This window comes from Triticum urartu, chromosome 1A (genome assembly GCF_056163025.1).
Source record: "Triticum urartu cultivar PI428250 chromosome 1A, HENAU_Tu73, whole genome shotgun sequence".
In the NCBI taxonomy this organism is placed as follows: Eukaryota; Viridiplantae; Streptophyta; class Magnoliopsida; order Poales; family Poaceae; genus Triticum; species Triticum urartu.
The window spans coordinates 439822741-440111098 of NC_141873.1; the positions used below are offsets into that span (position 1 = coordinate 439822741).

General features: G+C 47.7%; 1 pseudogene; it reads left to right on the plus strand.

Annotated features, from left to right (window-relative positions):
- The first annotated feature begins 213725 nt into the window (after positions 1 to 213725).
- Positions 213726 to 214638, plus strand: LOC125535105 (uncharacterized; annotated as a pseudogene).
- Positions 214639 to 288358: the final 73720 nt, after the last annotated feature.

The following is a 288358-nucleotide window of genomic DNA, read 5'->3' on the forward strand; positions in this document are numbered from 1 at the left end:
AAACGGTGCTAAGCGCGTGTACCTAGATGAAGCAAACTTAGAAACAAAAAACTAAGCACATATGCATTGGGGACTTGAGTTGCTAAGCCATTTAATGCCCATAGCACCTCATCTAAGCACCATTTCATTGGAAGAGGTAACTCCTTGCCAAATGCAATAAATACTACGAAGAAAGAGATAGAGAGAAGTAAACAAAAAGTACACTTATAGCCAACCTTATAGCTAACACTACAAAAAAAATACACTTCCGTGATGATACGTGTTTGTCACAGTAGGTCATGTTTTCTATCATGCATGTACATCCATGACAAATTTATGATAGAATCAAGATAGTCATACATGTGCTATCGTAGAAGTGTTCCATGACATTACCAAAATTATCATCACGGAAGTGTCCACTTCTAATAAATCACGCGTCACAGAAGTGCTTTCGTCAAGGGTGACCGACACGTAGCATCCACTGTAACGAAACACCATTAAGCTATCGGGTCCGGTTTTGGATCTGATAATCCGTTAATAGCCCCGACCAATGGGGATTTTCCACGTGTAAAATCATCATTCGCTAGAGGAAACACATGTCAGCTCACCGTTGGGACAGATGTCATCCACTCATTGGACACAAAGCGCCTATGATACGTCGACACGTGGCACAGCCCAATAGAGGCCCATTCCTGTGAAAAGGCCGGCCTGTTTGACTTTGTTAAAAGGTGGCGGGACGGCCCACGGCAAGCCTGTTAACGGCCTGTTCGCATATAGCCCATTTACAGCCCGCTAACTCAGGGCCCGTTTACGGCCTAACCGAATTAGGCCCGGTAGCGTCATCTGGGCCGTCCAATATAATTCCAGCCCGTTTTAACTTCCGGCCCATGTATGGTCCATGATGTCTTTCGGCCCATATGAGGCCCTTATTACTCTCGGCCCATTAACGGCCTGTGGTAAAACTGGCCCGTAATGAAGAGTGTATCACTTTACACCATTAACGGCCCATGGTGAAACTGGCCAGTAATGAACAGTGTATCACTTTATACCCATTAACGACCCATTATTCTGTTGGGCCGTTTCCAGCCCATGTTATCTTTCGGCCTTCTCGGGGCCCATTTATTCTTGGTCTCATTTCCACAGTCGTTTACTTACAGCCCATTACTGTCATTTTCTGCTTGTGGGCCAAATTCAACCCGTGGTTACAGTCGGCCCGTTAATACGTTGGGCCGTTTTCATAGCGTCATCAAAATACGGCCGATTAACGACGGCCCGTTATGGTCGGCCCATGAACGGACGATCTCTAGCCCATTTACGGCCATAATGTGGTATGTTATTAGCCCATGTTTGGCCAACCGATCATAAGCCCGTAGAAGGCCCATTGATGATATGACCCATAGAAAGCCCATTGTGTCTACGGCCCGTATAAGGCCCATTGTTTCTATGCCACGTAGAAGGCCCATTGTTTCTACGGCCCTTAGAAGGTCCATTGTTTCTATGGCCCGTAGGAGGCCCATGTAAACTATAGCCGGTGGGCATCAAAGTTCGCCACCAGTGCAAATATAGGGAACACCCTACACTATACAAAAATGGCTTGCTGTTTTCTTCAGCCGGTGGCTGCACGTTAAGAACAAATTTTGTATCATGCCAAAACAAATTACAACTATAAAACAAAATGAAGGTTGGCATAAAAGTTAACAGTCTAGCAGATAAATGCACCACCAGAATTTCAGAAGCTCAGTTCATTTGACCTGACTGTTATGTTTTCATGTTGTATTGTCCGATGGAGCACCATAACCTTCGCCTTCAGTTCTCCTAGGCTCCTGAACAACATAGCAAATGTCTGATAGTCTGGTTTCAAAACCATGCATATCTTGACAACATCGACCAATGTCTCTCCTTGTTTCACAAAGGGTCTTTGTTAGGGAATGGACTTGTGTCTGGAGTGCAGATACAACATTGTTTTGAGCTTGCATATCATGATCATGAGGCAGTTTGGACGAGGTTGCCTTAACAACCAACCCAGTATTACACAGGAACGTGCTTTTGGCACTATGGACAGGTACTGACCCACTGCAGCAAGAGCTGACATTGCGGTTATAGTTGCCTCGCCACCTTGAGAAGGTGGCGGTTCCACCATTTTTTCCATAGCTCGCTGAAAAAGTTGTGGTTTTACATTAGTAGTACCAGAACAGAAGATATTAAGGAGGCAGAAAAAAAACAAAATAGCTTTGGTCTATATACAGAACTTATTCTGGTGAACCCATGTAAAATAATAGTTGTATTTTATTGCAAAGTACATAATAAAACCAGGTTCCAAACATATGACCATGTGCCATCGCTAATGTATTGTCTATTTCTTCACATTGTATTGATGGCTAAAGATAAAGAGACGAAGTTTATAATACGGTAAGCATAGTATGCCATCATTCATATCACAAAACAACTGAGAACAGACAAACAGGCAATTGTAACGTTGTGTGGGCAAGTCCAGCACGGAACTAGATTACAGGTCAAGATCAAAGGAACATCACTCCTCTCTTTTAAACCTTGTAAGGTGTAATGATACGCCAAGGCAATTGTGTATAAAATTGAAAAGAGTAATAGACATTGGCTGCAAACCATGCAGTTCAAGGCACAAGTCAGAGTAAGTAGTAGTTAAAAGGCATGAGGATTAAGGACTTAGAATAGCGGCTTTGACTGGTGTAGTCATGCCCTTCTTCTTGCTGGTGTGACAGTCCTTGAAGATTTCCACAACATTTGGTTTAGGTACTTTTTGGTCCTTGCGGGCTTTCCTCTACATTTGGAACAAGTCAATATAGATCTAATAATATGGTACAGCGAAAAGAGTGAAACAAAAGCTAATTACAAGAGCCTCACAGTGTGCAATGTAGGTACGAGATCCTGTCGTCTATTGGAATTTCACTTTCGTACGGTTGGCCTTGTTCTTTGAACAGTTCACCTACAAGAAGATAGATTTGTGTGGCACATGCGTAAATAGGACTTAAACATGTGATCTGATCACATATATATATATAATGTACCTGATACTTCAGATCGGACCAGTGTTTAACGAGGTCTCTCCAGTCTTCATCAGATATATTTTCCACTGGAGATGTTTGGGCAAGTTCACTGTTAGCCTTGCCTTCAAAGTGAGTTTTCCTCAATTTATACCGACACTGTCGCAGAGCAGACTTTAAAACATGGGTGCAAGCTTGTCTAGTTGCATCATCTTGGCTATCCAACTTGAACCTCATTTGTTGAAAATTATGGGAGTCTCATTATTAGCAACCTAGAAAGTATTGGACAGGGCAAGACGATATTACTAGTTTCCATACATAACCATACTTACAGATAAATGGTCGAGGAAGGTGTTGAACTAGGTTTCGTCTTTGTCATTCCTGTACTGAAACCATGTCGGGAGGATACGTACATGACACCTACCAGCAACCGCTGCCTCTGATACTAACTTGGCTGACTCTGTAGCATCACGTGGCCTTTTTAAACCTGCCTCAAAATGGATCTCCATTCTTCCTCATCTAGATTTAGTTAACCTATCGAACATTATCCCTGATGTTTGTTTCCTCCTACGCCTATGTGCTAGTCCAACAACAAACATAGGAAGTGTTAGTGTACATCAAACTGTGAGATTACATATAAAGAAGCATGCAACTGTAACTTGACTCCAGCAACTACCTTCTTGCTGTTGAAGCTCACAAAGTTCATCTGATCTTGCCAACTCATCTTGTGCCAAGAGTGCTTCGGAAGTAGTGTCAGGTGGCAAGGGAGCTTGGGAACGTGCTGCTAGCTGAGTTGACGAACGAGTAAATCATGCAGCTGGTGGTACTGTGGAAGGTGTTGCAACAACTAGGGTTGTCTCTGCTTGTTTGGTGGCAGCTATTTGTTTCTGTTTGGCTTGTTCTACAGCTCGTGTAGCATGCGAAACCCTGTCGGTACAATTTTCCACAGGACTTTGACCTTCTATTGCACCATCAGTACCAGCAGAATCTGCAGGATTGTTCCGCTTCCCTTTCCCTGTCGTTCTGTCTTGCTTCCTCTTTCTTTGTGCCATGTTAAGTCAAGCCTACAAGAAAAACGAATAACAATTTAGTTCTTCAGAACACATGTACTTTGATGTAAGAACATGGTGTGATAGACAGATATTGTATGTTCTAGAAACAGGAACACGTGTCTTAGTCACAAGTATAATGTGTAAAGTAAGCAGATGCAATTCAACAAAATTAGAAGCAATATAAGGTAGACATCATAAATAACATGCAACCACATATAACAGTGCCAAGTTAGAGGGAGCACCTGTGATGGTGCACTAGGGGAGACGCGCTCATCACCAACATAGCTACGTTGAGTGTCTATGCATGTGTTGTCTTGGAAATCATCTTGGGGGGATGGAGGAGTAGAATATGTAGAGGCCCTCCATTTGGAAGGAGCACCTTCATCCGCTACCTTGCTAACTTCCTTCTGCTTTATTGATTTTGAATTGTCAAGTAAAAACGACAAGAAAAAGCAATAAAATTCACTCTTCAAAACTCATTCGTGCATGATACTGACAATCACTACTTTGATGTAAGGCAAACACATGATTCCGGGATGGAATAATACGAAAAATAGGACGGCATGGCATATTCACAACTGTTTGTGTAAACTAAGAAGAAACCATTTCACCAAATAAGAAGCAATGCGAGCTAGACACCACGTGAAAGATGCAACCAATATGACTCTGCCAAGTTAAAAGTGTCCCATCATAAATGGCATTTCAACAAATTAGAAGCAGCACATGCTATAAATCTTATCAAAGATGCAACTAATATCACACTGCATATACTGAAGGTGTCTCGTCATATTGATTTATGCGGGATACAAAAAAACAATAGTTTTATGTGAGGACATGCTTAATAGATAGATGTACTATGTACTAAATACAGGAAGGCATGTCACATTAACAGGTATAATGTATAAGCTAAGCAGAATAGCACATGTAGTTTACCCAGATTGGAAGAATTACAATCTAGACACCATATGCAACATGCGACCACATATCACGCTGCCAAGTTAGAGCAAGCACCTGCGATGCTAGTGTAGGCGAAATGTGGTAATCAACTATAGAGCTACGTTCACTATCTTCATCTAGGCTTGCTGTTTCGTGAGAATCATGTCGGGAGGCTGACGCTGCATTCTTTAAATGATGAGTATTCCGCTTGCCTGACTGCCTCATCATAAGTGATTGATGAGGGATATACAAGAACATTAGTTTGATGTAAGAACATGGTTAATACACAAATGTACTAGTATGTACCAAAAATAGAAAGGCATGTCATATTCAAAGGTATAATGTGTAAGCTAAGCAGATGCAATTTAACCAAATTGGAAGCAATACAAGCTAGACATCAGGCTGGAGTGGTGAGCATGGTCATCTAGGACCTGAGAGCCTGGTGGGAGGCGGGCTGCTTCGCCACCATCGCGGCTTTTTAGTTGGCTTCCATGTGATGCCTCTCTTTGCTGGGCTTGTCACTTGCTCGGCCAGTGCCCTAACTAGCTATTTGTCATCTGGTGCTCACAGGATGGTGGTTCATGTAAAAAATATCTTTCCTTATCTTAATAAAGACCGACTTCGGTATTTCGAATACAAGCTAGACACCATATGGAACATGCAACCACATATGACACCGTGAAGTTAAAGCAAGCACCTGGGAGGGTGGTTCATGGCGAGCGAGATCATCAACTCCAGAGCTATATTCCCGTCTCCATCTGCTGACACTACACCCTTTATAGTGTTGAAACGTGTCTGGCTTAGCCGCATACCACGCTGGAGCGACTTCTCTCTTATCTTTTCTGCTTCTGTCAAGGCAGGGTTTGAAATACCCTTGCAAAAAAATAGTGAGAGTATGGGTGAAGTGTGTGCAGAACTAGTGCACTGTAAAAGTAGCGGATAGCAGGTGGCTGAAAAATAAATGACAGGAGACATATGATAGCTCGACAACATTGCATGGCAAACAAAATTAGATTCTACTCCGTATGATTTTCTAATATATGAGCACAGGAAATGCAGGTACTCCTCCAGCACACCACCACATGTGGTCATGTCAAGATAACAGTTGACTGAAAATAAATAGGTCAGTCGATTTTTTTAATGAACCATCCGATCTATAAGGAACAGGCAGATGGCCTTCGTCTACCTCCCGCCAGTCACTATTGACGATCTTTCTCGAACCGCCAGCGACCAACGGCCCAGACCCCTGCCTTCGCCGCCCCGCCCTCCCCTCGACCTCACACCACCGCCGTCCTTCGCAACACCCCCAGGACATCCCTTTAATCCCGGCCGACCTCCAGATCAGGCGCCAGTAGCTCTAGGCCCCACACGCCCCTAGGATAAACACCGAGGCGCTGCTTCCCCGGCGTAATAGGCGGACTAGCGCCTATTACGCCGGGGAATGCTTCCGTTAATTGGGAATCAACTGACTAGGAATTGAAATTCAGGGGGCGACTGACCTCTATCTAAGGTGAAATAGTATATGAGGAGAAACCTTGTGCATCGCGAGTTTCTAGGAACATCTAGTATCAAGAAGAAGCGGTCAACTAGTGTCTTCTGTGGGATGAATACCGTGCAAGTAGACACATAAGATTTGCACGAATAAGGGAAGAGGAGTACCCTTATCGGTTGCCAGTGTGGTCTCCTCCATATGTCGTGGTGATCTTCCTTTTTCTCCCGGGGGAACCGATGTTTTGGAGAATCATGGATTCTTGGACAAACCCATGGCCAAATTGTTGTCTGTGTTGCCATGGCCGTATGTCGGTGGAGGGGAAGTAGATCCGAGGCGCCGAAGGACGGCGTAGCAGGAACAACTCCGGTGCGGTGGAGGGTGGCGAAGTTGGAGCGGCAGCGGTGAGGCGCAGGACGGCGTGGCTGAACTGGCTCGGGTACGAACGGCTCGGCCTCGGCTTCAAGTACTAGCCGTGGAGGGCGTTGCGGTTGAGGTTGCGGTAGATGACGACGTCGGGGTATCGGCTTTGGCATGATGGAGGAGGGCGGCGGTTAATGGGTGGAATGGGGTGGTGGACGGAGGACGCCGGGGTTTCGTGGCTGGTGGAGAGGTAGTTTTTGCGCCCACAGAGTACGAATGGGGAATCGGACAAGTGGGCGGGGGGAGGGGGGAGAACCATGTTTCGGTCTGGGAAGCGCTTGTTTTCGGCTTTTTTGAACAGAAGATGGGACGCGCTTGTTTGAAATTTGGGGAAAGTACAAACTTTGCCCCCCTCTTAAATTTCAGACTACTGTGGGTCGGGGGTAGGATGGTAATCCCAGGTGTCCCAAATAGTGGGCGGGAACGATTTCGGCCGCGCGCATGAGTGCTTAGACGGTGATACGTCTCCAACGTATCTATAATTTATGAAGTATTCATGCTATTATATTATCCGTCTTGGATGTTTTATGGGCTTCACTATGCACTTTTATATTATTTTTGGGACTAACCTATTGACCCAGAGCCCAGTGCCAGTTCCTGTTTTTTCCCTTGTTTCAGTGTTTCGAAAAAAAGGAATATCAAACGGAGTCGAAACGGAATGAAGCCTTATGGAGAAGTTATTTTTCAAAGGAAAGCAACCCAGGAGACTTGGAGTCCACGTCAAGGAAGCAACGAGGGAGGCACGAGGTAGGGGGGAGCGCCCACCACCCTGGGCGCGCCCTCCACCCTCGTGGGCCCCTCGTAGCTCCCCTAACGTATTTCTTCCGCCTATATATATCCATATACCCTAAAACTTCGAGGAACAGAATAGATCTGGAGTTCCGCTGCCGCAAGCCTCTAGGCCACCAAAAACCTCTCGGGACCCTGTTCTGACACCTTGCCGGAGGGGGGAACCCTCACCGGTAGCCATCTTCATCATCCCGGCGCTCTCCATGATAAGGAGGGAGTAGTTCACCCTCGGGGCTGAGGGTATGTACCAGTAGCTATGTGTTTGATCTTTTCTCTCTCGTGTTCTTGATTTGGCATGATCTTGATGTATCGCGAGCTTTGCTATTATAGTTGGATCTTATGTTTCTTCTCCCCCTCTACTCTCTTGTAATGGATTGAGTTTTCCCTTTGAAGTTATCTTATCGGATTGAGTCTTTAATGACTTAAGAACACTTGATGTATGTCTTGCCGTGCGTATCTGTGGTGACAATGGGATATCACGTGATTCACTTGATGTATGTTTTGGTGATCAACTTGCGGGTTCCGCCCATGAACCTATGCATAGGGGTTGGCACACGTTTTCGTCTTGATTCTCTGGTAGAAACTTTGGGGCACTCTTTGAGGTTCTATGTGTTGGTTGAATAGATGAATCTGAGATTGTGTGACGCATATCGTATAATCATACCCACGGATACTTGAGGTGACATTGGAGTATCTAGGTGACATTAGGGTTTTGGTTGATTTGTGTCTTAAGGTGTTATTCTAGTACGAACTCTAGGGCTGTTTGTGACACTTATAGGAATAGCCCAACGGATTGATTGGAAAGAATAACTTTGAGGTGGTTTCGTACCCTACCATAATCTCTTCGTTTGTTCTCCGCTATTAGTGACTTTGGAGTAACTCTTTGTTGCATCTTAAGGGATAGTTATATGATCCAATTATGTTATTATTGTTGAGAGAACTTGCACTAGTGAAAGTATGAACCCTAGGCCTTGTTTCCTAGCATTGCAATTCCGTTTGTGCTCACTTTTATCACTTGCTACCTTGCTGTTTTTATATTTTCAGTTTACAAAAACCTATATCTACCATCCATATTGCACTTGTATCACCATCTCTTTGCCGAACTAGTGCACCTATACAATCTACCATTGTATTGGGTGTGTTGGGGACACAAGAGACTCTTTGTTATTTGGTTGCAGGGTTGCTTGAGAGAGACCATCTTCATCCTACGCCTCCCACGGATTGATAAACCTTAGGTCATCCACTTGAGGGAAACTTGCTACTGTCCTACAAACCTCTGCACTTGGAGGGCCAACAATGTCTACAATAAGAAGGTTGCATAGTAGACATCAGGCGGCAATTGTGTATGAATGTTTTTCGGAGGCGGTTGCGTGGCGTCTAGATGAAGCTACAAACCTACCCCGGTTTAGACCTTTGGACGTCGGGCCGGTAGGTTTCACGGGTCGGAGTTATTAGAAAAGTAATTTCCTTGTACTACCAAACATTGGTCTCACGCGGTTTCGGGCGAGTAGAGGCTCTTTTGGCACTTCGTTCAAAATTTTGAAACACAAGCATTCACGTTTAGAGTACTCTTGAACTTTGAGGATTGACCTAAATAGACAACGTTAAATTTGACCTTGTATGTTTGAAAACCTCATTAAATTATCCGCTTCTTTTTGAAATTTTGACACTTGAAAATCCTATAACTACGATTATTTTGGAATGGAGGAGCTAAATTAGAATCTATTTTGTACACGACTACATATGCTATTATGTACAAAATCAGAGCAAAGATTGGTGCCCCCATAATTTAGGTATGATTTACAAATGCCATGATATCAAATTCAAATAATTGAATGGACTTCATGTTGAATTCAATTTTTTAAAACCACCTTAAGTTGAATTCAAATGTATGCTAGTTCATAGGTAGCTATTTATAATGTGCATTGTGTAACTTTCGTATGTATAATGTGCTTTACACACACAACATGAACTATACTCATGTTTATATTCGATTGCTAAAGCGATGCATTGTCTGGAGTTCAAAATACTAACTATGTGGATCAATTGTGTCGAATAATAACATAGACATGCTCAAATTTTATAGAATCTAGATGTCTGATGGATCAATGACCGTTCCTTACGCGAATTGCAAATATCATGATCCCATCCTAATATTTGGATACAATCTATATCTTTAATCAATGTGTACAGGAGTCTTGTATGTGTAGTTTCAGTCTCCATCGGTGGTCTCTCACACATGCTCACACACTCTCTCCCGGGTGTCTTTCTCGCACATATGCTCTCGATATAACCCTCCCTCCCTCTCGTAACCATTTACGACTGTTTTCACTAACCTTTATCACAAGCACTCTTCCTCTCGCAAGCATACACATGCACAATCCCCATCGACCATTTCTATATACATAGATCTGCCTACGTGTCTCATATACGCACATTATCTTTAGGCATGTCTCTCACGCATTGTCTCACACCTCTCTTGCTAATAGACGAGTATGATTCTAGCAGAGCATTCTGTAGGATGCCCCTTAAAGTTAGGTTGGATGAATATTAATATCAGAGATAAAGGGGTTACCTTAGTCCGAGAACCTAGGGTTACAAATCCTATCCAGATTTGTCAGTGGACATAGAGTTCTCACAATTATGCTATCTTTGTCTTGTATGACTAGTCATCCATGGGTCTCCCTAAATGCGTCACGGGCCGACCAATGTGGCGCGGGACGGAACTGAATGAAGGGCCTCACCTCGACCCACCGGACCTCACACGGTGACACACCCTCTGCCCCCATGTCTCGTTATCTTCTCACACCCACACATACCAACACAGACACCACACACAAAAAATATATTCTCCTGGTGCCTCTATCCATTCCCCCCTTGCATATACACACTCAAGGGAATCTCTCACCGTGACGTCGTATTCGTCTCTCTCTCTCTAGACCACGCCCATTTCTAGTGCTATCTCTCCCACGCCCCCCCTTCGGCCCATCTATCCATGCCTCTCTCGAATACGTAATACACACACATACCTCTATAGGCCCTGCCAAATGCATCAACTACACATTCACACATGTTACATCACGTACCCCATTGATCTAAAAAGCCCTCTCTTCACGTTTATTTCTATGGGGACCCCGACTCATAAGTCGAGATCACCGAATGCACATGTATAGTGATCCCAGAGATCAATGCTCACTGAACACACAGAAGCTGAATAACAAGAGTCTTACATCCATACATACCGTTTTACACAAGTAGGACCATTATGGTCAAGTCTTGAGCGTATCATCGCAGCAGAAATCTTCAATAACAACTTGGACCCATGCCATCTACCTTAACCCTACATGCATTCTGACTGGAAGAGTCCTAGCTCGCATGTTCGTCACCAAGGTACTCTTCATTATATCCTGTTCTTTCATGCCTGGCCAATAAAATAATAGTGGCAAGCCAATGAGTACTTTGAATGTACTCCCAAGCAACCCATGTTTTGGTTCAAGATACAACAATGCATGATATAGGTAAATTTTTGCAGAAAGCTAGTTTTGAGTGCAATGACATGTTCAACAACTTGTAAGACATGCATCAGGGGAATTCAAGTAACCATGAGGACAGGTTACATATATCATCATAGATAGAGTGGGCATCAACCCCACTCAATCATGTCAAGTCCTTTGACTTGACCCAAGTAGTTCTTCCCACTTATCCAAACACACACACTGGTTTGTAAACATGTGGACGTAGCCCAAGAGCGGTTACCCAACTATCCTTGACCATGGACACGGCTATTTGAATAGTTTTACACTCTGTAGAGGTTGCACACTTTACCCACAAGATCCGGGGAACTTCTGTGTCATCCACGACCCGCGGTACCTCAAGTACCCGGGGTAAGCACCCGATCACTATCTTTCCCTAGACGACACTAACATAGAATCCACTCGATTGGTAGTAACCCCCGTGCCCAACATTTCACATCTTAAGTTGTGGAGCCTCGCTCCCATATTCATCACATACCACAAGCACGGGGTACCAACGGTGTGTCTGGTGCCCTGTGAAAATAGTCATGGCCGCCCTACCTGGCACGACCCCGTCCCGAGAGAGCGCAACAACAACTCTCCCATCACTAGTAATGCGGGCTCCAAGCTAGTATCGGCCTAGGTAATCAATAATGCCCTTTCCCATATAAGGGTAGAGTGGTTGCGCATGTACGGTTGGAATAACGGTCGCAACTTAAACCAATCCGTTTTGAAAAACAACACACACACTTGCCTCGATACACCACTTCGTCATCAAGTGGTTACCCAACTCATCATATCCTTTGGGCATAAGTGGCACCCGACGGGGTTTTCGAAAAGTCTTTGAAAACAATTTTGCTTCCATCAGCATGCATATACCCATCCCCTTTTTGCGTAGCACTACTTTACCATCCTATCTACTCCCACCGGCATAACCCTCATAGGAAGGTAGGGTCATGCACAATGCAAGTGTCGACAAGGAAGCAACAAAGGCAGTCCACCGAAGTGGTTATCATCTCATCATGATTCCGATGCAACAATAATAAAGTGCTATATGACATGCATAAAAAGGGTTTCATAGACATGGTCGAAGGGCTACTTGCCTGTTTTAACAAAGTCTTCGAGGTCTTCAAATATCTCTGGTCCAACTCAGAGCATTTCATCTACTTCGCCAACTATCGTCGAAAGCAACCATAATAAGCAACACAACAAGGCAGAAAATAAAAGTGCTCTAAAAATATTAATTTGACTTTTCTAGGACATCTCTGGTTATATGAATAATAACGAGAGTGTTTTCATTGGAATTGGGTCAGTGGATATTTCCAAACATTTTGATATGATGGAATCAAGGGGTTTATGGATTTGCAAGATGTGTAGAGAAATATATTTTTGAAAAATGAGCAAATGCACCCATTTAACAAAGGATGATTTTAGAATCATCTATGATTTGGTTCCACTGGATTTGGAGTTCAAATGAATATTCTATGGATTTGAAAAGTTGACAAATATGAAGAAATAGCTCATTATTTTGTGGGGTACAGAAAGTATTAAGAAAAATGTTCATAACCTAAGTTATGAACTTAAATGTATCTGCAAATTTGAATCGTGGCATTTGGATCAAATTTGAGCTCTCTGTGATTTTCTAAAGTTCATCACAAAAATGGGAAATGGGGTTTTGATAAATATGTGTGAAGATAAAGTTCCTGGAAAAATGTGCAAGTTGTACCATGAGATAGATCATGATTTAGTGAGTTGCTAGAAATTTGAATCATCAAATTTGGAGTTAATTTGAATTATTTATGGATTTTACAAATTGTACAGAAAAGAAAAAGGGAAAGGTTTTTACCCAAACGGGTTGGGTCTGGGCGGCAACCGCGTGCACTAAGCGCGGAATAGCAATTGGGCCGGCCCAGCGGCTCGTCTGTGCGGGCGGAGGAGTTGACGTAGAAGGCGGCTTAAGGGTGGTGCGCCTTCGCGCGGGGGAGGCGGATCCGGGCGAAGCCGTTTCCACTTAAACGGTCGGGCCCGTCCGCTGGGTCGCTGACGCGCGGTGCCCTGCAGCAAGCCGTCATGAACCTCCCGCGCGCACTCCGGCCGCGGGGAGGAGCTGCTCCCGCTGGTGATTGGTGGGGCTACAGTGTGTCTCCGGCGACGCTCCGCCCACTAGCGTGCTCAGGAGGCCACTCCGCACCAATCCATGTGCTTCACGCACGCCGGGTAGGGCTGTTGCGGCGATGGCTCGGGTGGCCGCGGAGGAAGCCATCGGCGAGGTTCGGCACAGCGGGGCAGGCACGGGAAGGAGGAAATGGGGCGTGAGGCAAGTCGGCGGTGGTGGTGAGGAGGCACTGGAATGGCTAGGTAGAGAAGAGAGGCTCAGGACAGCCTGAATTTAGCATGGGTCGGCGGCGGTTCTCCATCCATGGAGGGCGATGGAGGTCACGAGGAGGGGAGTGGGTTGGTCCAGGGGTGCACGGGAGGGAGAGAGAGCCAACAGAGTAGAGAGGGGGCTCGGGGTGGCCTTAAGTAGCCGACTCGTGGCTCACCGTGGACGCGGCGCACGGGTGGCCGTGGCAACGGCTCGGGAGGCCAGGACAGAGGGCGAGGAGCTGTCTACGGCGTCCGTGGGAGTTGAGTGTGGCGCCAGGAAGAGAGAGGAGGAGCGGGGCAAGGCTCTGGTGCTCGCGCGTGCGAGGCCATGCATTGGCCAAGCCGGGCGGCTCTGGGCACGCGCCGCAGGAGGTGAGAGAGAGGGAGAGACGAGGGGGCCTACACGGTGGCATGTTGCGGATGTCGAGGCACCTCGCCTGGCGCGAGGGGGAGGCCCGAGGCGGTCGGGGGACGCGGCTCAACTATCGAACGCCCTGCCAGGTGCTCCAGAGTGCGTCTCTGGCCAGCACCCGCGGCTTTTCCGCGCGCACTCGCGCGTCCACTTGCGTCTAGTGGCTGCAGGTGGGAGTAAACAATGGGGAGGGAGGCTTTGGATGCTCTAGAACTTGCCAAGAGTGGGAGAGAGATGAGAAAGGGAGGGGAAAGTGGCTGTCCAGTGAAGAAATATGGGTCTTTGCCCCCTTAATCATTGCTCCTTGGGCAGCAAAGCATGTAGGAGTTAGAGGAGGAGTAGCTGAGGCCGTGGGAAGAAGTTCAGCTCATGGAGATTAGTGGAAATGGCCAAAACATGCAATTTAAGTTTCTGCCAAAAGGTGTTTGATGTAGGTTTGGGCAAGAAATTTAATTTCACTTGACATGAAACTTAACAGGGTGAAATGGCACATAGAAGTAGGGTGTTCCACCAAGTTTGAGCTCATTTGGGCAAAGTAGCCAATGTAACTTTGGTAAACCCTAGAAATCAACAGAAATGGCTTTCCCAAGATTTAGTCATGCAAATCTATTCTCCTTGATGCACCACTTGGCATAGTGTCATCATTTGAGGATTTGAACATGTCCACAAAAATTCAGACCAAAAGGACACACTTGGCAATGTAGAGTTGTTCAAACTTTGATCTGGACAGAGAGGGTTTTGGGGCACTTTTGTGAACCAAAATTATTTTGATTGATATGAAACTTTGCAAGATCATCACATTATGCATATGTGACTTGCTAGAAATTTCCTGGATTTATTTGGAAATATTTCAAATATTTGAAATGAGCTGAAATGGTTCTGGAGGGTTTTATCCAATATTTTGATCATGACCATATGTTGAAACTCATATATATGGAAAATATATATCCATTGAGTCTCCCTAATTTTTCTCAAATATTTTTAAAGCTTTAAACTAATTTTAACCTATTAAAGACCATTTGTGGCCTTAAGAAAAAGCCTTTAAATGAAATAGGAAAATAACTTTTAAAATTATATTTTCGTGGTTTCTGGGTATCCTATATCTAATAGGAGTCAAACATATTTTTGGAATGATTTTTACTACCCTGAATTAAGTACTTGCAGTACAAACCTCAATTCAGGGGTTTTTGGAAAACTAATTTTTGAAAATACTATTTGGCCAAATTATTTTTGTAAGAAATTATTTTTATGTCCTATACACATGGCATGATCATTGGTTCAAGAGTTTGGAGCAAGGAGATGAAGTATAGGACTTGGAGGATTTATTTGATTTTTAGAGCACTTGCAAACAACAGACAAAATCCAATCAAGGCAAGGTCCAAAACACTCAGAAGTTTTTTTCATTCCACATTTTATCATGATTTATTAGCTTAAGTGTTGTGGCATGAAAATCAAGGTATGACAGACCTACCCCCCTTACAAGAATCTCGTCCCCGAGATTCCCAGACTAGGCACGGAAAGGGATACATAAACTTGGATCTGGGGTAGTCTTCAAGTCCTCATGTTGCTTCTGCTTCTGTGTAGTGATCCATTGAATCCTTTGAGTGCTTGAGGGTGTGGCTTCGCGTATGACGTTCTTCTTGATCCAGGTTGCTAATGGGTAGGTCGCGGTAGGTCAGATTGGGCTAGTTAGGAAGTTGGAAACACTTCCGGGGGGGGGTGTCGCGTGGAAAACCCTGTGCACAGTGGGTAACTCAGGTGGTAACTCCAGCTGGTAGCCGTCTACTCTTTGCCTCGATGTGATCTCAGAGGGGGTTGTTAAATCTTGGTGTGAGCTTCCCTTTGACATGGAAATGCTTGGTTCCATTGAGAGAAGTGGCTTGCAGATACACTTGGTCTTCAACGTGGAGGTTTACTTTTTGATGATGGTGGTTGGTGTAGTTCTTCCTCCTAGACATGACGATCTTCAGATGTTCCTTGACCAAATCAACAATTCTTCTTCTGTCTTCGGGTAGACAAGTATGTTACCAAATAAAGATGACAACCAACTTGTCTAAGTACTCCATGAAGAGTTGCCCACGTGGTACATAGGGTACAGGTTGGGGTATCGGTGGTGGTCACGGTTGAGTATTGGGCCGGGTCTTCTTGACATGGGGCCCAAGCCCATGGTCATGGTCTGACCATGTTGTGACTTGGTAGGGCTTAAGGATTTCAAGGATTCTAGTGTGCGAGTGAACGTTTATCATCTTATTTCAAGCACAGTTTCTGAGATGCCAATTGTTCTACCTAGTCCTTTAAACAAATCACATCATATCACCGATAACATCATTTCGTATAGGTCAACTCCAATCATCACTCATGTGATTCATATCCTCATGATTCTTGAGAGGAGGTCTAACAAAACTATACATGCCAACTATCCCCAAACTCATACCTATGCAAAAATAATCCATGGGCAGAACATACAAGCTTCTAAGCTTGAATTAAACATCACAATCCAAGTGCTCAGCCCATTCTTCCAAGGTCCAAGGTAGTGCATCTCTATCCTAAGGAAACACGTCGTATGCCACTCCAAGATCTATTTTCCTTCCTATGAATCAACTCCAACAGCCCATTATTTCCATCAATCACTACACAATCCATTCATTCTACAAATTCAATGTTTATGGTGTTCCACATGAATCTTCTAATGTCCTATAACCCCCATAGGCTTGAAAGGGCTACCCTTACTATAGTCAGTCCACCAATTTCCAATGTCATGGTCAAGTAAACTCCAAGATCAAGCTCATACATATCCCTAGATAAACTCCGACAATTATTCCAATCTCCTAGCTTATCGTCCACCGAGAAACATGGTATCATGATCGAGATCATCAGTCTAAATCCAATTTCTCTGAACCATGTAGATATACTCAGCATCTATACTAAATTAGAATCACCTACTTAAATCCAAATCTCATTTCCAACGAGAATTTCTACACTTTTCCCCAAGTCATTATCGTAATATCAACTATCTCCTTTCAATATCCCCTGGCTAAGTCAAATCCTCATACTTCCAAGAACTCAGCTTGCGATCTTGATTGTCCAACTAAATCCAATTTATCCAGGGGTAATGAAAGCTATGCTAGTCTATAATCATGATCCCACCAAGTTCATCTATCAACATGAAAGCCTCGTAATCCACCAAATAGTCTCATATAATTCCTCAAAGTCATTGATATAAACTCACCAAGTCATTTGTCCTCTGTTCATATAACCCCAAATTGGTCTTCCCTATGGCATCGTTAGTTCTGGTGCTACCCTAGGATGATAATGTGCTTGCTCACTATGCCCACTAGTTCCATAATGAACCCAGTGATAAGCAAGGGTTACTGTAGCTTAACTTGTTCTCTTTTGATTCCATAGGTTAAGCTCATGGTTAAGGATTCGAGCTGGGGTATCTTGTGAAGTCTCGAAGGGTCTAGGAATGGGTTTCTAATCTTGAGGGGCAACCATAACTCTACGGGGCTATACTTGGTCAAGGAGGTTGTAGCAAAAGTCCTTAGTGCTAGTTGGTTCCAAAGTATAACCCTTGGTGTATCTTGTCTTGTCGGTCTTTAGTTGATGAGAAAGATGAGAGGGAAAAGTAGCATAGAGGAGGCGAATGCCTAAAGGGCGTTCTATAGTGCCAGTGCAAACAAACAGGTGCAAAAAGGGCCAAACAAAAGAAACAAGGTAAGGAAGGTGATATAGTCGCGTACTCGTTGCCTAGGGAAAAAGGGCTACTGATATCAAAACTCAAATAAATAAAAACAAGCAACGCACAATCGTGGTTCTATTCGAACCATCATACGGACTCGAATGCGCATAGGGGGTTAGACGACTCATCCTACCCTAGGGGTTCTCGGACTCAGTAGTCGTGCTTGCTTCGTTCCTCGTGCAGTCTTCTGGGTTTTCCTCAGGTGTCTCTACGTCTTCTGTAGTTGTTCGATGAAATGATCCGGGTTGGCCTGAAGAATCTTCAACAATCTCTCACCTAATGAGCTGACGGGGTGGAGGTGGTTTCTCGTAGCTGGCATTGACTCAGTCTTCTGTTGTCTTCTTAGTCATGACGACCCTGTTTTGTCTCCTAAGGCGTCGATGGTACCAGGTAGGTAAGCCTTTATGAAATGACATTAACAAGGCATAGTAGAGGTCCAACATGTCGGTTACGTTGATGAAAACATCGACACCAACAGTGGGGGATGAAGAGAATCGTTTTCCTGCTCACTATAGTAAGGCGGACCAAATGGTGAGGTTCTCATCCATCGGTGGTTGCCGATACAACAACGGTAGTGACAGGGTTACTCTATTAGCGATGTATATCATGATCGTGCATATCCTATGCCCTAATCATCATAGTCTAAGGTTGCATCATCCTGGGGCAGTGTCGAGGGTGTCACCATCTTCTGGGTCTTCATGTCCTCATTCCTCGAGGGCATATCTTCTGTTGGCATCGTCTTGCTCTGGCATCGCCAATCTTGTGTTCAGAAGAGGTGGGTGAGTGTCTGGCAAGGCGTCTTCCTTCTAGATTATCCACGAGGATTACAAGGAATACAGTGGTCAGGGGAATAAGGGTACTAGCGACCATTTTTGAGGGGAAAGAGATCAATAAGGAAAATATACCTTAGTTTTCGAAAAAATTAGAAGGAAAGAGTAGTAGAGATAGTTTTGAAAACTAGTAATAGTTTTGGAAATAGTTTTACCCTAACTAACGAGGCTTCCTACAGTCAGGATGGCTCTGATACCAGCTCTGTGGGGACCCCGACTCATAAGTCGAGATCACCGAATGCACGTGTATAGTGATCCCAGAGATCAATGCTTACTAAACACACAAGCTGAATAATAAGAGTCTTACATGCATACATACCGTTTTACACAAGTAGGACCATTATGGTCAAGTCTTGAGTGTATCATCGCAACGGAAATCTTCAATAACAACTTGGACCCATGCCATCTGCCTTAACCCTACAGGCATTCTGACTGGGAAGCGTCCTAGCTTGCATGTTCGCCACCAAGGTACTCTTCATTATATCTTGTTCTTTCATGCCTGGCCAATAAAATAATCAGTGGCAAGCCAATGAGTACTTTGAATGTACTTGCAAGCAACCCATGTTTTGGTTGAAGATACAACAATGCATGATATAGGTAAATTTTTGCAGAAAGCTAGTTTTGAGTGCAATGACATGTTCAACAACTTGTAAGACATGCATCAGGAGAATTCAAGTAACCATGAGGACATGTTACAGATATCATCATAGATAGAGTGGGCATCAACCCCACTCAATCATGTCAAGTCCTTTGACTTGACCCAAGTAGTTCTTCCCACTTATCCAAACACACACACTGGTTTGTAAACATGTGGACCTAGCCCAAGAGTGGTTACCCAACTGTCCTTGACCATGGACACGGCTATTCGAATAGTTTTACACTCTGCAGAGGTTGCACACTTTACCCACAAGATCGAGGGAACTTCCGTGTCATCCACGACCCGCGGTACCTCAAGTACCCGGGGTAAGCACCCGATCACTATTGTTGGGGAACGTAGTAATTTCAAAATTTTCCTACGCACACGCAAGATCATGGTGATGCATAGCAATGAGAGGGGAGAGTGTTGTCCACGTACCCTCGTAGACCGAAAGCGGAAGTGTTAGCACAACGCGGTTGATGTATTCATACGTCTTCACGATCCGACCGATCAAGTACCGAACGCACGGCACCTCCGAGTTCAGCACACGTTCAGCCCGACGACGTCCCTCGAACTATGATCCAGCAGAGTGTTGAGGGAGAGTTTCTTCAACACGACGGTGTGGTGACGATGTTGATGTTCTACCGACCTAGGGCTTTGCCTAAGCACCGCTACAGTATTATCGAGGTGGACTATGGTGGAGGGGGGCACCGCACACGGCTAAATGATCAAACAAATCAATTGTTTTGTCTCTAGGGGGTGCCTCCCTCCCTGTATATAAAGGAGTGGAGGAGGGGGAGGGGGGCGGCCACCCTTGGTGCGTCCCATGAGGAGTCCTAGTCCCACCGGGAGTAGGACTCCCCCCTTCCATGTTGGAGTAGGAGAGGGAAGGAGAGAGACGGGGAAAGGAAAGGGGGGCGCCACCCCCTCCTTGTCCAATTCGGACTTGGGGGGGAGGGGCGCGTGGCTGCCCCTTGGCCACCTCTCCTCTTCCACCACTTGGGCCCATGAGGCCCAATAACCTCTGGGGGGGTTCCGGTAACCCCCCGGTACTCCGGTATATATCCGATAACCACCGAAACCATTCCGGTGTCCGAATATAGTCATCCAATATATCAATCTTCATGTCTCGACCATTTCGAGACTCCTCGTCATGTCTGTGATCACATCCGGGACTCCTAACAACCTTCGGTACATCAAAACACATAAACTCATAATAAAACTGTCATCGTAACGTTAAGCGTGCGGACCCTACGGGTTCGAGAACTATGTAGACATGACCGAGACACGTCTCCGGTGAATAACCAATAGCGGAACCTGGATGCTCATATTGGCTCCCACATATTCTACGAAGATCTTTATCGGTCAGACCGCATAACAACATACATTGTTCCCTTTGTCATCAGTATGTTACTTGCCGAAGATTCGATCGTCGGTATCTTAATACCTAGTTCAATCTCGTTACCGGCAAGTCTCTTTACTCGTTCCGTAATACATCATCCCACAACTAACTCATTAGTTGCAATGCTTGCAAGGCTTAAGTGATGTGCATTACCGGGAGGGCCCAAAGATACCTCTCCGACAATCGGAGTGACAAATCCTAATCTCAAAATATGCCAACCCAACATGTACCTTCGGAGAAACCTGTAGAGCACCTTTATAATCACCCAGTTACGTTGTGACGTTTGGTAGCACACAAAGTGTTCCTCCGGTAAACGGGAGTTGCATAATCTCATAGTCATAGGAACATGTATAAGTCATGAAGAAAGCAATAGCAACATATTAAACGATCGTGTGCTAAGCTAATGGAATGGGTCATGTCAATCACATCATTCTCCTAATGATGTGATCCCGTTAATCAAATGACAACTCATGTCTATGGTTAGGAAACATAACCATCTTTGATTAACGAGCTAGTCAAGTAGAGGCATCCTAGCGACACTCTGTTTGTCTATGTATTCACACATGTATTATGTTTCCGGTTAATACAATTCTAGCATGAATAATAAACATTTATCATGATATAAGGAAATAAATAATAACTTTATTATTGCCTCTAGGGCATATTTCCTTCAACTATCTTTCCCTAGACGACACAAACATAGAGTCCACTCGATTGGTAGTAACCCCCGTGCCCAACATTTCACATCTTAAGTTGTGGAGCCTCGCTCCCATATTCATCACATACCACAAGCACGGGGTACCAACGGTGTGTCCGGTGCCCTATGAAAATAGTCATGGCCGCCCTACCTGGCACGACCCCATCCCGAGAGAGCGCAACAACAACTCTCCCGTCACTAGTAATGCGGGCTCCAAGCTAGTATCGGCCTAGGTAATCAATAATGCCCTTTCCCATATAAGGGTAGAGTGGTTGCGCATGTATGGTTGGAATAATAGTCGCAACTTAAACTAATCCGTTTTGAAAAACAACACACACACTTGCCTCGATACACCACTTCGTCATCAAGTGCTTACCCAACTCATCGTCTCCTTTGGGCATAAGTGGCACCCGACGGGGTTTTCGCAAAGTCTTTGAAAACACATGGCATAAGAAATTATTTTTATGTCCTATACACATGGCATGATCATTGGTTCAAGAGTTTGGAGCAAGGAGATGAAGTATAGGAGTTGGAGGATTTATTTGATTTTTAGAGCACTTGCAAACAACAGACAAAATCCAATCAAGGCAAGGTCCAAAACACACAGAAGTTTTTGTCATACCACATTTTATCATGATTTATTAGCTAAGTGTTGTGGCATGAAAATCAGGGTTTGACAATTTCGCATACAACATTCCTTTTGAATAAAGTGTGGCCAAAAAATATTTTAGAATTTCTACATATATACAACATTACAAAGTTATATGGAGGAGTATGAATGCTTGCATTGCATGATGCCCACAATGATATTTATTCCGCACTGTGAAATGGTATATTTTTATACTATATATAAAGGTCTTCATAATAAAGAGAAATGAAGAGCATCTCTCTCTCCATCGCATACCCCCCCCCCTCTACGCCCCTTTTAGGTACGCACACAAACTATCTCCAGGTCCTCTAAAAGTAAGCCCCCAACACATTCACACATGTTTCATCTTTCTCTCGCGATATATATAGTGACGATCATTGTATTTGAAGCGAAAGCACGATACATACATTGGACTTCAGAATCCACTCATTACGGCCACCATTTACGTTTTGTGGTTATTATACAGTCACAGGCTCACCGTACACCTCTGTATTTGCTCAAGGCACGACTAGTTGACCAGTTAAACGCTCCACATGGCACCTCTAGTGTTGCATCACATTATCTCACTACCATCGGGCCCACCTGTCGGCTTGTATCTACTCTACATCTACACTCTTATAAAATACTAGCAAGATGCCCATGCGTTGCATGGAACATCAAGATGCATTTGTTTGAGTAGTTTATCTTGTGGGAGAAAAGGATGAACAAGGGAAGGCCTTATTTGCAAGTGTGGAGAGGGGTGTGGGTATCTTTTTGCAAAATTGCCATAGTTTCCTTCCTATCCGTCAGATATAGATCGGACGACCTATATTCCAGGATGGCAGGCACACGATCATCACCTACTATGCTTTTTATAAGAGTAGGGATAAAATACACTCTTATAAAAAACATAGTTGGTGATGATGGTGTGCCTGCCATCCTGCAATATAGGCCGTCCGATTTATATCTGACGGATAGGAAAGAAACTATGACAATTTTGCCTAAGATGTACCCACACACCTCTCCACACTTGCAAATAAGGCCTTCCCTCATTCATCCTTTTCTCTCACAAGATAAACTAGTCATACAAATGCATCTTAATGTTACGTGCAACGCACGGGCATCTTGCTAGTAAGAACGAAAACAAACGGCAAAAAAATATTGGACGGTGGTTCGAAGTCATGTCCGCGGGTACAACAGACAAGGTGGCCTTGTATTGGTATGCTGAGCCGTCTGTTTTAACACACAGGAGCTAGTGTGGTGATTATACACACACGCACGCATGCACACGAACACATGCACCCACGCATGCAGGCAACACTCACACGTACATACGCAGCCACGCACGCACGCAACACTCACACGCACACACGCACGCATGCGTGCACACACCAGTACACCACACGGCCAACACACACTCTCATGCTCAAGTGCTCAACCTACACGTGCATGCGCACACATCAGGCCCTGACAGACACATACACAACCAGGTGATTCCCGCGCACGGGGTAGAGTCTTGTCACGCCTGCGTAAATTTGTGTTTATCTGACCTTTTCCCTATGCGAACTGACAGGTGGGACCCACAAGGAACGTGGTCAATCTAACTAGTCAACATGGTGCCACGCAGACTATTTGGCCGGTCAACAGAGTGCAATCCGATGCTGAACCGTGAGCAAGTGATTGTATAATCACCGCAAAACGTATATAGTGACCGTAATCAGCTTATATTCTGAAGTTTAGTGAACGTATTATGCTTTTCTCTCTACAGGCCCTCCAAAACTACATCTCTACACATGCAAAAAAGGTTTTAGGCCAGTGGCTGGCGTAGGCCGGGCAACAAAGGTTCTGGTGTGAATAGTGGTTCCGGTGATGACCGGTCAATCGGTTTGGACTGTACATCACTATTGTCGCCTTCGCATTGCAGCCCGGCACGCTTGTGGGACCGCAATTGAGAGAAAATCGACGTCCTTCCCCCTCCCCCGCCCGCGTCATTTTATGCGGAGTAAATAAAAACAGAGGGACTATACTACGGATGAGGATCCCCTGACATGGCCGAACCCATTGAGTAACTGACATGCGGGGCCTAGCAAGCATGGGGTCCGCCAGTAAGTGACCGAAAGGGAGGGTAAGGCAGGGATACGTATGTGAAAGGAGCTTCCGATGATATAATTTTCACATTATACATCTCATGTACTATTAATCTTGTCAATAGTCAAATGCGGTTTCGGAAAACGCATTAGAGCATGGTTAATAATATAGCCAGTCGATGGCTATAAGGAACTGCCATGTCATCTATAGCCGTCATCTATTATATGCACTCATACAGTAGTGTGGGCATAAGGTTGGCTATTTCCCGCAAATAAATTATATGGTTGGCTATTGTATTAGTACTTTTTTCCATCTCCTCTCCATCTCTTTCTTCATATTTATTGTACGTATTTAACTAGGAATGCGTATATAGCTAGGTTCTTGCATGAGAGCTCACTCCCCTTACTTTTTCACATCACTCTCCTCCACATAGGCCCTATATAAATGGAAGGAGGGAGTACAACTATGAGCACTGCATACTCTAGTAGAGATGTCGTCAGTACTCCACTAGTACTATTGGACAGGGAGCTTAAAAAGTTACTATTGGACTGGCTATACGTGGCGAAACTCTAGTAGGAAGAGCATGCGTGAGAACAAGCACATTCACGTGGTTGAAAACAAACTGGAAACCATCTCGAGTACAAATCTAGGAGTACGTACGAATCTAACAATATTGATTGGGCGTTGTTGAATGTTGATACTTTTTTTATCAAAGTAGAGATACTTTGACTACACATAAAACTTATATGTAAACTAGAAAGCATAGGAGGGAGTATATTGTACTTTCAAAAACGAAACGAACATTGAATACCCTTTATATATGATTCGCGGATGCTATGATCACCGGTTCAAAACTTTGAATCCGGCTTAGGTATCACACATTCCCCCACTCGTTCTCTCTCGATTTCAACTCGGGGTCCGGAGATCGATTAAAAGAGGACTAGGGTGGGTACAATACGTTTGTTTCGCTTATGAACGTACAATATACTCCCTCTGATCCACACAGACCCCCCCCCCCCCGCGGGTCATTTCTATCATAGAAACAGGCCAAACCTTTATCTCCTTGCATGACAGGCAATTGATCTCTGAACATCAATCGATCTCATCAACATGTGTCGGGGCATGCATGAACCGAATGGGATGCCAAAACTAAGATGCGAAGCGACACATAGTGGAGGCAAAGTGAAACTTCAAACAAACCATTTGTTTGTATGCATGTCGGACAAATTACAAATAAACATTGGAAATACAAGCATGGTCTAGGCCCACATGCGAATGATACTCGGCAGAATGTTCAAATGAGTCATGCGGGAGGATGGACTCGACCGAAGGCGACATGATCGATGGAGAAGAGGGATGGAGATGAATGAGAAATAAGCAAACGCCACATGATTATACTTTACAGGCTCAAATAGACAATAAGTTGTCTCACTTGGCCTAGATAGTGAAAGACCTAATGCGCAACGCGAAGCACTGACGCTCGAATATGGCCGGGAAAACAGGGAAACTGACATGTGGGGCACACCTGTCAGGATGACGTAGCGCAAACTAGTACAATGGAGGAGATGGCCCATGACCTCCTCGCCACCGGCAACCGTTCATGTGGGTCGTGGGGGCCAACCACGTGGCGCAGCTCTAGCACCGCCTCTGGACACGGCGACCGCGGTGAGCGACACGCTCATCGTCGCTAGACACGGTCGGTTTCAGTGGGCCGAGGGTGGCGTTAGTGCTGAGGCACGACCAACAGCTAATATGTTTGGTTTGTGCCCAAGGTTGCCCCATCAAAGCATTGGGTAGCCAAAATTTTGGTTGAGGTTTTGGTTGCCCATGATTTGGCCGACATCGGCAAAAAAATGAACAAGAGTTGGCTAGAGTTCATCGGCATGCCAAAAAAATGGCAACCATCCATTTTTGGGTCATGACCAAAACCTCAAAAAAAATGGCAACGATCCAAACAAAGACCAACTTTGGGTCATGACCAAAATTTTGGTAAGGTGCACTTTGGCCACAATCCGAACACACCCCAACACCCGGCTCGTCGAGGATGGACGGGGCGACGGGACGCAGCCGCGGAGTGGTGTAACACGGCCAACTGCATCCTCAGGAACTAAGACCATGCCGGGTGGTCTTGCTTTTTCAATGACATGCATCGATCGCATGTGAGCAAAGGGCATCTCCAACGTTGCCACGACCGCAGCTGACTACCCTGGCACACCAAAAACCCTCGTCCCTCGCGCCATCACGCGGTGAGTTCCCAGCCGGCGCCAGCTGCCCGCATTCATGCCGTCCGTCCGTATGCCGTCGTTAAGAGGCTCGGTGCCCGAGGAACCAACTCCGGCGACTTAATGACACACCAGGACGCTTGGCCTCACCGAAATGCGCTACTTAAAGTGGTAACGGACAGCTAACCTCCACACCATAGCGCATCGTCCTCCTACCAGGCACCACATCCGCCATGACCGCAAGCGCGAATGCTCTGCGGGAGAGCTTGTCTTCGGGGATGGAGCTCGAGGTCGTCCCCCTCGCTCAAGTCGCCGCACAAGCGGTGGCCATGCTGGCGGCCGACGACGGGAGGACCGTCAGCCACGCGTCCTACTTGCCGCCATCCAACGTCCGGCACAGCCGAGGTCGGGGACTCCTTTGAGGATGTGTAGGGCATGGGAGGTGGCTGGGCATGGTGTGCCAACTGGCCGGTCCATCTCCCGTGTTCTACTTTTCCTCGCCGGAGACCGCACCTTCACTTCACGGGTCTTGAACACCGCCCCCATACATGGAGATCGCAGATGGAGGACGTCGGTCGCTGTCGTAGAATAGGTTTAGGGTCGGGTTTCTTTTATTTTTCTGTCCTATAAAAGTTCAAAATGTAATGAAAATCTACCGTGTTTGCATTAATCTCGGCCGGTGTATATGAACTTTCACAACAATATAGTATATTGTAGGAGTACTAGCAAGATGCTTGTGCGTTGCACAGAGGATCAAGATCTTGTGGGAGAAAAGGATGAACGAGGGAATGCCTTATCTGCAAATGCACATTCACGCATTTCAGATTTTTCTACATCTACGGGAACCTATGAAAGGGTTAACGTAAAATGCCTCTCTCTCTCCTCCCCTGATTTTCATGGTGGTTGGCCCCTCCCTCCCCCCCAATCTACAATCAACAGATCACACGTTTCACATTATGTTAATTACGTAACTGGGACTACGTAGGTGTAGCATTACTCGTCCTAAAAAACGCAACTAAGCCAACCTCCCAGCATATCGCACGGGAAAAGACCCGGCCGCGCCGTTTTAGTCGGGATTACCGGATTACTAGTAGTAGTATCGATCGATCACGCGAAGCAACAAGTTTTTTTAGGGGGCGAAGCACCTAGTTTAAAAGGAAAAAAGGTGGTACACTCACAGCACCCCTGTCGCGGTCGCATTACACCCCACACACGTTCGGTCCTGCACACGGCTCACGCAAATGGAATGCGCTTCGGCTTGCCTATTCACTGACACGTGGGACTGCACTTGTAGAAACCGACCATGTGCCAAACTGCCCCCCCCCCCAACCGCGTGAAAATCCTCCCCCCACCCAAAAATTCCCCCCAAATCCTAGATTCAACTTCCCTTCGGCCAACTAGCCAATAATATTCCCCAAACCCCCCTCCCCCCCGTCCCCCTCCACTCCATTCGCTCCGCCAAAGCCGCCCTCCCCGCCACGCCGATATGTCGGCGCTGCGGTCCGTCGAGGGGACGCACGGCAATACTGTCGCTCCCACAGTACGCTCTCGTGGACTACCATCCTCTAGCCACGCCGCCACCGCTGGCGACATTCTTGTGGAGGCACACGGCGGTTAGCTTCTCCCATGGTACGCGCATTATAGACTGAGGCCCCGTGCATGTCAGTGTAGCGCTGAATGTTAGCTGATAGACACTGTTAATCTCACTATTTGCCGAAGTAGTTTACAGTTAATATGCTTTGCTTAAGAAGCTTCCTTGCCCTATTCTGCACTAAATCTACTTAGCTGACATGGCATGCCAAGGCCGATTAGTTGCTAAAATATCCTGCCATATATTTATTGTGACGTAGATTGCCATGGTCTAGTAGCCAATCTATTAGGTGAAATAGCTCTACACCATTTTATACTCGATCTTTGTTGCTGCGATGGCCTTCGATAGTTCGATGGCTGTGTGCTCGGCCTCATTGACTGCTGAAACAGCCTGCCATAATTTAGCACTCAAATCTGTTTCTGAATTAGCTTTACATATATTTCGCTGCTTAGATCTGCTCGTCCAAATGTCTTGCCATAGCTTTAGACATCGACCTAGGTATTTTCTTTTGGACTTCATAAAAAAGCATATATGTTTTTCCTATAATATCTAGTAGAAGAACTAATTTGTATGTTTAACAGGTGGACAAGACTTGGATAACTTCTGCTCGAAGATTCTCTGCTGCATATGTCGAGGGGGTTGAAAACTTCATGAACTTTATCAGAGCTGAGTACGGTGGTCCGAAATCAGATGTGCTCTGCACGTGTAGCAGTTGTATGAATTTAGTTACAAGACCCCATTCAACTATGCAAAATCATCTACACTTGTATGGGATGTCGGTCACATATACTAGGTGGGTACATCATGGTGAAGCTGTGAACGTTAATGTTATTGACTACATGGAAGCAGCAGATCACCATCTCGATCTGCGTGATGCTCAGGTGGAAGAGGAGGAGGAAGAGGTGGTGGCAGAGCCGGTGAGTTTGACCAACATTGAAACAATACTACGAAATGCTCGTGCATTCCGTGAACTTTCACCTGCAGAAGAAAAATGGTGGGCCCGCATGTTGGAACAATGCAACGTGGCTGTCACCCCGGGAAATAAGCTATCAGTATTCTCAGCTATGGTCACCTTTCTTCAGGTGAAGACATCTGAGCGGACGACCAACAAATCATTCGATGCGATGTTGGCTGCTTTCCACAAAGCTTTCCCAGATGTGTCTGAGCTGCCACAGACCTATAGTAAAATGAAGAATTTCCTTCGTGCAGTTGGAATTGGATATGATATGATCCATGTTTGTAAGAATAATTGTGTTCTGTTCTAGAAGGATTATGCCAACTTAAGTGAATGCCCGAAATGCAAATCATTAAGATGGAAAGATGGCTATGTTGTGAAGAGGATTCCTCATAATGTTCTGAGACATTTTTCCAGTTACACCAAGATTGCAGAGGTTGTTTCATGATGCTGAAACAAGAGAGGATGTACTGTGGCATTCTAGGAACCAGGATTTCAGAGATCAGAATGTAATGAGCCATCCATCTCATGGCAGTGAGTGGAAAAGCTTCAATCAGAAGCACGAAACGTTTGCTGCTGACCCAAGAAACATTAGACTTGTCTTAGCTTCAGATGGATTTAACCCATTTGGCCACCAGAGCACCACATATAGCATGTGGCCAGTGCTTGTTATCCCTTACAACATGCCTCCAAATGTCTGCACCAAAGAATCAAACTACATGATGTCCTTGCTCATCCCAGGTCCAAAAAGTCCTGGAAAGGATTTTGATTTTTTCATGGAGCCTCTTGTGGAGGAACTTCAATAGCTATGGAGGGGTGTTCTCACTCGAGACCTATATAGCAGCACGCCAGCTAATTTCTTTTTGTGTGCTGTTATAATTTGGTGCATCCATGATTATCCGTCTTTGGGCACTATGTCAGGGCGAACGACATGTGGTTACAATGCATGTGTTTGCTATGACAGGAATCCGCTGTCATACGCAATACTTAGGAAGATTTGTTACATTGGGCACCGCTATTTCCTTGCCAAGGACAAGCCGCATCCTAGAAAATACCGAAGACATGTGTTCAATGCAAAGCATGAAAACCGCGATGCGCCAAAGAGGCTCATCGTCGATGAGTTGCAAGTGGAATTAGAGAAGGTCGGGCATATTACACCAGGAAACCATCCTGATAATGGTAGCGGGAAAAGGAAGCATGGCAGGGCAGAAGAGAGATTATTATTTACCCGCAAGTCCACTTTGTGGGACTTGGAGTATTGGAAAGATTTGGATCTGCGACATAATCTTGATGTGATGCACATCAAGAAAAATATATGTGACAGCATTATCGGCACACTTCTTAATATTGTAGGCAAGACGAAAGATACCTTAAAATCTAGGATTGATTTGACACACCTGGGTATTAGAAAAAGGATTTGCAGGTGCAAGATGAAGGTAAACCACGGGATATGGCACCAGCTATGTACGTCTTGGACAAGGTAAAAAGAAAAGAATTCTGCAAGGTCTTGTCGTGTGTGAGATTCCCACATGGATTTGCTTCCAACCCTGAAACAAGAGTCAGTGCAGATGGAGACAAGGTACAAGGGTTGAAAACTCATGACTGCCACGTCCTACTTCAAAATGTTTTACCTGTCATCCTTAGAGGATTGGGCGGCCCTGACTTATACACAGCAGTTGCAGAGTTGGGAAAATTCTTCAGGGAACTCTGCAGTAGAAATATCAGGATAGATGCTTTGGAGCGTCTTAGAGACAAGATACCAACTATCCTATGTGACCTTGAGAAGATATATCCTCCAGCCTTCTTTGATGTGATGGTGCATTTGGTTGTTCATCTACCTGATGAGGCACTACTTAGAGGTCCAGTACAGTATGGCTGGATGTAGCCTATTGAAAGGCGGCTAGGCACTTTCAAGGGCTATGTTAGGAACAGAGATAGACCCGAGGGTTCCATTGCAGAGGCCTACATTGCTACAAAAGCGTTGACATTCTGCTCAAAATACATTGAAACAGCTGATCAGCTTAGCAAATACGTGGATGAAGACAATCCCAGACTCAATGTTTTCGATTATTCTGTTCAAGTTACAGGGAAGAGTCGACAAGAGGACAAACCTAAAGAGTTGGACAAAATGGTTTGGCATGTGTTGAATAACTGTCCTGAGATACTACCTTATATCAACTAAGTGCTAAATACTGCAGCTTATACATCGTAATCTACTAACCTTGCAACACATTCTTATATATTTAGATGTTTGACGCGATCACTATGTTGTGCAGCATCTACAAAAAGGAGTTACTGCCGAAAAATCCAAGAAACATTGACAAACTGGTTATGGCAGGATTTGCGAAATGGTTCAATTGCCATGTAAGCTTTTGAATTGCACTATCAGTTTTTTTAATATATTGAGTACATAAGATGATCATCTTGTCTATTTTCTAACCATAGGTGAGGGAGTCCTGGATTAGGGGGTGTCCGGATAGCCGGACTATACCTTCGGCCGGACTCCTGGATTATGAAGACACAAGATTGAAGACTTCGTCCCGTGTCCGGAAGGGACTTTCCTTGGCGTGGAAGGCAAACTTGGCGATACGGATATGTAGATCTCCTACCATTGTAACCGACTCTTTGTAACCCTAGCCCTCTCCGGTGTCTATATAAACCGGAGGGTTTTAGTCCGTAGGACGAACAACAATCAGACCATAGGCTAGCTTCTAGGGTTTAGCCTCCTTGATCTCGTGGTAGATCTACTCTTGTACTACCCATATCATCAATATTAATCAAGCAGGAGTAGGGTTTTACCTCCATTGAGAGGGCCCGAACCTGGGTAAAAACATCGTGTCCCTTGTCTCCTGTTACCATCCGCCTAGACGCATAGTTCGGGACCCCCTACCCGAGATCCGTCGGTTTTGACACCGACATTGGTGCTTTCATTGAGAGTTCCTCTGTGTGGTCACTTTTAGGCCTGATGGCTCCTCCGATCATCAACAACGACGCTGTCCAGAGTGAGACTTTTCTCCCCGGACAGATCTTTGTATTCGGCGGCTTTGCACTGCGGGCCAATTCGCTTGGCCATCTGGAGAAGATTGAAAGCTACGCCCCTGGCGATGAGGTCAGATTTGGAAGTTTAAACTACACGGCGGACGACCCCGGAGACTTGATCTTCGACGGATCTGAGCCACAGCCGAGCGCGCCGCACTATCACGATGGGCATGATCTAGCTCTGCCGCCGAACAGTGCCCTGGAGGCCGCACCTGTGTCCGCTCCGACCCTTAGCTCGGAGCCGACCACACCAATCGAGGATGGATGGTTAGACACAGCCTTGGGGGCTGCAATCTCTATGGCGATCAAGCCGAACACCAGCCTTGTCCTCTGCGAAGCCCATAACTCCAAGCTGCCGGACTCCTCTCCGGACTCCGAGCCCTCCGCGCCCCTACCGATCGAATCCGATTGGGCGCTGATCATGGAATTCACCGCCGCAGACATCTTTCAGCACTCTCCCTTCGGCGACATTCTGAATTCACTCAGGTCTCTCTCTTTGTCAGGAGAGTCCTGGCCGGAATATGACCGGCAGGATTGGGATGTGGACGACGAAGAAATTCGATCCCCACCCACCACCCACTTCGTAGCCACTGTCGATAATTTAAACGACGTGCTCGACTTCGACTCCGAAGACATCGACGGTATGGACGACGATGTAGGAGACGAACATGAACCAACGCCTATAAGGCACTGGACTGCCACCTCGTCTCATGATGTATACATGGTGGACACACCCAAAGGAAGCGACGACGAGGAACACAGGGATGCAACGAGGGATCGTTCACTCGAAAAGCAATCAAAGCGGCGACGTAATCGCCGCTCCAAACACCGCCTCGATAGAGACAGCAGCCATACAGACCCAGCCATAGAGCAGGACGAGCTGGCGGATGACGAACATGCCTTCGAGCAACCGTCCGAACAGGGCAATTTGGATAAACAAACCGAACAACCCGTCCCCGGGGAAAACAGCATTCCAGACGACCTTACGCCGGATAAGCTCATGGAGCAGAAGAACCTCCACAAAAGGCTCGTCGCGACTGCGCGTAGCCTGAAAAAGCAGAAGCAGAAGCTCAAAACTGCGGAGGATGCACTCAGAATAAGATGGAGCAAAGTACTCAACACCGCTGACAAATATGGCGGCAGTCGCCGCACAAAAAGCTATCCAAAGCAAAAGCTACTGCCTGAATTTGACGAGGAGGCCTTAGAGCCCCCGCAGTCAAAAAATAAGAAAGCCACCCGGTGGGATAGACTTTCCCATGGCTAGCATAGAGCGGCAAGCGGCGCCGCACACAAGCCGGCATGCGATCCACTCAAGGATTCGCATCAAAAAGATGGCCCAGCTAGATCTATCTATGGGCCAAGAAAGCAAGCTCTAGTAAGCAATGCAACACAACAAATATCCGAACATCACGGCACACCCAAATACAGGGGTGCCGCACACCCCCTATGTTTCACCGATGAGGTTCTGGACCATGAATTTCCAGCAGGATTCAAGCCCGTAAACATAGAGGCATATGATGGAACAACAGACCCTGGAGTTTGGATTGAGGATTATATCCTCCACATACACATGGCCAGAGGAGATGACCTCCACGCCATAAAATACTTACCCCTCAAGCTTAAAGGGCCAGCCCAGCATTGGCTCAAAAGCCTTCCCGGAAACACCAGTGGAAGTTGGGAAGAGCTCGAGGATGCTTTCCGGGCAAATTTTCAAGGGACCTATGTCCGTCCTTCGGATGCAGATGATCTAAGTCATATAACTCAACAGCCCGGAGAGTCACCCCGGAAATTCTGGAACAAATTTCTTACTAAAAAGAATCAGATAGTCGACTGTCCGGATGCCGAAGCCCTAGCACCTTTTAAGCACAGCGTTCGAGACGAATGGCTCGCCAGACACCTCGGCCAAGAAAAGCCAAGAACAATGGCCGCATTAACAAGCCTCATGACCCGCTTTTGCGCAGGAGAGGACAGCTGGTTGGCAAGATGTAGCACCAGCGACCCAAGTACATCCGAAGTTAGAGATGGAAACGAAAAACCCCAACGCAGCAAGGACCAGCGCCGGAATAAAGGAAACAGCCCAAAGAGCACGGAAGTCAACGCCGGATTCAAAAGCTCGCGGCAGAATCAGAGAAAGCCGCCCCTCAAGGATAACAGGGACGAGCTATCCAACTTAAACAAAATCTTGGACAAGATATGTCAAATACATAGTACTCCCGGGAAGCCTGCGAACCATACCCACAGAGATTGCTGGCTTTTCAAGCAATCCGGCAAACTCAATGCCGAACACAAGGGGCTCGATACACCAAGTGAGGACGATGACGAACCCCACAAGCAGAGCACCAGGAAACAAAAGAATTTCCCACAAGAAGTCAAAATAGTAAACTTACTTCACGTGACAAAACGAGCGGCGCCCATAGAGATACGCGCCATACGGCCTATCCCAAAGGAGTCTCGCCAATGGTTGTTAAAACCGATCACCTTCGACCATCAGGATTACTCTAGAAGTATCTGGAACGCAGACTAGACTGCCTTGGTATTAGACCCAATAATCGGCGGACTCCACTTTACAAACGCCCCGATGGACGGCGGCAGTGGTCTAAACCTATTATACCAGGACACAATCCGCAACATGGGGATAGACCCAACAAAAATTTGCCATAGAAAAACCTCCTTTCAAGGGGTAACGCCAGGCCCGGATGCCCATTGCATGGGTTCTCTTTGGCTAGAAGTTATGTTCGGCTCCCTCGATAACTTCCGTCGCGAAAAGCTAATTTTCCACATCGCCCCATTCTCAAGTAGCTATCAAGCACTGCTGGGACGCGAAGCTTTCGCCCGCTTTAACGCAATACCACATTATGCATCTCTTACGCTTAAGATGCCCGGTCCACGAGGCATCATCTCATTAAAGGGAAACGTTGAGTGTTCCTCCCACGTGGAAGACTGTGCGGCTGCCTTGACAGCCCGACAATAAAGCGGCTTCACCAGCCAATGCACCTAAACGGGTCATCAAGACAACGGACACGGTTAGACGAGTCCGGCATAAAAGTACAATGGATAAAGGCTTAAGTAGCCGTATACCCCTGTACTAGGGGCTCCGCGCATACAAAATAAGAGATAATAAAGCTCAATTTCACCGATTTTTGAATCATACTTCGTTTATTTAGTATAACATACATTTTCGCATGACCTTTTTTCAACTAAGTTCCTCTCTTTTACAGATGAACACCGTGCTGCGCCCATCCAGGATACGGCACAACGGAGACACAGGCGCAGACGTGCAGCAGGGACCCGTTCCAAGGATTCTTTTCAGATTAAGACCCTACGTAAACCTTTTTTACTGTCTCTTGTTGATACACATCCCCAGGTTTCTTGGTATAACCAAGGAGGAGGCTGGCGTCTTGGCATGTGGCCACGTCAGAATTTTGCGTGTACCCGGACACTAGGGGCTTATTACTAAGGGCGTTGTCCCGCCCGCCCTCGTAAAGACCGAATACCTTAAGGAGTGTTCGGCGTCGCGAGTTTGGCCTTATATGCATCAGCTCCGAATCATGTCTTTGGTCAAATGTTGGCTTTGCCCGGCTCCTGTGTTTTGCTGCCTTACGTTCCACTCTATCAGCTAAGGTGGCACCAGGAGAACTACTGCGATTGTGCCCCGGTTCGGCCAGGTGAGCACCTCAGTAGAGAATGCCAAAAACTGACTGTCATGATATAGCGTGAGACTGGTCAACCACTCGATGACTTACCGGAATCTATAGGATTCCTCCGCATTAACGAAGGGCCGTTTCCCGGCCAGGCACATACGCGCCCCGAGTTCGGGCGAGCGCAGGAGCCACTAGGGGCTATATAAGTAGCCTCACTGTCAAACTCCTATGGCTAAGTGAAAGTGATAAAGCATTATAGTCCGATTGCCTAGTTCGCTGCGCTATCACCTCCTTTGTAGGACCAAGACGTTGGATCAAGTGTGAAAATGCGCCTTCTGCGAACACCCCCGCATTATTTGCGTGGGGGCTGAAGCCGACGACTGCCATCTTTCAGATTATATATACATATATCTTAAACGGCCGCACAGGAGGTGTTATAATACTTGAAGGCACAAGTATAAAAAGCTTCTACAATTTATCAAAAGATTGTTTTACAATAACATATGCTATTCGAACATAGCATCCTTCAAGCACTGCGTCTCTATTACACGAGCGCCTTGCAGAACTTCCTGAAAATAGTGCTCGGCAAGTACTCGGCTTTCGTCCGAATCTCGGGATGCAACAGCGGTGGTCTCCATCTCCGCCCAATATGTCTTGACATGGGCAAGAGCCATGCGTGCACCCTCTATGCACGCTGACCTCTTCATCGCATTAATATGCGGCACTGCACCAAGGAACTGTTGCACCAAGTTGAAATAACTTTTTGGCTCTGGTCTCTCCGGCCAAAGATGACTCATGACACACTTCATGGCGAGTCCGGACAACCTATTCAACTCGGCCCATTCGGCCAGACGATCGACTACTGACAGTGGATGCTCTGGATTGTGGAACTGCGACCAGAAGAGGTTTTCCACTTCGCGATCTTCTTGATCTCGAAAGTGTTCGGTCGCATCTGCAGCACTCACTGCCAAATCCAGATAGGTGCCCTCCGTACTCCACATCCGGTCTAACGGAGCATGTTTAGGATCACAGAACTTCCTCCGCAGCATAAAGGACTTTCCAGCCGTGATATCTCCGGCCTAATGTAGCTCCTGCTTCATGGCTCTCATCGCAGAGCGAGCATCCTTGGCATCCGCAACGGCCTTCTCCAGGTCCGTCTATTCCGCCCAGTCTTCTTTTTCAAGAAGCTTGCAATGGTTAGCAGCGCTCTTCAGCTTCACGGCCACCTCGGACATTTCCTTCTTGCTTCAGCAGTGAGCAGCCTGTTTGGCCTTAAGCTCTTCAATTGCCTTTCCGGCAGCCTTAAGAAGATTCTCCATGGCAGCGGCACCATCTGCATCAAGCGCACACATTGTAAGATACTGGCATAAAGCTCCTCTTACAGGTGCCGCTGGAGGAATTACATACCTTGTGCCTCGTCAAGCCGCTTGTTGACAAGCGCGATGTCGGCATCCGCCACGTCAAGTTGCCGCTTTAGCTCGGCAAATTCATCAGTCCGGCTGGCCACCGGACACTTCGCCACCTACGTATGAAGGCGACATATTAGACCTGGGATTATGATCCTCTGCGCGCTGTCACTTTTGACAACGCACAGAGTGTCACGCCCAAGATGCGACCCTATCCTAAAGGAACTCGAAGGTCCCACCAAGGATAGAAGCGCATCTTGAAGACGCTTTTGCAAGGTGGATATCATTGGATCAACATTACATAATAGTGGGGATACAATCAAGACATACAATGTCACATGAATACAACAACACATCATATACAAGATCAACATCCGACTACGGACGAAACATAAACAGAAACTCAAACGACATCCACCCTGCTAACCTAGGCTGCCGACCAGGAACCTATCCCTCAATCGAAGAAGAAACAGAAGAAGAACTCCAACACAGATAAGCATCGCTCTCACGTCATGATCAGCGCATAACCTGTACCTGCAACTGGTGGTGTAGTAATCTGTGAGCCACGAGGACTCAGCAATCCCATTACCATGGGTATCAAGACTAGCAAAGCTTAATGGGTAAGGAAGGGGTAAAGTGGTGAGGTTGCAGCGGTGGCTAAACAAAGTATGGTGGCTAACTTACGGAAATAAGAGCGAGAAGAGAAGCAAAGCAAGCGGTCGTCAACTAGTAATGATCAAGAAGTGATCCTGAACTCCTACTTACGTCAAACATAACCCAGAAATCGTGTTCTCCTCTCGAACAACCCCGAAAAGAGACCATCACGGTTACGCACACGGTTGGTGTATTTTAGAAGATTTTACTTCAAGTTTACTACAACCGGATATTAACAAATTCCCATCTGCCACATAACCGCGGGCACGGCTCTCGAAAGTTTAAACCCTGCAGGGGTGTCCCAACTTAGCCCATGATAAGCTCTTGCGATCAACGAAGGATATTCCTTCTCCCGGGAAGACCCGATCAGTCTCGAAATCCCATTTACAAGACATTTCGACAATGGTAAAACAAGTCCAGCAAGACCTCCCGGCGTGCCGACACCCTGATAGTAGCCGCGCGTATCTCGTCTCAGGCCACGACCGGATAAGCTAAGCGTACAGGTACCAACATAACCCAAGTTGCCAAGGGACGGTCCCGCACGGTGCTCTAGTTTGGACCAACACTTAGACAAGCATTGGCCCGGGGGGGCTAAATAAAGATGACCCTCGGGTTAATTACTCCCAAGGGAAAAGGTAATAGGTGGTGGCAAATGGTAAAACCAATGTTGGGCCTTGCTGGAGGAGTTTTATTCAGGGCGAACTGTCAAGGGGGTCCCATAAATCACCCAACCGCGTTAGAGACGCAAAATCCGGGAACATAATACCGATATGATGGAAACTAGGGTGGCAAGAGTGGAACAAAACACCAGGCATAAGGCCGAGCCTTCCACCCTTTACCAAATATATAGATGCATTAATAATATTAGAGATATTGTGATATCCCAAACATAAACATAATCCAACATGGAGCAATCTTCATCTTCACCTGCAACTAGCAATGCTATAAGAGGGGCTGAGCAAAAGCGGTACATAGCCAAACAACGGTTTGCTAGGAAGGGTGACAACGGTTAGAGGTTCATGGCAATTTGGGAGGCTTGATAAGCAAGTGGTAGGTAACGCGGAATAGCGATAGAACGAAGCAACTAGCATAGCAATGATAGTAATGAGATCCAAGGTGACGGTCATCTTGCCTGAAATCCCGCAAGGAAGAAGAACGAGTGCATGAAGAAGATGAAGCCATGAAGACGAACCAAGCGTGGACGAACGAATCCTCACGATCACAACGAAACGGGAACTATCGAGAAGAAGCACACGACATGGTGAACACACCACACATGAACAAGGCATGATGCTCAACCAAGTATGATGCATGACAAGGCTACATGAAACTAATCATGGCAAGAGATGATGCATACAAGAACAACACACCAAAGCAAGTTTATATGAGGCCGGAAACAACATATAGCAATTCCGATAAGTCCTCATATGCAAATTTCGAAATTGGTCCAGATCTGAATAAACCTTATGTTCAAGTTGTTAAACAGGAAGTTAAGATGCACCACGATGATCTACACGAAATTCTAGTCAAATTACATATAAAGTTAATAAGATTCGGAGCTACGACCTAGAAGATATGAGCAAAACAAGATAAGCATGGCATTGATGCAAAATGCATTCAAAAATCAAGAAAACATCTCAAAACATGGATGCAACAAGGTATCATGAAGCTACATGCAAGACTAAGCAAGTTTCATATAGAGCACACTCAAAACGGAGCAACGGTTCAACACATACACTCTATACAAGTTTAAAGGACACGCTGTCCAAAACAGCAACTAGGCATCTTAGAAGAACCAAAACAGCATGCTACAGCCACCCAATATAAAAACAAAAGATATGGACTTGTTGTATAGGTAAAGCATGACAAAATATGAACACTGAGCTATCTCCAGAAACTACTAGAACATGCTCAAAAGGACATGGCAAGATTGCAAATAATAACAGGTTCACAGACTTAGCAGAATTCACAGGACATGGCAGAAATGACATCAGGTTGCAATGTTTAGAGCTATCAAACAGCATGCTACAGGAACTGATCATAGCAAACAAAGGCATGACATGAATCTACTAAATGCATAAAACAAAATTCCCTTACTGACCATGAGCCAAAAAGGCATAGAAGATATGATGGCACCCATGTGAACATAGCAAGTTTCGTTACAGATTCAGACTTGGTGAAAATAACAGAGCATGGCATAAACAGCAACATGAAGGCAACTTTACGAGCTCGATTCACACATCACAAGGCATTGCATGACAAGATAAGCATGGCATCAGCAAGAAGACATGTTTATGAAGCTAATCATGGCAAGAACAAGTTCATATCATGCATGGATCACTAGTAACAACCTTGGCAAAATTGAATAACATGTAAACAATCTGCCAGGAACATTTTATAGCAAAAATAGAGCAAGATTAAGACATGCTAGAGCATAACCATATGAACAAAAGATCCTTACTGAACATGCTCAAAAGAGGCATGGATCTCTGTGTAGCAACAAGAATACATGGCATAAAATTAACAGTAGAACAAAGACGGTGAAATCCTAAGTCAGTGAAATCAGCAACATCATGGAGGCTACTTTGCATGCTTGTAACAATCAACGCATGGCATATCATGAAGATTGGGTTGCACCACAGCAAAGATGGTGTGTTGTAGCTCATAACACATGTAGACTTCAAGCTCAAAAGAAAATCACACAAAAAGATGCAAAAATGACAAATGAGCAAGTTCTGATAAGCTACAGCAGACAACATTATATAGCACTCTTGCAACAATGATAATGGCATCAAGATGACCTCAAACAAACATGGCACAATGGAACAAAATGTAGAGCATCTCATGATGAACATTTCGATATATCATATCCATGAATCGGAGCAGCACTCATGGAGTTATGGTAGGTCAAACATAGCACCAGAATGTATGATACTCAGGACTTGGCAGAATTCACAGCGAGCATCAAATAATTAAAAAGTGCACGCGCGGGTTTTAGAGGGGTAGCTCACCAATGGGCTCGGCCCATGTGAAGAGGAGGTGAGGTAGGCCGATGGGGGAGCTGGGCTGGGCCGGTGAGGCCGAGTAGTGGCCCACGCGGCCACGCGCGGTCAACGCGCTCGGTCATGGGATGAGGCGCAGGGTGCCGGCGGGACAAGGCATGGCGGCGGCGGATCTCCGGCGAGGCTGGGTCTCCGGCGACCGAAGCGAGGCCGGGAACGGGCAAATCCGGTGCTTGGGCACCAGATCCGGCCGGAGGACGGCGAGGACGGGCGCCGGCGCCGACGGAGGAGCGGGCGGCGAGCGGCGCGAGAAGATGCGGGCATGGGGAGGTGCTCGTCCAGGGACGCGGCGGTGCTTGCCTGCGAGGCCACGGCGGGAGGCGCAGGCGGCGCTGCGGCGAGGTGCGCCGGCGAGGCGGCGGGAAGGCGCAGGCGACCGGGCTCGGGGCGGAGCTCGGGAGCCGGGCGGAGGCGGTATGGGCTCGGCGGGCCGTGCGCGGGCTCGGGCGGGCACTCGGTGGTGGGAGCAGGGCAGGGGCGCGTGGCGCGAGGGGATTGGGTGCAGGCGCGGTCAGGTGGCGACATGGCGCCGCTGGGTTGGTCGGGGGAGGTGGCGCTGGTTGTGGCTGGCGGTGGCTGGCCGTAGGGGCGGCGACAAGTGGCGAGGCAGGGGTGGAGCAGCGCGGAAATGGAGGTGGGAGGCGGCTAGAGGTAGGTGGGGGGCTAGGGATGCCCAAAATTGGAAGGAGGGGTCTATATATAGCAAGGGGGCTAGGGTTAGGGGAACTATCATCCGTTTTCGGGCATCGGATCTCGATCCGACCGTCCGGAGCGGAGGGGGTTTAGGTGGGCTGCAGGTGGCTGTGTAGAAGGGGCCTTGTGCTGAGAGAAGAAAAGAGGAAGGCAGCCCGGCAACAGTTTTCGGAGACCGAAAAACGCCTGACGATTAAACCGACAACGGTGTCGCTACGGATGGCGCTTGGGCAGTCAAACGAGCTCCGAATGCGACGAAACTTGACAGGCGCTCTGTCTACACTATAATAAGATCGCATGCCAAGTTCCGGCCCATTTCGAGAACATTTTTCGGCCACTCGCGAAACGAGGTAAAATGGGGCGCCGGAGGACATAGGAGAGTCGGATTGCAAAACGGACAATGGGAAAAATGCTCAGATGCATGAGACTAACACGTATGCAATGCAATGCACATAATGACATGATAAAATGCAACATGCAAGCAAATGCCATGGCAATGAAGGCGAATAACTGGCAGACACCTGGCGCATTGAATCTGGGGCGTTACACAGAGTCTTAGGGGCTACTATCTACACAGGGCGCTTCTTATCTATGTGCAACTGTCAAAAAGGGTACTTTATTTCGCGTACCTCAAAACCTGTCAGTAAACTCCTGGCGGCCTCGTGCAATCCGCTCTCCGCGGATGAAATCCTTTCAATCACCGTGCCCATCAATGCACGGTGCTCCTCTGAGATAGACGCTCGCCCTACCAGATCCTTCAGTTCCCCTGACCGTGCACCGGACGGTGCTGGACTCGTCCTATGGCCTTTTTCGAAGGACGGACGCGGAGGGCTTTGGGGGGCCATATGACTACCTTCCGGCCCTGCCGGATTCGGAGAAACCCTCTGCGACGATACCTCAGGGTCGCCTACCTCGCAAGGCGGTACGACAGGGGGAGGCGTTACGCTCTCCATCATCTCTGGAAGAAGATCCCCCGAAGACGAGCTCTGCTGAGAAGGGCTGAGGTCCGAGCTGCAAGGTAAATTTTCGGTTACTCTTCTCAGATACAAAGCAAGGATTCCTCTCATTTCTTAAAAAGAAAACTCCTCTTTACTTACGGCTCGGTGGAGGGCTGATCCCATTGAGGGCATAATTCGGCCGAAGTATCCCCCGGCGCAGGACCCTCTGACGAAGATTTCTTCCCCCGCTTTGAGGCCATGGTCTCCGGGTCTTCAGAGGTGGTCCTCTTCTTCCCCTGAGGAGAGGAATTTTCGATTCCTCCCTTCCGAACAGCCTCCTTTGAAGAGGCAGTGGCTCCTTTGTCCCCCCCTCGCTTTCCTTCAAAGGCTCGACCTCCAACATCCTGACTAGCACGGGATCCGGTGTGGTCTCTGGGAGGAGGGCCGGACACCTGATTAGCTTTGCCTTCGCTATCCACTCTGGCTTAAAGGATAGCTCTTTTAAGGGCAATTTTATGATAAATATACAGATGGCGAGTCCAGGAACAAGGCTACTTACTTGAGTATCCGGGCGATTGCAGCTCAGACCTACGTCCTCGGTCAAGTCCGGACAAGTTGCTTGTGATCTGAAGAACAATTTGTACATCTCCATGGGCGTCGCGCCCATAAAATGTTGGAGAGCTCGCGGTCCCTCCGGATTGAACTCCCACAGGCGAAGGGGGCGGCGTTTGCTGGGCAAGGTTCGGCGGATCAACATGACCTGCATCGCCACGACCAGGCTGATGTCTCTTTCTAAGAGATCCCTGATGCGGCCCTGCGATAAGGGCACGTCCTTGGACGGCCCCCAGTCCAGTCCTTTATTGACGCATGACGCTAGCTGTGGTGGGGGACCCGAGCGAAAGGCAGGTGGCGCCACCCACTTGGTGCCCCTGGGAGCGGTGATAGAACCACTCTCGTTGCCATAAGCCGAGCTCCTCTTGAAAAGAGCCCTCGGGCCATGGAGCATCAACATTTTTGCTTATATTAGCACCTCCGCACTCCGCGTGCCGTCCCTCGATTATCTTCGGTTCTACTTTGAAGGTCTTGAGCCATAGTCCAAAGTGAGGAGTAATACGGAGGAAGGCTTCACACACGACGATGAATGAGGAAATATGGACGATGGACTCCGGAGCTAAGTCGTGAAATTCCAGCCCATAATAAAACATGAGCCCCCTCACGAAGCGATCCGTCGGGAAGCCTAGCCCCTGAAGGAAGTGAGACATGAACACCACACTCTCACCAGCCTTGGGAGTGGGAATGACCTGCCCTTGAGCAGGCAGCCTATGCGAGATTTCTCCGGTCAAGAGCCTGGCCTCTCTCAACTTTAGCAGGTCCTCCATCGGCCTCAAAGGTCGGAACCGGACATTGTCGAAGGTCCGAAGCGCCTAAATCTGGAGCTTTGGGTGTTGGAACTCGAGGCAAAGGGCGAAATCGTTTGAGATTGAAAGAAAGGAGTAAGGCCTTGGTCTCTTTATAAGAGGTTGAATACCAAGGGCCCTCCCTGTAATCGTTTGGGACTCGCCTTTGACCGAGAAAACATACCAACGAGCACGATTGGGTTACCCACGTCCGTATTGATGAGAATCCCGTAAATAAAGGGGACACGATCTCTGCTTCGACAAGACGTGCCAAGGAAACCGCCTCACTAAACGCGCCGAGGTGGGATAGTAAAACCGATTCGAATAAAGCCTTGGCCGTGGTGTCATGTCACGCCACGGAATACGTCAGCAGATCAAATTTGTGTAAATATTATTCTCTCTATGGCAATATGTGGAAACTTATTTTGCAGAGCTGGACACTATCCATGTGTTCAAAATCTTCTATGAAGTACTTGGAGGAGGAACCTGCCTTGCAATGCCGAAGACAATCTGCGCGCTGGACACGTCGTCATTGAAGCCTGGTTCAGGGGCTACTAAGGGAGTCCTGGATTAGGGGGTGTCCGGATAGTCGGACTATACCTTCGGCCGGACTCCTGGACTATGAAGACACAAGATTGAAGACTTTGTCCCGTGTCCGGAAGGGACTTTCCTTGGCGTGGAAGGCAAGCTTGGTGATGCAGATATGTAGATATCCTACCATTGTAATCGACTCTGTGTAACCCTAGCCCTCTCTGGTGTCTATATAAACCGGAGGGTTTTAGTCCGTAGGCGAACAACAATCAGACCATAGGCTAGCTTCTAGGGTTTAGCCTCCTTGATCTCGTGGTAGATTTACTCTTGTACTACCCATATCATCAATATTAATCAAGCAGGAGTAGGGTTTTACCTCCATCGGGAGGGCCCGAACCTGGGTAAAAACATCGTGTCCCTTGTCTCCTGTTACCATCCACCTAGACGCATAGTTCGGGACCCCCTACCCGAGATCCGCCGGTTTTGACACCGACAATAGGTTAAGAAGATGTGGGAGGATGGGCAGGCAGTTGATGATGCCCTTTACTCACTAGCAATGGGTCCTGATACTCAGGTAAGACATTATGAATCTTGTGTTGTTGGAGATGTGCGCTACAACACCCTTGCATGAGACAATGGCAGGAAGACACAACATAGTGACATCATGAGCACGGATACATATGACAAAGAGACAACTAAAATGTATGCTAACATAACAAACATTGTTCAGTTGCAGTATATCTCCAGTTTCGAGGATCATCGGTGTGTGGTTCTGTTGTGCTCTCGTTGGTATAACCTGTTTTCCAGGATCTCAAAACCTAGAGCTGATGATTATTTCAAATCCATCAATGTCAAGGCGGCATACCAGACCAAGGAGCCTTTTATTTTGGCAAATCAAGCAACACAGATATTTTTCTTGGAAGACACATTTGCACGTAGCGATGACTGGAGAGTAGTGCAAAGGTTTGAGTAGAGGAATTCATTTAATGAAGTTGCACAACAAGATGATGCTTACACTGCTCCTGATGTACAAGATAACACAAATGTTCCTAATATCTTTGAGAACCATCACGTCAATGACGCCGGCGAAAAGATTGCCCGTCGTGTTGTGGACATACAAGAGTTGATCAAGAAGAAGCCAACATTCGAGGACGTTGAGGACGAAGAAGAAGATGACAACATGGGGAATTACGATTCAGACTGGTACACATGGTGAAGATGTTGACGCTGCTGCTGCGGATGATGATTACATTGCTTTTGTCATATTTGCCTGTCAGAAGACGTTTTTTTATCTACTATGTGAAATTGTGTTTGCTATGACAACTGAAACCTGATGAACATGTTGTTTAGTATTTTTCTGTGAGAAAATCACTTGTTATGTATGCTGATTTGTGTTTGGTGATTGTATGACAACTAAAACATGATGACATTGTGGTTTAGTTGTACTCATATTTGGCTGTGAAACATGAATTTGATGACATAGTTTGCTGTTGGACTGCAATTTACTCGACATCTTCGAATGAGAACAAAGCTGACCCGATAGGTCCTCTGCTCATTTATTTATTTATTACCAAAAGGGCCTCTGCTATTTATTTATTTATGAGCAAAAGGCGATACCCCCTGATTTCCGTTAATAGAAATCATTAGATGTTCACAACACTATGCCCAGCCTGCTACACAGGTTTCATTCATTACTAGTTTCAGCAAAGTGCTCATGTCATAGCTACTGAATACATCACGAGTGCTACATACACTGGAAATAAAGAGACAATCATCCTATAGAGCACATTGATTTTGCCCATTATCTTCACAAGCTTTTTCATCTCATCATTGCTGTCAAGGCCTTTCAACAGCTGTTGCTTGGCCATGATCAGAGGAACTGCATCTTTAACCTTCTGCTCTGCATCTTCCTCTTCTGTCGTTCCTTCAGTTACTTGTCCAACACCCCAACCTGCTGGTATTGGGATTCCTCAGCTAACCAAATAACCAGCGTAGTTGCACTTCCCCACATCAAAAACTTCCCAGAAATACAAATCACACGAATCGTCCCTTTTCTGCACGAATCAAATTGGAAGATCATCAACCAAACTATTAAAAAAATCAACAACTGATAGCAGCAGAACAACACTTAAACATATTATTACCCCATGATTCGGGCATTTGTAGAAGACTCGGCCAGGGATGGGGATTGTGGTTGAGACGCGACGGATGACTCTGAGTGATTTGCAGCAGTGGCACCACACCAATGGCAGTGGGTTGCGATGAGCAACCGGCTGCCGTGCGCGTGCCGGCGGGGGTGTGATGAGGCCCACAGGCGATGGTACGGGTGGCGACTTGGCGCATATTTGGTTGTTGCCTGCTGAAGAGCAGGTGGACGAGCAGCCAGTGGGCATGGTTGTTGTGGCCAAAGCTTCTGATGCTAGGCAGAGTAAGTAGAGAAGAGGAGAAGCGAAAGTTGGATATGTCAGTTTCATTACTTGCAGAGTAGCATAGCACCATATATAGTCATAGTCTAGGTTTGGATTCGAACCAGCTACAGGAGCATGTCTCTCTTTTTTCTAGAACTCAGCAACGTCTCTTTACTAGTACACTAGCTTGTTCTCTACGCCTTCTCAAGTCTTTGATTCCTCCACCTGACATCTGAGACCCACCGGAAGGGTCTCTGTATTTCACGAAAAAAAACGTGCCCCCCCCCCCGCTGAAAGGTCGGACCCACCAGCTATCTTCACACGCAAGGAAGTGCCTCCTTATTACGCACAAAAAATGAATACTCACCCTGCCAGCTGGAACCCAGCATCGTGGGAGGCTAACTTGTGGGCCTACCAAGTTGACGGGGATGGAGGGTTTTGTCAACTTAGTCAATATGAATGATTCTAGCTCCAGTTACCGTACGATGTTCATCCAATGGCAGTAGTGCTTCTTCAACCTCTAGTCTTCTTGCTCCAGCCGCCCAAACCAGCGCCGGTCGTGCCGCGTGCTCCTGCCTCCCGTGGCCAGCTGTGATGCCGCGGAGGCCTCACCGCGCCTACTACTCCCACCGCTCGCTAGGCCATCCCTCTACTCACCCACACCCCCTGTTATTCTGCGGCGATGGCAGCTCACACCGCAGCCGAACCAGCGAACCCTCTACTCCTCTCCGCATGGGCATCCACTCCCGCGTCTTCCCCGGCTCCGCGTCGTCCCCTTCCTATGCCTCGCCATCGCCCACCGCCTTGGTGCTCTCAGCGCAGCGTGGTCAATGTGGTCAATGACCGACTTCTATCGGAAGAGTACTGTACGTGGAGAGGCTGACAGCTAGGTCCACGGCGGCAGCTGGGTCCACGGCCACAGCCCAGTCTTTTTGTGATTTGCCAAGTAAGTCACTTTGTCAGGCCTGTTGGGCTGAAAATCTTTCAAGACGAGGAGAGCTTCATTCAGCTGGCCGAGAAAATGGCCTATTAGTAATGAGAAATGGGTTGTACATTTTTAAAACACATCAAACCGGCAATTAGTTTCAAATTTCTTTTTTTCATTTCAAGATTTTAAATTGCATTAATTTTTATGCATGGACAATTTGTTGGATTTTATATTGTTATACATTTATTTTTAAAATCAGTTTGAATGTGACTCGAAATTTTGGGACTAAAAACAGTTCGGACCGAACCGAAATATGCAAAATTTCGTATAATTTTTGAACCGTGGCCACAATATGGGCTGTAATGCTAACAAAAAGAATATGGGCTCCAAAAAAACTTAAGAATTAGCAAATGGGCTGTAAATTATTAGAAATAATGGCAGATGGGTTGTATGCTGTTTTCCATAGATTTGAGGCTTTCCTAAAAAAGGTTGATGCACAAGCAGTGACTGTTGGATGTCCATCCAACGGCCGTCGTGCTTCATCAATCTCTGCTCTTCCTGCTCCAGCCGCTCAAACAAGCGCCGGCGGGACTGCCTGCTCCCTCCATCCCGCGGCCGGCTATGCTACCGCGCCGGCCTCACCGCCCCACCGTACTCCCATCGCTGGCATGGCCATCCCTCTAGTCACCCACACCTGCTGTTATTCTCCGGCGACGGCAGACGAACCAGTAAACCCTCGTACAATCGTACTCCCCTCCGCGTTGGAAATAGCTTCCGAGTCTTCCCTGCCTCCGTGTCGTTCCCTTCCTAGGCCTCACCGTCGTCCACCGCCCTTGTGCTCTCGGCGCGGCGTGGTCAACGTGGTCAAGGAACGACTTCCATCGGAAGAGTACTGTATGTGGAGAGGCTGATAGCTGGGTCCACGGCAGGCGCAAGGAAGTGCCTCCTTGTTACGCGGAAAATTATATTTCTCCACCTGACAGCAGGGACCCACCAGACGGGCCACCGTATTTGTCGAAAAAATATTTCCCCCCGACTGCTGGGACCCACCGGACGTGGCAACATTTTTCGCGAAAAAATGTTCCCCCCGCTGTCAGCTCAGACCCACCATGGGTGCCTCCTTATTACACAAAAAAATGAATACTCCCCCTGCTAGTTGGGACCCACCTTGGTGGGGGGGCTGACTTGTGGGCCTACTAGGTTGACAGGGCAGGAGTGTTTTGTCAACTTAGTCAATATGAACGATTCTAGCTCCAGTGACCGTACGATGTCCATCCAACGGCGGTAGTGCTTCTTCAACCTCTGGTCTTCTTGCTCCAGCCGCCCAAAGCAGCGCCGGTCGTGCCGCACGCTCCTGCCTCTCATGGCTGGCTGTGTTGTCGTGGAGGCCTCACCACCCCCTACTAATCCCACCGCTGGCCAGGCCCTGCGGCGACGGTAGCCTCGCACCGCAGCCGAACCAGTGAACCCTCGTACTCCTCTCCGCGCGGGCTTCCACTGCCGCGTCTTCCCCGGCTCCACGTCGTCCCCTTCCTAGGCCTCGCTGTCGTCCACCGCCCTGGTGCTCTCGGCACGGCGTGGTCAACGTGGTCAAGGAACGGCTTCCATCGGACATGGACTGTACGTGGAGAGGCTGACAGGTGGGTCCACGGCCGCAGCAAGGAAGTGCCTCCTTATTACACGCAAAATAATTATTCGTCCACCTGACAGCAGGGACCCACCGGACGGGCTACCGTATTTCGCGAAAAAAATATTTCCCCCTGACTGTTGGGACCCACCAGCTACATCTTCGCACGCAAGGAAGTGCGTTCGGGCAAAAAAAAACGATTCGCCCCCCTGACTGCTGGGACCCACCAGCTACATCTTCGCACGCAAGGAAGTGTCTGACAGTCGGGACCCACCTGGTCGAAGCGTACGTAGCGTTGTCATTCTGATCACGAACGTGTACGTACATATTGGTCGATGTAGAGGCACGCACATAGCATGTACACGTACGTACAACGGCCAGTGTGCAAGAAAGAAAATACGGCCACGTACGTACATACAGGCAGGGTCTCGAACACCTACTCGCGCATACGTACGACCAGGGCTCGTGTACATGGCTGGGATGGAATGGAGAAACTGCATCGTCGTCGTGTTCATGGGGACCCAACCGGCTGGTTCGGAATAGAATGCGTCGTCATGTTCATCGGAGGGCTTGGATGAAACAGCCGATGGAAACGAGTCCTGGCGTATCGCAAAATGGAGGAAATGGCCTTGTGTTCGACCGGCCACATTCGAAACAGGATCCTGTTCATCGGGAGGGGTTTGGCGTACCGCAAAATGGAGGAAACGGACCTCCTACGGTCGAAATAGGGGTCCTGTTGATCGGGAGGGGTGTGGCGTACCGCAAAACGGAGGAAACGGGCTTGTGTTGGAGCGCTACGACCGAAACGGGGGTCCTGTTCATCAGCAGGGGTGTAGCGTACCGCAAAACGGGACTCCATGGGATATTGTTCATCTCCACCTTCGACCCCCTCCAGCCTCCACGGGCCACTGTTCATCAACCGTCGACCTCCTCCAGCCTCCACCTGCGATTGTTCATCCACGGGCTCCTGTTCATCCAGCCTCCACCGCATGGTACTCCACCAGCTACTGTTCAACCAACCCTCTCCACGGGCTCCTGTTCAACCACCCCTCCACGGGCTACTGTTCATCCAGCCCTCCACCATCTACTGTTCATACTGCCCTCCACGGGGTGGTCCTGTTCATCCTACCCTCCATGGGGTCCTGTTCATCCAGCCCCAACCGGCTCGAACGATCGGGGTCCTGTTCATCCACCCCCACCGGGAACTGTTCATCCAATCCCCCCAGCAACTCTCACTGTTCATCCAGAGGCAACGCCACGGGTTCCTGTTCATCCACCCCCACCGGGAACTGTTCATCCAAACCCCCCCAGCAACGCTCACTGTTCATCTAGAGGCAGCATCGATCGGCTTCAGTTAGCAGCAGTAGCGAAGGAATCGCTCGATCGGGTTCAGTTAACAGCCATCGATCGATCGCTCGGGTTCAGTAACGCGTAGCCTGTAGTGCAATCGCAAGGGTTTAGTTAGAGCCCAACGCCTCACTCGGGTTCAGTTAGATCCCAACGCCTCGCTCGGGTTCAGTTAGAGCCCAACGCCTCGCACCCACGCGCGTGCGTGTACGAGGCAAACGCGCATTGCTCGGCCCCGACCACCCAACGTAACCAGGAACACCCCGATATTTTCCTTGCCCTCGCTTCTACCACGGTTTTTTCCATGATGGATGGCCCAAAGAATGTCATGCAGCTGCGTCTCCGGTCCGCCCAGGACGAAAAGCCCATTTTTTTGTCATGATTGTTTTTCATAGAAGTAGGACCCCACCACATCTATGATGATACCGTGTTTTGTCATAATTATCATCATAGAAGTGTCAAAAGTACGACAGAAAAGATTTTCGTTCGGCCCAAAATGTCACAGATGTGTCTTTTTTTGTAGTGTAACCTTGTTGTATGAGTGACTAAGTGATGACTATGTATGACATGCCAACATCGGATAGCCTAACGCACCGTGTTAAATATCCAAGGGCGCGACCGCGTGAGCGAGGAGACGGTCGTGGTAGGCACCACCATGATACGGTCGCATGCTAAGTTGCTAAAAATTAGCAGAATAACCCTCCAGGATAGGATATTCACCCATAGGTCTAGAATCACGCCATGCAACCGTTCGATCTCAGATCCAAGGGCTCTCAGAAGCCCGTATCATGGGAGAATGGAAAGCTTCATATCACCTGTAATTTTCCCGACGCTTGACATGACATCGAAAGCCATTTAATTGGGCATCGAGTAGACATGACATATAATTGGGCCCCCATAGTACTCTGCATGAATCCATTTATCCACCAGGCAAGCCACTACCCCACCATTCACAAGCGCCCCCCGACTCGACATTTTTACAATCGATAAACCGCTCCTAGTCGTCCCGTCCTTTCACATTATGGCGGTTCCACTAATCCTAACCCTCCTCCCAAATCCATGGCGTCCCAAATCTCCATGATCGGCGGCGAGTACAAGGTTAGAACCATCACCGGCGATGAGTTCGACGTCATCTACACCCGTTCTTCCGCAACGGTGAAAGAATGCCTTGCTCGCCTCAAACGCATGTTTGAAAACTCAAATGATGAGTGGGTCGCTGGGCTAGATGTTGAGTACACCACAGTCCTGGGAAGTGAGAAGAAACTAAAGGAGGCAGAGAATAAGAAGCCCACCATGATCCAAGTTTACGTGCATGACTTATGCTTGTTCTATGACAAATGCCATGCCGACATTAAGTGCGAGGAATTTAAGAACTTCCTCAAGGGCGGACGACTCAAATTCGTTACTGTAGACTTTAGGCACGACAAGGAAATCCTGGGTCGGATAGGCCTCGTTGTAGGCGACCCCTTCAAACTCCAGAAGGAAGGGCTAGTGCCCTCCTTTGATCAGCCTTCAATGTTGACCTTGGCAGGAGCCATGGTTCATCCTTCGTATGGTAAACTAGAGAAACCTCCGTACACATTTCATCATCATGTATGGCAGTGGAATGTACTAGATATAGACCACATCCACTATGCTGCAATGGATGGCTACCTTCGTTTCAATATCTACAAGGGTTGGATGAAGAGCAAGAGCCAAGTGTGCGGTTCAAGCAAAGAAGTATCACCCAAGAGGAAGAGGGACAAGGACGAAGTCGAGGACGTGGACGAGGACTCCGAGTAAGGTGGCAGTGTTGTTACTCATGGTGGTTCTAATGCAGTGTCTACCAGATTAGTTGCTTAGTTTAATTTCTGGTGTGCTTAGTTTTATCTGAGGGGTGTGTTGTGCTGAGCCCCCAGCAGAACTATGTTATGTTTCTTCTCGTTATATTTTGTACTACCACTCGTTTCCCAGCATTATATACGTATAATATATATGAACAACATCATATAGCGAGCTATTTAGTTGTCAAAGAATTTCAGGGTGCTTAGTTTTGTCAAAGAATTCTAGGGTGCTTAGTTTTTTTGAGGGGTGTGTTGTGCTGGACACCATTAACTTATCATCGTGACAATCGGCTTATTTTTGTCATGTAACATGGTCAACGGTGTTTGACGTGAAAATAACTTAACGATAACATTTTTTAGATATCTAATTGCATTTTTGAGCAGGCATCTCACGGATCGATGGCATTTTTTGAGTAGTTGTAACTTCTAATGGCAAAACTGAGTAGTGTTACACAACTAGAGGCATAAATAATAAGAACCCAAGAATTAAATAGGGCTAATTTATTTCTTTATTTATTTCTTTATACCTTTGTGTGCCAAACAATATACGCTGCCTACCGCTAGATTTTCTTTACAGAGGCAACATAGAACTATATGAGTGCCCTGTTAAATTTTGGAACTATTCTGGGTTTGTTTGGCCTTTTTTATACATTAATTGAGTTTCTGGTCATTTAATGTGCATAATTCAAATTTTAACTACAAGCACATGCTCTCGTGCACCAAAGTTGACTGAAAAATCACATGTGTGTCCTCGGGTGAATTTCAAGGTCTCAAGCAAGAAATGGGAATGAAATTCAAACATCTGGGCATCGTGGTTCGGCCGAGAACATTCAGAAGCTTGGTTTTAAAATTCTTGTAAATCCAAAACATGCTTGAAAATCATGAAACTTGGCATGGTGTCATGTCATGGTACTACCATGCTGTGGTAAAAAATTTTGCAGAATAGGAACAAGTTTTGGTATAAGTTTCTTGCAAACCGGAGCTTCTCTCAAGAAGGGTCGTGGTTCTGAGAGGGAACGTGTCACCTTTGTGTGCATAATTCAAATTTTAAATACAAGCACATGCTCTAGTGCACCAAAGCTAGTTGAAAAATCGCATGTGTGTCCACGGGTAAATTTCTAGGTCCCATGCCAGAAATGGGAATGAAATTCAAACATCTGGGTGTCATGGCTTGGCTGGAAACATTGAGAAACTTGGTTTTTTAATTCCTGTAAATCTGAAACACGCATGAAAATCATGAAACTTGGCTTGGTGCCTTGACATGCCACCAACATGCTATGGTAATTTTGTTGTCCGATTTGGGAAGGCGCACACATTAACAATCAACAAAGTCATTTTGGAACAAGTGCTATCATGTTACAATCGGAAACACAAGTATTATTGAAACCGTGGGCATTCGATTTACCATTTACGTGCCGCCACGCGTCCCCTTTTTTATTAGCTAGGAGGCGCCGTGCAGGGTAGCTATTTGAGTACGGGAGGCGTGCGATCAGACCCCTGCGCGTGCTTATCGGGAGGAGAGCCCTTTGACCTCCATCTGCCATCCACCTCTCTCCCAAGGTCTCCATTAATAGCGCCCGAGCCACTGTTTAATGGCATGGCAATGTCTCACTCAACTGAGATTTAAGAGAGAAAAAGGAAAATCTGAAAAGAAAATTTTGCACGGATCTTGATGTATGATCCGACGGACCTATATAGCATCTACTACGACTTATAGCAAGACTGATGAATATATATAAGGACGGCGAGAGTGGAAAATAATTGTCTTACATATTTAGGAAGATAATTAAAAAAGCCACATGCGGCTACGCCCGAAATACACAAAGGCAAAAGAAGAAGGAAGACGCATACAACGATCTGGCTCGCTGATCTCTACTATCTTTATGCGCTGCAGGTCGCGGAGACTAGTTCTCGCCGCGGGCGATGATCTCTTTAATACGCTGCTTGGCAGCATCCATGGATTCCTCCACCAGCCTGTTGCGCTCGATGCGGAGCATGGCATTCTCGTCCATAAGTTCCTTGATGATGACACCTGTCCTCTGCAACACGGCAGCGGTCTCCTCCTCCTGCTTCGCCCTTCCGGCGATCTTCGCCCTCAGCAGGCCGCGGTCGCCCCGGAGCTTCGCATTACCCTCCCCCAGTTGCTGGATGACGCTGTTAGCCTCGTCATGCATCCTCTCCCAACCGGAGATCCGATCCATCTGGCTATGGACTATCGCATGAATGCGCCTGTAAGAGTCCTCGTTTGCCCGCGAGAAATATTCCTAGGATGCCGCGGCGTGGCGGGACCGCTCCCAGCTGCTTCGGCGACGCGGCGGGACATCTCTGCTGCTTCCGCGGCGTGGCCGGACCAGTCTGCTACATCGACGGCGCGGCGGGACCTCCGTGCTACTTCGGCGGCGCGGCGGGACCTCTGTGCTGCTGCTACCTCTTGAGCACTGTGTTCGTTTTTCCCTTGAAGAGGAAAGGGTGATGCAGTAAAGTAGCGCAAGTATTTCCCTCAGTTTTTGAGAACCAAGGTATCAATCCAGTAGGAGGCTACGCTCGACTCCCTCGCACCTACACAAACAAATAAGAACCTCGCAACCAACGCGATAAAGAGGTTGTCAATCCCTTCACGGTCACTTATGAGTGTGAGATCTGATAGATATGATAAGATAATATTTTTGGTATTTTTATGATAAAGACTAAAAGTAAAGAAAGCAAAATAAACGGCACCAGAAATAGCTTGTTGACGGAGATTAATATGATGGAAAATAGACCCAGGGCCATAGGTTTCACTAGTGGCTTCTCTCAAGAGCATAAGTATTACGGTGGGTGAACAAGTTACTATTGAGCAATTGATAGAATTGAGCATAGTTATGAGAATATCTGGGTATGATCATGTATATAGGCATCACGTCCGTTGCAAGTAGACCAACTCCTGCCTGCATCTACTACGATTACTCCACACATCGACTGCTATCCAACATGCATCTAGAGTATTAAGTTCATAAGAACAGAGTAACGCTTTAAGCAAGATGACATGATGTAGAGGGATGAACTCATGCAATATGATATAAACCCCATCACTACAAAAAAAGACACATCCGTGACATTTTGGGCCGAGCGAAATTTTTTTTCTGTCATACATATGACACTTCTATGACGATAATTGCGACAAAACCCCGTATCATCATAGATGTGGTGGGCTCCTACTTCTATGACAAAAAACCATGACAGAAAATTGGCTTTTCGTCCTGGGCGGGCCGGAGACGCAGCTGCATGACATTCTTTGGGCCGTCCATGACAGAAAAAACAGTGGTAGAAGCGAGGGGGAGGAAAATTTCGGGGAGTTCCCGGTTACAGTGGGAGGTCGGGGGCCGAGCGATGCGCGTTTCTCTCGTACACGTACACGCGTGTGTGCGAGGTGTTGGCTCTAACTGAACCCGAGCAAGGCGTTGGGCTCTAACTGAACCCGAGTGATTGCACTGCAGGCTACGCGTTACTGAACCCGAGCGATCGATCGATGGTTGTTAAGTGAACCCGATCGAGCGATTCCTTGGCTACTTCTGCTAACTGAAGCCGATCGATGGGATGAACAGTGAGCGTTGGGGGGGGGGGGGGGTTTGATGAACAGTGAGCAGTGGCTTTGCCTCTGGATGAACAGGACCCCGTGGTGTGGTGGAGGGCTGGATGAACAGTTGACGGTGGAGGGGTGCCCATGGAGGGGTGGATGAACAGGACCCCGTGGTGTGGACGGCAGGATGAACAGTAAACAGTGGAGGGGTGCCCATGGAGGGGTGGTTGAACAGGACCCCGTGGTGTGGAGGGCTAGATGAACAGTAGATGGTGGAGGGGTGATTGAACAGTAGCCGGTGGAGTAGCGCGCGGTGGAGGCTGGATGAACAGGAGACCATGGAGGCTGGAGGAGGTCGATGGTGGATGAACAGTAGCTCGTGGAGGCTGGAGGGGGTCGACGGTGGAGATGAATAGTATCCCGTGGAGTCCCGTTTTGCGGTACGCCACACCCCTCCCGATGAATAGGACCCCCGTTTCGACAGTAGCGCTCCAACACAAGTCCGTTTCCTCCGTTTTGTGGTAAGCCACACCACTCCCGATCAACAGGACCCTCGTTTCGACCGTAGGAGGTCCGTTTCCTCCGTTTTGCGATACGCCACACCCCTCCCGATCAACAGGACCCCCGTTTCGAACGTGGCCGGTCGAACACAAGGCCGTTTCCTCCGTTCTGCGGTACGCCAGGCCTCGTTTCCATCGCCTATTCCGTCCAAGCCATCCCGATGAACACGACCACGCATTCCGTTGCCTCCCCATGAACACGACGCATCCCGTTGCCTCCCCATGAACACGAAGCATTCCGTTGCCTCCCCATGAACACGACGCATCCCGTTGCCTCCCCACGAACACGAAGCATTCCGTTGCCTCCCCATGAACACGACGCATTCCGTTGCCTCCCCATGAACACGAAGCATTCCGTTGCCTCCCCATGAAGACGACGACGATGTTGTTTCTCCATTCCGACCCAGCCATGTCAACGAGCCCTCGCCGTATGTATGCACGTGTAGGCGTTCGATACCCCGCCCGTATGTACACATACGTGGCCGTATTTTCTTTCTTGCACCCTGGCCGCCGTACGTACGTGTACATGCTACGTGCGCGCCTCTACTACGACACGTGCGCGCCTCTACTATGACACGTGCGCGCCTCTACATCGACCAGTATGTACGTACACGTTCGCGACCAGAATGACAACGCTACGTACGCTTTGACCAGGTGGGTCCCGACTGTCAGGCACTTCCTTGCCTGCGAAGATGTAGCTGGTGGGACCCAGCAGTCAGGGGGCAAATCGTTTTTTTTGCCCGGACGCACTTCCTTGCATGCGAAGATGTAGCTAGTGGGTCCCAGCAGTCGGGGTGCTGGTGGGTCCCAGCAGTCAGGGGGGCGAATTGTTTTGCTTTTTTTTGCCCGGACGCACTTCCTTGTGTGCGAAGATGTAACTAGTGGGTCCCAGCAGTCAGGAGGGCGAATCATTTTTTTTGCTTGGACGCACTTCCTTGCGTGCGAAGGTGTAGCTGGTGGGTCCTAGCAGTCAGGGGGGAAACATTTTTTTTGTGAAATACGGTGGCCCGTCCGGTGGGTCCCTGCTGTCAGGTGGAGGAATCATTATTTTCCGCGTAATAATGAGGCACTTCCTTGCTGCCGCCGTGGACCCAGCTGTCAGCCTCTCCACGTACAGTCCACATCCGATGGAAGTAGTTCCTTGACCACGTTGACCACGCCGCACCGAGAGCACCAGGGCGGTGGACGACGGCGAGGCCTAGGAAGGGGATGACACGGAGGCAGGGAAGACTCGACAGTTGTTTCCCACACGGAGGGGAGTACGACTGTACGAGGGTTTACTGGTTCGTCTGCCGTCGCAGGAGAATAACAGTAGGTGTGGGTGAGTAGAGGGATGGCTAGGCCAGTGATGGGAGTACGGTCGGGCGGTGAGGCCTGCGCAGCAGCACAGCCGGCCGCGCGGAGGACGGAGTAGGCAGTCCCGCCGGCGCTTGTTTGAGCGGCTGGAGCAGAAAGAGGAGAGATTGAAGAAGCATGACGGCCGTTGGATGGACATCCAACAGTAAGTGCTTGTGCATCAACCTTTTTTTAGGAAAGCCTCAAATCTATGGAAAACAGCAAACAGCCCTTCTGCCATTATTTCTAATAATTTACAGCCCATTTGCTAATTCTTAAGGTTTTTTTTGGAGCCCATATTCTTTTTGTTAGCATTACAGCCCATATTGTGGCAACGGTTAAAAAATTATACGTAATTTTGCATATTTCGGTGCGGTCCGAACTATTTTTAATCCCGAAATTTCGACTCACATTCAAACTGATTTTAAAAATAAATGTATATCAATATAAAATCCAACAAATTCTCCACGCATAAAAATTAATGTCATTTAAAATCTTGAAATGAAAAAAAAGATATTTGAAACTAATTGCCGGTTTGATGTGTTTTAAAAATGTACAACCCATTTCTCATTACTGATGGGCCATTTTCTTGGCCAGCCGAATGAAAGCTCTCCTCGTCTTGAAAGATTTGCAGCCCAACAGGCCTGACAAAGCGACTTACTTGGCAAATCACAAATAAACTGGGCTGTGGCCGTGGACCCAGCTGTCAGCCTCTCCACGTATAGTACTCTTCCGATGGAAGTTGTTCCTTGACCACGTTGACCATGCCGCACGAAGAGCACCACGGTGGTGGACGACGGCGAGGCCTTGGAAGGGGACGACGTGGCAGTGGAAGCCCGCACGGAGAGGACTATGAGGGTTCACTGGTTCGGCTGCGGTGTGAGGCTGCCGTCGCCGCAGGGCCTGGACAGCGGTGGGAATAGTAGGGGGCGGTGAGGCCTCCGTGGCAGCACAGCCGGCCACGAGAGGCAGGAGCTTGCGGCATGACCGGCGCTGCTTTGGGCGGCTGGAGCAAGAAGACCAGAGGTTGAAGAACCACTACGGCCGTTGGATGGACATCGTACGGTCACTGGAGCTAGAATCGTTCATATTGACTAAGTTGACAAACCCTTCGTCCCCGTCAACTTAGTAGGCCCACAAGTTAGCCTCCCAACAAGGTGGGCCCCAGCTAGCCGGGGGTGTATTCATTTTTTGTGCGTATTAAGGAGGAACTTCTGGTGGGTCCGAGCTGACAGCGGGGGGAATGTTTTTTCGCGAAATACAGTGGCCCGTCCGGTGGGTCCCACCAGTCAGGGGGAAACGATTTTTTCGCAAAATACTGGTGGCCCATCCGGTAGGTCCCTGCTGTCAGGTGGAGGAATAATTATTTTCTGCGTAATAAGGATGCACTTCCTTGTGGCTGCCGTGGACCCAGATGTCAGCCTCTCCACGTACAGTACTCTTCCGATGGAAGTCGGTCGTTGACCACGTTGACCACGCCACGCCGAGAGCACCTGTGCGGTGGACGACGGCGAGGACTAGGTAGGGGACGACTCGGAGCCGGGGAAGACGCAGCAGTGGATGCCCGCGCGAAGAGGAGTACGAGGGTTCGCTGGTTCGGCTGCGGTGTGAGGCTGCTGTCGCCGCAGAATAACATGGGGTGTGGGTGAGTAGAGGGATGGCCTGGCCAGCGCTGGGAGTAGTAGGGGGCGGTGAGGCCTCCGCGGCATCACAACCGGCCACGGGAGGCAGGACCACGCGGCACGACCGGCACTAGTTTGGGCGGCTGGAGCAAGAAGACCAGAGGTTGAAGAAGCACTACGGCCGTTGGATGAACATCGTACGGTAACAGGAGCTAGAATCGTTCATATTGACTAAGTTGACAAAGCCCTCCGTCCCCGTCAACTTGGTAGGCCCACATGTCAGCCACCCACTATGCTGGTTCCAGCTGGCAGGGGGAATATTCATTTTTTTGTGCGTAATAAGGAGGCACTTCCTTGCGTGCGAAGATAGCTTGTGGTTCCGACATGTCAGCGGGGGGCACTTTATTTCGCGAAATACAGAGGCCCTTTCGGTGGGTCCCAGATGTCAGGTGGAGGAATCATTATTTTGCGCGTAATAAGGAGGCATTTCCTTGTGTGCGGTCATGGACCCAGCTGTCAGCCTCTCCACGCACAGTCTACTTCCGATGGTGTCGTTCATTGACCACGTTGACCACGCCGCGTCGAGCGCATCCAAGGTGGTGGACGACGGCGAGGCCCCGTACAGCAACGAGCCGGAGATGGGAAGATGCGGGAGTAGAGTCGCAGATGGAGAGGTGTACGAGGGTTAACTGGTTCTAGTGCGGTGTGGTTCGGCAGTCGGTGGAGAAGAACAGGAGGTGTGGAGGGGTGGAGGGATGGCCTGGCCAACGATGGATAAGATGTGGGATATTGTTTTCTTACATATGTAAGTAACTGTTAAATATATGATGACAATAAAAATAATATATAATAACATATGAAATATTTTTTTGGAAAAACAGGGAGCATCTCCTCGGTTCCATTGCTGAGAACGAAACCACAACATTTTCTGATACAGCAGCTCAAAGAGCGGTTCGAAAGCAAAGGTAGAAAAGCTACAAACTAGGGGGGTGGATGAACAAGTTCTCTGAATAACACAAATCACCCGAGCAGTGCCAAAGGCAGAGCGGATAGAGCACTCAAATGACACAAGGAGGGTCCAGCGAAGCCTTCATGGTCTTCAGCCCAGGGGCCGTGTCAGCCTGCGGCGACCAGTAAGCAAGCGGAGACACCGGGCTGGAAGGCGTAGCATGGTGGATGTCCCTCTTTTTCGGCGCCAGGTGCCCATCATCTTCATCAGAGATCTTGAGACGAGCCCACGGGTCCAGCCCCAGAGCAGGTCGAGCCTTGTTCAGCCACAAGTGATCGCCAACGGTTTCTGGAGTTATCTTGTTAGGGTTTCCACGAAGCTCATCAACTTGTCCTTGTCCCATCCGGAGGAGAGAATCGCCCAGTTCCTCACCATGTTCCTGATCAACCTCAAGACCTGTGGAATGGAAATCCAGGAGGTGTTACTGAAAATCATAGCATTTCTATATTTCCAGAGGCACCAAAGGACAGCTGAGCTAACAGTGTTTAAAACTGAGCACTTTTTGGTAGCAATCCAGAATCTGGCGACAGATTCGAAGGATGAGCCAAGCTGACTAGAGAAATATTCCTCAATGTGGGCCCAGAGTTGTTTAGCAACTATACATTCGAAAAATAGGTGAGAACAAGACTCTTGTTCCAAGCAGTAAACACAATCAAGGGGTTTGATGATGTGTCTCTTCCTAAGGTTATCCCTAGTCATCAATTTGTTTTTAGAGAGAAGCCAGAGAAAGACATGTATTTTAGGGGGAACTCTCAATTTCCAGACAGCAGGGATAAACACGGGTTGAACCCCTCTAAAGTTGATAACATGATAGAGGGAGCTGGAGGAATACTTCCCCTTATTGTCCAGCTGCAAAATCAGGGCATCCGGCTCGGCAGTAAAGGTAATGCTTTTGTTAAAGAGAGTTTTAGGCATTGACCGTCCCAAACTTCAGTGACACTTTTGTTAAGCTCATTGCAGACAGAGTAAATAGGCCAAAATTGGACTGTTAGGGGGGATGTGCTAAACCAACTATCTTCCCAGAACCTGGTTCTGCTCCCATCCCCTATGTTCCATCTGTAGCCAAATTTCACAGCATGCATAATAGATTTTAATCCTTTCCAGTATCTAGAGGTCTTAGGGTTGGAGGAAGGGACAGAAATATTAGGTTTATTTCCTAGGTATTTATGGGCAATAAGAAGCTTCCAGGGTTTCAGGTCTTCCTCATAAAATCTTTTAATCCAAGACCCTAGAAGACAGATGTTAATTTCTTGGAGGTTAGGTATGCCTAGGCCTCCAAAATATTTTTTCATACAGACTAGGGCCCAATTAGCAAGGTGTAGCTTCCTATTTCCCTCAAAATTATTCCACAAGCAATGAGACATCTGAGAATTGATGAGGTTCACTACCTATTTAGGGAACTTGAAGAAGGAGAGGAGATACACTGGAATGCTAGCCAAACAAGCTTGTATGAGGATCAATCTACCTCTGTAAGAGAGAAGTTTGCCCCTCCACCCAGCAATCCTTTTAATGATTCTATCGAGAAGGGGTTGGATATCCTCTCTCCTCAGTTTATCATAGTGGAGAGGGATACCTAGGTACTTAATGGGGAGGTTACCTTTATTACAGACTAGAATAGAGAGGAAGTCAGCTAACTCCTGATCATCCATGTTGATAGGGATGAGTTCACTTTTAGAGTAGTTGATTCTCATGCCTGAGACATGTTCAAACCAGGTTAGAACAGTTTACAGATTGCTAGCATGTGTGGAGTCATTGTCTAAGAAAAGGATGGTATCATCTGCATATTGAAGGCAGATGATGCCACCAGGGCAGACCTCAGGACAGAGCCCTACAATCAGACTATGATCAGCAGCTTTGCTCAGCATTTTAGTAAGAATGTCCACTACTAAATTAAACAAAAGCAGGGAGATGGGGTCACCTTCCCTAAGGCCTTTACCAGCAAGGAAAAAATCACTTTCACAGTTATTTAACTTGACCCCAACAGACCCCCCTTGAGTAAGTTGCTGGATCCAACTCTCCTCTATGAAAGGCTTGGAAAAGATCTAAGAGATCATTTTTCACCAAGTCCCAAAAATGCTGGTAAAACCAGAAGGGAATCACAACAGGACCTGGAGCAGCACTTCCAACATATCTAGCAGAACTGTGGGTTTTCCTTCTGACAGGGCAATTCTCAACTTTATGGGTAACCATTTTGCAGATAAAACAACTCTTGGGCTTAACACATTTATCCAAATGATGCCCTGGTTCCCCACAGTTGTAGTAGATCACCTCAGAATATGCCATAAGGCCTGAAGCAGGGGCAGGGGCAGTTTTCTGGATGTCCTATCTCTTCTTTTGCTGATTCTTGCCTTGAGATTTCCCACTGATCTGAGAGTCAGAACCAGCAGCAGACTGATCTTGGGCAATTACAGGAGCCTGCCCAGATTGTGCCCCCATTTGGGGCAGAGGTGGGATGTACCACTGCGCAACCGGCGCTGCCCCCCATTGTGATAGGGGAAATTCATCGGAGTTCCTGGTTCCTTCTCATCCTCCAGCCAGATGTTGTCTCTCAGGAAGCAGAAATAACCACCAGACAGCTCAATTGAAGCAGATTGCAAGCCTAATTTCAATCTTCTGCAGGTTTGGGGGAGAGGTAAGGTAGGGGATCCACCTGCTCCGGCTCCAGTGGTGTGCCGGTGGGCAGGAGTCCAGTCAAGCATTCCCATCTCGCAGCACGGCGGGATCTCCTAAATTCACTTCTCCTTTCGCCCATCGAACAAACGCAATCGGCAGCTCACTGGGGTGGGGCATCCTGTGCTTCTCTGAGAAATCTCCTTCGAAGTAGATCCGCAGGGCTAGATTCAGCAACTCCCAATCCACATGATCCTTGCACATCCGAGCATACCTGCGTGAGTGAGAGAACTGATTCGGTCCCTCCTCGACTGCCTCCCTCGCAGCTTCCTCCTCTGCTTCCCTCCATTCGCACGTGCACTGGGTCCAGGAGAGAGCGTCGTCGCGGATTCGCATCGCCCGCTCCCTCCATCTCCTCCCTCGAGTTTCCCGCAGGACCGCTGGCGTGACAGAGTCAAGCGGCTGGAGCATCCGCGGGAAGGCTTTATAGACATGTGGGAGATGCATCTTGTACATATGCCTGTCTTCCAGCCATTCCCCCGTGGATATGGCCGGCGACTCCATGGGGCGCGCGAGCGGACTTGTTGAGGGGGGCAGGCGCGCCTGGAGTCAGGAGGTGGGGGTGGCGGCGAGATGATGAATGGTGGAATACTTTTTGTACTTTGCAAAAGCACCTAACTAATGCACTTGTTTTCCTCAAAAAATTATGTTTATCATTGCATAAATTGCAATGCATGCATGCATAAAGTACATGCATTGGTCAATTTTCTCTTAATACTTGCATGCAATGATTTAATGCACCTTGGAATCTAAACATGTGATGGAAAACAACCAAATTGAGCCTTATAAAATGGAAAAACTAAAATTTTGAGATAAGCCCTATAAACTGAAAAGGAGGGAGTATGTGAACTAAACAGTCAACATATAAAATAATTTAAATATATATAATATAGTTAGAAGGGAAACATAAGTTGGACCTGGCGTTCCTATTCTTATATAGAAAAATAGAACAGACCTCTGTGTTGACTGTTTAGTTCATAAATTGGGCTGCCAAAAATAAAACCTCGGATGGGAGGTCCATAGGCCGGTCGATACATGAAAGCCCTAAGAAAATACAAACAGGCCTATGGACCTCCCATCTGAGGTCATGGGCTGCGCATGTTAAAAATGAAAGCCTAGACGGGGCAGCCCAAAACCACGTCCAACACTTGCCAAAACTTCGTGCCTCGTTTTCTCTGTGTTTCGCACACTCGACATTGTGTGGGCATTTTGACTGTGCATCATATGAAGATGTGCTATGCATGAATGTTGATCAGCATGATGTTAACTGGCTGGTAGTTCCATTTTCGACCATGAATAAAACTTCCAACATGATGTTAACCCTGTTTGAAAAGGCCGTGTTAATATAAATGCTCTCCCTCTGAAAGTTGCAGTTCCTTATCTGAAACTGAACTTGCAGTTTCTTATCTGAAACTTAAACTTGCTATTTCTTCTCTGAGAATCACATTGTCTGCACTTTTATACTCGTATGAAACTACATTTTTAAGTGCTAAAATAGATCTCTGGAATTCATAAAATACTTTATATGCTCAATACTGCAAATCTGAAATTCAAAAGACATTCATATCTGAAAGTACTCTCAAAATACACAACACAAAACACAATTCACAACCTGCTAATACTGACAACCCTAAGCTCCTCCTGACAATTCACAACCTGCCCGACTATTGGGTTGGGGGGCAGCCCCCTCCTATTCCTCGGCGGCAGACAGCCGCCCCGTGAGACGATGTGAACGGCGAGGGAGACGATGGCAGGGAAGCGTCATCGGGCCAACTGCTTTTTTCCTCTTGCAGTTGGGTTTGGTCGACGAAGACTCCACTGGCTCGCTCTGGCAGGACACCCTCACAAACGACACCCTGTAGATGCTTGATCCTTCAATCTCTGGTGGATGCTCCATCTGGGATCGATACTCCCACCACCGCTCCCTCACGATTGGATTCGGTGAATTTGTTTGCTCCATGGCCCAGAGGAGCAGCTCTATGTACTCCGGCGACACTCCCTCCGGGAGTATCGCCGCCTTTTCACTCTGTTGCAGATATTTGGCCATGGATGTCACCGTCGTCGCTAGTTGGTCCTTGTTGTCAAACCAAGATTGTATCTCCAACATCCTAGCTAGCTTCACAGGGTTGCCGTCTGCGATCCTCACGTATCGGTTGTACTCCTCCATCGATCTACTTCTCCACAGCACCTTCACTCACCGGCGGTGGTTTTTGAATGGAAGAGGAGAGGAGTAGCGCTGGTTTTGGATTAGAACGGGAGACGAGCGACGCTGGTTTTGGACTGGAACAAGAGAGGAGGGGCGGTGGTTTTGAAATGGAAGAGGAGAGGAGCGGCGCTGCATTTATATTGGAACAGGAGAGGAGCGGCGGCGGTTTAAGAGGAGAAGAGCGGAAGAGCGGCACTGGTCTTGGAAGTATTTTTTTGTTGTTTCACGTATTTTGGGTCAAAGTTTGACCACGTACTGTATTTGACAAGCAAAATGTGAATGCATGTCATCAAAAATTGTATCGTTTGGTTTGTATCTGAATGTACTTTCAAATTATACTCCCTCCATTTTTGTATACAAGGCCACAAACTCATATTACAGGTACCAAGGAAAAAATCAATGCTATGTTTAAGTCAATGTAGCAAGCTAGCTTGTCACCTTGATTGTCGTGTTAACTAATGTGGTTTTTCTCTCCGAAGCACAACAAGCCAACCCTCTTAATCCTCATTGGTTGATTAATGTTGGGAATGCAAGCTAACCGTCTCACTCCCGCATGCACACAAGGGATATTAATGTCCTCGGGTGCTAGTACGAGGCAAACGCCATCAATTTTGCCTCGATTAATATTAGTGTCCTTGTATAGTTGCAAATTGTAATTTTGATAGTGGCCTTGTATACAATGTATAACATATATTTTATGTGCGAAAATCATGGTCAATTATGACCCAGAATAAAAGGGAGACTAGTTAATGTGGGGTCGCTTTCTTAATTGAAGGGTAAATTGATTTGATTTTGATCCAGTCAGAGCGCGCCGGCCCTCTCGTCCAATCCTAAATCGCTGCCGCACGCTCCTCTCCCTCTTCTCCATTGCAAAACCACCTCCTCTCCTCTCCATCATCTCCATTCCAAAACCACGTCTCGCCTCTCCCTCTTCTCTATTGCAAGACCACCGTATCTCCTCCGTTTTCTTGACGCATTGCTCCATGGCACGGGCGCAATCCATGGATACGAAATTAGTACATACTGTATACTATTTAAAAGTCGAGGGCGGGGCTTTTCCTGCGCGGTAGGCGGCGGGGCAGCTCCGCCTAGTCGGTTCGACAGAGACGCGAGAAGACGAGGGAGTAGGCTGCTACAAACGTAGGGCTGTGTGATTTGACAGCGAGTTACTGCTGGACAGGTGGGGCCCCGTGATTTGACTTGCCATTATCATTTTAACTGCGGCGCTACGACCGGGGTGAGTCTCCTAGATTCCTGACCACCTCCATACAGGTGCCTCTCCCAATGCTCCACCATGTAGTAGAGGCTGGCTCTTGCATGAGAGACCACTTCTCCACTTTTTCCTTGCCTCTATTTCCTCCACATATGCAAAAATGCCATGTAAAGCACACTATTGTACTTACTTTTACTTGCTCCTACAGGTGCTTAAGCTTGCCACATAGGCATAAAGTCTGATGTGGCAAGTTAATCAAGAAGAGAGAGACTAGTTTAGTGACCCAAGGAAGAAACGGTGCTAAGCGCGTGTACCTAGGTGAAAAGAAAATTTTGAGTCTATAGCTAATTAAATGAAGCAAACTTAGCAACACCATTTCATTGGAAGAGGTCACTCCTTGGCAAATGCAATAAATACTAGTACTCCCTGTGTCCCATAATATAAGAACATTTTTGGCACTACACTAGTGTCCAAAACGTTCTTATATTATGGGACGGAGGGAGTACGAAGAAAGAGATAGAGAGGAGTAAAAAAAATACACTTATAGCCAACCTTGTTGTAGTATGAGTGACTAAGTGATGATTATGTATAACACGCCAAACATCAGATAGCCTAACGCACAATGTTAAATCTCCAAGGGCGCGACCGCACGAGCGACGCGACGGTTAAGGTAGGCACGACCACGATACGGGCTGCTGGCAGCCCTTGGATCTGAGATCAAACGGTCGCATGCTAAGTTGCTGAAAATTTGTAGAATAACCCTCCAGGATAGGATATTCACCAATAGGTCTAGAATCACGCCGTGCAACCGTTCGATCTCAGATCCAAGGGCTCTTGGAAGCCCGTATCATGGGAGAATGGAAAGCCACTAGCCTGCCGTTCGCACACTGGCAGTTCGCTCCTACTCGTCCCCGCACGTCCTTCAATACTACGGTGGTTCGCTCCTAGTCGTCCCGTCCATTCACATTACGGCAGTTCCACTAATCCTAACCCTCCTCCCAAATCCATGGCGTCCCAAATCTCCAGGATCGGCGGTGAGTACAAGGTTAGAACCATCACCGGCGATGAGTTCGATGTCATCTACACCCGTTCTTCCGCGACGGTGAAAGGATGCCTTTCTCACTTCAGACGCATGTTCGAAAACTCAGATGATGAGTGGGTCGCTGGGCTAGATGTTGAGTACAGCACAGTCCTGGGACAAGAGAAGGATCTAAAGGACGAAGAGAGGAAGAAGCCCGCCATGATCCAGGGTTGCATGCATGACTTATGCTTGGTCTACCACATATTCCATGCCGACGTTGAGTGCCATGATTTTAAGGACTTCCTTGGGAGAAACCTAGTCAAATTCGTTACTGTAGACTTTACGAACAATGAAGAAGTCCTGGGTCGGATAGGCCTCGTTGTAGGCAACCCCTTCGACCTCCATAAGAATCGGCTGGTGCCCTCTCGTTAGCCTTCAATGCTGACCCTGGCAGGAGCCATGGTTCATCCTTCGTATGGTAAACTAGAGAAACCTCCACACACGTTTCATCATCATGCATGGCGGCGGAATGTACTAGATATAGACCACACCCACTACGCTGCAATGGATGGCTACCTTTTCTTCAATATCTACAAGGGTTGGATGAAGAGCAACAGCAAAGTGTGCGGTTCAAGCAAAGAAGTATCGGCCAAGAGGAAGAGTGACAAGGACGAAGTCGAGGACATGGACGAGGACTCCGAGTAAGGTGGCAATGTCGTTGCTCATGGTGGTTCTAATGCAGTGTCTACCGCAATAGTTGCAAAGTTTAATTTCAGGTGTGTTAATTTAGTTTGAGGGGTGTGTTGTGCTAAGCCCCCAGCAGAACTATCTTATGTTTCTTCTCGTTAATTTAAATTTTCAGTACGTACATACTAGTATTTCTTACATTTCATCTTTTAGTTGGTATATTACTACCACTCGTTTCTTCACATTATATACGTACAATATATATGGCCAACATTATATAGCCAGCAGTTTAGTTGTCAAAGAATTTCAGGGTGCTTAGTTTTGTCAAAGAATTCCAGGATGCTTAGAGGGTGCTTGGATCCAAGAAACTTATTTTAGTCTGACTAAAAATAGTCTCTTTAAGAGGCTAAAGTTCCAAGCACCCCTGACTAAAGAGGGGCTAAAACTAGTCTTGAGACTAATTTTTTTTAGTCAGGGGTACCCCTACTAAAATGTGGATTAGTCCTCTCTCTACTCATTTAACTCCTCTCCTTTAACACAGGCGAGTTCTGGATTGGAGGTTTTGGAGGATAATAAATGCTCATTAACTTGATTTTAGCCTTTTTAGTATTTGGATCCAAGCATGGGTGAGGCTAGCATGTTTTAGTCCCACTACTTTTAGTCATGTGACAAAACGTATCCAGGCACCCTCTTAGTTTTATTTGAGGGGTGGGTTGTGCTGGACACCATTATTGTGACTAGCCTTTTTAATTGTACCATATGCATAATTTGGCGACGAACACTCTCTATGTGTACCACCTTTTTTTTAATTTCAAGTTTTGCTCCATGGCGCAATCCATCGATACTATGTGCTGGGCATCGAAGCCGCCAACGGAGACGAAAAGGTCATGGCGAACTGGTTTCTCATGGCGCTCAAGGACGGCGCCCGCACCTGACTCCTGAACCTAGCTCCTGGCACGATCTCCTCCTGGAGCGAGATGTGCACCCGCTTCATCGCCAACTTCCAGGGCACTCGCGACCGGCCCCCGGCCGTGGGTGACCTGCGCCGCATCAAGCAACAGCCCGAGGGAAACCCTGCAGAAGTACATCCAGCGCTTCAACTATGCTCGCCTCAAGATCCCCAGGGTGACTGAAGAGGCCATCATCTCAGCCTTCTTAGATGGCGTGCGTGATGTCAAGATGAAGGAGTAGCTAGCCATCCATGAAGACCTGTGCACATCCCTGGAGCTGTTCAACTTGGCGACCAAGTGCGCCAGGGCTGATGAAGGGCGCCTCTCCCTCCTCGAGCTCCCGGCAGCCGACCTAGAAGAGAAGAAGCTCAAGGCCAAGTACGTGAAGTGCAAGGGGGCTACCGTGCTAGCAGCAGAGCCAGACACCAAGCGAGGCAGGGATCAGCCTGAGTCATCCAAGGGCAGCCGGTACAGCGTGTACCACGACCTCCACACCCACAACACCAACGAATGTCAAGAGCTCAGGGCTGTGCGAGATGGACGAATCGGCCGATGACCCGAGCGCAATGACAGGGGCTATGGCCGAGGAGGAGGAATAGGTGGCGGACGATGGGAAGACCATGGCCCTCGCCAAGGATGGCGTGACCGCCCTCGCGAGGAACGCTGGCAGGACCAGCCTCGCGAGGGAGGCTGGAGGGATCAGCCTCGCGAGGACCGCCCGCACGGCAACGCAGGCCTTCCTCCTCTGCCGCCACCGCCAAGGAGGAACGAAGACCAACACCAAGACGATGGGGCTGGGGGCTTCCAGGAGCCACGTGCAATCGCTTGCATCTTGGGTGGCGCCCAAGCCCCAGCCTAACAACGCATCTTCATGTAGTTTGCTCGCGAGGTGAATGCAGTCCTCCCCAAGCTTGAGGCCACGCGCCCTCTCAGGTGGTCTACATGCGCCATCACGTTCAGCTCAGCGGATTAGCTCAAGTGTGCGGCAACGGCCGGAGTCCTCCCGATGCTTTGCTCCCCAGTCATCAGCAATGTGCAGGTCACCAGGACCCTCATCGATGGCGGAGCAGGACTCAACGTCCTGTCTATCGAGACGTTCGACAATCTCCAAGTGCCATATGATCAGCTTCTGCCGACCAAGCCTTTCTCAGGAGTCATTGATGGTTCCACTGTGCCGATAGGGCAGGTTTGCCTTCCGGTCACCTTCAGGCAGCGCAACAACCACCGCACAGAGCTCATCGACTTCGACGTCGCCCACATTCGCCTGCCTTACAACGCCATCCTCAGGTACCCAGCCCTAGCCAAGTTCATGGCAGTGACTCACCATGGTCACAATGTCCTCAAGATGCCAGGAAGCGGTGGAGTCATCACCATACCCTGTGAAGAAAGGGACGCGGTGTGTTCGCTCGAGCATGCGTTCCGAGCCGCAGCGGTTGAAGACCCGGATCACAGGAGTGGGGGACTTCTTGAAGCGAGCCTCAAGAAGAAGAAGACTTCGCCTGGCCCAAGTCACTAGGAGGCAGGCACCTCCGGAGGCGTCGCGCCAGGATTCACGGCGTTCAGGGGGCGCCACCCTCTCACGCATAGGAAGGCGCGCCCGGCGCCCTCCTCAGGCAGGGCTCGGGGGCTCTTTCTTGGAGAGCCACCGACTTTGCCAAGGTCGTGAGGGAGGCGCTCGGGCACCACTTAGAGGGGTGCTTTCAAGCACTTTTCCCTCAGGAAGGTACAAGACAAGGAAGACCAAACCCTCAGGAGTTCATCGCAAGAAACACCCAAGAGCTACAGGAGTCAAGAGTCATGCGCGGCAACCGCCGGTTGCCCGCCGTAGCCCCACATCCAGGCAAGGATGGTGGGCTACGCGTCTGCATTGACGTACCAGGGCTCAACCGAGCCGCGTCTCAAGAGCGCCTCTGGACTTCGCGCGTGGGACGCTGCGAAGGGCCACCTCACAGCTACGTTCACATGTCGGCCTGCCAAATGCGGTTGTCGCTCATCAGCGCCTGCTGAGGAGCATTCTGGAGGCTCAGGAGGTCATGCATCGTGTGGTCCTGGCGGAGGAGGCGATGGCCCTCGAAGACCCACCTGTGCCCCCGGAGCCTCCCGAGGCTCTAGGGCCTGGGGGCTCGTGAGGACCGACATCTCCACCGTGCATCACTCACTTCTTCAGCATCACTTCATCGTCAACGGCATCAGGTGACATCTTTCAGAGTTCTACTTTCAGCTGGGAGCGCCCACAGGGCCGCATCATTCCCAGGCCGCGTGGGTCCATCCTCGCGGCATGTATCCATTTTGCTTATGCTCTTTACTTACCTTGTTGGGGGCGCCCCTCGGGCTGCATCACCCCAAGCTACTCGGGCCTGAACCAGCGGCGTTTACTTTTCCTGCGTCTGCATAAAATGAGTTTGGTTTCCATGATTATCACTTGCTGCCTATCGCGGACTCCTCCGCTCTCATGCAAAGCGGTTGCACGTTAAAAGGGGGGGTACCTGAGCATCGCGACTCATGGGCTCCTACTGGCTCTCCAGCCCTCACCCCTGGCCTTGACCCACGGCATCGCGACCTGTCATACCAACGGCGGCTGAGCTCGCTCGAGGGCTGGGACCTGAGGACGTAGAGCATTTGCATTCTAACCACCCTGCAGGAACACACCATTGATAAAGGCCCAGAGCCAGGCGCAACCCGCCTCGAGGTAGGGCCTCGTGAGTCCTGCGCTGGCTCACGAGTGCCCAGATACACCTCTCCTAGCCCTACCGTGCCAGCCACGTGTCATGGCGGGGCTGTACATGCCCCGGGGGCTCCTCCCGGAGGGGAGCCCCCTCCCACGTACCAGTGGAAGCACCATGCTCCGCGCTGGCTGACGACACTGCCGAGGTGCGGCTATGCCCGTACACATACGGAAGCGCTATGCTCCGCGCTGGTGATAAACAACCGAGGGCGGCCCACGGTTGTACCAACCTCAAGGAGCCCAGAGCTCAGTGTCCGGCACCATCGCAACACCTCCCCTCGGGAGTGCCGCGTGAGGGGGCTGGACACGGGGGCTACGCCCGGGCCTCGTCTGAGCGCACGCCACCCAGCCAGGTCCCTCGGACCTGGTCGTCACGCGCCACTCCTCGAGCGGAGCCAAGGTACAAAACCCGTTTGAGCGTCAAGGGGGACTCCTGAGCATCGCGACTCAGGAGCCTAACTGGTCATGTAGCCCCTCACTCCTTAGTCCCATCCTTTGTTTCCGGTCGGGGCTAATGCTAGGTGAGGTACGCACGGGGCCGGGCCCTGCCGATGTAGAACGATCAATCCACTCCTCGCTCCCCCTTCCCTACTCGTTGCTCACGCGTCAAGGGGGACTCCTGAGCATCGCGACTCAGGAGCCTAACTTTCCACGTAGCCCTCCACTCCTTAGTCCCGTCCTTGGTTTCCGGTCGGGGCTAACGCTGGGTGAGGTACACGCGGGGCCGGGCCCTGCCGGTGTAGAGCGCAAGCAAGTAGGAGAGGAAAATGCAAATTCCAGGAAATTCAAAGAAAATATTACAAGCCATAGATTGTTCCATAACGCCAAACACAATTTTAAACACCTCCAGAAGCGAGACATGGTGCATGTTGCAGGAATAAAAACAGGAAAGAAGCCGCGAAGGGATCACTCTCCGGTGACGCCGTCGCTAGTGGTGGAGTCACGCTGGGCGACTTCGCCTCCCGATGTCGTGAAGCTGGCAGCACCACGCTCGGGCAAGACGTTGGGGGAGCGAAACATTCCCAGCAAAACCTCAGCTCGGCCTTTCACGGCCTCAGCGGCAGCGGCAGCACGGTCACCACTCACGGGCTCCAGCAGGCTATCAAAGTCGACGTTGGGGTCGCGCAGGTAGATGTGGCTGAGGACATGCGTCAACGCCGCAGAAGACAGAGCACGTGCCTCGGCCTCGACCGTGGGGTCAAGGCCGTCTGCAACATCCTCAAGCGCATCAACCAGGAAGGGGAGCAGCTTGGCGGGGCCGTCCTCCGCACCAGCCAACGGCTCCTCCAGGCCGCTCTCGTAAAGCGTCTTTAGTATGGCACGAGCCTTCTTCTCCAGCTTCGCGAAGGCCACCCGGTCCTCCGCCAGGACCTTCGCCTTGGCGTCCAGCTCGGTCCTTTCCGCCTTCAGTGACTGCTCTAACTTCTCCAACCGACTGTGGCAGTCATCAAGCTTGGCGCCACGGTCCTTGACGGCGGCCTCCCGAGCCTTCATCTTCTTCTCCTTCTCCTGGCGGCCGAGCACCTCCTTGGCGAGCTCGTCGCGCAGGCCTTGCAGCTCGACCTCCAGCTCCTTGCAACGGCCTTGGGCGGTCGCAGCGTCGCCCAGGGAAACATCACGAGCGGCCTTGGCTTGGTTGGCGGCCTGTTTCTCCCCGTCTGAGGCTAACACGGCCTGGCTCAACGCTGCTCAGATGGAGGCGGCAGAATGAGCCCAGCCAGAAGCCAACTCCAGACGCTCGGCCACCAGGCGAGGGTTCGTGCTCAGAAGATCCTCCCGCAGTTGGCTCAGCTCGTTGGCGACCTGGTCCAGGACGGCTACAGAGGGAGCAGAAGAGACAAGAACATGTGGAGCGGGCGGAGAAGACGGCAGCGTGACCACGGCTTGGCAGGAAGGAACCTCCTGGGCCTTGGCCGCCCCGGCTGCAGCATCGGGCGCAGTCGACTCCAGGTTCAGCGGTGCCATGGGGGCTGACTCCTCGCCGTGGTGCCCCAGTTCACCTCGCGAGGGTGATCGGGCCAGAGAGGCGCGAGCCTCGCGGTCTTCTCCCCCAGCAGATGAAGGCGTCGCCCCGGCAGATGGATTCGCCCCAAGAAGGGCCACAGAAGCCTTTTTCAACCTCTTGGCTGCAGGTGCCGGCCTGGTGAAAGAATGCAGACATCAAGCCTTAGCGGCAGAAACCAAGTAAAACCACAAATCGAGCACTTACTGGACGTCATCCGCAGACTCAAGCAACCTCCGGCCAAACTTGAAGCCCGAGAGCCTGCAGCGGGGGTCATCCTTGGGAGGCCCGGAAGCAGAAGGCACGTCAGGAGGGTTGGAGCTGGCCTTAGACCCCCCCAGGGACCAGAGCAGACCCTGAGGGAACCAGGCTCGACCTGCCCTTCCTCGTGATCGAGGAAGAGCCCTCCCTTCCTCCCCTGGCGCCGGCCTCGTCGTCGTCCGGCATGGAGCGGAGGGCCTGGGATCTGCGCCAAGGGAAGGACTCCCCCCAATCCTCGCCAGTCGCCTCCGAGTCAGACTCTTCCTCCTCCGCCTCTTCCTCCCCCTTTCCCCCGCTAGAGCTGCCGGAGGACAAGTTCACCGTCGCTAGCACCGCTAGATCCTCGGGAGCTTCCGCGGGCACCAGCCCCTCACCATTGAAGGTGGGCATGGTGTTCACCACCTGCTCCCAGTCGTCGTGAAGGAACAGGGGGACGGGGGCGCCCACTGGGCTCGCCACGTATCCTCCAACCAAGGAATGGAGGGCCGCAACCAGACCCTCGTCGGTCAGGGCCTCGGAGCTCAGGCGCAGGGCGACATCTGCCTCTCCAAGCCTCCACAGTGGGAGCGAGTGCTCCTGCAGTGGAGCCACCCGGTGCTCCAAGAACTCCCTCAGGAGTGTGGCCCCGGTCAACTTCGCCGCCCCCAGGTTGCTGGGCCTCAGGTCCACGTTCATCCTCTTCAGCACCTCCTTCGCACGGGGGTCGACGAGCTCCGTGCGGTACCATGCGTCAACGGACTTGGGCTGCCCCGTGGGCAACACCAAACGGGGGTGGAGGCGCCCGACATCCATCATAACCCACTTGCTCCGGAAGCCTTCAATCCTCTTCCCGGGCTTCGAGATGGCGTTGGAGTTCGAGTATGCGATAAAGCTCACGCATGCGGAGACATGGGCACCAGAAACCCGGAGGGAGAAAAAGTGGCGGAACAAGGCCACCGAGGGCTTCACCCCAACATGAGCCTCGCAATAGTAGGCGAAAATCGCCAGGAGAAGAACAGAGTTGGGGTGGAGATACAGAGCCTGCAAGTTGTATTGGCGGAGAACAGCATGGAAGAACTCAGATAAAGGAGGCACCAAACTGGCGACGATGGCGCTCACTAAGAATGGATAGAAGGTGCTCCCTTTGCCCTCAGGCAGGTCGGAGCAAACCTTGAGCACAGTCGCCCCCTCGCTGCCCTGCGCCACCGTCATCAGGCGCGTGAGGGCGAGGTTCTTCTCCGACAAGTTCGGGGAATCCAGGGCCGGCGAGTACCAGGCCTCGGTCGGGGACTTGCGATGCGCCATGGTGTCCCGGATGAGAAGGATTGGGGTAGATCTAGAGGATTTCGGGAGCAAGAAGGAGAAGAGCGAGAAAGGGGATCTGGGGCGAGACGAGCGAGAATAAGGCAAGTAAGTCTGGCCCGGGCACCTCTTTTGTCAGATGGGCAGTTGCCGAGGCGTCGTGGGAAGCGCAGACGCTGAAAGTGCAACTATCCGTAGGTGGTTTTGGTAATTCATAACAACATATAGCTCATTGAGCTAATGCTATTCCAAGATGATTATTTCAGGAAAGCTCAATGATTGGCATGGCATGGATGTGAAAGTGGAACCCTCAAAATGCTAAGGACAAAGGATTGGCTCAAGCTCAAAAGCTCAAGACTCTTCATTTTATATTTTAGTGATCCAAGATCACATTGAGTCTTTAGGAAAAGCCAATACTATCAAGGAGGGATGAGGTGTTGCTTAATGAGCCTCTTGCTTCATGTGCTTAGTGATATGCTCCAAAACCCTCAACTACTTTCCCATATCCACATATGACCTAAACCCTAAGCCAAACTCGGTCCTACCGATTCTTCCTATCCGGCGCCACCGAGTTTCACTTGTCGTAAGCCACTGCCAAACCCTAGCAATTCGGTTCTACTGATAGGGATCTCGGTCTCACCGAGATGGGATTGCAAACTCTCTGTTTCCCTTTCATAACTTTTCGGTCTCACCAAAAGAGCAGATCGGTCCCACCGAGATTGCAATGTAAATTCAGTGTTTCCTTTTTGTAACTTTTCGGTCTCACCGAAAGAGCAAATCGGTCCCACCGAGTTTGCCTGACCAACTGTCTGGTTAGCTAATTACCAAATTCGGTCTCACCGAGTTTCTATAATCGGTCTCACCGAGATTACGTTATGCCCAAACCCTAACCATATCGGTCCTACCGAGTTGCATGTCAGTCCCACCGAAAATCTCTAACGGTCACTAGGTTTACATTTTCGGTCCGACCGAGTTTGTTGATTCAGTCCCACCGAGATTGGAAAACTGTGTGTAACGGTTGGATTTTGTGTGGAGGCTATATATACCCCTACACCTCCTCTTCATTCGTGGAGAGAGCCATCAGAACACATACACAATTCCAACTCATATGTTCTGAGAGAGAACCACCTACTCATGTGTTGAGACCAAGATATTCCATTCCTACCATATGAATCTTGATCTCTAGCCTTCCCCAAGTTGCTTTCCACTCAAATCTTCTTTCCACAAAATCCAAATCCTATGAGAGAGAGTTGAGTGTTGGGGAGACTATCATTTGAAGCATAAGAGCAAGGAGTTCATTACCTACACACCATTTGTTACTTCTTGGAGAGTGGTGTCTCCTAGATTAGCTAGGTGTCACTTGGGAGCCTCCGACAAGATTGTGGAGTTGAACCAAGGAGTTTGTAAGGGCAAGGAGATCGCCTACTTCGTGAAGATCTACCGCTAGTGAGGCAAGTCCTTCGTGGGCGATGGCCATGGTGGGATAGACAAGGTTGCTTCTTCGTGGACCCTTTGTGGGTGGTTGCTTCTTCGTGGACCCTTTGTGGGTGGAGCCCTCTGTGGACTCGCGCAACCGTTACCCTTTGTGGGTGGAGCCCTCCGTGGACTCGCGCAACCGTTACCCTTCGTGGGTTGAAGTCTCCATCAACGTGGATGTAGGATAGCACCTCCTATCCGAACCACGGGAAAAACATCCGTGTCTCCAATTGCGTTTGAATTCTCCAAACCCTTCCCTTTACATTCTTGCAAGTTGCATGCTTTACTTTCCGCTGCCAATATACTCTTTGCATGCTTGCTTGAATTGTGTGATGATTGCTTGACTTGTCCTACAATAGCTAAAATCTGCCAAGAACTAAAATTGGGAAAAGGTTAAGTTTTTATTTGGTCAAGTAGTCTAATCACCCCCCTCTAGACATACTTTTGATCCTACAAGTGGTATCAGAGCTTTGGTCTCCATTTGCTTTGATCTCCATAGCTCTTGGTGGTCATAGCCTTGGTTTCACAACCTAGGAGAGTATGGCGTCTAGCGAGGGAAATTATCACTGTAGAGGTCCTTACTTTTATGGTACTAATTTTGCTAGTTGGAAGCATAAAATGAAAATGAATATTCTTGGACATAACCCCGCCGTTTGGGCTATTGTGTGTGTTGGTTTGCAAGGTGACTTTTTGATGGGAAAGAACCAAACCATGATGCTACCGTGGATGAGTTGAAGATGTTGCAATACAAAGCTCAAGCTTGTGATATTCTCTTCAACGGATTGTGCCCCGAAGAATTCAACAAAATCATCCGTCTTGAGAATGCAAAGGAAATTTGGGACACTTTGATTGATATGCATGAAGGTACCGACTCCGTCAAGGAATCCAAGTTGGATGTGCTTCAAAGTCAACTTGACAAGTTCAAAATGAAGGATGGTGAAGGTGTCGCTGAAATGTACTCTAGGCTTGCTCTCATCACAAATGAGATTGCCGGCTTAGGAAGTGAAGAGATGACCGATAGATTCATCATCAAGAAGATTCTAAGAGCCTTGGATGGAAAATATGATACCGTGTGCACATTGATCCAAATGATGCCCAATTACCAAGATCTCAAGCCAACGGAGGTGATTGGAAGAATTGTTGCTCATGAGATGTCACTTAAGGATAAAGAGGAACTTCACAACAAATCAAGTGGTGCCTACAAAGCCTCATGTGAAGCCCCTACATCATCAATGAGAAACAAAACTTCAATGAAGAATTGAGCTTAATGGTGAAGAACTTCAACAAGTTCTAGAAGAGTAGAAGCAAAGATAGAAGCTTCAAGTCAAGGTCCTACAATGACAAAAGATCTTCTAGTCGAGAGCGAAACTGCTACAGCTGTGGAAGACCCAGACACTACTCCAATGAGTGTACGGCTCCCTACAAGAGAAGAGAAGATTCTCCAAAAAGAAGAAGCAAAGAATCACCACCAAGAGAGAGAAGGAGTAGAGATGATCGTTATGAACGAAGATACTCACGGAGAAGCAAGGATTCGGAAAGGAAGGAAAAATCATCAAGGAGCTACACAAAACGAAGACATAAAGCTCATGTTGGTGAATGGGTATCCGGCTCCGACTCCGACAGCCACTCCGAGAGAAGTTATCACTCCGACTCCGAAGATACTCAAGATGAAGGTGTTGCCGGTCTAGCACTTGTGTCAACCAACTCCTACGACATATTTGACTCACCAAATGAAGGAATTGGAAGATGGTTCATGGCCAAAGGTCCTAAGGTAACACACCCAGAGTATATTGATTTCAATAGTGATGAAGATGACTTGTTAGGTGATGATTTGCTTATTGACAACTCTAGTGATGAATACTATGATGAAACGTCAATTAATCATGCTAATCAAGATAAAATGAATGACAATGATAAGGAGAAGATTGAGGCTCTAACTAAATAACTAAACACTCTTAAGTTAGCTCATGAAACTATCTTCGAAGATCATCGAGAACTTTTAAGAGCTCATGAAAAATTACGCTTTGAAAAGCTCAATCTTGAGCAAGAGCATGAGTTTTTAAAAGCAATCAATGATGATCTCTGCAAGAAAAGTTCTTCTTACATTGCCAAGTGTTTACTCTTATCTACTTACATGCCTCAAGTCAAGTCTAGTAACAAGAACAAGAAAGATTCTTCCTCTAGCAGTAACAATGATCATGCTAAATCCAATATTGTTGCTTCTAGTAGTTCTCTTGATTCCACTAATGATTCTCTTAGCCAAGTTACACTTGAGCAAGAAAATAGCTTATTGAAGGGAATTATAGAGAAAGGAGTGTACAAAAGCCTTGCCGGGAGTAAGCAATTCGAGGAAATTGTGCGCAAGCAAGGAATGCACCGGAAGAATCAAGGTGTTGGTTTTGAATGAAAGTTCAATGCCAATGGAGTTGAGTGGGAAGAAGATCAATACCCCAAGACAAAGTTTGTTCCTCAACAAGAGAAGTATGATACTTCTTTCAAGGGGACACAAGCTCAAGATGATCTTCCACCACAAGACTATAAGCAAAAAGGCAAGGACAAGCTTCAAGAGGAAATTGATGCATTTTAAGAAGCTCCTAAGACCTTAGTCAAGTGGATTCCCAAGACTACTTCAAGTTCCACTTCATCAAGTACGACAACAACTCCAAGGATTCCCATCAAGATGGTGTGGATCCAAAAGAAGAAGAACTAGAGAGTTCTTGAGGGTGACTCCGCCAACATACTTCACTCTTATCATTTTGGCAAGAACAAGTGCAATCAACTTCCACATCTTGCACTAGTTCAAGGAGTCACAAACCCTCTTGTTGGTAAGACAAGGGACAAGGTAACCTAAAAGTTTTCATGGACATCATCTTGTGTGTGCATCACTCTATGTCTATGGATATCCTTGTTTGTTCCTTGTGGGACTAACCCATGTAGGTATTGAAAGTGCAATTCACTCAAATGGATAGCTCCAAGTGATCTACATCAACATTGAGCATCCACATCTTCAACATCTACATGAAGTTATCATCGACAAAACCCGAGGTTAGTTCATCCCTCTAAGGGGGGATATCACATCTAGGGGGAGCTTTACTCTAAGACTTGAGCTAAAGCAACTCTAAAGATGTGAACACAACAATGCTTTATGTAAAAGTGGTAACCCCACTTGAGCTTAAACGATGAGTATGACCTATGATCAAGTGTTCTCACTTGACTCCTAAGTCAATATACTCATATATAGATGACCTTGTCATCGCAAATTGCTTGATAGATGCTAGAATTGGTTGCGCATGCCTTGTCACATATTTCATTTGCCATCTTATTGTGTGAGCATGCTGGTTGCATATTTTACTCATTCGAGGACATCCACTTGTTGTTTTCATTGTTTGGTCTTATTTCCTTTTGCCAAGTGGATGGACAAGAATGCCTAAGAACCTCCTCTAGCTATCTATGCTTTTCTCGTCTCAAACTCTATTCATGCTACATCACAAAATTTGATCAAGTCAGATTTGAACCACTCTGTGTGAGGAGCGCTTGGAGTCCCTGATTCGTCATAGACTTAAACTTCCAAAACCTCTTTATGATTCTCGGTCTGACCGATACCCTACTTTCGGTCCTACCGAGATCATTAAGTTGATCTAGGTTTTTGATCTCGGTGCAACCGATTTGAACCTTTTGGTCACACCGAGTTTCAGTAACTGCTTGCAGTTATGAATCTCGGTGCCACCGAGTTGTTCCACTCGGTCACACCGACAGGGTCGGGCTATATATAGTCACGGGCAAAAATTTGGAAAATTCTCCGAACCCCTTCGCCCGCGCGATAGCCTGCTCTGCCAACTTGGTCTCCAGATCGTCTCCTCGCCGCCAGCCGCCTCCAGTCGCTGGTCTCCGTTGCCGTCAACGGAATTCTACCCCACCGTTGCCGCCGTAGCGAGTCTCCGCCGAACTAGGGTATGGACTCGAACTTTGTGCTATTCTCCAATCTGATTCTTAGCACATTGTGATCATCATGATTCTTGCCACGATTGAAACACTCCTATCTAGTCAATGCGCTAGTAGATTAGGTTTGATTCGAAAATTTTTGGGTTAGGTTTCCGCCGAAACCATCTCGGACCCACCGAGTTGAAAAACTTGGTCCCACCGATTTGGCTTATGCCATTGCACAAGTGAGACTCGGTCTGACCGAGAATTACTTATCGGTGTGACCGATTTTGGAACTTTGTGAAACCCTAGCAGTCTCGGTGCCACCGAACTATGACTCGGTCTGACCGTGTTCACTAGTTTAGGTTCCAAAACTGCTTCGGTATCACCGAGTTTAAAAATCGGTAGATCCGAGATGATTTCAGTGGGAAACTAAAACTAAGTTTTTGGATCATTCTTTTGCAAAAATCTCTACATTTTGTGATGCTCATCTATTCTACCTCATCTATAAACTATTCACAGGTCAGCAGTCAGCTTGTTCATCATGTCAGACCAGAGTGACAGCCAGAATGTGTCAGAACAGCAAGTGCACATGAGTGAGGGCACTAGTCCCTCCAGCTCTTCAGATGATGGCAGCAGAAGTACTCCTAGCAATCTGCCAAAAGCTGCCACCAGACAGAGGAAGAAGAGAACTTCAGATTCTGAGGATGAAGATTATGTGGCAGAGGAAGAGGAAGCCACATCGAAGAGAGTTGAGCCAGCACAGGGCACAAAGCCAGCCCTGAAAGTAAAAAAGGCCAGCAGGCAGGCAGCCTATGTCAAAGGCCAGAGCTTCAACTGAAAAGCCTGCACCCAAAGAGCCAGTTGCTGCTGAAGGAAAGAAAAGGAAGGAAAGGGTCAAGAAGACCGTAGCCAGAGTGCTTGGAAAGGCTTCCATCATGGAAGAAGAGGAAGAAGAAGAGGTAGCTGCACCAGCACCTATGGCACCTTAGCTTATGGGTGATGCTATAAGATCAGGGGCTGCCACATCTAAGCCCAAAGAAGCACCCAAAGCTGCCTCCAAGCCCAAGTCTGCACCAAAGAGAAATACAAGGAGCATACCTGCAACTGAAAAGAACAAGGCTCCAGTGCTTGAAGCTGCTGAAGAAGATGATGAAGAGCAAGTTCTCAGAAAACTCAAGCCCAAGATCCCAGACCACAATGATGCTCATCCTGTGGCTGAGGACATGAAGCTCAGGAGAGACTCAGGGCTGAGGAAGTGGAGAGAAGCAGATCCGTATGCTTCAAGGAGGAGGACTGCTGTTGACAACAGATTTCACACCAAGGAACAGCAGGACTTCTATGAGACAGTGCTGCTTGATAAGAAGCCAATAGTCTGTGATATGAGATGGGTTGACTGGCAATACATCAAGGACAACGAAGAGTACTACCCTGGAGTGTATAACAGCTTTAGTGCTTGTGGAGTTGCAGACTTTGTTGGGCAGAAGCTCACAAAGTGGAACGAGGAGCTCATCATGCAGTTCTACTCCACAGCACACTTTTATCCAGATGGTAGGATAATTTGGATGTTAGAGGGTACGAGGTACCAGTCCACAGTTGCTGAATGGGCTCAGCTGATGAATGCCCCAGAGGAGCAAGCAGATGATTTGGACATTTATGCCAAGAAGAAGATGGACCATAACTCTATGTCCAACATGTACAAGGAGATTCCAAACGAGGCACTTGACACTTTCAAATTTGGCTCAGTGCATTATCTTCTGTCAGGGCTGCCAACTATTAATTGGATTTTGAGGCACACTCTCTTGCCCAAGTCAGGTGATCACAAGATGATCAGAGGCCATGCAATCAATTTGCTTCATATCTTTGATGTGCCAAAGAAGTTCAAAGTGATGTGCCTCATGGTAGAGACCATCAAGAGGACTGCAGCAGACTAGAAGAGGAGCTGTGGGTATGCCCCACAAATTCAGGAGCTCATTAACTCCAAGATGGGCACGGGCATATACTTGTTGGACAAGGAACACTTGCCCATCCGTCCAGAATTTGAAGATAATCAAGTGGTCATGACTGAGAATGAGCCATCATCTGCCCAAGCACAAGCCAAGAAGGAGAAGGCAAGGAAGGAGAAAGCTGCCAAGATGCCAACTCAAGAGGAGGCATCTGAGTATTTCTTGAAAACCAAACAAGAGTAGCTTGGTTACCTGATTGCATCCATCCTGCGGATTGAGAAAGGACTAGCCACCCTAACTCAGAACCAGGCAAGCTTAGAGAGGATCATGGAACAAAAGTTCTATGACTTGAATGTCAAGGTGACAAAGATTCAGACTGCCGTGGAGCAGCTCCGGGATGACATGCAGGAGAGGAGAGGCAGGACTACAACTGATGCCTTCGCCAGAGTGCCACGAGGTCCGAAGTCATCTGCAGTGCCAGTTGCTGACACCAGAGCCACCACTTCTGCACCAGCTACAGCTTCAGTTCCACCAGCTTCAGCATCTACTTCAGCCTCGACTCCGACCACGTCTACAGAAGGCTTCGTCCTTGGAGTGCTCCGGACTCCACCACCACCTGAAGATCAAGCCTGAGCGTCGATCTAGCATTATGCATTTTCTAGGAACTTTTTGGTAACTTGTTGCCAAAGGGGGAGCAAAATGTATAGATCATAGGCTTCGAGAGAGAGAGTGTTGCCTTTTTTCTTTCTTGCTTTATTTGGTGGTTTTTCGAACCTTGTTTGCTTTTGAGTGCTTGAGATACTATGTCATTGCTCGTGAGACATTGATGATCATGTGTTTGATCATAAGCTACACTTAATGCCTGCTTAATGCTATTATCTCATCTATCTTATGTGATCATTCACTTTTCTTGGTGATGAGTGCATGTATTTCATTCTTATCATTTTAAGCGCTCCACCAAGATGTATGTGACATGGAAGAGTAACCCATGACTCTAACTCCTTGTGCATTTGCAGTCCAAAGCAAATTTTAAATATGCACAAATTTAGGGGGAGCTCTTACTTGTCACATACTTCTCAAAGCGACGATATATTTCATGCTTATTATCATTTGTCGAAGCTTTGATCTATATGTTGTCATCAATTACCAAAAGGGGGAGATTGAAAGTGCAACTATCCCTAGGTGGTTTTGGTAATTCATAACAACATATAGCTCATTGAGCTAATGCTATTCCGAGATGATTATTTCAGGAAAGCTCAACGATTGGCATGGCATGGATGTGAAAGTGGAACCCTCAAAATGCTAAGGACAAAGGATTGGCTCAAGCTCAAAAGCTCAAGACTCTTCATTTTATATTTTAGTGATCCAAGATCACATTGAGTCTTTAGGAAAAGCCAATACTATCAAGGAGGGATGAGGTGTTGCTTAATGAGCCTCTTGCTTCATGTGCTTAGTGATATGCTCCAAAACCCTCAACTACTTTCCCATATCCACATATGACCTAAACCCTAAGCCAAACTCGGTCCTACCGATTCTTCCTATCCGGCGCCACCGAGTTTCACTTGTCGTAAGCCACTGCCAAACCCTAGCAATTCGGTTCTACTGATAGGGATCTCGGTCTCACCGAGATGGGATTGCAAACTCTCTGTTTCCCTTTCATAACTTTTCGGTCTCACCAAAAGAGCAGATCGGTCCCACCGAGATTGCAATGTAAATTCAGTGTTTCCTTTTTGTAACTTTTCGGTCTCACCGAAAGAGCAAATCGGTCCCACCGAGTTTGCCTGACCAACTCTCTGGTTAGCTAATTACCAAATTCGGTCTCACCGAGTTTGTGTAATCGGTCTCACCGAGATTACGTTATGCCCAAACCCTAACCATATCGGTCCTACCGAGTTGCATGTCAGTCCCATCGAAAATCTCTAACGGTCACTAGGTTTACATTTTCAGTCCGATCGAGTTTGTTGATTCGGTCCCACCGAGATTGGAAAACTGTGTGTAACGGTTGGATTTTGTGTGGAGGCTATATATACCCCTCCACCTCCTCTTCATTCATGGAGAGAGCCATCAGAACACATACACAATTCCAACTCATATGTTCTGAGAGAGAATCACCTACTCATGTGTTGAGACCAAGATATTCCATTCCTACCATATGAATCTTGATCTCTAGCCTTCCCCAAGTTGCTTTCCACTCAAATCTTCTTTCCACAAAATCCAAATCCTATGAGAGAGAGTTGAGTGTTGGGGAGACTATCATTTGAAGCACAAGAGCAAGGAGTTCATTACCTACACACCATTTGTTACTTCTTGGAGAGAGGTGTCTCCTGGATTGGCTAGGTGTCACTTGGGAGCCTCTGACAAGATTGTGGAGTTGAACCAAGGAGTTTGTAAGGGCAAGGAGATCGCCTACTTCGTGAAGATCTACCGCTAGTGAGGCAAGTCCTTCATGGGCGATGGCCATGGTGGGATAGACAAGGTTGCTTCTTCGTGGACCCTTTGTGGGTGGTTGCTTCTTCGTGGACCCTTTGTGGGTGGAGCCCTCCGTGGACTCGCGCAACCGTTACCCTTCGTGGGTGGAGCCCTCCGTGGACTCGCGCAACCGTTACCCTTCGTGGGTTGAAGTCTCCATCAACGTGGATGTAGGATAGCACGACCTATCCGAACCACAGGAAAAACATCCGTGTCTCCAATTGCGTTTGAATTCTCCAAACCCTTCCCTTTACATTCTTGCAAGTTGCATGCTTTACTTTCCGCTGCCAATATACTCTTTGCATGCTTGCTTGAATTGTGTGATGATTGCTTGACTTGTCCTACAATAGCTAAAATCTGCCAAGAACTAAAATTGGGAAAAGGTTTAGTTTTTATTTGGTCAAGTAGTCTAATCACCCCCCTCTAGACATACTTTCGATCCTACGGACGCCCACGTCCAATGAATCGCCACGCGGCGCCCAAGGCCGCAGGCTATTGGGGCCCGTGGCGCTTCGCGCTTGCCCCTTTGCTTCTCTGCTAAGCCAAGCGCGCACGCGCCTTGGGCCCCGGGGCTACTGTCGGCGTTCTGGGAACGGGGGTCCCCAGACTTTCCTGCCTACGGCCTGCGGCATGGCTCAAGTGGGGCCCAGCGCGGCCCACCTTCATCAAGCTCAAGCTGAAGACCCTCGCGAGGGGCCAAGCCTCGCGGGGCGGACGACAGGAAGCTTCCTCAGAGGCATCCTCATCAGGCAGGCTCATGAGAAGGAGGAGAGATCAATGCAAGGGTACCTCGCGAGGAGCCAATGACGCAAGCCATGATGATCGAGGCCAGGCAGGCGCCAGGCGGACGCGGGCCTGCGCAGTGTCCTTGTTTCCCTTTCGATGCAAAGGGGGCAAGCACATGCCAAGGCATCACGCAAAGGTTACCATTCTGGTGCAACGAGACCAAGACTATCGGCGTTCTGGGAACGGGGGTCCCCAGACTTGCCTGCCTGTGGCCTGCGGCGTGGCTGAAAGGGGGGCCCAGCACGGACCATCTTCATCAACACAGACCCAAGACCCTTGCGAGGGGCCAAGCCTCGCGGGGCGGAAGACACGGAGCTTCCTCAGGCACGGCCTCATCAGGCTGGCTCGCGAGGAGGCGGAGAGATCAAGGCGGGGTACCTCACGAGGTGCCCGTGACGCAAGCCATGACGACCAAGGGTGCTAGGCAGGCGCCAGCCCGCGCAGTGACCTCCTTTCCTCTTTGGTGCAAAGGGAGCAAGCGCAGGTGAGAGCATCAAGCAAAGGCACCCGTTTCGGTGCAACGAGACCAAGACCAGCCCAACGGCAGGGAGGAAGTCATTGTGGAGCCCAAGCCAGCGTCACCACCAGAGCCTTTGGCAGGCAGGGACTAACTTTAGTCAGGATAAGTGTACCAGATGTTCCCCTTCAAAATGGCCAATTGTTGGCGCCCTTCACGCTCAATATTTGGTAAGAGGCCCAGGGCCTTTGCCTATAAATAGGACTAGCCACCCCCAGGGTAGAGACACGACAGATAGAGGATCGAATATAGAGAGAGGAAGAGAGGATCTAGAATCAGCCGATCCAGAAGCAAGCTGGGATCGGATCGTGTAGCATCACACACACATAGAGAGAAGGGTGACTGAACTCCTCCTAGCAGTTCATCGCCCAGCCAAGAACAGACCCTCGCGAGGCTGTTCTTCCTTGTATTGCTCATCATCATCAGCCCAAGAGGCAATCCACCACACCACACTGGAGTAGGGTATTACACCACCTCGGTGGCCCGAACCAGTATAAACCCTGTGTCTCTTGTGCTGTTCTTTCCATAGCTTAGATCTTAGCGAGGCGGTGGGGTGCAAGTAGGAAGAAGGCGAAATCTCCGCGCGCACCCCAGTGCTTGAACCTCAAGGGTCTGCCGGAACCCGAAATCCGACATTTGGCGCGCCAGGTAGGGGTGCACCCGAATTCGTCTTCCACCGCCCCGTTCTCCTCCGACCATCGCGTCCATGTCTGACGCTCGTCGGGCCCGCGCCAAGCGCCGAACCGCTCTCGCTTCCTGCATCACCCAGATGGCTCCTGTCGGCGGGCGTCCTCGCCGTTCCCCGTCACCCGCCATCAATGCCACGACCGGCCCAGCGGGGAACGAGCAGCAAGCGTCGTCTCAGCATCCGTCCGTGCGGCAAGATGGCCGCACCGCTACTCCCTCGCTCACCCCAGCTGGTTCCTCGTCCCGCGTGCTCCGTGCACCCATGGAGGCTTGAGCTGCGCTCATCGCGGCAAACGGGCTCCTGCGCTACCGTCCCGTTGACGACGTCTATGAAGAATGGCTCGACCGCGTCGCCGAGCTCGTCCACGCCGTAGGGGGCTCTCCTGCGCCGTCTGTTCCGCTGCACCGCACCCCGCCCTGTGCGGGCGACGAAGCTCCGGGGGCGCCCCAGCCGCCTCCTCCTCAAGAAGGCGCCCTGGCTCCAAGGTGCATGGCCCTTGGGCGGAACCCGCTCCATCAGGTGCCAGTGCGGCAAGAGCAGAGCTGCCAAGAAGTCCCTCGCCCGCAAGAAGCTGCCCGGGCACTCCCTGCTCCAGCATGTCGCGACCATGCTCCTGCTCCCGCACGTCAAGACCCTGCGCTGCTCCCAGCCGCAGCGCATGGGGACCTGCAAGACCAAGCTCTCCGTCACCCAAGGCCTCCCGTGGCCACAGCAGGCTACCGTGCCTTCACCACCGAGCTACGCAGTGTCGCGTGGCCCAGCAAGTTCAAGCCAGACCTGCCTCCTCGTTACGACGGCACGGCCGACCCTGCGGAGTTCCTCCAGCTCTATGAGCTGGGCATCGAAGCTGCCAACAGAGATGAGAAGGTCATGGCGAACTGGTTTCCCATGGCGCTCAAAGACGGGGCCCGCACCTAGCTCCTGAACCTGGCTCCAGGCACGATCTCCTCCTGGGACGAGATGCGCACCCGCTTCATCGCCAACTTCCAAGGTACTCGCGACCGTCCACCCGCCGTGAGTGACATATGCCGCATCAAGAAACAACCGGGAGAGACCCTGCAGAAGTACATCCAGCGCTTCAAGAACGCAGCCTCAAGATTCCCAAGGTGACCGAGGAGGCCATCATCTTAGCCTTCTCCGACGGCATGCACGACGTCAAGATGAAGGAGGAGCAAGCGATGCATGAAGACCTATGCACTTCCTTGGAGCTGTTCAACTTGGCGACCAAGTGCGCCAGGGCTGAGGAAGGGCGTCTCTCCCTCCTCGAGCTGCCTGCCGCAGACCCAGAAGAGAAGAAGCCCAAGGCCAAGGATGTGAAGCGCAAGGGGGCTGCCGTGCTCGCGGCAGAACCAGACACCAAGCGGGGCAGAGATCAGCCCGAATCTTCCAAGGGCAGTCGGTACTGTGTGTACCACGACCTCCACACCCACAACACCAACGAATGTCAAGAGCTCCGAGCCGTGCGAGAAGGAAGGATCGGCCGTCGCCCCGACCGCGGTGACCGGGGCTACGGTCGAGGAGGAGGAAGGAACGTAGGACGCTGGGAAGACTGCTGCCCGCGCCAAGGGTGGCGCGATCAACCTCGCGAGGATCGCTTGCAAGACCCGCCTCGCGAGGGAGACTGGAGGGATCAGCCTCGCGAGGATCGCCCGCAAGGCAACGCAGGCCTCCCTCCGCTGCCGCCGCAGCCAAGGAGAAACGAGGACCGCCATCAGGACGAGGGGGCTGGGGGCTTCCAGGAGCCGCGTGCGATTGCTTGCATCCTGGGCGGGGCTCAAGCCCCAGCCTGTCAACGCATCTTCAAGCAGTTCGCCCGCGAAGTGAATGCAGTCCTCCCCAAGCTCGAAGCCACGCGCCCTCTCAGGTGGTCGGCGTGCGCCATCACGTTCAGCTCAGCGGATCAGCTCAAGTGTGCGGCCACAGCCGGAGTCCTCCCGTTGCTTTGTTCCCCAACCATCAGCAACGTGCTGGTCACCAGGACCCTCATCGATGGCGGGGAAGGGCTCAACGTCCTGTTCGTGGAAACATTCAACAATCTCCAAGTGCCCTACGACCAGCTTCAGCCAACCAAGCCTTTCTCCAGAGTCACCGACGGCTCCACGGTCCAAATTGGGCAGGTCCGCCTCCCTGTCACCTTCGGGGCACGCGACAACTACCGCACCGAGCTCATCAACTTTGACGTCGCTCACATTCGCCTGCCATACGACGCCATCCTTGGGTACCCAGCGCTGGCCAAGTTCATGGCCGTAACTCACCATGGCTACAACGTCCTCAAGATGCCAGGAAGTGGCGGAGTCATCACGATGCCCTATGAAGAGAAGGACGCGGTGTGTTCCCTGGAACGAGCCTTTCAGGCCGCATCACTGGAAGACCCGGATCGCGGAAGCAGGAGGCTTCCCGAGACCACCCCCAAGAAGAAGAAGACATCGTCCGGCCCGGCCCCTCAGGAGGCAGGCCCCTCAGGGCCCGTGCCTGCCCAGGGGGAACCTCCTTCCATCACATAGGAAAGCGCGCCCGGCGCCCTCCTCAGGCAGGGCTCGGGGGCTCTCCCCTGGAGGGCCACCGACCTGGCTAAGGTCACGAGGGAGGCGCTTGGGCACCACATGGAGGCGTGTTTCGAAGCACGTTTCCCTCAAGAAGGAGTAAGGCAAGGAGGGCCAGACTGTCAGGAGTTCGTCAGCAAGGCCATTCAGGAGCTACAGGAGTCAAGAGTCATGAGAGGCGGCCGCCGCCTACCAGCTGTGGCTCCCCATCCAGGTGAGGATGGTGGGCTGCGCGTCTGCATCGACATACCAGGGCTCAATCGAGTCGCCTCCCTGGAGCGCCTCTGGCCCTCGCGAGTGGGGCGCTGCGAAGGTCCACCCCACAGCTACGTTCGCATGCCTTACGGCTTGCCGAACGCGGCTGCCACGTACCAGCGCCTCATGAGGGGCATCATGGAGGCTCAAGAGGCCAGGCGTTCCGCAGCCTTGGCGGAGATGGAGATGGTCCGCGAGGAGCCACCAGCGCCTCCGGAGCCTCCCGAGGCCCCTGGACCTGAGGGCTCGTGAGGATCGGCTTCCGCAGCCCACCGAGTCTGCTACACCAACACTCCCTCGTCCTCAACATCATCAGGTGACATCTTTCAAGTTTCATTTCCAGCTAGGAGCGCCCCCCAGGGCTGCCTTACTCCCAGGCCGCGTGGGTCTGTCCCTGCGGCATGTATCCCTTTTATTTCATGTTGTTAGCTTACTTTGTTGGGGGCGCCCCTCAGGCTGCATCATCCCCAAGTCGCTCGGGCCTGACCCAGTGATGTCCGCTTTCCCAGCATTTATTTGAATGGACCCACTCCTTCGCGGCTAATGTGTTTGACCTAGTAGCCCGCTCAACTGACGCCAACTGACGGAGCTGCTCCCAAAACGGCACGATGCTTGCGCATGGGTCAGTCCCTACAACGCCGACAAACCTGAATGGCTGAGCTCTGACCGCGGCAGCCCCGCACGGCGCCACCTCGTCAAGCCTTCAGTGCCTCATCGCCCCTCGGAAGCAACCAATGGCTGACTGTCAATTGTCATTGCAACCCCTCGTTTTTTCTATGATGGGTCTACAGGATCTCTTAAAGGAGCTGCGTCAGGCGAGGCCCTTGCGGTTCCTCTTTCACTCTCATCCGCGCGAACCGCTTGCACGTTAAAGGGGGGGTCCCTGAGCATCGCAACTCAGGGCTCCTACTGGCTCTCCAGCCCTCACCCTCTGGCCTTGTCAACGGCATCGCGACTTGGAATACTAGCGACGGCTGAGACTCGCTCGAAGGCCGGGACCCGAGGACGTAGAGCAGAAAGGGGAGCAAAGGCGAGAGGGGAGGGACACGCGAGGACCTCGTCGAGCAACCTCACGCCTGCCGATGCACGGACCCGGCGACACACCAGGGAGCGGTCCCTCATTCTCGAGATAAGTCACCACCCGGAAGCACCAGCTACCGTGGCACCATCCCCGCACCTAATGCAATCCCGTGTTAGCGACGCCGCTCTCCTTTCTCGCCGAACGACGACTGCTTGAGAACCAAAGGGGACCTCCTGAGCATCGCGACTCAGGGGCTCTTACCGGACCCCGGGTTGCTCACCTCCTGGCCTTGACCACGGCATCGCGACTTGGCATACCAGCGATGGCTGAAGCCGCCTTGGGACTGGGACCTGTCGGCCCAAAGCACCAAGCCCTCGTGAGGTTCGAAAGGGAGAACTGAGCTAAGACGGAATGAGCAACTCACACAATTCTACGACAAGGGTTATATTAACAAACAGGATCACAGGCACCTTACAAGCCCCCACCGGGCGCGTTTTTGATTCCTCGCAGGGAACAGATCCTAAAAGGACGCTAACTACACGCGCCCCTGCAAAAGACGCCATCATCAACAGTGGGCCGTCAAGCACCGGCGCCAACCCCATCAAGATCAGAGTCGGTGACGGCCTAACGAGCCCGCCCTGCTCCAGGAGTGGCGCCGGCTCGGGGGCTCGTAGCTGTCGTCGCTCGTCTCCGGAGTCGCAAAGAGCTCGCCGGAGTCGCTGGATCCTCCGACGCCTCCGCCGCTTGAGGAGCCGCCAAGGGAGCGGTCGGCGGGCCTAGTCCTCGCCGTAGTAGGGTCCCGACCACCTATCCCGGGGCAACACTCCAGCCGGCGCCCGTTCGCATCGAAGACCTTGAAGAACATCACCGAAGCACCGTCGTACTCCAAGTGGATCGCGAAGGCGCCTCTTGTCCTGCAAGCCTGGGCTATTTTGCCCCAGCCTCGAGTCATGAAGACCTCGCCCGGGGCAACGACCGCGACCTCTGCCTCGGTCGCGAGGGTGCTGCAGCCAAAGCTCCAGGAGTTCTCCCTGCGGGATGATGGAGGCGAAGAAGGGAGGAAGACGAATCCAAGACTGAGGAGGCAAGGCGGCTTGGAGCACGAACTCTCGGGAGGAGCCCTCGGTGTGGACCCCAGGGGGGGACGACCCACACCTTCTTGACCCGTCGGTGCAGACGGCGGCGCCGCCCGTGGCGATCAGCATCGACTCCTTCAGAGCCCTCGATGTGGGCGTACAAGGGAAGCGGGAACCCCGGCGGTGGCCGCTCGCACCAGGGCCTCGGCACCACCTGATGGGCCCCCTCGTCCCAGCGCGGAGGGCGAGCCGTTTCTTCGACGGGAGCGGGTCTGGTTCCTCTCGGGGAGCCTTTCCCTTCTCTGCCGCCGAGAACCGGCGGATCAGAGCCATCGTAGCAAGACGGAGCAAGGACCGGGAAAAAGGGGAAGCAAGAAGAGATGGACTGGAAGGGCGCATGCCGTTCCGTACTTATGGCCGGCAAAGACCAACCGTCGACCTCCACGATCGCAGGTAATCATGACCCGCTTTGCATGCAGGGACTGGTCCAATCCGTGCAGTTGCCGAGGCGCCGTGGGGAAGTGGAGACTCCCACGTCCAATCAACCGCCACGCGGCGCCCAAGGCCACATGCTGTTAGGTCCCGCGGCGCTTCGCTCTTGCCCTTTCGCCTCCCTGCACGGCCAAGTCCGGGCGCGCCTTGGGCCCGGGGGCTACTGTCGGCGCTTTGGGAACGGGGGTCCCCAGACATGCCTGCCTGCGGCCTGCGGCGTGGCTCAAAGGGGGGCCCAGCATGGACCATCTTCATCAACACAGACCCAAGACCCTCGCGAGGGGCCAAGCCTCGCAGGGCGGACGACACGGAGCTTCCTCAGGCACGTCCTCATTAGGCTGGCTCGCGAGGAGGCGGAGAGATCAAGGCGGGTACCTCACGAGGTGCCCGTGATGCAAGCCATGACGACCAAGGGCGCCAGGCGGGCGCCAGCCCGCGGAGTGTCCTCCTTTCCTCTTTGGTGCAAAGGGAGCAAGCGCAGGCGAGAGCATCAAGCAAAGGCACCCGTTTCGGTGCAACGAGACCAAGACCAGCCCAACGGCAGGGAGGAAGTCATTGTGGAGCCCAAGCCAGGGTCACCACCAGAGCCTTTGGCAGGCGAGGACCAACTTTAGTCAGGATAAGTGTACCAGATGTTCCCCTTCAAAATGGACAATTGTTGGCGCCCTTCCCGCTCAATATTTGGGAAGAGGCCCAGGGCCTTTGCCTATAAATAGGACTAGCCAGCCCCAGGGTAGAGACACGACAGATAGAGGATCGAATATAGAGAGAGGAAGAGAGGATCTAGAATCGGCCGATCCAGAAGCAAGCTGGGATCGGATCGAGTAGCATCACAGAGAGAGAGAGAGGGAAGGGTGGCTGAACTCCTCCTAGCAGTTCAACGTCCCAGCCAAGAACAGACCCTCGCGAGGCTGTTCTTCCTTGTATTGCTCATCATCATCAGCCGAAGAGGCAATCCACCACACCACACTGGAGTAGGGTATTACACCACATCGGTGGCCCGAACCAGTATAAACCCTGTGTCTATTGTGTTGTTCTTTCCATAACTTAGATCTTAGCGAGGCGGTGGGGTGCAGGTAGGTAGAAGGCGAAATCTCCGCGCGCACCCCAGTGTTCGAACCTCAAGGGTCTGCCGGAACCCGAAATCCGACAAAGACCAACCTAGCGGCAGGACGGAGGTCACCGTGCAGCCCAAGACGGCGTCATCACTAGTGCTTTTAGCAGCCGAAGACCACCTTTGGTCAGGATAACTTGTGCTAGATGTTCCCCTTTGAAATGGCCAATTGTTGGCGCCCTTCCCGCTCATTATTTTGGGGGAGAGGCCCAGGGCCTCTATAAATAGGACTAGCCACCAAAGAGTAGAGGCATAAAAAAGAGAGGCAAGGATAGAGAGAGAAAGAGGCGGTCGAACTCACCCAGTAGTTCATCGCACCAGCTCAAGAACACCTCTCGCGAGGCTGTTCTTCCCTTGTACTGTTCATCATCAGCCCCTGAGGCAATCCACCACACCACACACTAGAGTAGGTTATTACACCACAACGGTGGCCCGAACCAGTATAAACCTCGTGTCCCTTGTGTTGTTCATCGTTTCCAGCTTAGTTCACACGAGGAGATCGAACGTAGATCGGTAGGGGAGAGATCTCCGCGCGCACCCCAGTGTTCGAACCTCAAGGGTTTGCCGGAACCTGAAATCCGATAATTTGTGCATTATGCTTAAGTTCAACCATGGATTCTGCTAGATTGTGCATGTGGCAAAATCCGGTGGGGGGCTAGAAGATGGTGCGAGGGGTCGAGTGGAGGGAGACTATAAAGGAGTGCACAACTGCGAGATCGATATTTAGAGAGAGGGGGCGAGAATGTGCGCTGTTGCGCGTAGTGGCGGAGCCATGAAGAATGTCCCATGAGCTAGGGGGCCAAGCATTGCTAATCCTTTACGAGGAGGGCCAATTCATCAACTTAAACCATTTTTACCAGCAATTGTCTAATGATCACATTCATATTAGCCTCGATATATAGTGATTTTACGGGGAGCAGGGCCCTTGCTGCCCCCTGTCTTCGCCATTGTGCGCGCGTCTGAGAGATGAAGCGGAAGGCATGGATGATGAGAGGGGGCGTTGGATATATAATTAATGTCAGTGTTTTAGCTATATATGTAATCCTATATAGAGAGGTATATATTGATCGATGTGGACGTGGGAAAGAGGGTGAGACCTCACTAGATATATAGGTTGATCGGTTTATGTGGAAAACTATGAAAGACCTAGCTACACACACACACACACAGAGGAACATCGATCGTTGCGCATGCACGTGAGAGATAAAGAATGCCCGATATGATGGAGAGGGGGATGTGTGTGTGTGTGTGCCTTCATGGCAGACCAACCTGAAGAAAAAGATTGCATGTGTGCGATGGATAATGCCGACTGGTAGTGTGTGTGCATGCATGCACGAGAAAAGTTAGTGGTACAATTATAAACAGAAGACCAATGTGTGGGTGTAAAAGACTAGGTGAGGTCATAATCAATGTAAAGTTGAACTCAAATATTTCAATAAGAGATCATGATGTTTGAAACCCATGCATGCATGAATATAACAGAGATCTGTGCGATGTGGTTTGGAAATGAGCATGTTGCAATGTATACACATTGATCAAGGTCAGATTGGTTTGAATTTGATATACCGATGGCAGACATCATTTGGCCACATTGCATCCGTGCATGGACACACTATTCTAATTGGAGATGATGGGTGGCTTTCGCATCACATATCTATATCTATACCCCTATATATATTATATTTATATTTTTTATATAGTGTGTGGATAACTTTAACTTTGAAAGATGGTCGTTGGATGAGGCCAATCCGATGGTGCAGAGCTGGCAAATTTGAGCACTACTGGCCATTGGATATCATCTAGATTCCACCAGATTTTGCCACATGTACAATCTAGAAGACTCTATGGTTGAACTTAAGCATAATGCACAAACCTCAAAACACAAGCACTTCTTCTTTGTTCTAGAATCTTCCGTATCAGAATTGCCCAAATGTTTTTCTACATGATTTTTTTTACTTTATGCCTTACAACGCACAATTCCATGAATCTTAAACTAGATTAGCTTTTTTATAAAAACTAGATGGTTTGGAATGAAATGAACTATAAGAATTAAACGAACATCTACATCATGCATATATGACTCAAAGCTTACATGCTATAATGTGGTATTTATTCATAATTTGGTTGCCAAATCTCATGCGTGCAATGCACGTGTACCTTACTAGTCTAAATGGTGTCCGTGTGTGTGTTGTGCGTGTTAAACACATTGCACGTAGTATATCATACTAGTCTAAATTGTCTTTTTTGGGTACACGTTAAGCTTGTTCGCCCAAAATTTCAAGCCACGCCTTGTTATGCCAAAATTTCAAGCTAGCGTCTCTGTCTATTGTGCTGCGAAACTCCCGCCTCTTCAATCCGCGCCTTGTTAGCCCAAAATATTTAAGATATATCTTTGTCTCGTTATGCTCCGACAACTCCCTCCATCTCAACCCGTGCCTTGCTATTCCAAAATTACAATGCGCGTGAAAACTCCCACCTCCTGTGAAATCCCAATACGCAAAATGCCCGTGATACCCTGAACCGAAAGAACCGCCTCAAATCAGTGGGGTTACTTTTGTAACTTACCCCACATTTCGGACAAGCGCATCCCTAGGCCATGGTTCCCCACTCCCATCCCATCCGCCCACCCATTCATACACTGAGGCCGGCAAAACCCGCAAAGCCCCACACCCTCCTCCGTCTACCACCCAGCCGGAGCCTCTTCCCCGACGACGTCGTCCACATCAACACCTCAAGGTCCCTCATCCACCGTACCGGATGAGGATTCGTTGTCGATCTGGTCGTCCCGCCGGTTCATCCACCCCGTCCTCCACCTCCAAGGAGCTACCCCAACGTTCCCCTCGTCTTTCGCGCCACCTCTATTCCCACACCACCGTCTTCACCTGCACCACCGGAAGAGCATCATCATCACCGTTTCCTTTGATGAAGCCGCGGCCTAATCGGCGCCACCAAAGAGGTTGTACACTAATCGCCGAATTTTCTTCTTGATTCGATCTCAGGGTGCTGCCGGCGCTCGGTCCCGAGCCGGCACGCCACGACTACATCCATGGCGGCGTCGCTGGCCACTTCCTCCACGGCGTCGCTCCCTTGGCGGCGACGTCCACATCAGTAGGAGCTGCTGCTGCTTTAGCTCTCGCTCGCGCTGCTGCTATGCTCTTGCTCTCGGTCCCCTGCCTGGTCTGCTCTTGGTCTTGCTCTTGCTCGTGCTATTGATCTCGCTCTTGCTCTTGCTTGCGATGCTGCTCCGATTTAGCTACACTTCAGTCGACTGAATCGACTTTTAGGTCAGTCGATTTTCAGGGGGTGGGGGGCTCGCCGGAGTTAAGGAAGAACCAGCCGCAGCGGGGAGCGGGGCTCGCCGGAGAGGTACCCCCTATCTATCCTAAGGTTCACGGTGGGGGCAGTGGTGGGGCGGTGGCGTGGGGATCGCCGAAGAAAAAGCTCGGCATGGGGGGGGGCTACATGGATGGCCGGGGCGGCGACGGACCGGCGGTGCGGAGTGTTTTTGGGGCGGGTGGGGCGGCGCACCGCCGGCTATGGGCGGCAGGGGGCGGCTGTTTGGCCGATGGTGGCTGGCGGCTCAGGGGGGTGGAGGTTGAAGATGAACTGCAGGCCCTTGATTTCGAATCCAATGGTTGCATAATCGACTGACCAGAGATGAAAAAGTCAGTCGACTGACTTGTAGCCTCACCTCTAGTGCGTTCACTTTCGACAACAAAATTCAGTTTTGACAGTTAAGTTCAGTTTCGACAGTTAAATTCAGTTTCGACAGTTAAGTTCAGAGATGAGTGGTTGATGTATACATCTAGCACTTTGTGGTTATGTATTTTATGTCATCTATTGGAGATGCTGTTAGAATTCCACTCAGGTTAATGTTGGCTTTCTTGTCCTGCTTCAGCCTCGGCGTCGTACAACTCACCGGAGCTGCTCCAATGACGAAACCCACCATCACAGCGGAGCAATACCTCGGGCTCCATCTCCAGACGCCTAAGATCTTCTTCCCCTCCTCCGACTGCCAAGTCAGCCGGAGCATCCTCACCGGCCAACCCAATCACGCTTAGATCGACATGGCTTCGCCAAAGAGGTTGTACACTTCTTGTGGTTTGACTTAATCTCACCATGCTTCTTTGCATCCTGTGATCTTCCAATTCTTGTGAACCAAACACCCAGATTGGCAGAAATCCTGTGTTTCTAAATTCTCTATTTTGCACGTGCATTCCTATCCTATTCCTGTCGATTTCCTTTCCCTGCATTGTTAGAATCCTCAAATTCAAACAAGCCCTTACACAATTACTTCTGTTAGAGATACGTGTCAAAGAAAACCTTGTGTGGTTTGTCCTGCTCCTGCGGTGCTGTGTTCCACCCCAACTCAGCTGCTCCAACGACGGAAGGGTTCACCACAGTAGGGATCCGCTCTCCAGACTGTCTTTCGCCGCCTCAGATCTTCTTCCCCGCCACCGGCAGCCACGACAACTGCATTACCATCATCAACTGAGCAGATGACCTTGAAGACTACACGGGTCCGCAAGAGAGGTCGCACTCTTCTGTGTCTGCTTACGTTATGCATCACTTAATATGATGACATGCTACTTTATCATCGTGTTCACCTATTAGACTCCGCCTCAGGTCCAAACTTATGCTGAAACTTGAGTTTTTAAATGGTTGCGGGGTACATATTGGGGCAGCAATCAGTACTATCTGGTTAATCTCGGGTGTCTACTATGAGTTTCATGTTGGGTGAAAACAAACATTAAAGGAGCCATTATCTGTATTTTTTAACTAAAGCTATTATCTACCTGCTATCATTTGTTTTGGGTCTATCCATAGTTTTCTAACATCACTCTGGATTTGTGCATGCACTCCTTACATAATCTCACTATGTTTTATTCCTATGCATGTCAGTTATTGTACACAATGGAACTGAACATGTAGAGCAAAAGAGACGAGCCTTGAGTGGCAATAAAATTTCATGCAGACGCCGCTCCATGGTGGGCGCAAAGGCAGCCCCCCTCCGCCCATTTCGGATCGTAATCAAGAGGAAGATAACTATTCCGAGGGTGATTCAGAAGCAGAAGACCACTCCTATTTACCCCATGAGGTCTTCGCTCTAACTTGGCATGTTGATGTTGCTAATATCATGCATATGGTGCCTTGCATTGCTTACTGTATACATCAAAGATGTCATCTGCTTAGTTTACACATGATTTGTATGAATGCCATATGTTTAGTTTCTTTATCGTATATGTGAATCATGCAATGCCGTCTTGTTTAGGCAGGCATCATATATGTGAATTTTGCAATGCCACCCTGGTTAGCCAGTCATCTTATATGTCAATTATATATTGACTTCATTTTTTATTACGTGCTAAATTTGTCAACAATTTTAGTACATTCAATTACTCTTCCTGTGCATCAGCCATTCGGCACGGTCATGGAAAAATCTGGAGTGGAAACAAGGTCTTCAAAGCAGACAATGCTATCTAATGAAGCGCATGTCTTACTGTATATAGATAGCTCCTCAGAGGAGGATTCAGAGACAGATGACCAGTCCTATCCCCCCCCCCCGAGGTGCATGCTCTAACTTGGCAGGGTTATGATGCTCATATCATGCGTATGGTATCTTGCATTGCTACGTCATTTGCTCAGTTCAGACATGCTTTGTGTGAATGCCACCTGTTTAGTGTCTAATTACCATATATGTGAATTATGCAATGCCATCTTGTTGCAAGACATTATATATGTGAATTATGCAATGCTATCTTGTTGCAAGGCATTATATATGTGAATTATGCAATGCCATGCTGTTTAACCAAGCGTCATATATGTGAATTATATCATGCCGTCCTTTTTTGTATTTCTCATTGCTTTTGTCGACAATGTTTGTATATTCAACTGCTCTTCCCGTGCATCAGCCATTTGAATTGGTGATGGAGAAATATGGAGTGAAAACAAGTTCTTCAGAGCAGACAATGCTACCTGGTGAAGCAGATATCTTGTTGGTTACAGATAGCTCTTCAGAGGAGGATTCAGAGGCAGATGACCAGTCCTATTATCCCCATGAGGTGTATGCTCAAACTTGGCAGGGTTATATTACTCATATCATGCATATGTTGTATTGCAATGCTTAGTTTTTACATCATATACACGATATTGAATGCAATCTCCTTAGTTGACACATCATATATGCGATTGCCCTCTGCTCACTTCCTTAGTATATAAATCACAAATTTGAATTATATCACGCCATGATGTTTACATAGACAGCATGTATCTGAATTATGGCATGCCAACCCATTTTCTAAAGACATAATATAGTTATATCATCTCATCCTGTTCACATAGTCATCATATTTTGAATTATGTCATTCTATCCGTGAATTATATCATGCCATCATGATTCCATCGACGGCATGTCTGTGATTTATGGCATGCCAACCACTTTAATAGACACATCGTATAGTTATATCATGTCATCCTGTTTACATAGTCATCATATTTTGAAGTATGTCATTCTATCATGTTTAGTTAGCCATCATACATGTGCAATTGTGTCATGCTATCCTGTTTAATTAGCCATCATATATGTGAAATTATGTCATGCTATTCTGTTTGGTTAGACAACATAAATGTGAATTATTTCATGCCCTGTTTTCTTCCCTACTATCCATTGCACCTGTCTATCTTACAATGTCTGTACATTCAATTACTTTTCTTGTTTATCAGCCATTTCAATTGGAGGGGTGATGGCTGTATGTGTCGGAGTAAAAACACGGTCTTCAGAAAAGATCATGCTACCTGTCGATGGAGATAGAACCATGGTTGTACTTGCCCAAGAACAATCCCCACCGCACATAACCCAGACTCACGCAGATTTTACCCCTACCCAGTTGGACAGAGAACCAGCTACACCCCTTCTAACCCCAGCCCCAGCAGATAGTAACCCAGTTCCCATTGACACAGCACCGTCTCCACCATAGAGCACCCAAACACGAGTAGTTATTAAGGCAACTACAGTGCCCAAAGCACGAGGACGACCACTCCGAACCCCAAGTCAACGCTTAAAGCAGAAGAAGAATTGTTCTCAGGTCAGGTTCCGTAGCTATGGTTCATACTACTTTACTCTTGCATCACTGTATTTACTCATACCATCTAATTTCAAATTTGAAGGATGCAATTGAAACTCCAATGGTGCAACAGGTATGTTTTAAACCTGTTTTTTAACGTGTTTGCTGTTGTAACTTGCTCTATGTTGATTTCAGTTTCAATTGAATAAAAAATTATATTGTCATGCCATGCACCTTACAACTTATATTCTTTCTAAGCTACTTTGTCTTAAATAGATATGATTCCAACTGTATCTATCTTGATTTGGCAACATAAACTAGAATGATATAGACCATACAGTGACCATACTACATAGATATATGTTTGTTTCTGTCGGCATTCTGGGAACGGGGGTCCCCAGACTTGCCTACCTACGGCCCACGGCGTGGCTGTGCTAGCAGGCCTGTATGGCCCATCTTCATCAACAAGGCATTCAAGACCCCCGCGAGGGGCCAAGCCTTGCGAGGCGGACGATGCAAGACCTCCTCGGGAGCGGCCTAACCAGGCAGGCTCGCGAGGGGCGGCGAGATCAAGGCAAGGAAAACCTCACGAGGTTCTCATGACGTGAATCATGACGATCGAGACCAGGCGGGCGCCAGCGCGCGCAGCGTCCTTGTTTCCTCTTTGGTGCTAAAGGAGGCAAGCGCAGGCATGGAGTACCGAGGCATCAAGCAAAGGCTTCCATATTGGTCCAACGAGACCAAGACCAGTAGGACGGCAAGACGGAGGTCACCATGGAGCCCAAGACGGCGTCACCACCAGAGCCTTTTGTAGGCGAAGACCGCTTTTGTCAGGATAAGTTGTACTAGTTGTCCCCTTTCAAATTGGTCGTTGTTGGCTCCCTTCTCGCTCAATATTTGGGGAGAGGACCAGGGCCTATATAAGTAGAACTATCCACCACCGTAGTGGACAACCCACTCAGAGGCATCTCACCTAATCCTTAGCCACACACCGAGCACAAGAACACCCCAACCTCAGGAGGCTGTTCTTCCCCTTGTACTGTTCATCATCAGCCCAAGAGGCAATTCACCACCATCACACTAGAGTAGGGTATTACACCACAACGGTGGCCCAAACCAGTATAAATCTTGTGTCCCTTGTGTTGTGAGTTCCTCGAGTTCGTTCTTGAGATCTTAGCTAGTTTGACTCAGATCGGTAGGGAGGAAATCTTCGTGCGCACCCGAGTGTTCGAACCTTGAGGGTTTTGCCGGAACCCATGATCCGACATTTGGCGCGCTAGGTAGGGGTGCACCATAGCCTTCCCCCTGCTGATCTACGCTCCGCCCTCATGGCAGGCGCCCCGCTACCGACTCCGACGGCCGGCGCTGACGACGGGGCTAGGGGGCTCCAAGCCCTGGCCCCCGCCTTGCGACGGGTGCAGTGGCCACCCAAATTCAAGCCGCAAATGCCGCGGCACTACGACGGCGTGGTGGACCCAACAGATTTCTTGCTGGCATACGAGGAGGCCGTCCTCGAGGCCAGGGGGCGACAACAAGGTCATGGCCAACTGGTTTCCCATGGCCCTCACCGCGCGCGCCGCGCGCCTGGCTGCTCAACCTCCCCGGATCCACGGTGGCATCTTGGGAGGAGCTATGCGACCTCTTCACTTCATGCTACGCGGCACCGGTGCACCACGCGGTCGCAGCCCTGCTAGGCGGCTCTCAAGCGCCGCCTTCATATCGCCATATCAAGCCATTCCTTCGCCAGATCAGCGCCTCTTCCAAGTGCTCGGGGGCTCCGCCGGGCTGGGCTGCACCTGAGGCCGACCTCACCTTCGACTCAGAAGACCACCCCATCACCACCGCTGGCTCGGGCATGCTTTCGATGCTCTGCACGCCCACCATCTGCAACGTGGCCATCACCAAGGCCCTCATCGATGATGGCGCCGACCTCAACGTGCTCTCCGTGGAGGCCTTCAGCCTTCTTCATGTGCCGCCCGAGCGGCTCGGTCTCAGCAAGCCTTTCTTAGGGGTTGGTTGCGACACCGCCCACTCCATGGGGTAGCTCTGCCTCCCCGTCTCCTTCGGCACACGTGACAATTACGCACCGAGCTGGTCGACTTGGATATCGCCAGCATCGGCTTCCCATACAACATCGTCCTCGGGTACCTGGCGTTGCTCGGTTCATCGCAGCAACCCATCCGTCCTACAACCCATCGCAGCAAGGGTGTCCTCACCGTCAAGGGGGACGCCAAGGAGGCCTTGGCGGCGCTCAAGCTCGCCCTCAGGACCGCCGCGGCGGCGCAGCCCGCCGATGCGGGCGCCTCCGAGCCCAAGCCAGCTGCACCAACCAAGAAGAAGCAGTTGTTCACCAAAGACAAGGAGGAAACCAAGCAGGTGCCGGTCAACGAGGACAAGTCCTCAGGAGCCACCTTTACCATAGGTGCCGGCCTCTACCCAAGCCAAGACGAACCGTTGGTGAAGTTCTTGTGCGCCGACAAGGATATATTCGCATGGGAGCCGAAGAAAGGCGGGAAGGAGGTGATCCAGCATCACTTAAGGGTATGCCCCAATGTGCGCCCAGTGAAGCAGCAAGAGAGACGGCAGTCCATGGAGAAGCAGGCCTTCATCGTCTAGGAGACCCGCAAGTTGGAGGCAGCCGGTGCCATTCACGAGGTTCGGTACCCCGAATGGTTGGCGAACCCCGTTGTAGAGCCGAAGAAAGGCGGGAAGGAGCCAATGTGCGTCAACTTCACCAACCTCAACAAGGCCTGCCCCCAAGCTCCGTTCCCGCTCCCACGCATTGACCAGATCGTTGACTCCACCGTCGAGTGCGACCTGTTGTGCTTTCTGGATGCGTTCTCAGGGTATCACCAGATCAATATGGTGGTAGAATATGTAGAGAAGACAGCCTTCCTGACCCCGTGTGGGGTATACTGCTACACCTGCATGCCCTTCGGACTGCCCAACGTGGGCGCAACCTTTCAGCGGCTGATGCACATCGCCTTAGGGCGGCAGCTCGGGAGAAACACGGAGGCCTACAACGACGACATTGTGGTGAAATCTCGGGAGGCAAGAACCTTGATCCAAGATCTGGAGGAGACCTTCATGAGCCTGCGCCAGGTGAATTTGCGACTTAACCCAGAGAAGTGCATGTTCGGTGTCCCTCCCTGCAAGCTGTTGGGATTCCTCGTGTCCCATAGAGGGATCGAGGCGAACCCGGAGAAGATCAAGGCCATTGAGGACATGTGCCCACAATAGACCCTCAGGGAAATGCAGAAGTTGGCTGGTCGGGTAACTGCGTTGGGACACTTCATCTCCAAGCTGGGAGAGCGTGCCCTACCCTTCTTCAAGCTGATGAAGAAGAAGGGCCCATTCGAGTGGACCATGGAGGCCGACCAAGCTTTCCAAGACCTCAAGAGATACCTGACTAGCCCTCCGGTGATGGTGGCGCCACGACCTCTTGAGCCTTTAGTACTCTATCTTGCCGCCACCCCGTACTCCGCCAGCGCGGCGCTGGTGGCGGTTCGGGAAGAGCACCAAGCCAAGGATGCATCACGCCAAGCTACGTCGCCAGCCAGGGTGACACAAGATCAGGACGGCGCAGCAAGAGCTATGGTGGCATCAATGGAAGATCAAGCTCAGCAGGAAGACATTGCCGAGATCCCCACAAGCGATCAGGCGTCGTGAGTTCTACCACCTCAGGAGACGCCCCAACTTCCGCAAGATACGATCCTCACCAATGCGCCAGCCCTTGTGGAGCACCCGGTGTATTTTGTCAGCGGGGTGTTGTGGGACGCGAGAGCACGATACCCCATGCCTCAGAAGCTCCTGCTCGCGCTCTTGGTGGCCTCGCGCAAATTGCAACACTACTTCCAGGGCCGCCCAATCAAGGTGGTCTCAGCCTACCCATTGGAGAGAGTGCTCAGGAGCCCCAACTCTGCTGGAAGGGTCGCTGAGTAAAGCATCGAGCTGTAGGCATTCCAGTTGGAGTTCAACACTACCAGGATCATCAAGGGAGCTACACTCGCTGATTTCGTGGCGGAATGGACGGATGCCCCGACGCTGGAAGTAGGCGAGGACCGGTCCACCTCGCTGGGGAGTGAGGCACTCGACAGCTGGGTCATGTATTTCGATGGGGCCTTTGCACACCAGGGTGCGGGGGATGGAGCAGTACTCATCTCACCTACCCAAGACAAGCTCTACTACGCTGTACAACTCTACTTCCAGCAGGGCGAGAAGGTCTCCAACAACATCGCAGAATATGAAGGCCTCATAGATGGCCTGAAGGCTGCAGCAGCTCTGGGGGTAAAGCGCCTCACTACTAGGGGTGACTCGCAGCTCCTCGTCAACTTCTCAAACAAGATATCTGAACCGAAGGACGAGCACATGGAGGCATACCTCGCGGAGGTGCACAAGATGGAGAAGTAGTTCCTAGGCCTGGAGTTGCAGCACGTGCCCCGGGGCACCAACAAGGAAGCTAACGACATCGCTAAGAGGGCATCCAAGCGGCAGCCCCAGGAGCCCGGTGTCTTCGAGGAGCGGGTCTTCAAGCCATCAGCAACACCACCACTTTCGAAAATAGCTCAGCCTCGGGAGGAGCTCCCGTAGCCGCCTGCCACAGGAGCCCCAGCCTGTGGCCCGACTTCGGGAGCACGCCTACTCTCGGCACTCGAGCCCTAGGAGGGATGCTGGACCAAGGAATTCAGGGACTATCTGATGCAAGGGGCACTACCGGAGAAGGAGGAGGACGCAGAGCGCGTGGCCCGCCTGGCCACGGCATACTGCATCCAGGATGGTGAGTTGTACAAGAGGCGGCCCAATGATGTTTCACTACGTTGCATTTCTAGAGACCAGGGGAAGGAGTTGCTATCTGATATACACGATGGGGACTGCGGGCCCCACTCGTCATGACGGACCCTCGTCGGCAAGGCATTCCGCAGCGGATTCTACTGGCCCACAGCGCTCAACGACGCAGCCGAGCTGGTGAAGTCCTATGAAGCCTGCCAGTTTCATGCCAAGCAAATCGATCAGCTGGCTGAGGGCCTCCAGACCATCCCACTCACATGGTCATTCACGGTCTGGGGGCTGGATATCTTGGGCCCGTTCCCTCGAGTGCCTGGGGGCTATCGCTACCTCTACGTAGCCATTGAAAAGTTCACCAAGTGGGCGGAAGTGGAAGCCGTTCACACCATCCCAGCTGGTTCTGCGGCAAATTCATCAAGGGTCTCGTGTGCCGCTTCGGGGTCCCCAACCGCATCATCACTGACAACGGCTCGCAGTTCACTAGTAACCTCTTCAAAACATATTGTGCTAACCTTGGAACGCAGATCTGCTACGCTTCGGTGGCGCACCCCAGGAGCAATGGTTAGGACGAACGCGCCAACGTAGAGGTCCTGAGGGGCCTCAAGACCAGGACCTTCAAGAAGAAGCTTGAGGCCTACAGCAGGGGCTGGCACAACAAGCTCCAGTCCGTGCTGTGGTCCATCCGCACCACAGCCACCAAGCCGATGGGTGAGAGCCCGTTCTTCCTCGTCTACGGAGCCAAAGCAGTCCTCCCTCACGAAGTCAAGCATCGCTTCGCATGGGTCCTGGCGTTTGATGAAACGCAGCAGGACGCCACACGGGGGATGGACCTCGTGCTGGGGGAGGAACATCGTGAAGCTGCACTGAGCGCGGCAAGGTACCAGCAGGCGCTGCAGCGATACCACTGCCGCAACATCCGCCCCAGGACGCTCGAAGCAGGCGACCTCGTCTTGAGGTGGGTCCTCTCCAGGGAAGGGCTGCACAAGCTCTCACCTATGTGAGAGGGCCTGTTCAAGGTTGAGGGAGTCCTGAATTAGGGGGTGTTCGAATAGCCGGACTATACCTTCGGCCGGACGACTGGACTATGAAGATGCAAGATTGAAGACTTCGTCCCCGTGTCCGGAAGGGACTTTCCTTGGCGTGGAAGGCAAGCTTGGCGATACGGATATGTAGATCTCCTACCATTGTAACCGACTCTGTGTAACCCTAGCCCTCTCCGGTGTCTATATAAACCGGAGGGTTTTAGTCCGTAGGGCGAACAACAATCATACCATAGGCTAGCTTCTAGGGTTTAGCCTCCTTGATCTCGTGGTAGGTCTACTCTTGTACTACCCATATCATCAATGTTAATCAAGCAGGAGTAGGGTTTTACCTCCATCGAGAGGGCCCGAACTTGGGTAAAAACATCGTGTCCCTTGTCTCCTATTACCATCCGCCTAGACGCACAGTTCGGGACCCCCTACCCGAGATCCGCCGGTTTTGACACCGACAATGGTGCTTTCATTGAGATTTCCTCTGTGTCGTCACTTTTAGGCCCGATGGCTCCTCCGATCATCCACAGCGATGCGGTCTAGGGTGAGACCTTTCTCCCCGGACAGATCTTCGTATTCGGCGGCTTTGCACTACGGGCCAATTCGCTTGGCCATCTGGAGCAGATTGAAAGCTACACCCCTGGCCATCAGGTCAGATTTGGAAGTCTGAACTACACGGCTGACATCCGCGGGGACTTGATCTTCGACGGATTCGAGCCACAGCCGAGCGCGCCGCACTGTCACGAAGGGTATGATTTAGCTCTGCCGCCGAACAGTGCCCTGGAGGCCGCACCCGCATCAGCTCCGACCCTTAGCTCGGAGCCAACCGCGCCGATCGAGGACGGGTGGTTGGACGCCGCCTCGAAGGCTGCAATCTCTACGGCGATCGAGCCGAACACCAGCTTTGTCCCCTGCGAAGCCCGTGACTCCAAGGTGCCGGACTCCTCTCCGGACTCCGGGCACCCCGCGCCTCTGCCGATCGAATCCGATTGGGCGCCGATTATGGAGTTCACTGCCGCGGACATCTTTCAGCACTCGCCCTTCGGCGATATTCTGAATTCACTAAAGTCTCTCTCTTTATCAGGAGAGCCCTGGCCAGACTACGGTCAGCAAGGTTGGGATGCGGATGATGAAGAAATTCAAAGCCCACCCACCACCCACTTTGTAGCCACTGTCGATGATTTAACCGACATGCTCGACTTCGACTCCGAAGACATCGACGGTATGGACGCCGATGCAGGAGACGACCAAGAACCAGCGCCTATAGGGCACTAGAAAGCCACCTTGTCATATGACATATACATGGTGGACACCCCAAAAGAAGGCGATGGCGATGGAACAGCGGAGGATGACCCCTCCAAGAAACAGCCTAAGCGTCGGCGTCAGCGGCGCCGCTCTAAATCCTGCCAAAGCAAAATTGGTGATTCTGGCACAGGAGATAATAACACTCCAGATAGTGCCGAAGAAAACCCCCTCCAGTAAGATTCAGCACAGAAGGATGGAGAAGCCAGCTCTCATGAGAGAGCGGCAGATAGAGAGGTCGAGGACGATAATTACATGCCTCCCTCTAAAGACGAGGCAAGCCTCGATGACGACGAATTTGTCGTGCCGGAGGATCCCGTCGAACAAGAGCGCTTCAAACGCAGGCTTATGGCCACGGCGAGTAGCCTCAAGAAAAAACAGCAACAGCTTAGAGCTGATCAAGACTTGCTAGCTGACAGATGGACTGAAGTCCTTGCGGCCGAAGAGTATGAACTCGAACGACCCTCCAAGAGCTACGCAAAGCGCAGGTTGCTACCCCAATTGGAGGAGGAAGCACCTACATCACCAGCGCATGACGCGGCCGACCGGCCACCTCGTGGCCTTGACAGAGAGGCCTCTCGGCGGATTTCACCTCACTAGAGTCCTTATGGACGGCGGCAGCAGCCTGAACCTGCTTTACCAGGATACAGTGCGGAAAATGGGCATCGATCCCTCGAGGATTAAACCCACTAAAATGACCTTTAAATGCGCCATACCAGGTGTAGAGGCCAACTGTACAGGCTCAGTCACACTTGAAGTGGTCTTCGGATCTCCGGATAATTTCCAAAGCGAGGAGTTAATCTTTGACAGTCCCGTTCCGCAGTGGCTATCACGCACTGCTCGGGCGAACCGCATTTGCAAAGTTCAATGCGGTGCCGCACTACGCATACCTCAAGCTCAAGATGCCAGGCCCTCGAGGAGTCATTACGGTCAATGGAAACACCGAACGCTCTCTCCGAACGGAGGAGCATACGGCGGCTCTCGCTATGGAAGTACAAAGCAGCCTCTCAAGGCAATTCTCCAGTCCGTCCATTAAACGTCCGAACACCGTGAAGCGCGCCCGAAGTAACCTACAACAAGACTGCCTGGCACGTTCCAAGCAGGCGTAGCAATGTGGCCCCAACCCCAGCCCTCGCGAAATTACGAAACCAGTGCTGCGCGTACATAACTATGCTCTGGAAATACCATGGGCACAGGGGGAGGGGCACCATCACGGCACGCCCGAAACACAGCTTAAACAGCACTAGGGGCTGCCGATTTCTTCATTTTCTCTTACTTTCAGGACTCCATTCTTCGGAAGGCCTAACCAGAAGTACAATTGCCACACAAACGAGGCAAGAACCAGGGAAGCAGAAAGCTATGCCACATTACGGAACTCCCAGGTGGTCTCTATAACGAGTAGTATACCTGTTTCGCATACCATTCCGCAGCCTGCCCCTGGAAAGGACATGTTAAATAGTCCCACCTTTTGCTTATCGCACTATTTGTATCGTTCTGCTTTGATCGCTGCTTTTTTAAACAATGCATAGCTTTTGTCTATTATTGAATTAATCTCTTTTATGAATATATGTTCATTAATGACATGTTGCACCCGTACACTTTGGTACGACCAATACGCCAGGGGCTTAAGTACCCCACAATATGGTGTGAGAAGTCCGAACACTTTCACAAGTGTGGCACCCCGAACTTATAGCATTATATGCTTCGGCTCCGAATCATGTCTTGGGTCAATAGTTGGGTTTGCCCGGCTCCTATGTTTTGGTGCCTTACGTTCCGCTATATCGTTTAAGGTAGCACTAGGAGAACTACTGCGATTGTGCCCCAGTTGAGCTGGGCTAAGCACCTCAGTAGAGAAAGCTAAAACTGACCGTCATGATGAGGCGCGAGCTGGTCGCTGTTCGAGAGGTTTTCGAGTCCCTAAACACTTATGCCGCTTAGAGCGAGGAGTCAGCTTTGTCCGGCCTAGGTGTGGATAGCGCCCCGAACTCGGTCTTCCGAATACTAGGGGCTTCGCCGAAATTCAAAATTATAGAATTCTATGGCTATGTGAGAGTGTTCAAGCATTATAGTCCGATTGTCTTGATCGTTGTGCTGAGCGCCTCCCTCAAAGGACCCAAAAATGGGAAAAAGAGCGCTCAGGTTTATCCCGAACACCCCAGCACTAGTGGCATGGGGGCAGAAGCCGACGACTTGCCATCTCTCAAATTTTATAAACGGCCGCACAGAAGGTAATGTTTTAAATTCAAAAAAGCATTGCTTAGCGCACATGAACAAGTTTTCAGTGCACAGGACAAAACGAGCGAGTTTACTCAAAAATTACATCTTTGGAGCATTCATCCCCTATAAGGTGAGCACCCTTCAGGACGCCCTCATAATAAGCTTCCGGGACACGATGCTCCTTGCCCGGAGGTGGCCCATCCTTCACAAGCTTCTCCGCATCCATCTTACCCTAGTGCACTTTAGCACGGGTAAGCACCCTACGGGCACCTTCGATGCAGACGGAGCGCTTGATTACTTCAAGCCTTGGACAGGCATCCACCAGCCGCCTCACCAACCCGAAGTAGCTCCCAGGCATGGCCTCTCCAGGCCACAGCCGGACTATGAGGCCCTTCATGGCCTGTTCGGCCACCTTGTGGAGCTAGACCAGCTGCTTTAGCTGGTCGCTCAAGGGCACCGGGTGTCCGGCCTCAGCATACTGAGACCAAACACCTTCTCCGTAGAACTCCCCTCCTTGGCTCGGTAGAAGGCGGCAGCATCCGACACACTACGGGGCAAATCTGCGAATGCTCCTGGAGAGCTCCGGACGTGGGTAAGTAACAAGTAACTCACTTTCACGTGTTAGCTTTGCATAAAGAATGCCTTACCCGCTGCTATCTTTTTCATCGCCTCCACCTCCTGGAGGGCCTTCTGGGCTTCGGCCTTGGCAGACTTGGCATTTTCAATGGCCGCCGCGAGCTAGGACGCTCGCGTCTTCGAGTCAAGCTCCAAACTCTCATGGTTTTTCATGAGAGCCTGGAGCTCTTGCCGCACCTCGCCAACCTGCGCCTCATACTTCTCCCGCTCGGTGCGCTCCATGGCTGCCCTCTTCTCGGCGTCGGACATCGCTTGCTAAAGGGCCGCCACCTCAGTTGTGCCCCTACAATAGCCACGTTAATCCTATCATTTTTTTGCAATTGCACCTTTTATATGTTTCAATAAGGTATCTCTTACCTTCCTTCTCCTCGAGCTGCTGCTTGGCAAGGCCGAGCTCTTGCTCGGACCGCTCGAGGTTCTGCTTCAGCGTGTCCACCTCCGCAGTCAGTGCGGCGGACGCTAGCAGCGATGCCTGCATATGCATATTGACTTACTTTTGTTAGACTCCTGCGAATGTTATTGGATCATCTATTCGGCTTTTCTTTCCGAACACCAAACAGAGCATCAGGGGCTGCTGTCTATGCGGTAATATTTTTACATATTCTTCACTTACCTTAAAGCCTGTTAGAAGGCTGGCACAAGCTTCAGTCAGTCCGCTCTTGGCGGACTGAACCTTCTGGATCACCGTACTCATCACAGTACGGTGCTCCTCGTCGATGGAGGCGCCGTTAAGCACCTCCAGCAGATGTTCCGGCGCCTTTGGGTGGACGGGGGCCACCCGCTCAGTAGGCTTGCTCCTCTTGGAAGGAGGTCGCCTGCCGTAGTCTGGAATCGTTGAAGATTCCGGCACGGTGTCCGGCTCAAGGCCGGACTTGGAGCCTTGGGGGGTTCTATCCCCTTTACTCCTGGAGTCCGGGAGGTCGCCTTGCGGCGCCTCCAGGACCACCTCCTCCTGGCTTGGAACCTGTTGGGACAACACTTCGGTGTTATCCGTAGGGCAGAGGGAGGTAGCCGTTGGATGCGAATTTACATCCGGCGAGTCCAGGGAACCGCTCGACGACACGTCGAGCCGGTCTTTGGGCGGACTGCACAATTATTCGGCGTCAGGGGAAGCTGTGCAATAAAGGAACGCTATGAATTACCCTAGTGTCTGAATACTTACGACTTCGCCAGGGGCTTCGCCCTGTGCGGCCACTCCTCTTCTCCGTCGTCGGCGTTGGTGGAGTAGTCCGGAGGAAGGGTCTTCCCCTTCTTGGACCCTTCGGCCTCCCCAGTTGGGGCGGCCTTCCTTTTCTTTCCTCCCCCCGCTAGAGGGGGAGAGGCTTCTTCTTCCTCTTCCTCATCTTCACGAGAGGAGTGCGTCTCGGAGTCAATGGACGAATCTGATACCACAAAGCGCCGGCAACTCTTTCGAGTCCCCGTGGCCTTTTCTTGGCCTTCTTCTCCGGCACCACATAAGGGGCCGGAGCCAGCAGCTTCGCCAAGCGAGCATCGGCTAGGTCTTTGGGCAGAGGGGCCGGACAATTAATCTGTTCGGCCTTCTTCAACCATTCCTGTCAAAGGCACGGGAGTTTAGATCCCGCATAGAGTCAAACTATGAAAAACAAATATCCTGTACTAGGTAGAAACAGCTTACCGCATTAGCGTGACGCTGCATGCTGAATCCGCGATCTTCAGTAGTGGATGCGGGAGCCTCGGCGCCCTTGAAAAGTACCTTCCAGGCATCTTCGTACGTCGTGTCGAAGAGCCTGCTTAGAGTTCGGTGCTGCGCCGGGTCGAACTCCCACAAGCTGAAGGCCCGTTGTTGGCACGGGAGGATCCGGCGGACGAGCATGACCTGGACTACATTGACAAGTTTGAGCTTCTTGCTCACCAGGTTTTGGATGCATGATTGCAGTCCGGTCACCTCTCCTTTTTCGCCCCATGATAGGCCCGTCTCCTTCCAGGAGGTGAGCCACGTAGGGGTTCCAGATCGGAACTCGGGGGCTGCGACCCATTCAGGGTCACGCGGCTAGGTGATGTAGAACCACCCCGATTGCTACCCCTTTAGGGTCTCCACGAAGGAGCCCTCGAGCCATAGAACGTTGGGCATCTTGCCCACCATGGCGCCTCCGCACTCCGCCTGGTTGCCGCGCACCACCTTTGACTTGACATTAAAAGTCTTGAGCCATAGGCCGAAGTGGGGATGGATGCAGAGGAAAGCCTCGCACACGACGATAAACGCCGAGATGTTGAGGACGAAGTTCGGGGCCAGATCGTGGAAATCCAAGCCGTAGTAGAACATGAGCCCCCAGACAAATGGGTGAAGAGGGAAGCCCAGTCCGTGGAGGAAGTGGGGGAGGAACACCACCCTCTCATGGGGCCTGGGGGTGGGGATGAGCTGCCCCTCGTCGGGGAGCCGGTGCGTGATGTCGTTGGACAAGTATCCGGCCTTCCTCAGCTTTTTCATGTGTCCCTCCGTAACGGAGGAGACCATCCACCTGCCTCCCACTCCGGACATGGCTGGAGAAAGGTTGAGTTGGGGAATGCGAACTTGGGCGCTGGAGCTCGAGTTCACGGAAATGGATGAGCAAGGGAGGAAGAAGGCGTGGATGAAAAAGGTGGATCCTTATCCCCTTATATGGGCGGACGCAACTATGCGTCCCCACCAGCCTAGTAAAACACGCTTATCCCCCAAGCGCCATAATCAATGGCCGGTTGGGTTACCCACGCCCGTATTGATGAGAATCCCGGAATCAGGGGACACGATCTCTGCTTCGACAGGACGTGCCAAGGAAACCGCCTCGCTAAACGCGCCGAGGTGGGACGATAAAACGGTTCGAATAAAGGCTTGGCCGTGGTGTGATGTCACGCTATGGAATACGTCAGCAGATTAGATTTGTGTAAATATTATTCTCTCTATGGCAATATGTGGAAACTTATTTTGCAGAGCCGGGCACTATCCTTGTGTTCGAAATCTTCTATGAAGTACTTGGAGGAGGAACCCTCCTTGCAATGCCGAAGACAATCTGCGCGCCGGACTCGTCGTCATTGAAGCCGGGTTCAGGGGCTACTGAGGGAGTCCTGAATTAGGGGGTGTCCGGATAGCCAGACTATACCTTCGGCCGGACTCCTAGACTATGAAGATACAAGATTGAAGACTTCGTCCCGTGTCCGGAAGGGACTTTCCTTGGCGTGGAAGGCAAGCTTGGCGATACGGATATGTAGATCTCCTACCATTGTGACCGACTCTGTGTAACCCTAGCCCTCTCCGGTGTCTATATAAACCGGAGGGTTGTAGTCCGTAGGGTGAACAACAATCATACCATAGGCTAGCTTCTAGGGTTTAGCCTCCTTGATCTCGTGGTAGATCTACTCTTGTACTACCCATATCATCCATATTAATCAAGCAGGAGTAGGGTTTTACCTCCATCGAGAGGGCCCGAACCTAGGTAAAAACTTCGTGTCCCTTGTTTCTTGTTACCATCCGCCTAGACGCACAGTTCGGGACCCCCTACCCGAGATCCGCCGGTTTTGACACCGACAAAGGTCGTCCATGTCTCCAGGCCTGGCGCTGCACGCCTGGAGACACAGGACGGCGCACCCATCTAGAACGCCTGGAACATTCAGCACCTCCAGAAGTTCTACCCATGAAGCAAGGCCCAGTGCCTGTGAAGAAAGGCCCGGTGCGTGTGAAGAAGGCCCGGTGCCTGTGAAGAATCGCTGCCCATGACACTCTCACGTAATAATGAGTGGGGCTATAAATGCCCCGGAGTTTCAGGAGTGCTGCCGTCGGGCCTCGGGGGCTCCCTCCCACGCCCAGTGGCAGCACTTAGCTCCGCGCTAGTGAGAAGACTTGAAGACTAGACTAGGTGCCGGACGCGGCTTTTCATTTGCTTTCCGTAGTTGGCTCGCCTTCTTTTAATCAAGTTTGCTTCTGGTGTTCCTTGCTGATTTGGTTCCGCCACCTTTTACGCTATTTCTGACTCTAGTTCACTTGTGTTCTCTCTCGCGCGTACCTCGCGAGGGGGCTAGGCAGGTGCCCTCGCGAGCGTCTTCCCTTCTCTCTGCCTTCCGTATTGCTTTCTCGCGAGGCACCCTCGTTCGATCCCACAAGCTGACGCATCTCCCCTAATCCGTGCCCCTCGGGTACCGCGATATGAAGTGCTGGGTCAAGGCTTGGGTCAATGATAACTCTCCTATCGAGCTTCCTAACAATTTTTTTGCAGTTCCTGAACGACCACTAAGTTAAGACGGGCACGAGGAAACAAGTACCTCATGAAGAGGAGGCTGCCCCGGACGTGCCAAGCTAAGTTATCTCTGCACAAAATAACGACACATCACGGAAACAACAAGCATAGCATAATGATTGAGGAATCATAGTTCGATACACGCCCCTCCGGGCCCATACTGGTTTCATTTTGATGCAGGAAAGAAAAGACGAACAAAACAAAAGCGGTGCTCGCCCCTGCAGCGGTCCACGGGGGTAGGCCTTTGGCGATGTCACAAGCTTAGCCGAATCCCTCCTCGCACTTCACGGAGGCGCGGCGACGAGACGACCCGCTACCACCTTTGAAGCGAGCGCGGCAGCGCGGCGGCTGGTCGTAGCCACCACTGCTGGAGCTGTCGCCGACAAAAGAGCCACCGTAGCTGGACGAGGCACGGCCGGCGGGCTCGCCCTCGTAACGACGGTTGCCGAGGCTGAGCGCCTCCTTGCCGTCGTTCAACTCGGGGCAGCTCCCAGCACGGTGACAATCTTCCCCAAACACCCTCACGTAGAGAGTCGCATCGCCGTCGTACTTGAAATGGAGGGTGCACTGCCTGCCCAGGCCACGCCTGCGAGTGAATGTCTGCCAACCACGGGCCAGAGCTATGTTTCCCATGATGGAGACCTCGACCACAACCCAAGAAGCCCAGCTACAGCAACCGTCTGCCTAAAGCCAGAGCCCACCTAGACCGAAGGCCGGTAGCTCGTCAGCAAAAAAGTGCAGAAGCTGAAGCTAGTTGCCGGCCGGATCCTCACACCAAACAACGAACTCCGGCAACACCTCTAGCAACATGCAAGCGAGGCCGGGGAGGCCGCGCAACCATGGCGTGTCCCCTTCTTCAATAGGGCTCCCAAGACTGGAACAACCCCTGCCGCGCGCAGCGGCACCACTGCGGGATCGGGGTGCCACGGCGGGGGTCGCAGTGTGCTTGCGGGGACGGCCACGTCCGCGCATGGGCACGGGGGGCCTTCCCCTTCTCCGCGGCAGAGAACCTCTTCGACAGTGCCATTGTTGCTAGCGGAGGAGCAAGGAGGAAGGAGCAAGCGGACTGAGAAGAGATGGGTGACGGGGGCTTTGCCCTCCTCCCCATTTATAGAGGGAGAAGGCCAACCGGCGCCCCCCACGATCATAGGTAATGATGGTTTTCCTTGCATGTCGCAGAGACTTGACAAGTCGGGTAGTTGCCGAGGCAGCGTGGGAAGTGGAGACGCCCAATTCCAATCAACCGCCATGCGTCGACCAAGGCCGCAGGCTATTGGGGCCCGCGGCGCTCCACACTTGACCTTTGGCTTCACATCGGGGCCAAGCCCGAGTGCGCCTTGGGCCCGGGGGCTACTGTCGCGTTCTGGGAACGGGGGTCCCCAGACTTGCCTGCCTGCGGCCCACGGCATGGCTGTGCTAGCAGGCCTGTACGGCCCATCTTCATCAACAAGGCATTCAAGACCCCCGCGAGGGGCCAAGCCTCACAAGGTAGACGACGCAAGACCTCCTCAGGAGCGGCCTAACCAGGCAGGCTCGTGAGGTGTAGAGAGATCAAGGCAAGGCAAACCTCGCGAGGTTCTCTTGACGTGAGCCATGACGATCGACACCAGGAGGGCGCCAGCGCGCGCAGCGTCCTTGTTTCCTCTATGGTGCTAAAGGAGGCTAGTGCAGGCGCGGAGTACCGAGGCATCAAGCAAAGGTTTCCATGTCGGTGCAACGAAACCAAGACTAGCAGGACGGCAAGACGGAGATCACCATGGAGCCCAAGACGGCGTCACCACCAGAGCCTTTTGCAGGCGAAGACCGCTTTTGTCAGGATACGCTGTACTAGTTGTCCCCTTTCAAATTGGCCGTTGTTGTCTCCCTTCCCGCTCAATATTTGGGGAGAGGACCAGGGCCTATATAAGTAGAACTAGCCACCACCGTAGGGGACGACTCACTCAGAGGCATCTCACCTAATCCTTAGCCACACACCGAGCACAAGAACACCCCAACCTCAGGAGGCTATTCTTCCCCTTGTACTGTTCATCATCAGCCCGAGAGGCAATTCACCACCAACACACTGGAGCAGGGTATTACACCACAATGGTGGCCCAAACCAGTATAAATCTTGTGTGGCTTGTGTTGTGAGTTCGTCGAGTTCATTCTTGAGATCTTAGCTAGTTTGGACGCAGATTGGTAGGGAGGAAATCTTCACGCGCACCCCAGTTTTCGAACCTTGAGGGTTTTGCTAGAACCCGTGATCTGACAGTTTCATGTTGTTATCCTGTCCACCTTACTACTGAACTGGTTTACCAAAATGAGTTTCATATTCTACATTGTAAACCCGTGATGTGTTTGTTTGTTTCTCTCTTAGAATGTGGAAAAAATATGGAGAAGAGTACCCCGTTATGCAATGGTACAGCAATGGTACAGGAAGTGAGACATCCCTGTTGGTCTCCATGAAAGCTGATAAAAACTATATTGAAGATAGTGAGACAACCCCAAAGTCCTGTCTTGATGTAGTGTTCGAGTTACTGGCTACTACCGCTGGCACCAGCTCTTCGAACTCGCTACCTAAATCAGTTCGGCTTCTTGAGTATCAACTTCAAGTTGAAAGACATTGATCAGATGTTATGCGGCCGAAAGCCGGAGGACTGAGGAAGTCCCTGCAGAATTCAGATGCATACTTTTTGGTGCAACAGCAAGTGCTGGAGGATTTAAGCGCCAAACAAGATAAAGTTAATAAGCTTGCTAAGCATCTTGCCAGCATTATGGGTACCCAGGATATTGTTTCTTGAGCTCTTCTGAAGTGGTTTCAGTTCTGGACTTGTTTTGCTACGGCGTTTATATGCTGCTTTGTTCCCTATATTTGCACTGGTGGCGAACATTGATGCCCAGTGGATGTTATATGTGTAATAGCCGTGATAGCCTAGCGTAAGTTGCTTGCCTATTTATTTCCTTATTGTCTTGTTTATTTGTTTTCTTGTAGTTAGTTCAGTTCTTTTTTCGTGGTTTGCTAGTGGCCGCAATAGCCTATTTTTTAAAACTAGGCCACATTAACCATGGGCTACATGTTTACTATAGTTAACATGGGCCTCCTACGGGCCGTAGAAACAATGGGCCTTCTAAGGGCCATAGAAACAATGGGCCTTCTACAGGGCGTAGAAACAATGGGCCTAATATGGGCCGTAGACACAATGGGCCTTCGACAGGCCATATCATCAATGGGCCTTCTACGGGCCGTATGATCGGTTGGCCAAACATGGGCCAATAATAGACCACATTATGGTCGTAAATGGGCTAGAGTTGAAATCGTCCGTTCATGGGCTGACCATAACGGGTCGTCGTTAATCGGCCGTATTTGATGACGCTATGAAAACAACCCAACAACGGGCCATAAACGGGCCGACTGTAACCACGGGCTGAATTTGGCCCACAAGCAGAAAATGATAGTAACGGGCCGAAAGTAAACGAATGCTGGAAATGAGCCCAAGAATAAATGGGCCCTGAGAAGTCCAAAAGATAACATGGGCTGGAAACGGCCCAACGGTATAATGGGCCGTTAATGGGTATAAAGTGATACACTGTTCATTACGGGCCAGTTTTACCACGGGCCGTTAATGGGCCGAGGGTACTAAGGGCCTCATATGGGCCGAAAGACGTCAAGGGCCATACATGGGCCGGAAGTTAAAACGGGCTGGAATTATATTGGACGGCCCAGATGACGCTACTGGGCCTAATTCGGATAGGCCACAAATGGGCCCTGGGTTAGCGGGGTTTAAATGGGCTATATGCGAACATGTCGTTAACAGGCTTGCCGTGGGCCGGCCCGCCACCTTTTGACCAAGTCAAACGGGCTGGCCTTTTCACAGGAATGGGCCTCTGTTGGGCCGTGCCATGTGTCAACGTATCATGGGTGCTTTGGGTCCAATGAGTGGATGACATCTGTCCCAACGGCGAGCCGACACTTGTTCCCTCCAGCCAATGAAGATTTTACACGTGGAAAATCCCCATTGGTCGGGGATGTTAACGGGTTATCGGATCCAAAACCGGACCCGATAGCTTAACGGCGTTCCATTACGGTGGATGCCACGTGTCGGTCACCCTTGACGAAAGCACTTCTGTGACGCGCGATTTATCATCATGGAAGTGGGCACTTCCGTAATGATAATTTTGGTAATGTCATGGAACACTTCTACGACAGCATAGGTATGACTATCTTGATTCTATCATAAATTTGTCATGGACGTACATGCATGACAGAAAACGTGACCTACTGTGACAAACACGTATCATCCTGGAAGTGTATTTTTTTGTAGTGTATATCCTTAAATTATTTCCGTTCTCATTAAAGGGTGATGCTAAAACATGGTTTAATTCTCTTGATCCCAGTTGTGTGCGTAGTCCCGAGGATATGATTTATTACTTCTCTGCTGAATATTTCCCCGCTCATAAGAAATAAGCTGCCCTAAGGGAAATATATAATTTTGTGCAAATTGAAGAAGAGAGTCTCACACAAGCTTGGGGGAGGCTTCCCCAATTACTTAATGCTTTGCCTGATCATCCTCTCAAGAAAAATGAAATACTTGATATCTTTTATAATGGACTAACCGATGCTTCCAGAGACCACCTGGATAGTTGTGCTAGTTGTGTTTTCAGGGAAAGAACTGTTGATCAAGCTTAAGTGCTATTTAATAATATGTTGAGTAATGAAAATGATTGGACACTTCCTGAACCAACTCCTAAACCAACTCCGAAGAGAAGGGGTATTCTATTTCTCAATCCTGAAGATATATGCAAGAGGCAAAGAAATCTATGAAAGAAAAGGGTATTAAAGCTAGAGATGTTAAGAATTTACCACCTATTGAAGAAATACATGGTCTTGATAACCTGACATAGGTCATAAAGGTAAATTCTCTCTATAGATTTGATGAAGGTGACATTCCTCGTTATAAGTCTGCTAGCCAATGCTTAGATGAGTTTGATAATTTTATTGTTAAACAAGAAAACTTCAATGCTTATGTTGGTAGACAATTGAAACGTAATGCTTAAATGATTGAACACTTGAGTGATTATATGTCTAGAGTTAAAGGTGAACTTAAACTTATTAATAAACATGCTTCTATGGTTACCACTCAAGTAGAACAAGTGCTTAAAGCTCAGAATGATTTGCTTAATGAATTAAATAATAAGAAAAATGATAATGTTGTTAGAATTATGATTAGAGGGGGTAAAATGACTCAGGAACCTTTGTATCTTGAAGTCCACCCTAAGAGAATTGAGCAAGATTCTCAGAGAACTAATGTTGATGCACCTAGTCCTTCTAAAAAGAAGAAAAAGAAAAATGATAGGAGTTTGCATCCTTCTAGTGAACCTGTTGTAGACACACCTGAGAATCCCAATGATATTTCTATTTATGATGCTGAAACACAATCTGGTGATGAACATGAACCTAATGATAATGTTAATAATGATGTTCATGTTGATGCTCAACCTAGCAATGACAATGAGGTAGAGATTGAACCTGCTGTTGATCTTGATAACCCACAATCAAAGAATCAACGTTACGATAAGAGAGACTTTGTTGCTAGGAAGCACGGTAAAGAAAGAGAACCATGGGTTCACAAACCCATGCCTTTTCCTCCTTAACTATCCAAGAAAAATGATGATGAGGATTTTGAGCGCTTTGCTGAAATGAGTAGACCTATCTTTTTGCGTACGTGTTTGACTGATATGCTTAAAATAAATCCTTATGCTAAGTATATGAAAGATATTGTTACAAATAAAAGAAAGATACCGGAAGCTGAAATTTCCACCATGCTTGCTAATTTTACTTTAAGGGTGGAATACCTAAGAAACTAGGAGATCCAGGAGTACCAACTATACCATGATCCATTAAAAGAAACTATGTTAAAACTGCTTTATGTGATCTTGGAGCCGGTGTTAGTGTTATGCCTCTCTCTTTATATCGTAGACTTGATTTGAATAAGTTGACACCTACTGAAATATCTTTGCAAATGGTCAATAAATCAACTGCTATACCTGTCGGTATTTGTGAGGATGTGCCTATTGTGGTTGCAAACGTTACTATTTTAAAGAACTTTGTTATTCTTGATATTCCCGAGGACGATAGTATGTTAATTATCCTTGGAAGACCCTTTTTGAATACTGCAGGGGCTGTTATTGATTGGAACAATGGCAATGTCACTTTTCATGTTAATGGTAATGAGCATACGGTACACTTTCCGAGGAAACAACCTCGAGTCCACAGTATCAATTCTATTGGAAAAATTCCAATGATTACTATTGGAGGTTTTGAATTTCCTCTTCCTACTGTAAAGAAGAAATATGATATTCTTATTATTGGAGACGTGCATATCCCCGTTGAGGTAACCTAGTGCTATTCGAGGGTGGGGGCGCGTCTACCCCCTAGGGCGCGCCCCCTGTCTCGTGGGCCCCCTAAAGCTCCACCGACCTCAACTCCAACTCTATATATTCACGCTCGGGGAGAAAAAATCAGAGAGAAGGATTCATCGCGTTTTACGATATGGATCCACCGCCAAGACCTAATCTCTCTCAGGAGGGCTGATCTAGAGTCCGTTCGGGGCTCCGGAGAGGGGAATCCGTCGCCATCATCATCATCAACCTTCCTCCATCACCAATATCATGATGCTCACCGCCGTGCGTGAGTAATTCCATCATACTCTTGCTAGACGGTGATGGGTTGGATGAGATTTATCATGTAATCGAGTTAGTTTTGTTAGGGTTTGATCCCTAGTATCCACTATGTTCTGAGATTGATGTTGCTATGACTTCACTATGCTTAATGCTTGTCACTAGGGACCCGAGTGCCATGATTTCAGATCTGAACCTATTTATGTTTTCATTAATATATGTGAGTTCTTGATCCTATCTTACAAGTCAATAGTCACCTACTATGTGTTACGATCCGGTAACCCCGAAGTGACAATAATCGGGACCACTCCTGGTGATGACCGTAGTTTGAGGAGTTCAGGTATTCACTAAGTGTTAATGCTTTGGTCCGGTACTCTATTAAAAGGAGGCCTTAATATTCCTTAGTTTCCAATAGGACCCTGCTGCCATGGGAGGGTAGGACAAAAGATGTCATGCATGTTCTTTTCCATAAGCATGTATGACTATATTCGGAATACATGCCTACATTACATTGATGAACTGGAGCTAGTTCTGTGTCACCCTATGTTATAACTGTTGCATGAGGAATCGCATCCGACATAATTATCCATCACCGATCCAATGCCTACGAGCTTTTCACATACTGATCTTTGCTTAGTTACTTTGCCGTTGCCACTGTTACAATTACTACAAATCTGCTACTGTTACCTTTGCCACCATTACCGTTACTTCCATACTACTTTGCTACTAAATACTTTGCTGCAGATATTAAGTCTTCCAGGTGTGGTTGAATTGACAACTCAACTGCTAATACTTGAGAATATTCTTTGGCTCCCCTTGTGTTGAATCAATAAATTTGTGTTGAATACTCTACCCTCGAAAACTGTAGCGATCCCCTATACTTGTGGGTTATAAATAACATATCTCCTTTTTTCCTCAAAGTCAAAGAAAGTAGGAGCAGGGAGAGCAACATGGATAATGCGACGTTTGTCAAAGATTAGTCGTGAAGGAAATAAGCCCTAGAGGCAATAATAAAGTTGTTATTTATATTTCCTTATATCATGATAAATGTTCATTATTCATGCTAGAATTGTATTAACCGCAAAGTAGTACATGTGTGAATACATAGACAAACAGAGTGTCACTATTATGCATCTACTTAACTAGCTCGTTAATCAAAGATGGTTAAGTTTCCTAGCCATGGACAAAGAGTTGTCATTTGATGAACGGGATCACATCATTAGAGAATGATGTGATTGACTTGACCCATCCGTTAGCTTGGCACGACGATCTTTTAGTTTGTTGCTATTGCTTTCTTCATAACTTATACATGTTCCTATGACTATGAGATTATGCAACTCCCAAATACTGGAGGAACACTTAGTGTGCTATCAAACGTCACAACGTAACTGGGTGATTATAAAGATGTTCTACAGGTGTCTCCAATAGTGTTTGTTGAGTTGGCATAGATCGAGATTAGGATTTGTCACTCCGATTGTCGGAGAGGTATCTCTAGGCCCACTCAGTAATGCTCATCACTATAAGACTTGCAAGCAATGTGACTAATGAGTTAGTTACAGGATGATGCATTACGGAACAAGTAAATAGACTTGCCCGTAACGAGATTGAACTAGGTATTGAGATACCAACGATCGAATCTCGGGCAAGTAACATACCGATGACAAAGGGAACAACGTATGTTGTTATGCGGTTTGACCGATAAAGATCTTCGTAGAATATGTAGGAACCAATATGAGCATCCAGGTTCCGCTATTGGTTATTGACCGGAGATGAGTCTCGGTCATGTCTACATAGTTCTCGAACCCGTAGGGTCCGCACGCTTAACGTTCGATGATGATAGGTATTATGAGTTTATGTGTTTTGATGTAATAAAGGATGTTTGGAGTCCCAGATGTGGTCACGGACATGACGAGGAGTCCCAAAATGGTCGAGACATAAAGATCGATATATTGGAAGGCTATGTTTGGACATCGGAATGGTTCCGGGTGAGTTCAGGCATTTACCGGAGTACCGGGGGGTTAACGGAACCCCCCGAGAAGTTATTGGGCCTTAATGGGTTTAGTGGAGAGAGAGGGGGCGGTAAGGGCAGGCCGCGCGCCCCCTCCCCCTTGGGTACGTATTGTACTAGAGAAGGGGTGTGGCGCCCCCTTTCCTTCTCCCTCTCTCCTCCTTCCCTCTTCTCCTACTCCAACTAGGGAAAGGGGGAATCCTAATCCCACCGGAAGTAGGACTCCACCCTTGGGTGCGCCATGAGAGAGCCGGCCCTCCCCCCTCCTCCACTCCTTTATATACGGGGGAGGGGGCACCCCATATACACACAGGTTGATTGTTTCGCCGTGTTCGTTGCCCCCCTCCACAGATTTCCACCTCGGTCATATCGTTGCAGTGCTTAGGCGAAGCCCTGCGCCGGTAGCTTCATCACCACCGTCACAACGCTGTCGTGCTGACGAAATTCTCCCTCGACCTCAGGTGGATCTAGAGTTCGCGGGACGTCACCGAGCTGAACGTTTGCAGATTGCGGAGGTGTCGTACCTTCGGTGCTAGGATCGGTCGGATCATGAAGACGTACGACTACATCAACCGCGTTGTCATAATGCTTCCACTTACAGTCTACGAGGGTACGTGGACAACACTCTCCCCTCTCATTGCTATGCATCACCTACATGGATCTTGCGTGTGCGTAGCAATTTTTTTGAAATTACTGCATTCCCCAACAGTGGCATCTGAGCCAGGTCTATGCATAGATGTTATATGCACGAGTAGAACACAAACAGTTGTCGGCCATAATAGTCATATTGCTTACCAGCATGTCATACTTTGATTCACCGGTATTGTTGGATGAAGCAGCTCAGACCGACATTACGCGTACGCTTACGAGAGACTGGTTCTACCGACGTGCTTCACACACAGGTGGCTAGTGGGTGTATGTTTCTCCAACTTTAGTTGAATCGAGTGTGACTACGCCCGGTCATTGTTGAAGGTTAAAACAACACACTTGACGAAAAGTCGTTGTGGTTTTGATGCGTAGGTAAGAACGGTTCTTGCTCAGCCCGTAGCAGCCACGTAAAACTTGCAACAACAAAGTAGAGGACGTCTAACTTGTTTTTGCAGGGCATGTTGTGATCAAGACATGATGCTAAATTCTATTGTATGAGATGATCATGTTTTATAACACAGTTATCGGCAACTGGCAGGAGCCATATGGTTGCCGCTTTATTGTAAGAAATGCAATCGCCATGTAGTTGCTTTACTTTATCACTGAGTGGTAGCAATAGTCGTAGAAGCAATAGTTGGCGAGACGACAACGATGCTATGATGGAGATCAAGGTGTCGCGCCGGTGATGATGGTGATCATGACGGTGCTTTGGAGATCGAGATCAAAGGCACAAGATGATGATGGCCATATCATATCACTTATATTGATTGCATGTGATGTTTATCCTTTATGCATCTTATTTTGCTTTGTTTGGTGGTAGCATTATAAGATGATCTCTCACTAAATTTCAAGGTATAAGTGTTCTCCCTGAGTATGCACCGTTGCTACAGTTCATCGTGCCGAGACACCACGTGATGATCGGGTGTGATAAGCTCTACGTTCACATACAACGGGTGCAAGCCAGTTTTGCACATGCAAAATACTCGGGTTAAACTTGACGAGCCTAGCATATGCAGATATGGCCTCGGAACACTAAGACCGAAAGGTCGAGCATGAATCATATAGTAGATATGATCAACATAGTGATGTTCACCATTGAAAACTACTCCATCTCACGTGATGATCGGACATGGTTTAGTTGATATGGATCACATGATCACTTAGATGATTAGACGGATGTAAGTAATATGATTAATTGAACTTTAACTTATCATGAACTTAGTACCTGATACTATTTTGCATGTCTATGTTCTTGTAGATAAATGTCCCGTGTTGTTGTTCCGTTGAAATTTAATGCGTTCCTAGAGAAAGCTAAGTTGAAAGATGATGGTAGCAATTACACGAACTGGGTCCGTAACTTGAGGATTATCCTCATTGCTGCATAGAAGAATTACGTCCTGGAAGCACCGCTAGGTGCCAAACCCGCTGCAGGAGCAATGCCAGATGTTATGAACGTCTGGCAGAGCAAAGCTGTGTTGGGGAACGTAGTAATTTCAAAAAAATTCCTACGCACACACAGGATCATGGTGATGCATAGCAATGAGAGGGGGGAGTGTAGTCCACGTACCCTCGTAGACCGAAAGCGGAAGCGTTAGCTCAACGCGGTTGATGTAGTCGTACGTCTTCACGATCTGACCGATCCAAGTACCGAACGTGCGGCACCTTCGAGTTCAGCACACGTTCAGCTCGATGTAGTCCCTCGAACTCTGATCCAGCTGAGCTTTGAGAGAGAGTTCCGTCAGCACGATGGCGTGGTGACAATGATGATATTCTACCAACGCATGGCTTTGCCTAAGCACCGCTACGATATTATCAAGGTGGATTATGGTGGAGGGGGGCACCGCACACGGCTAAGAGATCAAGAGATCAATTGTTGTGTCTATGGGGTGCCCCCTGGCCACGTATATAAAGGAGTGGAGGAGGGGGGAGAGGGTCGGCCCTTATGGCGCGCCCTGGAGGAGTCCTACTCCCACCGGGAGTAGGATTCCCCCCCTTCCAAGTAGTAGGAGTAGGAATCAAGAAAAGGGAAGAGAGAAGAGAAGGAAGGAGGGGGCGCAACCCGTCCCCTTAGTCCAATTCGGACTAGGCCTTGGGGGGGGGGCGCAGCCTCTCCTCTCTCTTTCCCCTAAAGCCCAATAACGCCCATATACTCCCCGGCGAATTCCCGTAACTCTCCGGTACTCCGAAAAATACCCGAATCACTCGGAACCTTTCCGATGTCCGAATATAGTCGTCCAATATATCAATCTTTACGTCTCGGCCATTTCGAGACTCCTCGTCATGTCCCCGATCTCATCCGGGACTCCGAACTACCTTCGATACATCAAGTCACATAACTCATAATACAAATCGTCACAGAACGCTAAGCGTGCGGACCCTACGGGTTCGAGAACTATGTAGACATGACCGAGACACATCTCTGGTCAATAACCAATAGCAGAACCTGGATGCTCATATTGGCTCGTACATATTCTACAAAGATCTTTATCGGTCAAACTGCATAACAACATACATTATTCCCTTTGTCATCGGTATGTTACTTGCCCGAGATTCGATCGTTGGTATCTCAATACCTAGTTCAATATCGTTACCGGCAAGTCTCTTTACTCGTTCCGTAATACATCATCCTGCAACTAACTCATTAGTTACAATGCTTGCATGGCTTATAGTGATGTGCATTACCGAGTTGGCCCGGAGATACCTCTCCGACAATCGGAGTGACAAATCCTAATCTCGAAATACGCCAACCCAACAAGTACCTTCGGAGACACCTGTAGAGCACCTTTATAATCACCCAGTTACGTTGTGACGTTTAGTAGCACACAAAGTGTTCCTCCGGTAAATGGGGGTTGCATAATCTCATAGTCATTGGAACATGTATAAGTCATGAAGGAAGCAATAGCAAAATACTAAACGATCAAGTGCTAAGCTAACAAAATGGGTCAAGTCAATCACATCATTCTCCTAATGATGTGATCCCGTTAATCAAATGACAACTCATGTCTATGGCTAGGAAACATAACCATCTTTGATCAACGAGCTAGTCAAGTAGAGGCATACTAGTGACACTCTGTTTGTCTATGTATTCACACATGTATCATGTTTCTGGTTAATACAATTCTAGCATGAATAATAAAAAATTATCATGTAATAAGGAAATAAATAATAACTTTATTATAGCCTCTAGGGAATATTTCGAGATCCGTATGTATTTTGCAAATTTGTATGTCAACAATGCTCTGCACGGAGCTACTCTAGCTAATTGCTCCCACTTTCAATATGCATCCAGATTGAGACTTAGAGTCATCTAGATCAGTGTCAAAATTTGCATCGACGTAACCCTTTACGATGAATCTTTTATCACCTCCATAATCGAGAAACATATCCTTATTCCACTAAGGATAATATTGACCGCTGTCCAGTGATCTACTCCTAGATCACTATTATACTCCCTTTACCAAACTCAGTGTAGGGTATACAATAGGTCTGGTACACAGCATGGCATACTTTATAGAACCTATGGCTGAGGCATAGGGAATCACTTTCATTCTCTCTCTATTTTCTGCCGTGGTCGGGCTTTGTGTCTTACTCAAATTTCACACCTTGTAACACAGGCAAGAACTCTTTCTTTGACTGTTGCATTTTGAACCACTTCAAAATCTTGTCAAGGTATGTACTCATTCAAAAAACTTATCAAGCGTCTTGATCTATCTCTATAGATCTTGATGTTCAATATGTAAGCAGCTTCAACAAAGTCTTTCTTTGAAAAACTCCTTTCAAATACTACTTTATGCTTTCCAGAAAATTCTACATTATTTCCGATCAACAATATGTCATTCACATATATTTATCAGAAATGTTGTAGTGCTCCCACTCACTTTCTTGTAAATACAGGCTTCTCCAAAAGTTTGTATAAAACCATATGCTTTGATCACAGTATCAAAGCGTTTATTCCAACTCCGAGAGGTTTGCACCAGTCCATAAATGGATCACTGGTGCTTGCACACTTTGTTAGCTCCCTTTGGATCGATAAAACCTTCAGGTTGCATCATATACAAGTCTTTTCCAAAAATCCATTCAGGAATGCAGTCTTTACATCCATTTGCCAAATTTCATAATTATAAAATGCGGCAATTGCTAACATGATTCGGACGGACTTAAGCATCGCTACGGGTGAGAAGGTCTCATCATAGTCAATCCCTTGAACTTGTCGAAAACCTTTTGCAACAAGTCGAGCTTTACAGATAGTAACATTACCGTCAGCGTATGTCTTCTTCTTGAAGATCCATATATTCTCAATTGCTTGCTGATCATCGGGCAATTCAACCAAAGTCCACACTTTGTTCTCATACATGGATCTCATCTCAGATTTCATGGCCTCAAGCCATTTTGCGGAATCTGGGCTGACCATCGCTTCTTCATATTTCGTAGGTTCGTCATGGTCTAGTAACATGACCTCCGGAACAGGATTACCGTACCACTCTGGTGCGGATCTCACTCTGGTTGACCTACGAGGTTTGGTAGTAACTTGATCTGAAGCTTCATGATCATCATCATTAGCTTCCTCACTAATTGGTGTAGGTGTCACAGGAACCGGTTTCTGTGATGAACTACTTTCCAATAAGGGAGCAGGTACAGTTACCTCATCAAGTTCTACTTTCCTCCCACTCACTTCTTTCGAGAGAAAATTCCTTCTCTAGAAAGAATCCATCTTTAGCAAGGAATGTCTTGCCTTCGGATCTGTGATAGAAGGTGTACCCAACTGTCTCCTTTGGGTATCCTATGAAGATACATTTCTCCGATTTGGGTTTGGGCTTATCAGGATGAAACTTTTTCACACAAGTGTCGCAACCCCAAATTTTAAGAAATGACAACTTTGGTTTCTTGCCAAACCACAATTCATATGGTGTCATCTCAACAGATTTAGATGGTGCCCTATTTAACGTGAATGCAGTTGTCTCTAATGCATAACCCCAAAATGATAGTGGTAAATTGGTAAGAAACATCACAGATTGCACTATATCCAGTAAAGTACGGTTATGACGTTCGGACACACCATTATGCTGTGGTGTTCCAGGTGGCACGAATTTGTGAAACTATTCCACATTGTTTTAATTGAAGACCAAACTCGTAACTCAAATATTTGTCTTCGCGATCAGATCGTAGAAACTCTACTTTCTTGCCACGATGATTTTCCACTTCATTCTGAAATTCTTTGAACTTTTGAAATGTTTCAGACTTATGTTTCATCAAGTAGATATACCCATATCTGCTCAAACCATCTGTGAAGGTTAGAAAATAATGATACCCGCCGCGAACCTCAACACTCATCGGACCGCATACATCAGTATGTATTATTTCCAATAATTCAGTTGCTCGCTCCATTGTTCCGGAGAACGGAGTCTTGCTCATCTTGCCCATGAGGCATGGTTGGCAAGAATCAAGTGATTCATAATCAAGTGATTCCAAAAGCCCATCAGCATGGAGTTTCTTCGTGCGCTTTACACAAATATGACCTAAATGGCAGTGCCACAAATAATCTGCACTATCATTATTAACTTTGCATCTTTTGGCTTCAATATTATGAATATGTGTATCACTACAATCGAGATCCAACAAACCATTTGCATTGGGTGTATGACCATAGAAGGTTTTATTCATGTAAACAGAACAACAATTATTCTCTAATTTAAATGAATAACCGTATTGCAATAAACATGATCAAATCATATTCATGCTCAACACAAACACCAAATAACATTTACTTAGGTTCAACACTAATCCCGAAAGTATAGGGAGTGTGCGATGATGATCATATCAATCTTGGAACTGCTTCCAACACACATTGTCACTTCACCCTTAACTAGTTTCTGTTCATTCTGCAATTCCTGTTTTGAGTTACTACTCTTAGCAACTAAACTAGTATCAAATACCGCGGGGTTGCTATAAACACTAGTACAGTACACATCAATAACATGTATATCAAATATACCTTTGTTCACTTTGCCATCCTTCTTATCCGCCAAATACTTGGGGTAGTTCCGCTTCCAGTGACCAGTCCCTTTGCAGTAGAAGCACTTACTCTCAGGCTTAGGTCCAGACTTGGGCTTCTTCACTTGAGCAGCAACTTGCTTGCCGTTCTTCTTGAAGTTCCCCTTCTTCCCTTTGCCCTTTTCTTGAAACTAGTGGTCTTGTTAACCATCAACACTTGATGCTTTTCTTGATTTCTACCTTTGTTGATTTCAGCATCACGAAGAGATTGGGAATCGTTTCTGTTATCCCTTGCATATTATAGTTCATCACGAAGTTCTAGGAACTTGGTGATAGTGACTAGAGAACTCTATCAATCACTATCTTATCTAGAAGATTAACTCCCACTTGATTCAACTGATTGTAGTACTTAGACATTCTGAGCACATGCTCACTAGCTGAGCTATTCTCCTCCATCTTGTAGGCAAAGTACTTGTCAAAGGTCTCATACCTTTCGACATGGGAATGAGTCTGAAATACTAATTTCAACTCTTGGAACATCTCATATGCTCCATGGCGTTTCAAAAACATCTTTGAAGCCCCGATTCTAAGACGTAAAGCATGGTGCACTAAACTGTCAAGTAGTCATCATATCGAGCTTGCCAAACGTTCATAATGTCTACATTTGCTCCTGCAATCGGTCTGTCACCTAGCGGTGCATCAAGGATATAATTCTTCTGTGCAGCAATGAGGATAATCCTCAGATCACGGATCCAATCCGCATCATTGCTACTAACATCTTTCAACTTAGTTTTCTCTAGGAACATATCAAAATAAAACAGGGGAGCTAAACCGAGCTATTGATCTACAACATAAACATGCAAAATACTATCAGGTACTAAGTTCATGATAAATTAAAGTTTAGTTAATCAAATTATTAAAGAACTCCCACTTAGATAGACATCCCTCTAATTCTCTAAGTGATCACGTGATCCATATCAACTAAACCATGTCCGATCATCACGTGAGATGGAGTAGTTTCAATGGTGAACATCACTATGTTGATCATATTTACTATATGATTCACGCTCGACCTTTAGGTCTCCGTGTTCCGAGGCCATATCTGCATATGCTAGGCTTGTCAAGTTTAACCTGAGTATTCCGCGTCTGCAACTGTTTTGCACCCGTTGTGTTTGAACATATGTAACATCCCAAATTTTCAATTTGGAATGTTATACATTAGATCATCATGCATATCATATTTTATTTGCTTTCGGTTTTGATCCTAGAAAATCCTAAGCAACTCAAGGACCCATGGAGAGAGTTGGGGATTTTGTTAATTTCATCTTTGAGTTTTCTCAAATTTTGAAAATAGGATCATTTGATTTTATTTATTTTATCATCAATTATTTCTATTACGAAAATATGAGAGAGGGAATAAAATGACTTTCCCAAAATATAGAAATATTGAGGATTTAATAATAAAATCAAATAAGATTTATTTCAGAGTTTTTCGATATTTTTATTTAAATTTAGGAAAAATATGCATTTTTTTCAAAATTGCATTTAGGGCCCAAATAAATGTTCACTTTGTCGGGCTTGATTTCAGAAGCCCGGGAAAATTTATTTCGGGATTTTTGGAGTCCGTTTAGTATTTCTTTTTATTTTTCTTCTGAGCATAATTATTTAAAAAAAAGAACCGACCTAACCGGGCCGTCTCTGTCCGGGACCCTGGCCCGGCAGGCTTTATAAGCCGGGGCAGCCCACCCGGGCAAACCCTAGCCCCGAGCCGCCCGAGCCGCCCCGCACCCGCGCCGCCGACCCCCCCGCGCCCCGCTCGCGCCGCCGCCGCCCCGCGCCGCCGCCGCCTCGCCGCCGACGCCGCCGCCCCGCCGCAAGCTCGCCGAGGTTCGCCGTGCCTCGATCTACGTGCCGGCAGTTTTTTTAGAAAACCGATCGGTTTTTCCATCGGTTTATTTTTTTTAGTTTCGGTTTTTTTATTAGATCGGTTTTATTTTTCGGTTAGGGTTAAATAGCGAGCGTTCGCTTGTTCGTTCGTTTTAACGAACGCGTTCATCGTTTAGATCTGGATAACGAACGTTCGTTCGTTAATCCGTTCGTCGTTTTTCTTTTTGTCGGATTTTCTGCGGTTATTTTCTTATCGCGATTTCTGATCCGATTTTCGTTTTAGTATAACTTTTCGCTCATTTATCGGAATCAGGCGATTCAAGTGCCTGGAGTTTCGTCTCGAAACCCTCTATCCGATTAATCAACTTAAACAAGTTTTTGCTACTGTAAAATTTGACTTAGGTCCAGATTAGTAGAACGAAGTTGTTTTCTTTCGCCGTTTGACTTTCGTTGCTTCGTTCGATTTGATTCTTCTTGCAAACCGGAGTTCTTAAGTTGAACTTTCTGGTTAGATCTCTTATTTGAGTTTTACCTGTGCATTAGATGAGTACTTATTGTATGCTTGTTTGTTTGTCTGCAATAGAATACCCGGAGTGCGCCGCCTGTTACTTCGAATCTCTAGGTTTTGCGGATCATCGGCAAGGCAAGTAACACTTTGATCATACCTCTTTTACTACCCAGTTTTATTGCATTAGATCAATCCTCAAACATTGCATGATTAGGATCTAATTAAATTGTGGGATGGGAAGTAGTTGAGGTAGTACCTATTACCTGTTTTATGATCAAACCTTTGGGAGTTACTTCTACGTTTGCTAATTATGCCATGCTATGCTAGTAGACATGGATTGGGTGAGTGATATCCATGACAGATGTGAGATTGTTAATTAATGGTTTATCTAAGGTGGCAACTTAAACACACATCTGGGTGGATTGAGGTACCTGGGTATTCCAGGATTGCCTGTTTCTTTTTGGACCGCCACCCAGGCTCAAAGGGATCATGAGATTATTCAAACTAGAAACTTCCGTGTGCAGCCACAAGCCATCATGGGCTCTGGCATAGTTGACTACGTCGTGCGAACTCTTACAGTGATAGACTAGCAGATCTAGGGGATGTAGGTTGGTACGGTCTATCACGTCGTAAGGTGCTAGCGCTTCTGAAAGACTATGTCTCGGTCATCCGTTTCTCAAACACCATGTAGTGCGAGAAATACAACGGAGGCGATCGAGTCTTGTGGGGAAAAGTGCGCAAACCTCTGCAGAGTGTACAAACTAATCATGGTTAGCCGTGTCCACGGTTATGGACATTTTGAGTATCTAGTACTTGGGTATCATGTGAATCTCATCATGTTACTTTAGTTTAATGTTGTTGGGTTTTAATGATAATTACTTTAATTGGGATTGAGAATGCTGTCAACCATTCTCAATGTTTAACAACCACCATGATAGTTAAAAAAAAATTCCCTTTGCAGTAGGAAAAAATTGGCTTTACGCAAAACTGTAACCATAGAGCTTTCCACCAGCCATATATGCATGTTGTATAGGCTTATCTTTCATTACTCTCTATGTGTTACATTGCCAACATATTGCATGTGCTGACCCGTTTCGGGCTGCAACGTTTCATGTTGCAGACTTTTCAGACGACGCGTAAGGTGCCTTTTAGGTCGTGGTTCTATACTCAGTGATGCCGTTGGAGTTGATGGACTCACTTATCTTCCAAGCCTTCCGCTGTTATCGTTATTAGGTGGCCTTAAGCCATATTTATTGTAATAAGTTCTCTTTGAGACATCGATGTAATAAGTGTGTGATTGCTACTCTGTTATAAATCCTTCAAAGTATTGTGTGGTGTCAGCAATACTGATCCAGGGATGACACCGGAGCACAGAGGTCAGACTGTTTGAGGTCTGGTCGCTACAGAGATGGTATCAGAGCAGACGCTGACTGTAGGACACGACCACTAAGCAAAATCCCTAGATCACTACTCTCTCCTCATTTCTGACTCCTCATCTTTTCTACTCTTTTAGGATGACGGAAGCAAGGATCAAGTTCACCCAGCCGGATGAAGATACACCTTTTGGACGACACCTGAAGGAAGTCACTAAGTACCTGAACATCGGAATACCAAGCTTCACTGGAACCCACAACGCCACTTTACCCGAAGAGGAGCGTTGGAAGAATCAAGCTCTAGTTCCAGGAAGGACGTTCGCGCCAATCACGGAGCCCATAGAGTGTGCTTTCAATGCACCAACATGGAGTCTGGGAAAGAGCATGGCAGCTCAAATCACCATGGGACGCATTGGAGAAGTTTACCAAGAAGACCTCAAGGATACTATTTACCAGATTTGCAGACGCCGAGATGAACAATGGGAGATAGTTAGCACCAAGAAGGATAGATCCATTGCAGCTTTCATCCAGGAGTTAAATCAGCACGTTCCACGCCAGGTTAACCAGATGTGCGCAGACATGATGGAGTTGAAGACAGCAAAAGCCAAGATTATTGAGCTAGAAGGAGAACTGAAGGCCACTCGCAAGGACTACATGGATGAGATTGTAGATCTAGTGAGACAAAACGGCGATCTTAAGGAGAAGATTGAAGAACTCATGGGGAACTCAGCACCCAGAGGAGAAGATGAAGATTGCACCTGTCCAGATAACTACATCATCATCGACGACACCGATTCCGAACCTAGTGATGATGATTTTGAAGACGAAGCTGGAGCAGATATCATGGAGTCTTCATCGGAGCAGTTTTTCTAGTAGACTACCATAACAGTAGTAGTGTTCCACCATGTACATATTATAGTCCACGCACTTTTGCGATAGTTCTAGACCGATTGTATGCTCTTGATTGATTGAATGAAGTGATTTGTGTGCATTTTGGCTCATGTGCATTTGGGTAGTGTTTTCTCTTTAGACCTCATTCTATTCTTAATTCTCATCTTTTCTAAACCCTCAGATGCCTCCGAGACGTGACAATGGATTCGCTTTCCCACCGGAGCTCACTCAGTTGATCCAGCAGCAGAATGCTTTGATGCAGTTGTTAGTCCAGAACTAGTACAACAACAACAACCCACCACCGCCACCACCTGTTGATCACTTAACCCGTTTCCTTAGGCTGAACCGCCGGTGTTTTCCAGTAGCACCGAGCTGATAGTAGCAGATGATTGGCTCCGCAAGACAGGGAGGGAGTTGACCACTGTAGGATGTACAGATGGGGAAAAAGTGAAGTTTGCTGCACATCAGCTTGAAGGACCCGCAACAGCATGGTGGAAGAATTTTACAGCCACTTACCCTGTAGACACTGTCACATGGGATCAGTTTCAGCAAGCTTTCCGTACTACCCATGTTTCAGCAGGAGCTATGGCCATGAAGAAGTGTGAGTTTCGCAACTTGCGCCAAGGAGGACGGACAGTTGGCCAGTATGTGGATGACTTTAGTAACCTAGCATGTTATGCCCTAGATGACGTTGCTACAGATGCAGCTAAGCAGGAGAAGTTTCTGGAAGGACTGAATGACGAGCTGAGTATGCAGTTGATGGTAGCAAGTTTCAACAACTACCAGGAGCTGGTAGATCGTGCTCTTATGATTGAAGGGAAGCAACAGCAGATTGAAAACCGCAAGAGGAAGTATGGACAGGGGAAGTATAATTCAGGAGCTCAGCAGAAGCCCTGTCTTACCCCTAAACCGGGAGTACATTTTCAGCATACCCATGGAGGAGGTAGCTCGCACAATCATAATGGCTCCAAGAATGGTAATGGGAATGGAGGAAGCAACGGCCAGAACCGTACCACCCCATCAACCCCAGCCAAGAGAGACCTGAGCCAAGTCACCTGTTTCAAGTGTTCCAAGATCGTACATTATGCCAATGAATGTCCTGAAGGCCATAATGGCAATGGAAGCTCAGGAAAGAAACCAAACCCTTTCAACAGGGGACAGGTGAACCACGTTAATGTGGAGGAGGTTGAAGCTCAGCCTGATGTAGTAATCGGTAAGTTTTTGGTTAAGTCATTTACTGCACTCGTTCTTTTCGATACTGGTGCATCGCATTCATACATATCAAGGGGATTTGTGGATAAGTATAACCTGCCAACCCAAGCCCTTAGGTCACCCATGTTAGTAACCTCGCCTGGAGCAGAGTATATGGCTAGTCGATGGTGTGATCGGTTACCATTAAGGATTGGTAACTATGTGTTTCCCTCAGACCTAATAGTATTGGAATCTCAAGGACTGGATGTGATATTAGGCATGGATTGGTTGTCAAAGTATGAAGGGAACATTGAATGCGCTAGTAAGACAATTTTGCTTACAACGCCAGAAGGAAGAAGGATCAAGTACGTATCACGGCATGTGCCGAACAGGACACAAGCAAATTCCTTGACAGGAGTTGTGCAATAGGAAGTACCAGTGGTAAAGGATTTTCCTGATGTATTTCCAGAAAAGTTGCCAGGCATGCCACCGGATAGAGATATTGAGTTTTTGATTGACCTTTTTCCAGGCACAGGGCCAATATCGAAGAGACCATACAGGATGCCCGCAAAAGATTTGGTGGAGATTAAGAAGCATATTAAGGAGTTACTGGATAAAGGTTTCATTCGCCCAAGTTCTTTGCCTTGGGATCACCAGTACTTCTAGTGGAGAAGAAGGATGGATCGTTAAGGATGGTTGTTGATTACCGTGGATTGAACGAGGTAACCATCAAGAACAAGTACCCACTACCGATGATCAATGATCTGTTTGATCGATTGCAAGGAGCTAAAGTGTTTTCCAAGATTGATTTGTGTTCAGGGTATCATCAGTTGAAGATTCGAGAGCAGGACATACCTAAGACAGCATTCACCATGAGATATGGACTGTATGAGTATACCGTGATGTCATTTGGACTGACTAACGCACCTACCTATTTTATGAACATGATGAACAAAGTGTTTATGGAGTTTTTGGATAAGTTCGTCGTAGTGTTCATTGATGATATTCTGGTTTATTCGAAGAATGAAGAAGAGCATAAGGAACATTTGTGATTGGTACTTGAGAAGCTCAGAGAACATCAGTTATATGCCAAGTTCAGCAAACGGACACGTTATATCCGGAGAAAGAATAGCAGTCGACCCCACAAAGGTTATCACCGTAACCAATTGGGAAGCACCAACAACAGTTGGAGAGATCCGGAGTTTTCTTGGACTAGCAGGATACTACCGGAGATTTATTGAGAACTTTTCTAAGATTGCAAAGCCTATGACGGAGTTGCTGAAGAAGGATACCAAGTTCATATGGACTGAGGAATGTGAGGCTAGTTTCTAGGAATTGAAGAAACGTTTGGTTACCTCACCAGTGTTGATTCTGCCAGACCAGACCAAGGATTATGAAGTGTATTGCGACGCTTCACGTCGAGGACTTGGAGCAGTGCTTATGCAGGAGGGAAGAGTTGTTTCGTATGCTTCACGACAACTAAAGCCTCATGAACTGAAGTATGCCACGCATGATTTGGAGTTAGCAGCCGTAGTGCATGCATTGAAAACATGGAGACATTTCCTCATTGGAAACCATTGTGAAGTGTACACGGATCACAAGAGTTTGAAGTACATTTTCACGCAGAAGGAGTTGAACCTCAGACAAAGGAGATGGTTGGAGCTCATCAAGGATTATGATATGAGATTGCATTACCATCCTGGTAAAGCTAATGTAGTAGCTGACGCATTGAGCCGTAAGAGCCATGTCAATACACTAATGACTGGAGAAATACCAAAGGAGTTAGCCGAGGATCTTCATGAGCTATATTTGGAAATAGTTCCAAGAGGCTATGTAGCAGCATTGGAGATTCAGTCAACGGTGATGGATAGAATCAGAGAAGCTCATAAGACTGACAAGGAGCTTGCCGCTATAAAGGAGAAAATGAACGAAGGAAAAGCTAAAGGATTTTGTGAGGATGAGCACGATACCATATGGATTGAAGACCGTGTTTTTGTGCCAAATGATCCGGAGATCAGGAAGTTGATTCTGCAAGAGGCACATGATTCACCCTATTCGATTCACCCAGGAAATACCAAGATGTATTTGGATTTGAAGGATACTTTCTCGTGGACCGGAATGAAGAAAGATATTGCGGAGTATGTAGCAGTTTGTGATGTATGTCAGAGAGTAAAGGCAGAGCATCAGAAGCCAGCAGGATTGTTGCAGCCATTGCCGATACCCGAATGGAAGTGGGATAAGCTAGGCATGGATTTTGTCACGGGATTACCCAGGACTCGTTCAGGCTATGACTCGATTTGGGTTGTAGTTGATCGGTTGACGAAGGTAGCTCATTTCATCCCAGTAAAGACCACCTACACCAGTGCTAAGTTGGCAAAGATATACATGACCAGGATCGTATGTCTGCATGGAGTTCCGAGAAGTATCGTATCAGATAGAGGAACCCAGTTTACCTCAAAGTTCTGGAAGCAGTTGCACGAGACTTTGGGTACCAGGCTAGAGTTCAGTACAACTTTTCATCCGCAGACAGATGGACAGACCGAGAGAGTCAATCAGATTTTGGAGGATATGCTGAGAGCTTGTGCACTAGATTACGAATCTAGTTGGGACGACAATTTGCCATATGCAGAGTTCTCTTACAACAACAGTTACCAAACCAGTTTGAAGATGGCCCCTTTTGAAGCTTTGTACGGAAGGAGGTGCAGGACACCATTGTCATGGGACGAAGTTGGAGACCGCCAGTTGTTGGGACCTGATTTGATTAAGGAGTCTGAACAGAAGGTGAAGTTGATTCGCGATAGGCTCAAGGTAGCCCAGTCCAGGCAGAAGAGCTACGAAGATTCTAAATGCAAGGAGACAATTTACGAAGTCGGAGACAGAGTTTATCTTCGAGTATCTCCACTTCGAGGGATTAAGCACTTTGGAGTTAAGGGAAAGTTAGCGCCACGATTTGTAGGACCATATCGAGTTTTGGAGCGTATGGGAGAAGTGGCCTACAAGTTGGAATTTCCCGAAGGATTGTCAGGAGTGCATGATGTGTTCCACGTTTCTCAGCTGAAGAAGTGCCACGCGGAGATGGCTGACATACCTTTGAGAGAAATAGTGCCATTGGAAGAAATTCAGTTGGATAACAATTTGACCTATGAAGAGAAGCCAGTTAAGATTCTCGAGTTTGCCAGCCGAGTCACTCGCAGCAAGGTTATCAAGTTTTGCAAAGTTCAGTGGAGCCACCACACGGAGGACGAAGCCACCTGGGAGCGAGAGGAAGATTTGCTCAAGGACCACCCTCACCTATTTTCTAGCCAACCCGAATCTCGAGGGCGAGATTCATCTTAAGGGGGGGTAGGTTTGTAACATCCCAAATTAAGGGGGGGCATATCATATTTTATTTGCTTTCGGTTTTGATCCTAGAAAATCCTAAGCAACTCAAGGACCCACGGAGAGAGTTGGGGATTTTGTTATTTTCATCTTTGAGTTTTCTCAAATTTTGAAAATAGGATCATTTGATTTTATTTATTTTATCATCAATTATTTCTATTACGAAAATATGAGAGAGGGAATAAAATGACTTTCCCAAAATATAGAAATATTGAGAATTTAATAATAATATCAAATAATATTTATTTCGGAGTTTTTCGATATTTTTATTTGAATTTAGAAAAATATGCTTTTTTCAAAATTGCATTTAGGGCCCAAATAAATGTTCACTTTGTCGGGCTTGATTTTAGAAGCCCGGGAAAATTTATTTCGGGATTTTTGGAGTCCGTTTAGTATTTCTTTTTATTTTTCTTCCGAGCGTAATTATTTAAAAAAACGAACCGACCTAACCGGGCCGTGTCCGTCCGGGACTCTGAGCCGCCCGGGAAAACCCTAGCCCCGAGCCGCCTAAGCCGCCCCGCACCCGCGCCGCTGCCGGCCCGCGCCCCGCTCGCGCCACCGCCGCTCGCTCGCGCCGCCGCCACCCCGCGCCGCCTCGCCGCCGATGCCGACGCCCCGCCACACGCTCGCCGAGGTTCGCCGCGCCTCGATCTACATGCTGCCGGTTTTTTTAGAAAACCGATTGGATTTTCCGTCGGTTTATTTTTTTTAGTTTCGGTTTTATTTTTCGGTTAGGGTTAAATAGCGAGCGTTCGCTCGTTTGTTCGTTTGAACGAACGCGTTCATCGTTTAGATCTGGATAACGAACGTTCGTTCGTTAATCCGTTCGTCGTTTTTCTTTTTCGTCGGATTTTCCGCGGTTATTTTCTGATCGCGATTTCTGATCCGATTTTCGTTTTAGTGTAACTTTTCGCTCGTTTATCGGAGTCAGGCGATTCAAGCGCCTGGAGTTTCGTCTTGAAGCCCTCTATCCGATTAATCAACTTAAACAAGTTTTTGCTACTATAAAATTTGACTTAGGTCCAGAGTAGTAGAACGAAGTTGTTCTCTTTCGCCGTTTGACTTTCGTTGCTTCGTTCGATTTGATTCTTCTTGCAAACCGGAGTTCTTAAGTTGAACTTTCTGGTTAGATCTCTTATTTGAGTTTTACCTGTGCATTAGATGAGTACTTATTGTATGCTTGTTTGTTTGTCTGCGATAGAATACCCAGAGTGCGCCGCCTGTTACTTCGAATCTCTAGGTTTTGCGGATCATCAGCAAGGCAAGTAACACTTTGATCATACCTCTTTTACTACCCAGTTTTATTGCATTAGATCAATCCTCAAACATTGCATGATTAGGATCTAATTAAATTTTGGGATGGGAAGTAGTTGAGGTAGTACCTATTACCTGTTTTATGATCAAACCTTTGGGAGTTACTTGTACGTTTGCTAATTATGCCATGCTATGCTAGTAGACGTGGATTGGGTGAGTGATATCCATGATAGATGTGAGATTGTTAATTAATGGTTTATCTAAGGTGGCAACTGAAACACACATCTGGGTGGATTGAGGTACCTGGGTATTCCAGGATTGCCTGTTTCTTTTTGGAGCGCCACCCAGGCTCAAAGGGATCATGAGATTATTTAAAATAGAAACTTCCGTGTGCAGCCACAAGCCATTATGGGCTCTGGCATAGTTGACTACGTCGTGCGAACTCTTACAGTGGTAGACTAGCAGATGTAGGGGATGTAGGTTCGTACGGTCTATCACGTCGTAAGGTGCTAGCGCTTCTGAAAGACTATGTCTCGGTCATCCGTTTCTCAAACACCATGTAGTGGGAGAAATCCAACGGAGGCCGTCGAGTCTTGTGGGGAAAAGTGCGCAAACCTCTGGAGAGTGTACAAACTAATCATGGTTAGCCGTGTCCCTGGTTATCGACGTTTTGAGTATCTAGTACTTGGATATCATGTGAATCTCATCATGTTACTTTAATTTAATGTTGTTGGGTTTTAATGATGATTACTTTAATTGGTATTGAGAATGCTGTAAACCATTCTCAATGTTTAACAACCACCATGATAGTTAAATAAATTTATTCCTTTGCAGTAGGGAAAAATTGGCTTTATGCAAAACTGTGACCATAGAGCTTTCCACCAGCCATATATGCATGTAGTATAGGCTTATCTTTCATTACTCTCTATGTGTTACATTGCCAGCATATTCCATGTGCTGACCCGTTTCGGGCTGCAACATTTCATGTTGCAGACTTTTTAGACGACGAGTAAAGTGCCTTTTAGGTCATGGTTCTATACTCAGTGATGCCGTTGGAGTTGATGGACTCACTTATCTTCCAAGCCTTCCGCTGTTATCATTATTAGATGGCCTTAAGCCATATTTATTGTAATAAGTTCTATTTGAGACATCGATGTAATAAGTGTTATTGCTACTGTGTTATAAATCCTTCAAAGTATTGTGTGGTGTCAGCATTACTGATCCAGGGATGACACCAGAGCACAGAGGTAAGACTGTTTGAGGTCTGGTCGCTACAACGTAGAGCCTATCACACCCGATCATCACGTGGTGTCTCAGCACGAAGAACTTTCGCAACGGTGCATACTCAAGGAGAACACTTACACCTTGAAATTTAGTGAGAGATCATCTTATAATGCTACCATCAATCTAAGCAAAATAAGATGCATAAAAGATAAACATCACATGCAATCAATATAAGTGATATGATATGGCCATCATCATCTTGTGCTTGTGATCTCGATCTCCGAAGCACCGTCATGATCACCATCGTCACCGGCGTGACACCTTGATCTCCATCATAGCACCGTTGTCGTCTCGCCAACTATTGCTTCTATGACTATCGTTACTGCTTAGTGATAAAGTAAAGCATTACAGGGCGATTGCACTGCATACAATAAAGCGACAACCATATGGCTTCTGCCAGTTGCCGATAACTCGGTTACAAAACATGATCATCTCATACAATAAATATAGCATCATGTCTTGACCATATCACATCACAACATGCCCTGCAAAAACAAGTTAGACGACCTCTACTTTGTTGTTGCAAGTTTTACGTGGCTGCTACGGGCTGAGCAAGAACCGTTCTTACCTATGCATCTAAACCACAATGATAGTTTGTCAAGTTAGTGTTGTTTTAACCTTCTCAAGGACCGGGCGTAGCCACACTCGGTTCAACTAAAGTTGGAGAAACTGACACCCGCCAGCCACCTGTGTGCAAAGCAAATCGGTAGAACCAGTCGCGCGTAAGCGTATGCGTAATGTCGGTCCAGGCCGCTTCATCCAACAATACCGCCGAACCAAAGTATGACATGCTGGTAAGCAGTATGACTTGTATCGCCCACAACTCACTTGTGTTCTACTCGTGCATATAAAATCTACGCATAAACCTGGCTCGGATGCCACTGTTGGGGAACGTAGTAATTTTAAAAAATTTCCTACGCACACATAGGATCATAGTGATACATAGCAACGAGAGGGGAGAGTGTAGTCCACGTACCCTCGTATACTGAAATCGGAAGCGTTAGCACAACGTGGTTGATGTAGTCATATGTCTTCACGATCCGACCGATCCAAGTACCGAACGTACGGCACCTCCAAGTTCAGCACACATTCAGCTCGATGATGTCCCTCGAACTCCGATCCAGCTGAGCTTTGAGGGAGAGTTCATCAGCACGACGGCGTGGTGACGATGATGATGTTCTACCGACGCAGGGCTTCGCCTAAGCACCGCTACGATATTATCGAGGTGGATTATGGTGGAGGGGGCGCCGCACACGGCTAAGAGATCAAGAGATCAATTGTTGTGTCTATGGGGTGCCCCCTGGCCACGTATATAAAGGAGTGGAGGAGGGGGGAGAGGGTCGGCCCCTATGGCGCGCCCTGGAGGAGTCCTACTCCCACCGGGAGTAGGATTCCCCCCTTCCAAGTAGTAGGAGTAGGAGTCAAGGAAAGGGAAGAGAGAAGAGAAGGGAGGAGGGGGCGCAGCCCCTCTCCTTAGTCCAATTCGTACTAGGCCTTTGGGGGGCGCGCAGCCTCTCCTCTCTCTTTCCCCTAAAGCCCAATAAGGCCCATATACTCCCCGGCAAATTCCCGTAACTCTCCGGTACTCCGAAAAATACCTGAATCACTCAGAACCTTTCCGATGTCCGAATATAGTCCTCCAATATATCGATCTTTACGTCTCGGCCATTACGAGACTCCTCATCATGTCCCCGATCTCATCCGTGACTCCGAACTACCTTCGGTACATCAAATCACATAACTCATAATACAAATCATCACAGAATGTTAAGCGTGCGGACCCAACGGGTTCGAGAACTATGTAGAAATGACCGAGACACATCTCCGATCAATAACCAATAGCGGAACATGGATGCTCATATTGGCTCCTACATATTCTACGAAGATCTTTATCGGTCAAACCGCATAACAACATAAGTTGTTCCCTTTGTCATCGGTATGTTACTTGCCCAAGATTCGATCGTCGGTATCTCAATTCCTAGTTCAATCTCGTTATCAGAAAGTCTCTTTACTCGTTCCGTAATACATCATCCTGCAACTAACTCATTAGTTACAATGCTTGCAAGGCTTATAATGATGTGCATTACCAAGTGGGCCCAGAGATACCTCTCCGACAATCGGAGTGACAAATCCTAATCTCGAAATTCGCCAACCCAACAAGTACCTTCGGAGACACCTGTAGAGCATCTTTATAATCACCCAGTTACGTTGTGACGTTTGGTAGCACACAAAGTGTTCCTCCGGTAAACGGGAGTTGTATAATCTCACAGTCATAGGAACATGTATAAGTCATGAAGAAAGCAATAGCAGAATACTAAACTATCAAGTGCTAAGCTAACGGAATGGGTCAAGTCAATCGCATCATTCTCCTAATGATGTGATCCCGTTAATCAAATGACAACTCATGTCTATGGCTAGGAAATATAACCATCTTTGATCAACGAGCTAGTCAAGTAGAGGCATACTAGTGACACTCTGTTTGTCTATGTATTCACACATGTATCATGTTTCCGGTTAATACAATTCTAGCATGAATAATAAACATTTATCTTGTAATAAGGAAATAAATAATAACTTTATTATTGCCTCTAGGGCATATTTCCTTCAAGCTGATGACTACTCGATAGTTCAGTGCGTCATGCTTTACGGCTTAGAACCGGGACATCAACGACGTTTTGAACGTCATGGAACATATGACATGTTCCACAAGTTGAAGGTAATATTTCAAGAAAATGCCTGGATTGAGAGATATGAAGTCTCCAAAGTTCTACAACTGCAAAATGGAGGAGAATAGTTCTATCAGTGAACATATACTCAGAATGTCGGGTACCACAACCACTTGACTCAACTGGGAGTTAATCTTCTTGATGATAGTGTCATTGACAGAGTTCTTAAATCACTGCTACCAAGCTACAAAAGCTCCGTGATGAACTATAATATGCAAGGGATGGATAAGACAATTCCTGAGTTCTTCACAATGCTAAAGGCTGTGGAGGTAGAAATCAAGAAGCAGCATCAAGTGTTGATGGTCAACAAGACCACCAGTTTCAAGAAAAAGGGTAAGGGGAAGAAGGGGAACTTCAAGAAGAACAGCAAGCAAGTTGCTGCTCAAGTGAAGAAACCCAAGTCTAGACCGAAGCCTGATACTGAGTGCTTCTACTGCAAAGGGACTAGTCATTGGAAGCGGAACTGCCCAAGTATTTGGCGGAGAAGGATGGCAAAGTGAAAGGTATATTTGATATACATGTTATTGATGTGTACCTTACTAATGCTCGCAGTAGCGCCTAGGTATTTGATACTGGTTCTATTTCTAATATTTGCAACTCGAAACATGGGCTACAGATTAAGAGAAGATTGGCTAAGGGCGAGGTGACCATGCGTGTGGGAAATGGTTCCAAAGTCGATGTGATCGCCATCGGCACTCTACCTCTACATCTACCTTTGGGATTAGTTTTAGACCTGAATAATTGTTATTTGGTGCCAGCATTAAGCATGAACATTATATCTAGATCTTGTTTGATGTAAGACGGTTATTCATTTAAATCAGAGAATAATGGTTGTTCTATTTATATGAGTAATATCTTTTATGGTCATGCACCCTTGATGAGTGGTCTATTTATACTAAATCTTGATAGTAGTAATACACATGTTCATAGTATTGAAGCCAAAAGATATAAGTTTAATAATGATATTGCAACTTATCTGTGGCACTGCCGTTTAGGTCATATTGGTGTAAAGCACATGAAGAAACTCCATGCTGATGGGCTTTTGGAATCACTTGATTATGAATCACTTGATGCTTGCGAACCATGCCTCATGGGCAAGATGACTAAAACTCCGTTCTCCGAAACAATGGAGCGAGCAACAGACTTGTTGGAAATAATACATACTGATGTGTGCGGTCCGTTGACTGTTGACGCTCGTGGTGGGTCTCGTTATTTTCTTACCTTCACAGATGATTTAAGCAGATATGGGTATATTTACTTGATGAAACATAAGTCTGAAACATTTGAAAAGTTCAAAGAATTTCACAATGAAGTGGAAAATCATCATAACAAGAAAAAAAATCTACGCCACCTGGAACACCACAGCGTAATGGTGTGTCCGAACGTCGTAATCGTACTTTACTAGATATGGTGCGATATATGATGTCTCTCACTGATTTACCGCTATCATTTTGGGGTTATGCTTTAGAGACGGATGCATTCACGTTAAATAGGGCACCATCTAAATCCATTGAGATGACCTTATGAACTGTGGTTTGGGAAGAAACCCAAGTTGTCGTTTCTTAAAGTTTGGTGCTGCGATTGGCACATCCTAGCTAATCATGCATTAGAGTGTTGCATCATGTTTACTTTTTCAGAAATCTGAAATGGGGATGACAGAACCCCCAGAACCCCCCCTGAAAACAACTAGGGTTTACTAAAATCATTTTCAATGAACCTGAAATGCCCTTCTAAAAAGTCCACCCTTTTTGTCTTGGGTTAGAAGCTGTGACAAAATGGGTTCACAATTTTCTAGGACACATAAGGTCATTGGATTAAATCATTACCTATTTACATTTGGGCATTTAAATGCTATAAAGTATTTTAAATGCCCAAATATATCTGGAAATAAGTGTGGGCTGTTGGAAATAATCTAAACAGAGCCCCTGATTATTTTTAGAATTTTTGAAGATTGCTAAGTATTTTTTGAAATGCCACAAACTTGTAGAAATAAACAAAAACAGAATAAAGAGAGGGAGAGAATCTCACCTGGCAGCCCACTGGCCGGCCCAGCAATGTGCTGGCCCATGCCAGCCAGCTGCTTCCTCCCGCCAGAGCAGGCAGAGAGGTGACGCCGGCGAGCACGAGCTCGCCACGACGCTAGCTGCTTCCCGCCCGCGCCCCTCAACACCTGGACAGGCTCCACGTCGCCGCCCCGGCCCCGCAGACACGTCGCCCGCTCCCCTGCCTCTCTCCCTCGCTCTCCCACACCATGGCCGACGCTGCCGCGCCCGCGCCACCATGAAGCTCGCGTTCTCCGTCGTTCTCGCGCCGCGCTGACTTGTCCACGAGCTTCGCCGTCGTCCGCAACATCGAGCTACCGAGCCCCGAGCGCTCGCACGCTCTCCCTCGTCTCCATTGAGCTCGTCTTCACCGAACGCCGCCGCAGATCCCCCTCGTCGTCTGCGCCGCACCAGCTCGTCCCCGACCATGTCGTCTGCACCGTCGTGTTTGCCGTGAGCTGTTGCACCTCTCCATCCCTCCTGTTCTTGCTCTCGCGCCTCGTAGGAACCGCACCGAGCTCGGTCGCACCCGCCGCCGCCACCGCACGTCGTCGTCGTGGCCACAGCCACTTGGGCTTGATTCCGAGCACGTCACCATCTTCACCGCACTCACAGGACCCCAACGCACCACCCCACGTGCCTCGCCGTGCCCCGTAGCCTCGGGTTCGACCTCGCCCGAACTCCGGCGACCGCCAAGGTCGTCGCCGGCGACGTTCCCGGCCACCCCGAGCTCCTCCAATGCCACCAACCGACGCGGCTCGTTCCCAGCTTCACGTAGACGTGCTCCGCCGTCGTTTTGGTCGCCGGAGCACGAAACCCGCACCCCAATGCCGCGTCTGGACTCGCCGGCAGCTAAACGCCGGCGCGTTACCCCGCTGACCGTTGACTGGGTGGGCCCAGTTTGACCCCCTGGGTCTATGACAAGTGGGGCCCACCCTGCTAATTAACTTAGGTTAGCACTAACTAAATTTAGTTAGTTTAACTAACTACTGACAGACGGGACCCATAGGTCAGGTTGACCTGGACCGCTTCGTTGACCACTGACGTCACCCTGACGCAATGCTGACGCATTAATTCAATTACTAGAATTATTCTTATACAAGAAATTCCAGAAAATAGTACAAACTTCAAAAATTCATAGAAATTTATCTGTAACTGCAAATGCAAAGATTTATATATGAAATTTGATCAGAAAAATTCAATCTTTCCATCTGTACTGGTTTCATGCATGTCACAACACTTTAACCTTGCTGTTTAGGTGAAACAAAAAAATGCACTAATATGACCTCTTACTTTGGGTTAGCATTTGAATCCTTGATTCAAATGAACTCAAACTAATCTTTTCGAAGTTGCATTATCCCAAACACACTCATTTTGCCATGTCATTGCATGCATCATATTGTTGCATATTGCCATGTGGTGATTGTGTTTCGATGTGTTCTTCGTGGTAGGTTCTGCCTCCGAGGATATTCACGAGTATCCAACTGAAGGGCAGTATTCCACTACCACTCTGTCAGGTAAGCAACCCCATTGATCATTTCGATACAAACCCATCTTCTTGCTTCTGCTCTCATTTACTGCATTAAGACAACGCGTTTCAAACTGCTGTGTGTTGCGGTAGTTGAACCCACTTCCTCTGCATGACTTGTCAATGCCACAGTAACTAGACGAAACCCACTAGCATGTGTAGGAGATGATTGAGCCATGTTTGTGTTTCCTACCATGCTATGCTTGCTATGCTTAGAGTCGTGTCAGCTTTGGCTCATCGGGGTGATGAACTAGAGTGAAAGATTGTGTCGGTAATGAGAGTGAAGTGTTCAACATGATTTGGTAAGGGTACCGATGAGAGGCCATGTAGGAGTACATGGTGGGTTGTTTCATTGAGACCGTCCTTAAGAGCTGAGATCTATATGCGTGATTTAAGATTCAGCTACTACCACACATTGGGCACTGAAATATGACCCCGCTCGACTTACTGACCCCTCTCATCCTCTTTCCAGGAGTTGCAAGTAGTTTCTGGTGTTTGTAGTTGCTGGAGGCCGTGCGCAGCGCTGACCTTAGGGGTGGGCTGTGATGCGGTAAGCTCGTGGCCCGGTGTACCGAGTCGCCCATTTGGTGTCTCGGGAACCCTGCACACATCGTTTGGGGCCGTAGAGGACACCCTGGCTGGATTTCCTTGCGGATGGAACCCGAATAGGCGATAAACCTGGACTAGAGAATTGTGTGGTTAGTTAGGTCATGGTCTACACCCACGTCGGCTTTCGCTTGAAGTCTGCCGAGCACATGTCGTGTGCAGACGCTAAGTGGGGGAAACATGTGTGACGAAGTACGCCCCTGCAGGTTATAAAACTATTCGAATAGCCGCGTCCGCGGTAAAGGACTACTTTGTCACTTATGCATTTCATAGACAAGTTAATGGTTACTACTAAAAGAATCAAGATAAGTGTGAGTACCGCGGATGGCCCCTTCGTAGGATGACGAAGGAGGATCCACGGTGGAGTATTGTGATGGTGATTAGTGGACTCGTGTGCGAAAACTATTTTACAAGTGGTGTCTCATAGGATAGCTTAGCCAAGAGTCAAAGCTGGCTTGCTGCAATAACTCCACTTCCTTCTTGAGAATGTGCATGTATAGTAGGTTCTGTTGTAAGACTTGCTGAGTACCTTTGTACTCATGTTGCTTTAACTATTGTTTTCAGATTACAACACCACCCCTTCCGATGGGTTCTATGTAGAACTCGACGTTGATGAGTAACTTGCCACCCAGGTGGTGATCTGAGCTTGTGAAGGGCCCTATGTAGATAGATAGGCTTCGTCAAGCCTTCTTTCTTTCTAGTGTCTGTACTCAGACTAGTTTGCTTCGGCATGTGCTTGTATGTTTGTATGACTTGAGTGTCGGGTCATGTGACCCCTATCTGTATGAACATGTTATGTATGGCTCTTCGGAGCCTTTAAATAAAGTACTTTGAGTTGTAGAGTTTTGTTGTGATGCCATGTTGTATTTACACATATCGAGCATATTGTGTGTATGATTGAAATGCTTAGTATGTGTGGGATCCGAAAATCTAGTTGTTTATCCTTGGCAACCTCTCTTATGGGGAAATGTAGTCTAGTGCTTCCATGAGCCATAGTAGTCCGCTACAGCCCGGTTCACCGGAGTCCTGCTAGCCCAGCACTACTGCTCAGGACACTTGACTGGCCGGCATGTGTTTCACTTCGTTCCTGTGTCTGTCCCTTCGAGGAAATGTCACGCGGTGACATCCGGAGTCCTGCCTAGCCTACTACAGCCCGGCTTCCCGGAGTCTTGTTAGCCTAGTTCTACAGCCCAGATTCACACGCTGCTGACCGACATGTTCGATGTTGATTCATGTAAGCCTGTCCCCATAGGTTAGTGCCGCTTTGGGTTCACGACTAGCCATGTCGGTCCGGGTTCTCTGTCATATGGATGCTAGCGACACTATCATATACGTGAACCAAAAGGCACAAACGGTCCCGGGCCATGGTAAGGCGACAACCATGGGAATACCGTGCGTGAGGCCGCAAAGTGATATGAGGTGTTACCGGCTAGACCGATGTGACTTGGAATTGGGGTCCTGACAGCGTTGGCATCAGAGCTGGACTGCCTGTAGGTTCGTCAAGCCAAACTGGTCGATGTCGAGTCTAGAAATGCTTTAGTTATATGTAGGGGAATTGATTGTGGGAGGGAACATAAGGCTCCTTTTACTCCTATACCTTATGTCCTCTGATCTGAGTCATTCTCTTCTCATTCTACGTGGGTTAAGGACTAGGCTCTCTTCTCTCTATCAGGTTCACGTGTTACTAATCCGTAGTAACTTATAGGATTGTTGGTTACCAGCCTCAATTCAGTTTCTACTACTGTTAGTATGTTACCAGTTGAACCAGAACCTTGATATGATGATGTTGAGTGTCTATGCAAACTGTTGCGAATGTCTCAAATCTTTTTCTGAGCATTTACAGCTGTTATGATGTCCGATTTCCCCTAGGAAATTCTAATGCCTTTGCATTATTCCATGATTTCAGATGGCCACCCGTTCCCAGAATCAAGTGGTTCGTCTGACTCGGTGCCTTGATGTACCTGGTCACACGGCCATGCTGGTCCGAGTGATGGTCGAGATGGGCTACCAATGTTATCCTGAGTATATCGTCGAGGAGCAGTTTCGAGACTTTAATCAGAGCCAATACCTTTGTACGGTCAGGATATACCCTTCTTATCCTGGAGCTACTGAACCACTCCATTGCTCTTATGGACTTGGTGTTACCATTGAGATGTCCATGCAGGACGCAGCTTACTTGATGATGACTATCATACGAGCCAGAACTGCCTTGCTTCGGAACACTGATTTCCGCTATATTCCAGCATCACTCCCTGGGGCACAAGGGTACTATCAGGCTATTTACTGTGACTCTAACCAAGAGGATTCACTACTCCGCACCACCACCGAGATGCTTGAGGACAAGGACCGTGAGCATCATGCCTTGTGAATGGAGCTCTTCAACGCTCGTTCTGATCACTGGGCCACTCTGACACGGTTTGCACCTGCCGTGCAAGCTGGGTATATGGACATGAGGGACTTGTACCCCGTGTGGTCTGGTCTGCCAGATTGTATGGAATGGCGTGAAGTAGGAGGCATCACCCCTCCTCGGATCCCCGTCTGCCACCGTTTGTTGGACCAAGGCCACATCCGAGTCCTCATGGACTGCAAGCTCCACAGGACCGACTTTTTCCAGATGATCATGTTCAGCTCCCAGGAAATGGTGGTAATTTCTATGAAAATTACTATGGAGACATCTGAGGTGGTAGTAGCTTCACTAGTATTGCAACAGTTGTATTCTCCACAGTCCTGCGTGACTTGTGGGATACGACTTGGTGTGTATCACGTTCCGGAGGTGTAGAAAAATAATGTATCGGAGCTTGGAATGCCTTCGATGAGATGTATCGTCTTTCACTGTAGTTGTACTTTAGCCTGGGCTTGTACTAAGCTATGTATGGTGTGTATGACCGTTGGTATATATATGGCAGTTTCTATATTACCATGTCATACGGATGAACATCTCTGTATTCCGTGTTATCCATTACATTCCGCACTTCCTTGCCAAGATTTTGCCATCCTTGTCTAAACCGTTGTCTTGTTTTCCTAGGATGGTCAACACCCGCAACAACCCTACTGTCCAGGCGCAGGGTCAAGCTAGTGCAGCTAGGGATGAGAATCTGCCTCAACCGCCTTCTCTGGCCGAAGTTATGCTGAAGGCGTAAAGAAACAAGCGTGAAACTAACCGCTTGCTGGAGCGGATTGAGCAGAATACCGCATGCCAGCAGAGGAACGACTTGGTGTCGATCAATGACTTTGTCAAGTTGTACCCACTGAAGTTTAAACATTCCGTCGAGCCCCTTAATGCGGATGATTGGCTTCACAGCATCACCCGTAAGCTACGTTCTTCCAACGTAGCCGAAGCTGATTAGGTTACCTTTGCTGCCTATCACCTCGAAGGCCCTGCTAGCCTTTGGTGGGAAAACTTTGAGGCTATGCGCCCAGTCGGCCAAATCACTACTTGGGCTGAATTCAGTGAGGCTTTCCGTGAGAATCACATCCCAGAAGGTCTCATGGATCGTAAGAGGGAAGAGTTCTACAATTTCACCCAAGGCAGACTGACTATGGATGCATACAGCCGTTAGTTTGGAAATCTGGCACGTTATGCTCCTGAAGGGGTATCCACCGACGCCAAGAAGCAGGCAAGGTTCTGCAAGGGACTTAGCCCCAAGCTTCGCCGTGATCTCCGTCTGCACGAGTGCACCTCCTTCCAGAAGTTAGTCAATAAGGCCATCAGTGCTGAGACAGGTCAGACTGACTATGACGCTTCACGCAAGCACTCCCGTGACTTTGGTTCTTCATCCGGCTCTGGATCCCAGAAGCGCCGGGTCTGGATTCCAAACATAGCTCTGCCACCCAGGTTCACTCCAAGGCCATCCTTTGAGGCACCTCGCCCCAACCAGCAGTATGTACCGCTCAAGATCTATGGTGGCCCCACTGCTAATGCTGCTCCACGCCCCAATGTTGTGACATGCTTCAAGTGTGGAGAGACGGGTCACTATCTGCGCGAGTGTCCCTAGAACAACCCCAATCAGCCTGGAAAGTCCGTTGGTCATGGCAAGCCAGCGGGAAAGACTTGCTACGCCCAGCCATCCACCACTGCACGTGGCCATGTCAACTATGTCTCAACTGAAGAAACTCATGATGATCCCAACGTCGTCCTTGGTACGCTTCTTGTTAACTGCCATCCGTCAACTGTTCTTTTCGATACTGGGGCATCTCATTCATTTATTTCTGAGAGCTATGCTCGATTGCACACCACATTTAGTGACATGCCCATCTCCATGGAAATTCAAACTCCTAGTTCTAGATGGCAAACCTCTAGAATAAGCCATGGAAATTAAATTCTTATCGATAGATTGGTCTTCCTTGCATCACTGATAGCTCTCAAGTCCTTGGACATAAACATCATTTTTGGTATGGACTGGATGTCAGCCCATTATGCTAAGATCGATTGCTCTACTAGAACTGTTCAACTCACCCATCAATCGGGCAAGACAGTCAATTTTGGTCCCGAGTGTCTAAGCGTTAGCTCTACTCCCTAAATGCCAACCCTCTTCCAGACCTTGAAGATATCCCGGTAGTCCGTGACTTCTCAGATGTCTTTCTAGAGGAACTGCCAGGTGTTCCACCTGACAGGGATGTCGAGTTTGTGATAGACCTTGTCCCAGGAACCGTCCCAATCTCTAGAAGACCTTATAAGATGGCACCCCTAGAACTAGCCGAGCTTAAGAAACAACTCGATGAGTCCTTGAAAAAGGGTTTCATCCATCCTAGTTCTTCTCCATGGGCTTGCCCCGTCCTCTTCGTCAAGAAGAAGGATGGAATGGATCGGATGGTTGTAGATTATCGGCCTGTCAACTTGGTCGCTATCAAGTACAAGTGTCCGCTCCCCAGGATCAACAACCTGTATGATCAGCTCGCTGGATCCTCAGTCTTTTCCAAAATGGATTTGAGGTTGGGCTACCATCAAATCAAAATCAAGAACGGGGACATTCCTAAAACGGCCTTTGTTAATCGTTATGGCCAATACGAGTACTCCGTTATGTCCTTCGGGTTAACCAATGCCCCAGCCACTTTCTCTCGGCTAATGAACTCGATCTTCATGGAGTATTTGGATAAATTCGTCATGGTATACATCGATGACATACTCATCTACTCCAAGAATGAGGAAGAACATGCCGAACATCTAAGGCTAGTATTGATGAAACTTCGAGAGCATCGCCTTTATGCCAAATTCTCCAAGTGTGAATTTTGGTTACCAGAAGTGACCTATCTAGGCCATGTAATCTCTGGTAAGGGTATTGCTGTCAATCCCGAGTGAGTTCAAGCCGTCCTTGATTGGACTCCACATGAAACGGTCAAGCAAGTTCAGAGTTTCCTTGGCTTAGCGAGCCACTGTCGCCGCTTTGTCGAGAATTTCTCCAAGGTTGCTAAACCTCTAACTGAACTTCTGAAGAAAGATAAAAAGTTCGAGTGGACCCCACAGTGCGAGTTCAGCTTTCAGGAACTGAAAAGACGCCTAACATCTGCTCCCGTACTCGTACCACCAGATTTTTCTAAGGACTTTGTTATCTATTGCGACGCCTCGCGACAAGGACTAGGTTGCATACTCATGCAAGATCGTCATGTGATTGCCTACGCTTCCCGACAGTTGCATCCACATGAGGATAACTATCCCACACATGATCTAGAGCTTGCAGCTGTAGTCCATGCACTCAAAACCTGGCGACATTACCTTCTCGGTAATCGTTGCGAAAGTCACCAAAGTCTGAAATACATCTTCACCCAACCGGATTTGAATCTCAGGCAAAGACATTGGGTCAAGTTGATCACAGATTACGACTCAGGAATAACTTACACCCCGGGCAAAGCCAATGTCATGGCTGATGTGCTAAGTCGTAAATCTTATTGTAACAACCTGATGTTGCAACAAAGTCAACCATTTCTCCACGAGGAATTTCGTAAGCTTAACCTTCACATAGTTCCTCGACGATTCCTATCCACCCTGGTGGCGAAGCCTAACCTTACGGATCAAATCATAGCTGCCTAGAAGCGTGATAAGGGCATATCCCGGATTAAGGAAAACATCGCTAGCGGAGTTGCTAAATGTTTTTCCATGGATGAGCGAGGTGTTGTCTTCTTCGAGAATCGCCTAGTGGTTCCCAAGAAACAGCAGCTACGGTAATTGATCCTTAAGGAAGCTCATGAATCCCCTCTCACCATCCATCCCCGTAGTACTAAAATGTATCAAGACCTACGCCAGAGGTTTTGGTGGACTAGGATGAAGAGATAAATTGCTCAATACATTGCTAGTTGCGACGTCTATCGTCGTGTTAAAGTAGAGCATCAACGGCTTGCTAGCACCCTTCAACCTTTGGCTATTCCTGAATGGAAATGGGATACAATTGGTATGGATTTCATTACCGGGTTTCCCAGGACCAAGAGAGGGAATAATGCTATCTTTGTCATTGTCGATCGTCTTTCCAAAGTAGCCCACTTCCTACCTATTCGTGAGAGAATAACCGCTAGCCAGCTAACTGACTTGTATATCTCTCGAATAGTGTCTCTTCATGGTGTTCCATTGGAGATTAACTCAGACCATGGAAGTCTTTTCACCTCTCGATTTTGGGAAAGTTTCCAAAATGCTATGGGAACTCGTCTCTCCTTTAGCACCGCCTTCCACCGTCAATCAAGTGGTCAAGTAGAATGAGTCAATCAAATTCTGGAGGATATGCTCCGAGCTTCTATCATCTCTTTGGGTATGGATTGGGATAAATGCCTTCCATTCGCCGAGTTCTCTTATAACAATAGTTATCAAGCTAGCTTGGACAAAGCTCCTTTCGAAGTTCTCTATGGACGAAAGTGCCGAACGCCTCTTAACTGGTCAGAAACCGGGGAAAGACAACTAGAGAAGGCTTACCTTCGGGTTACTCCTTTGAAGGGAACCCATCGTTTTGGTATCAAAGGCAAATTGGCTCCTCGTTACATTGGACTTTTCGCATTCTAGCCAAACGAGGAGAAGTTGCCTACCAATTGGAACTACCTCAGCATCTTTCCAGAGTTCATGTTGTCTTCCATGTTTCTCAACTCAGGTGTTGCTTCTCGGATCCTATCCATGGAGTGTACCACGAAACGCTTGATCTCCAAGATAATATCACATATCGAGAATATCCTATTCGCATCATTGATCAAGCCAAGTGTACCACTCGATGCCAAAATATCAAGTTTCTCAAGGTTCAATGGTCACACCATTCCGAGAAAGAAGTTACTTGGGAAAGGGAGGATCGTCTTCGACTTGAGTACCCCACCTTCTTCCCGACGGATCCTAAATCTCGGGACGAGAATCCTTTGAGTGGGGGTGAGTTGTCACATCCTAGCTAGTTCATGCATTAGAGTGTTGCATCATGTTTACTTTTTCAGAAATTTGAAATGGGGATGACAGAACCCCCAGCACCCCCCCGAAAACAACTAGGGTTTACTAAAATCATTTTCAATGAACCTGAAATGCCCTTCTAAAAAGTCCACCCTTTTTGTCTTGGGTTAGAACCTCTGACAAAATGGGTTCACAATTTTCTAGGACACATAAGGTCATTGGATTAAATCATTACCTATTTGCATTTGGGCATCTAAATGCTATAAAATATTTTAAATGCCCAAATAATTTTGGAAATAAGTGTGGGTTGTTGGAAATAATCTAACAGAGCCCCTGATTATTTTCAGGATTTTTGAAGATGCCTAAGTATTTTTAGAAATGCCAAAACTTGCAGAAAAAACAAAAACATAATAAAGAGAGGGAGAGAATCTCACCTGGCAGCCCACTGGCCGGCCCAGCACTGTGCTGGCCCGTGCCAGCTAGCTGCTTCCTCCCGCCAGAGCAGGCAGAGAGGTGACGCCGGCGAGCACGAGCTCACCACGGCGCCAGGTGCTTGCCGCCCGCGCCCCTGAACACCTGGGCAGGCTCCACATCGCTGCCCCGACCCCGCAGACACGTCGCCCGCTCCCCTGCCTCTCTCCCTCGCTCTCCCGCACCATGGCCGACGCTGCCACGCCCGTGCCACCGTGAAGCTCGCGTTCTCCGTCATCCCTGTGCCGCGGTGACTTGTCCACGAGCTCCGCCGTCGTCCGCAACGTAGAGCTAGCCGAGCCCCGAGTGCTCGCACGCTCTCCCTCGTCTCCATCGATCTCGTCTTCAACGAACACCGCCGCAGATCCCCCTCGCCGTCTCCGCCGCACCAGCTCGTCCACGACCGCGTCGTCTGCACCGTCGTGTTCACCGTGAGCTGCTGCACCTCTCCATCCCTCCCGTTCTTGCTCTCGCGCCTCGTAGCAACCGCACCGACCTCAGCCGCACCCGCCGCTGCCACCGCACGTCGCCGTCGTGGCCACAGCCACTTGGGCTTGATTCCGAGCACGTCACCATCTTCACCACACTCGCAGGAGCCCAACACACCACTCCACGCGCCTCGCCGTGCCCCGTAGCCTCAGGTTCGACCTTGCCCGAACTGTGGCGACTGCCAGGGTCGTCGCCGGCGACGTTCCCGGCCACCCCCGAGCTCCTCCACTGCCACCAACCAACGCGGCTTGTTCCCAGCTTCACGTAGACGTGCTCCGCCGTTGTTTTGGTTGTCAGAGCACGAAACCCGCACCCCACCACCGCGTCTGGCCTTGCCGGCGGCTAAACGCCGGCAAGTTTGACCCCGCTGACCGTTGACTAGGTGGGCATAGTTTGACCCCCTGGGTCTATGACAAGTGGGGCCCGCCCTGCTAATTAACTTAGGTTAGCACTAACTAAATTTAGTTAGTTTAACTAACTACTGAGAGACGGGACCCATAGATCAGGTTGACCTGGACCGCTTCGTTGACCGCTGACCTCACCCTGACGCAATGCTGACGCATTAATTAAATTACTGGAATTATTCTTATACAAGAAATTGCAGAAAATAGTACAAACTTCAAAAATTCATAGAAATTTATCTATAACTCCAAATGCAAAGATTTATATACGAAATTTGATCAGAAAAATCCAATCTTTCCATCTGTACTGGTTTCATGCATGTCAGAACACTTTAACCTTGCTGTTTAGGTGAAACAAGCAAATGCACTAATATGACCTCTTACTTTGGGTTAGCATTTGAATCCTTGATTCAAATGAACTCAAATAATCTGTTCCAAGTTGCATTAGCCCAAACACATTCATTTTGCCATGGCATTGCATGCATCATATTGTTGCATATTGCCATGTGGTGATTGTGTTTCTATGTGTTCTTCGTGGTAGGTTCTTCCTCCGAGGATATTCACGAGTATCCAACTGAAGGGCAGTATTCCACTACCACTCTGTCAAGCAAGCAACCCCATTGATCATTTCGATACAAACCCATCTTCTTGCTTCTGCTCTCGTTTACTGCATTAAGACAACGCGTTTCAAACTGCTGTGTGTTGCGGTAGTTGAACCCACTTCCTCTGCATGACCTGTCATTGCCACAGTAACTAGACGAAGCCCACTAGCATGTGTAGGAGTTGATTGAGCCATGTTTGTGTTTCCTACCATGCTATGCCTGCTATGCTTAGAGTCGTGTCAGGTCTGGCTCATCGGGGTGATGAACTAGAGTGAAAGGTTGTGTCGGTAGTGAGAGTGAAGTGTTGAACATGATTTGGTAAAGGTGTCGTTGAGAGGCCATGTTGGAGTACATGGTGGGTTGTTTCATTGAGACCGTCCTTAGGAACTGAGATCTGTTTGGGTGATTTAAGATTCAACTACTACCACACATTGGGCCCTGAAATATGACCCCGCTCGACTTACTGACCCCTCTCGTCCTCTGTCCAGGAGTTGCAAGTAGTTTCTGGTGTTTGTAGTTGTTGGAGGCCATGCGCAGCGCTGACCTTAGGGGTGGGCTGTGATGCGGTAGGCTCGTGGCCCGGTGTACCGAGTCGCCCGTTTGGTGTCTCGGGAACCCTGGACACATCGTTTGGGGCCGTTGAGGACACCCCGGCCGGATTTCCTTGCTGATGGAACCCGAATAGGCGATAAACCTGGACTAGAGACTTGTGTGGTTAGTTAGGTCGTGGTCTACACCCACGTCGGCTTTCGCTTGAAGTATGCCGAGCACATGTCGTGTGCAGACGCTAAGTGGTGAAACATGTGTGACGAAGTACACCCCAGCAGGGTATAAAACTATTCGAATAGCCGCGTCCGTGGTAAAGGACTACTTGGTCGCTTATGCAGTTCATAGACAAGTTAATGGTTACTCCTAAAAGACTCAAGATAAGTGTGAGTACCGTGGATGGCCCCTTCGTAGGATGACGAGGGAGGATTCACGGTGGAGTATTGTGATGGTGATTAGTGGACTCATGTGCGAAAACTATTTTACAAGTGGTGTCTCGTAGGATAGCTTAGCTAAGAGTCAAAGCTGGCTTGCTGCAATAACTCCACTACCTTCTTGAGAATGTGCATGTATAGTAGGATCTGTTGTAAGACTTGCTGATTACCTTTGTACTCATGTTCCTTTAGTTACTATTTTCAGACGACAACACCGCCCCTTCCGATGGGTTCCATGTAGAACTCGATGTTGATGAGTAACTTGCCACCCAGGTGGTGATCTGAGCTTGTGAAGGGCCCTATGTAGATAGACAGGCTTCGTCAAGCCTTCTGTCTTTCTAGTGTCTGTACTCAGACTAGTTTGCTTCCGCATGTGCTTGTATGTTTGTATGACTTGAGTGTCGGGTCACCCCTATCTGTATGAACATGTTATGTATGGCTCTTCGGAGCCTTTAAATAAAGTACTTTGAGTTGTAGAGTTCTGTTGTGATGCCCTGTTGTATTTACACATATCGAGCATATTATGTGTACGATTGAAATGCTTGGTATGTGTGGGATCCGACAATCTAGTTGTTTATCCTTGGCAGCCTCTCTTATGAGGAAATGTAGTCTAGTGCTTCCATGAGCCATAGTAGTCCGCTACAGCCCGGTTCACCGGAGTCCTGCTAGCCCAGCACTATTGCTCAGGACACTTGACTGGACGGCTTGTGTTTCACTTTGTTCCTGTGTCTGTCCCTTCGGGGAAATGTCATGCGGTGACATCCGGAGTCCTGCCTAGCCTGCTACAGCCTGGGTTCCTGGAGTCCTGTTAGCCCAGTGCTACAGCCCGGATTCACACGCTGGTGACCGACATGTTTGATGTTGATTCATGTATGCCTGTCCCCATAGGTTAGTGCCGCTTTAGGTTCACGACTAGCCATGTCGGCCCGGGTTCTCTGTCATATGGATGCTAGCAACACTATCATATACATGAGCCAAAAGGCACAAACGGTCCCGGGCCATGGTAAGGCGACACCCGTGGGAATACCGTGCGTGAGGCCGCAAAGTGATATGTGGTGTTACCGGCTAGATCGATGTGACTTGGAATCGGGGTCCTGACAGCGATGCTTATGTGAAAATGCTTCAACCTGATTAGCTCGAACCCAAATCGAAGAAATTTGTCTTCATAGGATACCCAAAGGAGACTGTCGGGTACACCTTATATCACAGATCCGAAGGTAGGATATTCATTGCTAAGAATGGATCCTTTCTAGAGAAGGAGTTTCTCTCGAAAGAAGGGAGTGGGAGGAAAGTAGAACTTGATGAGGTAATTGTACCGTCTCCCGAGTTGGAAAGTAGTACATCACAGAAATCAGTTCCAGTGATTCCTACACCTACTAGTGAGGAACCTAAAGATGATGATCATCACTACAAAAAAAATACACTTCCATGATGATACGTGTTTGTCACAGTAGGTCGTGTTTTCTGTCATGCATGTACATCCATGACAAATTTATGACAGAATCAAGATAGTCATACCTGTGCTGTCGTAGAAGTGTTCCATGACATTGCCAAAATTATCATCACGGAAGTGTCCACTTCCATGACGATAAATCGCGCGTCACAGAAATGCTTTCATCAAGGGTGATCGACACGTGGCATCCACCGTAACGGAACGCCGTTAAGCTATCGGGTCGGATTTTGGATCTGATAACCCGTTAACAGCCACGACCAATGCCGATTTTCCACGTGTAAAATTCTTATTGGCTGACGGATCCAACGGGCGAGATGGGCCTATGATATGTTGACACGTGGACCGGCCCAAAAGTGGCCCACAAAGATTAAATGGGCCGGCCCAACCGAAGGCCCATAGGATTTAGCGGACCATAATGGTCCGGCCCAGCTAAATGCCCACAAAATTTAGCGGGCCATAATGGGCCGGCCCAGCTAAAGGCCCACACGATTTTGCAGACCATAATGGGCCGGCCTAGCTAAAGGCCCACAAGATTTTGCGGACCATAATGGGTCGGGCCAGCTAAAGGCCCACAAGATTTTGCCGACCATAATGGGCCGGCCCAGCTAAAGGCCCAACATTCTCTATCAAATCGGCCCGTCAACTGCCTGTCCTAAACTTGTCATCAATGCGGCCCATGGTCACTTCTGGCCCGTTAACAGTCAGCTAAGTAATTGGGCCGAATTACGACCCGGTGTATTTCCGGCCTGTTAAAGGTCCGGCTTCATTTGGGCCCATTTATGGGCCATCAAAACTTTCGGCCCATAAACGACCGTGAAGGATTTGGGTCATATTCGGCCATGTCTGACATTCGGCCTGTTAGAGGCCCACTATAGCTTTGGGCCACTTTCGGCATGTTGTCATTTTCGGCCTCTTAACACCGGACGTAAACCATGGGCCATATGTGGCCCAACGTCATATCGGGCCCATTAACGGCTCATATAATAATGACGATAATCTAGCCCGACCAAAGTTCCGGCCTGTTAAAGGCCCGTGTATTTACGGCCTGTTAAAGTCCAGTGGGTTATTTGGCACAATCAGGGCCCAATCTCACTTTCGGTCTATTAAAGGCCCATATGTTTTATGGGCTCGAGATATTTACACCTGTAAATGGCCTATTTTAACTGAGGGCCCAAATTATGTTTAGGCCTGTTAAAGGCCCACTATGGGCACAGGCCTACCAGAAAAATATGAAAGCTTATGCTGATTTAGGCCCAGATATTTTTAGTGGGCTACATGCCAAGTTCGGCCCGTAATCGTTTTTAGCCCAATTGGAATGGGCCCGACGAATGTTGGCTTGTTGGGCTCCTACGAAGCTTTCGGCCGATTACATTACTAAGATAAACCTACACTATAGAAAAATAGCGTCGTAATTACTGCAGCCTGAGGCAGCATCATAAATGTTGTATCTCTCCCTAATAATAAAGCACGGCTTGAGTCTCCGGGTTCACCGTCATGTCGATTTTGCAAGAAAGTCCTTATTTCTTTTGAAATTCAACCCGCGGTACTTAAAAATAAGTCAGCCAAACCGGTACGATCGAGATAAAAAAATAAGCTAACCTCACGACCCTGCCTCCCAAGTCCCAATCCTATCTGGGCCTCCAGCACGCCGTTGCCTCCTGCCACGCCCCACCCCCGCCGCCGCGCGTCGCCGGCCCATCCCCCCTGTGGCCGCTCCCTCTTATTCCAGTCGCTCACTTTCGGGCCTCCGCCGCCGGCAGTCCACTCCGACCTCCCCCAGTCCTAGCCCTGCCGTCTGTTTGGCAGGCGGTGCCCTTGTCGGCAGTGAAGACGGCCATGGCCTCGGGGGAGAATGGGAAGGCGGCCATCGTGCTCGCACCGGAGGATGGAGGCCGCCTCGCCTGGACACGTGCTCGGCTGAACTTGGTGTATCATTCTTCGATGTTGTATTAGGATACTAGCGAGCACTTACATGCAGATATGCTTGTGATTCCAAAAATTGTACACTAAGAGATTGTTGTGTGGGTCGCTCAAGTCCTGTGGGGTGCTGGGCTGAAGGTGTTCCATATACATGAACCATAAACTAGATATTATTCTCTGCACGCACAAGTAAAACCTATGCAAAGTCAACGATCCATAGTTGAAGTTTATATTCAATACTTCTTCATTGCAACTGTCGGTTTCGATGCATTTTCTTTCTCTAATTCTACAACTCTATAAACTGTAACTCAGGTTTGCTAACGAATGCTTTGCTCCTCATAAAACTAATTTTCTACTAACTGAGTTCTTTATTTCCATTATAGTATATTCGTTACCATGGTCAAGGAATTATTAGCGGGTTTTTTCTGACTTAGTCAACTTACCCTTACAGTAATGTGCCATAAAAGATAGATCGTAAACAAAGGTCTACTTTAGCAGTTGAGATCAAGATGGTACTCCAATCTATAAATGAAACGAAACCAGGTGGGCTTGGTGATCAGCCAACATGGCTGCACACTACCTAGCTAAGGAAGGTACTGCAATAACTCTTGCTGCTTAGTTACCTCTACTACTAGCTAGCCAAACTATAACGGATACATGTATAGGTAATTAGCATCTGCTGCTTCCCGTTAAATATCTCAAGAGATTAGAACTTGCTTTTTCATGCACATTATGTTTTCATGTACATGGAAAAGGAATCATCAATGTCGGATTTCGGGTTCCGGCAGACCCTTGAGGTTCGAACACTGGGGTCCGCGCGGAGATTACGCCTTCTGCCTACCTGCACCCCTCCGCCTCGCAAAGATCTAAGCTACGGAAAGAACAGCACAAGAAACACAGGGTTTATACTGGTTCGGGCCACCGATGTGGTGTAATACCCTACTCCAGTGTGGTGTGGTGGATTGCCTCTTGGGCTGGTGATGATAGGCAATACAAGGAAGAATAGCCTCGCGATGGTCTGTTCTTAGCTAGGGCGATGAACTGCTAGGAGGAGTTCAGTCACCCCTCTCTCTCTCTATTCTAGCTCCCCTTGATTGGATTCGGTCTCCCTTGTCCCCTGGGGGTAGCTAGTCCTATTTATAGGCAAGGGCCCTGGGCCTGTTCCCAAATATTGAGCGGGAAGGGCGCCAACAATTGGCCATTTTGAAGGGGAACATCTGGTACACTTATCCTGACTAAAGTTGGTCCTCGCCTGCCAAAGGCTCTGGTGGTGACGCTGGCTTGGGCTCCACAATGACTTCCTCCCTTCCGTTGGACTGGTCTTGGTCTCGTTGCACCGAAACGGGTGCCTTTGCTTGATGCTCTTGCCTGCGCTTGCTCCCTTTGCACCAAAGAGGAAAGGAGGACACTGCGCGGGTTGGCGCCTGCCTGGCACCCTTGGTCGTCATGGCTTGCGTCACGGGCACCTCGTGAGGTACCCCGCCTTGATCTCTCCGCCTCCTCGCGAGCTAGCCTGATGAGGCCATGCCTGAGGAAGCTCCGCGTCATCCGCCCCGCGAGGCTTGGCCCCTCGCGAGGGTCTTGGGTCTGTGTTGAGGAAGATGGGCCGTGCTGGGCCCCCCTTTGAGCCACGCCGCAGGCCGCAGGCAGGCAAGTCTGGGGACCCCCGTTCCCAGAACGCCGACAGAAGCCCCCGGGCCCAAGGCGCGCCCGGACTTGGCCGTGCAAAGAGGCGAAAGGGGCAAGGGCGAAGCGCCGCGGGCCCTGGCAGCCTGCGGCCTTGGGCGCCGCATGGCGGTTGATTGGACGTGGGCGTCTCCACTTCCCCATGGCGCCTCAGCAACTGCTCGGATTGGACAAGTCCCTGCATGCAAAGCGGGTCATGATTACCTGCGATCGTGGGGGCCGACGGTTGGCCCTCACCGGCTATAAGTACGGAACGGTGCACGCCCTTCCAGTCCATCCCTTCTTGCTTTTCGTTCTTCCCGGTCCTTGCTCCGTCTTGCTGCGATGGCTCCGTCGAGGAGGTTCTCAGCCGCAGAGAAGGGGGAGGCTCGCCAGGTTGAGCCTGCCTCTCCCCCGCCCAAGCGCGGCCGAGGGCGCCCTCGCAAACATCCTGTGGCCACCATGGCAGCTCCCCACGGCTGTGGAGATGATTTCCAGCACGGTGACGGGCGGACTGCTGCGACCGGGGGGCGCGCTTTGGTCGCGCGTTCCCCTAGGCCGCGCTTTCGTGCTGCAGAGGTGCTGCCGGAGTTTGTTGTGTGGTCGGCGGAGCCGACTAGCACCCGGCTTCAACTTCCTCGCTTCCTCCTTGGCGAGCTCCCGGCCGGCGCCCCGGGCGGCCTCTGGCTTCAGGCAGACGGCTGCTGCAGCCGGGCCTCATGGGCTTTACTGGAGGTCTCCGCGGCCGGGAGCCTGGCCTTGACCCGCGGTTGGCAAACGTTTGCCCGCGCGCGTGGCCTGAGCCGTCGGTGCACCCTGCACTTCAAGTTTGACGGCAATGCTACCATCTACGTGAGGGTGTTTGGGGAAGATGGTCGCCGCGCAGGGTGCTGCCCTGAGGACGACGACCGCGGCTGGGAACCCAGCCCCGGCGATGATGGAGAGGACAGCGCTCGCGTGATCGGTGGCGCTCCGGGTTCCCCAAGCTTCACCGGTTCTTCTTCACGCGGCGACTCTTCTAGCGGTGGCCGCGGTCAGCCTCCACGCCGTCGTACCTGCTTGGGCAGTGGTACCGCGCCTGCCCGCCGTCGCGCCTCGGTGAAGCGCGAGAGGGAGTCTGCCTGAGCCCCGGAGGCAGCTCGAGTCTTCCCTGCAGGACGGCGTGAGGCGAGCTGTGCCTGATTATTTCTTTCTTTTCCTTTTTCCTACGTAAAAAGACAGTAGCGTGGAGCCCCGCGGGGGCGTGTTTGGGTTATTGCTGTTAATCATCACTTTGCTTCCGTTATCGTGCCTTCCGGCTTTGTGCCCGCGCCTGGATAGTTCCCGGCCCCAGCCGTGGGGGGGGGGCGACCGACCCAGGCCCTGTGTTCGTGTCGCAGTGCCCGTGGGGCACGGACCGGAGGGTTGCTCCTGTAATGGACCCAGGTCGTGAAACCTTTGAACGACTAGGACGGGAACACTCGCGAGCGCGCTCGGCTGCCCCCCCCTCGCGAGGCCTTGCATAAGAGAAATCGAGGCAGAAGAGTGAAAAGTCAAAGAACCACAAGTCAAAGACGGCAACAGCTTCAATAAAATTTCGAATGAGAATGAACAAGACAACTGCGGAAAGCAAATGAAAAAGCCGCGTCCAGCACCTAATCTAGTCTTTGACGTCTTCTCACCAGCGCGGAGCTAAGTGCTGCTCCTGAGACTCCGGGGCCTGAGGCCGGCGCTCCTGAGACTCCGGGGCGTGTATAGCCCCAACTCATTATTACGTGAGAGTGTCATGGGTGGCGAGCTTCACAGGCGTTGGCCTTCTTCACAGGCTCCGGGCCTTTCTTGCAGGAAGCGAGCTTCACGGGCATTTGCCCTCTTCACAGGCTCCAGGCCTTTTCCAAAACGCGACAGCTTCACAGGCATTCGTCTTCTTCACAGGCTCCGGGCCTTTTCCAAAACGCGACAGCTTCACAGACATTCGCCATCTTCACAGGCTCCGGGCCTTTTCCAAAACGTGACAGCTTCACAGGCATTCGCCTTCTTCACAGGCTCTGGGCCTTTTTAGGGGTAGAACCTCCGGTGGTGCTGGATGTTCCATGCGTTCTAGACCGGCTCCCCCTCCTGAGTCTCCAAGCGCGCGGAGCCAGGCCTGGAAACATGAACAACCTTGAACGGGCCCTCCCACATTGGAGAGAGCTTATGTAGTCCCTCCCTGGAGAGAACCCGCGTGAGCACGAGGTCTCCTACCTCGAGAGTTCTGGGGCGGATGTTGCGGCAGTGATATCGTCGCAGTGCTTGTTGGTACCTCGCCGCTCGCAGCGCGGCTTCTCGGCGACGTTCCTCCCCCAGCACGAGGTCCATCCCCACATGGCGTCCTGCTGCGCCTCGTCGAACGCCAGGACCCGTGCGGAGCGACGTCTGACCTCGTGAGGGAGGACCACTTCAGCTCCATAGACCAGGAAGAACGGGGTCTCTCCAGTTGGCTTGGTCGCGGTTGTGCGGATGGACCACAACACGGACTGAAGCTCATAGTACCAACCTCTGCCACAGGCCTCCAGCTTCTTCTTGAACGTCCTGGTCTTGAGGCCCCTCAGGACCTCTGCATTGGCTCGTTCGGCCTGGCCGTTGCTTCGGGGGTGCGCCACCGAAGCGTAGCATATCTGCGTTCCAAGGTTAGCACAGTATGTTTTGAAGAGGTTACTAGTGAACTGCGAACCGTTGTCTGTGATGATGCAGTTCGGCACCCCGAACCGGCTCACGATGCCCCTGATGAACTTGACCACGGAACCCGCGGGGATGGTGCCGACGGCCTCTACCTCAGCCCACTTGGTGAACTTGTCCACGGCGACGTAGAGGTAGCGGTAGCCCCCTGGCGCCCGAGGAAACGGGCCCAGGATGTCCAGCCCCCAGACTGCGAACGGCCACGAAAGGGGTATAGTCTGCAGGCCTCCTACCGGCTGATGGATCTGCTTGGCGTGGAACTGGCAGGCCTCACAAGCCTTCACCAGTTCGACAGCGTCGTTGAGTGCGGTGGGCCAATAAAACCCACTGCGGAACGCCTTGCCGACGAGGGTCCGTGATGATGAATGATGTCCACGGTCTCCGCCGTGTATATCTTCCAGCAGTTCCTTTCCTTGCTCCCTGGAGATGCAACACAGGGATACATCGTTTGGTCGCTTCCGGTAGAGCTCTCCATCCTTGATGCAGTATGCCGTGGTCTGCCGTGCCACATGCTCCGCTTCCTCCTCCTTCTCCGGCAGGGTCCCTTGTGTTAAGTAACTCCGGAGCTCCGTGATCCAGCACCCCTCCTGAGGTTCCATCATCAGGAGCAGGAGTGCACCTGAGTCCGGGCCACAGACTGGGGCTCCTGAGGCAGGTGGCTGGGGAAGCTCCTCCCGAGGCTGAGCCGTGTTTGACAATGACGGTCGGGCTGAGGGCTTGAAGAGTCGATCCTCGAAGACGCCAGGCTCCTGAGGTAACCACCTGGACGCCCGTTTGGCGATGTCGTCGTCCTCCTGATTGGTGCCACGGGGCACGTGCTGCAACTCCAACCCCCAGAACTGCTTCTCCATCCTGCGGACCTCCGCAAGTTAGGCTTCCATGTGCTCATCTTTCGGTTTGTATACCTTGTTGGAGAAATTGACAAGGAGCTGCGAATCGCCCTTGATGGTGAGGCGTTTCACCCCCAGGGCAGCTGCGGCCTTCAAGCCCGCTATCAAACCTTCATACTCCGCTATGTTGTTGGAGACCTTTTCACCTTGCTGCAAACAGAGCTGTACAGCGTAGTAGAGCTTGTCCTGAGTGGGCGATATCAGCACCGCACTAGCCCCAGCGCCATGCCTGGAGAACGCCCCATCGAAGTACATGACTCAGCCTTCCGGCGCCTCGCTTCTTGGGGAGAGGGATCGATCCTCGTCGGCCTTGAGGCCTGGTGCCTTCGTCCATTCTGCCACAAAATCCGCTAATGCTGCTCCCTTGATGACTCTGGTCGTGCTGAATTCGAGCTGTAACGCTTGCAATTCTATGTTCCACTCAGCGAACCTTCCGGCTAAGTTAGGGCTCCTGAGCACTCTCTCCAAGGGGTATGATGAGACGACCTTGATGGGGTGACCCTGAAAATAGTGCAGCTGCTTGCGCGAGGCCACCAGTAGCGTGAGGAGGAGCTTCTGAGGCATGGGGTACCGTGCCCTCACGTCCCGCAACACCGTGCTGACAAAGTACACTAGGTGCTCAACGAGGTTGGGTGCATCAGTGCTGGGGGCGCCTTCTGGAGACCATGGCGCCTCCTGGGGCGATGAGGCCTCCGGAGGCTGGCCATCTGGGGGAGCGGCCTCTTCCGCCTCCGGTGCACTCCTCTGCGGCGGCTGATCCTCCTCAGCCGCGGTGGCGGTTTCTGTGGGCCTTCCTTGTTCCTGTTTTGCCTTGCCCCGGGCTGCTGCTGTGGTTTTGATTCGACGCTCCTCCCTAACCGCCACCAGGGCTGCGCTGGCGGAGTAGGGAGTGGCGGCGAGGTAAAGCACCAGGGGCTCTTGAGGGCGCGGAGCCACCATGACCGGAGGGCTGGTCAGGTATCTCTTGAGATCTTGGAACTCCTTGTCGGCCTCTTCAATCCATTCAAAGGGCCCCTTTTTCTTTATTATCTAGAAGAAAGGCAGCGCTCGCTCCCCCAACTTGGAGATGAAGCGCCCTAGCGCGGTCACGCGCCTAGTGAGCTTCTACATTTCTCTGAGGGTCTTTGGCGGGCTCATGTCCTCGACTGCCTTGACCTTTTCCGGGTTAGCCTCGATGCCTCGATGGGACACGAGGAAACCCAAGAGCTTGCCTGAGGGACTCCGAACACACACTTCTCTGGGTTGAGCCGCAGGTTCACTGCTTCGAGGCTCGCGAAGGTTTCCTCCAGGTCTTGTATCAGGGTATTGGCCTCCCGAGACTTCACCACATTGTCATCGACGTAAGCCTCAACATTCTTCCCGAGCTGCGTGCCCAAGGTGATGTGCATCAGCCGCTGAAAGCTCGCCCCTACGTTACGCAGCCCAAATGGCATGCATGTGTGGTAGTACACCCCACACGGGGTTAGGAAGGCTGTCTTCTCGACGTCTTCTACCGCCATCTTGATCTGGTGATACCCAGAGAAGGCATCCAGGAAGCATAGCAGGTCGTATTCTGCGGTGGAATCGATGATCTGGTCGACGCGGGGGAGCGGGAACGGATCTTGCGGGCATGCCTTGTTGAGGTTGGTGAAGTCGACACACATGCGTTCCTTCCCTCCCTTCTTTGGCACAACGACGGGGTTGGCCAACCAATCCGGGTATCGGACCTCGCGAATGACCCCAGCGGCTTCTAGTTTACGGGTCTCTTGGACAATGAAGGCCTACTTTTCTGTGGACTGCCGCCTTGCCTTCTGCTTCACAGGGCGCACGTTGGGGCACACATTGAGGTGATGCTCGATTACGCTCCTAGGGATCCCCGCCAACTGGTCAGGCTCCCAAGAAAATACCTTCTTGTTCGCACACAGGAACTTGACCAGGGCCTCCTCCTGCTCGGGCTCGAGGTTGGCACCTATGGTGAAAGTGGTGTTGGTGGACCCGTCCTCATCGACGGGTATCTGCTTGGTTTCTGCCTTGTCTTGGGTGAACAACTGCTTCTCCTTGGCGGGTGCAGCCCCCTTGGGCTCGGGGGTCTCTGAGCCGGCGGGCTGTACCGACGCCACGGTCTTGAAGGCGAGCTTGAGCACTCACGGCGCGTCTCCGGTATCCCCGTGCACGGTGAGGACACCGCTGCTTCCGGGCATCTTCATGAGGTTGTACGCCGGGTATGTCACGGCCATGAACTGGGCCAGCGCTGGGTAGCCGAGGATGGCGTTGTAGGGGAGGCCGATGGGGGCGATGTCAAAGTTGATCAGCTCCGTGCGGAAGTTGTCGTAGGTGCCGATGGTTACTGGGAGCCGGATCTGTCCCAAGGAGCTGGATGACCCGCCCCCAACGCCTGAGAAGGGCCGGCTGGGTTGCAGCCGTTCTAGGGGTATGCAGAGGAGGTTGAAGGCCTCAACCGAGAGCACGCTGAGGCCCGTGCCGCCGTCGATGAGAGTTCTGGTGACAGCCACCTAGCAGATGGTGGGGTGCACAGCATGGGGAGCGTACCCGAGCAAGCCGAGTTGGAGGGGCGGTCCTCTGAGCTGAAGGTCAGGCCAGCCTTGGGCGCCGCCTGGTACGGGAGGGCCCCTTGCCACGTGGAAACGGCGCCGACCCGGCGGATCAACGGCTTGATGTGGTGACTTGTAGGCGGCGCCTGCGAGCCGCCTAGGAGGTCCGCGACGACCGAGGGTGTTGGTGCAGCATGGTAGGCGAGGAAGAGGCGGCGGAGCTCTTCCCAAGAGGCCACGGAGGCTGCCGGCAGGTGGAGCAGCCATGCGCGCGAGGCGCCGGTGAGGGCCATGGGAAGCCGCCAGTTGGCCATGACCCTATCATCACCTCCAGCTTCGAGGATGGCCTCCTCGTACGCCAGCAAGAAGGCCAGCGGATCAGTCGCGCCACTGTAGCGCGGCGGCGGCGTTGGCTTGAACTTGTCCGGCCACCGTACGCATTGCAGGGCTAGGGCCAGGGCTCGGAGCCCCCTGGCCCTCGTGCTGGCGCCGGCGGCCGGAGCGGGCGACGCGCTACTCATCGCGAGGCAGGTCGTGGCGGTGGCGGAAGGGAAAACGCCGGTGCACACCTACCTGGCGCGCCAAATGTCGGATTTCGGGTTCCGGCAGACCCTTGAGGCTCGAACACTTGGGTGCGCGCGGAGATTACGCCTTCTGCCTACCTACACCCCTCCGCCTCACAAAGATCTAAACTATGGAAAGAACAGCACAAGAGACACATGGTTTATACTGGTTCGAGCCACCGATGTGGTGTAATACCCTACTCCAGTGTGGTGTGGTGGATTGACTCTTGGGCTGGTGATGATAAGCAATACAAGGAAGAACAGCCTCGCGAGGGTCTGTTCTTAGCTGGGGCGATGAACTGCTAGGAGGAGTTCAGTCACCCCTTTCTCTCTCCCTCTCACTCTCTCTTTCTCTCTCTCTCTCTCTCTCTCTCTCTCTCTCTCTATTCTAGCTCCTCTTGATTGGATTCAGTCTCCCTTGTCCCCTGGGGGTAGCTAGTCCTATTTATAGGCAAGGGCCCTAGGCCTCTTCCCAAATATTGAGCGAGAAGGGCGCCAACAATTGGCCATTTTGAAGGGGAACATCTGGTACACTTATCCTGACTAAAGTTGGTCCTCGCCTGCCAAAGGCTCTGGTGGTGACGCTGGCTTGCGCTCCACAATGACTTCCTCCCTTCTGTTGGACTGGTCTTGGTCTCGTTGCACCGAAAGGGGTGCCTTTGCTTGATGCTCTCGCCTGCGCTTGCTCCCTTTGCACCAAAGAGGAAAGGAGGACACTGAGCGGGCTGGCGCCCGCCTGGCGCCCTTGGTCGTCATGGCTTGCGTCACGGGCACCTCGTGAGGTACCCCGCCTTGATCTCTCCGCCTCCTCGCGAGCCAGCCTGATGAGGCCGTGCCTGAGGAAGCTCCGCATCATCCGCCCCGCGAGGCTTGGCCCCTCGCGAGGGTCTTGGGTCTGTGTTGAGGAAGATGGGCCGTGCTGGGCCCTCCTTTGAGCCACGCCGCAGGCCGCAGGCAGGCAAGTCTGGGGACCCCCGTTCCCAGAACGCCGACAGTCAATTCTTATTTCGGAGTTGAGAAATCTTTTCTTGTTATCCTGGCTGCAAGCTCAATGTAAGCACCTAGCACTAAATTGAAATTTATTTTCTTATGTGAACATGGAGCCATGTGTTTATGCGCTCATATAAGATGTTCTTTGTCCAGTGCCACCACTGGCTTTAAAATTACAGTTTTAGCTTATGTTTTAGTACTTTTACAAGCTTTATAGTGGTGGCAGTAAAGGCTGATTGTGACTTGCTGTCTGTCTGAATCTTTACTTTATATACTTCATTTGTAATTTTATTGTTTGACTAATAGTATGTCTGTTGGAACAAGTGCAAAGGCAACAACATCTTCTAGCAGAAATTTCCCCTGCATTGACCGCTTCAGAGATGCACTAGGTGGGTACAACATCGACAGTTTTGAGAAGGCCAAGCCATATGTACCACTATTATGTTGTATTAACGAATCTATCATCGGTTCGGATGATATAAGGAAAGTAAACAGAGATGCTGATGAGCTTAATTAATTCAAAATAATATTTTCTTGATTTTTGTTTCTAGATGATACAACATAGAAAGTTTTGAGAAGGTCAAGCCATATGTATTACTATTATGTTGTATTAACGAATCTGGCATCAGTTTGGATGATACTCCCTCCGTTCCTAAATATAAGCCGTTTTAGCCATTTCAAATTGACTACAACATACGAATGTATTTAACATATTTTAGAGTATAGATTCACTCATTTTGCTACATATGTAGTCACTTGTTGGAATGTCTAAAAGACTTATATTTTGGAATGGATGGAGTATAAGGTAAGTAAACAAAGATGCAGATGAGCTTAATTAATTAGAAAAAATGTTCTTGATTTTTATTTGTAGATGAAATATTTGATTCATTGTTGTGGATTTTTCCAGGACAGAGCAGATTCTGGTGGGCCACTATTGTTTATCATATGGATTGTAGATTGCAGTGGTAATGTATGATATGTTATATAACAATCTGGTTGCCGTGAACTTGCTATTCCCCGTAGAGCCAGCGAAAAAATAGAATAAAAAGGTTCATTAGAGAAATGATGAATTGGCGGTTGAATATCAAATGCCTGTGATTTTATATGAATGTGAGAGCTGGACGAAAGATTACGTCATTATATATTTAGATGAGCTATTTCCAGAGCTTGTTTAACAAAGGGAGAGATACTAGAGCTTTATCATCATTATAATTACACATGATACATCACATATAATATACACATCTCCTTAGACTTTTGTGGAAAGGACCTCAAACTGACAAACAAAAACATGATCAGGTTCGTGTAGGTTTCACCTTGCCGTCGCTGCGGAAGGCTGCCCTTCAACCTGAAGAGTCACCGAAATGATCAGGACCGCCCATCGATCGCCAAAGACCAGGTTCAGCGAGTGGCATAGCTTCATAATGAATTCCGGTGAGAATGGGCTCACATCCAACCATATAGTATAATTTTGGCTGACGTTAACACCAAAGCTTCTATTATAAAATAACAATTAGGGCCAGTTCGGAAGTGACAATTCTCATGAAGTCATCTTAACCCTAAATATTGGCTTTACAAGAAGACATTCTTTTTTCACAATAATGGATGAGCGAGATTTTTAAAAACCAACGTTCCATTTTGTTATCCATGTAACGTTGTTTGAATCATTTTCCGTGGCACCAAATCGTGGTTCATAAGAACTGGTATTCTCCCCGTTGCAACGCACGGGCATTTGTGCTAGTCACAACAAAATAAATTCCAACCATACAACAAAAGGCCTGTTGGCATAAAGTTTACAGTCCTTCCAGATAAAAGCACCATCAGATGTATAGAAGCACATATCATTTGACCTGAGTGCTAATGTTTCAGGCTGCAGAATCTGATGGAGCAGCACGATCTCCACCTTTTTTCCGCCATTGCTCTTGAACAATGAAGCGAATGTCTGATAGTCTGGTTTCAAAACCATTCATATCTTGACGACATTTCTCAACCACTATTCTTGTTTCCGAAACAACGTCCATTAGGGATTGGACTTGTGTCTGGAGCACAGATATATCACTCTGTCTAGCAGGAAGATTTTGTTCAGTAGGCGATTTGGACGAGGTTACCTTGACAACCAACCCAGAATTACGTAGGAAGGTGCTTTTTGCACTGTTAGTGGAGAGATACTGCCGCACTGCAGCAAGAGGTGACATTGTGCCTGTAGTAGCCTCGTCACCTTCAGGTGGTTGTGGCTGTTCAATCATTTGTTCCATAACTTCCTAAAAGTTTGAACTTGTAGATTAGTGTACCAGATAAGTTACTAATGAGACAAAAACAAACAAAGTAGGTTAAACGTTTATACATAACTTATTTTGGTGAACTACTGTAATACATTAGCATGTATTGTAGTGCCAACTACATAATAAAATCACTTTCGGAACATATGTCCATGTAGCATGCCTACTGTATTGTCTATTTCCTCACATTCGTTGACATCTAAGGATAAAGAGACATGGTTTAAAGTAGGATGAACATAGTATGACATCATTCATATCATGGGCAAACAGATATAAAACAAACAGGCTATTTTATCATTGTGTCCGCACGTGAACATAACAACTAGATTACAGATCAAGACCAAAAGAATATCCTTCATCTCTTTTAAACCATGTAAGGTGAAATGATACGTTAAGACAACTGTAAATAAAAGTGAACAGAGTAACTGACATTGGCTGCAAACCAAGTAGTTAAATGAACACGTCATAGTACCAATCAGTTCAAGGCAGGAGGAGTAAGGACTTACAACAGCGGCTTGAACTGGTGTGCTCATGCCCTTCATCTTGCTGGTGTGGCAATCCTTGAAGATTTGCACTGCATTCGGTTCAGGTTCTTTTTGGTCCGCACGGGATTTCCTCTGTATTTGGAACAAGTCAATATAGATACGATAATATGGCACAAAAAAAAGAAGGAAGTAGCAGCTATTTACAAGAGCCTCACAGTGTGCAATATAGCTACGAGATCCTGTGGTATGTTGGAATTTCACTTTAGAACGGTTGGTTTTGTTCTTCAAACAGTTAGCCTAGAAGAAGATACACTTGTAAGGCACATACATAAATACAAGTTCAATATGTGGTCTGATCAAATACATATAGCCTACCTGATACTTTGGGTCAGACCAGTGTTTAACGAGGGCTGTCCACTCTTCATCTGTAATATATTCCACTGGAGATGTTTGGGCGATTTCATTGTTAGCCTTGCCTTCAAAGTGAGATTTTCTAAGGTGGTACCGATACTGTCGCAGAGCAGACTGAAAAACATGAGTGCATGCTTGTCTAGTTGCATCATCTTTCGAATCCAACTTGAACCTCATCTGTTGAAAAAAGAATGTGAGTCTTATTAGGAGGAAGCTAGAAAGTATGGGACAGAGCAAGACAATATTACTAATTGCGATGAATAACATTACTTACGGATAAATGGTCAAGGAAGGTGTTAAACTGGGTATTGTCTTTCTCATTCCTGTACTGGATCCACGTTGGGAGGATACGTGCATGACACCTAACAGCAACGGCTGCCTCTGATACTAACTTGGCTGACTCTGTAGCATCACGTGGCCTTTTTAAACCTGCCTCAAAATGGATCTCCATTCTTCCTCCTTTAGATTTTGTTAATCTGTCAAGCATTATCCCTGATGTCTGTTTCCGCTTGCGCCGTGCTGCTAGTTCAACAACGAATATGGAAAGTGTTAGTGTACATCAAACTGTGAGAGTACATATAAAGGAGCATGCAACTGCAACTTGACTCGGTCCGGTACCGTCTTGGTGTTGGTGCTCATGAGGTTCGTCTGATCTTGCCAAGTCCTGTTGTGTCAGCAGTGCTTCGGAAGTAGTGTTAGGTGTGAAGGCAGCTTGGGAACTGGCCAGTTCCGGAGCAAACGAACGAGTAACTGGTTGAGATGCTGGTATAGTTGAAGCGGATGCTGCAGCTTGTGGAGCAGGTGATACCGTGTTTGTAGATTTAGCCGGTGGACTTGGACCTTCTACTGCACTATAAGTACCAGCAGAATCTTGACGGCAGAACCTTTTCCGTTTCACCGGACGAGTAACAGCACTCCCTACTATATTATTTTCCTTGCTCTTTTTTGACTTTGCCATGTCAAGCTGTACCCACAACACAAAAGAATAAAATCACTCTTCAGAACTCATTGATGCATGATACAGACAAGCAATACTTTGATGTAAGACAACCGTATGAGGATGGAATATGTAAGAAAAACAGGACAACATGACATATTCACAGCTACGATGTGCAAACTAAGCAGAAGGATTTTCAAGAAAATAGAAGTAATGCAAGCTAGACACCATATGAAAGATGCAACCAATATTACTCTGCCAAGTTAAAAGCGTCTTGTCATAAGTGGCAATTCGAAAAATTAGAAGCAGTACAACGTAGAAATCAATGCAAGATGCAACCACTATCAAACTGCCATGTTAAAAGCATCCAATCATGAGTGACTGATGCGGGATACACAACAGCAGTACTTTGATGTAAGAACATGGTATTATAGATAGATGCAGTGTATTCTAGACACAGAAAGCCATGTCATATGCACATGTATAACGTATAAACACAGCAGGTGCAATTTAATCAAAATAGAAGAAATATAAGCTAGACAACATATGCAACATGAAACCAATTATCACACTGTCAACTTAGAGCAAGCACCTGTGATGGTGGAGTACGGGAGATGAACTCATCATGTAGACTTGGGACTTCAACTTCATTAGCAGTAGCAGTGGCAAATCTAGAGAGTCTCTATTTGCGTCGCTGCGGAGGACCACCAACATCCCCTAACTTACTCTTTTCCTTCCTATTTTCTGATATTTCCTTATGAAGTCAAAACCACAAGAAGATGAATAAAATTAGCTCTCCATAACTGGTTGATGCATGATACAGACAAACACTACTTTGATGTAAGGCAAGCGCGGGATAGGAGGATGGAATATATATAAAAAAAAGACAGTGTTTCATATTCACACGTACGATAGCGTGTCTTATGGGTAAGTAATCGTTGCAGGTATAAGTTGTAAGCTACGCAGATGCAATTTAACATAATCAGAAGCAATACAAACTAGACATCATACGGAAAATGCAACCACGTATAACAGTTCCAAGTAAGAGCAAGCACCGGTGATGGTGGAGTAGGGGAGATGTGTTCATCATGTACATGTATGTTCTAGAAACAGGAACACGTGTCATATTCACAGGCATTATGTGTAAAGTAAGAAGATGCAATTCAAGTTAGAAGCAATACAAGCTAGACATCATATGCAACATGCAACCACATATAATAGTGTCAAGTTAGAGCAAGCACCTGTGATGGTGGAGTAGGGGAGTCATCATCTACACAACTACGTTGACTGTCTAGCCTTGTGTTGTCTTGCGAATCTTGTTGGGAGGATGGCGGAGTAGAATCTGTAGAGACCCCCTGTTTGAGTTTCTCCGAAGGACCACCATCATCCACTGCCGGACTAATTTCCTTTAGCTGTAATGATTTTGCATTGTGAAGTCAAACCAATAAGAAAAAGGGATTAGAAACACTGCAAGACACCATATGGAAGGTGCAATCAATATCACTCTGCCAAGTTAAAACTGTCTCGTCATAGGTGGCGTTCATCAAACTAGAAGCAATACATGCTAGAAATTATATTCAAGACGCATACCAATATCACACTGCCAACTTAAAGGTGTCCCATCATAAGTGACTGATGCAGGATACACAAGAAGAGTAGTTTCATGTAAGAACATGGTGTGATAGACAGATATAGTATGTACCCAAAACAGGAAAGCATGTCATATTCACATGTATCATGTGTAAGCTAAGCAGATGCAGTTTACACTAATTAGGAGCAATACGAGCTAGACACCATATGCAACAAGCAACCAGATATCACACTGCCAAGTTAGAGCAAGCACCTATGATGGAGTAGGGGAGCGGAGACTTGGACCTTGTAATGCACTATCAGTACAAGGAGAATCGGTACAGATGCTCTGTTTAGGTTGCTGCAGAGGACCACCATCATCGCCTTCCTTACTCTTTTCCTTCCTCTTTCTTGATTTTTCCTTGTCAAGTCAAACCCACAAGAAAAAGGAATAAAATTTGCTCCTCAGAACTCATTGATGCATGATACTGACGAACACTACTTTCATGTAATGCAGCCGCATGATAGGAGGATGGAATATGTATGAAAAACAGGACGGCGTGACATATTGACATGTATGATGTATAAAGTGTAAACTAAGCACAAGGTGCTTGAACTTGTTAGAATCGATGCAAGCTAGAAACCATATGAAAGATGAAACCAATATCACTCTGCCAAATTAAAAGGGTGCCCTAACAAATGTATTTGACCAAATTAGTAGCAATACATGGCAACAGGCTAGAAATAATATGCAATATGCAACGAATAAAGGTGACTCGTCGTAAGTGATTGATGCAGGATACAGAAGAGAGGTAGTTTCATGTAAGAACAAGGTTAACACATAGATGTAGTGTCTACCAAAAAATAGGAAGGCATGTCATATTCAGAGGTATAGTGTGTAAACTAAGCAGATGCAATTTACCCTAATTAGAAGCATTACAAGCTAGACACCGTATGCAACATGCAACCACATATCACACTGCGAAGTTAGAGCAAGCACCTATGATGGTGGTGTAGGGGAAGTGCGGTCTTCAGGTACAGATCTATGTTAAATATCTTCATTTAGGCTTGCTGTTTCTTGAGAATCATGTGGAGAGGATGAAATTGCATTCTTTATAAGAGTATTGCGTCTCATATTAACCAACGCGCGTGACTGTCTCATCATAAGCGATAGACGCAGGATACACAAGAACAGTAGTTTGATGTAAGAACATGGTGTGATAGGCAGATGTAGTATGTACCAGAAACAGGAAGGCGTGTCATATTCATATGTATAATGTGTAAGCTAAGGAGATGCAATTTAACAAATTAGGAGAACTGATGAGGGATACACAAGAAAAGTAGTTTGATGTAAGAACATGGTTAATAGAAAGACGTAGTATGTAGCGAAAACGGGAAGGCATGTCATATTCACAGGTATAATGTGTTAACTAAGCAGATGCAATTTACCCTAATTAGAAGCATTACAAGGTACGACACCATATGCAACATGCAACCACATATCACACTGCCAAGTAAGAGCAAACACCTGCGATGGTGGTGTGGGGGAATTGCTGTGATCAACTAGAGAGCTACGTTAACTATCTTCATTTAGCCTTGCTGTTTCTTGAGAATCATGTGGGGAGGATGACACTGCACTCTTTAAAGGAGTATGGGGTCTCACAGTAACCCACCCGGGTGACTGTCTCATCATAAGTGATTGACGAGGGATACAAAAGAGCATTAATTTGATGTACGAACATGGTTAATAGACATATGTAGTATGTATCGAAAACAGGAAGGCATGTCATTATCAAAGGTATAATGTGTAAAGTAAGCAGATGCAATTTAACCAAATTGGAAGCAATACAAGCTAGACACCATATGCAACATGCAACCACATTTGACAACACGAAGCTAAAGCAAGCACCTGGGATGGTTTTGTGTGGCAATTGAGATCATCAACTGCACAACTACGTTTACTGTCTCCAACTGCTGACACTGCACCCGTTAGAGCGCTGGAACGCCTAGTGCTTATCTTCGAATTACACTGGAGTGACTTCTGTCTTTTCTTTTCTGCATTCATCAACACTGCGTCAGAGTCTAAAATACCCATGCATAAAAGAATAGTGTGAGTATGGGTGAAGTGTGTGCATAATTAGTATAGTGTAAAGGTAGCAGATAGCAGGTTAGTGAGAAATAAATGACGGGAGACATATGATAGCTCTACAACATGCATGGCACACTAAATTACTACAGGATTCTATGAAAATAACAGTTGACTGAAAGCAGATAGGTCAGTCCATTTTTTCTGCACCGTCCGATGTACAAAGAAGCAGATCGCCTTCATCTACCTCCAGCCAGTCAGTGTTGACGATCTTCCTCGAAATGCCAGCTCCACCGGCCCAGTATTCCTCCCCTGCCTGCGCCCTCCCTCGACCTCACCGCACCGCCGTACTTGGCACCGCTCCCCCGGCCATCCATTCAAGCCCCGCCGACCTCCAGATCCGGCGCAAGCAGCTCCTGTGCCCCACACCCCGCTTCCCCGGGGAGCAGGCAGACTAGGTGCTCCGCGCGCCTAATTAAGCGGGTGCTACTTCTTTTAATTGCGGTTCGACTGACCCAGAATTGAAATCCAGGCGGGCTACTGACCTGTAGCAAAGGTGAAATAGTAAAAGGTTGGAAACCTTGTGCATTTAGTATCACGAAGAAGATGCAGTAAGAAGCGCTCGACTAGTTTCTTTCATGGAATGAATACGGTGTGAGCGGAGACGTAAGATTTGCACGAATAGGGGAAGAGGAGTACCTCTTTCAGCTGGCAGTGTTGTGTCCTCCTTCTGTTTTTCCGACGATCTTCTTGTTGTTTGCCGGAAACCAGAAGTTGTGGAGGACGATGCAGCCTTGGACGAACCCATGGCCAAGTTGTTGAGTGTGGTGCGGTGGCCGTCTGTCGGCGGCGGGGAAGCAGATCCGAGGCAGCGAACGACGACATAGCAGGAGCAGCTCCGGTGCAGTGGACAGTTGCGACAGTGGAGCCGCAGCAGTGAGGCGCAGGACGGCGTGGTCGGAGTGGTTCTGGTACGGCGCACGTCGGCGTCGGCGTCATGGAGGCAGCTCTGCCTCGGCTTCAGCTGCTAAGTCCTTGAGGGCATTGTGGTTGCGGTTGCGTTGGACGACGACGTCGGGGTACCGGCTCCGGCGTGATGGAGGAGGGCGGCGGTGGATTGGTCGCTATGGGGTGGAGGACGGAGGAGGCTGGGGTTTCGCGGCTGGTGGAGAGGGCGTTTTCGTGCCCATGGAGTATGAATGGGGAAACGGAGGGAGGCGGGGAACTAAGGGGGAACAATGTTTCGGTTTGAGACGCGCTTGTTTGAAATTTGGGGAAAGTTACAAACTTTCCCCCCATCTAAAATTTCGGACATATTGCGGGTTGGGGGTAGGACAGTCATGTCAGGTGTCCCAAATGTGGGTGGGATAGATTTCGGCCAAGCGCATGGGTAGGCACCCACGACGTATGAATGCTTCTCTAGCGTCTTGGTGAAGTTACAAACCTACCCCGGTTTAGACCTTTGGACATCGGGCCGATAGGCTACACGGGCCAGAGTCAGGACAGTAATTTCCTACCACCAAAACATTAGTCTCGCGCGGTTTCGGGTGACCAGAGGCCTATTTGGCACTTCGTTCAATATTTGGGAGCATAAGCATTAACGTTTTCGGTTCTCTTGAATTGAACTTTGAGGATTTGTCAAACTTCACAAATCTTTACTCCTGAAAATCCTAAAGCTATGATTATTTTGGAATGGAGGGGGTACATTTGAATATACATTGTACACGAGTATATATTAAAAAATATGCAACTTACCTCAGTTCATGCATGGTTCCAGATATAATCTCCTTGGTTGTAAAAAAAAGTTAGATATGCGTATGAATATATATAGCATGTTCAAACTCACAACAAAGATTGATGCCGTCTTTTACATCTGATTTACAAATGCCATTATCTCGGGTTCAAATAGATGAATGCACTTCCTATGAATTGAATCTTCGAAACCCCCTTTATGTTGAATTCGACATGTATTCTATTTCGTAGCTAGCAATTTGGAATGTATCCATGCAAGTGACAAATGTATAAAGTTCTTCACACTAACAACATGGAGTGCTCTAATTAATGTTTATATATGAATTGCAAAAGCATCCATTGCCTGTATTTCAAACCGCTCTCACTCCATGGACCGATAATATGAAATAAACACATGCACATGCTAGAATTCAATTGCAGTTGAAGAAAGAGCCTACTCCTGGTACTGTATATTAGTGATAGGGGTGTGTACAAAGTACATGTGAATACCGGGCATTGTGTGTGTGTGTATACTATCGACGAACTAGCCCCCAAGCTTGTATAACATACTAAGGGCCTAGGGTTACAAATCATATATAGTCGGCTTATCACCAGTGGGGATAGAGTCCTCCGTGACTCTGGTAGCTTCGTGTTGTACGCCGAGTCCTCCACATGGGTCTTCGTATAACACGTCTCGGTCCAACCTATATGTGGTGCAGGATGGAACCGACCCATGAATCTTCATGCTGACCCACCACAACTAGAAATGATTTGCCCACCACACCACACACGCAATCGTCCACTAAGAAAATAAGCATATACAATAGTACAACGGTATGTAGCTCACGATACCTCTCCATATTTTGTTGATGACACTGACGGACTTTGCATTTGATGCGTGCTCCGTATTTTGTTGACGAGACTTACGGTCATTGTATTTGAAGAGAAAGCACGATATATTCACTGGACTTCAGAATAAGCTCATCACGGTCACCGCATACATTTTGTCGTGCTAACCAACATGTGGTTGGATGGTTAGAGGACAATGGTTTCTCGATCCCACCAAGGTTAAAGTCCCGGTGCTCGCATTTATCTTGTGTTAATTTCAGTATTTTCCGGCGACGTACGTTCAGTGGGAGGAGACGTTCCACTCGACTACGAGGCACCTATGGTGACTTCGTAAAATATCAAGATCATATATGATGGCCCACTCTCTCGAAGGTACTCATAGGGGTAGGGTTCGCGTGTGTGCGCTTATAGCGGTGAGTGCTTGCGCGTATATATGAGCCCTTGCGTCTGTACCGTGTTAAACAAATACATATCATGATTATATGGTCACTGGCTCACCCGTACAACTCCGTATTTTGTTGATGACACAATCAATTGACCAGTCAAACGTTCCACGTGGCGCAACTAGTGTTGCACCATCGGGGCACATAACCGTGGGGCCCTCTTGTCAGCCCGTATACGAAAGAAAGAAATGGTAGTTTGAGTCTGTACTGTGTGAATAAAATAGGAGTACATTTTAGGGTGATCGTATGGTCACTGGCTCACCATACAGCTCCGTAATTTGTTGATAACACGATCAATTTACTAGTCAAACGGTCCACACTCAACAGCACACATTACCATAGGGCCCACCCGTCAGCGCGTATATGAAGGACAGAAATGGTAATAAATTAGTGGTTGGTGGGTATTCGAAGTCGTGAGACCTCTGGTTGGCAGTCACCGACGGTTGGGGGGGCGTTCATTCGGCGGTGGGGTGGGGATCCCCGGAGAAAAAGCTCGGCGGGGGGGGGGGGGGGCTAGAGGGATGGCCGGTGCGGCGGCGGACCGGCGGTGGGAGTGGTTTCGGGGAGGGCGGGCCGACCGCAGGCGGCGGGGGCTGGCGGTTCGACCGGTGGTGGCTGGCGGCTCAGGGGGTGGAGTTTGATGATAAACTGGAGGCCCTTGATTTCGTATCCAACGGCTGGAAAATCTAATGACCAGAGATGAAAAAGTCAGTTGACTGACGTGTAGCCTCACCCCGCACGTACACATGCACGCACGCAAGACACGCACGCATGTAGGCGTGCAACACTGACACGTACACACGCACGCATGTTGGCGTGCAACACTGACACGTACACATGCACTCACGAACACACGCACGTACGCACCCATGCATGCAACACTGAAACGTACCCTTGCATGCACGCAACACTCGCACGCCTGCATGCACACAGCACACGACGCAAGACACATGCTCAACCTATACGTGCATGCACCCTTTGTTAAGGACATGGATTGTTACAGGTATTAATCAATCTTATCTGTGATAAGCAGAACATTGATGTTTGCAGCGGTCTTTATGAATCACAACGTATCGAACGGGCTATCAACCTAGTAGGCTTAGAGAAGGTACAATAGTACACAGTCAGCAGGCTATTAGCAGTTCCACGTCATCAAATTCATAGCTGGAAGAGAGAGAATGAAGAGAAAGGGAGGGAGCGGGCACTTGATCTATCGCCGGCTCGAGCGCAAGAAACCAGAAATCGAACCTGCATGTAGCCGTGTGAGCCTGCGCGCCTCTCCTTTCCACCAATGAGCATGTGCCTTCTTTTCTTCTTTCACATGCAAGCATTAAATACCAGTAGCTAGTTTAGGGTGCCCGTAATGGTAGTACCATAGGTAATATCATGCATGCCAACTAAGCAATTTTGATGAGATGGCATAGAATTAAATAAAGAAAGAGATGCTTGAGTATCATATCATGATACCGTATCACATTAAATAATATGCTACTTTGTGTCATGCATGGCAATAAATATAATAATTTATGATACCAACATATGATACTTTGCATTACGAATGTAGTATCATACACTAGTATTATATACATGATACTAGTATACGATACTCCCCGTTACAACCAGCCTTACAACCCATCTATTATATTAGCTGGCTATTATAAAGGCTCCAAGTGACATGGCATTGGTATATAGCCAGCAGCTGGCTTTCTTATTAACCATGCCCTTATCTACATGAAAAAGATGACATCACACTCAATGAACAATCATCGGTTTATGAAATGCCCGCTTCTGACCGCCCTGGCCCACCAAAGGTTCCTCTGCTGTGCGCTGCCTGCATTGGGTCAATGACATGCAGGCCACACACCCAAAGATCCCACACGTCAGTGGAAGAACGGCGCGGTGTCCTAGGTCAGAGTCGAGGGCGCCACTCGCGGCATGCCCGGCTGAACACGACTCTGTGCCGCATTCAAATGCCTCCATGAAATCCGCCCGTGTGGAAGCCGAGAAACCCACTCTGGACACACGTCCATTCATGACCGGGCCGGCGTTAAACGCAACGCCGGCCGAGCTCCTCCCGTCCATCGTCTATTTAATCTCCTATTTAAACGAGGCCAAACGTCGGCCAAGAATCGCACACCTCCGCCGCTCCCCTATCTCCTCCACCATTTTGTCCATTCTTACAATGGCTTATGAAAAGTAGTTATTCCGCATCCAAGCCGGCTGGGTAGCCCGCCGGATACGAGCTATGCAGCTCGCTGATCCACCTCCCTCCCTGCCCGACGGAGCCAGCTGCCGCCCCAAGCCGGCGCGCGGTTCAACAACTCGCCGCTCCAGGCCATCTCGAAGAGGAGCGGCGCACGGGCGTCGTTGCTGCTGTCCACGCCGCCGCCTCATACCGCATCTCCCGTTTCTGTGGCCAAGACTCCCATGACGGCGGCCGCGCCATGCAAGTAGCGACAGAAGCCGGGTGCACGGAGAGCGGCGAGTCGGTGGCCAGCGCCTCCGCGTCTGCCGCCATCATCGAGGAGAAGTAGAACACGGGAGGCTGCCGCTACTTGGGTCCCATGAAGGCCACCGCGGAGGCGACGCCGGCATACACAGTAGGTGTCTTGCCGGATCCTTTTGTTGCGAGGACCTTCGTCGACCCCGCATGGGCTCCACAGAAGAGGGCAATGTTAGGATGAACTCGAGCTGGTGCCGGCCATGGCGAAGTAGTCGCCAATATTTTGGCTACCCCGGGCAAGATCCAAACAGCCCCTCCCAACAGATTCAAATCCCTCGTTCACCATGGAATTTTGCCATGTGTTGTTTTCATGGACTAGCAAGATGCCCGTGCATTGCATGGAACATCAAGATGCATTTTTTAACAAACTCCCGCATGCAAGCAAGGGATAATTAATGTCCTCCTTTGCTAGTACCACGAGGCAAACACCATTAATATTGCATCGATTAGTGTTAGTGGCCTTGTATATTTGCAAATTGTAATTTTGATAGTGGCCCCTTGTATATAAAAATGGCGGGAGAAAGATGAGAGATAAGGTGAGGAGTGGGGCGTGGTGGTGACTGGTGGTCGGACTGGGCGGAGGCATGGGGATGGACGGCGCAATATGTCTAGGTTTGTCTCTCTCTCACACACACACACGTAGGTGGGGGACGTGCACGAAGAGAAGAGGTGCACGCACGGCGCACGTACTCCCGTCTCTTTCCCAACCACACCCGCGCGGGTACACGGTGGAGCTCATTTCTGTACGAAAAAGGCATCCCACGTGGTAATTTGGCACGTGTACTAGTTGTCCACTTGGTGGAGGGAGGATCATCTACCACGAGTGAACAAACAAATTGCGACTTGACGCGTTATGTTAAATTAAAAAAAGAGGCAAACCATGTGGTGCCTACCTTAGAGGCACGCCTCTATACACTGGAGTACTTTTGATGTGTCCCGTCAACTCGCAGAACAAGGAGAAGCTTGCTTAGTACGCCGTCTCCCCCGCCCACGGGCGCGGTGGCTCGCAGGATGAGGTGAAGCTTGCTCCCTCGCCCACGCGCGCGGTGGCTCGCAGCACGAGGAGAAAATTTTACTACACCCTCCGTTTACTCCTCGGCCCTACTACGTACTTTGGTTAGTACTCCCTCCTTTTACTTATAAAAGGCCACTATAAAAAATACATTTTGCATCTATACAAGGCCACAAATAGTAATCGAGACAAAAGTTACTACTCCCTCCTTTCCAGTTTATGGCTCAATTTCAAAATCTCTCCAACCAAGGTAGATGGTGAGTGGTCGAATTAATTTCGTTGTTTGCACAAGTAATTAGTACGCTCGTTTTTCTCAAGAAGTTGTGTTTACTGAGGCATTAATTAGAACGAATGCATGAATGACCACTAAATTTCCATGAACTTGTACATGCATTGGTTAGTTTCCTCTTGACACTGCTTGCGTCGGGTGATCTAACGCACCTAGAAATCCAACATGTAATGGTACTACTACTAGTATAGTAGAATTGAGACTTATCAAACGGAAAAATGAATGTTTTTTAGATGAGCCCTATAAACCCTTGTGGGTACGTACTCCGTAAAAACAGATTTTTCCAAAACTAAGTCGCTCCATTTCATGAATTCTGTAGTAGTATACTCCTCCGTCGACGCTCCCTTTCATGAATTATGTACTTCATGTCACCGACATGTGGGACATATAGCAACCAGGTGACGTGTCAAGCACCAAATAACAGTGCAGAATAGCAGGGGGGACGCACCCCACTCGTACCGGCCCAGTAGTAGTAATGAGCAATGAGACGTCAAATCACAATGCCGCACTTTCCCAGATGGACGAAGCAACCCTTATTTCACACTTCAGTTCGCCATCATCTCAAACCACGTACTAGTATTGCTTCTGCCTCAAGAGGGACAAGCGCATCGCCTTGGTACATCATGACAGGCCATTCTCCCCCGCCGATCGCTCGGTAAAATCACCTCATTTTTACTATACTTCCTCCGTATCGGTTTACTACATGGCATGCACGTCGTTCTAGGTTGAGAATTTAACTGGCTATATATGTGTTATATGTGATGAACAATACTCTAGCCTTTTAAAAAATGTATACTTTTGTACAGTAGTAGTACTATCGATGGATTGCCCCATGGAGCAAAAATTGAAATAATAAAAAGGTGGTACATATAGAGAGCGCTCGTCGCCAAATTATGCATATAGTATTATTAAAAAAGCTAGTACGTGCTTAATTGGGGTGCTAAATTCAATTAAAGAAATACTAGTAGTATGTACATACTGAAGAGTTAAAGTAATGAGAAGAAACATAACATAGTTCTGCTAGGGGGGCTCAGCACAACACACCCCTCAAATTAAACTAAGCACACTTGAAATTAAACTATGCAACTAATCCGGTAGACACTTCATTAGAAGTTTAGAACCACCATGAGCAACGACACTGCCACCTTACTCGGAGTCCTCGTCCACGTCCTCGACTTCGTCCTTGTCCCTATTCCTCTTGGCCAATAATTCTTTGCTTGAACCGCACACTTGGCTGTTGCTCTTCATCCAACCCTTGTAGATATTGAGGCAATGGTAGCCATCCATTGCAGCGTAGTGGATGTGGTCTATATCTCGTACATTCCGCTGCCATGCATGACGATGAAACGTGTATGGAGGTTTCTCCAGTTTACCGTACGAAGGATGAACCATGGCTCCTGCCAGGGTCAGCATTAAAGTATGACGAGAGGGCACCAGCCGATTCTTCTGGAGGTCAAAGGGGTTGCCTACAACGAGGCCTATCCGACCCAGGACTTCTTCATCGCTCGTAAAGTCTATAGTAACGAATTTCACTGTTTTCTCCTTGAGGAAGGTCTTAAAATCCTGGCACTCAACGTCGGCATGGCATATGTGGTAGACCAAGCAAACGTTATGTACGAAAACCTGGATCACGGCGGGCTTCTTCCTCTCTTCGTCCTTTAGATACTTCTCTCGTCCCAGGACTGTGGTGTACTCAACATCTAGCCCAGCGACCCACTCATCATCTGAGTTTTCGAACATGCGTCTGAAGCGAGAAAGGCATCCTTTCACCGTCGCGGAAGAACGGGTGTAGATGACGTCGAACTCATCGCCGGTGATGGTTCTAACCTTGTACTCACCGCCGATTGTGGAGATTTGGGACGCCATGGATTTGGGAGGAGGTTTAGGATTAGTGGAACTGCCGTATTGAGAATGGACGGGACGACTAGGAGCGAACTGTCGTAGTATTGAAGGACGTGTGGGGACGAGTAGGAGCGAACTGCCAGCGTGCGAACGGCAGGGTAGTGGCTTTCCATTCTCCCATTATACGGGCTTCAGAGAGCCCTTGGATCTGAGATCGAATGGTTGCATGGCGTGATTCTAGACCTATGGGTGAATATCCTATCCTGGAGGGTTATTCTGCAAATTTTCAGCAACTTAGCATGCGACCGTTTGATCTCAGATCCAAGGGCTGCCAGCAGCCCGTATCATGGTCGCGCCTACCACGACCGTTCCGTCGCTCGCGCGGTCGTGGCCTTGGAGATTTAACATGGTGCGTTAGGCTATCTGATGTTGGCATGTCATACATAGTCATCACTTAGTCACTCATACTACAACAAGGTTGGCTACAAGTGTATTTTTTCTTACTCCTCTCTATCTCTTTCTTCGTACTCAAGGAAGAAACGGTGCTAGTAAGCGCGTGTATTTATTGCATTTGCCAAGGAGTGACCTCTTCCAATGAAATGGTGTTGCTAAGTTTGCTTCATTTAATTAGCTATAGACTCAAAATTGTCTTTTCACCTAGGTACACGTGCTTAGCACCATTTCTTCCTTGGGTCACCAAACTAGTCTCTCTCTTCTTGATTAACTTGCCACATCAGACTTCATGCCTATGTGGCAAGCTTAAGCACCTGTAGGAGCAAGTAAAAGTAAGTACAATAGTGCGCTTTACATGGCATTTTTGCATATGTGGAGGAAATAGAGGCAAGGAAAAAGTGGAGAAGTGGGCTCTCATGCAAGAGCCAGCCTCTACTACATGGTGGAGGATTGGGAGAGGCACCTGTATGGAGGTGGTCAAGAATCTGGGAGACTCACGCCGGTCGTAGCGCCGCAGTTAAAATGATAATGGCAAGTCAAATCACAGGGGCCCACCTGTCCAGCAGTAACTCGCTGTCAAATCACACAGCCCTACGTTTGCAGCAGCCTACTCCCTCGTCTTCTCGCGTCTCTGTCGAACCGACTAGGCGGAGCTGCCCTGCCGCCTACCGCGCAGGAAAAGCCCCGCCCTCGACTTTTAAATACAACTACATCCGCTTAAGAATCCAATGGTATACTTTTTGTGACATAGTAACTCATATTTAGTTAGTCAAATGTATGACCTAGAACTACGTGCAGGCCCTATAAACCGAGACGCCTAAAAATAAAAAAACCGAGACGGAGAGGGTAGTTCAGCATGTATCTTTTTAGATCAATATAGTCGGGATTCACCAAGGAGCAAAACCAAGTGGTAGGCTGCTCCTGTCGTGTTGGCGTAGCAACTGAAGCAGGGTCAGTCCGCACACGAAATGGCGACACACTTAAGAGGACCCCTTTGGCCGATATGTGGCTCATCCACCGTCTTGTTCCATGTGCGATGCACCAAATTACAGTTTGGAGCAGCGGTTGGAATTGGAGGCACCCCGATCATAGCGCCGCAGTAGTAGAAAATGAGCGACGAGGGGTCAAATCACAAAGCCCCACCTTTCCCGCATTAAGCTGGACGGACGAAGCAACCATCATTTCACTCTAGGGCGCAAGAGCATAAAGATAAGAGAAAACAATGATGCATGTGGCAGCTACCTAGGGCACCTTAGGGTAGGGGTCTCCACTACAGATCCTTTTTTTTGAAAGCGCCTCCACTACAAATCGGCTTCTCCCTCGTCCTCTTGAAGAAAACCGATGATGAGTGCGGCGGTAGGGTTTGTAGGAGTACTACGGCATGCGGGGCCACGTCGTAGTAAACGGGTTCGAGCCGACGCCTTAAATATGTGTGGGCCGCTTGGTTTTACGGGAATGAGGCAGCATTTTGGGTTCGGGGACCAGTGGAGATATAGTACGTACAAAAAATTGTCGACGTAGGTTCGACCGAAAGGCAATGATGCATGGGCCCTGCATTTTGATATACCCGGGGCCGCGTGAAATTTGCTACTCTACTCAAAACTAGTAAGGTACACATGTATTGAACGCATGAGATTTCGAAACCAAATTATGAATAAATACACACTATAGCCTGTAAAGCTTTGAGTCATATATGCATGATGTAGATGTTCGTTTAGTTCTTATAGTTCATCTCATTCAAAATCAATAAGTTTTATAAAAATGTTAAGATTCATGGGGTTGTGCATTGTAAATCATAAAGTAAAAAACAATTAATGGCAATTCATTTAGAAAAAAATAATCAATTATGATACAGAAGATTCTAGAACAAAGGAGAAGTGCTTGTGTTTTGAGGTTTGTGCATTATGCTTAAGTTCAACCATGGAGTCTTATAAATTGTACATGTGGCAGATCTGGTGGAATGTTGATGATATCCAACGGCCAGTAGTGCTCGGATTTGCCTATCTCTGCACTGTCGGGTTAGCTTCATCCAGCGACCATTTTTCAAAGTTATTGGCACACTATATAGTTCTTGTGCCATAGTTGCATGTTTCGGAAAAAAGCTACTAGTGGGTTGTACTATCTATTTAGGAATAGAACATGTATACATGGAAGTTGTAGGGAAAGAGATGACATGGAGCATCTCAATTCCTATGAGTAGGGATTGGAAAAGAGATGTCATTTGGTTCACATCATAGGAACTTTTCTATTGAATCTAGAGATGACATGTATCTCAATTCCTATGAGGAGGGATTAGAAAAGAGATGTAATTTGGTTCATATCATAGGAACTTTTCTATTGAATATACGCTAATGTTTATTTTCCTTTGAAATTAAGGGAGTATAGGAATCCATTCATATGAACCAAGTGGTTCTAAAGCTATAGAAATGATATCACATTTATTTCCTATGAACCAATTGGCTCTAAAGGAAAAAATCCTATAAAAATCATATCATATAGAGTTCCTATGATATTCCTCGACACTAAAGGATGTTTGAAATTGTTGCGGGTGATACGATGGTCTTTCTTTGTAGACTCCTCACCCAACTTTATAGTTACCTCTCGAAGATGAATGAAATGACATATACATGGTATTCTACATGTGCAATTTGGTACATGAAAACTCGGTAAAAGTTTGCGAGGTTCGAATTTTCAATAAAGCTATATGCACTGCATTTCGGAATGGAGGGAGCATACGGCAGTTGCTAACACTCACGTGGAAGATTTGCGTGTAGGAGGAGTGGTTGTTCTGTTAAATGACATGGCAAAACTGACACTGGCGGATGCCGATCTAACGGTTCTTACGGCGTTCTTCAGGAAAAGTCTTGTGGCGAACGTTTGTCGGATAATGATTTACGGACACATGCATTGCATTGATACGTGCCCCCTCTCTCTCATGCACACGCACCCTCACGAGTCACGACTCCCCCGAGTCCTCTCGCAGACTCGCACGTCGCACCCACCGTCTATCTGCAGGTAGACGTCACGCACATATGTGCTCTTCACACCCTACCCTCATAACTTCTAAAAAACAAAAGACGGCGCGCACATTTTATTTTAGCTCACACGTCACACACTTGTACTATTACTCTTGCGGCGAACGTTCTTTGGGCATAGTATATTGTACTCTCACGAAGAGAAGCGGTGCACGCACGCACTAGTTCTCTCACACCCACTCACGGGTACACGTAGGAGCGCATTTTTTTGAAGCTGGTACAACAAAATCACTCCACTATATATAAAAGCAGGAGCCTTATCGCTTGCTTTACTAGGGTTCCTCTCGTTCACTCTCTCATGCTCTCCAGATCTAAGCAACACATGGGTGGCCACCCTCTCTCTCAGCTCACGGCTGGTCACAAATCCGGTCGGACAACCTCGACCGGGGCAGGGGTGTAGGTGCGTCGTTCTCGCTGTCGTCGGCGGTGAGGGAGGAGACCAACGGCTGCCCGCGCGTCCCGATCGGCGGCCGTGCCGTTCTCTCCGAGAGAGCGCCGGCTCGGGAGGGCCTCCGACCCCTTCTTCCTCCCTGCGGTATTGTGGCCAAGATGCGGCCTCCCGACACCGTCTTTGCGGCATGGCGACGACCCTCAGGTATATATTCCTTCGAAACCTACCTTGCTCTACTGCCCCAGCTCCCTTCGTGTGGATCCTTTTCTACTTCCGTCCGCTGTTCCAAAGCCACCTAGACTTCTACTATTATTAGAAGTAAAGCTATTTCATACAGTCGACTCAAAGCGTTGGTTCAAACAGGGAAGAAAGTGGGAAAGCTGTAGCATGAATCTAGGACTTGGTTCTAAGAGGAAACGGGGGAAAGTAGTAATATCTATCACTGTTTAAGTAACCGTATTTCTTATTTGCGCAAACAGGGATGTCTGTCTCCATATCGTTTCGGGATGTCTGTCTCCGTATTGTTTCTATCCGCGCAATCAAAAGCACACACCTCAGTTTTAGTACAACTACGCAAAATGAGATGGCTATCCCTCGTTGCCGTCGTCTAACCTCCCGTCTTCAAGGTATCCCTACATTGGTAGTAACTAAGGTAGAATGACCAACGCAATCTAAAAGAAGTTGATTCGTACGTTTTACTTCCTGATTGCAGTGCAGGGACGAGCGAAAACAAATGCATCCTAGTCTGGAATGCACTTTCTACCAGTTCATCCATGGACCGAGGACTAGCTGGCACGGCTGCACGGCGGTTTTTTGGACAGGTGCGCGGACAAGAGGCATTGTGGTCTGCTTATTTCTGCAAATAGCGGTGCTTAAATTTAGTAGAATGCACAAGAATTTCACCTGGTCAGTACACTGCATGGTTCAGTTCAGCATTCCAGATGAGACCACAATTATAATTGGTTATTCTGGAATGAGAGAACCTAACCCTGAATGGTGGCAACAAGAAACAACTAGAGTGAACTCCAGGAAATTTAAGCCTGCCAGGAGGCCCTTTGCTCAGAGAGAAGCCTTGCTTGTTTTTTCCTGATTTGTAAACCTTCTCACAACTTTGTCTTTTGCTGTGAACTAGTATATGTTTGATATGTTCTATGAATCATTGAGATGTATAAAATTGCTTAACTTATGCTTTTCAAGTTTTTTATGAAGACGAGTTTAATGTGAGTGTTCCACATGAGCGTTGGACTAGTTTGTGAACGTTTGGAATTTATTACATTGTGGCCTCAATTAACTACATGAACCACTGTAACAAGATACATAGTTGATTATATGTCAGACAACAGATTGTTGATTGTTAGTTGGTCGATAGCCTAATGTTGAAGCGAGCTGAGCCAATGTGCCGTGTTTTGCACAACTGCTTACAAGTGGGGTAGCACCAACAGTGTTTACAAGTACTTATGTATACATCGGCGCACGGTTCTCGAACGAGTGCTCTATTTCATCAAAACACACACTGCTCGTATGATAAACCGTGACAACTTATGTCTTACCATGCCATATTCATGAAAAAACTAGTGAGGACGCATCTTTTTCGGCAACAATTACGATGGTTCTCACATGATTCACGGGCACACAAAAGTAGCAGCAGTTCCCATAGACGAATTCAAACAGAGTACTAGCCCCAAAGGGTCGATAACAGGCAAGGTTCGGATAATTAGACACAATCCAAATTATGCCTCGATCTAATTTGGGCTGGACACAAGACGGACCTTGCCATGAACATCATCAAGGACGTCCTGCAGCAGCTCAATCCTGTGAACCTTCATGAAGACAACCTTGTGGCCTTGCCACTGATAAACTTGTTTGTGGAGGCATGCCACGTCATCTTCCTGCGTAAGCTTCACAAGAACAGTGTTCCTCACAAACAAAGGTGTAGCTTTGAACTTCTTGTGCTTCAGTACACCCTGGACAACACGCCTAACAATAGTGAGGCTAGAATACAACTCTTCATTGGTATAACCGCAAATGGCTTCTAGGATCCAACAGCCTAAGAACTCTGTTTTCCCAGTGCGTATATTCAGGTCGTCCGCCTCATAGCGAGTGACATGTACAACCACACAATCCTTGTCTGCATCAGGGCTCTAATTGAAACAAAAACAAATTCTGAATTGCTTTTCAGTATAAGAAACACAAGTTATTAAACCACTACGTATACCATGGCATCGAAGCTAATAAAATTTTGCATTATTAATCACCACATACTTAGATGAAAAACCACAATCGAGATCGGCAAAGAAGGAAATCACCTTGGGCAGCTCAGCAGGGGGGGGGGGGGGCGGGACACATCCTCGAAGGGGGAAAACTGCTCCTGCAGTGCCACGAGGGCTGTAACCTCAAACGGGGCGTTGACCATCTCAGTATCTGGGGTCGCCTCGGTGGTTGCCTGCATCTTCTTGGAGCTCTCTGTCTCGTGGGGATCAGCCTCTCGCATCTGCTCCAATATCGGCAGATCTTTGCCTGATTCTCCCTGGTCCATCATGAAACTGACGAATACTAGGAGACCACTGAAAGGAAAACACAATCGCAATGACAATGAAACAAAAAAGAGAGTGAGGATCAGTTACTGCTTTGCAAAAGTTCTTTTTTTTTCTCTGAACGAAAATATACCAACATCACGGATCCGCTTACCTTCCCTTCGTTCGGAGAGAAGAACAATGGCAGATGCAAGTGTTGCCTTTCTTGAAGACGGTGAGGGAGAAGGGGGTTCAGCGAAGAGTGAAATGATGGTTGCTTCGTCCGTCAAACTTAGATTGCGGGGAGGTGGGGTTTTGTGATACGACGGCTCGTTACTGCCGCGCTATGACTGGGGTGACTCTCCGCCTGCATACTGCCTTCTAATTTGGTGGATGGCATTTGGGCCCGCGTGCTGCATGGCCCGCATGTCGGTGAACAAAAGTATAACGGCATTTAGTAGAGGGAGACGTTTCAATGACCTAGGAGGAGCCAGAAGCGGTAGAGTGTCTCCACTGTACTAGTAGTAATTGTTTTTCTGGGTAGCTGTAGAGTGTCTCCACTGTACTAGTAGTAATTGTTTCTCGGGTCCCAAGACAAAACAGCCCATCCACACTAGTAAATAGTAAAATCAATTCAAAAGCCCATATATTTACTGAATGAGATGCACTACCCACACCCAGCACACCGCCCCCCCCCCCCCAAAAAAACCTGGGTGCTCTTCTTCCTCCTCGCTCCCACCACCTCACGTCAGCTCGCTCCACTCGTACCCCCAAATTCCACACCTCACTCCTACAGAAAACCCCAGCTCCCCTTCTTCCTCACTCCTACAGAAAACCCCCAGCTCCCCTTCTTCTTCGCTCGCACTACAACTAGGCTCGTCATTCGTTACTTTGCTCAAATCCGTGAGCGCGACGCGACGCCCTTGAGGAAAATGGAGTCGGCTGACCCCAGCACCAAGAAGATGAGGCTCCCGCCAGCGGGGACGCCTGTTGTAGATCCCGCACCCGACAGCGCGGGGAGAAGCAGCGACCCCGCCCCCACCGGATCCCAGGAACCCGTAGAATCTCGGGTGGACCGCATCAGCGATCTCCCGGACACCATCCTTGGGGAGATCATCTCGCTTCTCCCCACCAAGGATTGCTGCCGCACCCAAATCCTCTCAATTCAGTGGCGCCCTCTATGGCGCGCCATTCCCCTTAATCTTGACTGTCGTCAGCTATGTCTCTTCAATGATTTTGAAATCCCCAGAGCCATCATCTCCTCCCACCAGGGCTTCGTTCAAAGCCTCTGCATCCGGTCATGCTACCTGAGCAAGCATACCATGCCCTGCACGGTGGACGCCTGGCTGGAATCCCTTGAATTCATAGAACTATAGCTGCTTGAGTTCTACTATTCCCCTGGAAATCACATACCACATACCGAACGCCATGAACATGTGCCCTCAGCACCGATGTCCATCTCGGGGTTTTCGTCCTCTCTCCACACCACCACATTTGCGCAGTGCTACCTACCAGACAATCTGGTACTAAACCTTCGACTCCCATTTCTCAGGAAACATTCACTTGTGCGTGTTCGCATATCGGAGGCCTCATTGCACAGCATCATCCACTCAAGTTGCCCTGCGCTGGAGTGCTTGGTGCTTGTTTTCACAGTTAGAATCGGTTGTCTCCAAATAAAGTCACCTAATCTTGTAAGAATTGGAATTACTTTGGAGGAAAGGTAGCTCATCATCCAAGATGCCCCTTCACTTCAAAGGTTGATCGTTGATTCTAGTTATTCACTGTTGCAAATAACCGTCCTCTCTGCGCCTAAACTGGAGACCTTGGGTGTAATACATGATCTTTGTGCTCATTTCAATATGCTGTTTGGCTCCACAGTTCTTTAGGTACTTTATATTATCATCTACACTTGTAACCATAAGCTGCATTTTAAATTTCTGCGCATAATTTATATATCATCTTGGAGTACACATTTTGTACTAATATTATGTTCTATGCTCAATGAAGAGTTTCTCCATGGATGGCTTAGCAATGGTGCTGGATTCTGTCAAGATCTTATATATCCAAATGAATAGCTTTGATCTGAACCAGATTATTCGCTTGCTGCAATGCTTTCCATGTCTGGAGAAGTTGTATATAGGTGATAATTTCACGCACATTGGAAGCCCGCATATAGTGTACTAGAATTAACCGTTCAGCTGTTGCTCTTTCGACACTCTTCTTTTAGACCTTAACTGTTTTCAATCTTCATGTCTATTTAGGCAACAGGACGGGGTAAGAAAGTTATATCCAATCAGTGGATTCGTAAGCATCGGGATTTTCTCACTTCTCATGAGATTCGATTGAAGACAATAACGCTAGAACGATATGTAGCCAACCGTGCAAACACAAGATTTGTCACATTCTTCCTATTGAATGCGAGGTTACTATTGTCCATCAGGCTTAAGTTTATCAGCAGCATGGTTTTGATGGATGGATATGTCGAAGAGCAAAAAAAGGAGTTGTAGGTGGGCAAAAGAGCTTCTGAACGTGTCGGGCTTCTATTTACAACATATTGTGGTCATAATCCAGTAAATTTTATGACCCAGGATGTTCATTCTATGGACCTGACTGATCCATTTGAGTGTGACTGCCGAAAACAATGCTGGAGTTAGATGTTGTTACCCTTTTCAATCTGGTTTTTTTGTAAACCTGATGAACAATTAACCCTCGTGCTTTTGTACAGTTTGTAAGCTGGAGTTAGATGTTCCTGCCCTTTTCAACTCGGCTGTGACTGTCATATTTTCTTTGAAACAAGGCAAATGGCCTGCCATTCGTTTATTTAGAGTGAAATATTGTAACAAATCCAAACCAAGGGAAATAACATCACTCTCGCCGGCTGCTTGAGCTCACTGTGCATTACAGAAGCCAAGTAATTAGCCCCCACCAGCACCCACAAACTTATTTCGAACTAGCACATCAAATGGGCTGTAAATTTTCCTAGGAAAGGCTGGACATCTGTGGCTCACGCCATTGTCAACGTAGTCAATAAACGAGAGAATTACACTACGAGCGGCTGACACCAGGGACCCAGCAAGTCGCGCAGTTTTTTTAGGAACAAGCAGTTGTTATTTATACTAGTTTTAGCGACAGATCAGGGTAACAACGGGGCTGTGCGGGGGCTGTGGCCCGTCTAGCCAGGGTTTTATTTATGTTTACCACATCATGAGCCCAGTTGTGTTTTTTCTTGTTGAAAATGGCTAGCCCAGTTCTATTTTTTTAAAGAAATACCCAAACAAGGCCTACTTGCTTTATTGGCCCTGTTGGGCTGCAAATCTTTCAAGACGAGGAGAGTTTCATTCGGTTTGCCCAGAAATGGGCTGTACATTTTTAAAACACATCAAACCGGGAATTAGTTTCAATTTTTTTTCATTACAAGATCTTAAATTCCATTGATTTTTATGCGTGGACAATTATTTGGATTTTATATTTATATAAATTATTTTTCAAAATAGTTTGAATGTGAATCGATATTTTTGGATGAAAAACAGTTGACCGCACCGAAATATGCAAAATTTCGTATACTTTTTAACCGTGGCCACAATATGGGGTGTGATGCTAACAAAAAGAAGATGGGCTCCAAAAAAATTCTTAAGAATTAACAAATGGGCTGTACATTATTAGAAATAATGGCAGATGGGATGTATGCTGTTTTCCATAGATTTGAGGCTGACTTGTGCGCCTACTACAGGTTGACGCGTATGCTTTCATAAAAAAAAGGTTGATGCACACGCAACGCCCTGTCAACTTAGTCAACACACGAGCGCAGTGACTGTTGGATGTCCATCCAACGGCTGTCGTGCTTCTTCAATCTCTACTCTTCATGCTCAAGCCGCTCAAACAAGCACCGGCGGGACTGCCTGCTCCCTCCTCCCGCGGCCGGCTATGCTGCCGCGCAGGCCTCACGGCCCCACCGTACTCCCATCGCTGGCCTAGGCATCCCTCTACTCACCCACACATGCTGTTATTCTCCGGTGATGGCAGACGAACCAGTAAACCCTCGTACTCCTCCGCGTGGGAAACAATTGCCGAGTATTCCCTGGCTCCATGTCGTTCCCTTCCTAGGCCTCGCCGTCGTCCACCGCCCTGGTGCTCTCAGCGCGGCCTGGTCAACGTGGTTAATGAACGACATCCATCGGAAGTGGAATGTACGTGGAGAGGATGATAGCTGGGTCCACAGCCGCACGCAAGGGAATGCCTCCTTATTACGTGCAAAATAATGATTCCTCCACCTGACAGCTAGGACCCACAGGAAGGGCCTCTGTATTTCATGAAAAAAACGTTCCCACCGCTGACAGGTCGGACCCACCAGCTATATCTTCGCACGCAAGGAAGTGCCTCCTTATTACGCCCAAAAAAATGAATACCCCCCTGCTAGCTGGGACCCACCATATTGTTGGGCTGACTTATGGGCCTACTAAGTTGACAGGGACGGAGAGCTTTGTCAACTTAGTCAATACTCCAGTGACCGTATGATGTCCATCCAACGACCATAGTGCTTCTTCAACCTCTGCTCTTCTTGCTCCAGCCGCCCAAAGCAGCACCAGTCGTGCCGCCTGCTCCTGCCTCCCGTGGCCGGCTGTGCTACCGCGGAGGCCTCACCACCCCCATACTACTCCCACCACTGGCCAGGCCATCCCTCCACTCACCCACACCCCCTGTTATTCTGCGGCGATGGCAGCCTCACACCGCAGCCGAACCAGTGAATGCTCGTACTCCTCTCCGCGTGGGCATCCACTGCCGCGTCTTGCACAGCTCCGCGGCGTCCCCTTCCTAGGCCTTGCCGTCGTCCATCGCCGTGGTGCTCTCGGTGCGGCGTGGTCAATGTGGTCAACGACCGACTTCCATCGGAAGAGTACTGTACGTGGAGAGGCTAACAGCCGGGTCCACGGCAGCCGCAAGGAAGTGCCTCCTTATTATGCGGAAAATAATTATTCCTCCACCAGACAGCGGGGACCCACCGGACAGGCCACCAGTATTTTGCAAAAAAATCGTTCCCCCCTGACTGCTGGGACCCACCGGACGGGCCACCGTATTTCATGAAAAAAACGTTCCCCCCGCTGTCAGCTCGGACCCACCGGAAGTGCCTCCTTATTCCGCACAAAAAAATGAATACTCCCCCGGCTAGCTGGGACCCACCTTGCTGGGAGGCTGACTTGTGGGCCTACTAAGTTGACGGGGGCGAAGGGCTTTGTCAACTTAGTCAATATGAACGATTCTAGCTCCAGTGACCGTACGATGTCCATCCAACGGCCGTAGTGCTTCTTCAACCTCTAGTCTTGTTGCTCCAGCCTCCCAAAGCAGCACCGGTCGTGCCACATGCTCCTGCCTCCCGTGGCCGGCTGTGCTGCCACAGAGGCCTCACCGCCCCCTACTATTCCCACCGCCGGCCAGGCCCTGCGGCGATGGCAGCCTTACACCGCAGCCAAACCAGTGAACCCTCGTAGTCCTCTCCGCGCGGGCTTCCACAGCCGCGTCGTCCCCTTCCTAGGCCTCACTACCATCCACCGCCGTGGTGCTCTCCGCACGGCATGGTCAACGTGGTCAACAAATGACTTCCATCGGAAGAGTACTGTACATGGAGAGGCTGACAGCTGGGTCGATGGCCACAGCCCGGTTTTTTTGTGATTTGCCAAGTAAGTCGCTTTGTCAGGCTTGTTGGGCTGCAAATCTTTCAAGACGAGGAGAGCTTTCATTCGGCTGGCCGAGAAAATGGCCCATCAGTAATGAGAAATGGGTTGTACATTTTTAAAACACATCAAACCGGCAACTAGTTTAAAATATCTTTTTTTTTCATTTCAAGATTTTAAATGACATTAATTTTTATGCATGGAGAATTTGTTGGATTTTATATTGATATACATTTATTTTTAAAATCAGTTTGAATGTGAGTCGAAATTTCGGGATTAAAAACAGTTCGGACCGCACCGAAATATGCAAAATTTCGTATAATTTTTTAACCGTTGTCACAATATGGGCTGTAATGCTAACAAAAAGAATATGGGCTCCAAAAAAACCTTAAGAATTAGCAAATGGGCTGTAAATTATTAGAAATAATGGCAGATGGGTTGTATGCTGTTTTCCACAGATTTGAGGCTTTCCTAAAAAAAGGTGACGCAGAAGCACTGACTGTTGGATGTCCATCCAACGGCCGTCGTGCTTCTTCAATCTCTGCTCTTTCTGCTCCAGCCGCTTAAACAAGCGCCGGCGGGACTGCCTGCTCCCTCCTCCGCGCGGCCGGCTGTGCTGCCACGCAGGCCTCACCACCCGACCGTACTCCCATCGCTGGCCTAGCCATCCCTCTACTCACCCACACCTATTGTTATTCTCAAGCGACGGCAGATGAACCAGTAAACCCTTGTACAATCATACTCCCCTCCGCGTGGGAAACAACTGCCGAGTCTTCCCTGCCTCCGTGTCGTCCCCTTCCTACGCCTCGCCGTCGTCCACCGCCCTGGTGCTCTCGGCACGGCGTGGTCAACATGGTCAAGGAACGACTTCCATCGGACATGGACTATACGTGGAGAGGCTGACAGCTGGGTCCACGGTGGCAGCAAGGAAGTGCCTCCTTATTACGCGGAAAATAATTATTCCTCCACCTGACAGCAGGGACCCACCAGACGGGCCACCGTATTTCGTGAAAAAAAATGTTTCCCCCCTGACTGCTGGGACCCACCAGCTACACCTTCACACGCAAGGAAGTGCGTCCGGGCAAAAAAACGATTCGCCCCCCTGACTGCTGGGACCCACCAGCTACATCTTCGCATGCAAGGAAGTGCGTCCGGGCAAAAAAACCAAAACGATTCGCCCCCCTGACTGCTGGGACCCACCAGCCCCCCGACTGCAGGGACCCACCAGCTACATCTTCGCAAGCAAGGATGTGCGTCCGGGCAAAAAAACGATTCACCCCCTGACTGCTGGGACCCACCAGCTACATCTTCGCAGGCAAGGAAGTGCCTGACAGTCGGGACCCACCTGGTCGAAGCATACGTAGCGTTGTCATTCTGGTCGCGAATGTGTACGTACATACTGGTCGATGTAGAGGTGCGCACGTGTCATAGTAGTGGCGCGCACGTAGCATGTACACGTACGTACAGCGGCCATGGTGCAAGAAAGAAAATACGGCCACGTATGTGTACATACGGGCGGGGTCTCCAACGCCTACTCACGCATACGTACGGCGAGGGCTCGTTGACATGGCTGGGTCAGAATGGAGAAATAGCGTCGTCGTCGTGTTCATGGGGAGGCAACGGAATGCGTCGTGTTCATCGGGAGGCTACGCGGCTGGGTCGGAACGGAATGCGTGGTCGTGTTCATCGGGAGGGCTTGGACGGAAGAGGCGATAGAAACAAGGCCTGGCGTACCGCACAACGGAGGAAACAGACCTCCTACGGTCGAAATGGGGGTCCTGTTGATCGGAAGGGGTGTGGCGTACCGCAAAACGGAGGAAACGGACCTCCTACGGTCGAAACGAGGGCCCTATTGATCGGGAGCGGTGTGGCGTACCGCAAAACGGAGGAAACAGACCTCCTACGGTCGAAACGGGAGTCCTGTTCATCGGGAGGGGTGTGGCGTACCGCAAAATGGGACTCCACAGGATACTTTTCATCTTCACCGTCGACACCCTCCAGCCTCAACGAACTACTGTTCATCCACCGTCGACCTCCTCCAGCCTCCACCTGTGACTGTTCATCCACGGGCTCCTGTTTATCCAGCCTCCACCGCGCGCTACCCCACCGGCAACTGTTCAACCACCCCTCTCCACGGGCTCCTGTTCAACCACCCCTCCATGGTCTACTGTTCATCGTGCCCTCCACCGTCTACTGTTCATCCTGCCCTCCACGGGGTGGTCCTGTTCATCCAGCCCTCCACCGAGTCCTGTTCATCCAGCCCCAACCGGCTCGATCGATCGGGGTGCTGTTCATCTAGAGGCAACACCACGGGGCCCTGTTGATCCACCCCCACCAGGAACTGTTCATCCACCCCCCCTGCAACGCTCACTGTTCATCCAGAGGCAGCATCGATCGGCTTCAGTTAGCAGCAGTAGCGAAGGAATCGCTCGATCGGGTTCAGTTAACAACCATCGATCGATCGCTCGGGTTCAGTAACACGTAGCCTGCAGTGCAATCGCTCGGGTTCAGTTAGAGCCCAACGCCTCGCTCGGGTTCAGTTAGAGCCAACGCCTCGCACACACGCGCGTACATGTATGAGAGAAACGCGCATCGCTCGGCCCCCGACCTCCCACCATAACCAGTAAATCCCCGAAAGTTTCCTCCCCCTCGCTTCTACCATGGTTTTTTCCGTCATGGACGACCCAAAGAATGTCATGCAGCTACGTCTCCGGCCCGCCCAGGACGAAAAGCCCATTTTCTGTCATGATTTTTTGTCATAGAAGTTGGAGCCCACCACATCTATGATGATACCAGGTTTTGTCACAATTATCGTCATAGAAGTGTCATATGTATGACAGAAATTTTTTTCGTTCGGCCCAAAATGTCACGGATGTGTCTTTTTTTGTAGTGCATGAAACTTCTGATCAAGTTACTACCGAACCTTGTAGGTCAACCAGAGTAAGATCCGTGCCACAGTGGTACAGTAATCATGTTTTGGAAGTCATGTTACTTGACCATGACAAACCTACGAACTATGAGGAAGCGATGATGAGACCAGATTCCGCAAAATTGCTTGAGGCCATGAAATCTGAAATGGGATCCATGTATGAGAACAAAGTGTGGACTTTGGTTGACTTGCCCGATGATTGGCAAGCCATAGAGAATAAATGGATCTTCAGGAAGAAGACTGATGCTGACGGTAATGTTATTGTCTACAAAGCTCGACTTGTTGCAAAAGGTTTTCGACAAGTTTAAGGAGTTGACTACGATGAGACCTTCTCACCTGTAGCGATGCTTAAGTCCATCGGAATCATGTTAGCAATTGCCGCATTTTATGATTATGAAATTTGGCAAATGGATGTCAAAACTGCATTCCTTAATGGATATCTTAAAGAAGAGTTGTATATGATGGAACCAAAAGGTTTTGTCGATCCAAAAGGTGCTAACAAAGTGTGTAAGCTCTAGTGATCCATTTATGGACTGGTGCAAGCATCTCGGAGTTGGAATATGCTTTGATAGTGTGATCAAAGCATATGGTTTTATACAGACTTTTGGAGAAGCATGTATTTACAAGAAAGTGAGTGGGAGCTCTGTAGCATTTCTGATATTATATGTGGATGACATATTGTTGATCAGAAATGATACTGAATTTCTGAATAGCATAAAAGGATACTTGAGTAAGAACTTTTCAATAAAAGACCTCGGCGAAGCTGCTTATATATTGGGCATTAAGATCTATACAGATAGATCAAGACGTTTAATTGGACTTTCACAAAGCACATACACTACAAAAAAGACACATCCGTGACATTTTGGGCCCAACGAAATTTTTTCTGTCATACTTATGACACTTCTATGACGATAATTGTGACAAAACCCGGTATCATCATAGATGTGGTGGGCTCCTAATTCTATGACAAAAAATCATGACAGAAAATGGGCTTTTCGTCCTGGGCGGGCCAGAGACATAACTGCATGACATTCTTTGGGCCGTCCATGATGGAAAAAACTGTGGTAGAAGCGAGGGCTAGGAAAATATCAGGGTGTTCCCAGTTATGGTGGGTGGTCAGGCCCGAGCGATGCAAGGAGGTTTGCACATTTCTCTCGTACATACACGCGCGTGGGTGCGACGCATTGGGCTCTAACTGAACCCGAACGAGGCGTTCGCCTACTGAACCCGAGAAATTGCACTGCAGGCTACGCATTACAGAACCCGAGAAGGGTTATAACTGGTTCTGGTGCGGCGTGGGGCTGCAGTCGGTGGAGAATAACAGGAGGTGTGGAGGGGTGGAGGGATAGCCTGGCCGGCGGTGGGGTAGCGCTTTGCAGCGATGCGTGCTAAGCAGAGCCGCTAGCCGCCGGAGGCCGGACCAGGAGGTCCCGGCGACGCTAAAGGAAGAAGACAAGAGATTGAAGGTACATGCCGGTCGTTGGATATAAATCCAATGGCTATGGATGTCATAATCATTTGTTGACCAAGTTGACAACGCCTTGCGTAGGCTTCGACCTATTGGCCCACATGTCAGCCTGCAAAAAAGTGGTATATATTTAACCCATGTTTTCTAGAATGTACAGTCCATTTGCTAGGCTGGGTGAAAAAATAATTTCGCGTCAATGCAGCCCATTTATATTTTCTAAGAAATCCCAGCCCATTTGCACTTCCTTCAAATACACGAATTAGTTGGGCTCGTTAGATATACAATGTTATGTTAGAAGGAGCAATTAATATCGAAAAATAAACCGGAGAGGCACATTTTTTACATACATAATTAACAAATTAGCGAGTTATTTCTCAAAATAAAAATGAGTGCGTTATTATTAAATTGGTCCTTAAAATCTTCGCAAGCTTTTGTGCGCAATCACCAGGATTTTCCTTGCCTGTGAGTCAAAAACAACCAGGATTTTCCTTGCCAACTTCTGTTAAACATTTAATTTTATAAGTTAATAACATGTGGGATGTTTTTATAATGTATATATAAGTCTCTATAAAATATACGATAATAGTAATAATATATATAATGTGGTTAAAAAATACATTGGGCTGCCGATCTTTAAGAAAAAGCCCATAGGCCGGTATGGACCTCAAAAAATAAGTTGAAACCACTGTCACCGTATGTCGTGGGCTACGCATGTTAAAATACAAAACCTAGGCCTAGCTGATACTTGTTCGCCCTCTGGAAAAAAATGATACCAGATCCCTGAGCGAACTGGATTGAAGAGGGGGCCGGCGGCATGACTGAAGAAGCACATCAGGAGCGATTTTTTTCTTCAGTGGATGGCTCTCGATGGTGTTTTTTTACTTGCCTCTGCACCATAAAACTTGTATTTTTAGCCTCCCAGTCCGTGGTGGACCAGCAGTCCATTTGCTAGGCGGGCCAACCTATAGAAACCAGCACTTGATTTTTCATCAAGCCCCAAAAACATCGTAGTACTATGTTTGTTTTGAGGTCGAAAACATTACGTCAGGGGTTGAGCGGGGGAGGGGACAAGACAGAGCAAAAAGATTAAAAAGAGCTGATGCGCCGTTGCTACCCTAACAAAGCAGGTGCAATTCTTCGCGGGAAGAAGGTGTGCCGTTGACACCCACACGTCACATACCCCACAGTAGGCATACTAACAAGTTAACACACAAGTACAACAGAAAAGGTAAACATTCGTATCAAACTCAGTTTCATAGGACACGTTCATATTCATAGCTAACATTCACTATCAACAACTCAAAAGATACATATATACACAAGTTCAGCATGTCTATGGATCCAAATGATTGATAGATCACACAACAATATTCATAGATAATTCACAAAAAGATTCAGATATACACATGTTCAGTATGTTTATCCATCCAAATGATTGAGATCACAGCCAATATGATCCATGGATGAACTTTAATTACCTAGGGTACAGATTGGTAAATGGTGTTCAGTCGGAGGTACTTCTTGCTAAAATTAATGCTTGTACGAGTAAACTTTCGAGTACATAAGAGGCTGCACAGACAATCTGAACTTTGCTTGTAGGTTTATCCTCAAATAGTGGCCTCGTGTCGAGGGAGGTTTGAGCAACTTGGCCACTACTTTCATCCAACTAGTTTACTAGCTCATCTTGGTCCTGTAGCTCGCCAAAAATTCTACATTGCAGACGAGAAAAGAGGCGGTTGAGAAAATGAACCACCCAAATTTTTTGTGCAGTTCAACTGAAATGGAGCATCCCTGGCGTGCAGACTGATTAAGTGCGAGATAAATATACGCGTCAACCAACTTGTCTAGAATCTTTAGACTCCATGCCATACAGTTCACTACCATATGTGCCGATAACCAAAAGGCACAAGTTGGGACCAAAGACTGGACTGCGTTTTTCTGGGCTATGCACCAAGCAATATTTTTGGCATTCACTCTCCTAATACTTGGAGTTTGACAATTGGTTGACGTCGGTTGATAATCGAATAAATATAGGCACTTCTTCTTGTCAACATCGATGCTTCTCTTAGTGAACTTTGGAGTACATAGCAACAGCATAAGTACATGTCCATCTGATCTTTTTGTGCAGTTCTACTGAAATCACCCGATGTAATGATTTGCCTACGAGTTCAGGCTCCAAGTTACTCCTTTATGAAATTGGCGAACAGTATCACAATACCAAATTACCAATACATATGACAAGCACAATAATCAGGATAAAGACCAGTACCAACCTGTGTGAGGTAGCATATCAATTACTATTCCCTTTGAGTGGAAGCCGAGATAAGCCAAGCGACTGATAGCAAAGGAAGAATGCAAGCCGAGATTAGCGACTAACAGGAAAGGAAGGAGGCTGTCGAGGCAATGAAGCACCCAAAGTTTTTGTGCAGTTCCACCAAAATCAAGCATCCCTGTTGGCACATATATTGAGAGAGTGAGATTACTGTAATAGTGGGACTAGTTGATGAAACATACACTAACAAATAGAAGCACCCTCATTATCTTAATGGGTAAAGTTAGCAACATAGTAGTCTTGCTTAAAGAGAGGTATTTGTTTATTTAATCAGTGCCAATTAGCTCAACACTCAAAGCATTGCCATGTATCATAGGTTGCAAAACTTTAACATGCAAAGATAAAGGAGTTTCTCATGACAGTAGCACGATACAAATAGAGATGACAGCAAACCAATATGGATGAAGGCCTTAGGCCGGTACCAACCTGAGAAAAAAGCTTATTCATGTAGTCCTAGAAGAGATGATAAAGCACTCACTGGAACCACTCAATAGTATATATTTTTGTGCACTTCAAATGTATGGTTGAAATCACTCTTGTTTACCAGTGCTGAGATTATATCGAAAGATTATCAAGAAATTCTAGCCGAGTTAAAGCACTGGCTGGGATACAGTTCTTTGTATTGTCTTGTGTAGTTCCACTAAAATGTATGATTGGCACAACATGATCCCTGTTTGCACTAGTAGGAACAAGGTGAAACCTTCATTAGCTTAGTGAGAAAGGATAGAAAGACATTAGCATATTACTCTAACAGTAGCATCAAATTCATGATGGACAATACGCAATACATTGCCTCATTGAACCAATGGCAATAAATTGACATGCAAAACAACAGCACTATTATGTCATGACACTAATAATATTCCCTCCCTACTCCACCACATGATTCACCTCCATAGACAAACATACACACACGTACATGCTTCAGCATAGGTGCTACTAAAGATTTGTTTAACTCCGACAGGAAAATTAGGCAGCAATAAAAATTAGTGGTACTTAAGTACTCCTAATTAATTAAGTGAGACAACAAAAGTCGAAGGGCTCCCTGGAGGATCGTCTCACATGTAAGGTAGTCGTTGTCGGAGCCCTTGAATGGCCTTGACTGAGGCCTCTGGCTTCAGCAAGATCGCCTTGGCACTGTTTACTCTTCTTCTTCTTCCTCTTCATGCTCTGTTTCTCATTCTCCTCACCAGTTGGTGAAACCAAGTACATGATTGGCCTTCTATTTCAGAATTGGTTTTGTCAGTGAGGGAGTACAAGTGTACTAGTAAAAAATAGCATTATTTTCTCATGGCAGTCGCAAAATAGAGATGAACACATGCATTAAATATCATTCTTACCTAAAGGAAGGTTATGGTGCCAATATGGATGATGAGGATTGGAACACAGATCTCCCTTTGTGCAGTTCCACCGAAATGAACCAACTGTTCCATTCTGACATTCCAGTCAAACAACACAAAAGTCACTTCTTTTAAGAAGAGTTTTGTGCAGTGCACCAAAAGGTCACAATAGCAACCAGGTGAAATGGATATCCATGTTTGCACAAAAAGCTACAGAGGAAACAGTCAGAGTCTCAAACAATTACAGGCAAAAACATTTGGCTAAACTTGTCATGGCTTATAACAGTGGAATGGCTTCATTTTTACCAGGGGCATTAGATTAAGAATAGCTAAATATTTGGTATAAGGGCATGGGACAGTGGGTGCACCAGCAGTCCAGCACCATGTACCTAAACAGGGGCATAAAGTGGTGATTCATAGTTTGTTGCCCCGAGAAACAAACATCCAGGAAACATATCTGGGTTGGTCCCATTTTTGTTCACTCTAGCCACCTACTCCTATGTGTGGATAGCAAATCTAGTCCTGGTCATACCACTGTGTACAACGTTACCCCTATATTTCCCTTTTCGACCAAGAGACCGGTTGGATGACCAGTCTGTACTACTTTCACCCCCTTTCCTTCATGTTTGTACCAAGTCCGATGTAGTACATACTAAATTCTCCCACCACCACTTTATTTATTGTTTGAACCAAGTACAAGATTCGACTCCATGAAGTAACTTTACCTCTAAAAATAGAACAAAACTAATAGGTGACGTTGGACCATCTGATCGAGGGTGCTGAGAGGTAGAAAATGATGCACATGCAGCGACGTAGCGAGCTGGGGAAGCAAAGCTAAGGCAGTTTCAAAGGAAGATATACCTGAAGGTCATCGGGATGTGGATAGGTGGGAGGCGGGAGGCCGGATCCGCCGACACTAGGGCAACGACGAAGGGATCGGAGGACCTCCCGCGCCGGCGCTCGGCCAGAGATAACGGTGCGACCGGCAGTAGGTCTCCTCCCTCGCTGTCGACGACGGCCTAAACGCTGCCCCCCTCCCCTTCACCGGTGGAGGGGGATACATCTGGATCTGTAACCAGCGGTGAGGATAGAAAGACAGTGTTTTTTGAAGGGAGAAATACAGTGTTACCACCCCTATCTTGTTTAGATCTGGAGAGGATGAGAGTATGTGAATAGAGCAACCCTAGCAAGCAAGCGCGGAGGCTCCGGCCTATATATACGTAGTGGGGTAGTTTTCCTTTTTCACTCCATCAAAACAATCGTTTAAAATTGTGTACTACGTGCCAGGTCGCCGTTTTTTTAGTTGTTGATTGTTTTTTGAGATAGCTACCCGCTTGTTCCAAGTGGTGTTACGGTGTGCCAGGTCGCACTTTGTATCATTCAAGTCTGGTACAAGTCCCTCCATTAAATGAACAAACACCCCCTCGTAAAAATTGTGAACAAGCCCACGGCTAAAATTATCGGAAACATGGGTTACCCCAACATGCATTATTATTTATATTTTCTACTCCCTCCGTTCCTAAATATAAGTCTTTTTATTAGCCACACCTAAGACAAGAAGTTTTTTATTAGCAGTGAACCCCACATGTCATAGACGCAAAAAGTGTGGCAAGATTCCCTTAGGCAAGCCAAAGTGTGTCTAACAATTTGAGCAACTCAAGTTAGGAAAGTGTGGCAAGTATGGGGAAAATAATGTGGCAACATAAGACAAACATAGTCACAATCCAAACAGCCCCGTAATTTTTTGTGACATGCATGAAAATCTGGTTAGTTAAATTTATAGCCAAAATTTGGAAAGGTGCATCAAATCAACACATGCAAGTATCAAAAGGGAAGTCATGGCATGCATGCATGTGTTGTACTCCCTCCGTTTCCAAATATAAGTCTTTTTAGATATTGCAACAAGTGACTACATACGAAGCAAAATATGTCTACATACATCCGTATGTTGTAGTCCATTGGAAATGTGTAAAAAGACTTATATCGAGTGTAGTGCTTTGATGTGTCGCGTTAACTCGTACAAGACCGAGAAGTTTGATTACTACAATGCCCTCTCCCTTGCGGACTGAGCTCCGGTGCCTTTACTGCACCTGCCTTTGGTTGCATGACAGGTGGGCCAACCACCTGTTGGGCCCACCTGTCATAGACACAAAGGCAGGAGCAGTAAATCAATGAAGCTGCATCCCTCCCTCGCGCATGAGCGTGGTGGCTGGCAGGACTAGTAGGAGCTTTCGCTACACGCTTCTTGACGGCGGCGAACTTGCGGATGGAGTTGACCATCATGTCATCCATGCGAGAGGCGAAGCCGGCGTCGGCAAGGGCTATGACGCCGGCGGTCGCTAGCACCGTCTGGAAACACTGCGCGGTGCGGTCAACTCCATGATTCAATATTGACCTGCCGACGCTCATGATGGTCAGCCTCTAGTTCGAACCGGACATAGTTCGGCTGTGAGTCCCCCGCCAAGGACAGGTTCTTTAATGAATTTAGCACATTGCCCAAGGGCGAGTGTTGAAAGATATCTGCGGTGCTGAACTCGAAGATCGATAACCGATCCAGCTCTACACCCGCAGGCATGCGTGGTTCAGAACTTATAGCCGGAAACGAGTCCGGAATTCCGTTGACACAGATATTGCAAGGTGCTCAGTCTGTATGCGGCTCCAATGCCGCGGATTCTGTGGCTTCGGATGGCCCAACCTGCTCCAGATCTAAGGCCGTTGCAGTTATAGGAGCAAGGGGGAGCGATCGCCGTGGTCTCAAATCCGTTGAAGATCAAGTCTCCACGGATATCCGCGACGTAGTTCAAGCTTCCAAATCTGACCTGGTGGCCAGGAGCGTAGCTATCGATGTGCTCCAGATGGCCAAGCGAGTTAGCCCGCAGTACAAAGCCACCGAATATGAAGATCTGTCCGGGGAGGAAGGTTTCTCCTTGGACAGCGTCACTATAGATGATTGAAGGGGCCATCGAACCTTTCGTCGATGGCATAGTGGAACTCTCAATTAAAGAACCAATGTCATTGTCAAAACTGGCGGATCTCGGGTAGGGGGTCCCGAACTGTGCGTCTAAGGTCGATGGTTACAGGAGACAGGGGACACGATGTTTACCCAGGTTCAGGCCCTCTCTATGGAGGTAATACCCTACTTCCTGCTAGATTGATCTTGATGAATATGAGTATTACAAGAGTTGATCTACCACGAGATCGTAATGGCTAAACCCTAGAAGCCTAGCCTGTATGACTATGGTAATGAGTATATCCCCTTTCCGGACTACACCCTCTCGTTTACATAGACACCGGGGGAATCTAGGGTTACATAGAGTCGGTTACATAAGAACGAATCTTCATAGTCGGTCACCAAGCTTGCCTTCCACGCCAAGGAGTCTCCAATCCGGACACGGGTACAGTCTTCGGCCTTCATGTCTTCACATCCCACCAGTCCAGCCCATTTGATAATAGACCGGACACCCGAGGACCCCTTAGTCCAGGACTCCCTCAGCGGGGCCGGAAGCCGGCGCCTTGGATGATTTGGCATAGCCGACCGCCGCTCGCGTCCATTGCCTCCATAGGTGCTTCTGGCTTCTGGTAACTTGGTCTTGAATTAGAGTGAGCAGTGTTGCGCAAAGACTAGGGAGTAGATGGATTGGAGTGGTGGGGCGCCTTTATACGAGAATCCAAACTCTGTTGCATTCACATTGTGCTGGCTCTATTCTGCTTCTCCAATTAATTCCCTCTACATGTAATTTGAGGATGCATCATTGACCGTTCAACGTCTTGGGAACCGCTACCCTCTCCCTCCTTGGCATTCAAGCACCTATGGAGGTGACTGCCGCTTGCTTCTATCGCATGTCAGGAGACGTTCCCGTCGATGATGAGGTGCCTATGGTGACTTTGTAAATTTCAAGGTGATAGTACTAGTATACTCAATATTGTGCACCGTGACCAAGGTCGAGAGGAAAATGGGAGAACTACGTATTTATTTACGGTGTAGATTCACTCATTTTGCTCCATATGTACTCCATCTCGGTGTAGTCTAGTCACTTGTTGAAATCTCTAGAAAGGAAAATACTCCTTTCTGGTTTACAGGGCTATACTAGCAAGTACTACAATAGTGGGCTCACATAGCAATTTTGTCTCATGCAAGAGCCTGGCTATATGCGTGCTCCAAGGTTCGCAACTGCCATGTTCGGGTTGCACTTGGCTCTTCGCCTCTTCGAGAAGACGAACAATGATGTTACTACTACTGCTTCTACAATATCGAATCCACTACTGCATGTCCGTCCACCGCGAGCGGGAGGGATAGCTTGTTGTAGTACTATAAGCAAAAGGTTGTCCTCGTCTATGAGCCACCACGCACATGGGCAAGGGAGAAAGCGTGTAGTCGTAAAATCAAGCTTCTCCTCGTTGTACGAGTTGACACGACACATCATAGCACTGGCCCCACATGGTTGCCTCTAAACTTGGCTGAAGGACCCGCAGTGTACAATACTCCATTTGCTGCAACCTCTAACATTTACCCCACCACAAATTAAAATATATATTCCTGTCTTGACCAGATGAGCGTGCAAACTAGAATCACCAGGATCACAGGTAGGGCCAGAAGATTATTTTAATCAAAAAAATATAGCATGGAGCTGACCCCAACGATTTTAGGCTTACAGGAACGGTACACGCTATCCTAGACTACTCTACACATGAAACTGCCACACGAGCGTCCGAGCTGTGCTTGGCTCTTCGCCTCTTAGGGAAGTCGAACAATGATGGAGTACTACTGTAGTGGAGGAGTACTACAGTATGCTTCTAGCCATCTGACACCGATTGAACTGTTGCATGTCCACCGCGTGCGGGCGGGAGAGCGTGTAGCGAACGAAAGCTTCTCCTAGTCCTGCCAGCCACCACGCTCATGGGCAAGGGAGGGACGCAGCTTCATTGACTTACTGCTCCTGCCTTTGCTTCTATGATAGGTGGGCCCAACAGGTCGGTGGCCCACCTGTCATGCAGCCAAAGGCAGGTGCAGTTAAGGCGAGACGGCGTTGTAGTAATCAAACTTCTCGGTCTTGTACGAGTTGACGCGACACATCAAAGCACTGCACTTGATATATTTCAATAATTTGCGTTTACTGATGCATTAATTACAATGCATGAATGCCGTGACTCTCCTTTTGATACTTGCCTGTGTTGATTTAATGCACCTTGAAGTAGTATGAATATGTGACGGTAAAGATTTGTAATGCCCCAGCCCTAATAAAGCGAGAGATGGTTGTGCATGAGGAGGGCGAGATCATGCAGATGGAACAGGACCCGATGATGGATCTCTCTATGGTCTCGATGGACCTCACCTTGCTCCACTGCCCCTTGTGCCTCCGCCCCTTGAAGCCTCCAGTGTATGAGGTTCGAATACACCTCGTCGGTTCGGCTAATCGAGCAAGGTGCAGGTTTCTTGATTGATGTGTTGTTCGATTGATTTGTGCAGTGCAAGGGAGGGCACCTAGCTTGCGCGGACTGCCGCGTCGAGCGCCCCGGGAACCAGCGGCAGTGCCAGAAATGCGAGCGCGGCGGTGGCTTCGACGTGTGGAACACGGCGGTGGATGCCGTCCTCTCCTCGGTGAGGGTGGAGTGCCCGCACGAAGGCTGTGGGCTCTACATCACTTACCACAAGCTCGCCGATCACCAGAGCGTGCGTCCGCTCGCGCCCTGCAAATGCCCCGTGCCCGTCTGAGGCTATGAAGGCCCGCCGCCGGTGCTCTCCCACCACATCAGCACCGTGCATCCCATGCCCGTGCACAGGATCCAGTACGGCAAAGTGCTCCAACTGCAAGTGCCACTGTCGAAGCCATGGCTCTTGCTGTTCACGGAGGAGGATGGTCGCGCATTTTTCTTGGTCGGTGGTGTGCTTGACATCGGTGCGCCTATCGCCGTGTCGGTCATCTGCATCAGAGCGGGGGCATCCCCACTACCGCACTACGTGGCCAAGCTGTGGGCGAACGGCCCGCCGAGGGAGCCCAAAGGCAGGACCTACGCTGTCAAGGTGGAAATGGAGGTAACAAGCAGCAGGGATCCCGGTGACGTCGTCGTGCAGGAGCTGACCTTCTTCACAGTTCTGCCCAAGCTGCTGGCCGGGGCTAAGCTGGTGTCCCTCCACATTCAGATTGACAAGCTCACATCTTAAATGATTCTGTAGTGCCTTCTGTTTATCTTAGTAATATGCTAATATAGGGGTTAGCTCGGTCTACTTTAGCTTAAGAGATGGTGGGTTTTGGTGGCGATGCAGCAATTACCTCGACATCAGATTAGCAGTGAAAGTAATTTCGAATAGTCGAATGGATATTTTGTGTCTGTTGGATATAAAGATCCTTTGGGTAAGAATTAACAGCTTATATGCTTATACGTCTAGTTGGAAGGTCTCGGGGCATACACGTAAACAAATATAAAACATAATATGTGCCTCCAATTAATATAGTAGTAGTAGAGTACTTAGTCACGTACTCCATAACATCACCGGGCATTGCACGTACAACATTTAGTGGTAGTAAGAGACAAATGCCTATATGCCACGCATCTTCATACTATTTGTGCCTTTCTACTTCACTTACTATGCTACATTACACAGGTTCGCACGTCCACTAGTGGGTACATGTCCGTCTCGTAGTTCCAGTCCCACGTGTTGTTCATATAGATGGAACGATCCTTGCATGACACGTGCACCTTGATGCTAGATGCCTCGCGTGTTGGCAAAAGGATGAACAAAGCTCACGTAAAAAAATAGAGTGGAAGAACATAGATTCCCGACGACCGAGAGGGAGCAAGGAACATTGTGGTGGAGCGTCTGCACTCATAATATTTTATATTATTCAGGGATATAAAATCAACCAATCATCTCCGCAGTGAACTGGAAGAGTACGAAACACGGTAGCCCAGTGTAGTTACATCATACTAGTACATGGCTAACCCACGATATCACCATATTTCCTGGCTTCCGTGCGACACCTATCTCTAGTAATCTAGCAGCCCGTATCGCTTCTCCCTCCTCGTCTCTCTCAAAGTGCGGTGGGCTGGTGTTTTTGCCGTCTATTGAGGTGGGTTAACTCATCACATGTTAGCAACATGCCAAGAGCATTCTAAAAAAATCCTTTCACGTTCCGTTTTCAAAAAGAAAAAAATCCTTTCACATACGAATTTGACTGTATGCTTTGAGCAACTTGCATGTCCTATACTGCTCCTGTTTGGATACTCTAACTTAGCTAGAGGTTAGACTAACTCATGACTAACCCTGAACTAACTATAGCCAAAGAGGTGTTTTGGTGATAGGGTTAGATTGACAATAAATGCACTTGATGGAGAGAGAAAAGTGATTTTTCAGTGGTCCCAATGAGACCTATCTCCAGTTAGCACCACTTGGGTGGGATAGTTTTTTTTGGTGGGTTCGGTGCAACTTGCTCCAATTTAAAACCTCATGCTTGGATACTTTAGGGCTATTTGAGCCCCAACTAGCTCAAACTAACCCTAACCCATGGATCCAAACAGGGCATATGGCCAGCCTCGACGCAGAGCAGTCGCGTGCACTGGGAAGCGGCGCTCTCTCGGTCGTCACGCCGCTTCAAAGACGGCGCCAGTGAGAGGTCGCCTCCGCTCCGGCCGGGCATTAATGTGGCACTGACGCTCCAGGGCGACACTGACCGTAACACATGGGAAGCGCGCGCTGGTAAGGGAGTATAGGTTTTGAACCGTTTCAGGTGTAGTACTGGTAGTTTGCAAAACTACTCAATTATTGCACTCAGTTTCCTAAGAAATTGTGGTAAAAAACATTACTCCACAGCCCGCTTCCCTTCTCCTTCCTCTTCCACCGCCCGCACACGTCCGCGGGAAGTGATCGGTGAACCCTTATATAGGAGTGCTAGCACAAAAAGATGCATGCATGACCACTAAAATTTCCAGATTAAAGCGCCGCTCCGGCGGGAGTATGGCGTATGTTGTTACCTTCGGCCGGGCCATGGCTACCGGGCGACGGCAACCAGAGAAGAGGCGGCGGGAGGGTAATGAATGCAGCTACTATTTGGGTTCGCCGTCCGGCTTAAATAAATGTGCAGCATCACGTGTACCCGCGGGTGCACAAATTGTAACATACGTGTCTGCTTAAGTGGACGTCACATAACTAGTGTGTGTGTGAGAGAGATTCTGAGAGACAGAGTGCGTGTGTGCGACTCTACTCTTTGGACATGTACTCAACCTTTTGCATTGGGATATAAGTATAATGGTATTTACTTTAGCAAGTGATTTACGTGGCCATGTTAACGTGGTTGTGTAAAAAATGGCACTTCCTGCTCGTGATTTGCGTTATATAATTACAAGCAAGATGCTCCTGCATTGCACGGAACATCAATATGCATCTTTTTACAAAACACCTGTTGTGATTTACCCATGCATGAGTAATCCCATGTGTAAAAACTAATGATATTTCAAGAATTTTATCGAAAAACTGGTATCTCGAGAATGTCATCGAAAAAATGAAAGATGAGAGATAAGGTGAGGAGGAGTGGAGCATGGTGGTGACTGGTGGTCGGAATGGGCGGAGGCATGGGGATGGACGGTGCCAGCAGGCGGCAGCGACTACCATGCTAGATTGTTCCAAAGACTTTCTTTTTTAATTGCTCAGCAATGAGGTTGTGGGAGATGATGATGTGGAGAGAGGTACGGGTATCTTCTATAAAATTATCATAGTTTGCTTTCTATCCATCAGATATAGATCAGACGGTCTATATTACAAGATGGCAGGCACACCATCATCGCCAACTCGGTTTTTATAAGGGTACAGATGATAAGTTTTCTAACTACTAAAGTAAAGTGGAATTTGTCCATGTTATACAAGTAAATTAAGGTGATTGTTTATCATACGGGTAAGGTTGGATGAAGGGTGGTAGGAACAAATGCTCTGCCTAGAGCATGTGTGTGTGAGAGATGGAGTCTTAGTGTGTGTGTGTGTGTGTTTGTGTTTATGTGTGTGGGTGTGGGTGCGTGTGGGTGAGAGAGAGAGATGGAGTATTAGTGTGTGTGTGTGTGATGGAGTCTTAGTGTGTGTATTTGTGTGTGTGTGGGTGGGTGGGTGCGTGTGTGCGTGCGTGTGTGTGTGTGTTTGTGTGTGTGTGTGTGTGTGTCGCGGGGTCCTCGGTGGCAGATGTAATTTAAGTGTGCATGGCTTCATCATAGAGAGGTGATGTGTATGGCAGAGGCCACCAACGATGGGGTGCGGGAGAGAAAATGTCTGTAGAGAGGGAAGAGAAGGTGTGTGCGCGTGAGAGGAGTCGACATCGAGAGAGCGTGTTTGTTCGAGAGACACCGAGGAAGACTACTATATATCGATGGTGCATGTAGGCGGGAATTAAACAAAGGGATGGTCTTATTGGTTTTGGGGATATAGGGGAAGACTGAGAGGGCGGGGTAGCTAGAATAAGGAGATTGCTAAGTGTGAGTGTGTGTTTTACCCATCCAGGCGGAAATTATGTGCACACAAAAAGAGAACGATTCGATGTGGCATTAGGGTTGAGGGTAATTAACTACGTATGGAGACATAGAGACCTTGAACATGCATGTGTGGGAGGTATACATGTATACGTGGGATGTGTGTGTGCGCGCGCGCATGATCAAGATAAAAGAAAGAAGACATAAGTCATAAGATCAACGACATGGGAGAGATGGATCGGTATGACAATATGCATGCATGTGAGAATGCAGGGAAGAAGGCCCGACAATTGAGCATGTGTTTTTGTCTTTAAGAGATAGTGGCGTGGGCTGGAGCATGCATCTATGGTGAGTAGAGGGAGTGAGGCACAATGATTGTGCTAAAGAGATCAACCTATAAATGAAAGAAGGTTGATGGAGAAACAGATAAATAGAAAGATAAAGATGCTAGCTAGTGTGCGTTAGAGGTAGGAGTCGAGTGGATCAGAAGGCTGAGTTATGGGTGTGGGTGTGAGAGAGATGAAGAAAGGGTGCATGTGACTCACATACAAACAAATATTAGAGAGAAATGAGATCCCGAGAGACGGAGTTTTGTGTCTGCGAGAGAGAAAGATATTTCACAACGAGAGTGATAGCTAGAGAGACATATGAGGGAACGCAAGATATCTCTTGGGAGAGAGAGTGTGTGTGAGCGACATACAAGAGAACAGTGGAGAAATATGAGACCCTGGGAGATAGAGTTTGTGTTTGTGTGTGAGAAAGAGATATTTAAGAGGAAGAGTCGTAGGTTCTCATACCTAAGGAGCGAAAGACATCTCGTTTGAGGGGTGTGCGAGTGGCACACAGGGGAGTAGTAGAGAGAAATGAGACCCTGGGAGACAAAGTTTTATGTTTGTGTGAGAGAAAGAGATTCCACATGGAGAATCATAGTTAGAGACACATAGCAGGGAGCGAGATATACTTAGAGAGAGATAGAGTGATGAAGGTCGAGGGAGAGAGTACCGTCAGTGTGTTATGAAGATAAAAGATCATTGTCGACATACAGGTAGCACGAGAGATACCCGAGAGACGATGAACACGTATAGGTCTAGAGAGATAGTCCTATATAAGCATGAGTGATAGTTATATGAGACGAATATCTGGATTAAATGCGATTCAAATATTTAAACTAGAGATCACGACATCGATAATATCATAATGCAAATTGGTGTATCAAACATGCATATTCATTTGAATTTGGGGACACGTGTAATGTTATATAGTTTATAAATATTGGTGATCCATAGATTCCTTAATTAGAAACAATGCATGGTTTATATGCAATTAATGTCTCAACGGCATTACACTATATGTTGCGTGTGTGAAAAACATTATACATGTTTGAGAAGTAAAAAAACCGCATGAAACACACATTAATTGGAGACAGTTAGCGAGGAATGCATACATTGGATTTCAACATAAAGTGGTTTCAAATATTTGAAAATCCAAATTGATGGATACAACCTTATGAATCTGAGATCATGCCATTTGTAAACCGTATTTATGTATAAAGGGTGTTGTGCTTTTGAAAGTATATATAAAAAATGATGTATATAGAATTTTATTCCAATCGAAAATGGATCCCGCCCGAAAAAAATAGAATACAAACGGGATTCGAATTGAGTTGGCACGGTAAACGTGCACTCTGCAAAATTTGAACGAAGCGGGGAAAGTCGCAGTAACCGCCCGAAACCAAAATCTGCGAGATGGAAATTACTACTGCCTATCCCTGCCATGCAAAGCCTATCTGCTCGATTTCTATAGGTTTCGATAGGGGTAGGTTTGTAATTTCACTCAAACATGACATAACCGCCTCTCACCCGGATTCATACACGGTGGGCGCCAAAACACAGTGTGTCCTCGTCCAAAATCGACTCCCTCCCCGATTCATACACGGTGGGCACCAAAAACAAACTCTCGTCAGCAAATATTTGGTGTATGTGAGATTACCGTCCTATCCCCAACCGACTAATATTGCTGTGATGTAGGAAATTTGAAAACGGGGGCTAAGTTTGTAAATTTCCTCGCATTCGAGACAAGCGCACCCTGAAGACATGGTTCCCCCTTTCCTCTCTACCTCCATTTCCCCATTCGTACTCCGTGGGTGCCAAAACACCCTCTCCACCACAGCCTTCTCCATCCGCCACCCCATCTACCGCCGTCCTCCTCCACCATGCCAGAGCTGATACCCCGACGCCACCATCCATTACAAGAGATCAACCTCTCTCATCCACGGCTTCGGACCGGGATCCTTGCATCCCGTCCTCTCGCTTCATCCCCGCCGTCGTCCACCTTGCCGGCACCGCTCCTACAGCTGTCTCGTCCAGCGTGCCCCGTCTCCACCGTCTACCCTCCTAGATCTGCTTCCATGCCGCCGACAGCCATCACTACCGCAGCACCATCAAATTCTCAGCAGATGCATACACGGCGCCGCACCAGAGGCGGTACTCTTTCTTATCTACTGAACTTATTTATCGTAGCAAGAAAATAGATCGCCACTGCTTTACTCTGATTTCTTGTCCATCACTTACTTGCTAGTTGAAAGCAAACATTGGTTGCGAAGTTGCCTTTGTCCGGTTTGCACCTTCAGATCCGCCATGGAACGCTCAACATTATACTCCCAATGCTTATGGTTTTCCCCTTTTATATTCCACACTAGTTAAATCACAGTAGACTAAAATTCAAAATTGGGTCAGTCGTTTTTCAGAGCTCGCCGGAGTTCGCCGATGCGAACGAAGGGGCTCGGGTGGGGATGGTGGTTGTGGGGGCGGTGGTGGGGCCTCGCCGAACAAAGAAAACTCGAGCGGGTGAGGGCAGGGGTGGGGTGGGGGTGGCGGAGGAACACAGGCGGTGGGGCCCGGTGGTCCGGCCGGCGGCCCGTGCGGTGTTCTGTATGGGAAGAATTAGAGACGAGGAAGAAGAAGGGTTGGGAGACGTAGGATCTTCATCCAACCGCGTGAAATGGTCGACTGACCCAAATGACAAAAGTCACGCGACTTGCATGCAGACATGCCTTTATATTCAGTACCATCATAGTACCTGCTTAGCACTGCTCCTAAATCCATCAAGCTAAACAACATGCCACTCATAATTCCAAACTTGTTGCTCAAGTACGAATCTGATATGATGTTGATATTACTAAAACACATAACATTTAATTGGTCAGCTAATGTTCCTACTTTACTTTTGAAAATCGCGTGCACCACATATAAAGAGACAGCAGGGATTTGCTTTCTTAATGCGCTCTGGTTCATCATGTGTGGGCACTGCGCAACAAACATTTTATTATCCAAAATCTGCTTGCTCTTATTTAGCATGTTCCTCTTCTGTTCTTCTTTAATAAGTACTCTCTCCGTTCCTAAATACAAGTCTTTGTATAGATTCCGCCATGGACTACATATGGAGCAAAATGAGTGAATCTACACTCTAAAATGTATCTGGATACATCTGTATGTGATCCATAGTGGAAATCTCTACCAAGACTTATATATTGGAATGGAGTGAGTATGATAGTAGTACAGTATGTTCCTTGTAGTGAAGATGAGCAGGGACATTTGTAGCATAGAGGTCTATACGGTTGGTTGTGATGAACACTTTGAACTCTTCGGGCCTCTTTGATTCGTAGGATTTTGTAAACATGGGAATAGGATTTGTAGTGGCTTGCCCACTTGAATCCTATAAGAATAGCAAGGAAATGCGGGGAGCTATGTCGTCTTTGAGAGTTACACTGATATTAATAGTACCGCACCTTCAGTTGAAGAGAGCTGGTATCCGAAGCCTTTCTAGCTGTACCGGCAATACTAGCACATATATTCCAGCAAGTTCCACTTTGCTGATTTTACTCTGATGCTTACGGTTTTCCCGTTATATCTACACTATGATCTGTGTAGCTGCTTTGTGTCGCACTAGCAGCAGTCCACTCTTGAAGCTAAACACTGCAATGACTTACAAAATTGGCACCAAGGCATTGAGTGCCATTCTGGATGCAATGAAACTCATACGCTCCCCACCTGTTGATTCTTGTTCAGAATATGATCCTAATAACTATTCTAACCTCGAGAAGTCAAAGGCAGATGGCCTATCATGTTCACCCATCAAGGTGCCTGTTCTAATTTGGCAAGGTTTTATTGATTGCGCGTATATTGCATATGCTGTCTTGCATTTCTTCTACTTTGTTGCACCGCCATCTTCTTAGTTTACTCAACATATATGTCGAGATGCCATGCCCATCCAATATCAATACATATTCCATCTGTCATCATACCATATTTTTTCACTCAAATGTTGTTCTTGTGCATCAGACATCAAAAAGGAAGAGGGTGATTGCCGAACTTGAAGGAGCACCAGCAAAGTCCTTGAAAAATGTGGTTGTGCCGGAGAAATTAGACAGCACCCCACTTATATTGGATGTACAACCAGTGACACAAAACATAGGACCGACTCCAGCAGACTGTACCCATACTTCACTGGCCACACCACTAGCCCCACCACACAGGACCTGCACTCCAGCAAAAGGTATGCCGATTTCAGTTGCCATAGCACCAGCCGTACCACAGAAAAATCCCACTCCAGCAAAAAGTACAGCAAGTCCACCGGCCGAAGACCTATCCCAACTGCAGAGACGGCCAAATCCTGCAGATTGGAACCCCATTCCAGGTATTCCCAGTTTAAAAGACAATGTTTTCAATGTTGTTAGGGACTACGTGCATATATTCCCATCTTTGGAAGATTATAGTGAAGACAAACACCATTTTCACATCTTCCTGTCCCACTTACGTGTAAGTGCTATTATTCATGGTGATTATTTTCCTGTTTTCTGCTGATTGAACACATCAATGATTTACATTACATTGTTGTAAGTGGGCGAGGGTCAATCTGGATAGTCATGACAAGCAAAGCTTGCTTGTGCTTTTCAAGGAAGCATTGCAGCAGTATTGCTGTTACCTGAGGAAATCACACTTTGATGGCAAGTCTATAAACGAATTTCTGGTGAAGTATCCTGTGCTAAATTTAGAAGACATTGAATGGAAAAACCTTGTTATGCACTGACCTCGTTCACAGGATGAGGTACTGTCTATGAAATCACATGATAATTTGAACTTCTACTTTTCTGCATGTGCCTTACGGATCTTTTTTGCAGGAAATCTGCTCGAAGAAGAATTCCGATTTGAAAAGAATGACAGGATATCGCAAATATGCTGCCCGCTGCTTTGCTCTTGTTAGTACATGTTGTCCTATATCACTGTACTTGCATACATACCTGGTTCATTATGTGACAGCAGTATGCATAATAGCTTCCTTATCAATTGTTCGCTCCAAATTATCTGATCTGTATAGATGGTTACATTAGTGTAGAATATATCCAATGCCAATGAATCTTTTTAGCTATGCATTATTCTTGTAAGTACTTGTTGTCCTTTATTAGTGTACTTATATTGACAGGTAGTTGTTCATGTACCATCACTCTGCAGCTTATTTTCCTTTGCCCTCCATTTTCTACACATCAGATCTATATTTACTCTTACCATAAGGTTGGATAACACCGATGGTACTGAAGAAGTTTAGCTGTGCATTGCTCTTGGCTGTACCTTTTGCCTTTATCGTTGTACTTACATTTATAGCTACTTTGTTATGTAGCATCACTCTTCATCTTATCTTAAATATTCTCCATTTTTTTCTTATATTATCACATCTATATTTACTCTTAACAAAATGTAGAATAAAGGCAATGCTTATGAAGAAGATTCTGTGGTAAACTTCTTGAATTGCCCCCCCATCAGCATGGACAAGGGCTTTATAGAGCCTGTCTTCACCAATAATGTAAGTTTGTCCTTCTCAAGCCTTCAAACTTTGTTGTGTCATATTCTGCAATGTCTTAACTATGAACAATGTCATATCATTTTATTATTATTTAAACCATCTCTTTATTTGTCAATCTGAAATGGGATAAATTGACAGCACACTAACCATTGATACTTATGAGTTCTTGATCTGTAATCCAATGGTGTCGTGAAGCTGCCAACTCCTTCACAATGTCATTTCCTGCCATGTCTTGACCTGAACAATACCATATTGTGTTAATGCAATTTTAAACTGTGTCACTTTATTCGTCAGTAAGAAATGTGATGAATTGTCAGCACTGATACTTTTATGTGCAAAACCTGTCATCTGTCTGCTTGTTTATCTTTCAGAGTGAGGAGGATATAAGTGTTAAACAAGCGCAGTCTCATCAGCTTGCTCAGCTGCTTGCGCTGCAGCTCCCCAGCAGGGCTAACCTTTCTTCAACTCTATTGAAGTGCTGTCGATTTTGTATATTATTTTGTTGGCGTGTTTATTTGCACTGGTGGCGATCTTTGATGCCCAGTGTATGTAATTTGCTGTCTGCTTGTGCTTTATTATCATAGTGGCGAACTTTGATGCCCAGTGGATGTAATATGCCGTAATTTCTTTATTGTATAGTCTAGGTTTTTTCTTATTCATGATGTTGCAGTTATTTTACTGTATATATCATGTCTTCGCAGTAAACCGGCCAAACCGTAAAATTACGGTACATAATCGGGCCGTCATGCAATCACGATGTATGATCCGCATCATGGGCCCCGTCATCTTGGTCCGTTAAAAGGCCTAAATGTAAACTGGCCCACTAGTAGATTCGGGCCTTTAATAGGCCGAGTAAACCGTCGGCCCTCTTTTCACAAGAAAACTCAATGGGCTTTTAGGAGGCTGAGAAGTAGGTTGGGCCTGAAACGTGCCGAACAGCTCACGGGCCGGCAACAGCCCGAAATGGACCACGGCCCATGATTGTGCCAATCAAATCATGGGCTTTTAACAGGCCAAAATTGTCTCGGTCCTTGTTTGGCCCAATCAGATTATCGGCTGCGAGCAGGCCGGATGCAAACCGGGCCGTAGTTAGGCCCAACTATATGATGGGCTTTTAACAGGCCGAAATTAATATAGGGCCAAAATGTTAAACGGGCCCTTAACAGGCCGAAACTAATATCAGGCCGAATTACTAAGTGGGACTTTAGCAAGTGGGCCCAAAAGCATAGCGTCCAGTTGACGGGTCGAATCTGATATGGGCCATGATTTAGCCCAAAGCCTCTTAAATGGCCGGACCTGATCTGGGCTGTAATTTGGCCTAGAACATGGGAGGCTTTTAACGGGCCGAATCTCATATGGGCCATTATTAGGCCCGGAACGTGGTAGGCCATTAATGGACCGGATCAAATATGGGCCGGCATTTGGCCCAAAGCATGGTAGCCAGTTAATGGGCCGGCCTACTAGGGTCCTCAAAATCTTGTGGGCCTTTAGTTGGGCCGGCCCATTAATGTTGGCGAAATCTCGTGGGTCTTTAGCTGGGCCGGCCCATTATGGTCCACAAAAATCTTTTGGGCCTTCACCTGGGCCGGCCCATTATGGCCCACAAAAATCTTGTGGGCCTTTACCTGGGCCAGCCCATTATGGTCCGCAAAATCTCGTGGGCCTTTAGCTGGGCCGGCCCATTATGGTCCGCAAAATCTTGTGGGCCTTTAGTTGGGCCGGCCCATCTAAACTTTATGGGCCACTTTAGGCCAGTCCACGTGTCAACATATCATAGGCGCATCTCGCCCATTGGATGAGTGACACCTGTGCCAACACGGATCTGACACGTGTTTCCTCCAGCCAATGATGATTTTACACGTGGAAAATCCCCATTGGTCCGGGCTGTTAACGGGTTATCGGATCCAAAACTGGACCTGATAGCTTAACGGCGTTCCGTTACGGTGGATGCCACGTGTCGGTCACCCTTGACGAAAGCACTTCTATGACGAGCGATTTATCATCATGGAAGTGGACACTTCCGTGATGATAATTTTGGTAATGTCATGGAACACTTCTACGACAGCACAGGTATGACTATATTGATTCTGTCATAAAATCGTCATGGATGTACATTCATGACAGAAAACACGACCTACTGTGACAAACACGTATCATCACGGAAGTGTATTTTTTTGTAGTGATACATTGATAATGTTTTGAAGAAGTTCAAAATGGATCAAGCAAAGAAAGGGTTCTTGCTTGTGTTACAAGGTGTGAAGTTGAGTCAGACTCAATGCCCGACCACTACAGAAGATAGAGAGAAAATGGAAGTCATTCCCTATGCTTCAGTCATAGGTTCTATCATGTATGCAATGCTGTGTACCAGACTTGATGTGTGCCTTGTGAAAGTGCGTTATATCGACTAGAGGGGGGTGAATAGGCGATTTTTATGGAAGTCTTCAAAACGTGGAAGTTATGAAGACAAACGATAGAAATAAACCTATTACCCTGCAGCGGAAGGTAGACTACACTAGGCAAGCCATAGTCAAGTATTCAATAGAGTGAAAGCACAATGACTAATAGCAGCAATGTAGTAAGGATCAGGTAGGAAGATATTGTGAAGCCACACAGAACACGCAGTCACTCAGTGAAGACAAAAGATAGTGCAAACATACAATGACTTCACAAGGAGTAACAGTAAGTAAAGGCAAGGGAAGATGAAACCAGTGACTCGCTGAAGACAATAATTTGTTGGACCAGTTCCAGTTGCTGTGACAACTGCACGTCTGGTTCCTATGACTCAACACAAAAGAAAGAGAACTACGAAAGATCTAAGTCTTCGAGCTCCATAGGCTTCATGTGGTGTCTTCTCTTGTCATAGTCTTCAATGTGAATATCTTCATATACCACCTTTGACATCAATGTCTTCATACATTTTTAGGGGTCATCTCTGGTAGGAAAACCGAATCAATGAGGGACTTCTACCTGTGTTATCCTCCAATTCTCACAAACACATTAGTCCCTCAACTAGGTTTGTCGTCAATACTCCAAAACCAACTAGGGGTGGCACTAGATGCACTTACACCTTGCTATTAGTTTAGCAGGGAGGTACCAAAGTAATCCAGGAGTGGATCACTGGACAGTGGTCAAGAACATCCTGAAATACCTAAAAAGGACTAAGGACATGTTTCTCGTTTATGGAGGTGAAAAAGAGCTCGTCATAAATGGTTATGTCGATGCAAGCTTTGACGCTGATTCGGATGACTCTAAGTCACAAACCGGATACATATTTTTATTGAATGGTGGAGCTGTCAGTTGGTGCAGTTCCAAGTAGAGCATCGTGGCGGGATCTACGTGTGAAGCGGAGTACATAGCTGCTTCGGAAGTAGCAAATGAAGGATTCTGGATAAAGGAGTTCATATCCGATCTAGGTGTCATACCTAGTGCATCGGGTCCAATGAAAATCTTTTGTGACAATACTGGTGCAATTGCCTTGGCAAAGGAATCTAGATTTCACAAGAGAACCAAACACATCAAGAGACGCTTTAATTCCATTTGCGATCAAGTCAAGGAGGGAGACATAGAGATTTTCAAGATACATACGGATCTGAATGTTGCAGACCCATTGACTAAGCCTCTCTCACGAGCAAAACAAGATCAGCACCAAGACTCCATGGGTGTTAGAATCATTACTATGTAATCCAGATCATTGACTCTAGTGCAAGTGGGAGACTGAAGGAAATATGCCCTAGAGGCAATAATGAAGTTGTTATTTATATTTCCTTATATCATGATAAATGTTTATTATTCAAGCTAGAATTGTATTAACCGGAAACTTAGTACATGTGTGAATACATAGACAAACAGAGTGTCACTAGTATGCCTCTACTTAACTAGCTCGTTAATCAAAGATGGTTAAGTTTCCTAGACATGGACAAAGAGTTGTCATTTGATGAACGGGATCACATCATTAGAGAATGATGTGATTGACTTGACCCATCCGTTAGCTTAGCACGATGATCGTTTAATTTGTTGCTATTGCTTTCTTCATAACTTATGCATGTTCCTATGACTATGAGATACAATGACTTCACAAGGAGTAACAGTAAGTAAAGGGAAGGGAAGATGAAACCAGTGACTCGCTGAAGACAATGATTTGTTGGACCAGTTCCAGTTGCTGTGACAAATGTACGTCTGGTTAGGGCTGCTAGGTATTTAAACCTTAGGACACACAGTCCCGGACACCCAGTCCTGAACACGCAGCTCAGGACACCCAGTCCTCACCGTATTCCCCTTGAGATAAGGTCACACAGACCTCGCCCAATCACTCTGGTAAGTCTTCAAGGTAGACTCCCAAACCCTCACAGACTTCGTTCACTGGCAATGCACAATGTCTCTTGGATGCTCAGAACGTGACGCCTAACCGGCTGGAGGATGCACAGTCCTCAAGTGTAATAAGTCTTTAGATCACACAGATAAGAAGACTTAAGTGATGCCTAATTCTCTTTAGCTCTGCGTGGTTAGGGCTTTATCCTCGCAAGGAATTCTCTCTCAAAGGCTTCGAGGTGGGTTGCTCTCAAACGACAAAAGCCGTACTCTGAATCTGAGCAGCCAACCATTTATGGTTGTAGGGGGTGGGCTATTTATAGCCACTTGGCAACCCGACCCGATTTGTCCGAAATGACCCTGGGTCACTAAGGAACCGACACGTGTTCCAACGGTCAGATTTCAAACTCACACGGCAACTTTACTTGGGCTTCAAGCAAAGCTGACTTGCCCGACTCTGGACAAGATTCGCTCTCAAAGTCTTCATTCGAAGACATAGGTTTTGTTTAAGCATCGCTTCAGTCATTCTGACTGGTTCTCTTGGACCCCACTTAACAGTACGGTGGTTCCTATGACTCAACACAGAAGAAAGAGAACTACGAAAGATCTAAGTCTTCAAGCTCCATAGGCTTCATGTGGTGTCTTCTCTTGTCATAGTCTTCAATGTGAATATCTTCATATACCACCTTTGACTTCAATGTCTTCATACATTTTTAGGGGTCATCTCTGGTAGGAAAACCAAATCAATGAGGGACTTCTACCTGTGTTATTCTGCAATTCTCACAAACACATTAGTCCCTCAACTAGGTTTGTCGTCAATACTCCAAAACCAACTAGGGGTGGCACTAGATGCACTTACAATCTCCCCCTTTTTGGTGATTGATGACAAACTAGTTGAAGTTTTCAACGGGGAATATAATCTGTGAAATTGTAAAGGATAAGGAATTGTCTTCATAAGTTGCAAGGGCTCCCCCTAAAGATGTGCATATAAGTAATTTGCTTTTGGAATGCAAATGCACATGGCTGGTTGTACTTGTGAGAATCCACTTCAACTTATGATGACAATCCACTATGCATGTGAAAGTATATGAAGATAATGACATGCATAATGGAAAATGGACGTCTGCAGAATGATCTAAGTGCGGAATTTATTGTCGCAACACAAGGTGGCAGATAAGTAGCAGACGACCATCGAGTTTAAGTGTTACAACTCAAAGAACCAAATGTAGCAAAACGAGAGTTGTAAGCACGAAGCAAAATATAAAGCACCCGCGTGTATGGACCCGCTTGAAGACTATCAACCTCATATGCTTCTCCCCCTTTTGTCAGTAAGGACCAAAAAGGTTTGAAGACATAGAGCATCTACTCATTCCCATGAGGAGTAGGTGAAGCAGCAGGGTCGTTGGTGGTGTTTGGCGGTGCTGAAGAGCTTGGAGCAGAGTCGAAGCGTGCTGAAGGAGGTGGCGGTGAAGTAGCATCATCTTCATCCTCGATCACTCTGGCATTCACAGTTGCAGCAGAGGAAGAGAACTCAGAGTCTTCAAGGGATGGAGTTTGTCGCAGCACTACCCTTCGAGGAGGTGTGGAGTCAAACTTGAATCGCTCAGTGAAGCCATCCTCTTGAAGATCATCTTCAGAACACATCATCGTTAGCCCTTTCCATGTGCGGCGAGAGGTTTCATGGGCAACAAAAGCATTCTTGGTGGCAAGATTGCGAATGCGATTAACATCCACCAAGAGGCTTTGCATCTGACGCTTCAGCCAGTCATGATGCCTATCATGTTTCTGATGAAGAGCCACAAGAAGCTCTCGGTCATTGAGAACACGAGTGTGCTTGTTGGGTCATGGAGCAGTTGTACTGTTAGTGGCTTCAGTGAGAGCAGGATGCGGTGCACGTGTAGTGCTAGCCAAAGGATACACATGAGTTACGGTTTCCACGCCTTCAACATTCTGAGTGAAACTTTGATGCTCTGCATTCTGAATTCTGAGAGTTTCCTTGGCAGGCTCAGGGTAGATGGCTTCAATAGACATATCCACATCAGGCAAAAAGATCTGATGGTTGCGGGCCGAGGGCTGATATGAGATAGCGGAGTGAAGTTTGATCAGCCGCATCACCCAAGGGGCATAGAACTTCAAACCAAATAGATCAGAGCCAGATGCAGCAAGTTGGCTTATGAAGAAATCCTATGTATTGAAGCATTCTCCATGAAGAATGTAGAAGACCAAAGTCTTCATTGCACCTTCCAGCTTGGCATGGGGAGAATGTCCTTTGATTGGCCAGAGAGTTCGCCTTATGATGTGATAAATTGTTCTTGGCAGATACTCAAGGTCTTCAACAAAGAACTCCGTGGGATAAGCAGCATCTTGGGGCAATGGCTTCATCATACTGAGCATCTGACTCATATTAGGTTCAGTCTTCTGAAAGATGCTCTCAATAGCTTCACTATGAAGCTGACAGCCATGCTCATAGAGATCGCCAGGAGTGGGCAAACCAGTGAGCTCAATGATGTCAAAGGCTTTGGCTTTGTGATGAACGTTTCCTGTCATCCACTCCAGGACCCAAGTCTTCGGATCTCTGCTATACCCGCGGATGTGAAGTGTGGCATAGAATTGGAGCAGCAACTCTTCATTCCAATGCTCTTGGTCAGTGACGAACGGCAGCAGTCCAACCTCTTTGAAGCAATCCAGAGCTTCTTCCAGACAGAGCAGACCAGCTATTGCTTCAATGTCAAGGCGCTTGTGTGGGAAGATGCGACCTTGGTTGTAAAGAACGCATGAGTAATAGCTTCGCTGCGGATAACTCCAGAACCGATCAGATGATATTCTTTCCCTGGAGTAGGGGTTACTGGAGCTGTTGAAGAATGTGTTGTCTGCTCTGAAGCCATTGATATTGAAGGAGCCAGGTGCTGATGTAGGACCTAGGAACCTTGGCAATCTTGGGATTGGCTTCTGTACCTGAGGCATGTGCTCAACATGATAGTCGAACTGGGGACCCGCAGCAGACTCAGGAACAGAAGTGGCGGGATCAGTGGCTTCGCTGACTTCTGGTGCTTTTGTTGGTGAGGGCTCCACATTAGCTTCAGCCATGACAGTGTCAGTGGCTTCAGTGGTGTTGGTGGTGGCAGCCTCAAGATGTTCAACCTCCACTTGACGAGCAGGAGAATCGGTCACGATCACATTCTCCTCGAGAACTGCTTCTTGGTGGGACAGGGGAGTGGCAACTTGTGGGACTTCTTCTTCCGCGGCTGATGCAGCCGGATTGTCTTCAGCAGAGACTTGAGGCCTTGGACCTTTGCGAAGCCTGCGCAATGCGGGTGACGCCTGTGGAGTTGCTGTTGGCTGGGCCTCAAGGTCTTCATTCTCTTGTGGGCGATCCGCCCATGAAGCATCCTGTGCAATTGGCGTCAGTGGACGACCAATGCTGATGAGTTCGCTGTGCGTTAGCACAGGCGATGATACCTGTTGGTGTTCTAGCTGAGGAAGGGCTGCATCATCTTCAACATGGTCATGATGACCAATGTCTTCAGCAGCGATGGGATCAGCTGCTGGAAAGTCTTCAGCTTCATGAGCCTCTGTGAAAGCAGGCTCATGGACAGTCAGTTGACGTTCTTGTGGATTGGCGTCGGGGTGAACCATGGAAATGGGTTCAACAATCAAGGGCTCTATGGGAGCAGCCCGTTCCTTCTTGGTCATTCTTTTCTTCTTGGCGGGGGCAGTAGCAGAGGCTTCAGGATGTTTTCTCTTCCTTGCTTCAGCCTCAGCAGTCCTGGTCTTCTTCAGTTCTGAAGCGGTTGACCTGACCTTTGGCTTCGGGCCAGTCATGCTAGTTGGGAAGACAAGGGGATCTGCCTCCTGCCTTGGTGCTTCAGGTTCAGCCATAGCGGGCATCTTCTGCTTCTTCTTTGCTCTTGATGAGTTGCTCAAGAGCGTCATCTGCAAGATCTTCATCACTTGACCGATCAATGGCATCATTGCGCAGAATGGCAGCAGCTGTTAGCTCTTGGCCGGTGTGTGGCAGAGGCATCTTGACCTTCTGGGGCTTGGAGATGCGTGATAAATCTTCGGACTACACACTGTCTTCAGGAGGTGCAGTTTCCAGTGGCTTCGCCCGTGAGATTTTTGGTGAAGGGGCAGGCTTTGAAGCTTTAGGCTTCTTCAACTTCTTTGGCTTCGGTGCTGCAGGCGCTTCATCTGATTCAGCGTCAGCTGCAGGCTCATTCACTGCAGTCCCTTGAACCAAGATATGGGTGATGAGGCCTTCAAGGTTGTAGAAAGGACCGACGACATTGGGTTCTGCATCTCGTGTGCCATCAGCCCTTGGAGCTGAGGGACCAGGGTTGAAGTCTAGTCCCAATGTCTTCTTGTTTTGCTTCGCTGAGTTCTGGGCAAACTGGAAGTTGCTCTTGAACAGAATGTCGTCACGACACCATAGTAGTGATGATGGGTGTGCATCAACAGGCTGTGGCCCACAGACCATGCAGGGATAGAAGCCTTGTTCAATGGATTCATCTCTGGACCTGGGTTGAAGATTCTTGTATAGGATGTCTCCCCACGGTCTCTTGATGGCATTTTTCTCAGCATATTCCTGGGTTACAAATCGGTATTTGAACCATTGTTCTGCCCAATATCTTCGAATCCATTGGATTCGGGTCTTGCGCTGATTGTAATCCTCTTCAGGATCTGTCTTATACAGTTCTGAGAGGTCATCTGGCAGATCTCTAGATGTTTCTCCACGACGCTTTCTGCCACCCTTCGTTGCTGATTTCTCTGAAGCCATGAACTTTAAACTAAAAGGCTTCAACACATTCAAAGGCTTCAAAGATTTTCTCTTGCTGGACAAACAGGAACTTGCTTCGGGAGAATTTATATGATGCTGTAAGAATTCTGCAAATGAATGCAGACTATGAGAACCAAGAGATTCTCCCACGGACATGTACCTGTGACAGCATTAAGGTGCGAGGGAAGGGGAAGAGGTCATATGCATTCTCAGAAGATTTTGAATATAAAACAGTTTAGAAGACATTGACCTCATCGTGCGAAGACATTCACTCATAGATAAGGAGTTGGTTCCAGATTTGTACGAATCCAGAGATCAGTACAAGTGAGGAATCTAACTACTTTGTGAAGCATAAGTGAATATACTAGGCATGTTATGAGATGCAGTATGAGAGAGATCTAACTTGTGTGAATAGAAACTGCTTGTGATAGAAAGTGACAAAGCCATAGGATCAACGGTGCCGTAAAAAGGAAGTTTTATTTACCACACTAAGAACTGCTAGACGGAGTGGAAGATGAGGCCGAGCAGTTCGATCTTCCGTGCCCTAACTTGGCAACAGAGGACACCTACGGTGACGGCGGAGAGGACGATGTCCGCGGTCGGCGTGAAGACGGTGTCGGAGAGGTTGCGGCAGCGAAGCGCTTCGTCGCCGGTGTCGTCGAGGGCTAGCGGTGGCGCTAGGGTTCGTGCGAGAGTGGAAGAAGAGATAAGGACCGCCGTGAAGTGTGTATTTATAGGTACAGGGGCGGCACTGCGTTATTACACAGGTGCCCCTGGCGATTCGCATCTGAGGAACACGTGGCCATTATGCAGAATTTGGGGGTTTGTTCCACGTCCCACGCACGCCTGGATTGTCGGGTGGTCGTTCCTACTTCTCCGAGTTTCATGTGGAGGAATGAGCATTGAAGGTGGACTTAAAGTTTGTCTTTGTATCTTCTGCTGACAAGGCCGCAGAGAAGACATTCTACAGTTTCAATAGAATGCATATGATTTGGAGAGATAGAGTTTGAGATAGATAGCATAGAGAGGTTAGGGTCCGATCACATTCACTTAGTTCAAAAGATTCAACAAGAAGACATAGCTATAAGTGAATGCTGTAGAGGACAGAACACTAGTATATGTATATAATCAACATAGTGAAGATAATCATGAAGACATGTTGAGATTGAAGCCAAACCAAATGTGAAGACATAGCAAGGTAACGCCATGAGTGAAACACATCAAAATAGAACATTTGGTGGTGGCGTTACCCACCGTATAGGAAGTATTAGACCCAGACACGGCGCACAATTATCGTGGCGCTCCGAAGTCAAATTCCACATTAATGTATTCACACTTAGAATGTATGTCTTCATTGATTGAAGATATACTTTACTTCGTGTGTTGCACATCTAAGTCATCAATATGCATAAGGGTTAGGATGTGTGCCTGATCACAGGACATTTGAGGATTCCAGGATATTTAGCTCACACCGTAACTTGCAAAATCTCTTCTCATCCAAGGGCTTGGTGAAGATATCTGCCAATTGCTCTTCAGTGTTGACGTGTATGATATCAATATCTTCCTTCACAACATGATCTCTGAGAAAGTGATGACGAATTTCAATGTGCTTTGTCTTCGAGTGCTGAACTGGGTTGTTGGCAATCTTGATGGCGCTTTCGTTGTCGCAGTAGAGTGGCACTTGCTTCAAATGAATGCCATAGTCTTTGAGCGTTTGCTTCATCCATAGAAGCTGAGCGCAGCAAGATCTAGCAGCAATGTATTCAGATTCAGTAGTGGAGAGAGATACACAGTTCTGCTTCTTTGAAGACCAACGTACAAGTGATCGTCCCAGAAAGTGACATGTGCCTGATGTAGACTTGCGATCAACTTTGTCACCAGCATAATCAGCATCCGAGAATCCAACCAGATCAAACTCTGAGCCCTTTGGATACCATAATCCTAGAGTTGGGGTGTGAGCCAAATATTGAAGAATTCGCTTCACAGCTAAGTGATGCGACTCCTTTGGTGCCTCTAGAAATCGAGCACACATGCAAACACTAAGCATAATATCTGGCCTAGATGCACATAGATAAAGTAAAGAACCAATCATGGAGCGGTATACCTTTTGATCGAACTCTTTACCATTGTCGTCAGGACCCAGATGATGCTTGGCTGGCATTGGCGTCGTGAAGCCTTTGCAGTCTTGCATACCAAACTTCTTCAGGCAATCTTTGAGATACTTCTCTTGAGATATGAAGATGCCATTGCGTTGCTGTCGTATTTGAAGACCAAGAAAGAACTTCAGCTCTCCCATCATAGACATTTGATATTGCTCTTGCATCATATATCCAAACTCTTCACTGTACTTCTGATTGGTGCAGCCGAAGATAATGTCATCCACATATATTTGGCACACAAACAGTTCACCATCATATGTCTTCGTGAAGAGAGTGGGGTCGAGAGAACCAGGTATGAAGCCTTTGCTCTTCAGGAAGTATTTGAGTGTGTCATACCAGCCCCGAGGGGCTTGTTTGAGGCCATACAGTGCCTTGTTGAGCTTGTATACCATGTCAGGATGTTTTGGATCTTCAAAGCCAGGAGGTTGTGCAACATACACTTCTTCTTCAATCTTGCCATTGAGGAAGGCGCTCTTCACATCCATTTGATAAAGAAGTATGTTGTGATGATTTGCATAGGCCAGCAGTATGCGTATGGCTTCAAGTCTAGCCACAGGAGCAAATGTTTCATCGAAGTCAATGCCTTCCACTTGAGTATATCCTTGAGCAACGAGACGACCTTTGTTTCTGACAACTTGACCATGCTCATCTTTCTTGTTGCGGTATATCCATTTGGTGCCTATTATGTTGTGCTTCCGAGGATCGGGACGCTTGACCAGTTCCCATACATTATTCAGCTCAAACTGTTGAAGCTCGTCTTGCATAGCTTGAATCCATTCAGGTTCCATGAAGGCTTCTTCAACTTTCTTGGGTTCTGTTATTGAGACAAATGCGAAGTGCCCACAGAAATTTGCTAGTTGAGTTGCCCTTGAACGAGTGAGTGGACCGGGTGCATTGATGCTATCAATTATTCTTTCAATCTGCACTTCATTGGCAATGCGAGGATGTACAGGGCGAAGATTTTGCTTTTGCTGATCATTGTCGTTGTTAGAAGGAATGTCTTCAGGCTGAGCATTGTCTTCATGTTGATCAGGTGCTGAGATGATAAGTTCTTCTTCAGGATGAGCTTCAGAAGGTATAATTTCTCCAGTTCCCATTAGCTTGATTGATTCACTGGATGGAACTTCATCTAGCACATTTGGCAGTTGCTCTCTTTGTGAACCATTGGTCTCATCGAACCGCACATCCACTGTTTCAACCACTTTGTAATGAAAGAGATTGAAGACTCTGTAGGAGTGCGAATCCTTTCCATATCCAAGCATAAAACCCTCATGTGCTTTTGGTGCAAACTTTGAGGTGTGATGTGGGTCCTTGATCCAGTACCTGGCGCCAAATACTCTGAAGTAACTGACATTTGGCTCCTTGCCAGTAAGGAGCTCATAAGATGTCTTGTTCAGAAGCTTGTGAAGATAAACACGATTGATTGTATGGCATGCAGTATCAATGGCTTCAGGCCAGAATTTTCTTGGAGTCTTGTATTCATCTAGCATCATTCTGGCCATCTCAATGAGTGTTCTGTTCTTGCGTTCGAGGACCCCATTCTGCTGTGGCGTGTACGGGGCTGAGAATTCATGTGTGATGCCCAAGTTATCAAGATATGTATCAAGGCCAGTGTTCTTGAATTCAGTGCCATTGTCACTTCTGATATGCTTTATCTTGGCGCCATAGCTGTTCATTGCTCGATTGGCGAAGCGTCTGAAGACATCCTGCACTTCAGTCTTGTAAAGGATTATGTGCACCCAAGTATATCTAGAATAATCATCAACAATGAAAAAGCCATAGAGACAAGCAGTAGTAGTAAGAGTTGAGTAATGAGTGGGACTGAAAAGATTCATGTGAAGCAGTTCGAAGGGTCGAGTAGTGGTCATGATTGTCTTCGAGGGATGTTTGGCCCTCGTCATCTTTCCTGCCTCACAGGCACCGCATAAGTGATCTTTCTTGAACTTGACACCCTCGATGCCTATGACATGCTTCTTCTTTGCCAGGGTGTGGAGGTTCCTCATGCCAGCATGCCCAAGCCTCTGATGCCAGAGCCAGCATTCTGAAGCTTTTGCTAGAAGACATACGGCAAGTTGTGGTCCTGTTGAGAAATCTACCACGTACAAATCATCTTCTCGATACCCTTCAAATACTAGAGACTTGACAGATTCCATTAGAACAAGGCAACAATATTTTCCAAATATTACAATCATGTTTAAATCGCAAAGCATTGAGACAGACATTAAGTTGAAGCCAAGGGATTCAACAAGCATGACTTTATCCATGTGTTGATCCCTTGAGATTGCAACTCTACCTAGACACAATACCTTACTTTTACTAGTGTCAGCAAATGTGATGTGGCTCTTGTCGGATGGACGTAAGGTTGAGTCCATAAGAAGGCTTCTTTTGCCAGTCATGTGATTTGTACACCCACTATCAATAATCCATTCTGAAGACGCTGGTGTCATACCCTACAGTGCAGTTAGGGGGATAGGCTTCACGAAGAGCATTGTGAAGCAAAAACATTTGACGAACCAGTGGGTTATGAAAGCTTAGATCCAGATTAGGACTAATAGGGAGAGTAGCAAGCGATTCAGGAACGAAGTACATAGTAAGACCATTCGGGCATTTGACTTGAGCCCTACAAGATGTTTAAGGTCCCCAGCAATAGCGTCAGATGATTTTGGTTTTCTGCTGGAGACCTTTCCCTGCAAAAGAGAGTTAAGCTTTCTTAGCCACCCACATCTTCAAGGGTGGCTTAGAAGCAATAAGTCTAAGTGCAGCATCTGAGAACTTTGGCTTTGGAGCCCTAGCAAACAGTCTTGCAGGCGGACAATAGTACTCATAAGAATAAGCAGAATAGTTCTTGGTCTTATGAACAAGGCGGTTTGATGAACCGCTCTCATATTCATATGCCTGAGTATGGTTTCCCTACAAAACATTTGCGTTAGTGCGACTCAGGTGAGTCCTCTGTCTGTATGAAGCCTTTGGACCGTATGAAGCCTTTGGTCTGAGGTTTGTCTTCTTCACGTGAGGTGTCATGATGACATTCACAGGAAGATTCTCCAGACACCTTTTCGGAACCCAGATCTTCTTCATAGGCGGTCCATTCCTGCAGTTAGTACCAATGTACCTGGAAAACACTTCACCATTCTGATTCTTAAACAGTTTATAGTTTGCATCAAGGGATTCATCAATGATAATGGGGTTAGCACAAGTGAAGCCAGATAGATTGGATGGATCTGCTGAAGGTTCCTTTGCAGCAACCCACATGGTTTTGGGGTACTGCTCAGGTTTCTAGTAAGAGCCATCAGCATTCATTTTCCTTACGAACCCAACACCCTCTTTCCTCGGGTTTCGGTTCAGAATCTGCTTTTTGAGGACATCACATAGTGTCTGATGCCCTTTAAGACTTTTGTACATCCCTGTTTCAAGCAATGTCTTCAACCTAGCATTCTCATCAGCAATAGCAGTGGTATCCTCAGCAGAGGGGTTAGTTACCACATCAACAGTTGAAGATATTGCAACAGTAGTAGCAGTAGAACATTCAGCAACAGAAGTAGCATTATCACGCTCAATGCATTTAAGACATGGTGGTTCAAATCCTTCCTGAGCGGAACTGATTTGTTTGGCGCGAAGTGACTCGTTTTCCTTTTGAAGATCTTCATGAGCCGCTCTCAATTTCTCAAGATCTTGCTTCCTTTGAAGATAATCATAGGAAAGCTTTTCATGAGTTGTTGAGAGAGTTTCATGACGACTTTCAAGTTCCTCATACTTAACGTGAAGATTTTTTATGTCTTCAATTAAGGATTCAGATCGAGTCATTTCAGCACCTAACAGATCATCGCTTCTATCTAACAGTTTTTGAATATGTTCCATAGCTTTCTGTTGTTCAGTTGCAATTTTAGCAAGTGTTTTGTAGCTGGGTTTTGAACCACAATCAGAGTCATCGTCACTAGATGTTTGATAGTGAGTAGTGCGTGTGTTTACCTTGGCACCGCGTGCCATGAAGCAGTAGGTAGAAGCGGAGTAGTCCTTGTCATTTGCATCGGTGTCGGTGATGAATTCATTGTCTTCAGTGTTGAAGATGGACTTGGCAACGTATGCTGTAGCCAGACTTGCGATGCCTGAATCGGACTCCTCCTCAGACTCCACCTCCGCCTCCTCAGAAGCGGACTCCTCCTCTGAATCCATTTCCTTGCCAACAAACGCACGTGCCTTGCCAGATGAGCTCTTCTTGTGTGATGAAGACTTTGAGTATTTCTTCTTCTTCTTGTCGTCAGAGTCATATTCCTTGCTCTTCTTCTTCTTTTTGTTCTCATTGTCGCACTGTGGACACTCAGAGATGAAGTGGCCAGGTTTCTTGCACTTGTGACATGTTTTCTTCTTGTAGTCGTGAGCAGAAGCTTCATCATTCCTTGAGCTTGATCGGGAAGACTTTCTAAAACCTTTCTTCTTGGTGAATTTTTGGAACTTCTTCACAAGCATAGCAAGTTCCCTTCCAATGTCTTCAGGATCATCCGAACTGCTGTCAGATTCTTCTTCAGATGAGGAGACAGCTTTTGCCTTCAAGGCACGAGTTCGCCCATAGTTTGGACCGTAGATATCTCTTTTCTTAGAAAGCTGAAACTCATGTGTGTTGAGCCTCTCAAGTATGTCAGACGGATCGAGTGTCTTGAAATCAGGACGTTCTTGAATCATCAGGGCTAGGGTGCCAAACGAACTATCAAGTGATCTTAGTAGTGTCTTGACGACTTCATGTTTGGTGATCTCAGTAGCGCCGAGGGCTTGAAGCTCATTTGTGATGTCAGTGAGTCGGTCAAATGTGAGCTGGACATTCTCATTGTCATTTCGCTTGAAGCAGTTGAAGAGGTTGCAAAGGACACTGATTCTCTGATCTCTCTGGGTTGAGACGCCTTCATTGACCTTGGAGAGCCAGTCCCAGACCAGCTTAGATGTTTCCAAAGCACTCACACGGCCATACTGTCCTTTGGTCAGATGACCACAGATGATATTCTTGGCAGTAGAGTCCAGTTGAACGAACTTCTTGACATCAGCAGCAGTGACACCTTCTCCACCCTTGGGAACTCCGTTCTTGATGACATACCATAGGTCGACGTCAATGGCTTCAAGATGCATGTGCATCTTATTCTTCCAGTAGGGATATTCAGTTCCATCGAAGACGGGGCACGTAGCGGAGACTTTAATTATCCCTGCAGTCAACATAGCTAAAACTCCAGGTGGTTAAACCGAATCACACAGAACAAGGGAGCACCTCGCTCTGATACCAATTAAAAGTGCGTTATATCGACAAGAGGGGGGGTGAATAGGCGATTTTTATGAAAGTCTTCAAAACGTGGAAGTTATGAAGACAAACGATAGAAATAAACCTATTACCCTGCAGCGGAAGGTAGACTACACTAGGCAAGCCATAGTCAAGTATTCAATAGAGTGAAAGCACAATGACTAATAGCAGCAATGTAGTAAGGATCAGGTAGGAAGATATTGTGAAGCCACACAGAACACGCAGTCACTCAGTAAAGACAAAAGATAGTGCAAACATACAATGACTTCACAAGGAGTAACAGTAAGTAAAGGGAAGGGAAGATGAAACCAGTGACTCGCTGAAGACAATAATTTGTTGGACCAGTTCCAGTTGCTATGACAACTGCACGTCTGGTTAGGGCGGCTAGGTATTTAAACCTTAGGACACACAGTCCCGGACACCCAGTCCTGAACATGCAGCTCAGGACACCCAGTCCTCACCGTATTCCCCTTGAGCTAAGGTCACACAGACCTCGCCCAATCACTCTGGTAAGTCTTCAAGGTAGACTCCCAAACCTTCACAGACTTCGTTCACCGGCAATCCACAATGTCTCTTGGATGCTCAGCACGCGACGCCTAACCGGCTGGAGGATGCACAGTCCTCAAGTGTAATAAGTCTTCAGATCACACAGACAAGAAGACTTAATTGATGCCTAATTCTCTTTGGCTCTGGGTGGTTAGGGATTTATCCTCGCAAGGAATTCTCTCTCAAAGGCTTCGAGGTGGGTTGCTCTCAAACGACAAAAGCCGTACTCTGAATCTGAGCAGCCAACCGTTTATGGTTGTAGGGGGTGGGCTATTTATAGCCACTTGGCAACCCAACCTGATTTGTCCGAAATGACCCTGGGTCACTAAGGAACTGACACGTGTTCCAACGGTCAGATTTCAAACTCACACGACAACTTTACTTGGGCTTCAAGCAAAGCTGACTTGCCCGACTCTGGACAAGATTTGCTCTCAAAGTCTTCACTCGAAGACATAGGTTTTGTTTAAGCATCACTTCAGTCATTCTGACTGGTTCTCTTGGACCCCACTTAACAGTACGGTGGTTCCTATGACTCAACATAGAAGAAAGAGAACTACGAAAGATCTAAGTCTTCGAGCTCCATAGGCTTCATGTGGTGTCTTCTCTTGTCATAGTCTTCAATGTGAATATCTTCATATACCACCTTTGACATCAATGTCTTCATACATTTTTAGGGGTCATCTCTGGTAGGAAAACCGAATCAATGAGGGACTTCTACCTGTGTTATCCTCCAATTCTCACAAACACATTAGTCCCTCAACTAGGTTTGTCGTCAATACTCCAAAACCAACTAGGGGTGGCACTAGATGCACTTACACCTTGCTATTAGTTTAGCAGGGAGGTACCAAAGTAATCCAGGAGTGGATCACTGGACAGTGGTCAAGAACATCCTGAAATACCTAAAAAGGACTAAGGACATGTTTCTCGTTTATGGAGGTGAAAAAGAGCTCGTCATAAATGGTTATGTCGATGCAAGCTTTGATGCTGATTCGGATGACTCTAAGTCACAAACCGGATACATATTTTTATTGAATGGTGGAGCTGTCAGTTGGTGCAGTTCCAAGTAGAGCATCGTGGCGGGATCTACGTGTGAAGCGGAGTACATAGCTGCTTCGGAAGTAGCAAATGAAGGATTCTGGATAAAGGAGTTCATATCCGATCTAGGTGTCATACCTAGTGCATCGGGTCCAATGAAAATCTTTTGTGACAATACTGGTGCAATTGCCTTGGCAAAGGAATCTAGATTTCACAAGAGAACCAAACACATCAAGAGACGCTTTAATTCCATTTGCGATCAAGTTAAGGAGGGAGACATAGAGATTTTCAAGATACATACGGATCTGAATGTTGCAGACCCGTTGACTAAGCCTCTCTCACGAGCAAAACAAGATCAGCACCAAGACTCCATGGGTGTTAGAATCATTACTATGTAATCTAGATCATTGACTCTAGTGCAAGTGGGATACTGAAGGAAATATGCCCTAGAGGCAATAATGAAGTTGTTATTTATATTTCCTTATATCATGATAAATGTTTATTATTCAAGCTAGAATTGTATTAACCGGAAACTTAGTACATGTGTGAATACATAGACAAACAGAGTGCCACTAGTATGCCTCTACTTAACTAGCTCGTTAATCAAAGATGGTTAAGTTTCCTAGACATGGACAAAGAGTTGTCATTTGATGAACGGGATCACATCATTAGAGAATGATGTGATTGACTTGACCCATCCGTTAGCTTAGCACGATGATCGTTTAATTTGTTGCTATTGCTTTCTTCATAACTTATGCATGTTCCTATGACTATGAGATTATGCAACTCTCGAATATAGTAGGAACACTTAGTGTGCTATCAAATGTCACAACATAACTGGGTGATTATAAAGATGCTCTACAGGTGTCTCCAATAGTGTTTGTTGAGTTGACATAGATCAAAATTAGGATTTGTCACTCTGATTGTCGGAGAGGTATCTCTAGGCCCACTAAGTAATGCTCATCACTATAAGCCTTGCAAGCAATGTGATTAATGAGTTAGTTACGGGATGATGCATTACAGAACGAGTAAAGAGACTTGCCGGTAATGATATTGAACTAGGTATTGAGATACCGACGATCGAATCTCGTGCAAGTAACATACCGATGACAAAGGGAACAACGTATGTTGTTATGCGGTTTGACCGATAAAGATCTTCGTAGAATATGTAGGAACCAATATGAGCATCCAGGTTCCTCTATTGGTTATTGATCGGAGATGAGTCTCGGTCATGTCTACATAGTTCTTGAACCCGTAGGGTCCGCACGCTTAACGTTCGATGACGATTGCTATTATGAGTTTATGTGTTTTAATGTACCAAAGGTTGTTCGGAATCCCAGATGTGATCACGGACATGACGAGGAGTCTCAAAATGGTCGAGACATAAAGATCGATATATTGGAAGGCTATGTTTGGACATTGGAATGGTTCCGGGTGAGTTCCGGCATTTACCGGAGTACCGAGGGGTTATCGGAACCCCCCGGGGAGTTATTGGGCCTTAATGGGCTTTAGTGGAGAGAGAGGGCGGCCAAGTTAGGCCGCGCCCCCCTCCCCCTTGGGTCCTTATTGGACAAGGGAATGGGGCGGTGCCCCCCTTTCCTTCTCCCTCTCTCCTCCTTCCCTCTTCTCCTACTCCAACTAGGGAAAGGGGGAATCCTACTCCCACCGGGAGTAGGACTCCCCCCTTGGGCGCGCCATGAGAGGGCCGGCCCTCCCCCTCCTCCACTCCTTTATATACGGGGGAGGGGCACCCCATAGACACACAAGTTGATTGTTTAGCCGTGTGCGATGCCCCCCTCCACAGATTTCCACCTCGGTCATATCGTTGCAGTGCTTAGGCGAAGCCCTGTGCCGGTAGCTTCATCATCACTGTCACCACGCCGTCGTGCTGTTGAAACTCTCCCTCGACCTCAGCTGGATCTAGAGTTCGCGGGATGTTACCGAGCTGATCGTGTGCAGATCGCGAAGGTGTCGTACTGTCGGTACTAGGATCGGTCGGATCGTGAAGACTTACGGCTACATCAACTGCGTTATCATAACGCTTCCGCTTACGGTCTATGAGGGTACGTGGACAACACTCTCCCCTCTCGTTGCTATGCATCACCTAGATGGATCTTGCGTGTGCGTAGGAATTTTTTTGAAATTACTGCGTTCCCCAACAAGTCGGTATTGGAGAAACTGTTCATTCCTCTCAACAAACTGATGGCGAACCATAGCATTATAATCTAGATAAGCAGGAGGTAATTCCATATCATTTTCATGTATGGGTATATCAAGATAATTAGCGACACAAGTTGCATAAATTCCACCAAACAAGTCTCCACTTAAACCGTTAAGATGCAACCTTCGTGCAACAATGACCCCCAAGTTATATTGTTTATCACCTAATACCGCACTCTTGGGGACACTAAGATCTGGAACGCACATGTGACAAGCCTCATCTTTACCATTAATACATCTACCTACGAAGAGAGCAAAATAATGTATGGAAGGAAAATGAATGCTCCCTGTGGTAGCTTGTGTGATTTCTCTAGATTCCCCCACAGTGATACTAGCAAGAAAGTCTTTAAATTCAGATTTGTGAGGTTCACTATTATTGCCCCACTGTGGGAGTTTACAAGCGGTATTAAAATATTCTAGATCCATGGTGTAAGATTTATCATAAATATCAAATAAAACAGTGTGAGAATTTCGCGTGGATGTAAATTTAAACCTTTTCACAAAGGAATCGGTTAGGTAGTAGTATTGTGGGCACTTATCTGACACGAAGCCCTGAAGATCAGCGTTACACACATACGCGTCAAATTCATCCGTGATGCCTGCTTGGACCATAAACTAGTCTGACGGCCATTCACAAGGCCGCACTTGAGCTTCCCTCGGTGGTTCATCGTCCAGCTCACGTATCGCGAGCCTTGGTCCTTGCTTCCTTGAGGAACCACCTTGGTACATTTTCCTGAACATTTTCCTTTCTCTGAAAAATTTCTGAAATTTTTAGTGACTCAAAATAAAAGTGAACCAAACTCGACAACATTGGTAGGAACTACTCCGACAAGTGCCTAGGGACTATATCATGCATTAGGACTACTTGGGACCATATAAATTCGACATGCAAGCTCAAGAACAGGGTCACCTAAGCAGCAAAAAATTGCAATAAATAAAGCACTAGAACAAAAACTAATTGGACCATTGGAGGAGTCACATACCAAAGAACAATCCCCCAAAACAGTTTTGTGAATGGAGCTTTGAGCAAGGAGATCAAAAATGGCAGCAAGATGAGCTAGAACACGGGTTTGAGCTATGGGAGGATTTTTTCTAGAGGAAGATGAAGTGAATGGGTGCAGGAATAAGTGGAGGAGGTCCACATGGGGCCCATGAGGCAGGGGGCACGCCCCAGGGGGGTGGGCGCGCCCTGCACCCTCATGGCCAGATGGTGGGGCCCCCTGGTGTGTTCTCAGTGCCAGATATTCTTAAATATTCTACAAAATATCATATTTCATTTTCAAGATGTTTGGAGAACTTTTATTTTCGGGGTATTTTTTATTGCAAGGATAATTCAGAAAACAGACAGAAAATATTATGTTTCCTTTATTTAATCTAAATAACAGAAAGTAAAAGGAGGGTACAGAAAGTTCTGATTTCTAACTTCATCCATCTCATGCTCATCAAAAGGAATCCACTAACAAGGTTGATCAAGTCTTGTTAACAAATTCTTTCCGAATCGCATTAAACTGGAGAATTTTTGAATAACACTAGGTTACCTCAACGGGGATACGTATGTCCCCAACAATAAGAATATCATATTTCTTCTTGACAGTAGGAAGAGGGAATTCGAAACCTCCAATAGTAATTGTTGAAGTTTTTCCAATAGAATTGATACTGTGTACTTGAGGTTGTTTCCTCGGAAAGTGTAACGTATGCTCATTACCATTAACATGAAAAGTGATATTGCCTTTCTTGCAATCAATAACAGCCCCTGCAGTATTCAAAAAAGGTCTACCAAGGATAATCGACATACTATCGTCCTCGGGAATATCAAGAATAACAAAGTTCGTTAAAATAGTAACGTTTGCAACCACAATAGGCACATCCTCACAAATACCGATAGGTATAGTAGTTGCTTTATCGGCCATTTGCAAAGATGTTTCAGTAGGTGTCAACTTATTCAAATCAAGTCTATGATATAAAGAGAGAGGCATAACACTAACACCGGCTCCAAGATCACATAAAGCAGTTTTAACATAGTTTCTTTTAATGGAGCATGGTATAGTTGGTACTCCTGGATCTCCGAGTTTCTTTGGTATTCCACCTTTAAAAGTATAATTGGCAATCATGGTGGAAATTTTAGCTTCTGGTATCTTTCATTTATTTGTAACAATATCTTTCATATACTTAGCATAAGGACTCAGTTTAAGCATATCAGTCAAACGCATACGCAAAAAGATAGGTCTAATCACTACAAAAAAAGACACATCCGTGACATTTTGGGCTGAACAAAAAAAAAATGTCATACATATGACACTTCTATGACGATAATTGTGACAAAACCCGGTATCATCATAGATGTGGTGGGCTCCTACTTCTATGATAAAAAATCATGATAGAAAATGGGCTTTTCGTCCTGGGCGGGCCGGAGACGCAGCTGCATGACATTCTTTGGGCCGTCCATGACGGAAAAAACCGTGGTAGAAGCGAGGGGGAGGAATATTTCAAGGAGTTCCCGATTACGGTGGGAGGTCGGGGGCCGAGCGATGCGCGTTTCTCTCGTACACGTACGCGCGTGTGTGCAAGGCGTTGGCTCTAACTGAACCCGAGCGAGGCGTTGAGCTCTAACTAAACCCGAGCGATTGCACTGCAGGCTACGCGTTACTGAACCCGAGCGATCGATCGATGGTTGTTAACTGAACCTGATCGAGCGATTCCTTCGCTACTGCTGCTAACTGAAGCCGATCGATGCTGCCTCTGGGATGAACAGTGAGTGTTGCGGGGGGATTTGGATGAACAGTGAGCGGTGGCGTTGCCCCTGGATGAATAGGACCCCATGGTGTGGTGGAGGGCTGGATGAACAGTAGACGGTGGAGGGGTGCCATTGGAGGGGTGGATGAACAGGACCCCGTGGTGTGGAGGGCTGGATGAACAGTAGACGGTGGAGGGGTGGTTGAACAGGACCCCGTGTTTTGGAGGGCTGGATGAATAGTAGACGGTGGAGGGGTGGTTGAACAGGACCCCATGGTGTGGAGGGCTGGATGAACAGTAGACGGTGGAGGGGTGGTTGAACAGTAGCCGGTGGAGTAGCGCGCGGTGGAGGCTAGATGAACAGGAGCCCGTGGAGGCTGGATGAACAGGAGCCCGTGGAGGCTGGAGGAGGTCGATGGTGGAGATGAAAAGTATCCCGTGGAGTCCCGTTTTGCGGTACGCCACACCCCTCCCGATGAACAGGACCCTCGTTTCGACCGTAGCGCTCCAACACAAGTCCGTTTTGTCTGTTTTGCGGTACGCCACACCCCTCCCGATCAACAGGACCCCCGTTTCGACCATAGGAGGTCTGTTTCCTCCGTTTTGCGGTACGCCAGACCCCTCCTGATGAACAGGATCCCGTTTCAAACGTGGCCGGTCGAACACAAGGCCGTTTCCTCCGTTCTGCGCTACGCCAGGCCTCATTTCCATCGCCTGTTCCGTCCAAGCCCTCCCGATGAAAACGACGCATTCCGTTGCCTCCCCATGAGCACGACGGATTCCATTGCCTCCCCATGAACACGACGACGACGATGTTTCTCCGTTCCGAGCCAGCCATGTACACGAGCCCTCGCCGTACGTATGCGTGAGTAGGCGTTCGAGACCCCGCCCGTATGCACCCATACGTGGCCGTATTTTCTTTCTTGCACCCTGGCTGCTGTACGTACGTGTACATGCTACGTGCGCGCCTCTACAACGACACGTGCGCACCTCTACATCGACCAGTATATATGTACGTACACGTTCGCGACCAGAATGACAATGCTACGTACGCTTCAACCAGGTGGGTCCCGACTGTCAGGCACTTCCTTGCATGCGAAGATGTAGCTGGTGGGTCCCAGCAGTCAGGGGCAAACGTTTTTTCGCGAAATACAGTGGCCCGTCCGGTGGGTCCCTGCTGTCAGGTGGAGGAATAATTATTTTGCACGTAATAAGGAGGCACTTCCTTGCTGCGGCCGTGGACCCAGCTGTCAGCCTCTCCACGTACAGTCCACGTCCGATGGAAGCCGTTCCTTGACCACGTTGACCACGCCGCGCCGAGAGCACTAGGGCGGTGGACGGCGGCGACGCCTAGGAAGGGGACAGCGCGGAGCCGGGGAAGACACGGCAGTGTATGCCCATGCGTAGAGGAGTAGGAGGGTTCACTGGTTCGCTGCGGTGTGAGGCTGCCATCGCCGCAGAATAACAGGGGGTGTGGGTGAGTAGAGGGATGGCCTGGCGAGCGGTGGGAGTAGTAGGGGCGGTGAGGCCTCCGCCGCATCGCAGCCGGCCACGGGAGGCAGGAGCACGAGGCACGACCGACGCTGGTTTGGGCGGCTGGAGCAAGAAGACCAAAGGTTGAAGAAGCACTACGGCCGTTGTGTGGAAATCGTACGGTCACTGGAGCTAGAATCGTGCATATTGACTAAGTTGACAAAGCCCTCCGTCCCCGTCAACTTAGTAGGCCCACAAGTCAGCCTCCCACCAAGGTGGGTCCCAGCTAGCAGGGGTTATTCATTTTTTTTGTGCGTAATAAGGAGGCACTTCCGGTGGGTCCGAGCTGACAGCAGGGGGAATGTTTTTTTCACGAAATACGGTGGCCCGTCGGGTGGGTCCCAGTAGTCAGGGGCAAACGTTTTTTTCGCGATATACTGGTGGGCGTCCGGTGGGTCCCTGCTGTCGGGTGGAGGAATAATTATTTTCCGCGTAATAAGGAGGAACTTCCTTGCGGCTGCCGTGGACCCAGCTGTCAGCCTCTCCACGTACAGTATTCTTCCGATGGAATTCGGTCATTGACCACATTGACCACGCCGCGCCGAGAGCACCACGGCGGTGGACGACGGCGAGGCCTAGGAAGGGGATGACGCGGAGCCGGGGAAGACGCGGAAGTGGATGCCCACGCGGAGAGGAGTACGAGGGTTCACTGGTTCGGCTGCGCTGCCGTCGCCGCTGAATAACAGGGGGTGTGGGTGAGTGGAGTGGAGGGATGGCCTGGCCAGCGGTGGGAGTAGTATGGGGGCGGTGAGGCCTCCACGGCAGCACAGCCGGCCACGGGAGGCAGGAGCAAGCGGCACGACCGGCACTGCTTTGGGCAGCTGGAGCAAGAAGACCAGAGGTTGAAGAAGCACTACGGCCGTTGGATGGACATCGTACGGTCAGTCGAGCTAGAATCATGCATATTAACTAAGTTGACAAAGCCCTTCGTCCCCGTCAACTTAGTAGGCCCACTATACTGGGTCCCAGCTTGCAGGGGGAGTATTCATTTTTTTGTGCGTAATAAGGAGGCACTTCCTTGCGTGCAAAGATATAGCTGGTGGGTCCGAGCTGTCAGCGGCGATAATGTTTTTTTCGCGAAATACAGAGGCCCTTTCGGTGGGTCCCAGATGTTAGGTGGAGGAATCATTATTTTGCGCGTAATAAGGAGGCATTTCCTTGCGTGCGGCCGTGGACCCAGCTGTCAGCCTCTCCACGTACAGTCCACTTCAGATGCATGTCAGTCGTTGACCATGCTGACCAAGCCACGCCGAGAGCACCAGGGCGGTGGACGACGGCGAGGCCTAGGAAGGGAACGACACGGAGGCAGGGAAGACTTGGCAGTTGTTTTTGTTTCCCACGTGGAGGGGCGTACGACTGTACGAGGGTTTACCGGTTCGTCTGCCGTCGCCGGAGAATAACAGCAGGTGTGGGTGAGTAGAGGGATGGCTAGGCCAGCGATGGGAGTGCGGTGGGGCTGTGAGGCCTGTGCGGTAGCACAGCCGGCCGCGGGGAGGAGGGACCAGGCCGTCCCGCCGGCGCTTGTTTGAGCGGCTGGAGCAGGAAGAGCAGAGATTGAAGAAGCACGACGGCCGTTGGTTGGACATCCAACAGTATACAGGCCATCTATGGAAAGCCTCAAATCTGTGGAAAACAGCATACAGCCCATCTGCCATTATTTCAAATAATTTACAGCCCATTTGCTAATTCTTACGGGTTTTTTTGGAGCCCATATTCTTTTTGTTAGCATTACAGCCCATATTGTGGCCACGGTTAAAAAATTATACGAACTTTTGCATATGTCGGTGCGGTCTGAACTGTTTTTAATCCCGAAATTTCGAGTCACATTCAAACTGATTTTAAAAATAAATGTATATCAATATAAAATCCAATAAATTGTCCACGCATAAAAATCAATGCAATTTAAAATCTCGAAATGAAAAAAATATATTTGAAAATAATTGTCGGTTTGATGTGTTTTAAAAATGTACAGCCCATTTCTCATTACTGATAGGCCATTTTCTCGGCCAGCCGAATGAAGCTCTCCTCGTCTTGAAAGATTTGCAGCCCAACAGGCCTGATAAATCGACTTACTTGACAAATCACAAAAAAAACTGGGCTAGCCATTTCCAGAAAGAAAAAAAACTACTGGGCTGGTCTGTGGTAAACATAAAAGAAAAGGCTGGCTAGACAGGCCAGAGTGTCCCGCACAGCCCAGTTGACACCCTGCTTCCGTCTCAAAAACAAATTAGATAAATGCCACTCCAATTATGGCAATTCATAAAAATGCCACTGCAATTTCCAAAATTTGAAAAATGCCACTGCAATTTTTGAAAACTTTGAAAAACGCCACTGCAGTTTGCAAACTTTGAATAACGCCACTCCAGACTTCGAAAAATGCCACTAGAAATGGCATGAAATGGCATTTCTCAAAGTTTGGAAATTGCAGTGGCATTTCTCAGATACACCAGATTTGGAGTGGCATTTATCAAATTAACCCAAAACAAAAATAACTGGGCGAGCTGCTGGGTCCCTGGTGTCAGTCGCTCATTGTGCAATTCTCTCGGTTATTGACTACGTTGACGAAGGCATGGGACCCAGATGTCAGAAATCCACTAAGAGGAGCCATTTTTTATTGGCTTGAAATAAGTAGGCACTTGCTTCCATACTGCCATGACCTTGGCGGGTCCCTGCTGTCATCCTCTCCACGTACAATCATCTCCTGATTGTGTACGCGTCAACTTGCTAGGCCCACAAGTCAGCCTCTAAACACGTGGAGGACAAATACAACCCATTTAAAAATATAACAGCCCATTCCATACGTTCAAATGGAAAGTTCAACATTCAGAGCAAAGTAACAGGTCTGATCCACATATAGAGTACTGAACTTCCACGTTGACAACCATCATAGCCAAGTTAACTATCTACTCCCACTAACACTCTAGTAGCGTACAAGTACTAACTTACTCTTAGCTAACTAGACGATGCCGGCCGCCATCTGTGGTACACGCTAAACGCCGGCACCGGCGTCATGCGCCTCGCCTTGGACTTGCAAGAGGTGCGATAGGGCACGTTGCTCGCGCGCGTTGGCCCTTTCCATGCCAGCGTGGTCCACCGAAGCTTCGGCTTCCAAGCAGGAAACCCACTTGACGAGCTAGTAGTAAAAATCGACGTCGCGAACGCGTGCGTGCCCGATAGCCTCTAGGGCTATTTGCCGGGCGCCGGCCTCCACGTAGTCGGCCTAGTTGCGGGCGCTCTGCTCACGACTCAGAGCGTCGGTGCGCTGCTGCTCCATGTCCCGCTGGCGGCGCAAATCGGCGATACGCTGCTCCTTCGCCAGGCGGTCGCGCTCCAACAACTCCCGCTCCTCCATCATGCAGTCGCGCTCCAACAACTCCTCGATCTCCTCATTGCGATCTAAAGACAGATAGAATGCCTCCTCCCTCCGTCTGCCTTCCGGTGAAAACCCGAACACTAGTTCCGGCGATGACCGCCTCCGGCATCGCCTACCATGGACGGGCGGGGGCATGGCAGACGTGGCGAGCAACATCGGGCCGGTGGGGGCTTATGAGGATATGGCGAGTTGGGTGCTACCTCTTGAGCACTGTGTTGGATTTCCCCGAAGAGGAGAGGATGATGCAGCAAAGTAGCGTAAGTATTTCCCTCAGTTTTTAAGAACCAAGGTATCAATCCAGTAGGAGGCCACGCGCAAGTCCCTCGTACCTACACAAAAACAATAGTTCCTCGCAACCAACGCGATTAGGGGTTGTCAATCCCTTCACGGTCACTTATGAGAGTGATATCTGATAGAGATGATAGATAATATTTTTGGTATTTTTGGTATAGAGATGCAAAGTAAAAAGTAAAAGGCAAAAGTAAAAGCAAAGCAATAATATAGTGATGGAGATTGATATGATGAGAATAGACCAGGGGGCCATAGGTTTCACTAGTGGCTTCTCTCAAGAGCATAAGTATTTCTACGGTGGGTGAACAAATTACTGTTGAGCAATTGACAGAATTGAGCATAGTTATGAGAATATCTAGGTATGATCATGTATATAGGCATCACGTCCGAGACAAGTAGACCGACTCCTGCCTGCATCTACTACTATTACTCCACTCATCGACCGCTATCCAGCATGCATCTAGAGTATTAAGTTAAAAACAGAGTAACGCCTTAAGCAAGATGACATGATGTAGAGGGATAAATTCATGCAATATGAAATAAACCCCATCTTGTTATCCTCCATGGCAACAATGCAATACGTGCCTTGCTGCCCCTTCTGTCATTGGGAAAGGACACCGCAAGATTGAACCCAAAGCTAAGCACTTCTCCCATGGCAAGAAAAACCAATCTAGTAGGCCAAACCAAACTGATAATTCGAGGAGACTTGCAAATATAACCAATCATACATAAAATAATTAAGAGAAGATTCAAATATTATTCATAGATAGACTTGATCATAAACCCACAATTCATCGGTCTCAACAAACACACCGCAAAAAGAAGATTACATCGAATAGATCTCCACGAGAGAGGGGGAGAACATTGTATTGAGATCGAAAAAGAGAGAAGAAGCCATCTAGCTAATAACTATGGACCCGAAGGTCTGAGGTAAACTACTCACACTTCATCAGAGAGGCTATGATGATGTAGAAGCCCTCCGTGATGACGGCCCTCTCCGGCGGAGCTCCGGAACAGGCCCCAAGATGGGATCTTGTGGATACAGAAAGTTGCGGTGGTGGAATTAGGTTTTTGGCTCCGTATCTGATCGTTTGGGGGCACGTAGGTATATATAGGGGGAAGGAGTACGTCGGTGGAGCTCCGAGGGGCCCACGAGGCAGGGGGCGCCCTAGGGGGGGGGCGCCCCCCACCCTCGTGACCGCCTCTTTGCTTCCTTGGAGTAGGGTCCAAGTCTCCTGGATCACGTTCGGTGAGAAAATCACGTTCCCGAAGGTTTCATTCCCTTTGGACTCCGTTTGATATTCCGTTTCTTCGAAACACTGAAATAGGCAAAAAAACAGCAATTCTGGGCTGGGCCTCCGGTTAATAGGTTAGTCCCAAAAATAATATAAAAGTGGAAAATAAAGCCCAATATAGTCCAAAACAGTAGATAATATAGCATGGAGCAATCAAAAATTATAGATACGTTGGAGACATATCATTGGGTCACGGTGGCACCGGAGAAGGCCGGGAAACAGTACTTGTAGGCGGAAGGTAGCGCGACGGTCATCGGAATTCAATGCATAATGGCTTAGCGCGCCAGCTTGTCGTGGAAAACTAGAGAAACTGAAATTATGACTGTGTCGTCCCGTCCCGTCTGGGTCGCATGCCGGCATGGCGGTCAAACGAGTGCACTCGAATCACCTCCCTCCTTGTCAATAATGATTCCACGGATTTAAAGCGTATCTTTTTTCGCATCAGTTAGCTACCTTAATTACGGCCGGCTGCATGCAGGCACTCAGAATCGCTCGCAGGCAGTACGCGAAGCAGCATGCAACGAGTTGCAGCCGAGGGCACGCATGCAGCCACTTAAACCGCTGGAATTAATTAGGCTTAAACTTCTACATGCCGTTAATTATTGCCATGCCTTGGTCTTGCTGCTTTGCTCACGGGACTAATAAACCCAGACAGAGGGAGTACCTTGGTTGGTGAGATGTTTGAATTAAGCCCTGCAAACCGGAAAGGAGGTACTAGTACGTGCGTGATCCGCTATTTATTCATGTAGGATCGAGTAGGTCGTTTCTTGAATTGAGCCCTGCAAACCGGAAAGGAGGTAGTGCGTGCATGATCCACTATTTATCCATGTAGGATCGATAGTGTAGCTTGTCAGTTTCTTTAGAGGTAGGCATTTTTATTCAAAAAACTGCCACTTCGCATCTTGCGTCGCAAATAAAACTGCCAGGAGCGCATTTGTAGGCTAGCTAGTGATCGATCAGTAACTTGTAAACACTGAGCGAAGAGAAATAAGTAACTGTTAATGCATCTCAATGATTCACAGATCATATACAAATATGTAGCTCCAAAAGCAAAGATCAGCCACTTCGGATCTTGCATCGCAACTAAAACTAACTAGTACGATTCCCATACATAAGATCAACATGTTAATGCATCTCGATGATTCACAGATCATATACAAATATGTAGCTCCAAAAGCAAAGATCTAGAAAAAACATATGTTCTTCCTACTAACATGGATGCTTCTCTTGGCCAACATTCAGTACAGACTGAAGACAAATTTGTTTGTGAAGTCTACAATTCCTCTTGCAAACGTAAGTGGTTTCACCAACAGCTGGAACCATGAGAATGAACCACACATGATGGAGGAACATCCACTACAATATGATTTGGTCTTCTCTCGATCACACCACGAGACTATTTTCGGAATACAAACTTTAACTTAGGCAAAATGATGCCCATTGTATAATCAGACCAAAGCAATGAAGCACCTAGTGTTGGCCAATAAATAGTACAGTACTACTTTTCTGCAGTCCATGAAGTGACTATCCAATCTTTCTGTGTCTATTTTCAAATGGCACTACATGCAGTGACTATACTATTCTCTTGTGCAGTTCAACCAAAATTGCGGACACTTTGTTTGTGTGCCAAATAGCAACGGGCAGACATCTCTGTCTACACAAATATCAAGCAGCTAGTAAACATATACCACACCTTGCATTTTCGGTTTAAACATGACTCTTCCGCTTAGCATCTGTCATGTTCTGCACCGGACAATCTGATACAGTTAAGTTTTGCCCTGGACAATTTCATACTGAATTGATTTGCTGGTTCAGAGCAGAAATATAGCGCCTATTCTTCATCATACCAAGGATATCCATGTTCGCAGTGATGGAAGAGGTGAAATCAATACAACCGAAATTGAGCATCCAATCATTGAATCATGTCCTGCACCTCCAATGTAGGTCCACCCTGCCAATAAATTCACATGCCAACCACTAGTATTACTATCTAATGACAGTACAAAAAGAGTAGCAAGATAGTAGCAAACCATGTACCTTCATAATGAACAGCTCATAGTGCCACCAATTGGATATAAAGGTTTGGGAAAAAACATGCTCCTAATGTTGAACCAGTTGGACTTTTTGTGCAGTTCCACTAAAATCGAGCATCCCTGTTTGCATAGATATTGAAAGTGTGATTACTCTAAAAGTGGCACTAGTTGAAGCATAGACTCACAAATATAAGCATTCCAATTTCTTAATGGGAAAAGGTAGCAAGACTGCTTCTAACCACCTGTTTGAAGGAATAAATAAAGCAACAGTGGCTGATGTCAAGAAGGCATACATAGTTTTTTCTGGAAAAGTGAGCCATTCCTGACCTTTCCTCTTCTTTTAAGCAAATTTTGTGCAGTTCTACTAAAATAAAATGCCATCAACGCCTTGACAATTCAGTGACACTATACAAAAGGAAATGACTTAACATTACATCATGATGTCAGGTATGTAGTCGACAGGCATTAGAGACAAACATACAGACCTCCTCAAGAGAACAGCTGGAGGAGGAGGTGCCCACTCTTGACCTTTCCTCTTGTCTTCATAATTGTCTATGCAGTTTAACCAAAATAAAATGACATCAGCGCCTTGGCATTTTGGTGACACTGTACAAAAAAAATTAACTTATCTCATGAAAGTGAGGTATGTAATCTATAAGCATTAACAGTGCAAAAATCTGAAGGTAGTAACAAGTTTCATCGTTGGTATACTGGCTGTGCAACAGCATTAGAATGCCTTAGCTAAAAAATCTTTAATACATCCACAATCAACAGCTAACCCTGAAATAATCCAGTGACATTAAATGGCATTGCTTAAATTTATCGGTGGCATTAGACTGAGAGCGGCATTAGTTAATTGTGGCATCACTTTAGCAGTAGCATTGCTTGACTTGACTGCTGGCGTTATACTAACAGCAAAAAAAGTGGCAATAAGAGCATGGGCCATTCGGACAGTGGGCGCACCAGTACGATGTACCTCCACGGATGCAGAGTGGTGAGGGAGGTATGGTTGCCTAGAGCAACAAATATCCAGGCAGCATATGTGGATTACGTCCCATTTTTGTTCTCTTTAGCCACCTTTTTCCTATGCGAGGACAACAAACCGATCGACCTGGTCATTCTCTATTGCATTGTCATGCCTTTCTACCCTTCTTCAACCCAGAGACACGAGACTCGTTCCTTAGCTACTGATTTCCCCTTTTCAACCTAGATGCGGGTTCGATGCCTACTCTCTTGGACAGTATAGTCTCCCTTCCTTTCCTTATTCAACCCAGACATGGATTAGTCTGCATGAAGTAGGGTTTCCTTTAATAGTGCAAATTATGGTTTTCGTCTGTGTGGCCAGCAGAGCAGAGGATAGCAAATTGGGAAGATGGTGGAGTGGAAAAAGATCCACATGCAACGACATGGCAGATGGGGCAATAGAACAAGGTTATGGTTCAAAAAGAGGTAACATACCTGAGGGTCGACGGGAAGTGGCTTCGCTCGTGGTCGTCGTCCTCCGCACACACTACGGTAGCGAGCTTGGGGACGGAGGCCATCCCGCGCAGGCGCTAGGTCTGAGAGGACGGCCTTGTCGTCAGTGTGTGACCTCGCTCGCTGACGACGAGTGCGTCAACACTGCACGTCCTTTTCTTCCCCGGCGGATCTGTGACCACCGATGAGGAGGGAGAGAGGGGCCGTCTTTTTTAGATCCGGAGAGAGGGTGGTAGTGTGAGAAGCAAGTGGGCAGCCCTTAGCAAGAAAGCGCTGAAGCTCCAGCCTATATATCTTTTTATACTACTAGTACTGGAGGTGGAGTAGTGGTAGAGTAGTTTATATTTTCTCTGCGTACAGTACCAGTTAGTCGTGCTTCAAAACTGATCGGCGTGCCATTAAAAAAATAAATGTCGATAACTAATGCGGCACCTCGGGCCAACGCGGCCAGATCGCATTTTGCACGAGAAATTACACACCATGTTTCGTTAACATGTGGTCCCGTTCCAACATATCAGTGAGACGACGGCGAGTAGTAGGAGTATTCCCGAACGGATGTGTAGGCCGGGGCGCCTCTTCGTGAACTGTGGCAAACTCGCAACCGTCCACCGACTCTTCGCCTTTCCCTCTCGATTTGGAACTACTGTCGCATGCTCTTCCTCTCCCTCCTCCATTTTCCTTCATCCCTTCACCCATTCTTCTGCCATTGTTCGATCGTCTTCTCCATGGAGGGAACAGGCCGGAAATGACCCCGTTATTCTTGCCCCGATCTGAAAGATGACGTGGTGGAGGAACTCATTGATTGGTGTGACATCATCACCTCGGCTAGCATGGCAGGTTCGTTCAAGCCCATTCTCGACTCAACTAATAACATCATTGCAAGGAACCCAAGAGTCAAGGAGCGGTTTGATCTCCCCTATCTTCTTCGCCGTGACCCTGATGACTGGCGCCGGCACGACTTAGGCCTCGCCCTGTGCAAGTTGATGCCGCTTGATAATGATACGTATGATGTTAAGATGCCATCGCTTGAGGGCAAGGCTTGGGTGGGCCCAAATGGATATTAGGTTGTTTACATTGGGTCCAACTGCGAGTGGGAACTTGTGAATGTGTACACTCGTGACCGGGTTCCACTTCCAAAAATCTCAGCAGACTGCCCAGAGGTTGAGCACACCGGTATTGTATGCACGTTAAAATATGATCATGGTGATTGTCTTCTACGGAAGATAGCAATTTGTCGAGTTCCCAACCGCTCTTGGAATTACGACAACTTTGAAGTTGTTGCTATCTTCGACAAGCTTGTTGCCGTCCTTAGTGGTTTGACTCATGGATATTGCTCAAAAATCAGTTTCTATACACGGATGAGTACTGTGATGCAATTCAATATGAGGGCCTTGTGTTTGCTGCCACCACTCGTGGCACCGTTTTTGAATGGCATCCTTGTTGTTTCGGTACGTTTGTCTTCCACCGTAATTATAATTGTTTCATCCACATGCATGTGGGTTAGCAAGTTTCCCTTTACTAATTAACCTTTTTCTTGTGTTTCCAAGGTCCTGTGAACATCCCACCACCTATACTTGAAAAAATTTATAACCAAGGGGGAGATGACGATGGTGATGATCACGAGCATGAGGATGAGCAGCGCCCATATACTCTGTGGCGCCTGGCAACAAATTCCGATGGATCACCTCTTCTTGTGTGTATACAGTCCACTGATAATGTTACTGCTAAGGAAGCACGTGTCTCCCATGGTCGCACTCTCCGGACCTATTCCAACACCCGTTGCATGGTATTCAGGATGGATACTAGTGTGCTAGCGCCAACTCCTTCTCCCTGGTACAGAATTTATAGTCTTGGATAAAACTCGTTCTTCCTTGGACAAAACTATCCGATGATTGTGAAAGGCGATCCAACTGTGGTTGACACATTTATGAGAAGCAACTATGTCTATACCTCGGACATTTGGGTGGTTCCCTACCCTGGTACTGATATAGTAGGCCGCTTCAGCCTGGATGATCAGTCCTGCGTTGGTCTCCAGATCGACAATGGATGGCCCGTCCCAGAGAATCGCTTGTGGTTCAAAGCAAGCGTTTCCAACACCGAGGAATGGTTGAGTTGAAGTTCATTTCATTGCTTGTTATTTGTTGTGTGGTGAAAACTTTAGTATTTATAATGTATCCTCGTTGTCGATGTGGGTTGCTGACCTGTTCTATGTAATAAAATGATATGCCTGTGATAAACTTACTAAATTTATGAATGGCTTTCGAGTCGCTTCTCTGAGTGAGTGGTGTGACGAGGCAAAAAAGTATTTTCCAAATACATAATTGTACGTGCATTGCAACAGGTTATCGGATGAGGCCAATCAATAATAGTAGTACACTATTTGTACTCCCTTTGTCTAGGTGAGTAAGTCACCTTACGAAAATTAGATTTTCCCAAAATGTTTAGGCACCGTTCATTAACTTTCCATCTCGATGCCCGCCCTGCCTTGTTCGCGAGCGAGCGCTTCCACCTCTGCCTCGTTGTCTCCCAGGGAAACCCCTTTCCTCCCTTTTTTTTGCTCGGGAAAGGACCATTGCATGCAGCATGTCCATGCGGTTGTTAGGAAAGAAATAAAAGCGCTTTGCATGCTATGAATTACGATGGCCTGCATGGGTAGCTAATAAGGCATCCTCTTAACTGTTGTGATTAAATGTTGTGTTTAGAAGAGAGAAATATTCTTCTTTTCCACCAATCTGCTTGCACCTAGGTCGTGATGCACCTTCTAATACGACTTATTCACCTAGACGGAGTACTAGCTTCACATGCTTCGCGCGTCGGGTGGGTGTTTTTACTGTAGCCATATGTTAATGTGTTCGCTGTTGAAAGTGCAACTATCCCTAGGTGGTTTTGGTAATTCATAACAACATATAGCTCATTGAGCTAATGCTATTCCAAGATGATTATTTCAGGAAAGCTCAATGATTGGCATGGCATGGATGTGAAAGTGGAACCCTCAAAATGCTAAGGACAAAGGATTGGCTCAAGCTCAAAAGCTCAAGACTCTTCATTTTATATTTTAGTGATCCAAGATCACATTGAGTCTTTAGGAAAAGCCAATACTATCAAGGAGGGATGAGGTGTTGCTTAATGAGCCTCTTGCTTCATGTTCTTAGTGATATGCTCCAAAACCCTCAACTACTTTCCCATATCCACATATGACCTAAACCCTAAGCCAAACTCGGTCCTACCGATTCTTCCTATCCGGCGCCACCGAGTTTCACTTGTCATTAGCCACTGCCAAACCCTAGCAATTCGGTCCTACCGATAGGGATCTCGGTCTCACCGAGATGGGGTTGCAAACTCTCTGTTTCCCTTTCGTAACTTTTCGGTCTCACCGAAAGATCGAATCGGTCCCACCGAGATTGCAATGTAAACTCAGTGTTTCCCCTTTGTAACTTTTCGGTCTCACCGAGTTCCACTCGGTCTCACCGAAAGAGCAAATCGGTCCCACCGAGTTTGCCTGACCAACTCTCTGGTTAGCTAATTACCAAATTCGGTCTCACCGAGTTTGTGTAATCGGTCTCACCGAGATTACGTTATGCCCAAACCTTAACCATATCGGTCCTACCGAGTTGCATGTCAGTCCCACCCAAAATCTCTAATGGTCACTAGGTTTGCATTTTCGGTCCGACCGAATTTATTAATTCGGTCCCACCGATATAGGAAAACTGTGTAACGGTTGGATTTTGTGTGGAGGCTATATATACCCCTCCACCTCCTTCTCATTCGATGAGAGAGCCATCAGAACACACACACCATTCCAACTCATATGTCCTGAGAGAGAACCACCTACTCATGTGTTGAGACCAAGACATTCCATTCCAACCATATGAATCTTGATCTCTAGCCTTCCCAAGTTGCTTTCCACTCAAATCTTCTTTCCACCAAATCCAAATCCTATGAGAGGGAGTTGAGTGTTGGGGAGACTATCATTTTGAAGCACAAGAGCAAGGAGTTCATTACCTACACACCATTTGTTACTTCTTGGAGAGTGGTGTCTCCTAGATTGGCTAGGTGTCACTTGGGAGCCTCCGACAAGATTGTGGAGTTGAACCAAGGAGTTTGTAAGGTCAAGGAGATCGCCTACTTCGTGAAGATCTACCGCTAGTGAGGCAAGTCCTGTTTGGGCGATGGCCATGGTGGGATAGACAAGGTTGCTTCTTCGTGGACCCTTTGTGGGTGGTTGCTTCTTCATGGACCCTTCGTGGGTGGAGCCCTGTGTGGACTCGTGCAACCGTTACCCTTGGGTGGAGCCCTGTGGACTCGCGCAACCGTTACCCTTCGTGGGTTGAAGTCTCCATCAACGTGGATGTAGGATAGCACCACCTATCCGAACCACGGGAAAAACATCCGTGTCTCCAATTGCGTTTGAATTCTCCAAACCCTTCCCTTTACATTCTTGCAAGTTGCATGCTCTACTTTCCGCTGCCTATATACTCTCTGCATGCTTGCTTGAATTATGTGATGATTGCTTGACTTGTCCTAAATTAGCTAAAATCTACCAAGAACTAAAATTGGGAAAAGGTTAAGTTTTTATTTGGTCAAGTAGTCTAATCACCCCCCCTCTAGACATACTTTCGATCCTTCAAGTGGTATCAGAGCTTTGGTCTCCATTTGCTTTGATCTCCATAGCTTTTGGTGGTCATAGCCTTGGTTTCACAACCTAGGAGAGTATGGCGTCTAGCGAGGGAAATTATCACCGTAGAGGTCCTTACTTTGATGGTACTAATTTGGCTAGTTGGAAGCATAAAATGAAAATGCATATTCTTGGACATAACCCCGCCGTTTGGGCTATTGTGTGTGTTGGTTTGCAAGGTGACTTCTTTGATGGGAGAGAACCAAACCGTGAAGCTACCGCGGATGAGTTGAAGATGTTGCAATACAATGCTCAAGCTTGTGATATTCTCTTCAACGGATTGTGCCCCGAAGAATTCAACAAAATCAGCCGCCTTGAGAATGCAAAGGAAATTTGGGACACTTTGATTGATATGCACGAAGGTACCGACTCCGTCAAGGAATCCAAGCTGGATGTATTTCAAAGCCAACTTGACAAGTTCAAGATGAAGGATGGTGAAGGTGTCGCTGAAATGTACTCTAGGCTTGCTCTCATCACAAATGAGATTGCCGGCTGAGGAAGTGAAGAGATGATCGATAAATTCATCATCAAGAAGATTCTAAGAGCCTTGGATGGAAAATATGATACCGTGTGCACATTGATCCAAATGATGCCCAGTTACAAAGATCTCAAGCCAACGGAGGTGATTGGAAGAATTGTTGCTCATGAGATGTCACTTAAGGATAAAGAGGAACTTCACAACAAATCAAGTGGTGCCTATGAAGCCTCATGTGAAGCCCCTACATCATCAAGTGAGAAACAAGACTTCAATGAAGAATTGAGCTTAATGGTGAAGAACTTCAACAAGTTCTACAAGAGTAGAAGCAAAGATAGAAATTCCAAGTCAAGGTCCTACAATGACAAAAGATCTTCTAGTCGAGAGCGAAATTGCTACAATTGTGGAAGACCCGGACACTATTCCAATGAGTGTACGGCTCCCTACAAGAGAAGAGAAGATTCTCCAAAAAGAAGAAGCAAAGGATCACCACCAAGAGAGAGAAGGAGTAGAGATGATCGTTATGAACGAAGATACTCACGGAGAAGCAAGGATTCAGAAAGGAAGGAAAAATCATCAAGGAGCTACACAAGCCGAAGACATCTAGCTCATGTTGGTGAATGGGTATCCGGCTCCGACTCCGACAGCCACTCCGAGAGAAGTTATTACTCCGACTCCGAAGATACTCAAGATGAAGGTGTTGCCAGTCTAGCACTTGTGTCAACCAACTCCTACGACATATTTGACTCACCAAATGAAGGAATTGGAAGATGCTTCATGGCCAAAGGTCCTAAGGTAACACACCCCGAGTATGTTGATTTCAATAGTGATGAAGATGACTTGTTAGGTGATGATTTGCTTGTTGACAACTCTAGTGATGAATACTATGATGAAATGTCAATTAAACATGCTAATCAAGATAAAACGAATGACAATGATAAGGAGAAGATTGAGGCCCTAACTAAAGAACTAAACACTCTTAAGTTAGCTCATGAAACCATCTTCGAAGATCATCGAGAACTTTTAAGAGCTCATGAGAAATTACGCTTTGAAAAGCTCAATCTTGAGCAAGAGCATGAGTTCTTAAAAGCAATCAATGATGATCTCCGCAAGAAAAGTTCTTCTTACGTTGCCAAGCGTTTACTCTTATCCACTTACATGCCTCAAGTCAAGTCTAGTAACAAGAACAAGAAAGATTCTTCCTCTAGTAGTAACAATGATCATGCTAAATCCAATATTGTTGCTTCTAGTAGCTCTCTTGATTCCACTAATGATTCTCTTAGCCAAGTTACACTTGAGCAAGAAAATAGCTTATTGAAGGGAATTATAGAGAAATGGGTGTACAAAAGCCTTGCCGGGAGTAAGCAATTCGAGGAAATTGTGCGCAAGCAAGGAATGCATCGGAAGAATCAAGGTGTTGGTTTTGAACGAAAGTTCAATGCAAATGGAGTTGAGTGGGAAGAAGATCAATACCCCAAGACAAAGTTTGTCCCTCAACAAGAGAAGTATACTTCTTTCAAGGGGACACAAGCTCAAGATGATCTTCCACCACAAGACTACAAGAAAAAAGGCAAGGACAAGCTTCAAGAGGAAATTGATGCATTTGAAGAAGCTCCTAAGACCTTAGTCAAGTGGATTACCAAGACTACTTCAAGTTCCACTTCATCAAGTACGACTACAACTCCAAGGATTCCCATCAAGATGATGTGGATCCAAAAGAAGAAGAACTAGAGAGTTCTTGAGGGTGACTCCGCCAACATACTTCACTCTTATCATTTTGGCAAGAAGTAGTGCAATCAACTTCCACATCGTGCACTAGTTCAAGGAGTCACAAACCCTCTTGTTGGTAAAACAAGGGACAAGGTAACCTAAAAGTTTTCATGGACATCATCTTCGTGTGCATCACTCTATGTCTATGGATATCCTTGTTTGTTCCTTGTGGGACTAACCCATGTAGGTATTGAAATTGCAATTCACTCAAATGGATAGCTCTAAGAGATCTACATCAACATTGAGCATCCACATCTTCAATATCTACATGAAGTCATCATCGACAAAACCCAAGGTTAGTTCATCCCTCTTAGGGGGGATATCACATCTAGGGGGAGCTTTACTCTAAGACTTGAGCTAAAGAAACTCTAAAGATGTGAACAAAACAATGCTTTATGTAAAAGTGGTAACCCCACTTGAGCTTAAACGATGAGTATGACCTATGATCAAGTGTTCTCACTTGACTCCTAAGTCAATATACTCATATATAGATGACCTTGTCATCGCAAATTGCTTGATAGATGCTAGAATTGGTTGTGCATGCCTTGCCACATATTTCATTTGCCATCTTGTTGTGTGAGCATGCTGGTTGCATATTTTACTCATTCGAGGACATCCACTTGTTGTTTTGATTGTTCGGTTTTATCTTCTTTTGCCAAGTGGATGGACAAGAATGCCTAAGAACCTCCTCTAGCTATATATGCTTTCCTCCTCTCAAACTCTATTCATGCTGCATCATAAAATTTGATCAAGTCAGATTCGAACCACTCTGTGTGAGGAGCGCTCGGAGTCCCCGATTCGTCATAGACTTAAACTTCCAAAACCTCTTTATGATTCTCGGTCTGACAGATACTCCACTTTCGGTCCTACCGAGATCATTAAGTTGATCTAGGTTTTCGATCTCGGTGCAACCGATTTGAACATTTCGGTCACACCGAGTTTCAGTAACTGCTTGCAGTTATGAATCTCGGTGCCACCGAGTTGTTCCACTCGGTCACACCGACATGGTCGGGCTATATATAGTCACGGGCAAAAATTTGGAAATTTCTCCGAACCCCTTCGCCCACGCGATAGCCTGCTCTACCCTCGTGGTCTCCGGATCGTCTTCTCGCCTCCAGTCGATGGTCTCCATCGCCGTCAACGGGAATTCTGCCCCGCCGTTGCCGCCGTAGCAAGTCCCCGCCGAACTAGGGGTCAGCAGTCAGTTTGCAGCATGTCTGATCAAAGTGATAGCCAAAATATGTCAGAGCAGCAAGTGGTGATGAGTGAGGGCACTAGTCCCTCCAGTTCATCTGATGAAGGTAGCAGGAGCACTCCTAGCAATTTGCCAAAGGCTGCCACGAGACAAAGGAAGAAGAGGACTTCAGATTCCAAAGATGAGGACTATGTGGTAGAGGAAGAGGCCACTTCCAAGAGAGTTGAGCCAGCTCAAGGCACTAAGCCAGGTCTGAAAATCAAAAGGCCAGCAGGCAGGCAGCCAATGTCAAAGGCCAGAATGTCAACTGAGAAGCCCATAGAGCCAGTTGCAGCCGAGGGCAAGAAAAGAAAGGAAAGGGTGAAGAAGACTGTGGCTAGAGTGCTTGGCAAAGCTTCCATCATGGAAGAGGAAGAAGAAGAAGAGGCAACTGCACCAGCGCCCAAGGCACCCAAGCTAATGGGAGATGCCATAAAATCAGGGGGAGCTGCTTCCAAGGCCAAGCCAGCTCCAAAGCCAAAGCCTAAGAGAAATACAAGGAGCATTCCTGCAGCTGAGAAGAACAAGGCCCCAGTGCCTGAGACTGTTGCTGAAGATGAGGAAGAGAATGTCCTGAGAAAGCTAAAGCCCAAGATCCCAGACCACAACGATGCTCATCCTGTGGCTGAGGATATGAAGCTCAGGAGAGATTCAGGGCTGAGGAAGTGGAGAGAAGCAGATCCGTATGCTTCAAGGAGAAGGACAGCTGTGGACTACAGGTTTCACACCAAGGAGCAGCAAGATTTCTATGAGACTGTGCTGCTAGATAAGAAGTCCATTGTATGTGATATGAGATGGGTCGACTGGGAATATATCAAGGAAAACGAAGAGCACTATCCTGGAGTGCAAGACAGCTTCATAGCTTGTGGAGTAGCTGACTTGTTGGGCAGAAGCTCACAAAGTGGAACGAGGAGCTTATCATGCAGTTCTACTCCACGGCACACTTTTATCCAGATGGGAGGATCACATGGATGTCTGAGGGTACAAGGTACCAATCCACAGTTGCTGAGTGGGCACAGATCATTAATGCCCCAGAGGAGCAAGATGATGACTTGGATATCTATGCCAAGAAGAAGATGGACCATAACTCCATGTCCAATATGTACAAGGAAATTCCCAATGAAGCTCTTGACACCTTCAAATTTGGGTCTGTGCATTACCTTCTGTCAGGACTGCCTACGATCAATTGGATACTAAGGCACACCTTACTGCCCAAGTCTGGAGATCACAAGATGATCAGAGGCCATGCTATCAACTTGCTACATGTGTTTGATGTGCCTCAGAAGTTCAAGGTGATGAGCCTCATAGTGGAAACAATCAAGAGGACTGCAGCAGATCAGAAGAGGAGCTGCGGATATGCCCCTCAAATTCAGGAGCTCATCAACTCCAAGATGGGCACGGGCATATATCTATTGGACAAGGAACACCTGCCCATCCGTCCAGATTTCGAGGACAATCAAGTTGTCATGACTGAGAACGAGCCATCATCTGCCTAAGCATATGCAAAGAAGGAGAAGGCGAGGAAGGAGAAAGCTGCCAACATGCCTACTCAAGAGGAGGCATCTGAGTATTTCTTGAAGACTAAACAAGAGCAGCTTGGTTACTTGATTGCATCCACGCTGAGGATTGAGCAAAGTCTGGCCACCCTCACTCAGAATCAGCAGAGCCTAGAGATAATCATGGAACAGAAGCTCTATGAATTGGATGTCAAGGTAACGGAAGTTCAGTCTGCAGTGGAGCAGCTCCAGGAGGACATGCAGGAGAGGAGAGGTAGGACTACCACTCATGCCTTTGCCAGAGTGCCACGAGGCCCGAGGTCATCTGCCGTGCCAGTTGCTGACACAAGAGCCACCACCTCAGCACCAGCCACAGCCTCAGTTCCACCAGCTCCAGCATCTACTTCAGCTCCAACTCCAGCGTCTACTTCAGCATCTACCGAAGCCTTCGTCCTTGGAGTGTTCCGGACTCCACCACCACCAGAAGATCAAGCCTGAGCGTCGATCTAGCACTATGCATTTTCTAGGAACCTTTTGGTAACATGTTGCCAAAGGGGGAGAAGATGTATAGATCATAGGCTTCGAGAGAGAGAGTGTGTTGCTTTTCTCTCTTGCTTTATTTCATGGTTTTTCGAACTTGTTTGCTTTTGAGTGCTTGAGATACTACGTCATTATTTGTGAGACATTGATGATCATGTGTTTGATCATAAGCTACACTTAATGCTTGCTTAATGCTATTATCTTATCTATCTTATGTGATCTTTCACTTTTCTTGGTGATGAGGGCATGTATTTCATTCTTATCATTTTTAGCGCTCCACCAAGATGTATGTGACATGGAAGAGTAACCCATGACTCTAACTCTTTGTGCATTTGCAGTCCAAAGCAAATTTTAAACATGCACAAATTTAGGGGGAGCTCTTACTTATCACATACTTCTCAAAGCGACGATATATTTCATGCTTATTATCATTTGTCGAAGTTTTGATCTATATGTTGTCATCAATTACCAAAAAGGGGGAGATTGAAAGTGCAACTATCCCTAGGTGGTTTTGGTAATTCATAACAACATATAGCTCATTGAGCTAATGCTATTCCAAGATGATTATTTCAGGAAAGCTCAATGATTGGCATGGCATGGATGTGAAAGTGGAACCCTCAAAATGCTAAGGACAAAGGATTGGCTCAAGCTCAAAATCTCAAGACTCTTCATTTTATATTTTAGTGATCCAAGATCACATTGAGTCTTTAGGAAAAGCCAATACTATCAAGGAGGGATGAGGTGTTGCTTAATGAGCCTCTTGCTTCATGTGCTTAGTGATATGCTCCAAAACCCTCAACTACTTTCCCATATCCACATATGACCTAAACCCTAAGCCAAACTCGGTCCTACCGATTCTTCCTATCCGGCGCCACCGAGTTTCACTTGTCATTAGCCACTGCCAAACCCTAGCAATTCGGTCCTACCGATAGGGATCTCGGTCTCACCGAGATGGGGTTGCAAACTCTCTGTTTCCCTTTCGTAACTTTTCGGTCTCACCGAAAGAGCGAATCGGTCCCACCGAGATTGCAATGTAAACTCAGTGTTTCCCCTTTGTAACTTTTCGGTCTCACCGAGTTCCACTCGGTCTCACCGAAAGAGCAAATCGGTCCCACCGAGTTTTCCTGACCAACTCTCTGGTTAGCTAATTACCAAATTCGGTCTCACCAAGTTTGTGTAATCGGTCTCACCGAGATTACGTTATGCCCAAACCTTAACCATATCGGTCCTACCGAGTTGCATGTCAGTCCCACCGAAAATCTCTAACGGTCACTAGGTTTGCATTTTCGGTCCGACCGAGTTTATTAATTCGGTCCCACCGAGATTGGAAAACTGTGTAACGGTTGGATTTTGTGTGGAGGCTATATATACCCCTCCACCTCCTTCTCATTCGATGAGAGAGCCATCAGAACACACACACCATTCCAACTCATATGTTCTGAGAGAGAACCACCTACTCATGTGTTGAGACCAAGACATTCCATTCCAACCATATGAATCTTGATCTCTAGCCTTCCCAAGTTGCTTTCCACTCAAATCTTCTTTCCACCAAATCCAAATCCTATGAGAGAGAGTTGAGTGTTGGGGAGACTATCATTTTGAAGCACAAGAGCAAGGAGTTCATTACCTACACACCATTTGTTACTTCTTGGAGAGTGGTGTCTCCTAGATTGGCTAGGAATCACTTGGGAGCCTCCGACAAGATTGTGGAGTTGAACCAAGGAGTTTGTAAGGGCAAGGAGATCGCCTACTTCGTGAAGATCTACCGCTAGTGAGGCAAGTCCTGTGTGGGCGATGGCCATGGTGGGATAGACAAGGTTGCTTCTTCGTGGACCCTTTGTGGGTGGTTGCTTCTTCGTGGACCCTTCGTGGGTGGAGCCCTGTGTGGACTCGCGCAACCGTTACCCTTGGGTGGAGCCCTATGTGGACTCGCGCAACCGTTACCCTTCGTGGGTTGAAGTCTCCATCAACGTGGATGTAGGATAGCACCACCTATCCGAACCACGGGAAAAACATCCATGTCTCCAATTGCGTTTGAATTCTCCAAACCCTTCCCTTTACATTCTTGCAAGTTGCATGCTTTACTTTCCGCTGCCTATATACTCTCTGCATGCTTGCTTGAATTATGTGATGATTGCTTGACTTGTCCTAAATTAGCTAAAATCTGCCAAGAACTAAAATTGGGAAAAGGTTAAGTTTTTATTTGGTCAAGTAGTCTAATCACCCCCCCTCTAGACATACTTTCGATCCTTCAGCTGTACGTAACCAGCACCTCAAATCCTCGATACTAGTACTATATAGTAGGAGTAAGTAGTAGGAGTAGTAGGGTGGCATGGGCCAAAACAAGCATTCACGTCCAGGAGTACGGCACACACCACCACCACGACATCCATCTGACACCATATTATTTCTTGGAGTCCATGCTAGAGCAATCTCTTCAACCTCGTCATTTCTCTAACTTCAGCCATCGCGCGGCGGGTGAGGTGGGGGTTTGCCGATAGTCGATTTCCTTAACTGTGGTCCCACTTGTAAGGCCAACTCCAACGCACGACCCCAAACGCACCTCCGTTTTGCATGAAATCCAACGATAATTTTGACTAGAAAAGTAAGACCAAAGAAAACAAGAACCACAAGAATACATTTTACTACTCCTGTAAGTTGGATTAGTGCCTTCTCGATGCATTCATTGTTGATCTGCGGAGGCTCGATCTTGCGTGCTTCTTTCTTCTTCGAGTGTAAAGAAGTAGACGTTGCTTCCTCGCATCTAGTCTCATGTCTAGCCTCTATTCTATACTAGCTAAAAGTGATAGAACATCTACTAAATTGCGCTCTATCAATATATGGATGTACTCTTCTTCCCAATACAAAAACTTGCATACATTCTACTCCCTCCGTTGCACAATACATGCCTTCTATTTGTCAAAATATATATGTATCTAGACATGTCTTAGTATATAGGTACATCCATTTTTGGACAAATGGAAGTCAAGTATTTTGGAACGGAGGGAGTACACAATAAACAATTTAAGTTAGCACAACTAGTCTAATCCGAGAGCAGAACCGAAGATTTGGTCGGGTTCTTCCTCCTTTTGCCGACACGTGGGACATCCAGCATCCAGGTCGTGTCATGAAAGAAAATAGAGTGGTAGTTGAAGCCACGAGATGTGCATCTTGGGTTAAACTGTAAATAGAATCTTAATACTCTTGAGTAACTCCAAAAGCGGCCACCGAAGATCTTTATTGGATTTGTTTTTCATCACCAGCACGTCGAGGTGAAAGATGTGCAGGTTCAGTGGGTCCTCTTGCGTTTTCACTGACATGTGGGGCCGCATGTGAGCAAACAGACGATGGGCTCCGCGCATCCGCTGGCTGGCTGAGAAGAGAGATAGAGGAGGGCTGAGCACGGACTGCAGGAAATTTGTTCTACATACCTTGATATAGGCTCGATATAGTGGGGTGGCATGGGCCATAACTAGCATTCACGTCTAGTAGTACAGCACACGCCACCCACACGAGTCCCATCCGACACCAATTTTCTTGGAGTCTGTGCTATAGCCATCTCTTCTCCCTCCTGTTTTCTCAGCCATCGCGCGGTGGGTGGGGTGGGGGTTTGCCGGTAGTCGGTTTGCTCAACTGCGGTCCCACTTGTAAGTGAAAATGCAACACCGCACGCATTCCCGCTTGAGCGGCGTGCCGGACCAACCGTGTGGGGGTGCGGCGCGAACACGGCAGGCTTTTCCTTTTGAACTCATAACTTGTAAATTTTGGTTCTGCTCCATGGCGTGATCGATAGATAGAAAATAATGCATGGAGTAATGAGAAGTTTGGTTTTGGCACCGTTCATGCATGGAGTACGTACGAAAATTATGAAGTTGATGCGGAAGGTAAGATAATTACTGTAGTATCATATACTACTACATGGATTTGACGGAAAGATAAAAATACATACGGATCCATCAACGTTCAACGACATCCTCATGCCCTAGTGCGCTGGATCACCAACCGACGTGTGAGGAGCAGCGGCGTTGGCGGCGAGCTCAACGTGCTTCTGAACAGTGCCGTCCAAGGTTGCCCTGCGCTCCAAGAAGGCCAGCGTCCTATCATCCTCCTCTTGCATGTAGTAGTCCTTGTGGGCGATTTGCGCATAGACGTGGGTGATTATGTCGATGGTGTCTTGCTGCGCCAGGCGCTGCGCGGCGAGCGCGACCTCGAGGTGGACATTCTTCAGCGCGACGGCGGGCAGTCGCAGGGCCACCAGTGCGTCGAAGAGGTTGTCACCATAGTTGCCGTTGAGGGTGGCGGGCATCGCAGAGCCTGGGCGCGTCGGCTGGAGGCTTACGTCAAAGTCGTCCGCAAGCTTCTTGACGACGGTGAACTTGTCGAGGAAACCGACGAGGACCTCGTCGAACAAGGAGACAAAGATGTCGTCCAAGCAGCCCCTCGCCCTGGCGGCCTCAAGCAATACTACCTGGAGACGTTCCTCGGTGCCGGGCCGTAGGCCGGCGTCGTGGACCATCTGGCACAGCCGGCTGATGCTCGCGCTCATCGCCTCCATGGGTCTAGCATAGCTTCTAGTCAACTGATCTTGCGATTCGAGTGATCACTCTTGCCCTTGGTTAGCGTGCGTAGGATTTCGTACTACTCCTCGGCCCTCTACTGCACCTGCCTTTGGCTGTATGATAGGTGGGCCAGCCACCCCCTGGGCCCACGTGTCATTCACCCAAAGGCAGTTGCCGTAAGTCAATGAAGCTGCGTCCCCCTCCGTGCCGCTGCAGTATAGTCATCTCACCGGACCTCTAGTTGGGGCCAAACGAGAGAAGTTTGATGTTTACTGGTTTATTGGTGCCCTTTGCATTTTGCGCCAAGTTTTGACCTTTGATTTAACTAATAAAATGTTAATGCATGTAAACAAAAATGTTGTGTAAGTCACCTTACGAAAACCAAATAATCCCAAAATACTTAGGCACGGTGCATTAACTCTCTCCTTGTTTCTTATTTCATGACATATCAACCAATGAGAGATGTGGGTCGTGCATGCTTTCAATGACTTGAGACTACCAAACATGACATGCAGTGTTTAGTTCATTGCATGTAATCCTATTAGTACTCTAGTTAGCAAAAACACATTAAGTTCTCTCGCCGGTAGGAATAAAACACCATGTATTTATTTACAGAGGGAGTAGTACATTTTTTGTAACATGCATTACTAGATATTGCTAGTCAAATACTAAAATCCAGATGGACGTGGTAGTACTCCTAAATCCAGACGGTGGTGCTACTAGTACTACTAGTAGTAGTAGTAGTACCAATGTAGTAGTAGGAGTACTAGCATTGTACTACCCGTTGGTCAAATTATTACGTGCTGCTCCTCACAGTGAAGTTACAAGACCCTGCGCCGGAGATGACACCTGAGTATAGGTGCCGTGTTCGGCATACCATAGTCAGCCTCACCGTCTACAGTCACTATCATTATGGCTGTAGAGCTAGCCTGCTTACAACTAGCCCTGTTCGACATAATCTCCCGTGCGTAGATGCCCGTGCATTGCATGGAACACCAAGATTGGGGGTGGACGGCTGCGGCAGCGGCCATCGCGCCAGATTTTTCCACGGCCTTCTACTCCTAGATGTGGTGGGGAGGAGATGAGGCTGATTGTGAGAGACAAGGAGTTGTTTGTAAATAGGGAACAAGTGCGGGCATCTTTTTGCAAAAATGGAGAAGCTTGGTTTGTATGCGTCAGATCTAGATCCGACGGCTATTGGTGAAAGATGGGAGGCACAACATCGTCACCAACTTAGGACCTGTTTGATTCGCAGGATTTTGAAAACGCAGGAATAGGACACGGCAATATTACAAGTTTCAAACTGATATTACAAATGTTAGCAGTAATGCTGCACCTACGAAGAGGGAATCACTACTAGGGAAAACCTTATACATAGAATCTTAGCAGCAGCGCGGTCTAAAAACAGGCGCTACTGCTAATTAGCAGCAGCGAGCTTTAGAAAAGAGCGCTACTAATGACTGAGTAGCAGTAGCGCTCTAGGTGAAAAGAGCGCTACTACTATAATTGCCATGGTGTTGCCTCTAGGCTACATATAGTAGTAGCGCCCTTCCCGTGGACGCGCTTCTGCTAAAGAACTTAGTAGCAGCGATTTTCCTCAAAACTCGCTACTGCTAAGTATCATCGCAACTAATTAAGTTTAGTCCCATACTGCTAAGCGAACAAGGTGTTTACCACCTTAAATATGTTGCTTCTCAACCTATCTCGAGCACTTGGTCTTCATTGAACTATATGTGTATGATTTGTGGTTGCAATATGAATCCTCGCCTGTACCTATACAGGTACAGTGAGGATTCGTGTTGACTATTTAGATTATACACAAAAAGATCAATGATGACCAATGTATATTTTTGATGTTTTTACTAAACAAAAGAAATAACTGCTTCCATTAGCAGTAACGGTTTTCTCTAAAACGCGCTATATATAAGTTAGCTATAGCGCGTTTTCTGTACGAGCGCTACTACTAGTTCGAGTTAACCACCCCCCGAATCAAAATTTCGCTAAGTCCTCCTTCCCCCCCCCCCCACCGGCATGTTCCCCTACACCTATCGCCGCCGCCCGAGCCCGAGCGCGCCTGCCCTCACCGCCGCCGCCGCCGCCCGCCCTCAACCTCACCGCCGCCGCTCTCGACCACACTGTCGCCGCCCTCGACCTCGCAGCCACTGCCCTCGACCGAGCCCGCCGCCCAGGACCGCCGCCTCCCGATCCCGAGCCCGCCCTCGCCGCCCCTCCGTCGCCGAGCACCTCCCCGCCACCGTCTCTCCCTCTGTAAGCCCCCCACCCCTCCCCCACCTCCTATCTCTTTGCTTAGTTAGTAGATGATTTTAGTAGTAGTAGATGTTAATTTAGGGTTCATAGATAATGATTTTTAGAAGTAGTGGATATTAATTACTAGTAGTGATAGTAAACTAGTTGTATAATTAGCAGTAGTAGATGTTAATTAGTAGTAGATGTAGTAGTTAGATGTTAATTAGTAGAAGTAGATGTTCTAGTTTCTTTCTATTTATACTAAGTTTATATTTAGTAAGAACGAGTTGAATTAATAGAACTAGTTTAGTTTTAGTTGAAGTAGTTAAGTTTTAGTTGAACTAGTATAGTAAGTAAATTAATAACTAGTTGAACTACTTCATTTTTAGAAAGAACTAGTTTTTTTCTTTTTATACTAAGTTTATATTTAGTAAGAACTAGTTGAATTAATAGAACTAGTTTAGTTTTAGTTGAACTAGTTAAGTTTTAGTTGAACTAGTATAGTAAGTAAATTAATAACTAGTTGAACTACTTCATTTTTAGAAAGAACTAGTTTTTTTCTTTTTATACTAAGTTTATATTTAGTAAGAACTAGTTGAATTAATAGAACTAGTTGAATTAATAGAACTAGTTGAACATGCCATATTTGTTGTTATTTTTTAGTTTAAGCAATTATTTCATGTTTTGGTTACACCTCCGAGTGTCCTATGTTTTGCCGGAGTGTTGATTCATTTCCGTTCCGGCAAATTTCAGGCGCTCGATATGTCCTTTTTTAGCAAAGGTCATGCCGGATTTTTCCGTGAATTCTGGCATGACTTGTGCTAGAATATGTACAAGTTTAATCTTTGAATCATGAATGTAGGAAATGTCATACTCGGACGACGATAGTCTCCCGGGGGAGTGCAGCTGGTGCCACGATGATCGAGGTATGTGTGACAGGTTCGTTGAGCTGGATGAAGATCGGCGCTTCAGCATTAAGCTCGAGGAGACCTTCGATGTTGAAATGGTACACAACAACGACAAGTGTTTTTTTCATAATTAAGCATGACTTCAACTATTTCAACGTCTAATTTTCATCTTTTACAATTCGACTAGCTTATCCCATGCCATGCAAGATGCTATGTCTTGGAGAGGATGGGTTTTGAAGACCATGAAAATTTTCAAACAAAGAAAATACACCTAAGGACCCATCATGATATCGATTTTGAAGTAAATCTGTACAATTCTCAGAGCGTAACCCATTTTGGTTGCCAAAATTGAGAAGCACTTTGCAAAATGTATGGTTTTTATGAGGGTATGATTGTCACCATGGATCTTGGTGATCCTGACATCGAGCAAGACAATATGGACATTTGGGTCCTTGTTGATACGCTTCCGATTATACCGCAATGTGAGTTTCTCAACTAATTTATATTGTTTATTTCAAAATAGTTGACAGCTTATTTCCATTGACAGCTTATTTTGAATCTTCAAAGAATGTGCAGAAGATGGTAGACAAAACCCACTACACTGATGGCTCCGAATTAACTTATAAGGAGAAAAGTCATCTGATTGCTTATTGTTCTTTTTTTGAGAATTACAATACCTATTATCGAACTCCTCCAAATTATGGTGAATACGTGCCACTAGTGCATGTGTTGAACCGCGGTAACTTCAATGGAGATACCCTGGTAAGATTTTTTACTATTACGACATCCGTGCATCTTTTGCATACTTCTAAAACTAGTACATCATTGCTAACTACGAAGTTATTACTATGTTTTTCAACAGAAAATCCCGATGGATTGTGTGCCTCATCTGATGTATCAGAATGGTCACCTTGTAGTTATGAACCTACAGCCAGGTCATTCTAAGGAGCTCAGCTATGCATATCGGATTTCTAAAAGCGGTGAACACATGCTAATCAAAGAATGGAAAAAATGTTTGGACATTCGCAAGGAGGTTCTTGGAAGTAACATTAAGCGAAAGGAAAGAATTGGAGACAGGATAATCTCCATTCTCCATAATGGAGAGTCAGGGGCTATCTTGTTTTTTGCTATTTTACCTTAGAGAATATAGTAGGTCCTAAGAGAATGTAGTAGGTCCTATGAGGTACAATATGTTTATTATGTGATACAATGTGTTAGAGTTGAAGATGTGAGGAGTACTTGTGATTACGACTAGTGACCAATGATATGATGATGATGACGATGATGATGATAAGTTGTTAATGATATGATGATGATGATGATGATGATGATGATATTTATTATATCATTGGGTGAAAGAACCGCGGATTAGTTTCAAGTGGATGTCCATCCACTTGAAACTAGTCCACACGGTTCTTTCACCCCGTGATGTAATAACTCATTATGATGTAAAAACAATTTCTAAATTCCTGTTGTATGAAAACTTGTGTAAATGTGTAAGAATACAACATGAAATAAAAAAGAAATAAAATACGAAATAATAGTAGCAGCGTGGGCAGGGAGAAGCGCTACTACTAATTACCAGCAGCGCTCCTCCTGGAACTCGCTACTACTAAGTCGATTTAGCAGTAGCGCGGGTGAACCAGCGCTACAGCTATATGTTAGCTGTAGCGCTTTATTAGTAGCGCCGGCCCCCGCGCTACTAATAGGCCCAAAACCCACGCTGCTGCTAGGGTTTTCCCTAGTAGTGAATTACTAGGAAGTTTACGTAAGAACTTTCGTTACTTTAGGTGGATGCAGCATTATCGTACAAACTAAAATCCACCGCCCTGACAAGTCACTAATGGGCGAATAAGTTTTCGAGTCTCTCGCCACTTGATGTTTCAAAAACAAATTTAGCTTCTGCGGAGACTTTGTCATTTAGGCTTAGATGCTTGCCGTGATCAGCACGCCATTCATTGTTGCGCCAAAGAATGCCAAACCTCATTACCTTGAGCACACTTGCCTCCAGAACAAAGAACCTGGCCAATTTAATCTCAGATGTGCTGCCTCGGTAGTCGATCAAATCAATTTCTATAAGATGGAGATCAAGGCATTCAATGAGATTGTTATAGTGCAGCACATTTTTCACTTTCGGGTCTTTTTTATCTGCAAAAGAAGAGAACATATTAGAGCAATTGGCTGCATAAGATTGCCGTGTCATCAAGAGGTACCAATATCATTCGCTCATACGATAGGGTTGGCTGGCTAGTGATATTTTTTCACTCTCTCTCTCTCTCTTTCTGTTTCCTCTCATTTAACTAGGAGCACGTGAAGAGCTTGGGCATTTGTTGCCTTCCACTATGTGGTCGATGCCATATTTCGCAAAAGTATGCCACATAATATGCATCAATGTCAAATCAAAAGATTTTGGCACCGCTCTCGCGATGTGAGAGAGTTGGCACCGATGTGCACACAGACCCACATGTATAAACAAATCAATCAAACTAACTACACCAGCCTCTCACTCTCCCAAACAAGTGTTTTTTTATTGCCTCAGTCCTCTCTCTCTCCCACGCAGTGTTTTTTCATTGCATGAGTTAATTTGGCACCGGAGCAAAGTAGGTGATCCAGATTGGGACACCAGGTGAGCAATGGAGGGGCATCAATGCCAAATGCATCACAAGTGAATTTGGCACATGTTTTGGCCTACATAGTCCACTTTTGTACTCCCTCCGTCCCAAAATTCTTGTCTTAAATTTGTCTAAATACGGATGTATCTAGTTACATTTTAGTGTTAGATACATCCGTATCTAAACAAATGTAAGACAAGAATTTTGGGACGGAGGGAATACTACCTCGTATTTAGCATAAAATTTTGACCATAGATTTACCTAAGAAAATGCCAATGCATGTCACTAAAAATTACACCATTTGAAATTATGTTCAAATACGAATCCAACGATATAGTTCTTAGTGACATGCATTAACATTTTGTCAGTTAAATCTATGGTCAAATTTTGATACTACAAAATTGGAAGAGTAAACCAGGACAGAGGTAGTACTTGCTCTTAGGGTAACCATAGAGTTACTGGAGTAGTCTAAGTTACTTTCCACTATGACTAGCCTAGGCTACTATAGTAGTACAGCATAAAAACGATGCAGGTGATCACGTGAGAAAAAAATACTAAAACATTTCTTTTGGTGCAGTGCGTAGATGCAGCTTTGAACACTACACTTGTCATCGTAATTTGGGAAAATTACGAAAAAAATTGAGCTACGTTGTGATAACCGTTTACTTATAGGAAAGAAGTTTCACCTCGATGAGTAGCTTCTCCGTGCACGGAAAGCATGTAAGGAATCCAACAACTTGATCCAGATTGGGGCCGATAGATTTTAGTGCTAAGATCTTCACTGTGCGCATGGACTGGGTCAAGCTTGTGGGAATCATTTTCTGGAAGACGGTCATAAATACATCAAGAAGAAATTTAAAAATGTGAATTTCAAGAAGACAGAGAAGAAGATGAGTGTTGTACCTGAATGATTATGGATCCAATAAAGAGTTCGGAGCCATTGCAGACGAGTACACCAAGGCTGTCAATTTTGGCACGTCAATGACCCTGATTTTTGTTGGACCTTCTAGATCCGATACAAGCAATCTCTCAAGGAAAGGCGCGTTCTCAATGACCATAACGTGGAACAGCTAGAGTGATCTCTTCCCAATTGATGTCTTGTTGAGGGGCCAGCAAGACACATAAATCCATCGGAGATTCGTCGAGGCGATGTGGAGGCTAATGAACCCGTCGATCTGCTCAAGACGAAGGTACTCGAGCACAGTACAGCTACGGAGCAGGTGCTCCATAGCCTTCTTCGAGATGACAACGTCAAAGAGGTCGAGCTGCTTGAGTTGAGGGAGAAGAAGGGCGGGTGCGGCATTAATCTAGGGAAGATAGCAGGAGCGGAAGCTGGCGCGGCGCAGTGTTGGCGTGAGGCGGAGCACGGACGGCGGCAGAGAGCGACATCGTCCAGCTTCAAAGCTGAGCTCCTTGAGCTGATCTAGGGCAGGGGATTAGAACCACTCATCGAACTTGGGTTGGACCTTGCAGTTGGTACTGAACATGCGGATGTCAAGGCGTCTGGTTGGCCCAGGGTGCGATGAAAGGAACTTGGAGACTGCGGCCATGCATTTGCAATCCCCTTCGCAGAGGCAGCTGTCGACAATGAGGTTGAGGGGGACGCAGTGCCAGAGGGGGCGCCACCGCCGGGAGAGCAGGGCGGTCCACATGGCAGATTTGGTGGGGAGGAGGCCGATGATGACGAGCAGCATGTCGTCGGGAAGGCTACTGATGAAGTCCAGGCTCGCCGGATGCGGTTTTGGCTCGAGCCGCCTCCGCTTGTTGGCTGCCTCGCCGTCCATCTCAACCGGCAGCGACGCCGGTGTCCACGTGTGCTGGTGTGTGTTGTGTGCTGGGTGTGCGCGAGTGCGTCCTTCTGTGCATGCCGCCGCGTAGTGGTGAATTGTGCGTGAGTGCGTCCTTCGCGCGTAAGAAGTTTGTCCTCAATGCGCCCTCAATTTACTAGCGTGCGGGGTCCTACCCCGAGTGGTTTCAACTTTGTTTACTTCACCGCGTGTCAGATGGGCCTCTAGTTTACTTATTTTCACCCACTGCCACATGGGCCAGCACACGAAGATACAGAACTCGAGCTGACAAGGCAGCATGTGGATTGGTTGACCGGTCAACTAAACAATATACGGAGCTATACGCTGACACAGTGAGTGTATAATCCGTCGGTATAGAGAGTTCGAGTGAGAGGGGAGGCCCGCGAGAGATAGCAGAGAGAGAGAGAGAATGAGCTACTCCCTCCGTTCGATAATGTAGTTCCAACATTTTTTTAAGTCAAACTTTTGAAACTTTGACCAAGTTTATAAAGAAATTACTTATATCTACAATACCAAAGATAAATGATAGTATGAAGTAAGTACATGTTGTGATGAATCTAATGATCGTTCCGGATGTAAATGTTTTTCTCCACATATACCTGGTCAAACTTTTCTGAGGTTTGACTTTTCAAAACATCCATATGCTTATGGACGTGACAGAGTCCCTAACTAGAGAGAGAGAGAGTGAAAAAAGTGTGTGTGCGTGTGTGAAAGAGACATGGACAACACATGATAAAAGTAGAGAAAAAGCATGTGTGTCTTATGCAAACATATCACACATGCATCTTCGACAACGGAGGCAAGGTGAGGAGATAGTGTGTGGTTGTTTGGAACCGAGAGAGCAAGACCCCTAGCACGTGGCCAAGAGGGGTCTGACAAACAAGGGAGAGAGGTCGAGAGAGACGTACGGAGAAAATGCAGACATGGGGAGGAGAGAGTGTATGTTTGTCATAGAGAGATCCCCTAGAGATCGTGATGGGACTATATGGGTGGGAGATCGAGTGACAAGGTGTGTGCGCGATAGAAGATGCCCCAAGAGATATCGAGATAGACGTATGGATGGAAGGAGACAATACGTGTGTTCCTGATGGCTAGTAAGAGATAATCATACTTAGGAGGGGGGAGAGCTTGCGCCTATGATGGAGTGAGGGATTATGGTACTTAGGGTGGTGCATGTCACATGGAGAGAGAACAAGGGCAGAGAGTGTTGGATGGGTCTATATGTATAGCGCGAGCGAGACATGTGTATGTGTGAACTAGGGAGATATAAGGCCAGTTTGGCTTGCGTCCTGAGCATCTTTTTCCTGGCCTGGGGTTGTGGCTGGATTTCATGCACTCTTGTTGGTTGCTACCCTGTGAAAAATAAAGCCCGCCTGGCCTGGGTTCCCCTGCACTTTAATTAGCCTGGCTGAACTCCAGACACTGCAAGTAGCCTGGCCCAGGCGACCGATTTTGAACGCCAGGCCGTGCCTGGTCGTGTGGCCACGAGGCTAACAGCAACATGGATGGATATTAGCATTAAATAATTGATACATGGATTAATTGATGGGACGTTGATGCTTTGCCTGGACCAGGCATGAACCAAACGCTTCAGCACCACACAAGCCTGGCCAGGCAGAAATATTTTACATCTCACGTCCACACCAGGCAGTACCGGCCATCAAGGCATGAGGGTCAGGTCACGAACCAAACTGACCAATAAAGGTTGAGAGAGATTGAGGGGCCCCGATAAGGCTGAGTGGTGCTTCAGATAGCTGAGAGGGGGAAAGAGATATTCCATCCGCTCGATAATGCAGTGCATGTAAATTTTTTAGAAGTCAAACTTTGGAAACTTTGATCAGGTTTACGCAAATGTTATTTATATATAAAATACCAAAGATACATCATACGAAACTACATCTCATGGTGAATCTAATGGTATATGTTTGCCGTACTAGATGTAATTCTTTTTCTCCACGTACATGGTCAAACTTTGTGATGTTTGACTTTTCAATAAATCTATATGCTATGGACCGAGGAGAGTGCCTTAGTCGAGACAGATCAAGTGCGTGTGAAGGAGAATGAGTAAGTGTGCAAAAAGAGTATGTGTGTGAAAGAGAAAGTGACAACAAATGATAAATTAGAGAGAGTGTGTGTTTTTCGTTTCTTATGCGAACATATCACGCATGCATCTCCGAGATGGAAAAGCGAGGCGAGGAGATACACGAAGATAGCTAGTGTGTGATTGTTTACAACGGAGAGAGACACCCCTGTAGCACATGTCCGATAGAGGTATGGCCAACAAGGAACAAAGGTCGAGAGGGACACATGGATGGCATGGACGCATGGGGAGGGAGAGAGGGTGTGTTTGTGATAGAGAGATCCCGTCGAGATCGTGAGGGGACTATATGGGTGGGAGATCGAGGGAGTGCGTGCGCGATAGAAAGATGCCCCGAGAGAAATCGAGATAGACCATGCACATGTTTGTGATGGAGACTAAGATTAGCTAGTCATATACATATATGGGGGGACTACGTGTGCCTACAATTGAGTGAGAGACTATCATACTTGGCTAGCTGGGCATGAGATTGTGTGTGTGCGCGTGTGAGATGGAGAGAGAACGAGGGGGGAGATAGAGTTTTAGATGGGCTATCGAGTGCGAGTGAGATATGCATGTGTATGTGTGACCCAAGTGGATGGAGAGTTTGAGAGAGGGGGGGAAGAGCTCCGAGATGACATAGTGGTGCATGAGAGAGTTACGGGCAAAGAGCCAAGGAATTTGTATGCGTACGATGAGTGCACCCAAGATATCTAGCTTGGACTAGCTAGAGTATCATACATTGTGTGCGAGAGAGACCTATAGATGGTCTATATATGCATGCGAACTAGAAAGACCCCCCCCCCACACACACACACAAAGAGAGAGAGAGAGAGATGGAGAGAAAGGGAGAGGGACCAACAAGGTTTTTCTGTCGGATGCGTGCGACAGAATTGAAGATTGTCGGCGAGAGAGAGAGAGAGAGAACAGGAGTCTGGAAGAGGGGGAGGTCGCGTTTTATGCATCAAAGACTGATATAAACCATGTTTCGATATAAACTTGCATTCAAATATTTAAATTGGAGAACATGTTGTCTGCAATCCACACATGAACGGATATATGCGTATATCAAACAAGTTCATTAATTTGACTTTCAACATGTTCATGGAGTACTATAATACTGTACAACATGCTACTCGATTGAGGTGTTCAATTTTGGATTTAATTCACTATTTTGACCTACTGAACGAGCTATTTCATTGAATCGAGATATTTCATTTTGGGTTTGATTCGCGTTTTTTAGTGGGTCAACTATCTGTCATATAGTAAATCGCTAGCAACGAGCATGTAAAAACACATTACTCCTGAGCATCATCTCTCCATCTAAAAAAGAAGTGGCAAGCTAATATTTCAAAATTTGATCCGAGTCGACTTGGTAAGGAAGACGTGGATGCTCGTTCTCCCAAAATTTGAACGAACCGTTAAATATCCTCTCTGCTCGGTGGAATTCGCCTGAGCAAATAAATGGGAGACGCGAAATTACCGTCCTATGTGGGACACGCATCAATTGGCCCGTTTTACATCGAGGGTAGGTTCATAACTTCATCCAAGCGCGCCTTCTCCTCGGCCGAAATGACATGTGCCGAATAATTCATAAACCATGGTCGGCAAAACACGCTCTCCTCGCCCGAAATAGCTCGCGCCCACTATTTCAAAACACGCTCTCCTCGCCCAAAATCGCTCGCGCCCACTATAGTTCAAAACACGCCCTCCTCGCCCGAAATCGCTCCCGCCCACTATTTGGGGAGAAGCAAAGTTACTCTACTATCCCCGACCCTCAGTACACAGACCCAAACCGAGAAGCCTATAGGCAAGGGTAGAACTGTAACTCCCCCTCACATTTCAGACAAATGCGTCCGTAAGACATGGTTCCACTCCCCTCCCAATTCCCCCCCCCCCCCCCCGCCCGCCCCCATTCATACCTCGTGGGCGCCAAATCACCTTATCCCCGGGAAGCTCCCTTCTCCCGAGCCGCGAAACCTCAGCCCCACCTCCATGGCGCCCCCCACCGCACCAATTTCACAGCCGCCCTCCTCCCTAATGCCGGAGACGCTGTCCATTTGCCGTCGTGCAGTGGGCCATGTGCCTCTTACTCCGTGCTGCTGGTGCTGCCTCGGCGATGGCCGCGTGAACCGTACCGGGGCCGATTCACCCCCGCTGTTGTTCACGGCGCCGGAGCGGCTCCAACTTCGGATCCTTCCAGAGTCCTGGCGCTGCTTCGGCGTAGCCGTCGACCGTCACGACATCGCCCTTTCCCTGCTGCCGGTCGCCACCGCAACCGCACCGGCCTCACCGACTCGGCAGCTGGACCTGCCTACTTCACCATGCCGCCAGATAGGCCGCACCCTCATCTCAAATCACTTTATTTAGGCGTCAGTTGTCTGAATTTTTATTCTGGGCCAATTGATTCCCAATGGGAAGCAGCACCCCTCGAGGCGGCGGAGCTCCTAGGCTGCCGGTTGGCTGGTGTCTAACGTAAGGGTGCGGGGCCGCAAGTTCACCGCGGAAGCAGCGCTTATATGGCTATCTTTTAGAGTTGTGTGCGTTGAAGGTACTGCCGCCACCAGATCTGGATGACGGGGAGTCTTTGTGGATTGGCCCGGGGGCGGCGCAACCACAGCAGTGCGGTGGGGCGGGGAGCGGGGTTTTGGCCGGGGCCACGGACGGCGGAGGCAGGCTGCTATCCCGTTGGTCGCTGGCTCTTCTGGGAAGATTCTGAACAGTGTCAGTCGGGAGGCACAAGACGGCCAGCCATCCGTCGTAGATCGGACAGTACCAAAATAAAATAAAATTGTGTGACCCCAATTTAGTCTTCAGTCAATAGACGTGTGACCACTCTCGTACCTTGCTGTTGATCTCTTAGTGTATTTCTTCAGATCAAAGAGATATGTCGTTCTTAACATTATGCATTATCTGCATCTTCAGACACACCGTCTTCCGACTCACCGCAGCTACTCCAACAAGGGAAGCATACACCAGAAGGGAGCTATAGTCCCCACTCAACAGTTCCCTACATCGAATGCGCGTGCCCAACATGGACAGCCACAACAACTGCAGGGCCATCGACAAGTCAGCACATGATGCTCACTCCTATGGATGGCAGCCAGATAGGTTGTACCCTCATCTTACTTGTGTGCAACATTTATGGCTTTGTTATTCATCTAAGCATGGAAAATAGATCATCACATTTCATTGTATATTCATGTTGATCTCTTACGGGTCTTGTTCAGGAGTTAACGCTGTTCCATACTTCAGCTAAGATACTTGTTCTTTAGGTAACACTGTTCCATAGTTATCATCCATCAGCCAATGCTATCCCACAGGCTGGTGATTATAGTATTATACCACTTCTAGTATTACCTATATTGTTCTTTAATACTTTTGTGTGCCATCTAGTTAATCTCGAGTACAAACGATACATATTCTGTAGCTTTCATCTGTGTTCTCCCTTTAGTTTATGAGACCTGTTGCTGCTAGTTAACCCCAGTCCTACTATTTATGTCGTCTCCTACAGGCACTCATTACATAAATCTAACTACTAGTTGTCTTCCATGCATGTCAGATATAATTGCACACACTGATATATCCACAAGAACCTCATGGAGCAATGTAAAGGCCAATAAACTTGATGCTAATGATACCCAATATGATGGAACATGTAAAGGCAGTTCTTCAGAAGACTTGCATAAAGATGATGAATCCTCTTCACCCCACAAGGTCCTTGCTCTAACTTGGCCTGTGATATGGGTACAACATGCATATAATGTCCTGGAGTGTATCTACTCTGTTGCAGTGCCATGTGCTTAGCATGCTGATCATGCATGTAAATATGTCATGCCTTCCTGTTTTTCAGTACCTATTCCATTCATGATAACATGTTTTAAAATTCAAGTACTGTCATTCTACTCTATTGCTTAATTTGGACATCATGCTTCTGAATATCTTATGCATTGTTATTCATCAGCATGTACTTCATCTGTCTACCATACCATGTTTTTTTACATTGAAGTGATGTTCTAGTGCTCTGTTGCAATGCCATCTTATTTTCCCAATCATACACGTGTATGTTGCCTTAGTTATTTATGTACGTATTCCGCTAGCATACAGTTTTACATTCAACTAGTGTTTTTTTGTTGTGTTGTCCTGTCGTATCCCTAGCTCTTACACCATACTCCCTCCGTCTGGATTACATGTTGCCGAAATGGATAAAAAAGGATGCATCTAGAACTGAAATACGCCTAGACCCATCCATTTTTTTCCGGATGGAGGGAATACATGTTAATATGTCATGCCTTTCTATTCTTCAGTACCTATTCCATCTCTCTGTTGCCGCATGTTTTATAATTAAAGCAACATTCTTCTATACCAGGCATGCAAGGGGAAGACGACTATGTTAGAATCTGAAGGGTTACAAACAAGGCCTTTGCAAAAGATCCAAACACCAGGAGATAATAAACCAACTCCAGTTTTTATAGATACTGCTCCAGCACAGAGAAACCCAACTCCTACTGATAATAAGCAGATTCCACTGGCCAAAGAACTAGTCGCTCCAGTCCAGCAAAATTATGTCAACTCAATTCTAAGAAGCGTGTGTGTATCCTTGCATCATGAAATTTTATAGCATGATGATCATATTTTCTACATGTTTCTTACCCATCTCTCTTTTAGAAAATAAGCTTAACAGATAGAAGATTTTCTGTAGTGGTATCGTTTATGAGGAAAGATTCTTGCAGGAATTCTCTGTGCTCCAATGTAGATGTAAGTACCTGTTGTATATCACTATATTTTTACATCAGCATGTATTTTGTTAATTGGCGTGAATCCAACCTTTATCTGATCTAAATTTAGTTGTAGCAAAATGTATGATTAAAGGCCACAATGTTAATTTTTGCAAGGAAAACTGCCTGGTAGTTTTGCATCCTGAGCTGCATGAGTGTACTATCTCATATTAGTGGGTTTGAATACTTTGGTTCTGCAGTGGGTTTTTCAGTGTTTTTTTTACTGTGTTGTCCTGTCGTATCCCTAGCTCTTACATCATACTCCCTCCGTCCGAATTAAATGTCGCAGAAATGGATAAAACTGGATGTATCTAGAACTGAAATACGCCTAGACCCATCCATTTATTTCCGGATGGAGGGAATACATGTCAATATGTCATTCCTTTCTATTCTTCAGTACCTATTCCATCTCTGCTATAGCATGTTTTATAACTGAATCACCATTCTTCTATATAAGGCATGCAAGGGGAAGATGGCTATGTTAGAATCTGAAGGGTTACAAACCAGGTCTTTGCAAACGATCCAAACGCCAGGAGACAATAAACCAACTCCATTTTTCATAGATACTGCTCCAGCACAGAGAAACCCAACTCCCACTGATAATAAGCAGATTTTAGTGGCCAAAGAACTAGTCCGCTCTAGTCCAGCAAAAGAATGTCAACTCCATTCTAAGAAGCGTGTGCGTATCCTCGCATCATGAAATTTTATAGCATTCTGATCATATTTTCTACATGTTTCTTACCCATCTCTCTTTTAGAAAATAAGGTTAAACAATACAAGACTTCCTCCATTGGGATCATATTCGAGGAAAATATCTTGCGGGAATTCTCTGTGCTCCAATGCTGATGTAAGTACCTGTTCTATATCACTATATTTTTACATCAGCATGTATTTTGTTAATCGGCGTGAATCTAACCTTTATCTGATCTAAAATTAGTTGTAGAAAAATGTTAAAGGTGCCAATGTTGATTTTTGTAAGGAAAACTGCCTGGTAGTTTTGCATACTGAGCTGCATGAATGTACTATCTCATATCACGCACATTACTGAATTGTAGTGCTTCTCTGGTTGCCCATTCATTCATTGTGTCAATGTTGCTTTCGTATTACCTTACCTAGCTGATGATAGTTGTGTCATATTGTGTTAATTTGGTGTAGGCTAGTTGCCCAAACGTTCGTTGTGTCAATGTTGCTTTCCTATTATCTGACTTGGCCAATGATAGCAATGCTAGTGTGTTAATTTTGTGCAGGCTGCTGAAGATAAGAAGACAAACTCTGAAAATAGCAAGGCAACCCCATTTTTTCTTTCCAGTAAATCTAGGCCAGGTAATATGGCAATAACTCATGATTAATCTGTTTGGTTCCCGTCCTAATTTATGTTATGATGTAGTGGTCGAGACACTCTCCACTAACAATAATACAAGCCTGCCAAAATCGCAATCTGAATCTGTTCAGTATCCTCTATCTCAAATGCAATGAAATAAATGTATGTTTGTGAACCAATTAATGGCTGAAGCAATGATGGAAATGGTGGATGAATCGGAGGTGCAGAGTCGTGCGACACAACAACTGTTCAATGTTTTCAGAGACAGTGTAGCAAAGCAGCAAGAACTTGCCCACATGCTTATGGGCGTCATCTGTGCTTATATGCTGGATGTGCAACGTTATTCCCTGTATGCCGTACCTTTGCTTGTCGTAATCGGCTCAAATTATCTAATTTGTCCTAAATACATAACGAACTTTAGTGGGCCCATTAAGTTAATGGGCCATTACTAGGCCGAAAGTTAACGGTCGACCCTCTTACCTCCCGGGTCGTTAACAGGCCGACATCGAAGCGGGCAACAGGTGGCCCCAATTTATTTCACGGGACGTTAACAGGCCGTTACTAAGTTTGGGCTACATATGGCCCAACTATACTATAGTCCTTTAGCAGGCCGAAAGAGACAGCGGGCTTGTACTGGACCATGAAGAGCATGGGCCTCTAAGAGGCCGAAAGTCAGGTCGTATTGTAAATGGCCCAACTGTGTTGTGGGCCTTTAGCAGGCCGAAAGAGAAACCGGGCTGGTATTAGACCATGAAGGGCATGGGCCGTTAAGAGGCCAAAACTAAGGTCCGACTACAAATGGCCCAACTCATTTATCGTCCGTTAACAGGCCGAAAGGCACACAGGGCCGGGAATTGGCCCAACACTTAAATGGGTCGCTAAAAGGCGAAAACTCAGGTCCGACTACAAATGGCCCAACTGATTTATGGGCCGTCAACAGGCTGAAAGTGACACCGAGCCAGAAATTGGCCCAACACTTAAATGGGCCGCTAAAAGGCCGAAACTCAGGTC